General features: G+C 42.0%; 2 protein-coding genes across 3 annotated transcripts; both read left to right on the forward strand.

Moving 5' to 3' along the window:
* Positions 1 to 25453: 25453 nt before the first annotated feature.
* On the forward strand, positions 25454 to 169132 carry fibcd1b (fibrinogen C domain containing 1b). 2 transcript variants are annotated; one of them, XM_069673629.1, is made up of 8 exons: positions 25454 to 25822; positions 58367 to 58450; positions 66711 to 67190; positions 77994 to 78153; positions 86565 to 86701; positions 114638 to 114734; positions 160486 to 160665; positions 165687 to 169132. In XM_069673629.1, exons 1-8 carry the CDS (start codon positions 25751 to 25753, stop codon positions 165950 to 165952), a joined length of 1476 nt encoding a protein of 491 aa, XP_069529730.1. In that variant the 5' UTR covers positions 25454 to 25750; the 3' UTR covers positions 165953 to 169132. The 2 variants fall into 2 exon arrangements, with proteins under 2 accessions (XP_069529730.1, XP_069529731.1); XM_069673630.1 differs by lacking the exon at positions 58367 to 58450.
* A 68688-nt stretch (positions 169133 to 237820) lies between these two features.
* LOC138602312 (protein CutA homolog) lies at positions 237821 to 245864 on the forward strand. Its single transcript, XM_069673773.1, has 6 exons — positions 237821 to 237976; positions 238473 to 238621; positions 240574 to 240633; positions 242028 to 242073; positions 242165 to 242214; positions 244202 to 245864. Exons 1-6 carry the CDS (start codon positions 237872 to 237874, stop codon positions 244302 to 244304), a joined length of 513 nt encoding a protein of 170 aa, XP_069529874.1. The 5' UTR covers positions 237821 to 237871; the 3' UTR covers positions 244305 to 245864.
* The last annotated feature ends 42494 nt before the right edge of the window (positions 245865 to 288358 follow it).

The following is a 288358-nucleotide window of genomic DNA, read 5'->3' on the forward strand; positions in this document are numbered from 1 at the left end:
ACAAAGAAGGATGTCTTTTGCTTCCTCTGCTTTTTATTTAATAACCTGCTATTTACAAAAAATACTGCTGAATATTGCTGCTATTATTTTAGATTATTTTGCACCTTAAAGAAAACAAGTGCTGAATCTTGATGAATCCTGAATGTTTTTTTTCTTTTTCAAAGGACAGACAACTTTTACAACAGCGGAGGAGCAAAATTATAAACATTAACTTGCATAAATTGAGTTTAAGAGACATGAAAATGTACCCTGCAGGACAAGTCTGATGTGGAAATTCTGCTCTGTTGCATCATGTGAAATGAGGAGCCAGGATTTAGTTTTAAGAACTACACTCTTCAGACTAAAGCTGCTACCTTAAGGCTGGTCCACAACAAAAGATTTTTAAATCATTGAGAATGTGAGACCCCACACATGACGACAAATAATTGAACAGTTTTGCTCCTGTAGTGTGCGGAGAGCAACAATATGACCAAAACAGCACACTAACAGTCATTCACCAACAACCAGAGACCGACTCTAACAGCTGGAAATCTCATAAAATCTCTCACGGTCAAACGAGACGTTCGCAAACGATCCGATCCCTTTGAACGGCTCTTTGGTGCCAACGTAGGGAACCGAGTCGTAGGAGAGAGCCATTCTTTTTATAGTTGTGCCAAAATGTACCACAGGCAGCTTTTTTCAACACTCCGTCACGTGCAGCGGAATCATGTCACCACAACATAGTGCCGACGTTGAGCAACATTATAACCCTCCGCCAAGTTTGTTGTTCATAAATCATTGACAAATCATTGATTAATTGTTCCTACATTATTCTGCTGTTTCTTTTTTTACATTTTAAAACATGGAATTTAAAATATTTGTGCGTCGACACCGGAGAATATAGTGCAGGCACGTTCTCGAGTCCGAAAAAAACAGAGCGATGAGCAGCTCTCGGAAAGTAACGAGCCGTAAGTTCCGGCACTTTCAAAGAAACGTAATTCCCAACGCTGCTTTTGAGTAAATAAACATGGCAGATTGTTTTGGACTTTTTTACTGAACATTCATGAAGAAAAAAGAAACTATATATCAAGTCGGAGTCGGAGACGGTTGTTGTGCTTCCTTCTTCAGTCAGCTTGCTTCCCAATTGGCTCGACAATCCACAGAGTGTGTGCTCGACAGTTCTCGGGGTTCCCCCCACGAAACTGGACATCAGATTCTAAATATAGCACGTTAATATTTATGATTTGAAATTGGTGCGGCCACGATGTTCTTCCGAGCAGATTGGGGAAGTAAAATCACTCTTAACATACCTGACACCACAGGAACTTATAGCTACATAATCTTTAGAACCATCAAAAAATGGGGAGGGAATCGAGTCCAGCTTGATTATCTTGCAGTGTGTACCCCGCCTAAGAAGCCAAAGGCTGGAGCCTATCCCAGCTGTCATTGGACGAGAGACGGGGTTACACCCTGGACCGATCGCCTGTCAATCACAGGGCTGACACATAGAGACAGACAACCTTTCACGCTCACACTAACTCCTATGGGCAATTTAGAGTCACCTAATGAGCATGTCTTTGGACTGTGGGAGGAAGCCGGAGTACCCAGAAGGAACCCACGCATGCACGGGGAGAACATGCACACGCCACACAGAAAGGCCGACTATGTTTGAACCGGGAATCGAACTAGGAATCTTCTAGCTGTGAGGCAACAGCGCTAACCACTGCACCACTGTGCAGCCCTACTTTCTTATAATTAAGTAAAAGATTTACTTGTGACTACTACGTCTACTACTGTGGCTGACTCTTTTGGGTTCTACGATCATCTCTATTAAAACGGGAAGGAGAGGACCGAAATGACACAATCAGAAACAACCCAAAAAAAGAAAGGAAGAGATGGAAGAGGATAGAAGAGGAAGGGTAGACCAAAAAAATAAATACTGAGCCAGTGACGTCGTAATTACCTCCACTGACAGGTGTCATTACATTCTCTTCCCCACGGGGTCAGAGGTTACGGCTCAATCAGGCAGCATCAGCTGTAAATCTCCCCTTGTTCATCGTCTCTGTCCTCTTCCTCATCCATCCATCCCGCTTACACCTCTAATGGTTCCTCTTCACAGCAGCCACCAAGTGTAATGGAATTATGCTTGAGTGAGCAGCCGCGTCTCTCCCCTCTTCTCTCCTTCTGTCTCTCTTTCACACATGCTCACTCACTCCTTCCAATTTTCATTTACAGGAGGCTGTTTGCCCAAAATGAAAGCCTTACCATCAAATTGTCGGATTTAGAATATTTCTTTTTAGAATGAAAACAGGAGGAGACCAAACCCTGCGCTGGCCCCTCGTGCACGTGCGTTTGTGAAACACTGCATTCAATAGAAAGTACAGTTCATCCTTTCCAGCTTTAACCTTCCTTTCCAAGAAAAAGCTTTTATAATCTCTCTCATTTAGCCTTATTCCTCGATTTTATCCCCCCCACCGCTATCCTGTCCCACGTGCGTCTGCCTGAGTCTCTCCAAGTCTGTATTGTGACACTGTAGCGTAGCCTCCTGCTCTCCTCTGGGAAAAATCATCCTCCAATCGTCCAACCCGACCAGCCTTATCAGTGACAGGGGGGAGATGAATCAGGGATCAAAAGAACCTTTTCTCTCTCTTTTCGCACACTGTCAGGTTATATTTACTCTGGGTCCCAGTGGCTCAGCACAATGCTCCACACACCAATTACACATGACAGGGTTTTTTCATTTCTGGGACCTGGGGTGGTAACGTTATTGAAACCTTTTCTCTTAAATATGTCCAAGGTCAGACCACAAACATACTATGGGTGTGAGGGTGAACATTCCCCTACTGAAGGCCAGAAGCTGTTATTTTTTTAGAGCGTCTTGAAATTTGGCATGAAAACGTGAAAATACATCAAAGTTGAGTCTCGTTAAGAAAAATCAGAATGAAAAATAAACGTGCCTCCTTAAGAAATGGGAAAGAAAACACTTCTATGATTTCTCAAGACTGTGTGGGCATGGTGTATCATATTTTGATTCACATCGCCCTGGCTCCACGTACAACAATGGCGCATGCGACAACCGGTGCTTAATTCCTCTGAAGAGGAAGTGGAAGCAGAAAACCTCCATCCATCATCATCTATACTGCTGATCCCGTTCAGGGTCGCGGGCTGGAGCCTATCCCAGCTTGCATTGGGCAAGAGGGTACATACAATCACAGGGCTGACACATAGAGACAGACAACCTTTCACACTCACGGGCAGCTTGGAGAAATCCTGTCTGAAAATAATAAATTTCTGTTGGTCACTGATTGGTGAGTTACAAAATGCTATCTTTTTCACAGTCAGCATACACATGCAACATCAGCTAAGATGCCCTTATTTGTTCTCAACGCTATGAATGTAATTCTTAGATGAAGGCTGTTTCGCTTTAGCTAACGACACTCGACACTCCCTACGGAAAATAGATCGTCAAAGGCACGCCATAAACTCCAGCAGCTGGCCGTCGCCTATGAACACCCACTGCTGTCAATAGTCACCTGTGGTTCATGCTAGCGCTGCGTGTAAACTGCCAAAGCGCTGCCATGCGGCTTATTCCTTTGGTTAGTTAGCGGAAACTATTGCAGAATTTTCCTAATAATTGTAACAAATATCCGAGCTTAACCCTGCCTCGTTTAAAACCAGTATCAGAAAAGGCTTACAGAAACTTAAATGACAATATTTCATGTTGGGATTGAAACTACTTTTATCATACATTACAATACTAGCTATTAGGCTAAGTACCATATTGATCCAAATATAAGACCATTTATTCCCCCTGAAATGCATCTGAATAAGTGGGATTGTCCTATATTCGGGGGCTAGACTTTTAAATGCCCAGTACAGTAGACGGCACTACTTACCTGTAAAGCGAGTGTACCCCTCATGACCGAGGCCAGCCGTCACGCACAACTATAGCGCCCGGGGAATGAAAGTTGGAGAGACACGGTTATCGTCCGGAACAAATGGCTCAAACGTCTGCCAAGTTAACCAACAACTGAGGCGGAGCTATGATGCCAGTTTTAAGATAATTGTTATCAATGCAGCATACTCATTAAACGACTGTCAAGCAGCCGAGAAATATGATATGTGTCACAGAGTGTAATGTCTGAAGACGGCGAGCCCAGAAAGACCATCTTACAATAACAGAGAAAATCTTAACACAGTCCTCAAAGCGACTACTTCCAAGAGATTGACAAGAGAGAGTTTTGCGACTGAAAAATGTAATGAAGCGGAATGATCTCCGCCAAAGAGCTACATGTACATGTTTATGCGATGGATGGAATAACGAGTAGACTAAGTCTATTCCCAAAACTGTGTCTTGAAAAGTCTTATATTCAGACCTATAGAGTAGATAAGACCCTAAGTTACAGAGCAAGATGGTGGATTTGGGTTTCATGTAGCTGTGAATAACGTTGAAGTTTAGAGAGTTTTTGGCAGAACTTTGCATCGTCTGTTCCTTTCCTCACCCTGTCCCTCAGAGAATAATTTTTACAGAACACTAGGGCCAAATGTGTTAACATGAAATGATATAATTGACAGAAAAGTTTCACTAAGCTATCGCAACCTCATGCGAGACCAATTATCATCCCGAGCCACACATGGACAGCTTGTTTGGCGGTGAAATTTATCCGTGGATCCTCTGCTGCTTCAAACAAAAAATAAAAAATCCCCAAATCCCACAAATCATTTAAAAGGAAACAATACAGCAGCGGGGAGGCTGGTGTGATGACCCATGCCGCATTGTTTTAAAGGATAAACAGACGCCTCTTTTGATTCCTTCGTAAAAATCTATACTTTCCCTGCAGTAACACCACGTCCCTGCGCACCACCTCCGTCATTAATTAACAATCAAGGTTAATAACTGATCCTTTATAAAACAGGCAGTTTTGTTCTGCAGAACTAAAGCAGGCCAAGATTCCCAGTGTTTCTGAGTGTTTACCCAGCCCCCATTACAACGCACTAAAACCTTGGCTCTGAAGTTGAGAACTGGCAATAACCCACCACTTAATGAGTAAGGCCTACTGCTGCTCCTGCCAGGCGATAATCTTCTCTTGGCATAACCAAATCAAGCACAGAAATGTTCTTATCAGGAAGGAACAGCAGACAGCCCCCCAAAACACCCGACGGACCCCCGACTTAATTGATTTTCTCCGTCCCAAGGCTGCTCATACCATGCGTCAGACTACTTTATTTACTGGACGGCTTGTTTGGGTGCTAGATTGTTTTCTCGCCTGTTTGATTTGATGATGTGATTTGGGCCGAGATGCAAAAATAGCAGAGACGTGGGCGGCTGTTGTTATATTCACTTAGATTTCAAACATGTGCTGCAACTTTTCTTCAAGAATGCTTTAATACATTTAAATTAGTCGGTAGATTGCTTACAGAGTAACCCTCCCACATTAAAACGCTGTACAAAGAGGCCCTAATTAAGTCTTCTGATTCAGGTAGGCGTTCTTTGTTTTGTCCCTGTAGACAAATGTCTGCAGATTCTCAAGTATTACACCCAAGAGTTATGTGGACTTGCAATATTAATATATTTTTACAAGGCTTCTTTATAACTTAATTGTAAGACACTTGTATATCTAAGACATGGATCATGTTGCAAGGATATAGCAACATGTTATAAGCTACAATAAATAATAAACATTCGGTGAGACTTTTTAAAATAAAGCATTTAACTGAGGGGATAATAAATAAGCAACATCTGGTTATTTTTCACGTAAAACTTCACAACAAGCATTTCACATTTTATGACTGCGGACATGCAACAACTTAAACACATGACGAATATTAGGAAGAGGTCAAAGTTCAGATATATTTAAGCACCAAAACTACAAGATTAGGTTCAAGAAAAGATCATGGTTTGGGTTTAAAGAAGGAATAATGTACAAACGCAATTATGTGACATAACTTTCGTACGTTACAAAACTTATGCCTCGCATATGAGATAGCGTATGCACGTAGCGCATCTAACGTATGTTACGCAACCTCAAAAGTAGTCAATTTCTTAAAGACTGGCTCCAGTCATGTTTTAAGATATATAAAATTCTTGAAATAATAACTGTCTGTGTTTTTCTGCAAAATACATTTAATTAGCTTGTAAAAATCCTCCCAAGGCATCTCCTCCTTCTCCCTCATTAAAAATCCACGAATCTGCAGAGTCCCCGCCCACTGTGCAAATATCCAACCGCCTGCTCCATCGCGAAAACAAAACACGTCTCTGCCACCGTTTACTGGCAACTTGTTGAAACTTAGCTAGCTTGAAATGTAGTAATTAGTAGTAGTAATGTTAACGTCAGTAGTCAGTACTGAGTTTGCAAAAATTACGATGATGGTTACAGCTGGCTTGTGCAGCACCGAAGTAGTTGCACGTAATGATAGGCATAGCGTCACCCCGTCCATTAACGGAAAACGTGTTGTTCAGCCTGTCCTTGGTACACTGCAGTTTAAAAGCAGACAGGCCCAGCCATGGAGATGACTGCTGATGTTGTCCCTGATATGTCTTGTAGCACATGAAAAACACCACATGGAGATTTTTACCAGGTTAAACACTTGATTTCCACTGGAGGGGGTCTTTAATAATCTAAAGTTGTTTAATCATATCATAGCTAATTAGTTTGTGAAATAGAGAGGGTGAAATCATTACAAGGGAAAATCACGCTGCAATTATTTCCCTTTATTTACTCGGTTTCTAAGGATTTACATAGACGGGAAATAAACACCGTCCCATCTTTAAGAAATAGCCAGTGACAATGTTCATTGCTTCACACTGGAATTGTACCCTGCTCTCCTTCAGGAAAGTCCCACGTTTGACTCAGACATCGCCCCCAGCTGCCACTTCAGGTAGACTTTCGTGGTCTACATACAACATAACCTGACTTCCATGCCACATAATAATAAGAAGCTTGAAGAGAGCACCCAGAAATGACGGTAGCGGAGTACCTATGGCGTCATATTTTGATGCTTGTCTTTTGTCCATATGTTAGCCTACTATAATTAGTGTGTTTTGGCCTTAAACTAAGTTGTCAAGCATTAAATTTAGATGCAACAACTACTGGGGTTGGAATTAGATCTAACCAAACAAGCTCATCAAATTTGCTCTCCAAATTCCCATTTTAGCTCTTTCTTCCAGCTAGCATTTATCTAATTAGCCATCTTGTCGTTTTCAGGGAAATATTGCATCATTTGGAGGAGGCAGTTGGGTAATAGGTCTATCCTTTTAAAAATAATGAAAATGATATCTGTTAGAGTGACTGGTTTGTAATTGCGCACTGGCAGAGTCACTTTCACTGATTGGCACTCACGTTCAGCTGTACTCGTGAAAAACCTCTCAATGGGGTGACAAGGGACGGGGCTGTTGGTGCAATTCAGCTTTGATATTAATGAGATTGGAATAATGAGACAGCTCTGCCACTAACCGGAATTATGGACAAGCATGCTTACACACTAATGGAAGAACGAGTCCAATTCTGTCAATAAAAAATGTAAATATAGGACACTCAAATATAACAACATTATTTAAAAAATAAAGCTGCAACCTTCCTTATTGTCCTATATTTCTAGTGAATGGTGCAGTATTATGGGACTATTTTTTTCAATAACAAAGCAGTGCAGCAATATCCAGTGAATCAGTGTCCTCCATAATTCTTTTATAAAGAAGCCTTAGTCCAGCAAAACCAAGATTTCACATTTTTGTGTGTGTTCCCACATCATTCCCCACATTTGTGGAGGTCCGTTACCTGCACTCGTTACTGCTTTTGGCCTGAGGACAGTCGCTGACTCGATATACTGTAGAAGTCAAAGCAAAACCTTGGGGCAATAGAGCTTTAGAGCAATACAGGAATTCTCAGCTCCTCTCTGTATCATAAATGCCATAAATACTTAAGTGGCACTGCAGGACAAAAACTTAATGTTGCAAAACTTTCCCCCCTCCCCAAAAAATGTACAGAAGATAGCTATTTGTCTCTTTTATGAAAGAGTAACTGCACACTCAAACATGTTTTTCTTAGCTGTAATCTAAATTATATTGCTGTACAGTGATGAAACGCATCAATGCTGGAGTTATATTGACAACTCTTACCAAATTTATAAAAACAAATCTGCATTTCATGGGTTGGAAATGGCTCAAACAGGTAATCTACTCTTTTAAATCAGCCTTGGAACTTGCCCTCCGATGTTGACGTAGAGTCGACCGTTTGGGGCAAAACGATGTAATGAAATTTATTTAAAAAATGAATGTTAACGCCTGTCAATCAGAGGTGGCTGGTACACCCCCCGCGCCCCGTCTTTGGGAATTAATCTGTGAAACTGCGCTCATTTTCAAATATATCCTGATCGAGACACATCGTCCACTAGAGTTTACATTATTTTTGCTAGCACACTGTACATTAGCCTTCTAGCTAACGTTATCATTCAGAGACAGCGCCCATTCTCTCTTTAGAAGCAGAAATAACTTTAACAGGCTGCACACGCGGTCGGCGCAAATTTTGCACATTTTAGAGTGGCCCTTTATTGTGGCCAGCCTAAGGCACACCTGTGCAATAATCATGCTGTCTAATCAGCATCTTGATATGCCACACCTGTGAGGTGGATGGATTATCTCGGCAAAGGAGAAGTGCTCACTAACACCGATTTAGACAAATTAGTGAACAATATTTGAGCGAAATAGGCCTTTTGTGAACATAGAAAAAGTCTTAGAACATAGAAAAAGTCTCAGATCTTTGAGTTCAGCTCATGAAAATGGGAGCAAAAACAAAAGTGTTGCGTTTATATTTTTGTTCAGTGTATAAAGGACTAACTTCTTTTCTAAAAATGTTCAGGCGTCTTCACTTGCCAATTTAGTCGATTTCACTATAAGCTGCAGGGTGTAGATGTTTGATTTTTGTTGTTTTAATCACTGTATAGGCTTCTCAGTTGGATACAGCTACTTGGCTGGCCAAGAAGAGTTGTTTCCAGGAGGTTGTTTTTTTCATTTCACTCCCCCAGTTTGCCATGTACTGTCAGTACATTATCGAAATTTGGCTGTGCAACGGCCTTGTCAGCAGTAGACCATCAGCTCCTGCACTCCCTTACCCCTCTTTCCCACTGTGGAACGGAGTGAATAAACAGTGAGAGGAGAGATACAGTTTGGCATTCTGTTGTTTACCTCAAGTAAATTTGCATACGCAGGGATTAAAGTATGCATGGATTATTCAAAGCAGCGATGCAAGACGTACTGTACCAACTCCAATTAGAAACAGCCATATCAAATATTTCCATATTAACAGCAACAAATGTAAAAGCTGCTGCTCACATTGACTACAAGTGTTGGGTAACATTGCGTCGTGTTACGACACTTCACTTAGGAAACTTCACTTTTGCATTACCAAGTATTAAAACCCCCTTTGCGACTTGTTAGGCATGTCGGTTATACTGTCAGGACATTGTGTAGCTTACTGTAAGTCTACCTTTGAAATGACTCTACTGTTTGCATAGCCTAGTGAAGGGCCCATAATCTGTAACTCCGCAGCCTAATAACAGGAATGACAGACGCAATATAACCTTTACAGCTCTCTAAGACTCTGCCCAGTTCACTGTCATAATAAAGTATTAAGCACAGCTGTTTCCAAGACAACAATACAACACGGGCTCTTAGTCCCACCAGTGTTGCGGAGCTGTGTTTAGCTGCAGATGCTTCCTCAAATTTGAAGTCGAGCTCTTCGCAGCTGACTAGCACTTATCCTCCAGACCCAACTTAGATTTCACCGTCATATCTTTCTCGTCCCTTTCACCCTCACATTCAAAATAATGGGAATATTTCCACCAAGTAAACGCTGTCCTCTCTGCTGTCTCGCTAATTGAATTAGCTAGCTACACATGCGCACTGACACAACTGTGTTTACCATCTATCTTAATTTAAAATCAAATATATCTTCTGGTAAATTCGTAAAATAGCACATCAGGACTCTAGTGTACCTACATTTCAATGCTGAAACATTTGACCCCCTCAGTGAAATCCAGGGTTTAACCTTAGAGATGTTAGCTTTTTATGCTAAATGTGCGGCTAGAATGTAAAAAAAATATTGCAATCTTAAACAATGCGGTCATATTTTTCCCCTTTAGCTCGTGAATATTTATCCCTTGATGTCATAATGGATGTTAAGTCTGCAGGAAAATACAAATGTTCATTTTAATAACATGGTGCTTTCTGACAAATATCAGATATCTGCTCAGCCAGAAATCTACAACGGCAGTGTTCTGCTTTTAGTCCTGTGATGCACAGTAGGGAAGGGCTGACTGATCAAGCAAAAGTAATCACCACGGATATTGTGGTTTTCTGAGTACAGCTGTCATCCGATCTTCTTGGGCTTATGTCTGTAACTGGAGAGTTTCCATTTTGTTTCCTTTTGAGAGAGAAAAAAAAAATCAGAGTATTTGAAAGTTAGAAAGCAAAATAGATGATACAAGGCAGCGTGTGCTAATTCTGTCCCTCTGAGGAAACATTTAACAAGGGGACAGAGCTGTTTGAGACTCTGCCTGTGATAAAATGAGAGCTGCAATTGACAGTTTATGAGCGCCCCCCCATCTGTTTGCGGGAATTGAAGTGTGTCTTTTATCTTTCGTGAGCGTCGTAATCACCTCTATATTTAGAATGGAGTTTTTTAGTGTTTTTGATGCTCGGCTGTAATTTGACATTACTTGGTCTAATCAGTTGACTACATGTTTTCACTCAACCGAAAGCGACATTAAAGCACTTAAATGAAAAATGTGTAGGCCTATGATAAATCCACTTATACAATTTTTGTGTCTGAGAACCACCTTGAAAACAGGATGTTGAACCTCAAGGCGTTTATCCGCAAATACGGAACAGTTGCTCTGCTGAAATTTAATTTACAGAAATCACATCTATATCATATTTATCTTCTATCAGTGTCAAAGACAGCGGTGCTCACGTTGGGGGTTTTCATAACTATTTTTCCATCACAATTCCCGTTACGAGTACACATTTGCAACTTGAAGCTGCTTTGGATAAATTTTGCATCATGACTATTTTTGACTCCATTTTTTGCCTCTTTTTTAGTTAGCAATGCAGAAGTTTTAAGCGTATAGTCTGAGTACCAGAATAATAATGCCTGACTACCTGACAGGTCCTTGTTTTTTATGCAGCTGTGGCACTGTTTGCCTGAACAGCTGGTAAGTAGCTCTGCAGCCCCACAGGGAAAAAATCCTGTCTCCTTTCATGTTCGCAATGAACACTCTAGACTTCAAATACAACCAGGAGTCATCATGTCGTCTGCCGAATGCCTCGGATGACTCCGCAGTAAGAGTCTGAGTACAGGGACGTTCGTGGACAGATTTCTGAGTGATGTCGTGTTAGCCATATAGCCTTTAGCTAAGATAAGGAGAACTATGACCCCATAACATCCTGTCATCATTCTCTCACCAGAAAGTTACACAACAAAGTTCTTTCTTGTGTGTGTCCTTGTAAAATATTTAGGTCTAGAGGCTTTTTGTTGGTGAACTAATGTAGCTAGTGTGCTCAGCAGACATGCTAGCAGTAGTCATTCCTAACAGCTGCCTCTGCTTCTTACTGTTTTCTCTGTATGGTGGCATTAAATCCCCCCTGGCATTTTTTTGGGGACTGAACAATATTTCATGCAATTAAGAGTTTTACAGAAGAGGGACAACAAGTGCTCCAAGCTAACAAACTTGTCTAGGATACCGCTTGCTAACTGGCAGTTGACAGTTAGCACTTCACAGTTAGCTTGTTAACTAACGGTACAATGCTTTGACTTTTATTTTTACCATTGACTCCTGTCTACACTCCTTTAGTAGAGTAGTTTATACTCATAGGAGATTAACTGATAGCAGTTAGCGCTAATCAGCTAATAATAGCTTAATTCATTAGGCCTCTCTGTCCCCAAAAAGGCAAGCACTGTCTGGTATTCTGCTAAAATTAGCATTATTTTTTGTTTTACAAAATTTCACCTTGTAAATGCAGTAGTGGGTATGTTGTCAATTTCCAAACATAATTCAGAAAAGATACACTAAATGAATGCCTTAACATCCAAGGAGCATAAAATGATCGGCTCCGAAAAGTCAAAGGGTGTTCTTTTTATTTCGTACAAAGTAATGATGTTTTTATTGGTGTAGTCACTGCAACAAGAATCCTCAGTAGTGGGGTATCAAAGGAGCATGACAATACATTAACCCAAACCAAGGCGTTAATTGGAAGACTGCCAAGAACTGGCACAGAGCCAGGGTTGGATTCCTGCATCTTCATTGCGTTTATGCTGTGTTTATTCCCTAAGAGGCAAAACTAGATGAGGAGGCTACTTTTTCTTTTTCTTTATTTTATATATGAATGACTCATTCCAAATATTTTGTTTGACATTGCATTTTTTGGTTTGTTTATATATCAATCATGTTGGAAACTATGAAGTGGGCCCCAGTCCTGCTGCTTTGACATATCTTGAGGAACAAATGTATGTAATGTAATGTAATTAATTCAAAGGGTTGGCTTTATTCTTCTACATCCTTTACTTTTTTTCCCCTTCAAGAAACGTTCATATTAAATTAACATAATCTGACACCACTTTGTAAGATTTCCATTACACCCTTAGTATGTTTTGGAGATTTTGACACCTCTGTATCAGCACTGTCGCCTTTACTTTGAAAAGTTGCTGCTAACAATGTAAGATAAAAGCTTCATGGAGCAGGGTTAGGGGACATTATTTCCACCTAGGAGGAAGAACACAGGATTAGTATGGTGTTCGACAACAGGCTGGGCCATCGCCCAAAACATTTGTATCAATGGGTAATTGCAAATTTCATTTGAAAGGCTATAGAATTGGTATAACAAGGTTAAACAAGATTGCACTGACAAAGCTTTGTGTTTTTCAATACTAATTCATTAATTCTATTTGCAGTGCCCATTTTTGTTAAATAATCAACCTTATTCGCTTATTTAATACATTGTAAACTTTAATTTTCCACCCTGTTGCCAGCTGCACTTCACTTTCACTCATCCCTCTAATTGAACAGACTCTCTGGTTCAGGTCATTTATGTGGAAGTCCTTTTTATCCAAACAGAATGGTTTTCTGTTTAAGCTAGTAAACAAATGTCCATATGCTTTGTCTTATCTCATGTTTTGGTAATTAAACAAAGCTACTTTCTTAGAGAGAAAAGCACTTTATGAATTTTCTTAATCAACTACTTTAGTTCCCGAAAAACACGACCATAAGTGCCATAATTGCACTTCAGTTTCCACCAGTGAATATTTAGGAAAAATAAATTGAAAGTCAATATACCCGAGATTTGTTCGGTAGGAACCCGACATGAGCAAAGAAGCAAAAACATTTGGTGAACATTTTGCAGTTATGTTAGATATGACCATATTGTTGATATAAAAAACAAGATCCCTGGCAACACTCTGTTCCCATTCCCCAAACATAAGGTATTGAGCTCATGCAAATTAGTCACATCTGAAAGCAAATCATCGGAGAGGCAGTCACTCCAAATTTAGAATTCCGTCACTGACTGACTGATGGCAGGGTTTAACTACAGACAAATGCTAACAGCATCCAGCCTGTATCAATTATTCAAACTGTATATATCAATGCTTTGTTTGCTTTGTGCATTGGAAGATTGAGATCCAAAATAGAAGCCCACGTTTATTTGGAGAGGATAATGCTTCTTGGAGGACAATCCTTTCACCTTTGGCCTGCTCCCTAACTCACTTATTTACAGTACTTGTACACAGATTGATTTTTTTTTTTTACTAGACACAAAGATGAAAGAGCTGGAGTCCCTTTCATCCATGTCCACTCACCCTGCACATTCCTCTCCTGTCAAAATACCTTTTTACATTCCTCTCCAGCCGGGAATGGATTCAGCGGGTTTACATCTGCCCTCACATATCTGCCATCAAATTCCAATGGCTGCAATATTTCAAGGCTGTGATATTATGATTATTATATATCATTTTCATTCTTCTCTTTGGTTCCGTCTCTTTGGTTTCACCTGGATGTGCACTAGAATTTCATCTCCTGCATTTGGTATTTTCACACACATTACTGCAGAGCACAGCCAAGGAAATGCTCTCTCTCATACACTCAGACTGATCCTTTTCCCGAGCTCCGGGGTCACACAGTGCAGACTCATGAAATTCAGCCAAATGATCACAAACTTTCAAATGCAGATTACATGCTGTAGATACAAATTATGTACACATTACGTTCCACCTCCATGATTTGAAGGCTGATTATGAGAGAGAGAGAGAGGAAGGCAGGAAACCAAATATCATTTGCTTTCCCACACAGAATATAGTTTGTTTGGTCCACAGGTGCAAAGAATGTAATGACACGGCTGTCACTGGTGAATACCTGTGATAAACGTAAGGATGGATGGTATGTGGATGGATGGATACATGGATGGATAAGACGGATGGATGGATAGATAGATGGATGGATACATGAATGGATAAGACGGATGGATGGATAGACAGATGGATACATGGATGGATGGATAGACAGATGGATGATCCATGATAGATGGATGGATAGGTAGATGGATACATGGATGGATGGTTGAATGGATTCATGGATGGATGGATAAATAGATGACATATGGATGGATGGATGGATGGATGGATGATAGATGGATAGACAGATAGATGGATACATGGATTGATATATTGATGGACAGACAGATGGATGGATGATAGATGGATGAATGGATGATAGAGGATGGATGAATAAATGATAGATGAATGATATATGGATAGATGGATTGATATATTGATGGACAGACAGATGAATGGATGATAGATGGATGGATAGATGGACACATGGATGGATAGACAGATAGATGGACACATGAATGGACACTTGGATGGATAGATTGGTCTTATATCATAGACCCAAACCTTACTGGACCCAAGAAATGTTTTCCAAAAAACAAATCCCCATGGACCGTATAGTTTTTTAAGAATATATAAACAGCTGACTTGTATTAGCTAAAAAATTCTACACACCTGACTCATGTCTCAAAACCCAGCATCTGTCCCATCGCATGTCTATTTTATGGCCTCAACATAATTTGTTGTTGTTGTGTTCTTACCCAAGGTTTAATGATGTTTCAGATGCCATTTTTTTTTCATCTCACTTTATTCTATTGTCATATATTTTGTAGTTTTTTGTCATTTTTTGTGACATGAGCTGCCAAAACACCTGAAATTCCCTGGCTCAGGACCTTTTAAGTTCAAATATACTTGCATTTAACTACGCATTCATGTGCGCGTGATGGCTGCCATGTGTGCCCTGTGTCTGTTTGGAGCATCGGCTGCGCACATCCTAAAAACGTTACACGTATGCGAGATGCAGTATGCACATGAATGGCATGTGTTGGTTTCAGGTCCTCGGGTCCAGGCAGACACATGCAGACCCTTTGTTGGGTACCTTTATATACTGTTGCATCATACCTATTATACTTATATAATAGTTATATTATTACAAAACAGACAATTGTACTAGCAGCAACATTTAAAAAATACAACACATGATCAAAAAAGAGAAATAAGATAGTTGCAAAGCAGGTTTTCATACAAGTGTTCTGCATCTCCCCACCTTAACCTAAAGCTGCGGGTATTAATGGGTCACATAAGGGATCTTTGGATGTAATAAACAGCAAAAACTAAGGGAAGAAGAAGACCGGTTGCAAGACTTTCCATATAATAGGAACATTCTAACGTGTGGTTTTAAGCCGCTGACTGGCTTAATAGAAACCAAATCAGTAAGGGTAAGGCTGCACCACAGGTAGAGGAATGTCCCACTAGGGGGTAAAGAGTCTTAATGGAATTATAAGACATTACACGAACAAGTATTTTTTTTTGGATTACCTCCTGCCGGCTTAATTCCCAATTCCCCAAAGAGGTACGGATTGGACTTAAACCACTGTGGGAGTTCAGCCCTACATGCAATATAGCATTAAAGACCTGACATGCTTGTGAGGGCAATGGGATCACATAATGAGTTAAGCTGGTTTGATGCCGTGCAGCACAATGAGAGGAAAAGGAAGAGGGATTGAGGGAGCAAGAGGAAAGCCTGGTTTCACTCAGAAGTCGTCAAATACAGCAGCTTAGTTAGTGGCCCAAAGCTTCAAAATATGAAGCTGTAAGTGTTCCTCTTAGATCATTTCTGGTTGCTGTTATCTAGCTTATTGTACTGATTGGGCGCTGTAGTCAATTCACGTTTTAGAAAAACACTTAATTCCTTGGGGAACAGCAATCCATGACCTCATTTAGAAGATCAGGGTTTGATTCTAGATTAAAATAATAGTAAATGTTGACTTCTTTTAAGACGTTTTCTTCCTTTTTAGTCCTTTTTGGTCCCAGTGAGCATTTTTACGTTGAAAAGACGTTCAAAACTGGCTCAAAAGTTACTTTTTTTCACCGACTATTTGAAGATTAAATGTTTATACATGGCAAAAATGATTGTATAAGTGAGCAGTGCATCACAGTAATCAATGAATGATTTTTTTGCATACATGGGTGGAATTGGATTCGATCTTATGAGGGCTGCATTCAAGTCCGGCACTCATCACTGTCAGCCACAGAGATCTTCAGAGTCACGTCTTTCCATCAGCTATTAATGAGCTACGTCGGCATCCAGGGGTTGTTCCGCCTTCGTAGTCAGAGCTGCACAGCTTAAGTACCTGGCCATGCGCAGTATTCTTTTTTTCTTCTTCTGTGGTGAATGTTTAAAACTGCTCCCTTTACGATGTCTCTGAACCTTCTAGTTAACACAACCCATAAAGCGCCGTGTTTATGATTTTTCGTATGAAAAATAAATGAAGTGTTGAAATCACGTCTTTGTGTGGACCGGATTTCACCAACCACTGCAAAATGATTTTGGAGAAATGCAGCTGCAGTCATCACCGTCGTCACCCCTTCATAGCTAAAATTATAAAAGGTCTTAGACGTTCAGACCTGATTTCACCCTGTTTTCAACCAAATTTCAACGTTGAAATCCCGGTTGTTGCTCACTGAGATGCTTACTACTTAGTAGTTGCGTAAGTTAGGTCATATACTGTGTGTTAGTTACAAAACATGAGTATGTACGTTAGCCCTTATTTTAACCCAACCCAATCTTTTTCTTGTCTAAACTGTGGCTGTTTGTAAATGTTTGTTGCACGTTCAAAACTGATTAAACGTGTGTCTAGCTTTATTTTGAAGATGTAACTGTATGACGCTCTAATATCTTATCCTAACAACCCAACATTGCATATTTATTATATCTAACTGGACTGAGGAGCCCTGCACATGCCAAACTAAAGCTAGCAAGGTACCTAAAGTGTCATATTTTGAAGCTCAGGGCAGACCAAGCTGCCATATTTGACTAGTTTGGAGTAACAAACAGATAAAAAAAAAGGATTTAGTGTTGACTACAGGCAAAGATGAGTTTTCATGTAAACAGACATGTTGATTTCATCTTCTTGCACGTTTTAAACAGCCTCTCTTTACCCACTTGCTCTTTTACTTCCTGATGCTTGTGTTCCCAGACTGCCTGCTGCTCTCACAGCTCCAAAAGAAAGGGTTCACTGGTGGGTGGAGCTGTATACCTGCTGAGGTGCCCGGGAGCGTTGCCCAAGGGAGGCCTGCGGATAATTACAAACCATTCAACAAACACAGCTTGGCGGCTCACGTAGGCATGCTGGTGGCGAGCCAGTACGCAAACAGAGCTCTGACGAGAAAGAGACGACAAAACACGAGTACATGAGTCATAACACATCAGCAACCGGATTGGGAACATGGATCGAAGTTGCAAAGACAACAAAGGAACATTTGACTCACAGAAGGAGGATAGAAGATGGGAAGGACATGACAACAGCAGAGCTTGTGTAGATGTAGATATATTGATACAAGGTAGTAATATTTTGGGTTGCTTCTTTGTCTCGATACAGAGACACCAAGTATTTATCTTTTACGTAAATGGACTACAGTGGACTGTACATATATAGTGCTTTTCTAGTCTTGCGACCACTCAAAGCACTTTTACACTACATGTCACATTCACCCGTTCACACTCACATTCACACACTGATGGCAAGTGTAAATCTCCAATCAGTATCTATGCACATTCATATCCAATGGCTATGCCTGCGGGAGCAATTCGGGGTTCTGTGTCTTGCCCAAGGACACTTTGACATGTGACTGTAGCGGTCAGGGATCGAACCACCAACCTTCCGTTCAAGAGACGACTGACTCGCCCACTGAGTCACAGCTGCCCCGTTATGTAAGAAACTGTTTGGAGTAATATAAATCAAGTTTTTGGTACTAGAACAACACATTTATTGCTTTTCCTGTCCACCACATGAAGCTGAGTTTTATTTTGGCGAGGCAGTAGGGATTAGCAGGAAGTTGGTTTAAACAAAGGAGACATCTTTTTTTTTCTTCATATTTTTCATTTAACAGTAATTTGATTTAAGCTCTGCGTAACTGTTTTTGTACTAGCATTTTTCATACCTTCAAGTGTGTCACGGTGCAAATTACATTTTGCTGGAATTAAAATGGAGTGAGATAAACGAAGGAAAACTTCAATTTATCTTTGCCTTTTCAAATAATATACCAACAAATTTTCCCTTTTGGGACATTATTTGAAGTTACAAAAAAGTCGATAAAAAATCGTGATATTGCACTAATTTTATTGACATAAATGCTTAAAATTGCAATTACCGTAAAATCCAGAATATATGTTGCACCGGAATATAAGACGTGGACTTTTTTTTGGTATCCCAGAGGGAAAAAGGGTTTTCTATAGCTATTTAAAAAGTTATTTCAACTCTATTTAAATTTATTTTCATGTAAAACACATTCAAAACACACAAATCACAGCCTACCATCTGTTTTCGCCATGTCGACTTTGCAATCCTGCCAGCTTCCAGCTAGCGGTAGCTGGCAGCCTACGGTAACATTGATAGTTGTGAGGGTGGCGGCTGCAATGGCGATCGTAAGGGTGCATGTCCGTGACGAAGCGTTAGCAACAATCAATTTTGCTTAAAACAGCGAGGAAAACACAAAACAGCGCTGCGGCATATTGTAAATACGAGACGTTGTAGCGCCTTAGACCCGGAAACAGTTTAATGCGGAGGTGTGACGTCACCACTTTACAGCAGACAATTTTGAGTAGATTATAGCGCCATCGTAAAAGTGCGTCATATACACTGAATTTTTACGGTATATTGTTCTGTGACAGAAGTATGGTGATAATGTTGCATCTTCAGGCATATTTTCAAGCTTTTTAATATTTTCTCATAATCATTACAATCATTTTTATGATCACCATCAGCACCAACACCATCTATGTAATACAAGTCTAATTACAACCATTAGTAAATGTCACCTCTACCTGCGACCAGACTCCGTACACTTCCATGCCCTCTTAATTCTGTGTGCTTGCAAGTGTGCGTATGTGTGCTCTGCTTGATGAAATAGCTTTGCCCTGCAGGGTTGGTAGTCTAACTTGAAAAAAAAAGAAGGTAGAGGGCAGAGCGAAGAGCTGTGCAAAGAATCAGTTGTATCAGTAACCTCAATCATGTCCCACACCTATGGCTAACCTCGGGCTAAGTTGGGGAATTAACGGAGCAGCCGGGGAGAGATGCAGCACTGGCTTTGACTTTGCACTTCAGAGGCGTGAGCGCTCTTGCCTCCTCCTCTGGAGTGTCTTGAGAAAGACCATCATTATACATTAATAACAGCAGAGAGCTCTTCCTCGGCCCGCGCAGCCTCTGTTTGTGTCGCTTATTGATTTTTCACTGAATGCTTTTGATGAGAGTATCAGGACTGACACTTTGATTATGTTTACGGTATTCCGTGTGCGTTTTGGTGTGTGTGTGGACGTACGTTGAATTTTCTTTTTCCAAAGTGTGTTTGTGGACTTAAACATTTTTTATAAACCTCTCTGATAATATAGCATTCAATTCAATATACTTTATCGTACAATGCTTTGGTAATTTATCTCTATCACATTTATGACAATCAGATTAAAAGGCAAGAAAACGAAAAAGCAAACCAACAAAAAAATAGTACCTAAAGACCAATAGCTGAGGGGAGTATTAACTTCTCAGCTATAGTGTGCAGCTTTTTACATGAAGTAACTGTGAGCTACATTATAAGAGGCGAGTCGAGCATTTGATGGCACAGATGCTGAAACCGCAATCGCGATGTGCGCAAGTGCAAGAGCCACATCGCAGGACGTGCGATAGTGAAGCAAATTAAGTCAACTTTATTCCCGCTTGGTGCAAAAGGAAAACTCCAAATGTTCTGTTTTTTCACGACTTATCTACAGGAAAAGTCCGTCTGATATCATGTTAGTGCAACTCTTCACCAGAGCACACAGAGACCTGACCGTTGTGCAGCAGAGTGTCACCGGCCTGTAAACTGTAAACAAGCACCCGACGCTGCTGCTGCTACTGTCACCCACAATGTCGGCTGGATGATCGAGGCTTTCAGTTACGACAGGCAGCTTTTCAGTGAGCGTATTCCCCTTAGCAGCGACACGTGTCCCGGTGCTGGTTAACACTGTGGCCACTTAAACGGAACGTTCACGGGGCGGCCGAGTGTTTACTTTAGCTGAGGGATAGATATGGTTCTTCATATTTCATTGTCTTTGTTTTAGTAGTTCATTCAGTATTTCATCAGCTGTATATTTACCTGGCAGTCCTTTCACAAAATTGGCCAAGCTTTGCTAGCAGTGCCGAATTGTGAGCATTGTTTTTAATGAGCCTTGCCGTGCCCCCCCTGTCATTACTCCGGGCCCTCAGTAGGGGGCGCACCTCCCAGTTTGGGAATCACTGTTTTAGAGTATAGTTGTAGGTCTGTGTGTGTGTTTCTGTTTAAGGTTTAAGTGTGTGAATGAGTTTAAAGTTGGTGTTATGTATTTGTGTATGCGTCGATTTTGTTAAAGCCCCGATGAGGTGTTTTTCTGCTCCTTATGAAACAGACTGAAATTAATTCTGATGACTCTATATGAGCTATGAAAGCAAACCAGACCATCAGCGACGACATTATTAAGATCAAGAAATTATTATTTCTATGTAGTTATTTTTAATGCATGAAACTGTTGGCGGGGGAAGGTGTCAGACGAAGCCCTTAACTGCACGCTGCCTTTGTTTACATTTTCCAGAGCAAATATTTAAAGTGAGTGATGCATGTGACTGTTAAAGAAAGAAGGATTTGAAGCTTTGTTTTGTAGAGGACAAAATAAGCAAAGAGATGAGAGGTGCGGCTTTGTCCACAGGGGGCGCCAAAGTGCACACAAACCGAAAGTTCCTTACAGGAGCTTTAAAAATTGCGTTTTTGTATACGTGTGGTATTTTGGGTCAGTAATGCCAAATCAAACCCAATTCCACTCTACATATTAACAATATTGTAATTTTTTTTTTAATCATTCTTTTCCTCCAAGCCCATTTTCTCATCTCGTCCTTTTTTTCTTTGATTTTTCATCATTTTTGTCTTTGCAACTTCGTCATTTTGCAAATTACAGGCTTGGCATTTTGGGAAGGGCAGTTCACCCTGTTGGTTCTTCACAGTTCTGTGCATTTGTCCTGCTGCCACTCCATGCGTAAAAATTCAAACCAACACAGCCAAGAGGGGGAGCAAACAAAAAAAAAAAATCAGACAGGAAGATTGAGCCCGCAAGTCCGAAGCTCGAGGAAAACGTCACATACACGAAATCCAAACACAAATGTGCTCATTTGGATGTCAGGTCGCATGAAACCGCAAAGTCTATAACCCTTTATTGTTTGGGTTAATTGTAGAGAGAGATAAACAGCTCTTCCTTTTTCTCTCACACGTTTGGAAGCATGCACATTTTCGGACATGACCTGAGCTGTAGCTTTCGTGACTGAGGTCCTTCCAACAACTCCGCTTGCCTGCATATTTAGCAATCCTCCCTTACACCTTCTCCCTGGATATTAAAGTCATGGCTCATTCATCGTGCAAGAAATCGCTACATTATTACAATATTTGTCAAAAGCCCGGAAGGATATCGGCCAAATTGAATACCCCTGCAGTTTGTCAGCAAATGTGCAATGTTTGCACATTATTCTTTTTCCATCAAATAGGAACTGTGACCCCAGGGTGCAAAAAGACATTTAGTGTTAACTGCCTTTTGTTCCAGTAAGCACAAGTCAATATGTCTGTTCTTACATATGATATATGACATACCCATTACGGTCGCGTTCGTGAAGTCCCACAAAGGACGGTGATTTAGCAAACACGTCAAGCCCCTACATTTACCATATCAGGAGAACTTGTTCTGAACTGTTTTAAAGTGCAATCAGTGAGCCTGTTGAAACAGATTTGGGAAGCCAATATCAGAAGTATGAAAATATTTGGAGTATAAATATGCAGTACTGCACATGCTGCATTTACATCTTTACAACATGCTACTCATGCATATACTTAAAGTGCATGTAATGCATGCACATAAATGCAAATATATTCATGCATATGTTGCAAAAACCTGTATTTTAGATGACATGCTCTAAATATAAAGGTGTACACGTGTATGCACAAAGATAAATGAGTAAATGAAGGGAACAGCTCATTCTTCCGACTTCTCATGTTCAGGAAATTGATCCCTTTAATCGACCTATGATGCCACGAATTGAGGGAATGTGCGCCACTGATCTTGAAACATGAACACTCAGATATTCTTTCTGCAAAATCCCTGGGAAAGTGCATGTGAAAACTTTAAAGGAAACGTATTAGCGCCGCGGCTTTTTGTGATCATTTGCTAAAGGGAAACTCAGAGCAGGGGTTAAGATTAAAGCAATATTTGTAGTAATCGGATCTTTTACTTCAGTGAAAGCAGTGGCAGCCTGTTAAATATAAAAGTCCTGCATTAAAAGAATAATAAGAAGAGAGGATATAGTTATTAGAATCATACTCAAAGTACCAAATGTATAAGTTCTCATAAGGGCATATTTTCGGAATCAGAATGGATGGAAACGTAATTTAAACATAATGAATAATTTAATTGTGAAGGTTAGTAATAGTGCATACTGTTAGGTAAATTAGGAAAAAAGTACAGCTCTTGACTAGTAATGTAGGGGAGTAGTATAAAGTAGCATTAAATGGAATTGCTGATTAAAGTAGCCTACAAGTACCTCAAAGCTCTATTAAGTACTTAAGTAAGTCTTTCCACCAGTGAATTAAAGCACATCTTTGCCAATCAGTTCCTTATTGTGAGTGATGTTGTGAGACATCTGTTTAACATGTGTTGATTATTTATGTGTTATGCATATCCTCAGAACAAGAGAAATGTGCAACGAATGTTCTGTGTTTTGGCCCCACCTTCAATTCAGACTGATTTCGGTCTGACCTTATTCAGGTCGGGCCAATTAAAACTGTTTATCCAAACAAGGGGGGCCGTGTTTGATACAAAGACTCTAAATTGGACTGTAGCCCATAGCTATGTCACAAGTTTTGTTGTTCTGATTGGTTGAAGCGTCTGTTTATAACGCCTCTCGGAAATTGTAAATGAACTGAGAGGTTTCAGGCTACTACCCATCTGTTTCAAACCTCATAAAAAATCGAGGTATTAACTTTGACTTCCTGATTGTTGCTTATTTAGTCGTGAATATTTATTGCCATCAAGAAAATGATAACAGTTAACAGTTAATAAATCTGCATTGTAACAGTCACAGGATCCGGCATGCTGGTTATGCTCCAACACTGAATGTTCAAACACGTTAGATGGGCTGTCATTCCTCTTTTAATTAACAATATACCCTCAACTCACTGGTGGATGCCAGACCTGCTGACGGTGCACGTTGTGTACCACTAACCCTATTTTACATTATCCCCCCTTTACCCCTCCCAACAGCCTTCCCCTGAGCGAGAGCAGGTTCATCACAGGGATGAGTAATCTCACTTGTGCCTCCCTCTCTGCTCCGATGATTAGACCTCTAATCATCTGTCCGTCAACGTACCTTTACTGAGCAAAAACATGAGCACTGTGGTGAGCCACATTATTGTCAGTAATGACTCTCTTGGTGGAAACCAGGGGGGCGTTCCTGTCACCTGAAAACTGTTGATGTGGGGAGTGATGTATGAAGAAACGTATAAGTTGATTTATACAAGGATTTACATGCACATATAAAGTCTTGGGTTTATTCCACAGTGAGCATAATTCCTGTTTCAAAGGTGAAAGGAAGATCCTGCTTCTGAGAAGCAGCCTGGTGCATCTTCCTCCATTTTTGTTCCTCTTTATTTTCCATCAAAGTGCAGTCATATGCCACGTGACTGCCTGCTTTATTGAATATATGCAGTATACCACACGTTGTACTCTGGCATGAAGTCTCGACCTTGTGTTTTGAGTCACCACACAATGATCTCAGTGCTCACCTCTGAGAAACGTGTTTAAAAAACCTCGTGCGTCTGAACAAGACGTCAAAGGGAAAAAAGCGTCAGTTTTTGACGACCTGGGAAGAGAACACGTTGCAGCGACTCTGGTTGGTTCAAAAGAGGCAGTTTATTACTTTTTCATACCTTTTTTCTCTCTACTGTAGTGAGGTTCCTCTGCTTCAAACTCCCAACAGCCTCTAAAAGCTGTCACTCCAATTAGAAGAGCAGAAGGATGTCGCACCCAGCCAAGAACACATTGAGATAATTACTAAACCTTGTCAGGTTTCCGGGTAAAATGGTGTAAAACTGTGGTGTGAAGATCGATTTGTTGCAACTTTTAGTGCGGATCGTACGTTTTTGTTCCTGCGGGAGGCTTTTATTAGCAATCCGGGGTTTATGATACATTAACCCATTACACAGTCTAGTCTACACACACCAGGCGCACATTTGCAACAATCTGCTTCTGTTTCGGTTGCAGGGGAATAGGAGGATCCTCGGTGCGGTGAAAGTGAAGAGGCAGGCGGTGAGGCAGCGGCACAGCAGTCGAGGGCAGGGCGGCACAGGGAAGGGAACGCTGCCTCGGAGCGCGCCGCGCGTACCGAAGGGACGCCGTGATTGACAGTCGGAGGCACAGAGCGTCCCGCGCGGCAACACAAGCGGAGGAAGCTAATCTCCGAGTACCAGTCTTGTGAAAGGCATCTCTGTGAAATGCCAGCCAGATCAGCCTGGCGCGAATAAAGGAGGCTCTATCCATCCTCCGGGCTCGGAATTCTCGCGGATAAACGAGCAAAAGGAACTAAAAGGACCTTATCCCATCTTGTCTTCACCTGCTCGGTTTTAACTGGACTCAGTGTGGGATAACCTGGAGTCTGGAAGTGTCCTGGAAACAGGAGGGGATGGACAAAATGGTCCGGTTGCACTTTGCAGCCTGAGCCAAAGAAGAATTTCTCGTTTCCTTTTTGTGGAGTAAAGAGACTACTTCCAGAGATTCTGGGATCATTTGGGGGTTCATTTTTTCCTTTTGTGCAGCCCAGTGTAATTGTGGCGTGTTTGTACGTCAAGTCACAAAACGTGGATCTTTTAAACACTGTTTTCCTTCTTGGAAGTGGAATAACGGCCAGATAACCGGGAGACTCTCGGGAGGAATTTTGGTGCGTAATTCGCGCGGTGTGTGCGGTTGCTGAGCCGCAGAAGTAGTTGTGCCTCCCTTCTTTTTCAACGTTAAACAACCAATTTTTTCCCATGGAGTAGTGTGAATCACAGGTGAAGACTTTTAAAGAGAGGGTTTTTTTTTTCTCTGCCGCCTGGAACACACAGGCGGGTTCGATGCGCAGATTCTCCGTAGGATGGTAAATGACCAATGGGGAATCATGAACAGCTCTTCTGAACTCGAAGATGGGACTCGGCATAAAAACCAGGTACGTTCACACAACCTACAGCTGCGCTATGTATGGGGGTTTGTGAGGAGTGGTGCATCCTCAGAGCTTGGTGCAGTGTTTTGGTGATGTGGCACGCGGGGTGAATCTCTGCACAGGAGCTTTTTCCCGAGAGCTGACACTTCAGCTCCTGTTATCCCACCGTTTAGACTTCTTGGGATGCAGATGGATGAACTGGGGAGGGAAGAAAAATGTAAGATCACGGGAGGAGCGTCATTTATGTGTGAATTGGCTGACTGCTGTTTGCGCATCTTCCCTAAGTATTCCAAATCCCCTCTAACCCGGGCTCTACTTGGACCGACTGTCTAGAAATCGCAGTATGTTGTTCAGAGTGTTAAAACGTGGCTCACAGAAATCCTCCAATAGCGATTAACACTCCTCAGCTCTTTAGGCCAGTCTCCCCGCTCAGATGAATTGAGACAGGCGCGGACGTGCGTTGTGTTGCAGCCAGACAAGCTCACTTTGGGGAATAGTCGATGTGTTTTCACAAGGTCAGTAGAGGGCTATTGACAGCCCGGGATGCATGCAGGGAGGGGAGAGGAAGGGGGGGCTCCCCCTAACACGGAATCGGATTGCGGGGTTCTAAGAAAGCTTGGAGCTCCTGGAAAACACTGATCTACCTTTCCTGTATCCTCTTACATACTGGATTTAGTTAGCATGCGACGCATCCCTAAAACTTCCTCAGAGCCATTGAAACATGTTTTGACTGTTAGATTTTGGCAGAAGAACCTTGCACCTTTTGCAAACCGCCACCCTTTTTACCTGTTATGAATACAGTTTGCTTCGTCTGTCAGCATGAACTCTCCCCACAGCTAAAAACCCTGACTCAGAAACACATGTGTATTCTCTCGGTTGTTCTGACTAAAGCATGTGGGTTGTGTCATTCACAAGTTTGAAGAAAACACGCTGGTGGCATAATTTGCCATATTTTCGAAGCGTGACAGGCAGGGGCGTGTCCAGACTGCTCGAGTGGGGTGGCCCAGCTGGGGCACTGTCTAAGGCAAGGGGGTGGTCTGAAGTGTGGGCACACACACATGTCAATATAGCATTTATTTCGCATTTTTGTCCCTGTTAATCATACCTACTATAACTAGTTAGTTATAATATAGTTGGTGCGTTTGTTTGTGTAGGTTTTGTACTTTAGAAAATAACACGACAATAGTGGCATCAAGTAAATCATAGATTCTTAATTATCTGATCACTCAAGTAAAAACTACCAAGCAGGTTTTTAATATGAAAGAGAAAAACAACAGATTGCAAATATATATATATTTGATGCTAAATTCTTGACGAAAGATCGTAAAAAGTACAGACAAAAGAAAATGTCAGACTCTGAAATGCTATAAAAAGCAACTAACAGCCTGTTGCAACACATCTCCAAAATGTTTCAAGCTATCTCCTACTTCTGACCAGTAAGATAGTGAGTTATTGGGTGGCCAATCAAATTTAGGCCGGGCCCCTGCCACCCCAGGCCACCCTCTGGACATGCCCCTGGTGACAGGTTTCAGACGATATGTTTAATGCTTAATTCTTGACGAAAAATGTTTTTAAAAAAGTACAGAGGAAAAAAATAAATAAATTGCAACACATCCCAAAAATTTGGTTTCAATTAAAGTCCTGCTTCTGAGTGGGAAGATAGCAAGTCATAGTTTTGGATTATTTGGTGGCCAATCAAATTTAGGGGTGGCCCAGGCCACCCTGTAGACACGCCCCTGGTGACAGGTTTCAGACCATATGTTAAATGCTTAATTCTTGACCAAATAAGGTAAGAAAATGTTCTAAAATGCCACAAAAAGCAACTAACAGTATGTAGCAACACATACTTCTGACTCAGAAGACAGAAAGTCATAGTTTTGGATTACCCAATTAGGTGGGGCCCATGCCACCCCAGGCCCCCCCACTGGATACGCCCCTGCTGACGGGTGTCAGACGTTATGTGGCTTCCTGCTTTGAGCTTCAATTGATGTCGTGGCTCCGTCTGAATCATTCACACGGTGGCACTCTGATCTGGAGCTGTGTTTCACTCCTCTAAGGTCACAGTAGTATTGATTGATTGAAGGCTGTAGTTATTTTTTCATACATCACAGTTTCTCTTTGATTTTCATGCGGCCTCTGAGGCGGGGCTGATCAATGACTTAGAGAACATGAGCCACATTTTCCCTCCTGCCTACAAGCTGCTTATATGCCTCTTTTATATCCACTTTAAGGTCACGCGTAAAGGAAGTCTCTCCGCCCTGGGTTTTAATTTAATGATAGTGGGTCATGTACTACCCCAAATCTTTTGTAAACTGGCTTTAAAAAAGAGCTCTTTGCAAGGGAAATGATATCTGATTGTGGATTCTTTTTCATCGCTGTGTTCTTAAAGGATAAAATGTAAAACACTAAATGAAGCTCTGATATGCTGAGTGAGGATGAGACGGCAAAATATGTCCCATAACCCCCCCACCAGTCGCTCCACATCAGACAGCATTGGGGCACATTGGATGAGATGAGAGGTTGTGGCTAATGTTGCTATCAGTCCCTCTCCTCTCTCGTCTATCTGTCTCCCTCTTCTGCTCTTGTTATTTTGCCATCACACACAGACGCGCATAAATACTCTGTCCGTCTGCGTGTGTGTGTGTCAGCCTGTCTCTCTGTGTAATCTCGAGCAGCTACAGCAGACCTTTATCTCCAGCCCCGCGCTGTTGACACAGTCATTTCAGACCCAGTGGGGAGGGATCAGTTAATAGAGATCTCTTGTGGTCTGTGTTTGTTTGGATATTACAGAACACGGGAGTCGTATTTGTCTGCTAACTCTGCATATTTGATTTGCTGCTGTAGGTGTGCTGTCACCCGTGCCCTTTTGTAACAGATGGAGGCCAGTTAGAGAGAGAACGGAGGCTCAAGTGCAATTCAAAATCAGCCTTGGAGTGTAATTCAGAGGATAATAGGCCACAGAGACGGAGGATACTCGGTCAGATGTGTTGCTAACTTGTCGATTTTAAATGAGACACTTGAAAGAAAACAAAATGGCTACCATGAGTAACAGCTTAATGAGCGGAAACAACTTCTATTCAAAGTGTGTCTAAGAGAGCTTAGATAAGTCAAGGTTGTCGTTTGGCATTACAGCCATAGTAATGAGAGGAAATTAGAGTGGGTTAGTTATAATGAGTTGAGTAAGTTATTATGATAACGATGCAACATTTAGCTTCTTTTCTTTTGCTGCAGAAACATGCAGCAGAAGAAACACAAAGAACAAGGGATGTAATATTGTTCTGTAAAAACAGCAATATTGATTTTTTTTTTTTGCAATGCTTTCCAGATCTCTTATAGGTCTGTTCGCTGCAGCTGCTTCATCATTCTTAAATCAGCTGTAAAGTGACTTTAAACTTAATATGTTTGATGTGTACCCTATACAATATACATGTCTGTTTCTCCTCTGAGGCTACACACACACACACACATAAACAGTATAGCCGAGGAGTCAGTGAGGCCCAGTAGGGTTGCCCACTCGGCTAATCAATACCACTCTTGAGAAGTCCAAACTTTCCAAAGCACTGAAAGGATTGTTTGTGTATGTGTAGAACCATATAATAATACAACCACTGTGCCGTGCGAGCTCACGCTGTGAGACACACACACACACACACACACACAAGTGCATGCACACACTGCACTAAAGGGGTATATATTTTTCAGACTATATGTCGATGTTTTTTATAGCCCAAGCCTCGCTTCAGAACTACAGAACAACACAAACAGATCAAAGCAAAGCAGATCACCCAGCTATAGTTTGGATGTTTGGGTACCTCGAACGCATCAGACACAGAGCGCATTAAAGAGGAAGGTTTGCCCTGACAGCACACACGCATCTATCAAAGTCACACTCTGCAGTGACCCAACTCAGATACAAGGATGCATATAAGTCGTAACACAGAGAGAGAGAGAGAGAGAGAGAGAGAGTGAACTCTCAGGACTTATCAACATGTGCCAAATCAACCTGCCAGCAACTGCAGATGAAAATTAGCCTGTATTGCTAAATCTAGCACATTTACAATATACACTGAGTGACGAGCAGAAGTGAAGAGTCTCTCTTTGTGTGAGTCTTTACATCTTGGTGGTGAGAATAACAACTCCTTATATGGTATGGGAGGACAATGTGGCCGAAGAAGGGCAACTTGGGACCGACCAATGTGCCCTGTGTGCAAAGTTGATCTCAAACAATGTCAACTTTGCATTAAAAATGACATAATTGACTGAATGATACTTAATGACAGTCATGAACATTCATAAGGAGTCATTCATGTTCATGACAGGTGTCATGTCATGGTAACGAAGGTGTCATGTCAGTCTTATGCACACCCCTTCAAAGAAAGTGTTACCGATATAACATATTAACATATTAAAGTCAAGGTGAAATGAAAAGTGTAATTTTAATCCTTTTAGATCACATTTCCAGTAATATTGTGCATCTATTTGACAATATAGGCCAAAAAAATTACAGAAAATCCATTTCTTCGTATTCTTATATCAAAATCCGATCATTTTTTTCTTCCTGTAAAACTAAATGTCACGCGTGCTTACGTAAGTTAGCACCGAACAATTTGAATCAATCAATCTGCAACATTTAGCCGCAGAGCACCAAGAACGCTCGGTCAGTTAGCTAGCTACTGCGCTGTGGAGAACATCTGTCTACGCCCACTTCTCAACGATCAAATCAAATCTCTCGAATGATATGTCCCGCCTGCACGTCCTGTTTCACTCGGAAATACGTCACGATACGGAAGCTAGATACTCTCGAAATGCCGTTTCAGCTCAACTTGCTTTCTGGCTTTTATTCATTGTCAATATTAGCAGAAGTGGAAAACTTCTGCTGTTACCAAACTTCTGTTAAGATGTGACTGTGTTTTTCACATCACACTGAAGACACACAAACATTTGCTATAGCTCTGCTGAATGAAGAGAACAGAATGGTTCGTAGCTCTGTCTATATTTATAGGTTTTTTGTGTTTTTTTATGTACAATGAAAATACACACACACATCAAGAATGATACATAGTTTTTTTCTGTCTTAAAACCATCTTTGGCCAAGTTTAAATATAAAGAAAACAGCCTGCCAAGAGTGAGAATCTTAGCCAGAAAACATGTGCGACAAACCAGCCAAGATGTCTTTTTTTGTTGTTTTGCCAACTGAAAGGATTAACGTTAATTAACCATAACTGAGTACATTTGCAGTTGTCATTATATGATGAAATCAACAGCTGTCAGCTTATAAATACACTTGCAGCAGCTTGAGACACTGTTACGTAAATTATGTTAGTGTTTTTAAAAGTGCAAATCACACTAATGCTGCATTTTTTAACTTAAAGCTCATACATTATTCTTGAACTTGTACCGCAGTACTTCATATTACAAGACGTTTTTAATTGGCAAGCACTTCTGAAGGACTTTCCTGTCACAGTATAGCAGTGAGTCGAGACGTGATCAAGCTTTGTGCTGCATGTGTGAGCTGTGGACTGGCCGGTTTTGTGGGTTCCCACGTCAAACTAATGAAGCAGCTGAGCTTGCTGAAGGTATATAGGATGCAGTGTGGACTGGAGCAGAGCAAAGCAGAGAGTTCTTTGGTTGACTGAGTTTGTGATTTCCCTGTTGGGGGTCCATGCTATGGCAGCAGTGCAACTCTAACAACCTTAGCTTCTATCTCCCCTCCGCCCCGCTCTGGGTGGCATTGGGGGAAACACCCGTCAGCAGCCCCAAAATGGCTTCATCACTGCTGTACCTCTCACGGTTAGCTTATGTGTGGGCACCTTCGTCTGTAGAGATGTAAAACTGCGATATGTTTTTAATACTTGTAATGGCAGTGTTTCACAGTGTTTTTGTATTGGCCTGTGTGTGTCTGTGTTGGCTGCCACCAAACTTTAGTCGTAGAAAAGAGTCTCCGTTGACCAAGTTTTTATCTGTCGTTGTGAAAAGGTACATGTGTTGTGTTCACTGAGTGAATAAAGAGCCTGTTTTACTCAACATTACCACAGCGTCTAACCACCATTAGGGGGAGACTGGTGAGTTGTAAGCTAGCTAGCAGCTGTGAGCCAGGTTAAAGCTAACAGAGTTAGCCTTAAAGGTATAATAAGTAGGATTTTCCTAGAAAAATGAAATATAGACGTTTATGGGCCTCTATACATGGGTGTTGTTGAGTGTGTGTGCTGACCCTTGTGAGACCCTTCGCTCTGCATCTATTCTGTTGTTTTGCTTTGCACGGGACGTTTTCAGGAGGGGCGCTGTTGTGGTTCCCTGAGCCAATCACAGCGTACAGGTGAGTGTGGGAGTGGTTCACATTAGCAACTGGGCCTCATTCAGACCGGTAAACATGGTGAAAGAGCGATGCAGAGTTGGCCTTCTTTCTGTTGGATAGGTAGTTGCCTCAAACCGGTTAGGACAAGCTAGCCGGCGGTCAGCATGCTAGTGCAAAGGTAACCGTGATGCTGTTGGGGTTAGCTCGGCGGGGTGGGCGTGTTCTCGCATGAGAGAGTGAGAGTGAGCTCACTGTTTATAGATGTTATCAATCCATAGTCCCTTTTAAACAAGAGTCTTTGGGTGGGACTAGAGCGAGAATTACTCAATTTATCAGGGAAAAAACAACCCCTCAGTGTCATTGATTTCACTTTGGTACTGCACTTCATAACAACAACGCCTTTGTATCGGCATGCTCTATAATGAATATCAAAGCCTTAATATTCGGCTGTGTTTTTTCTTCTTCAATTTTCTCCTCACACTGAGCGCTCCTCTTCTTTTGATCCTTTTTTTATCAACGTGACATCATTTTCTTTGTAGCTGCGGACACATCTATATTCCATATCAGTATTTTATAGCTGAACCTGATGCTTTGCTGTTGTTGAATTGTGGGATCAAAACATAAGTGGCTGGCAGGAGTGTGGGCCTATTGTTAGAATGAAGGTATGAATGTGTGAGAGGAGTGTGTGTGTTGGTGGATCAAAGCGGTAACGAGCCATTACAGTCAAGTCGTTACGCAAGTGAAGGGCGCTTTTACATAGCAAGTGATTTAGGGCCTTAATGGATGAGCGTGATGTTTTGTTTAGTTTCCAGCTGCAGACAGATGGAGATATTTTGAGTCACGTGCGAGTACAGTAACCCTGTGAAACCAGGGGCTTTACAAATCTGAAGGTTGTAAGTGACAGCAGCTGTCAGCTGTGCTTTTGGCCTTGCTCATCCTCTATCTGCCTTTGTCATCTGACCCTCACGCTCTCCGGTGTCTTTTTTTATTTTTTTTTCTCTCATTTTCTCCCTTTCTAAATCTCGTGCTGACATGAAGGGACAGGACATTTCTATATCAGGTTTCCGGTGCTGCGAGGTGGACAGGAGGCCTTGTGAGAGCAAAGGACAAGAACGAAAGCAGGAGGGAGAGAAGTAAAGTGTTCTTATTCTGATACCTCGACGGAAACGCCTCGATACTGCCTCATTTTCTGTGTCGGGTATTGGCAAGTTCGCACGCTTGACATTGATTATTTCGCGGCAATTTTGGAATAATTTAGGTTAGAAAATCCCACCAGTAGAACATTTTTATATGTTATTGTGTTTTTCTGTTACATTTTAATCATGTTTTTGCCCAAATAAAGGTCTGTACTGATCTGGAAGTGTACAGAATGCAAGGCTACAAAATAACAGGGGGCTCGACAAGGAGAACATTGACAGATGTGTAGAGATGTAGAATATTGGACATCTGTTTTTATGTCAAGATTTACTTTTTTATGTACTTTTTAAATTCTAACTGACTCTTAAAATAAATATTGAAAGAAAGTTCTAGGGCATACTGTCTCTTTCTCAGTGTGTCACCCTGATACAGCCCATACACCAATAATAGCAACAATATCACATCCATACTTATCAATCATTTAGACTTTATCTGTTAAGCACTTTTCCTACAAGCAAAATGTAGCACAATAGTGTTTTACACAATAAAACAAACGAACATCGTTCCAAATTTGTCACCGCCAAGTTTGATAAACAGACTGAAGATACAACAAAGACCTAACCACCGTAACATCTTCACTGTTTACTCTTCACTGGCAATGGGAAAAGAGACAATCTGCATTTATAAGTGGTCTGAAAAAGGTCTGAAAAACCTGCGTTAAACCACGCTAAATTTAGGTGGGAAAGGGGTATAAATTACCCGTACGTGTGTGCGTGAAAGATTGTCTGTCTCTATGTGTCAGCCCTGTTATTGACAAGCGTTCAGTTCAGGGTGTACTCCGCCTCTCGTCGCCCAATGACAGCTGGGATTGGCTCCCAGCCTAAGCTCTGACCCTGAACAGGATAAGCGGTATAGATAATGGACGGATGGAAGTATGTGCTAATGTAATCTTTACACTTGTGTACCACTATTATTGGCATTGTAACCATAAGTAGGTATGATATGTATTTATCGATGTAGCAAGGACACATGTTGTTGTTGCTAAGTGCTACTCATGGTGATTCACGTTGAGACTCTCTTTAAATAACATAACAAAGAGTACGCTCTAGACCTGCTCTTTTTGTAAAGTGTCTTGAGATAACTTTGGTTATGATTTGGCGCTATACAAATATAATTTGATTGATGTGATTGGTACTCAGTATCGGCTTGTGGACAAATTCAAGTATTGGAAAGGATACGGGAACGGGAAATTCGAGGAAAATCTCTAGATAAAAGCAGAAAAATAAAAAAGAAAGCGTAAAAAAATGGAAGGAGCATCTCTAGATAAAAGCTAAAGAATAAAAATAAGACTTCGAAAAAAAATGGAGGGAACATCTCTAGACAAAAGCTGAACAACAAAAATAAGAGCAGGAGTAGAGAAACTAAAAGAGTAACCTCGAGTAGAAAGGACACGAGGGGGGGTTGGAAAGTATGAATCACAGTCGGTTCTGGATCAGTGTTGAGCAGGCAGGCTAGCTGGGGGCACATGTACCTTTTGGAAGATGACGCAGATATATTCCAGCTGCTCGAAATCCTACATACCACCAACAAAGCATTGTTATCGGATAAACCACACAATGCTGTTAGATGTGAGAGAGTCTTATTCCGCAGTCGGCTCTTGGATCGGTTACAAGGCTCGTCATGGAAGCCCCAAAGCGTCACCGAGGGCGTCCAAAACTACAGCTGCAATAAAAAAGTAACTGTACGTAATTGAATCGTGATTCTTGGTGATTTTGTGGGTTCAGTGCACTCCGGCGCTTTAGGGTGTGATTGTGGGTTTGCACACATGTCAGTACGAACAGTATGTGTGGGCGATTATGTACACGGTGACACTGTTTCTTTCTCTTTCTTTGTCCCCCTTTTGTATGGATGTTAAGAAAGTAGAGCTTAGTCGGAAACATTAGGGAGGTACCACAGGGCAAGGTTATACTCTGTCTCCCAGAGCATGTATTGATAGATGTGTCAGCAAGCCGACCTGATGGGCAGGGTTTCACAGCAGAGGAGCTAAAAGTGTGAGAGGGAGGGAGACGAGGCAGGCTGAGGCATTAGATTACCATCTGCAGGATTCAGCCCTCCATGCATGTTTCTGCGTGTGTTTTGTGTGTGCGTGCAATATCTGTTCAGAAAGACTGAGCACGAAACAAAAACACTCCAAAGGAAAGATAAATGTGAATATTCCGCCGAATATTTTGTTATGCAAGGCTGTAATATCCCCATTTATCCTTCAGCTTCCCTGCTAAATCTTCATTAAATATGCATTGGAAATCACCTGCGAGAGGCCGATGAGAGTCGTGCAGATGGTGGCAAAAGAGTGGGCTGGAAATGAGGCAGAGTTGTGGAGTGAGGTGAGGGATGGGAGGGATGCAGCGTGTGCATGTGTTACAGAGTTCAGTCATGTTGATGGACAACTAGCCGAGCTCATTCAGCTGACGGATTGGGCTCTATCTCCATATTTGCAGTGAGTGAGGAGTGTCCAATTTCCTCCTGGCGAGTTCAGTCTAAGAGTTAAAGAGCTCGGTGTGTGACGCAGGAGTCCCGATCAAACAGAGCTGTGAGATTAGGGACCCGGTTTCACAATGTAATGGCATATTTTTTTTTGTTTTTATTTCCATGGCCTTGCATTAATCAAGGTTAATAAATGTTCACGGATGCAAAAGCGCACGCACTACAAATCAAGTTCACACGCAAGCTCGGTTCCCTTTCTGTGATGGGTCACATGTTTGACTTAGGATGTGGACCAAACAGTAAATAATAAGGGAATTAATTAGACTCTGAAAATCCAGTAAATAATTTATGATTTATGGAGAAGTTTAATCAAGTAATAAATCTACTCTGGCCAGCGATCTGGAGCAGAAAATATTACAGTGCAGAGGGAGGAGGATGGGAATGATGTTTATGCAACAAAAAGGGGTTAAACAACCAACGTGAAACTGCCAGAGTACAGACAATGGAGGGCAGCTAGCCACGGCTAATGTTAGCGTACATTACTAGCGTACGGAGTAGTAGGCTCGTACTGGCAATCTGGCAAATTAGCTGTTGAGTTTACCACATGGGAACTGCTGGCTTTGTAGGGGAAAAATGAGGTAGCACAGTCCCAATGTGGTAAATAGGTTTCTTTAGCTACTGTAAGGCAGGTGCAGCGTCACTGACCACTGCTGCCTACCTCACACCGTCAATTAGATCCACCTTAATGTTTTCAGAGGTCAAGCAGTGAGTTAAAGGAGCAGTTCGCCCCTGGAAAAAGCCACTGCCAGTCAAAGCTGGTGTTCTCTGTAATCAATAGAAGCAATAATATTTGAAATTGGCGCCATAGCTGTGGAGAAAGTTGTACGAACAGCTTGCGGTTTTGCCCATTCTACATTCCTACAACACCCAGCGTGCATTGCGCCCCTCCCTCTGAAAGGAACAGCCCAGCGAGAGACGCTGGAGTGAAATACTACCGTGTTCCAGTCAAGGATATTGATCACTGCAGGCAACGGCTCAGAGCGGTACAGAATCCGAAATACGATGAGAATACACTGGTGTATCGTCTAAAAAATCTTCAGGTCTGCAGTCTATATTTCAAACCTGACGATTTTGAACGAGACACGACATCGGAGGCGGGCGTCCTAGAGTGAGGAAGTGTAGTTTAGCGAGCTCCCTGGCCTCCGCCGGATGTCGTGTTTCACGTCGTCTGGCGGAGGTTTTCCAGGGCCCATTTGAGAAGCAGAAAGCATCCTCCAAAGGCACAGAGCGAGCTCCCCATAATAGCATGATCGGACTGAGGTTGAAAATCGGCGAAATTTGGCTCTGATTCAAAAATAATGTCACAGTCAATGATGCCGTTGTCAAGCAAAATACTGTAATAGCTGCAGCTGTGACAACATTAACAGTCTGCCAGGGGCTAATGAAAAAAAGGAGGAAAAAGTTGATTACAGAGGAGAACGGGGGCAATAGAGGTTAGCTAGCGAGGACCTCCAGCTAATCAATAACGTTAGCAGCAAGGTTAAGGACCTAGCGTAGCTCGGCTGAAGGGCTGTAAACTCATCTGTCATTTTGGTTGAGAGAAGTGTGTTTTGTTACATGCTCTTGGCTTTAACCGAGGTTGGCTGATAATTATTTTGTGCCCGGATAATCATGACGACAACTTTTTTGTATAGGCTTTTTATCTCTATGTTAAACTGCCCTTGCGCCTGTGATTGAGCTACTTTGCTCTTTAACTCATACTCGCTAGTCTCTCCAAAATCACATTATTGGCTCCCCTCTGAGCTAAATGGAGTCATTTCCACAGCAAGCCCACTTCATATATTTACCTGCTAATGACTTGCTTAAGCTAACGTTGACAACATAATAGCATCATTATGGGCCAGACGCCATCAGGTGTCTCAAGGTTAATAGCAACATTAATTGAGTAGAAGGATGAAGGCTGAGAAATACTCATTGTCCCTTCTAAGTAGTATTGCGGATGTGTGAGCAGGGGTCAAAGATGTAAAGATTGCCTTGTTATTCGAGGCCACATCAAATGAATGCGTCAGAAAAACCTCTACGATTGCAGATATTAATCTCAGGGACAATCAGCCGGATATGAAATTTGAATTTACAAGATTTTGCTCCAAAAACATGAATGATTTTGCTGTTTGAAAAAGCCTGTGACAGCTAACAAAATGCTGACCACAAGCCATGTCTTGGGGTTTGAATCTAGTAAGTATCACCAATTCCCACGGAAAGATGCATGTTCACTCAACTGAGATAAAAATTTGTTTTGTGCATCTGTCATAAGCAGAGTTAGACGGAAATGTCACAAAGGAGGTTAGGCGACTGATGGGAGGATGAGAACCGCATTAGGAGGGAGGATAGTTTGAGGAGCGAGATGAAAAATGAAATGATGCATAAACATCTTAAAAACCAGACAGACGGAGAGGAGCGCACAAAAGAGATGCGGAGATGTATTTATTGCAGCCATGCTATTAAACAGTTATGACAAAACTCATGGCTAATATATTAACAGACTTATCCAGCAACATGCATTATTTATTCATCATCAAAAATTCAATCTGGCAGACTGTGTGCCATTATTCAGATGTGCTGAGGGAAAGTGGCACATTTGAATAAATGAGGACTTGTAGGACTCACTCCTGTGGCTTGTTGTTATTCCAAAAACCCTGTCTTTAAATTATTCAAACATTAAATCAATCAAAAAATATGTAGGAGATGGATTGATGTTGAAAAAATGCCATTCTTATATCTTTGGGAAGAAACATTTCATTGTTCTCGGCCCATTAAAATTAAAATCCGACTTATCAAAACTGTGAGAAGTAGCTCCGTCATACACCAGCTGGCATGTGTATTTCATTAGCAGAGAAGGAAAACATCATGTTTTCTGCATGTTTCAACTAGCATCTCATTTCTGAGCGGCTTCTGAACCCCCGGCTACGGCTGCAGTACACATTCTCATATTTACTACATTTGGTTTGTCCTGTTTCCTCTGGTGGAATTCTGCACCTCTCGGCAATACCCAAGTCTGAATGAGATTGGATATGGAAATGTGGAGTACAGCAGACCTGTACTTTCTGCTGATGTTGTGGAACTTGGCAGCATGAAGAACAGGAGATATTCCTCAGAGAAACAAACACTCTCACATACAGACACCTCTGTGCTAGCGGATGCACACAACAAGACGCTTGTACATACTCTTCTGTTTATGTAGTAGGCTCCATTACGAAAAAGCGGTTAAAGGGTACATATTTAGGTTGTACGGATTTCTAACATGAAAAAATCAGGCAAGAACTACCTCATGAACTACTTAAAAATCTTGTACTTTCTCTAATCTTCTTTAATTAATGTGTATTTAATATTATAAAAGAAAGAGACAAAAAGAGCAAACTGTCGTTACTGCAGCTAGCTTACTGTAGCGGCTAAGCTAGCAGCTCTGAGGTTGCGGGCGAGTTAGATAAATGCTAATGTTAGCATACTGACATTCACAATGTCATTACTAACAACAAGATTAAAGTTTAATTTTTATTATGATAACTGACTAAGTTGAGTGAGTTAGCATGCTAACATTTGCTAATTAGCACTGCACACAAAGCACAGTGGACACTCAGTGGAATATCATTACTTTTGAGGCTATTTGGTCATTTTCAAATTGAACTGACGATGGCAAACGTTTCACACAAATCTTTGAACAAAATCTCCCATCTAGCTGCTAAGATATTTTAGCTCGGACAAAAGTTGTTGACTTACCGTACAGTTGATATTTACCTTCCTAAAGCTTCTTTGAAGGCTGTATCTTTCAATACATGCCAGTTGCGTCACAGCGGTGCGTCGAAGGCTGTCCTATTTCGAAAGCACCGTCAGATGCAGCCAACAAATGCGTCCTCCTTTTCCCGGGCCACGAAGGATCCATCGGGTGCATCTTTCACAGCCCTAGTAACCCAAGATTCATTGTGCGCTAATTCAAACAAGATGGTGGACTCTTAAATGGCCAAGGAATAAACTTTTAAATGTACAAGTTTTTGGTTTCAACTCAATCGACTTGGTAGCGACCGCATCAGGTCAATGTGTGCTTTTGTGGGCAATGTGTTACAAGGCGGATGACAACGTGTTTGAAAGCACGTGCGCGCTCCGGACATAGGTGAGGACAGCGGACGAGCAGCGGAGGACCAGCCCCGCCTACTCCCAGAACAAAGTATCCAGAGCCGTATAGAGAGAGAGTCGCGTCAGTGGAGGTCCAATATGCTCCGCCATTGCGATGTCGCAACTCACTCTCCCTACGGCTGTGAAAGTACCGTCGGCCGTGTCTAGGGCTGACCCCGGTGGTCAGCCCAAAATAACGAAAGGGGCCTCGAAACAAATTATCTTTAGAATAGGTTAAGTCACTTGATGTTGGTTATGATAGCTAGTTAGCCCGCTAGCTACCTGTTGCTAGTGGACAGGAGCGGCGCTTGCGGACACAAGGTTAGAGCAGGAACAGCTGGTGGCGCAAACAGGAAATCCTCCATACACCAGACCATCTCATTTCAGTTCGCCCTTAGCTTTAGCGGTCTACACAGGCTATGAATGACTCATCCTCCACAGACCGCGTCCTTTGAAGGATGCAGCCCCCGCATTGAGAAACAGCTTTTGTCTGATGTTGATAGATGGAAAGAAAGATACTTTATTGATCCCGAGGGAAATTTAGGCATCAAGTAGCTTACAAGACATATGAAATCACACATCTGTCAACCCCACCCCCCCTTAAGCCTGTAAGTAAATAATAAAATTAGTGAAAACAATAAAAAATAAAGGCTATTAAAATGACAACTATACACTGCAACATGGAGTATTGGCTGTATGGAGGTAGTACAAATTTAAACAATAGGCGGTTGTACGAGTTGTACAATCTGTCCCTGTACCCCAGTATTTGTCAGGCTTTTAATGTCAATGTTTGGTTGAGATTGTGTCAGAAGGGTGTTTATCAAACTCTTTAGAATTGCTAAAGATTAGTTCTGTTGTATTTCATTGCGGTTGCTTCTGCCACTTCCCAAAAACTATTTCCCAAAACCCTGCAGTGTTCAGTGACTTGGCTTTCTGTCCGCAGTACAGTCCGGTTGCTGCAATTGGATCTGTACAAGACAATGGAATCCAATAAATCACAAATGGTCCAAAACAGAAGTTTAAATCTCTCAACACTATCCAATAATGGAAGACAGGCCGACCAGATTTGTACTTGCTCTCTTTTGAAGGTATCTCGCTGTCGGAAATCCCAAACACTTCTGTCAAACTGCTGTGTTCTCCAAGCCTATACAGTGTATCTGAAAAAGGGAAAAAGGTGAAGTGAAGTGTCTCTATCATTTATTAAAACCAAGGTGCAGCCCGTCTAGTTCCAGTGTTCACATTTCACTTTTATCTATTCATTTTTTACATACTTGTTCCAAAAATGTGGGCATCAGATTAGATGTGGAGGAGCTTAGAAACGTTCAAGTGCCAGTAAGCCTTGGCTCAGGCCAGGCTGTGTTGTCGAGTTTCCATACAGTTGAATATAGAATAGACTATAACTAGATTTGTAGGGATTTTGGTATTATTTGTTCCAGACATATCAAGGAAGCATAATAAATTGTATTAAATCACAATAGTCATAACTGTGCTGTTCATTGCTTGTGTTTATTTGTGCTGTTACATTATTTGTCCTCCATCTGTGCATTCTGGATGATTCTTTGGCTGGCGAGATGTTACGTAAAATCTTGTGGATGCACACTGAGCGCAGGAGATAAAATGTATCCGAAAAAACAGTGTCTGTCTACACAGTACACAGCCTTACTTTCATCTCGACTTTCCGTTGGAAATCTTAAGAGGATATTTCCTGGCTGGGTTGTCAGATAATCAGGTACTTGTAAGTTGCAGTATAAGTTAGTCTGGTGTTGCGAAAGCTCTCATCGAGCCTGGCAGCACGGCACAGCCTCAGCCATTTGTCTGCCACCTTCAGTCAAATCTTCCTCACTGATGCAATGACTAATGGATGAAGTTTACAAGAGATGGGGATTGACTAGAGATAGTGTGAGAACAACGAGAGAAATAGCAGACCTTGGAGAAACTTGCAAAAGTGAACCAAAAAAAACCGACCTGTCTCTGAGCTGTCAGAGAGTTTGTGACTTGACAGAAACAGTAATTGTCAAATCATCACTGTCAAATCTTAAATAGTCCTTCAGCTTTACTTAACTTCATACAGTGTCTTTATTTAATCCACCCTGCATGTTACACTTTCTCTCAGCCTCACTTGGGGAATGGAAGCTGGCAGGCCCCTCGCAGGCGTCCGTAATGTGCTAACATAAGAAATCAATCAGGTTCACAGTAATTCTACAGCCCCTCTGCTCGCATTGATTTATTGCAAATGTGTTGAAGATGAAGAGAGAAACTCTTTAGCACCGTGGGGCAGGGTGGTCAAGGGGAGTAGATATAGGAGAGACGGATGAAGGAATGATGACAGGTTCGGAATGAGAGGTGAGGGGGAGGAGCGAGCGAAGGGGGAAGGGTCTTGGTTGGCTGACCTTTGTTTTTGGAGGCTGACAATATTCACCTCGGGGGTCATTGGACTGTCTATCATCAGCCAGAAGCTGGCAGAGAAAATGATGATAATGTAATTTCTATTTTTAGATGGCTGTGATGGGTTTGCTGTGTGCTGTGGTTTTTCCATGACAGCTGGTGTCAGCCTGTAGCCGGAGGGGTCAGGGGTCTCACAGAGATAGTGCTGGCTTAGATTCCAACCTCACGCCATCAGGAGACAAACATAAACATAATTAAAGCTGCTAGGGGCATTGAGTTGGGTCCAAGCAGGTTGGAAGCATGTAGATGTTTGTTTCTTGTTTAATTTACAAGAAGTAAAACTCTTGATATTCTTTTAAATAGTTTAAAGTTGTAGGTATTTTTGGTGTTATTAGGTCTATTGTTTTTACGGAAGTATTTAAAAAGCAGACCTGTGATTGATACATCATTGGCAAGCATGACTTGGCCATCATTTGATTTAGTGGATATAATTTAAAGAAAATTAAGAAAAACAAAATTGTAATTTTTTTTTATAGAAGAAGAACAATAGAGTAAAAATGTAGACAACTTGAGTGATTGAAATAATTAGAAAATGTGTTCTGAGCCATCTCATTTAGGAGATAACTGCGAAAACGTTAGCTTGATTGTTATAGCGCCACATTTAGGTCAATGAGTCTTTTTATGAGCCTCGTGGTAGAAAATTACAACCAAACTTCCAAATTTGGTGAGTTTAGGTCTTTTGCTACAAAAACAACATAGCTCCCACAGTGAGTGACATATCTTATGCCATGTTCCAGACAACTGGGAACTCGTGAACTTCCAAGTAGACATTTCCCACCACAGAGCGTTCCAGGTGCACGACGCCAAACGTAAATAAAAAACATGGCTGACCGTGACAAAGTGATGTTTCTTTCTTTCAGAGATTAGTCATAGTAACCAGCTACCTTATCACATGAGCGACATTTCTTACAAACATTTTCATGCATGTGTTACTATATGATAGTAGTAGTTAATTCAATTAAATGCAGCCAAATATCTATTGTGTTGCTTTTCAGTTGATAGTTTACCGTTAACGATGTGCCTCTCCATGGGTGCGGCCATTGTTGTGCGACGTCAGAAGTTTTATTCACGTGAAGTCGGGGTCGATGAATCTGCTCAAAGTTCACAAGTAGAAACTCCGACTTTGAATGACGCTTTAGAGCATTTTTTCTAGTCAGTCGGCTCGATTTCCGAGTCGTCTTGAACGCAGCATTAGACCCCAACCTACTCCATTGCATTTTTGTGTTGTAACTTTCCCATGTCGTGCATCGAGACAACGTTTAATTAAATTTGTGTTTTAAAGTGTGTGGTTCAGCTTTGGTGTCATAAACAACTTTAAAATCAGACTTTACTTAAGCACGTGTTGCACTGCTTATACAGTTTAAGAGCTGTGAATTGACAAAAAACCTGGTAATTCGATACGTATCACGATAAAAGGGTTACGATTCAATGTTTTGCTGCATATTGAAATTTTCAGGAAAACAGTTTTTGTATATAACACATATATTTATATACCACTTAAAACTTTGATTGGCTGAATCTTAAAATTAGGGCTTTGGTTTTGGCAACAATCTGGTGAAAAGAAATGCATCACCATAGAGGGGTTACGATTCTGTATATTTCAATATGTTGTGATACTCTAAGCAAGAGGATATATCGATTTTCTTTAATCTAGTTTCAAGAAAGTCTTTTTTTATGAACTATTAATTTAAAATCAATGCTGTATTTTTTTAGAATAGTCACAGTATCACAAAACCTAATATGATTCTCAAGTATTGATATTTTCTTACACCTCTAGTTAAAATGTGGCACCTTTTTTTTTTCTTTTTAAACTGAATTATTCCATTTAAAAGTGGGAATTTATACCTATTGCATTTTGTAATGGCTTTTTGACTGTTGTTTCTGATTTTGACTCACTTTCAATCCTAACGGTTTTTTAAAAAAAAACAAATTATATTGCCGTTGCCTCTCAATTATGACTCAGAGCAATTTCATATTTCATGCTCACACAGCTCAGGGGGGATATCTGGAGGGATGCCGCGCAAGTAAATTTTGTTTTCTATTTTATTCGTCTCGAGAGTGAAAGGCTTGTTTATCCGTTTTAGAGAAGATGACTGTAGACAGAGTAAGCAAAGGGCTGAATTGTAGCTGGGTGTATTTATATCGTGGCCGCACACTTAGAGGCACCGAAGGGGGCTGATGGACACGGGGATTGAAGTGGATTACTGAGATAGGACAGCACTACAGAGAGAATGAAATCTTATGTTTATATTAGGCGTTCATGAAATACATGAGTGGCAAAACATACGTCTCACTCAGGCCATATGCAGCTCAGCTGAGGGGGCTGAGGGCCTCTCTCTCTGCGGGGGCCGCGAGGCTGATTGAAGGGGTTAAAGAGGAGATTAAAGTGATAATGTACATCTCTAATCCTCAGCACTTTCAGAGGGCAAAGAGGCGAAAACCGCCTCCAACCACAGAGCCAGACACGATGGTGCCTCACTAGCCATCAGGGTCAGCAATCACCATGGCAACAGATTATTCAGAATAATTATGTGCCATATGTGCCGTGTCACAATTAGAAGTTGGCCGTGAGCTGGGTCACGGGTCAAACGTTGATCACAGTATCGGGGGTGGCGAACGTAACCCCCAACACTATTTATTAGAATAACGTTCAGCTTGCTTATCTAATCTGTCACATGAGCCACAGTCACACAACCTGCTCCCACCTCGGAGCAGATATTCAGAGATCTGATGCTACCAGCTGCTTCACTTTGTCGCAGTGACTTCCTCTAAATGCCACCACATACTGTGCGCATTGAGTCTACAACAGGGCCTGTTTTTCAATAATAGATCTAACAAAATGAAAATCTGGGAAAGAATAAAATGGATTTATGATTTCAATCAGAATACTAAGCTTCTTGAATCGACTTTTCGGCTGAGTAGAAGGAAAAGGAAATGACTGTGCGAGTAGAGGGCGCAATAATGAGCCAAAAGAGGCTTGAGGAAGAGGGGGGAAAAACTTTTGTGGTTTGTTCTCACGACCAAGCCTTCCATTAGGAGTCCAGACGTTTTAACTCATCACTGCAGCTCTCCCGCAGGAGTTATCCAATGAATGCTTCATTTCCCATAAAGCTGTGTTCACACTAGTACCCTGGGAAAAGCAGCAACAAGGTGCAAAGTGGTTTATCCATTATAGTGGATCATTTATTCCGTCACTTTGGCCCATGTGAGAAAAGTCATTTGGAGTGAGATATCTCTCTTAGCTTTAGAGCAGAAATCCCTCAAAATAGATTCATTTAAAGTTATTGGCCTGAATAATATCCAGCGAGACAGCTGCTATAATCTATTTTCCTCTTCACAACTTAGCACTTATTACTTATTTTCATATCATAGACACATGGTGCAATCTGCATCAAAACATCCTCAAGTCACCCACTGCAATCTCTATTCAGATTGAGTCTGCCTTCTGACTGTAGATTTGGAAGGAAACGTTCGGGGATCCCTGGGGAAGTGCGAAACGTGACAGCTAAACCAGTTTTTTAAAACACTCACGATACCCGGGGCTTATTACTGGGAGCTGTCAGGCTGTGTGAGATGCACAGTGACACTACCTTTCTCTGATCAAATTTGTCACATCATGCCAGGCAGGATCACAGGGTGGAGGCACCCCCGACACGTTTAGGAAAAAGCTGGGATGTGTTCAGACACATCAGCCACTTAAACACCAATTAAGCCCCATGCACTACTTACATCTGTGCTCTATTAGATTGTCACCCATCACTATTAAGCGACTCTCAAAGCCCTGTGGTATTCGGGGGAAAATAATTACATTCTTTCCGCGTCATAATTACTTCCTTGAAAGCGCCTCTTTCGAACGCTAACAAAGCGAGCTCTTGCTTTAACTCTGACTCCCCGTTTCCCTCTCCCGAAGCTCTGCGGTTCCCATCTCTGGTCTGCGTCGTCTCTGGAGACACTAATGAAATGGTTTAATCTCTTAACTCCAGAGGACTTGCCAGCATAGCACTGCATTAGTAAGTTAAGTTCTTGTGTTTATTCATTTTAAAGTTTCCACTTTAAAATGGACCCAATATGTTAACCATCATCTTTAGCTGTTGCTTTATGACTCAATAAGATGTGTTCCACACAACCCAAATATGTATTTCTCTATGGACCACATCTCCCAAGAACATACCTCCCTTGAACAAATCACAACGTTAATTTACTTTACCATGTGGGTATAAAACCCCCTGCGTCTTGTACGTTTAATCAATGCCATGGAGCACAGAGGAACAAAGACTTAAGTCTTGATGTGTATGGGGCTGCTAGCAACAATTCAGAGGAGAGGGATTTTGGTGTTTAATCTTTCCATCTGTAAAAAGGACCCGACACACCAAAAATAGCTCTGGATTCAGCATTTGAAAAGGTAGGAGCTAGCTAGGCTAACGTAACTTTCTATTGCACTTTGTGTCTGATAAGACAAGGCTCTGGCTTTAAATATTAAGTTAAATAACAGGAAGAGCTAACATAGTAGGAGCTTGCTAGGCTAACATAACTTTCTATCGCACATTGTGGCTGGTAAGACAAGTTTCTGGTTTAAGAAATTGATGTAAGTGTTAGCTGAAGCAAAGACACTATTCATCTATAATAAGTGTAGGCCTATGTGGTTTTAAAGTATCACAACAGGTCAGTATGCTTGTTTAGTTGACGGTGGTTATGCTAAAGGGCTAAAGATTGTGTTGAAGCTAGCTCCTTTGGCAGTTAGATTCCACTGTGTGGTTGATTTGTTCATTAAAGATGCTAGCAAAGCAACACAGGACAGAAAATAAGCCCAGGAGAAATGTCAGACCTCTGTGTTTACCTGGATCTGTAAATGCTGCAGTTAAGGCTCAAACTAAATAACAGAAATAAACAAGTTTGCTGGTTTCCCTTTGCAATATTTTCAAAAACTGTATGGTTTTCTTTGCAACCTGTCCACTCTTTAGTGACTGTTGTTGTTGTTAGCGGAAAGCCACATCGAGTAGCCAATAGGAACTCACACTAAGATTCGTTTTGCTGATGTTTAATGCTAAAAAATATAGTATATTTTCCACCCTTACTTATTTACCTACACATTGTGCCAGGTTGGTGTGAGAAACTTTTCAATGACGTGTGCCTGAGTTATTATCTAGTTCCGCTTGGGTAAACATATTGGATGGCTTGTCTTGTTTGTTACTTCCAGAGCGTGACTGATGTTGAGCAGTAGCTAACCGCGCTCAACTGGTCTATTTATGCAGTCACTCTATTTTGATTTAGTCCTCGCCTTCTTCACAGTGTTCATTTGGATTACATTTTCTTTGACATTGCCTTACTGCATTCATGGAGAAAATGACAGTTCTGGCAGTTCTTTTTATAAACAGCCGCAGCGAGCCACCGCTCCTGCTCTCATATTTGCCACCTCCTGAGCCAGACTATTGACTTAAAATCTTAGCTTTTCAGAATAAAGTATACCTCCACTTTACATCTCTCTCCTTCATTTATACTGTATTTAAAGCTGTCAGTTATTTTCTTATATGGACAATAGTGTTAAAAGAAATTATAGTGCTTTATACTAGGGTACAATTTGAAGTCCATTAACTGTGATCGTGTGCTACATTGTTTTTCCCAGCCTGTTGAATTGCAGACCGAGAGAGATCTGGACAACATTAGATTGCATTGCATTACCAATGCTTATGAAATGTGAAACCATGTATCTTAACACCTTTAACAAGATTTTTTGCCACCAGAACTCATTAAATTCATCAGGAGTTTCTGAGTAACGGCACAAAAAGGGAGGGTCGGAGTAAAATCACTTTACAACAGTTCAGTATGACTCGAAATCCGGCAGGTACAGTAATTAGATTTACCTTCGCTGAGTTAGTAGAAAAAAAGGTTAGCTGAGTTTCTCGGGCCAGATTTGTAACAGCTCATTATCAGTTTTTTGACAGTTTTGTGAACTAAAAATAAGAGACTGTGAAATGAAGTCTTCATCCAGCATGCATCTTGTATTTGCAGGCGCCAGGAACCTAATTTCACACTCTTTTTCAAACGAATAGTTTCCACTTTGGTGACTTTATATTTGTCTTCGCGTTGAAATAAAAGGAGTGCATGGTTTCTCATAGCTGTCTTTTATTTTTCTTATGGCAGCTGCGGAAGTTTCTTATGCATAATACCCCGTCTCTTTTGTACTGTCGATTTTATTTTGAAAAATCGCAAGCGAATGCCTATCTGAGAGTCTTTCTCCTCATAATTTCAAACCAAACATTTACTCACACTGAAACATCTCATATTCAACAAGTAGCACAATTTCATAAACACATCTCTGCCTCTTGAAAAGGCATCAAACCCCCACACTCTGCATCAAGAGGCCCTTCCACAGGCACCCGTATACCCCCTATTCTGCAGTATCTCCTGCACTCATTGACCATTCCTTTCAAAGTGTTATTTTGCACAGAAATTTAGAATGCTTCCATTATAGTGGAGGCCCTATTGAGAAAATTGCTTTTGTATTTACGAGTAGTGCCACTGCTAGTAGTAGTAGCACTACACTGTACTTTTTTTCTGAGTGCTAATCTGACTCCAGTCAAAAACAATGCTGTCGCTTTAAGGGAAGTCAGGTATGGAAGAATTAAGCGGGAAAAATGGCTTCCCTTTTATCTTAATGAACAGAACCTTGTTAGAGTATCCGGTCTCCATTTTCTATTTCATGCTCCATCTTTCCCCGCATTGAGAGCACACAGAAGTGAGATATTGCACTCGACAGGTTGAGGGAACTGCTGTTTTTGCTTTTGATACCACAAACTTGGGTGTATGATAGGAAAGTTCAGTCCGTATAAAAACCCACGACCTTACAAGGCCAATATCCACTGCGGCACGACCTCCCCTCGGGGAGAGAGCGAACACGCAGCACTTACCACCCGATAGCACTCAACCAGCACATCCTTTAGTCACGCACTAGCCACACACATACGCACACTCACATGGACTCATACAAATTCATGCAGTTTTTCATCCAAATGAAGTACGGCACATGCATGCGCAAACACATATTGACAAACAGTGTGAGTAAAGGAGCAAACAGCACATTTGTCTTGCACCATCAGCATCAAAATCAGATCTGTTTCTCAAGGTCAAGCTATGAGATGTAGGGTTTCCCCTCGCGTGCAAACACAGTAACAGGCTCTGACATAGTCAAAGAGATGGATGGACGGACACATAGAGACACACACGTGGAGGCCAACCTGATGTGCTACTCAAGCTACAACCATAAGTCATCCTCTGAGTTAGCTGTAGCATGAGGTGTAGACACCACTATCCATAACATGCATGTATTATTTATGAGTGCCTATATGGTTTGCAAGTGCCGATGTATGCAAATGTATACATTAAAGAGAGGCGGCTCTTCATTTCTGCCGGTTAAGAGGAAGTGTCTGCCTTCTTATCACACCGCTGTTAAAATAGCAAGGCTGCGGGGCGGAGATCCATCTTGTCTTTTAATGGCATGTCTGTAAGAGTGTGTGTGTGTGTGTGTGGCATATAAGTGTTTTTGTGTGTAGGTATGTGTGCTTGTGTGATTGTGCCAGTGCACTTAGCTGTGCTTGCAACTGCAATCAGGACTGTAAGTGGCCTGCAATTTCAAAAAGAGAAATTGAAGTGGGGGGCCGGGAAGGAGGTAGAAAGAGATGTAAAAGCCTGTGAAGTTAAAATGGGAAGCATCCATGATGAGCATCATTTTGATTATTCCTGACAAAGGTAGAGGGAATAGCATCATAATTACCTCCTTGCTATTTCACGTAAGAATGAGTGTGTTTCTTTCGAAAAAGATACTTCTGTGTTTGTGTGTGTCACAGCAGCAAGATACAAGGTGGTCGTTCTCTTCTTAAAGTCCCTCGCAGAGCAATAAGAATGTTTTTACTGCCACAGAAGTGCAGCTTTTGCCTTCATAACCTCTCATTAAAATACATCTTTCCTGGACGTGTGTGCGCTGAGGCGTCCTGATGAGTCCTTTGGCATTTTTTCCAGTCGTACTCAGATCCTCCTTACTTGGCTTGTGTCTCACACATGAAAGTTTAATTCAAGTCAAGACAAGTCAAGTTTATTTGTTTAGCCCGATATCATATTCACTGCCTCAATGGGTTATATGAGCCCACAACAGTGCAGTTCCTGACTCAGCCAATGTCTTTAAAGTCTGACTAGAAAATGAAAGGGCAAAAGGAATGGGGGAAAACATCAGAACAGTTTGAGGACTTTTCTAATAATGACTGAAGTCTGAAGAAAGCAGACAGTTCATTTATCTTAAAGCCAAAGTTGTCTATCAGACATTTTTACCGCAGTTTTTATTTTTATTCATGAACAAATAATAAAAACACTGAATAAAGCAGAATCATGTTTAATATCAATGTCTTACCAAAGCTCTTCTGTTGACACAGCACTTCTGGGAAGCTGCCGCTAACGTTAGCTAAGCTTGATTCGAGGAGTTGTCGTCTTCATTGTTCCTGCAGTATTTAACAGGAGCCAAATTATCTGGCGAGGTGTTCTGCTTTGATAAACAAATGGACGTGGCAATTAAACCCGTAAAAATACTAAATAAAGGAATTTAACGTGGAAAATAACGGTCGTTCAGAAGGAGCTGTGAGCCGGGCTGCTGCTAGCGTTAGCGCTGTCTCGAGAAGCCTGGCTTTGGGAATGTCAGGATTTCCCTCTTCTTCACAGGGTTTTAACGGGAGCCGAACTATCCGCAGATATCCTCTTTAGAACAACAACACACCGTTATTAAACCTGTTGAAACACTTAATAAAACAATTTTTCGGGAAATTAGTGTTTCTCCAGCACTCCTTAGCGGATACAGGATGTCTGATTAGGGTTTTTTTTAGCCCTCCTAATCACACGCTAGCTGCCGCTAACTTCCTTATAGCCAATTTACGTATTTTTTTCTCCTCTCTCAGAGGACATCGGCTCTCTTAAAAAGCAGCTCAGCTGCTTTGCAGTGCGAAGTGGGCGTGAACGTCAGCGTGTACTTCACTCACTTGCTAGCTAAAAACTGCTGACTAACTGGCTGTTTTGGCTGTTCGTGCTGTGTCAAAGAATGTTTCTACTGTCCAAATATCTCCATCATTAATGATTAAAAGTTTAACAATATGTAAATGAGATTTTTAAATGTCTACATGAGTGGACTAGTGTCATATCCAGGCTCTAATGTATTAACATCAGATAAGCTAGCATGAGCATGAGCAGTATCAGATCATCTGCGTCCTGAGAAAAGAGAGGTAACAATATATGCCATAACACCCGTGTGAAATTGAAAGCACTCTTTCAATCTTCCCGTTTCACTTCACGCTCACAAAGCAGCCGTCCTGACCTCACAGTGATTGTGTGCTTTATAACAGCCGCCGCGGTGACACGTTCCTGAATTCCAGCGTGTGCGCGCGCCTCAGGGACGCCGGGCGACAGACTCACTCTCTGTGTGTGTGGCCGATTGCAGAGTGAGCGCCAAGGACAAGCAGTGGAGGGTAGAGCGGGTGATTTGTCTCTTAGGATTGAACTCATCTCCCTGGTCTCCCGCAGGCTTCTCCTCCCTTCTCTTCGCTCTCTGCGTGCTGTCTTATTTTGAAGGTGAAGAGCATTTCTCTCTGCGTTTGCGTGCATCCGTTTTGGCTGATGCAGCTGATTGGGTTCTGTGAATTTATACAGTTCTGGATGTACTCGAGGACACAACTTCACACAGAAGACTCAAATATAGATATGCTACGAAAGTGAGAAAACTAAATCTGTGAGGTTTTTTCTTTGGGCTATGTAGCGTAGCTGAGGTCTTTATATAAATACAGAGCCTCGTCCTGTATTTTTCGTAAACACTGGATGCTATCCAAATTAGCCAACCCTATAATTTAAGCCACAAACAGTTAGCATTTGCTCACTTACTCTGCTGTTACATGTTGATGTGTTTGCTTATTCTCTTTTGGCCAGAGGGCAGAATTTGAAAGTAAAATCAATCAATCAGCAAAGAGAAAAAAATTAACTCAATGTAGGAGCTGAAAACAGCCTGATAAGAACCAACTCTTCCCAAGTATTTCCACTCTGTATATCCAAAAAGCATCTAGAAAGTACATTTAAAAAATGGAAGTATAAATATAATAGTCCTGAGAGGATCTGCTGTTAAAGGATGACTCCTATTACCTCACGCTCTTAGTACTGCTACCAAATCACAGCAGCGTCCCTCCCGGTACCCCTGTAACCATTATTTATGTGCCAGTGGCCAAGTAATCCAAAGAAAAATGTGTCCAGCAGTGTCATCCGCCATCAGCTGCACAGGGACTATACTTCCTTTGATGTCTGTAAAAGCTGCCGTGCCCATCACATCCACAATGCACTGCCTGTCCTCTAAAACACACAGGCCCAAATCTCTGTGGTCTGCAGAACACAATATAGACACTGGCAAGATAAACACCTCTCTCATCATATTCTGCTGCCCATGAGACAAACCTCTGCCAATGGTTTTTTGAGTTGTATTCGGTGTCATCAAAGAGGACGCTGTGGTTTTAACCTCCTCCTTTATATTTTGTCCAAACTGTGTGGTCCTAAATGTGTGCGACAGAAGTTAAATGAAGATTTTGTTCAATATTTTTTTCCTTTTTTGTAAAGGTTAGCGAGATACTGTAATCATAGGTACATGATTACTGCAGAATCTAAGGGAGAGGCCTAAATGTTGAAGGCATAAATGAAGAGCACATTGGCTGAAAAAAAAAAGCCTTGAAACCATCTGTTATCATTCGATGAAGCTTCGTATTAATTCATATAAACAGAAAGTTGATTATCAGTGCAGATAACAGTCCTGCCAAAGATGTCGTCTCTCAACTCCAACTCCATTCTTGTGTTGGTGCTAGTCAGACTGTTAGTAACAACCAAGGCACAGAAAATTAAGATCCCTTATCTGTCCAAATATGCTGCCTGTACCAGATGACCAGACATATGGGCAATAGGTTTGAAGATTAATGGGTAAATGACTGATATTAGTGACCACTGGTATGAGATTGGGGCTTAAAAATGTGATGGCAGTGTTGACAGAAATCATCAACCAATCTCATCCTACCCTTGATGTACATATAACCATAAAACTGCTCTTTTGCCATATTCAGTGTAAAAAATCTTGACTAAATGGTTAAACAGAAACTCTCCAAAATTATACAAAAACTCTTAGAAATGTAAGAAAAATGTTAAGAAGCAACTCTAAAGGAGCATATTGTACATACTGACAAGTTACCTCTGAAAAGGGGTTATGTTAAAGATCAAGTAGCTAATGCTTTGCTAGAACTTCTTATTTCTATATGTGAATTTGCAGACCACTTTGTGATACCTGTGGAGTAGCTTAGCATAATTTACATTCCAAAAAAGCTCTGTCCCTTTAAGTAACCCCGCCCCTACAAGCCCGCTTTCTTCTGATTGGCCAGTTCTCCGAAGCCTGCTGAGGCTGCACTTTGTGACGGCCCTCATACAGCCTCTGCCTGAAACGACTCAGTCAGCTCTGTCCCTTTAAGAAACCCTGCCCCTACCAGCCCGCTTTCTTCTGATTGGCCAGCTCTCCGAAGCCTGCTGAGGCTGCACTTTGTGACGGCCCTCATACAGCCTCTGCCTGAAATGACTCAGTCAGCTCTGTCCCTTTAAGAAACCCCGCCCCTACCAGCCCGCTTTCTTCTGATTGGCCAGCTCTCCTGACGTCACAAAGTGCAGCGTGTAGAAAAAACTGTGTGAAACCTGGCGTTCACAGCAGCCTGCAGACTGAGCTGAGAAGCCTGGGGATTACTCCAACATACTTTTACCAACAGATTTGAAACTTCACCCACGTTTAATCTGGACATCCAACATTGTAACACTATATATATGTCGTAAAATGTGAAACAGCATAATACCCCCTCTTTAATGAACCATTACAGATTAACTGCTTACTGGCATTTTGATTACATACTGTGCAGTCAATATCAGTTACTGCTTTTGTGAGTCCTCAGATGAAGAAGCCCATCATTTGATTTAACATACATGTAGGTGATTACTTTTTTTTCGGGGGGACGCATCATTAGTTAAAGTCATTATATTGTACTTTCTTAGTTCATGAATAATGTACCAGCAACTTAAAGACATTAAGATTTTAATTAAGAAATTCATAGGAACACTCGTTCTTTATGCACTTTTCAAATAACTTTGTGTACCTGTTATTATTCCACCTGAATATTATAACTACATTACAATCATCTCCTTTGAATTTAACTTGTGTTCTACAAAGCACCTCATTTCCTGGGCGCAGAAATTATGTCATTGACATGTCTAGGTTGAGTGCTGTTCATGCAATGTCAGCATTACATAAATCCTCCAGTGACTTGTTGAGGATTTATAGATGTTCCATCATTTATATTGATGGCTGTTAATTTCTAATTGGCAGGCGGGAAATCCTCATCATTTATTCTGTCACAGCTCTGTTCATTCATCTATTTACTCATTACGACAGAACTTGCTTTTGCTTTTATTCTGGTTCCCGCTCCCCCCCCTTTTCACTCCTTTTTCCGTCTTTCTCCCGGTCGTGTTCCCCTTTTTTTTCCGTCTGCAAGTCCTGTTAAACGATCAGTAAGCCTACAAGTGAATATATGCAAAGCCTCTTCCACTCCAACGGCTTAGAGAGCAGTAGGTTTAAATACACCTTGCTCAAGTCCCTGTCACACGCACACACTCACCCATACAGCTATTCACACACATACGTAAAGGTTTACAGCACATACAACTCAAATGTTCTTGTGCCCATGCGAACACATGGATACACTAGTTAAAAAAGAGCGCACGTACACATGCACTCACACCCAGGAATGGTCTGAGCCCTTCCTGTCTTCTAAGACGTGCCCCATCAGATAGGATTCTGCGTGTAAGGTCCAACCAATAAAAAGCCCAAATATTCTATTAAGTGTAAATCCTCTCCGCTGGTGGAGCTTGTGGAGTCAGATTAGGAGTAGACAAACACTGCCAAGCAGTCATGCCCGCACCGGGACCGCCGCCAACAAGAAGCCCCACAGATATTGGCATGTCAGGGACGGTGCGTGTGTGCATGTTTGTGTGTTCAGGCAGCAAAGAACCCCAATGTGAGCATTAGCAGGCAGGGGGATGAACAAACTAAAGCTCTGATACGTGCTGCTCAGGGTAATAGGAGGACTGTGTCAGGGATCTGAGTGGGCTGCAGCTGCTGCACACAACCTTTGTACTGTGTGTGTGTGTGTGTGTGTGTGTGTGTGTTCATTTGTATGCACATTTTTCTTGTTGCAGACTCGCACCTGTGAACCTGTGCAAATGCAAAAAAAAAAGCATTTCTAGTGGGTTTTTAACATTCAAATTCCCTCCAATTTACTGTGTAGTTGTTGGTTTGTTTAGCCGCTTCACTGTGGAGTCTGTGTTTATTTAGCAGTGGTCGCTCTGTAGCTCCTCTGTGTACTGCCAGCGCAGACAGCTGCAATGTTTTAGGCAGAACAGACATAGATTTCTATCGCTGACCCTAAGGCTGCTCATTAGAATTCAGCACACCTCTCTCAGATCTCCCACCAACCACCCCCCCTTGTACTTTTTCTCTTGCTACCTTCTTTATTCCCCCTCTCTCTCTCGCTCGCTTTCTACGCATTGGGAGAGAATGCTTAGAGCAAAAGGGTGAACTATTGGTCAGCCATCATAACAATGACTGTGTGAGCTGCATACACAGCAATTCACTGACAACTGACACAAAGACGAGCAATGCTACACAAGTTGCATGGACGTACACACACTTACAGGGACGTGCCTGCAATATTTTTATCCCTGCCACTTTTTTATATATAGCAACATGGAATGAAATGACTGAAGTGTGAAAGGTGTCGGTCAAAGCTGCTGAAATCACACAGAATTATTCCAAGCATCAAACTCGTCCTACACATTTACTGTAGAGCTGCACGTGAGCTGCTCTCATTAGCCCCACGTGGGCTGCTGATTTTCCCTTAAAAGCTCAGAAAAATTAATGTAATACTACCACCAAGCACCAAACAGGATTCTGACAAAATTGCAAGCTAGGTAAAAAAAGAAAAGAAAGAAGAAGCTATAAGTAGCTTTTGTTTTTTAAAATAATTGTTAGAGATCAAACAGGTGTAAAACGAAAGTGAATTGTCTGTTTTTCAGTCCCCTAGTGGTTACAAATGTATCAATGCTTCTTTAAAGTAGTAGGCAGCTTGGTCTGTGGCCTCAAACTTCAAAATATGACTAGATCTAGATTCCAGTTCTCTGCGGTCAAGCTAGAAATAATAATGCCATATGAGGTAAGACAAAATCAAGCTTTGAGTTTAGCAGTGACAAATTCCACATGAGCAAACATTCTACATTTTAAACTCTTTTGGACATGCAACAATCATGCACCTGTGTTTAATGTATCAAAGATTTGCAGTTTTGTAATATTTTGGCATCAAAACTACTTGGTTAGGTTTATGAACCAAAACTACTTGGTAAGATTTACGTACTAAAACTAGTTGGTTAGGTTTACGTACCAAAACTACTTGGTAAGATTTACGTACTTAAACTAGTTGGTTAGGTTTACATACCAAAACTGCTTGGTTACGTACCAAAACGACTTGGTTAGGTTTACCTACTAAAGCTACTTTGTTTAGCTTGCAGACCAAAACGACTTGCTTAGTTTTACGTACTAAAACTACTTGGTTAGGTTTACGTACCAAAGCTGCATGGTTAAGTTTACGTACCAAAGCTGCATGGTTAGGTTTACGTACCAAAATTGCATGGTTAAGTTTACGTACCAAAACTGCTTGGTAAGATTTACGTACCAAAACTGCTTGGTAAGATTTACGTACCAAAATTGCTTGGTTAAGTTTATGTTCCAAAGCTGCTTGGTTAGGTTTACGTACCGAAACGGTATGGTTAGGTGTAGGTAAAAGATGATGGTTTGGGTTTAATTAGGTACTAACGCCAGTACTAAATGACTGCGCTTCTTTTTAATTAATGTATGTTAATTTAAACTAACGCACCGTATATGACGTGACAAATGTAGGCTACGAAATAATGTGCAGTAACATAACTTCTCTTCAAAGTCAACCTGTAACGCTGGAGGGGTACATACACAGCCTTATTTTGACGCCATTTATCACGCTGCTGAATTTAAACTCAAAAGTGAGAGGGCTGAATATTCAAATTCTGTCTTATACTGTACATTCACACCAACATAAGCTTTTGACAGGATAGAGAGCAAATTCAGATAGATTAGTTTTTTAAGTAGGCAGTTGTGTATGCGTGTGTGCCCACGTGTGTGTGCTTTAGTGCTGGTGTTATTGTCTCAGGCTAATTGAGCAATTCCACAGTGGGAGCAGCAGTGTTTAAGGTCACGCAACGACGTGCTTTCCTGGAGCAGTTAGAAAGCCCCCACTCTCATAATTACTCTGCTTTTATCTGTGCAGCTGCAGCCACAACTACTCCCAAACAAATTCACATACAAGCCTACAGCTGCACATATATAATCAAGCATATAATGTTCCGATATTATAAGCAAACACCCACAGTCACCTGCATATATGAATGCTTACTTCCACACACGTGCTGTACCCACTCTCATTCAGTGAAATATTCTTTTTCCTTTTCATGTAGAGTTGGAAGACATCTGAGAAGATGCTTTGAGCTTGTCATTCACTATTGAATACCTTGAGATGCACACATGCCAGATATATCTATGTCATTGAGCATGTATGTGCGTAGGTGGTTGTACTTTATCCACACCAGCGTTATTTATCTCCTAACAATACGATCCAATTTTATCTGCAATTTGCAAAATGGCTGAGAAAACGTGCTGCACCCAGTCCTTTGATTTTTCGGTTATTTAAGCAAACATCAAAATCCTTTTGTCTCTCTGTGCGTATTTGTGCATGCATGCATACTAGTGTGTGTTTGTGCCCATGTGCCTGCATGCTTGATTGCACATGTGACTTGAACAAACGCCAACACTGGTGGCCCTGTCTGTTTGTCCCATGCAGACGTTCTGTGAGTGTGTGCCCAGCTCCTCGCAGCTCAAACATCGCTGGTCAGACTCAGAAACTGCCAGGGAGACTCCGGCCAAGGTAAGGCCCTGTCACCGCAACGTACTTTATACACACACAGGAACTAAGCATGCGTACACACACATGCTTTTGTTTCACGGTTTATATTAGGATTACATCACATATGTTCTGGCACTTTACAGCAGTGGTTCCCAACCTGGGGTCCAGGCCCCCTTTAGGGAGGTGCCAAAGATCGCTGGGGGTGCGCGAGTCATTGTCTGCACTGTGATTGTCGAGATTAGATTTGCACAAGCTCTTACTTGATAATTAAAGTCTGTTCAACTATTAAAAAAATACATTCATTCATACATACACACATGTATGCACACAGATATTTGACATTCATACATGCATGCAGAAATGCCTACATCCACATATTTAAATATAATTAATAGGGGTGTATTTTACAATAACTAAAGAAAACTGATAAAGTAAAATGACAAAGAACTAAAGGCTGAGGTTGGTGTCAATTTTTGCCAATAAAGATTTGGAATGAATCACTTAATTGTTTTGGTGTATGTGCTAGGGAGGCTCAGCCTTTCTTAGATACAACATTGGGAACCACTGCTCTACAGGATGAGTGTGTCATACAGTCAAAATAAAAATGATTCGAAAAGAATATTTTACAAGAATTAATATCGTATCTTTTAAAAAAAAATTTTTTTTTACAGTTTTGCAAATTTTGACAGATTTTAGGAATACCATCTATCGATTTCTTCACAATTAGTAACCTACTTCTCCTACAAATCACAGTGGAGCTTACCTTACAATTATTTGCATTATTGATTATTCTGGTCTATATCTCATAAATGGTCAAAGAAAATACTCAGAAATGTCCATCAAATTTTTTCAAAGCCCAAAGTAAAAATGGCTTATTTGAAATGTGAAGATTTTCTGGTGCGTGCCAGAGACTAAAACCAGTAATTTATAGAATAAAAGCCAAATGAGTTACTGATTTGGGCTGCACCGTGGTGCCGTGGTTAGCGCCGTCGCCTCACAGCTAAAAGGTTCCTGGTTCGGGTTTGGACGTAGAGGGCATTCTTTGCATGTGTGCATGTATTCCTGCCTCCACAGTCCAAAGACATGCTCGTTAGGTTAATTGGTGACCCTAGGATTGCCCGTGAATGTGAGCTTGAAAGGTCGTCTATCTCTATGTGTCAGCCCTGTGATCAGTCCAGGGTGTACCCCGGCTCTTGACTAATGACAGCTGGGATTGGCTCCAGCCCCCAGGCGACCATGAACAGGATAAACAGTATAGATAATGGATGGATGGATGGTTACTGATTTCTAAAATTCTTGCTTATAATTTTCTGTCCATCATCTAATCCATAAATTGACTAATTTGTTAGCTCTTGATTAGAACAATGTTGTAGGTTAGTAGATTCCAGCAAACATTGAACATGAATAGTGGATGAATGAATCTGATAAAAAGCAGTGTCATGTATTTCGAAGCCATGTCCTCCCCACCACCTTCCTTCTAGCAAAAAAACAGGCATGAGTAGTGACTCGCTCACCTGCAGAGAGGATTAGATATCATTGCTGACGATTTTCATCACAATCTGTTTTTTTTCCTCGCTGCTTTGGTGATGGCAGTGCGAAGGATTATTGCATATTACACATCACATTTTGCCACGAGCAGCAGCAGCAATGGCACAACTTCAGCTCAAGTACCCAAATGCACGAGAATTAGACGGGATTAGGCCCTGCAGATTCTTTGAACTGAGCCGAGTGATCGTGACTCGCCAGGAAAAAGGAAGCTTGATTGCGTGGTAGAATTTGGGAAGAAGATACGGGTTGAATACTGATGGGAAAATGTGATGCAAGCTGAAGGTGAATGAGAAATCCGTTAGTCTTGGAATGCATGCTTTTAACAATGTTTGTGTCTTTGTATGTGCGTGATTTGGGTAGCACCAACATGAATTCTTCATCTATATATGCAGACATCATCAGCATATGCGTGTATATATATATTTGTATATGAAAGGGAGAGAGAAGTTGAGGTTAAGAGAGCGCTTGCAAGACTCCTGCTGCTTTCCTGCTCGTCTAATGAGCAGACAAAGCCTTTCGTCCAAGAACTGTCTGCCAATGTTACTGCGTAGGAGGACATCATTTTCATAGAGGAATTCTCTCTCTTAGCATCTCCTTTTCTATCCATCCATCAGAATTCCCTCGTCGCCCTCTCAAATCCCATGGTGTGGTATGAGTGGAGACAGGAGAGGATCTGAGAGTCAGCCACTAATTACAGAGTGGGCTCCTGCTGCGAGATTGAGAGACTCATTTAGAAAGGAAAAAAAACAGTTAAGAGGTTGCTCGCGTCTCGTTCTCAGTGCAGCTGAGGGGATGGTGTGTTCCGGTGAGATGTGGAAAAGGTTGCTGTTGTGTTACATTTTTATTGACCATCGAAAAAACAACTACTGCAGCAGTAAAACCTCCGCTCCTCACTGTCATGCTGAGTTTTTCTGCCTTCCCTTCAGTCTCTCTCACCACATGTCAGCCTGACCTCAGAAATAAACTAGAACGGAATTGTCCTCAGCTTTTCACCAGGCCAGTACCACAGTACAATTAGATTATGGTGAATTTTTCTTGTAAGTCAATTTGGAACCCCTACAAAGTTTTTCTGTCTTTCAACTTTCAGGTTCAGGCTGAAATTGTAGTTCCAATTTGTTCCTTATGCCTTTTATATGCTTTAAAAAACATAATGTGCATGGTCTTTAGAAAGACTAAAGTACCCGCTTATATATAGACATTTTTGCAACAGCTTAGATTTTACAAATCTTGGTGAGCTTTTAACAGCAGCTCCCCTTCAACATGCAAAAGTTAGCAGCTGGTAAGCTAGCAGGCAGCTAGCCTCCCTACTACTTAAAACTGTTAAAGGTTCAACGGAGCTAAAGTTCTGCTGCCAGGCTAACACTCTGTCCTAACATTAAACTAGCACCAATCACATCACATTGTCACAGGACACGGTGACAGCGGTCTTTCTGTGAGCAGCGGTTTGCCTTGTCTAGTGCTACAGCACTATGAACTACCAAGCAGCTAGCATGCCATTTCCCTCTTCCCGAACACAAACTTTAACTGGTATAACAAAGCTAGCCAACACTGCGCTAACATTAAGTCCTAACAGCCAGCTAGCCTCCAACTATAATGTAACATATAGTTAGGACACGCTATAAGCAACACTTGTGTGTGCAGTGGTTAACCTAATCACCAGAGATTGAGGACATAACGTTAGCTCGGTTAGTATTTGAACTAGCAGACATGCATCTCCTTCCTCTCTATTCAAACCTTTAACGGTTCAAAAGAGCTAACTGCTGGCAAGCTAACACTTTGGCCTAACATTAAACTAGCACCAATCACATTCAGTCATGACACTATGACAGCAGTCTTTGTGTGAGCAGTGATTTGCCTTACCTAACACTACAGAAGCCATAACAGCTGGTGTAGCACTATGAGCTACCAGGTAGCTAGCAAGGCATTTCCTTCCTCCTTGACTCAACTTTCACTGGTTCAACAAAGCTAACCGTCGCTGCGCTTACATTAGGTCCTAACAGCCGGCGAGCATCGAACTATAACGTAACATTCAGTTAGGACACGCTATAAGCAACCCTTGTGTGCATTGGTTAACTTAATCATCAGAGAAATAATGTTAGCTAGGTTAGAATGTGAGCTAGCAGACATGCATCACCTTCCTCTCTATTACCTCAAACCTTTAATGGTTCAGAGCTAACTGCTACCAGGCTAACACTTTGTCCCAACATTAAATTGGCACCAATCACATCACATTCAGTCAGGACACTGTGACTACGGTCTTTGTATGAGCAGCGGTTTGCCTCATCTAACGTTGCAGAAGCCATAAGGTTAGCTGGTTTAGCACCACTAGCTAGCAGGCAGTTAGCAAGGCATTTCCTTCCTCCCTAACTCAACTTTCTCCCTGTTAAAGAAAGCTAACCGTTGCTACGCTTACATTAGGTCCTAACAGCAAGCTAATATTCAACTATATCATACAGTTAGGACATGCTAACAGCAGCCCTGATGTGTGCAGTTGTTTGTGTAATCAGCAGAATATGAGGGAATAACGTTAGCTATTCAACTAGCAGGCAGTCAGCAAGTCGTCTTTCCTCTCTATTCCTTTAAAGCGCTTCAGAACAGTTAATCGCCATGGCGTTAACACCATATCCTACCAGTATCCTACTCCATCTGTTTCTTTAACATAACTGTTGCTAATAAGAACAAACTAACACAAAACGCCTCCAAAATAATTAACGTCCCCGCCCCCAGCCTCTCAGACCTCCACAGCAAAGCCATCACACACGGAGCACACATATTGCACATGACCCCGGACACCCCTTCAATTCATCCTTTACACTGCTTCCATCAGGTCGCAGATACAGGACTCTGGCCTGTTAAAGGGCACGCTGTGGCAGGAGTTTTGTTCCCTCTGCCATAGCATCATTAAACAACAACACCTGGCAACTGAAGGGAGGGAAAATGCTCTTATGTGTCATGTTGTTACGTTATGTTCCTTTTGTACTTGGTATTTCTGTAATCTATGTGTCTGAGATGCACTGCACAGACTGTGACAACTAATTTCCTGGAAAGGACAATAATCTAATCTGATCTAATCTAAATGGTATACGATTATCGTGTTGCGTTCAGTTACGGCAGCCCCTGTTTGTGCAGTGGTTTGTGCTTATAACTTCAGCTTAGTTTCTGTTTTAAGCTGGAGAGAGCTCATCCGTTGTTGACAAGGTCATGAACTTTACTGACTTCAAAACCCCAATAATATTCAATTTGTTAGATTTTATCAAACGTTGAGACAAGAAAAGGGACGACTAAAACAGGTCCCGTTTTATGACCACCTCGCACCAAACGAGAGATGACAGGAGCAGTGCAAGCAAATGTCTCATGAATTTACTCCACTATTTAAAAGTTGTCTGCAGCAGTGAAATCACTTGAAATGTCACTTGCTGCAAGGCTGGCATTCATCAGAAAAAACTTAAGACCTTGAGGTTTAAAAGGTCAACATCTTTGTACGTCATTATGCGTCTGTTATCTTTTAGCCGCAGAACGTTTCATTACAAAAATGAAATGTGAATTTTCCAGTGTGAAGATGTCTGTCAGCTCTTCCTGTGTGCCGCTGTCAGCATAACCTGGGCCATCGTAGATCTCCTCCACGTTAAGTTAACAATCAGTGTGCTGGCAATGAATATTTAGTGCAGTGCCCATGATGGCTTCCTCTGATGTCTTGGCCCGCTGGCGATGGAGCTCAGTGAAACTGTTCTAATGTTACATTGCAGCCATTCCGCAGTGTGAGGCCATTATACACATTATGTGCAGCACAGACACCCTTGCACACACACACACAGCCTAGTCTAGTCACACACTAACAATCACTCAGCTGCACCTGCACTCAAACAGAGACACACACACACACAGGGTTGGGAAACACACACACAAAAAAAACTGTTTGACATGCAAAGAGACTTCTTAGTGCAGTCAGGGCCTACACGTCGAGTTAGAGCGAGGAGACAAAAATTGTTCCGTGCGGCAATACTCCCCTGGAGCTCTTTTCTGTGATGATGTATTTGGGCGAGAAAACAGGAAAAAGGGGGAAGGTTCTAACCATTTTTCATGTGCAATATGTGTATGTGATTGCACGTCTGGATTTGGCAGTAAGAGCTATGTGCACATTATGTCTCTGCATGTGCGTGCTCGTGCATATGCGTTATATATATAAGTGGCATTAGTGTACGTTGTGTATTTTGTGTGTGTGTGCAGTGCGCGTCTGTGTGTGTGCGCAGCTTCAAGCCCATTAGGACAAATAGAGCCTTGGGGCAGTTTGCAGTCAGTGCTTCAGAATGTGCCAGCGGTGACCAGAAAACAGTGACCACAGTGACGCAGTAATGCATTTGTTTAATCAATGAAGTCAGTGGAACAAAAAGAGGACTGTTTTATTTTAGGAGTACAAATTAAGAATAATAAAATATGCAAAATATCCTCTGAAAATTATGTTCTTGTCATGATCCGGCGGAGGAAATACACGGTTGTTTTAACTAAACGATGTACATATTAATTACAAAAATACGAATGTAAGTTTAAATACAAAAGTTATGGGGTGTGTTAGTCAGGGTAATGACAGTGCTTGCTGATGGATGCACGAGTGATGTGTGCAAAGTGTTGTATGGAGTGGGAAATAACAATGAACAATTACATGGTGCCTGCAGCATGGAGAGCGACAATGATAGAGAGAACCACACGTGGGGAAGGCCAGGGCTTAAATGCACCACTGGCCAGGTACTCCCAGGTGCACGGAAGCCACGCCTACCTGCATCGCAGAAAAGAAAGAACCAGAAACTGCTGCTGTGTTCAAAATGCGAGCAGTACGTACTGATTTGGCCAAATTGCGGTATGCAAACAAAAGCAAAATGTGCCAAAAATACCCGGATGTCGTACTGATTCGGATAAATTTTACAGTATGCATCGGACCAGTCTACCTCGCCTACTGTATCCCACAATGCAAAGCGCTGGAACGTCACAGCAGCAGTTGAAATGGCGGACAGCAGCAGCACTCAAGCAGAAAAGGGCGCTATAGCTAAAGAAGCGGCGGTTATTGTTTACTTCCGCCTGGCGTAGCATACTGCTAAATGAATTTGAAGAGCTCCTCCATACTACATACTGCCGCCGAACGCAGTATGCAGTATATAGCATGTAGTGTACAGTACGGCAAACACAGCCAAGGAAACACAAAGCAGGTGATATTTCTTGTGCAGTTTGCCTTCTGAGATTTTAACTTCAACTTTTAATGTATTGCCCTCAAGGGGAAATGTGTCTTGCAGCCGGGTACAAATATAAGACACACAGAAACATTAAGGCACACGCACTTGGGTGCAATTAAACATGGGCAACAGGAAAACTAGGGTGTATATAACTGTCATAAAAGCCATCATGTCACAGCTGAAATCTTATATTTTGTAAAGCATGGACTCACTGACATCAAGCAGGGACTCTGCAGTCCCACGGAACATTTAGCTCGCTGGCTGCAGGCCCCATATGTGTCTGCCCATGTGGACTGTGAATGAAGCCAGGGGGGGTCGCAAATGGGACCCATGTGAGAGAACCATCCTCGGGCTCCACATGAACTCCTTTTGTGTGCATTTCCTTGAGCTCATGATCAGACCAAGGAGGCTCTCAAATTGTACCCTTTTTGTGTTAAGAGACCAACACTATGCGGGCAAGTAATTGGGACCTCCTATGGGTCGCATATAAAGTATCCCATGCACACTCATTGTCCTTAGATATCACATTCCGCCCTCTGCAAGGACAACTTATCAAGGAGTTACAACTTTATTTTATCCCCTACCTAAAGGCTGTGGGTAAACACAGCGGATAGGACTATGTCCTGGACAACACAATTGATTTCCTTCACATTAAAGAAACCATAAACCTTCCTCGTAAAGCAGACCATTAGCTGTCTATTAGTGTGCTGCACTGTGCTCGTACAGCCAATTTACATATTAATGAGCCTGTACTCACTCACATTTCCACATACAAACACACACACACACACACCTGCCCACGTATTCCCGCAGAGAGAGCATCCACAAAGAATCAGTGAGAGATGACTCGCTGATTCATTCGGAGGAAGATATGGGGGAGCTAAGTATTGTTAATCATACATAGGTGGGACATACTGCTCTCTTCTTTCCAATGCTGGAGCTCTTGACCTGAGTGGAAAAATGGAGCCCGATCATAAAGGGCCATCATACAGGCCTTTTATAGTCCTGTTAATGGAGACTTTTTTACTGGTAGAGGGGTGTCTTTTTCCTATAAGAGGATCCTGTCCTGTCTTCATTCATATATGCTCGCTGTATGAGCCACTTTGCATTCTCTTCCTGACTGCCGATGTTTCAGCTTTTATGTTTTCCTTCCTGCCTCAGATATGGAAAAATCGAACGCCGCTGCCTCGGCCAGGTGTTTTCACAAAGTGTCTAAAGCTTGCGTCCTCCCTTTACTGCACCACAACTGCCGGGTGTTTGGACAGAAATGTTTTTTAGGGAGAATTTTGCTTTCCTAGAAGACTGACAGTTGAAGGAATCTACATTATGTCGCAACATAAATCATTCACAACTACATTTTCGACAGATGGGAATATAGTTATATCTGTGAGCACTGAGCATCTGGCATTCAAAAAAACATCCCCAGTGATGGATGACAATCATTTCTCTATGAACAAAGCTGTAATTTTTCTCGCTAACTTTTCCTCCCTCCCTTTCTCCTTCCACAGAGGATGAGCTGCAGCTACCTGCTCTGCACCATCCTGCTTTTCGTGGCCGTGCTGCTGGCCGTCACCGTCACCGGCACCATCCTTTTTATGAATCACTACCAGGCACCGCCCATGTCCGACGGCATGCCCCACATCTCCACCAATCAGGATGAAGCGAACGCCCTGGTCACCGTAGAGAGAGGTGACGGCTCTCGCATCAACATCTTCATAGACCCCAACTGTCCCGATTACAACAGTAACTTTTTGCGCCTGGAGGGAGTGCAGACGTCGCTGCTGCACTCGCTAACCGACCACGACTCTGACCTGAAGACAGTGAAAGGTCAGGACCGGGCTCTGCTCGTCAGTCTGGCCGAGGAGGTGGCCAAGCTGTCGGCCCATGCCGGGCAGCTGAAAATGGACTATGAGTCCTTACGGAGGGGGCAGGGCAACCTGGGGCAAGACCTGAACACGCTGCAGACGGAGCAGGGACGCCTCATACAGGTGAGAGACACACAGACAGTATAAGACACTGTAGACATGATGCAGAATTATTGTAAGGTCATGAAGAATACACCACACAGGTCAGATTGGTAATTTAGGCACAATATAAGATAATACTTAAAGGAATAATCAGAAATACATTCTCTTGTATGCAAGAGCCTTGAACAAGCCTATAAAAAAGCATTATTCAGGACAAGAGACCAGAAACTATTTGAACATGTGCAATACATCTAAAGTTCACTACAACTTCATGGGGAGATACGGCGATCGAAGGGTGTCCGCCCTGAGCAGCGGCAAGATAAATCCCCCTTCGAGTCCGGACACTGGTGGTGGAGGTGTTGGCCGATGATGTCATCGTAGGCTGATGAGATGATGAAGCTTGGGATGGCTCCCCATCAAGGCTGGGCCGTGATGGGGAGGTGGAGGGTCACGCATAAGGATGGCATGAATGAACTGGAGCGCAGACTGCGCATGATGAGGCTAACAATGAGGGTGTGTTGCAGACTATTAGATAGGTGATGATTACAGGAAAATAGAGTGAGCATACGTGAACGGAGTGTGAGCTGAACCTTCGTGCAAAATATAGCCTTCTTGACTGAATGTTGAAGCTCTAGTGTAAGTTCAGTTATGAAGGTCTCAATAATCTCGAAGATTTTTATTTAAATAAATGTCTGTTAAGTCACTATCTATCGGCAAATGAGGTAACACAATGGTGGCTGAGCCTATGGCCCACTGATGAAAGCCTTTGCATTTGCAGTATTACGGACTGGGTGTCTGTGACAACTTTCACATAATAAATCACAAGCAGCGCCCAGTTAGTGACGTGTTTTCCACCCAGCAGTGGTTGGTCTGCCAGAGAGGGTAGGCGGAGCTAAGCGGCTGCTTTTCCGGTCTTGTGTTGCGAGTAAGCAGTGATCTACTATGGCTGAACAAACGAAGAAAAGATGGATGACTACAGATACAACTTCAAAAAGAAGTGAAAATCCAAAGAAAAAGAAACAAACTCGACGCTCAGATGAAGGCAAACAGTCTGAAAAGGAAAGCGACCGTCAGCGAGGAAAATCAAGAGTTACAACCGGAGCCAACCGTGGACGTCCGGTTAAATTGGGACGTAAGCAGCAGCAAGTCCTATTTATCGCCAAAGGTGCCGCCAAATTGAACAAAACTTAGAACTTCGAGATTATATCTTTAAGTTTAAATAAATAAAATTAGGAAACCGATTACCTCGGGAAAAGTAAGCAAAAAACTTAACTGTGTCAAGTCAGGTGAAATGGTCCTGTTCAGAATGAACATGTGTTATTTGAGTAAGCTGTACTTTCTTTTTTAAAGATTTGAGCACTTAATGTGTCCAAGTACACTGTAAAACCTGACAATTTAGTTCAACTCAAACCATTTGAAGAAACCTATCTCTTTTATTTATTTTTAAGGTAACTTAAATAATTTCTTTTTCAATGGACATGCACTGTCATGATCGCCATTGCAGCTGCCACCCTTACAAGCATTAAAACAATCAACATTGCCGCAGGCTGCCAGCTACCGCACCGGTATTCCAGCAAATTATTGTTCAGTCGTAACATTTACTTTTTCTCTTCTGAACCGGCAAAAACCGGTCACTCTACATCAGAGCAGCCCTCGGACGGGGTTTACATTTTTTTTTTTTTTTATGCTGTGCCCTTAATGTAGACTAAACAAATTAATGTAACTAACCGTAATCAATTACTTCAACTTAAAAATGAGCATCGCTCAAAACGAATAAGTACCACAATAATCATTTTTCAGTTACTGCTAATTCATTGGGATGAGTTACGTCAGATTTAACTAACTTATTTTATTAAGATAGACTGTTCGATTAAATAACTATTCCATTGTGTCGGCATCAGCGCACCAAAACATCTCAGGAGTGTAAGCTTCATATTCTTACCTCATCTTAAGTAAGAAAATGGGATTCATTCTAGTCCCATAAAGGTGGTATTTAAACGCTTCTATACAGTGAATGTAGTGAATTTGCAGAAACGACGACGTCCTTCTCCTTATTCCTTGAACAGCATAATGTTTTATTCAATGACCAGTCTAATTAAGAATATGTGCGGAAAACCCATTCGCTTTAAATTATGTGGAATGATGGGCGATATTATCTCCCATTGGTGTCCCACCCTGGCACATAGCCATGAGCCTTGGTGGTCACTGTGCTCAGAAAGAAGAATTTAGGATTCCTATGTAAATTTTTTTATGACTGAACATAACCGTGATTGGTAGGCATTCACATAAGATTAACTGTATGCATGGCTACTGAAGTCCTGACTTTAAGTACTGTACTGAGGCGCCTAAGGACTGGATTGCGGAACACCTATCAATATGTATTGATTGTGAAACCACCTTAAGACGCGTGACAGCTCATTGTTCCTGGGGGTTTTCTGTCGGTTGTTCTTACTCAGTCACTTCCTCTCCCTGACTGCACAATCAAAACACCATCACTCAGTAATCCAAAGCCAACTCGACCATGTTAATTTCTCTTAAGACTCAACGCAGCACAGTAACGGCTAGATTAAAGAGCAAATAGCGCTCATGATCCTCTGAGTGTGTAGCGATTGAAGATGAGGTCACAGGGGAAGAAATGCCCATCATGATTAGAGAACTTGCACATTAATTCCATAAGATAACACGATGTTTCCCTAGATTTGTAAGACAGACTCAACATTGGATGCAAACGTAATTAGGCCCCGCTTTGGTTTCGCACTGTCCACATTGATTTATTGACAATGTGTTTCCTAAATGTGCGTGGAAATTCTTCACACTACATGCTCTTTTAATTTTGGCCCATCAGGCTCAGTCTCTCTGTTCTGCAGTAAATAGATTTCATAGCTGCCAGCCACAAAGCTCCAACAACTGAATGCATGCTGCTTCTGCCAATCCTTTCTCGAAGCCAGACCTTTTTAGCTCAGGGTTCAACATTGTTTAGAAATCACTCACTGGATTGGTCTGCTCTGCCTCCGCCGGCTAAGAAACAGTGGGTGCTGATTGGTTGCACACTGGAAGCAGGAAGGAGGCCAGTTCCTTTACTGCTATAAATGTGGTGTTTAGGTGGCATAGTGCAGTGGGCACCAAGGCTAAGTGGAGCGGGTGCTGGCAGTCCAGACACTCCAGGTGATTGATTTCCTCTTTGGAGGCAAGGCATGTGGTGTGCACATCCGCTGTTTCTGCCTGACACCATGGTGTGACTGTGTGATCTATGGGCCACCTGTGGCCAGGACTTCTGATTTATTCGATGACACAGAGCTGACTGTGCCAGTGTTAGTAATGGCTCTGTGTGCACCGCAGCCCCCTGAAGACCAGTTTCGCTCTGCTATATAGAGAGAAACCCTCCCAAATGCCCCAGAGGAGATAAGCAGGGGAATCTGATTGCAGTGGGTTTAGGACCAGTGTGTTTTGATTTTTCACAAAGCGACATTTTCATTTTTCACAGTTACTGCTCGCCGCCTGAAATAGAAAGGCACACCAGTGTACCCAGATTTGCATTAGAATGAATCACACTGATAGGAAACATCAGTAGAAGAAGGGAATATAACAAGTGATGTAATGTGGTGGGCAAGGTTCAGCATGTTTCTAGTGTTTGCTCAAGGACAAAACCCTCGTATAACTGGCAGTATTAGATTTATTTCCGAAAAACTGAATTGAGCAGTATAGATTGAACATTATCAAAATTGGTCTCTTTGGTGTCATCTACAGCGATAAGCAATATTTGCAAGTGTGCTTTCGGACCTGACTTGACTTAATAGAGAACCCAATACTGTAGCCTCTGTGATGTCAGTTAGTTGTCAATCTAACTTGTTGTTTGTTCGGTCATAGTAACCAAGTTTAGAAAACAAATCTATAAGGAAACTTGCAAAACAAGCAGAAACCAGGAAAAACAATCTGCCTCTTCGCGCACAAGTGATTTGTACAACATAATACACCATCTTTCAAAGATAGTTACTTAACAACCATTGATCCAACAAAGATCTTTAACATTATTTCATCAAAGTGGTGATTATTTGCCCAATGTTTCCAGTGTGTCATTCTAAATATAAGTGGTCCGAGAATAGAGCCCTGGGGGACTCCACAAGGCTTGATCTCCTCAGATTCATAAATACCAAAGGCAACAACAGAGACTATGAATTCTACTTGCCAACCTGGTCTGCCACCAGCTTACAAAGCAATAACTCCCCGACGTTAGCCTTGCCTCACTGACATAGATGTGTGTGCTGCTTGCTTTAGTTGTTAAAAGAAGTAACAGAAGTGTGCTGCTCTATTAGCAAAATGGAGTGTGAGCTCAAGATCACTGTTTAAGTAAACTCGAGCATCGAACATCCAAACCACTTCCAGTCCAACATTCTCATTTAACTGTGCAAACCTTCAAATATTATGAAGTGTTCTTATTACAGTCTCCTCAGTAGCTCTCAGTTTGCAGTCTCTCCTGCTCTTTCCCATTGTAGAAAGTGCAAACGGCTGTCGGTAGTCTGAATTACATTAAAAGTTGTTAATATATTTTTTAGCTGACCAGCGGTGACAGCGCTGTGCCTAGGAAATGTGGGCAACCATGTATAATGCCCACCAGCTGGGTCGAGCATGGAGGTGTTATGACCTGCACTCTTGCAGCCCCTCAGCAATCGGAATAAATGGAAAGACTAGATTTCCCATAGCGTAAGTCCAACCGAGATAAAATGTAGTTCACATATTCAACAGACTTGACATTCAGTTTTGCACAATGTCTGAATGCAGAAAGAGTGCAAGGCGGTAAAGGCTGCAAGGAAGAGCGTGACTTACTGATTCCCCTGAACTGCAGGTCACGGTTTAAACTGAATTATGTGCCTGTGGAATATTAATGATTTGGACGAGTGACACCCACAGCCTCCGCTAAGGATCTACATGAACCTCTGCCGCTGTAGAGCGTGGGACCGTATTGCGTCAAGATGTTCTCTCCGGTCGAAACAAAGTCCTTTGAGGACTTGAAAAAGAAGAATTCTCAGAGTGCTTGTTGCAGAAAGTCAGCCTGGGGTGTGATACAAATAACTTCAAACCTCAATAAGAAAGAACAATGATAAAAGTCACATTAAATATGGAAAACTAATTCAATTAGGCAAATGCGTGTATCTTCAAAGGTCCAGCAATTCAAAGGAATAAAGAATATCAATGTTTTTGAGGGTTCAAACAAATGATATGAGAACAGTACAATGCATATGTAAATATAGTGAATGCAGCACTTTTTGGGGGGGGTATAAAGGTGCTTAAAATAGCCTGAACATGTTATCTTGTAATTACAGAAAATAGAATGAAAATAAGCTGTTTGCCTACAACATGAATAAAATCCCTTTTAAGAGTAACTGCAAAGTAAATGGAGGGAATAAATGTTGTTTTCTGTTAAATATAATATTATGTAAATAAATCACATTTTATTTAAAGTGGTACTATATTCATGTTAAAAGCCAATCTGTATAAAAATACAGAGAGTACAGATGATGACATATGGCCATTAAGTGCACGGGAACATTAAAGGGCCATCCCACTGCTTTATTTAATTCATTATGGTTTAATTGCACAGCTGCAACTCAGGACTGCAGGGAACCACACATGGTCAAAATGAAAAGCCTGATCAAAGATCAGAGACTCGCTGGATGATGTGAGTCAGGTATGCTGTGAAAACAATCTGTCCATCACCGGGGTAATCTTTTATTCATTGCTTCTTCGCTTCAGAGGCCTCTTATAGAAAATCTAGCTGTTAAATCAAAAGGATACAGTAGGTTGAAGGGACATTTGTATAATATTTTATACAGCAAGTAAGGTCAAGTAATCTTTGATAGTCAATATAGGTTCATCTACCTCCTTTAGTACTAGAGGAAGCTTAAGCCTGTGAATGGAGAATAAGAAGTCTGGTTGTTTCCTTTCTGGATCCAACAAGTGCACTTTTCTATCATAAAAAACATCCAAATTCTGCTGCAGTTCATTGGCATCAGAAAACAAAACAGAGAAAACAATTAGCCCCCCAGATGCTCCTGAGGATGAGGAGGAGGTGGTGGAGTCAGATGAAGATGTGCTTCTGCATCACAGCTGTCAAGACATGAAAGAAGACGGGGTGTTCTCTAAAACACAGGAGGTGGGAACATGGAGCAGAGAGGTGGCTGGGAGCTACACGGCTGGCAGAGTGCAACACAGTAACAAAGGCTGAGGTTAACAGTCAGGTTGGCGGTACCCTGTAGACATCTTGTCCTGATATTTACTTCATGAATTTATTTTTCCAACTCAGCATCTGTCAGGATTTATCTCTCTCTTCATCACTCCTGTTGGTTGTAGGGCTGCAAGTATTAATTATAGTAATTAGCGATTAATCTGCGGCTTATTTCCTCAATATACTGATTAATCATTTAGTCTAACATAGTGAAAAAACGTTTTTTTAGAGGCAAAGGTCAGATATTAAGTTGTTTTGCTAAAATCTAAATGATTAATTGATTGTGCTTATGTAGCACGTTTTTAGTCTTCAGACCCCTCAAGGCTCTTTTACACTACATGTCAGCATTAACGCTTTCATACACACATTTATACACTAATCTAGTGCCATGCAAGGCAACTGATCTACTAATCATTCACACACATTCTCACACTGTAGTATCTTACCCAGGGATACTTGTTGCAGAAGAAGCTGGAGATCGAACCGCCGACCTTCCGATTGTAAGGAGACCCACTTGACCTCTGAGCCACAGCCGCCCCAACCAAAAGTTGTTTAAGCAAAATTTTGGGTTTAGTATCTTGCCCAAGGATACTTGGTCATGTAGATAGGAGGAGCTGGGTATCAAACCGCCGACCTTCTGATTGTAGTGTGACCCACTCTACCTCTGAGCCACAGGCGTCTCAACCAAAACTTGTTCAAGCAAAAAATTTGGATTTAGTATCTTGCCCAAGGATACTTTGACATGTAGATAGGAGGAGCTGGGTATCAAACCGCTGACCTTCTGATTGTAGGGTGACCCACTATTTCTCGGAGCCAGAGAAACAACCAAACAACCAAAGGTTGTTTAAGCAAAATTTTGGGTTCAGTATCTTGCCCAAGGATATTTCGACATGTAGATAGGAGGCGCTAGGAATCAAACCAACAACCTTCTGATTGTGGGGCGACCCACTCTACCTCTGAGCCTGAGCTGCCCCATCAAAAAGTTGTTCAAGCTAAATTTTGGGTTCAGTATCTTGGCCAAGGATACTTTGACATGTAGATAGCAGGAGCCCGGGGATCGAACTGCTAACCTTCTGATTGTAGGGCAACCCACTCTACCTCTGAGCCACAGGCGGCCCAACCGAAAGTTGTTTAAACAAACTTTGGGTTCAGTATCTTGGCCAGGGTTTCTTCAACATGTAGATAGGAGAAGCTGGGGATCGAATCATCATCCCTCCGATTGTAGGGCGACCCACTCTACCTCTGAGCCACAGGTGCCCTAACCAAAAGTTGTTTAAACAAACTTTGGGTTCGGTATCTTTGCCAAGGACACTTCAACATGTAGCTAGGAGAAGCTGGGGATCGAACTGCCAACCTTCCTATTGTAGGGCGACCCACTCTACCTCTGAGCCACAGGTGCCCTAACCAAAACCTTTTTAAGGAAAAGACCAAAACATTCAATTTATTTTGATGTTAAACAACAAATTCTGACAGAACTTTCAGGAAATTGACTTATTGATTTATTGTTTGTAGTGCCTCTGAAACAAACTGAAAAATTACTACTCCAAATTCTTTTGAACAAGAAATTGCTGCTGCATCCTTTAATCAAATTTTCAGAGTGAAAGCAGAAATTCCGAAGAAAGAAGGTTAAATTAATTTAGCATGTTTACCAGGTAAGGTTCCAGCGAAGTTAGGTGCAGAAGTTTGCAGTTTTTCTCATCACATTTCAAACCACTTGCTTACTTTAACTTTTTAAGTGAAGTTATAGAAAAGTACAAATGCGCTTGAGGGTTGAAATTATTCTCCACTTGTAAGGGCTTCACAAGTGGTCAAGAGGAACGAGAGAGGGCGGCTTCTTGTTGGCTCCTCTCTCCTCTCCTATTAGAGCCTCCAGGCTGCAGTTGGCTGGACAGCCGCTGTCTGTGTGGTGAAGACGTTTTATAAGGCACATGGTGACTGAATGAATGTTTTTCACTTTCTGGTTCCGGTCTTGCAGCTCCTCTCTGCCCTGCAATGTGACTTTACCCCATGAGGAATGTGGTTCTAGCTTAGGGAACATCTGATTAAGGCCAGCAAGTGCACACCTTAATTGTTTTTCTGAAAGTCAGTCCATTTTTTTAAATGCAGTTAACTTTGGGCACATGGGGCGGGACTCAGGCTAGAGTTTGGGGTCGATTTATACCTGATTCGCCCCTTCTGACAATCAGGAGAGGGATCTGGTTTGGGCCCTTGTTCGGTACCGACGTGCAGCCTCATTATCTGGTAATGTGAGGAGTTTAAAGATCCAATCTAACTCCCCCCCAATGGCTCACAGAGTCATTGGGGCCTTCCCGATAATATCAATGTTGATTGCATCAGTATTTTCCAATGGGACAACCATCGCCGATAAAAAAGAGGAAGGCAGACGGAGCTACTAACTTCTTTCATGAGTCTGCACACAAAAGAGCACACAAATTGCCCGTGGTTAAAGCTTGTCTCACACAACACCACTCCTTGCGTCAAGTGCTGTGGTGTGACTGATTTGGTGAGCCAATGGAGAGGCTGTCTAATGGGAGCTAATTACACCATGATCCTAATTGATGTGTCAGTCAAGGCTCGGAATTAAGACTGCAGACGCTCTTCTGCTTTTGTCTCTCCCATCGAACGCGCACAAACAAACTTACTTCAGTGTTTCCTTTAATGAATTACAACGCTGAAAGGCGTGTGAAATTAGCGCACGAGGAATAAAACCCCACTCATTTATTCGATTCTAGATTCTAGAGCATGCATGTGCGTGTGGTTTTCTTTGTACTTGCAGGTTTTCATGTGTTGTTTATGTCCGCGTGTGTGGGTTAAAGCCCCAGTGCCTGTGTAATATGATTGCAGTGCAGCTTGCCGTGCCCCAGAGGTGTGTTGCATACTTATTGAGGCCAGGATATGGCCACCGGGGTTTCTGTCTAATGCAGTTTTACCACCTGAATATAGCTGCACTGCTACCTTTGATAGAAGACTCTGAACCCGGTATATATGACTTTGAACACCGCTGGTCCTCGTGTGTGTGTGTGTGTGTGCGTGCATGTATGTTTGTGGAGGAAGATGAAAGAGCGGGAGCGAGGGAGATTGTCTGAGCGGGAAAATTCGTCATCCCTGCAATCGTGCAGTGTGTGTAAACATATGGGGCCCAACACCTGGCTGTGCATGGGTGTGGGCCATCTATAGGGCATTATGGGAAAACGACCTTTGTGCAATGAACAGGGCTGTGGGTAAGGAAGTGACCACCGCAGATCAGAGAGGTTATTCTGCTCTCTGCCAGTCCGAGCGCACACATTCATCACCAGCCGTCCCACAGGGCTCCTTGTGTTTCACAGCACTCGCCAGGGTGCATTATGGGATAGGGTACCATGTGGTGTCTTTGCTGCACAGGGCGGTCTTTGCCCCCTGTGTGCTTCTAAAGCTCCCCGAAGGACTTATAGAATGTATTTTATAGCCAATTAACCTACATATGTAGTTTAATATCAACTTTCCCAAGACTACCAAAACTTTTCAGATGGTTTCAATTTTCAATATCCACAACTTACATTTTCAAAGTCACATTGCCCTCGCACGGTCACGCAGCCGAGCATACTGTGAAAACTGTCCTTCCCGGTGTGTTCAAGGATGCTCCGACATCTGCCGAAGAGCACTGTATCCACAAGGCATTACCTTGGAATGAAATCCAGCAGACGTTCATTAGCAAAAATGTTCATTGTGAAATAGAACAAGTGGATTTGGTCTGGTAGTGAGTGAGTGGATTTGGTGAAATACTTACAGTTGATCATCAGTGAGAACTCTAAAGGAGAGAATTAGTTTCTTCTTGCAGCTGCATTATTATATAAATGTAATGTCAAAAACTCAAGCTTAATAATTATGTTCTATTTGCTGACACTTAAAATGTTAAGTTAGAAAATTAGAAATAATAGTTAGTGATCACTTAGGGCACTTAGAAACATTGTTTCTCCAGAGGAAGACAAGCCTGAGTTGTTTTAAGGAGTCTTCTTTTTATTGCTATAATGGCATCGATGCAAATGTTGTATGTTCCATCATTACATGTCATATGTGTCAGCTGTTGCCTTGCAATCTTGTTCCATTGCATGTGTGCACTAAATCAAACACAAATTCAATCTAGCAAGAGAATAATGGACTAATAGGTGTGTATAAATACATAACACACACATACACGGACACATACCTTACATTTATCCAATATCTATACCGTTAATTCTGTCAGGGTAGCGGGCTGGAGCCTTGTCACTGAGCGAGAGGCGGGGTACACCCTGGACTGATCGCTAGTCAATCACAGGACAACCAATCACGCACACATTCACGCCTACTGACCATTTAACCACTTAACCACCAGGCCCCTAATACAGATAGACCCTCTACGTCTTAACCAGGATTCAAACTAGGAACCTTCTAACTGTGAGGCGACACTGCGCCATCACATATGAAGAGTATTACATGGAATCTAGTGCCTATCTGGAATGTTGTAAAATCCATACCACATCAGTTATTCTGCCACATAATTACATGTTTGAGTTGAATTGCATGTTTAATAACTGTAATTTTAATGTGTATTCTTCTCTGCCTTTGTGTGTGTGCTGTAGCTGCTGTCAGAGAGCCAGATCAACATGGTGAAGGTGGTGAACTCAGTGAGCGATGCCCTGAACGCCATGCAGAAGGAGAACGTGGGCCTGAAGGCGCGGGTCAAGGCCGACTTGCAGAGGGCGCCGGTCAGAGGGGCCCGTCTCAAGGGCTGCTCCAATGGTAAGAGAAAGGGGGCGGGGCTTCACGTCTGTGTATCTGTCTGCAGATTTGAGCGTCTGATATTGTCTGTATATTTAATTCATACATCAGTGGCTACCTACTATATGTCTGACCTTCTGCCGCCGTGTCGCGTGTGTAAAATGATATTCCAGTGTGGTCCATCCGTCATCCATCTTACCACACGTACCACCAGTATGTTTCCCTGGGCTACATCTCATCCGCATTATCCAGCGGCCTTGCTAGAGATGTGGAATTTTTTTTTTACACTACATGAGGAATGACTCGCACGTCCGCTGGGCTGTGTTGCTGAGAGGCAGAGAACGGCCCGAGGCATCATCCCATTGGAAGGCTTTTAACCAGGCCCAGCATACCCAGTGGCATTCCCCTGCTGGATTACGCCTCGCATAGGTAGCCAAGGAGCACGGAGTGAAGGCTGCTCATGTATAACACACAGCATATAAACATAACAGAGTTAGGGAGAGTTCATGGTTTGAGAGTGTGGTGGATGTTTCATAAATGTGTAAACATGAGGGCAGAGCAGTGTACCATGAGTGCAAAGCAGGAGAAGTAGAAGAAGCTTTTGGTTTAACTTTTGCAGAAAGAAGTTCCTGACATTCATATATCATCCTATTTTACATCCTGTTCTGGCCTGTTATATCAAACTAATTGCAGCACCTGAGCAATTACCTGGCACACCTGCTCTCTATCAGCTCTAGTTCTGTCTGCAACTGGGGCCTCGGGTTTAGCTCTGCGGTCCCATGTACAGAGACTCATTCCTCGACGCATGGGCCCCCGGGTTCGATTCTGACCCTCGACTCTTTGCTGCATGTCACACCCACCCGCTCTATTCACTGTCCTATAAATAAAGGCAAAGGCCAAAAGATTCATCTTTAAACAATTTGGTCTGCAACTGATGCTAGTTTAAAGTAATCTCAAAACTTTCTTTGAACTTTAAGCATTTGTGTTCTACATATCCTATCGTTTCTTCTGTTGTCAGGACTGCTTCTTTCAGGAGCTCTTATTTTGTAGTATTATATTTGTACTACTAAGACAGTTCTAATAGCTTTTTGTTTATTTAAACTAACCTTTATAATTCATATTTGTAGTTGAACCCATTAATGAAGGCTGTTTTCTCAGAATAGAGGCACCAGACTGATTCAATTTCCCATAATTCATTTAATAAATAAGCAGCTGAATCATTGATCGCCACAAATCTTGGCCAAAGAAACCGGACATGTAATATTTATTATATAATAAGAGATAAAATAACATCAGGGAGATACATATTTTTTAATGTCGCTGTGTCGTAAGCGGGGTACACTACAAGATAATTCCCCTCTTCCGAAAATCGTAAGCAAAGTCCCGATTTTTTGATGGTTCTAAAGATGATCCTGCCAGATGTTCCTGAGGTGTGGCGTACATTAAGTGTCTTTTTACGTCCCCCCGATCTGCTCGGAAGGCCGCGGCGGCCGCACTGATTTCAAATCATAAATATTAAACATGTTCAATATTTACGATCCATTATCCTGTTGTGTGGGGGGAACCCCGAGGACAGCCGAGCACGCACTCTGCGGATTGTCACGTGCAATGAAACAATAGCCAACGGGGAAGCGAGCTGACTGAAGAAGGAAGAACAATACTCATTGGCACAACAAATGTCTCCACCACTCCATCCACAGTTTGTTCTTCTTTCTTCCTGACGTTTCATTAAAAAGTCCAAAAACTATCATCGCCCATTCTTTCTGCCAGCCGCCCGCCGTGTTTGTGACCTCTAGTGTCGTTTGACCGCGCGAGAGAGAGTCGGACTCTGGTTGTTTGTGAATGTAATCTGTTAGTGTGTGGTGTGCTATTTTGGCGTAATCGTTGCTTTCCACACACTATAGGAGCAAAACTGTTAAATCTATGATTATATATCGTCATGTGTGGGGTCTCTCACATTTTCAACATCTGTTAAGATTTGAAAAATCTTTTAGTGTGGGTCAGGCATTAGATGAACAACACATAAAGTAGTGTAACTTTCAACAAATGATCTTCATCCAGGATACTAAGGTTCAGTCCTGCATGGAGCTACAGTCTAGAGCGTTTTAATTACATTAGGCCAATTAGAATAATATTTTTTAAGATTTTGAACAAGCGGGAATAACAACTTTCCTCCACCTTTAAAAATGAATTTGCTTTGACAGTTTAGATTGAACTGAAAGTCAAATATTACATGGGATTGATTGTTCCAATTTTTTTTGAATTGATCCAATGTTTTGATTTTTTAACGTCTAAAGTAATAAACAATTCAAAACTCTACAAGTCAGATCAAGACTTGTAAAATGAGACCACCAATACTTTACTACAAGCTACTTTTCAATGTAGGACAGCAAAAAGAGTTTGCTTGGAGCTCTGTCCATGGTGCTGAAAGTTTTGCATTGGGTTAGTCATCTGTTCCGCACGATTTTAGGCCTGAAACCTTCCAGAATTATCTTCCTTTAACCAGATTATCTGAAGCAATCAGTAAACAGTTACTTGAAACACACCAGAATACTGAGTGGCAATTAATTATAAATCAATTGATAGAAAACGTATCCCTTTTATCTTAGCGGAATTGTTATCGCCCAGTGGGATTCTAGCTCAGCGGTGGAATCATTTCTTCAAGCTTCATTTTAATTTGTTTCCTCCTGGCTGTATATAAATGGTAGCAGCGACACAGACAGAAGCAATATTGTTCCCTATTGCTAAGAAAATAGCATAGAATCCCCCCTCTGTATGCACATTGTATGGGGAAAACACAATTAGAAAAACAGCTCACAGTATGATGCAATTAAATGTAAAATCAGTGTTCTGAAAGCTCTACAGAGACGGGATATTGAATTGCGGAGCTTTTATTTTGCATTGTGTTATATATATTATATTTATGTGGCTGGGTTATTATGTTTATTAGGGATGAAATGTCTTGCAAAGTGTCCATAATAAGGGATAATTATGTGTGAGCTTTGTTGTCCTAAATTCCTTCCGGTATATCATAAAGTCAGCATCCACGACAAAGATGATTACATCAGTCCTGTTGTTGCGGATGGGGTACTGCTTTAAAAGGCTGCTCATGGTCTCATTATTTCACACGGAGCCGCCTGGAAACAGGTGTCCAGTTCAGTCGTCTGTCTGTCAGGGATTACAGCTCATTATTTCTCCTGTTTGCCGCAACTTTATAGGGAAAAAAGTTCCATGTGTTTACTCAAACTAATAAAATGTTAGAAAGTTATTTTCTTCTCAGTGAGTTTTCGCTCTTAAGGTTTTGAAACTAAATAAAAATGCACATAAATTATTGAGATAAAAAAACTGTTTTGTCTTTTGGGAGATTCGGGGTTACTGAAATATGCAGACCTTTTCATTAGCGATCGTACAAAGCCGATTCAGTGACAGCAGACTGGACTGTTGGATATTCTACACACAGAAAGCCTGAGTTTACTCGCCTCTCTGACAAATTAGTAAGAATACGGGAGAGCTATAATATCCTTGTTTTCTTTATCTACCATATGATGTCTTTGTGTTGTGTGCAAGTGAGGAAACCAAACAACAACAGTTATAGTTGAAAATGTGCCACTTTAGTATAGAGCTACATGCAAACATATGTGTACTTTCTTGGTTCTGGTCCTTAGTTTTAAGGACGCTTTCACACCTAAAGTCTGTTTGTTTGATCCGCATCAAAGACCAAATTGTTACAATGTTGCATTTTGCCTCGAGTTTGGTTTCTGTTCACACGGCAGCTTTTACCAGCAGACCAAAAGTTTTGCTGCGCGAGGAAACTGCTCTCTGATTGGTCAGAATTTCCACATGGGAAAACTCCCTGAAGTAAACAAAGCAAGAGAGCACGCTGATCAATCACACTTAACATGATCGCAGACTTTAACGTTTTGTTGTCGGACTTTTTTAAACCGTTTTTCAACACTGTTCCACAGTTCGATCAGTTCCACTCTCCTTTAGTTTTTTCACTCAACGGTTTGAATTTCTACGAGCATTTGTGAAATTGTTTGTTCAGCCCATATTTGTGTTTCCTCATCACTCCCCCACGTCTGTCCTCTGCTCATCTCGCTGCGTGTCTCTACAAATGTCAGCACCCGTAAACACTGCAATGCACAGTTTTATGGTTTGTTTCCTGTATTTGGTCCTACTTTAAGTCTGTTTACTCACCATCGTTTGGAAATGGACCGAGACCCGTCTTTTCTAGCGGACCACAGTCCGATTGTTTGGTCCGCACCAGAGTGTCATTCCGGCGTTCGCACCACCATATCGGCTCATTCAGTGTTGAATTTTAAGTCTGTGTCAGACTTAATGGGAGTTAGTGAGCTTTCAGTTTGTGATGTCACTGGCGTCCCCAAACCCTTAATCCTGATCCACTGCCTTGATGATCGTTTTTACAATCTATGACACTGAATCTGTAGAGCAATCAGGGTCTTTTTTTTTTTTAGGACAAATTTTTTTTTGATATACCTGACCTGACATTTCATTGGACTGTCAAGGGTACTAAATATATGCCTGATATTAAGCAAAATATAATTTTTTAAAGGTTTCAGGAAATACGTCAATGTCAATTCATATTTGATTGCTACTTTAGATTCTGGTGTGTATCATGTAACTATCCACAGAGTGCTTCACACTGACCTATTTAAAGCACAGATATCCTTAAGCTACGTAAATGTCAGAGGTAAAAGCTGTGTAACATTTAAACCAAGCAGCACCAAGTTTCAGCACCACGGACAGCGCTTCACATACTCTCTGCCCTAGATCTGATCAGAGGGATTCTTTAAAACCACTGTTGTGCATCATCTCTGTCTCTGAATGATAAAAAAAACAAGATAGTGATGAATTTAGTCCAACGTAAAAAAGCGTAGCTTTGCTACATGAATATATACTCCCACTAAATCCATCAAATCCTTCTAGAAACACAGTTCAGTGCGGCTCTTTACTCCAGCTGCTCCTCAGAACTAAAGTCAAGACCAGCTGCAGTACAACAAAGCAGCCAGCGGCAACTCAGTGTTTTTGTGGAGCGCAGCCTTGACATTTTATCAAAGACATCGACACTGAACTAGAAATCTGCTCGAATAACAAGCAGAACGTCCGTTCTGATCACAAATGATATCTTTCTACGTGCCATTGTTTGTTTATTAAGCAGTACATCCTTGTTTTTTTGAAATGATTACAGCCCTTGCTATTAGTATTTCGTGTTAAGATGCCTTTTTCCATGTTGATATTAAAAAACGGTCATAAACGTATTTATTAACGTAACACACCTACAGCAACAATGGATAAATAAAACACTGTTTGCATCGATGCACAACACACTTTAATATTTCATGCCCACGTCTGCACAGCTGTGTGCATTTATGTTTAGGTATAGGCTTGAATATCTCTGACTGCCTGTCTGTCCCACTGTGCCTGTGAATATTTGAAGCACTCATCTCTGTACTGTTTGCATTGGATTCCCATAAGAACATATTAGATTTTCAAAGTTATATGAAGGGAAACCTGACGGCAGCGGGGCCCCTGTCGCTGCGGAGAGTAGCAGGGATTCTGAGTTGGATGAAACCTCTGTAGTAGAAGTCCTACTTTTCACTTCTTGGACTGCCTGACTTTGTGCAAGAGCAAGTATTGGCTTTGCATTTGGTGGATTTATTTTGCATTATTATTTATTGATAATTCAGTTTTACTAATAGGCTATTGCAAAACCAAACATACATAAAAACAAGTGTGAATCAGCCGTAACGTTGCCATCATATGTTAGCCGGAGATGCAGTACAGGGTGCACTTCAAGGAGTTCACTCCCTGCTGTGCAGCTCCCTGCGATGTCAGAGGGACTTACTCTGAAGGGTTTATGCGACTAAGGAGTTTGCGGCCGAACAGATAAGATTTGGAGCAGATGGGCTCCTCAAAAGGTCCCATCACACCGATAGCACATGCAAGAGCATGTGTATGAACCTAAACCCTTCAAACATCGCTAGAAATTTAGCTTAAAGGACAAGTCTGGTGATTTTCTATATTTTTCTTTAAGATTTTTTTTTTTGGCTTTTGCCTTTATTAACAGAACAGCTGAGGACCCTGCAATCAGTACACACTGAGCTAAACCAGCACCCTATAATCTGTATTTTTCTAATTGTCAACACCAATAAAAGACAAAAACCATCAATGAACAATTCGAGTAACAGTTATTGTCTGTGTTTTATCACTGCTGTAGACCTTAATTGGCCAAAAACCTCAATTTTTGCACAAACACCACAAAAAAACATCCAGCCAAAACCATCACAGTTGGGTTTAATTCATTTACTGACATGGAAAATAACACCCCCTTGAGTTAATCCCACCCTGCTGCAATAAATTCTCCATTATGAACCAAATCGGCTGCCAAAAAACACTGAATTTATTCAGTTTTTTATCAGCCTCAAAATGTAGAAACGTGTTCAACAAAAAAGGCAGATACAGTGTTGGCTTTGTTCTTTTCATTGGGTTTGTTTACAGGAAGAAAAATATAGAATATTGCCATTCATTTGGGATAGCTGGGAGCTTTAGCCAGGCCAGTTAAAGGTAAAAAAAAATGGCGGTAAATGGCAAGATTCACCCGGCCATGTCATTGCTTCCGTTGGTGCAGACCCCGTCTTATTCATTTCCTTATTGAGGCATACTGATCACAATGCGGGCAGGATTGAGATAACAAGAATGCTCATCAATACCAGCTGTAAACGCAGAGGCATGTGGATTGGATGTCACTTGTAATATAATGTATCCGAAAACAGATCAGGTGTTCGTGCCAGGTGTAAATGAGGCCAAACCGTCTGCAAAGGTCGGACAGGAAACAGGAGATGAAAAGGCTGGATGTGCAACAATCTGGCAAACGGACAAGCGACGTTCTGGCAGGGAACATACTGTATATATATATATATCTATATGTATATATATACATTGCAGAGCTGATTAGGGGATTGGGAGCAGGTGCACAGATGAGTGCGATAATCAGGTGATGTCTTAAGGATTGAAACACAGATTACTCTGAGGTTTAATACTTCCAGCAGAGCAGGAAGGCGACATAGTAGGTTCCAACTTCGACCAAGTGTTTCTCGCCATGATCGTACATTCTGCTCGCCCCTGTTGACATTACTGCTAACGTTGCGATAATGATCAATGATTATGCACTCTGGGGCCTACTGATGGGTGCATTCAGACCCGTCTAAAGCATTGGAATGGTTGTGATAACTGTGCCATTTAATGGTCTGATAACATCCAAAGCAGACAAAGATGTCTCCGTTAAGGGATCATTAAACTGAGAAACTTTGAAAGCCCTTGTTATAGAGTTACATATTCCCGCATAATGATCGTCTCTTCTTTTAATGTGCGATGGAACCTGGACGGCTTCAGTCTCCTGAAGAAGAAGAAGAAGTGGGAAATGCGACCGTTTATGTGTGATGGTGTTGAAAGCCGGAGCTTAGCAGTCGAGGCGTTCACGGAGAATCGGGAAGGCTTTTGGGAGATCAAACATTCTGTATCATGTAGGGACTGCGGACGCTCTTGAATGGCCTTTTCAAGAACTCTCCTGGCCTTTTAAAATTCAGGGCTTTGACCCGGCAAAGGCTGGCATGCATAATCTATGACATTGTCCTCGTGGCAGAGCTCCTCTCTGGCTTCCTGGGGAGAAGAGTTTGCATCCCCTTGTGTAAAACAGGCTTCTCGAGCACAGACAAGGGTGCTACTGTTCTGCTCTGCTGTAGCTTACAAGCTCCGTCTCTTCCTCTCTGCGCCAACCTGAATTACCTTTCCGTCTGTCTCACTCGCATGTACACATCCCGTCTCTGAGCCCTTTCTTCCTCTCTGACTTCTGCACGTCTTTCCTTTTCTCCTTTCCCCACAACTTGTGTTATCTCACATCTGTGCCTCTCTGCTATACATCTGCTTCTTCTTCTTCTTCTTCTGCGGCATCACGTCTGCGCTCCACCTTTGTGGCTTTCTGTCTTCATTCCGACCTACTTGCATTCCTTTTCTTTTTTTCTCATTCTTATCTTTGCCACACTTAGACTCCTTCCACCGTGTCATCTATCACCCGCTGATCCGTCTCATCATCGATCTTTTCGTGTCTTCCCTCTGAAAACAGCCATTTCCTGCCTCCTCATTGCTCTTTCTACCTTTTAAGAGGCGTCCTTTTTGGGGAATAGTCTAAAAAATTGAGTAAGTTTATACTTTTTTGGCAGGTAAAGGAGCCATAAGTGTTCCTTCGTGTTTACTGAACGTGTCTTCCTTCCTTATGCCTCAGAGTGTGACATGTTTTCCTCATCTTGCTTTTCTAACCTGATTTGGACTTCACCGCTCCGAGCGTTAATTCCCATCGCAAGCCATATTGGACTGAATTTATTTCATGTCTCCCTGCTCTTTCCTCTCCCCAGGCTCGCGTCCCCGTGACTGCGGTGATCTGTACGCCAGCGGTCAGAGGGAGGATGGCATCTACTCCGTGTTCCCCGTTCACCACCCAGCAGGCTTCCAGGTGTACTGCGACATGACGACAGACGGAGGAGGCTGGACGGTGAGTCAGATGGAAACACAGATATGCAATGTAGTAAAAACAGACACACAGTGCCCTTATCCCTTCTGAAAACTCTGTTTTTTTTACATAAACCTGTTTAGGTTGTTCTAAAATCAGAACTGTAACAGCTCGAGTCGTCATCGCTCTCGCAGCTGAAGGCTTAGACATCCCTCATGTGCATCATCTGCCCTGGGCTCGAGTCCGGCCCTTTGGTAGTGTCTTCCCTGTTTTCCTCTCAATCTTCCTCATCTTATCTAGAAAATAAGGTTAAAAAAAATAGAACAAAAAGCTATAAAAGCCTTTAATTCTTGCAATCTTCCGTCTTTTGCGTCATCCTGTTTGCCGATGATGTCATTACCTACATGACAAGTGGTGCTTGATAATGCGCGGAAGTCATTAGGCGGCTGCAATCATCCTGTGGGAGACTGTTGTTTGCATAACCCTGTTAAAACGGTCTCAAAGAAAAACTATTAAAGCTGGAGCATCACTTACAGAAACCATATAACTTTTCATTCAAATTCAGATTGTGCGGATTATTAAAGAATTGTATTGCATTCACAATTTTATGCACAAGCAAGCATGTCCCGCCTGGTGAGTTTAATCCTGTTTTATTTTGGTTTGGGGTTGAGACACGGGGAGATACTTGTGTATTTAAGTAATATAGATGGTATCGTTGTTAGTCGGGCTGATCAGCAGCAGCAACCTTAGTGTGTGCACTTGAGAGCCTCTCACAGGGTTTTCAGGAATCTCAGTCATTCAGAAAAATACCTTTTTTTGTGAATGAATGCAAAATGCTTTCATAGATTAAAGTGTCATCTTTGCTCAAGTCCCAAGTAAGTCTCAAGTCATTTTTTGTTCAAGTCACAGGTTATGTCATGTCAAGTCGAGTTCTTAGTTAAGGCAAGTCAAGTCCCGAGTCAAGTCGTTTTTTTTCCACTCAAGATCCAGCACTCTTACCTGTAGTGCCCGGTCTTTATAAAGAGAAAAGACAAGGTGTTAGTGGCCCGTCCAATAATGATATTATTGGCCAATTTATATAACCTGTTCAAAAAGTATGACAATGAATTGTATCTGTTTTATCTTGGAACAGACGCAGCCTTGATGATGGTCTGCTCTGAGACCGTATTGAGTAGTAACGAGTACGACTGATGAGGCTTCTCTTTGGGGGCTTTGATGTTGCATGTTTCCATAGCGAGGAGTTTGACTGACAGCCAGTCATCCAATCATGACAATCACATACCGGGGAGCTTTTTGAGTCGTCCAATCATGATTCCCAGTAAGACTTCATCAGTTCGTCACGGTCGGCCATGTTTTTTATTAACATTTGCCGCCAAGTTCAGATGTCGGAAATTTCTAGTGGGAAGTTCTTGAGTTCGCAGTTGTCTTGAATGCAGAGTAAAATTCCCCGTAGGTGTGAATGTGAGCGTGATAGGTTGTCTCTGTGTGTCAGCCCTGTGATTGACAGACGATCAGTCTGGGGTGTACCCAGCCTCTTGTCCAATGACAGCTGCGATAGGCTCCACCCACCCTCCCGCGACCCTGAACAGGATAAGAACAGGTATAAATAAAGGAGGGATGGATGGAGTTGCGTAACCTTTAGCTTTGGTTGCACAGATTCTCGGGATACAAAGAACTTGAAGATCTTATAATAAGCAAAAATACCAACGTCGGCACTGATAGACTTCATTTTTCTGCAGCTCTTGTTAAAAAGAATACGTTTCAAGGATGCTTCCTCACCGTGTCTGCTTTTGCAAATCAGCTTATGTTTACTAAATAACCCACCTGCAACATCTTCTTCTATTCATATCTGAGTCATCCAGCACTCGAGGTTCAGCACTGTTTTTCTGACCACCTGCTGTGATTACAGTTGTACCGCCTCAGGAATCTCATGTATCAATCTGAACGGGTCTCATCAAAGTTTCACCGCGGAGGAGCGGGGAGATCTTAAGCACGCGAGCTTCCTGTGGACTTCTTTGAAGACGGTCGTTTTTTTTTTTCTTCTTTGCTTTGTTTTTCATTTAGGAAATATTAATTAGTCAAATCTGAGCAAGAATGCCAACAGGTGGAGCGGTGACGGGCGAAGGAACAAAGAGGGAAGAGACAGTAGAAAGAGCAGTGACAGAAAACAACACAGCCGATGAATAATGGTGACATTTTTTCATTTAAACGCTTAGTTACCGGTGCCAAAATCACAATTGTACAAATTCTAAATCGTACTGTGAGAGGGAACAGATAGAGACAAATAGACAGGCCTCTCTGTGTGGAGTCTGCATGTTCTCCCCGTGCATGCGTGGGTTCCCTCCGGGTACTCCGGCTTCCTCCCACAGTCCAAAGACATGCTTGTTAGGTTCATTGGTGACTCTAAAATCGCCTGTAGGTGTGAATGTGAGCGTGCGTCTGTCTCTATGTGTCAGGGTGTAACCCCGCCTCTCGCCCAGTGACAGCTGGGATTGGCTCCACCCCCCCTGCAACCCTGAGAAGGATAATCGGTATAGATAATGGATGTACAATTCTATGTATAATAGAAGCATATGTTTTCTGTACATGAGTTTACATTACTGTTTTTATAACTGCCCATTACAGGGCGGCTGTGGCTCAGTGGTAGAGTGGGTCGTCTCTCAATCGGAAGTGTCCTTGGGCAAGACGCTGAAGCCCAAATTGCTCCTTATGAATGGGCATAGATCTGATCGGAGGCCTGAGGCCATCAGTGTGTGAGTGAATGGGTGAATGTGACAATGGTGTAAAAGCAGCTATGAGCGGTCAGAAGACTAGAAAAGTGCTAGTGTAGTTCACTTACCATTTACCATTAAACAGCTAACAGAGAGGGCTTCCTGTAGCGTTTAGTCCTGCACCCCGGTGGATAATATTCATTGTATAAGGCTGTACATACAGTATATAATGTAAAGAATATATATAATCCATCCATCAATTATCTATACCGCTTATCCTGTTCAGGGTTGCAGTGGAGATTCACATGTACAGGCAACTTAGAGTCACCGAGCATGTCTTTGGACTGTGGGAGGAAGCCGGAGTACCCGGAGGGAACCCACGCATGCACGGGGAGAACATGCAAACTCCACACAGAAAGGCCCCCTACATCCGAACCCGAATTCGAGCCAGGAACCTTCAAGCTATGAGGCGACAGCGCTAACCACTGCACCAGCCCTAACATACACTGTTTATAACATAAGGATGGCATGACTGACATTCGCATACAGGCAAGACAAATGTTCATAAAGCTCATCAAAAACCCAGCGTCTGTGTTTTGAAGTTGTCATCCAGCTTCAAACCCCCCAAAAAAAGCAGAGCTCCGTTACAGATGGCGAACGTCTGACCTGTTTATGTTCTGTTTTTGTAAATCCTGCGTTCTCGTTTTTGTGTGATTATATTTCGAGAGGATTTTAAATTCTAAAAAGGCAACACGGAAGGGGGAGGAAAAAAGAAGACACTTTGAGTTTCTTTAAGCGTGTGTTTTCTTCCTTGATCAAACATCTGTCAGTTGTCTGGCCCCGCTAAAGCAAACACAGTTGTTTAAGCGCGACTGTATACGGGAAGCGCTGTGTCTTTTGGGAATGAGAGACAGCGGGGTGAACAAACATTGACACTGAGCTGTTTGAAGTTATATTTGGAAGTGTGGTTTAGACGTTTTTCACTGAGCGCACACACACGCAGCATCGCACTGGTTAGAGCCATTTATTTCCCTTTGTTCTGAAGTGTACTGTAGCAGTCCTCAGGGAAAGCGGAGCGCTTCTTAATAGAGAACTGAGGCCTCGTAACACAAAGAGTTTGAAATTCCAGCTCCCATGAATCCATCACAGCTCACTTTTTACAGGTTGTGACACATTTTAGCGACGCAGCGAGGGGCTGGTTCTGGAGCCCGTCCAAAACCATTCAGGGTTTGATTTGCAGAATCTGCACACGGAAATAATTTCTCCTTCTTTGATGGGCAGGCTGGCTGGCTGCTCGGGGGGGGAAACGTTCCGCACGCTGGAAGGGAGGAGATACATTTGCTGCATTTAGTTGTGAAATCAAATCTGCTGTCGTCTCTCAGCTCGTGGGTGTGATGGCGTCTTGTTGACAGCATGTTGATGGATATTTTGAAACTTCCTGGGAAGGACTTTTTGAGGCTTCCTTCCTTGAATGTGTGAAAATGTTTCGAGTTTAACAAAACCTGTGAGCGGCTTAGCTCCCAGTGTTTGGCTATAAACACATGCTAATTTATTTGTCTCCTCTTCTGGACATGCACAAATAGCTCCCTGCCCTTTGACCTTTGAGAGTCCAAAAGTTCCCTCTTGGCTGATGTTAATTGTATCAGGCTATCACAACTACTATTTTTCAGTTTATTTATTACAGGAAGTGTGCACTAGGATCAAACTAGGATCAAACTAGGCAGCTCTGAGTCTATTTGTCGCTCATGAGCATTTCTCAAAGTCTGTTGGAAAGGCACAACAAAAAAAGTTCTTTTTTTTCTTCTATTCCGACACAGAGAAAATCAATATGCTGAAAAGTTGCATTGTAAAATAAATCAGTATCATATTGGCTTGAAAAAAAAAACACAAAAGAGAAAAGAAAATCGTCTCTTTTTGAACAGTTTTAAAACTGTTTGGACGCCTTTAAATTGCATCCTTCCTCACGCTCCCTCCTGGCAGAAACCATTGATCTTGTGAGACTGAAATGGTCTGAACAACCGAGCAACAAACACGTCATATCTGTGGTCTCGTCTTGGAGTGAAATGTTTGAACACAGCAGTTTGTCGATAGCATGCCATGACGGAGGGCGGACTGTCAATATTTTGGGTGGGAAAAGAAATTGCGGAAGGGGAAAGCGCTCTGTTTTTAGCTCGAGCCCCGTTGAAATATCTGTGCTCGTCCCTGACAGAGCTGGCAAAATTATTCACATTCAAGTACAAGTGCAGAAAATTATAGTCTGGTTAAGGAGAAGCTATCTAAAAGAAACAGCTCTGATTCTTGTTCACAGTATAACAGTAAAAAATGATCCCTCTGAAGGAATTCTGATGTCATTAAAGATGCTAAATATTCAGGACTAGTAAGTAAGTAAGTAAGGAGTGTGAAAATGTAAGGAGTAGAAAGCAGAGATTATAAGATGAATGCAGTGAAAGTAAAATTTCTAGTTTGCACCACGACTGAGTTCAACAGTGTGAGTCAGTAAAGACTTGACTGAGTGAAGAAGATGCTTCCTGTCTGCCTGTCTGAGCTACAAGGGCCGGCTCTGCCCAGTTTGGCGCCCTCACTGCAAATGGACCTGATCATTAGAGTTGATATTCTGATAAAGATCGATCAAGCTTACAACAATGTGTTGGGATGTGAGGGGGGTCTGGAGGGATTGTCCCCCTATTTTTGATGCAATTTTATGCACTCTTTTTTTACATTCAAAGTGATCATTGAAAATGTACAAATGTGCACCTCAACTGTTATCATTTAACATTTATTGAATAGACTTGGTTCCTTTGTCTCTTTCCTCGCTCTCTCTTTCCATCACATGCTGCTGTCTCTCTTCCCCTCCCCTTCTATTATATGCTGTCCCTCCGTTCGTCTCACATGTGGGATTAGTCGGGTAGGGTGAGCTAATTAAACAACAGCACGTACATTAAATGTACGACAAAACCTGGAAATGTTTTGCTCTAAGAACGATCTGAGAATGTTACGTGCGATGTTCTGGATATGTTTTGAGTGGGAAGTTTTTATTTGGTTCCCAGAATGTTCCTTCTAATAGCAGGAGAACGTTCTCTGAAAACATCTTCAGAAAGTTGCAGTGAGAATACTCAAATCACATTTTAGGAACGTTTTATAAATCATGTTCCGATAGTTCAGGCCTCAAATAACATCCTGAAAAGATCCTCAGGATGTGGCAATTAAAACATTTTGTCTTAGCTTCAGTTTTAACGTTACAAGAATGTTATTTGAAATGATAAACATCCTTAAAACTTTCTTTGTACATGAGATTAAAACTTTCAAACGTATTTAGAACTTGTAGGTAATGTTAGCAAATGTTATGGGAACTTTCCCTGCTAGCTGGGTACCCTCCCCTCTCTTAAAAGATCGAGTTTGAGTTTTTCCAACTGGGCCTGAACGCACCTCTTCTCTCTTGTAACTTGTGTCAGGAAGGCTGAGTGAGTGGTCGAGGAAGTTAGAGAGAGAGAGAGAGCGTGGCAGAGTGACGGTTAATGGGAGCGGAGCAGAGAGAGAGGTTGGGAGCTAAGGTGTCGGTGTTGCAGTAGGCTTGAATTTAACATTAAAATGTTTGAGGCTCAAGCAAGAACATGGCGCTCTCTGTTATCGTATAATGTACAGATATCTGTAAACTAAAAAGTATTTGTACGTAGTTACTTTCCACATGTAGTCCCTGGTACTAACGTAACATCTACACCAACAGTTGTCAAGTAACACGAGCTAAATATGGTGTTATCACATTCTGCCAACTTAACACCGAGTCTACAGCTCGTATCAAACGTCAGCTGCAGTAACTCACACATTTGCATGAGAATGGATTGTGTGTGTGTTTGTGTGCTCTTGAAAATGGTTGACTAACCGTGCGAGATCGGTAAGGTCGTACCCTCCTATCATCGCATAAAGCGGGACTGTCAGGGTGACAGAGTGCTTAGCACAGCATGATGGAATAGAGCTACAGACCAGGCTGTCAGTAGGTAAATGCTTATGTGTTTGTGTGTGTGTGTGCGTGAGTTAATGTTTCCACCTACACTAAATAGCTTGTGAGTTTCCCTCCCTTTTAAAGCAACGCACTTGTGATCTGTATGTTTGCACACCGTCCTCTAAAAGGATTTCCACCGCAGCGCAGATTGAGGCGATAAAGTAGCAGCTTCCTGATCCTTCCTGGTGTGTTGAGCTGATTGTGATAACGCCTGAGCCTCATTAAGAGATCAGCGTGGTGTGATCCAACCAGGGCAGGTAAAAGGGAGGGAGAGAAAAAAAAAAGAGATGCTCGGTGAGTTGAGTGGCTTACTGTCTGTCTGACAGCTGAGCTTAAATAAGGAATGAGCCATATGCCGCTGCCTTATTAGCATACTTTGACGTAGCTTAGCACTGTTGCAGAGGCTGCTGCAGACAGACTGAGAGATGAGTAGGTTGCTTAGAAGAGGGAGGGAGCAGAGGAGGAAGGAGACGGGCCCCAGATGCAGACATTAAAAGGTGATGTGTAGACGGAGAGAGAAAGTGAGACAGGGGAGGTGCAATTAGATTTTTTCCCCCCGTTCTCTCTGAAAAAGCATTAATTCAGATTTGACCTGCGATTAAATCCGTCTGTACTTTTGTGTTTGCGGTAAGAATGTGGCCTTCAGGGAGCGTCTGCGATAAAGCAGCTGTCTTAAGCAATGGAGACAGGAAGGATGTCGATCAGCGGAACTGTAACATCTGCCAGCGATGACCTTTAGGAGGATGTCTCCTAATATGCCGACATTGTCTCTATGCAGTGTCCTAAGATGTGTTTTGCATGTGTGGGTATGTTGATGTGTGGGCGCACATGCAGATAGTTGTTTTTCATCAGCTTTCCTTTTTTTGAGCTGTACAAAAATCCATTAGACGCCATCAGCAAAAGGCTAATGTGTCCTGTTATCAAAGAGGTTAGTTGTTGAATAAGGCTCCGTGTGATGTATAATCAAAGAGTCAAGAAGTCCAAAGTTTCTTTTTCAAAGAGTAACTTAATATTTGGTCATTTACAAAAAGACAGAGAGAGAGAAAAGGAAGAGATTAATTGTTGCGTTTAACATCTGCCAAGCGTTCACCGCTTCTGTTTGGACGCTCAAGATGCAGTATGCACGTGAATGGTAGAGGCAGCGCAGAGGCAGAGGGGATGTGGCTGGTGTTGGCAGACCCTGTTGGCGGCTTTTTTTCTAAACAGCGACTCGCGACAAATTTATTATTTTTATATAATATATATTATTATATTTATATTTATTTATTTCATGTATGCTGCTCGGAGTAATCGCAATTCATGGCTCCTCTGCCAACGGCTCCGACTTGCTCTCTCGCAATGACTGTATATATAGATGGACAACGCGTCTCCATCTGCTCCCATTGTACGTAATTGTCTCTGCTCACCCGGAACTGATTGGCTGCAGGAGCCGAATTTGTCAACGGAGCTGTCAATCATCATTTTGACAGCATCAAATAACTAATTAAAAATAAACTTGTCAGTAAAATGAACATTTAGACGTAAATCAGCATGATAATAACTAACTATAATGACAGAAACCATGTTTGAGAAAAACGTATCAGGCGTGTGTTTTGATTTTATAGTTTGACTCATGTCCCATCTGTTAACATGGAGGAGGCGGGCTTTATGACCTATACTGCAGCCAGTCAGCAGGGGGCGCCCAAAATGTTTTGGCTTCACTTTTAGGGAGCTGTCATGTCGTCCATCTTTTTATACAGTCTGTGCTCTCTCGTCAAGCAGCACTGCGCAGGCAGTCAGGGGCGGGGGCGGGGCTGGCCTCACAACCATGAAGCTTTATGCAATATACGCATGACGTCATCTGGCCACTTCTAGCCGCTTTTGGAGCTCGTGTGAGCTACTTTCATTGGAAAGCAGTTGGCAACACTGGATGTGACAGAGTCAACACAGAAGCAGGGACAGCAATGGCAGAACGTCTGCAGTTATCCACACTAGAACCCGCTGTGTCATTACCACTGCACAGCGACAAAGTCGACGTGGAAACCTGCAAAACTGAAAAGTCCAAGGCCATTGAACATGTTGGAGAAACTGAGTGGGAGCTGTGACGGCTTGTTTTGTCCACCGAACACACAAAAGCTGTCGATTTTTCTGCCGAGAGCTCAGAATTAACGTCATAGTCCTCGAGTGTTCGCCTGAGCGAACGCAAGGTTAACAAGACGAGGTCAAAACGAAGTATGTGGCTGACCGCGTCAGGTCAATGGGCGCTTTTGTGGGCAATGTGTTACAAGGACTGTCCTTACGAAGCCGGTGACAACGTGTTTGAAAGCAGGTGCGCGCTGCTGACGTAGGTGAGGACAGCGGACGAGCAGCGGAGGAGCAGCCCCGCCTACTCCCCCGAAAAAAGTATCCAGAGCCGTGTAGACAGAGAGTCGCGTCAGTGGAGGTCCAATATGTGATGTCGCAACTCTCTCTCTACAGCTGTGAAAGTACCGCCAGTCAGTCAGTCAAAAAGCAAATATATCTCCAGCCTTAGTGGATACAGAACCCTCCTCCCGTCCTCCCGATACCATAATGAAAAATATACATAAAACCGCTGATTGCTGCCATTATCCCAGCTTTGACTAACATTACACAGTCCACTAGCACTGCTGTTGTTTGTGAATGTCAAATGATAATTTACTGATGATGATTTAATTGGTGCGGCAATAGATTTTGGTGCTCTGCCTGGCGTACTTGACGATACCTGATCAGAATTAGAGGCCAATATCTGAAAACCTCTTATTATCCATGACTCGATGCCATATTTCTAAAAACACGACGAGGCCGCCTCATCAACACCTTTGCAGCAATGCCTTAAAGTAGTATAAAACTGTTTCCCAGGGTCCAGAAGTAGAGACATGGCCATTTACGACAGATAGACAGAGAGTTGGATAAAGAATATAAAAGGAAAATGTATGATGTAAGTCGCTCTGAGGTCTTGTAGAGTTAGAGGGATAAGCAAGATTAGGCCGGAATAACCTGAACGTAAGGAAAAATATCCTCTAGGGCATAATGACTCATAGATCACTTATAAAAGGATGTCTATTTTTCCCCTTTGTATGTGGAAATAAAAAGGAGAGGAAGTTTACAAGGAACTCACTGGCTATCTCTTTCGCGCTGTATAAGGACACGGTGCCATTTATTTATTACGGACTCATAAAATGTGCAGGATCAGTAAAAAGCATTTGCTCTGTGCACAGTATTTCTGCAGAGAGATAATAAACAGCATAAGGTTGTTTTAAAGCTTACATTCATTTCGACATCTGTTGGAGTCAGGGAATTCCAACTTGAACATAAGCTGTGCTTCCTGAGCGGAGCTGAGGTGGGTGGTGTAAGCAGTAATCACAACAGCTAAGTGTAACAGGTTAAGACGATCTCCTGTCAATCAAAGCAAAGGTGACCTGGAACGAACCCTCCCTTAAAGTACAACAATGTAACTTTTGTAAGAAGAAATAATGCAGTCTCCCTCCATTAAAATGGAAAGTTGGATTCATAAGCAACTGAAATAAGCGTTTGCACCAGAACATCCTTACTTGGTCTGGTATGAGCTGTAGCTTATGGCGGCTAATGTTAGCATACTTCAGATAAATAAGTTTGCTGGCTTTATGACTCTTGTTCTACCAATGATCAAGTCACATATAAACGTAAGTCTGATGCCTTTAAAGGAAGTTTGATTACCACTTGTGGCCACAGTGGCTCCGTTTAGCGAAGGTTTCACAGCCTCGCTTTAAATCCTAACGTGAGGGCGGGCTTTTTTTGTTTGTTTTACAGACAGCAATCAATGTATTAAAGTGGTAATCTCGAAGATCTCTGTTATGTTCTCTTTGGCGGCACCTATGGCGATAAACAGTAATTGCGGGAGCACACTTCCCAGATATCCAGACAGTGCTGCATGTGTGACGTCCACGGTTGGCTCTGGTTGATTTTCCTCGCTTTCCTTTTCAGACTGTTTGCTTCATCTGAGCGTCGAGTTTGTTTCTTTTTCTTTGGATTTTCACTTATTTTTGAAGTTGTATCTGTAGTCATCCATCTTTTCTTTGTTTGTTCAGCCATAGTAGATTACTGTTTACTCGCAACACTTGCAGAGACCGGAAAAGCAGCCGCCCAGCTCCGCCTCCCCTCTCTGGCAGACCAACCACTGCTGGCTGATGGAAAACGCGTCACTAACTGGGCGCCGCTTGTGATTTTTTCCACGAGAGTCGCACCAGACAGCCAGTCTGTAATACTGCAAATGCAGAGGCTTTCATCAGTGGGCCATAGGCTCAATCACCATTGTGTTACCTCATTCTGTTATAGACAGTGACTTAACAGACATTTATTTTAATGAAAATCTTTGCGATTATACCTTTAAATGCCCTGCAAAAAACAAAAAGGAGAACATTAGGTCAATGGGCGCAGAAATATTGTAAATCTGACATCATTTCAATCAGTGCTGATGAAAACATTTTGCAACAAAGACATTCAAAGTCTTTCACATGCTAAAGCTAGCAAGATGGTCGCACAATGTAATTGGGAATGATTGCTCTAGACATTTTCAGTTCAGAACCCAGCTTACATCGCTAGTTCTCGTCTTTCCCCAAAATTGCCAACCCCGGCTTTAATGACCCAATAACATGGCTGTGTGTGTTGGATATACTTGGTAGTTTGTGAGAAAGCGGGGGTTCTTCTTACTTCAAGACAAGTCGTGAGTGTCCTTCAGTTTGTTGTCGAAAAGCTAATAGAGAGAGAGAGAGAGGCGAAGAGATGGGAAGGGAAGAGAAGAGACATTAGTACAGCATGATGTGGATTCTTGTCAGAGGAAATTGGTCAGTATATCTCCACTGCCATAACTCGTACCCTAGAGACTGTCTGACCACGGATGTAGGAGGGACGAGGGCAGATAGGACATAAAAGAAAAAAGCTGTCATTAGCCGGCTCCTTCAAAGCGCACACAAACACACATTCTGCCTACCATAACAGAGCAGGAATGTAGCAATAAAACATACAATCAAGGACACATACATGTCCACATACGGTAAATGTGTGTACGAATGTGCTCCAGGCCCACCCAGTCACCCACACATACTAAAATATGTATACGCACAAGCCCCTCGCTCAGAGAGAGTAATCCTCTGGGCGTGCGGTCTACCTGTTACAGTAAAAGGAGATTTCAAATGCCATTTAAATCCAGCCTCACGGCTTCGGGGTAATGTCTTCTATTATTACTATTTTATTTGTTAAAAGGAAGGGACTAAAAATGACCCGTGGCATCCATAATGAATGAGGCTGGATATATCAGAGTGCAGTGTGGGGTTGCGTTATCAAATGGTGCTTTTATCAGAAGCACTGCAATCACACTCAAATATTCAATTCAGCTAAGAACTGAAATGTAAAAGTTTCAGATTGAATGTACGATTGTGTGCATGTTCACTCTTTTAGAGGCCGGGAGTGCCTTCTGAGTGTTCGGTATAGGCTTTTTCACCGTCTCCATGCGGCTCACAGGCTCTTCAATATTTCATTTCTGTTAGTTTATTGGTTTGGAAAAAACAAAAAAGAAAATCCAGGTTGTTTTTCTCCATCTGCGTCGTCTCTGCAGATGTTTTTGCGAGGAAGGAAAACTGAAAAACTTTCATCTAAAACTTAAAAAAACGTTCCCTGATTTCCCTAATTCTTAGATCCAGCGTACTCCTCCGTGAGTTTATTCGGATGTTTGTTGCAATTTTAATTTTACTTTCCTGGGCGAGGATGCAGACATCTCCTTCGTGCCCCGGGGAGATGAGTTTATTTTGGTGCCAAGAGGAAGCATGAGCTGTCTACAGGTAGCATTATCACAGGTAGTGTCAGACGTGTCCTTTAGGCTATTAGCAGCATTAGCTGGGGCTGGGCGGAGGTTATGTGGGGAGAGGTTTGACAGCTGTGTGAGGCCTGCTTCAGCAACATGTAATGATTTCATATTTCCTCTCCGGTACGTGCACACAAATAGGATTGGTTTGGTTGTCTTCTATATCATTATACATTTTACTGATAAACTATCAGCATTTTGATTTATTACAAATTACTGTCAGAACTTTTCCAGTACAGGAAATGTGCAAAAATATTAAGATTATTCCTAAATGCTATTTTATACGGAAGCCCTAAGCAGCCATGCATCCATGCATTTTATTTACTCCATTTTCTCGTGATAAAGAGTAATTTCCGGTTTATTAATCTTGTTATCTCGAGATAACACTGCCCCAGCTATTATTTTGTTTTCTAGATAATCAGAAAATGATCCCGTTATCACGAGGAAACCAGCTTTGTTATCCTGAGATAAGAAAAATAAGTTGCGATCTTGAGAAAACAACAAACCTGCGCTGTTATCTCGAGATAACAAGATAAAAAGGTCTAGATATCAAGAAAACAACCGGAAATTATTCGTTGTCTCGGGAAAACTAAGTAAATGAAAATGTCGACTTATTCATCTCGTTAATTTCAGTAAGATCTCAGGATAACAAAGCTGGTTATTCGTGATAATGGCATCATTTTCAGGCGATCTAGAAAACAAAATTATAGCTGGTGCAGCGTTGTTTTCTCAGGATAACAAGATCTCAATAAAACAACCGGAAATGATTCGTTATTACGGGAGTAATTAAAAGTATGGATGCATCATTTTTATATATATTTTTTAATGATGTTTTAGTATAATTTTATAAACTCACTATTTAAACTATATTTTATCATTCCAATAATATATTTGTTTGAGCATGTTGTTTTTATCTTCCTCTTGATGCCTGTTTTATTTGTGTGAAGCACATTGAGTTGCCCTTGAGTATGAAATGTGCTGTCTTGCCTTACATGTCTGCTTAGGGCTTCCGTAATTTTACATGCAACATGTATATAAGTTAGAGCGTTCTGATATCTTCCCTACAAAGTTTTTGAACCAGTGTAGGTACTTTTCTTTTAACCATTTAAGTTCTTTAGTTTTAATTCTTTAGCCATGCAAGCAGCGTAGCTCAACTGTTATGTCATCATCAGTCGACTTCTCCGGTCTCGCCCAAACCATCTTGACAATTGTTGTGTAGATTTCCATCAAGTTTTGTTCACATATTTACGGTCCAAAGACGCCAAATTTTATCGGCTTTCGGTTTTCCTTTGACTTCTAAGAATGTTCCCTTATCTGGTGAAAAGTTTATGCATCTACCCTGACAGGATAGCCTACTGACTCTTTTAATCTCCTGACTTTTAATCAGGATTACCGTGACATTTGGTACAAACTTAAATATCCCCTACCGGATACTTTAGAACAGCATCAGTGATCCCCTAAGTTTTCCTGTAGCACGATCATCAGGTCAACATTTAAGTGATGAAATACCTGCTAAATTATTTGTATTAAGTGTGATTTGTTTTTTCTTTTAGTCCTGCGACATTGCAGCGTAATAGTCTTTTCTTCACGCCCAAAGATGTTAAAAAAGCCCTCACAGAAATCTACCTGTGTTAACCTCCTTTCTCATAATCCTTTAACCCAATAACGAAAACCAGCTCTCTTGTCTCATCGATTTCACGTAACCGCTGAGGAAGAATCTTTTTTTACTCGAGTCCACGCAAATGCAGAAATTGTGCATGTGTGTGTGTGTGAGACAAAGAGTGTGCTCGCGGATGATTGTATTTCTCCTTCTGTTCGCGTTCGCTGCTGCTGCTGCTGTGTTCAGAACACATCTGTCTTTCTGATAGGATTATAAAACATTCACCAACAGATGTTTTTTAGTCCCCTTTTGAAGATAGCAGTTCTGCACACTGCTGTGGATTTATGAGTTCTTTCACGAGACAGTGTTGAATCTGTCAGCGTATCATCAATATTCCTAACAATGTAATGCCATTGTTAGGAAGGGAAAGGAAGTGTGAGGAGGCAGAATTTGGGATTGATTCGTTTAGCTGCAAAGCTAACGTCGTTTACTTCTTTCCTTATGTATTGTGCAGAGTCCTTATATGTATAAGTCTAAATAAACCCCTCGTGGCTGATGTATTAATCTCTCTCTGAAGATGTTACCAATTATCTTCAGTTAGTCAGAATAGAGCGCCGCTACCGAGTGACATCTGCTGCCAAAGCACCAAACACATAAACATAGTGTGCAAACAGTGTGTACAAGCCAGGAGCTAACAAGCTATTGGCACATTTCCTATTTTCCACCCACTCGCGCGCCAGATTGTAAATCTCCCCCAATCAGCTTCAGAGGGCTTGTGTAGATTCTTCCCCGCGTTCTGGTCTGTCAGTCAGGGTGTCCGTCTGTGCACGCTGTGGGCTCCTGGTGGCTGACAGAAATCCTGCTGAAGAGCTTAAGGCAGCTTGTTAAGTAGCCTTCATCTACTGCAGAGATTACAGGGAGCTTAATGTGATCATGCCAATGCGAGAGCCTTTTAGCGAGTGTTGGGTGTGATGGCCGGTGAGGATTGGAGATTGTCTTGTTAACACTATAGGGCCATTTCAGTTCACTACAGTATAAACAGTGTACTTAGAACTGGAGCTCATTCACTTTCCGCAGTGTGCTCTTCTAAACGCACTCCTGTTTTTCTGACTTTTCCTGCACATACTGTATTTTTTTCTTTGTTACGATTGGGAACACAGATTTCTGTCCTGCTTTCACATTTCTTACGAACTGTCACTGTTCCCTTGACTCGGGAGGAAGAGTACAAGAGACTTTTAACTGTCAATACGTAGTGTATGGCGCCTTGCTGACACAGGCACTCTGACAAAACATATTCCAGCAACAGCTCTCCCCCCTCAGAGGTACTTTATGTCTTCTGTTAGGCCTGTCTAGTCTGGTGCTGTCCCATGTTACCAGGCATCAATAAAAAAAAAAAGAAGGCTGGTGGGGGAAACAGATCTAGTGTTATTTTCCAACTTTTGTTGTAAAACGTTAAGATTCAAAAGTGGGAACGTTACGCAGAGTGTCTTTATTTTTTCTATATCTGTATGATTGGAAATACTTTGTTCACCCAGTGTAATTGTTTTTTCTGAAGCATGAATGTTTAACGTAAAGGAATTTGACTTCAAGATAAACAAAAGGCAGGAATGCAGCACTATTGGTCCGAACATAAGACGGGTTTTTAACCCTTGAATTACATCTGAAAAAGTGGGGTCGTCTTATATTCGGGGTCTAGACTTTTAATGCCAATTTACTAGGGATGCACGTTATTGGTATCTGCAGATTGTGACTTGATGGTTGATATTTTCCGCCGATAAAACAACGCTTAAATTTTGCCAAAATGCTTAATGATTCCCGAAATAAAAAAGAAAAGAAAATGTTACAAACAAATAAATATGGCATTTTCTACATAACCTAAGTTTAAGTAGTTTTCTTATATTGCCCAGTTAATGTGCACATTTTAAAAAGCACTGTATTATGTTATTCATGCGTTTACTATAAGAGTAGGCATGATATGAATTCCACAACAGAGGAGACTTGATGTTCTCTGCAATTAGAAGGAAAAACACATCTGCCTAATATATCGGCAATTGGCATAAAGTGTTGGAAAATATCGTTATATCAGCAAAAGATCCAATATCGTGCATGCCTACAATTTACTGTACGTTCACAACAGTAGACGGCGCCACTCATCTGTAAAAGGAGTGTACCCATCATGACCGAGGTCAGCTGTCACTCACAGCTACAGAGCCAGGGGGATGAAAGATGCAGAGACACGGTGATCGTCCGGAACAAAGTGGCTCAAAAGTCGGACAAGTTAACCAACAACTGAGGCGGAGCAGTGATGTCAATTTTAAGATAACTGTTATGAATGCAGCAGAGTTATTTAACAACTGTCAAGCAGCCAATAAACATGGCCGCTTCCATGAGATTGACAGGAGAGTGTGAGAGTGTGTTGCTGACAAACGAAACAAAGGTATGCATGTCACCAGAGCTGTCATCCAGCTGTTTGAAGCCTGCTCTTTAAATAGACCTCACTTCACTTTGATGGTTAATGATTTATTGACATTTTTAACAGTATTTAATATAATTTAAATGTGACAATTTCTTTTAAAAGATATTGAAACACGATTTTAATTAAAAGGTAAAATAAAGTTGTTAAAAACGAATTTGGTCCTCAAACAGTCTTTAAAAAAAGTAATCTTATATTCGGACCAATACAGAATTTATGAAGCTGTTTTAGATTGATTTCTTTTGCAACTCATTAACACTGATAACACTCAACACACTGTGAGCTACAGCATTTCTTATGTGTCTCCTTACAGTAAACAGATACGGTAAATATGTGTAGCTACACAATGTGCCGAGGTAATTCTGAAAAGATGTGTCCTCTGAGAGACGGGCTGTTTAGGCTTCATGGAGCATGTAGAACAGTGTGTATAAAGAATTAATTACCCTTTGCTGCTTGGAAAAGGGATACAATAAAAAAATACTGCAACGCAGAGGAAAGCTGAAGAAGAGTGAGAGCTACAGGATGTGGACAGAATTACTGTATCAGAAAAAAGTATCTCACAAAGTAGCACAAATGAAACCTTTGTGATGCATCAAATGCTGTTTTTGTTCAGACTGCGTTAAGATGTTGATTTGATTCATTGGTGAATGTAAAAGGGGTGTTTCTAGATCCCAATCAGAGTCTTTTTAATATTGGGAATCTTCTGATACAAGCTGTTCTAATACTACTAAATTCTGTGTCTGACACATTGAAATAACAGCTGCGCTCTACTTATTTTTTACACGTCCTGGCTCGATGATCATGTTTATGATGTTCAATTATTGATACGATATGAATAAAAATGTAACTGCGAGAATTTGACTCTGGAAATGGACATGGTGCAATCCGCTAGAGACGGGTGGTATCACTTTATTTTATTTGCCAACATAACTGTTAAAAGCCAGATTCACTTTATGGTGCACGCAGCGTTTCCCTTTAATTACCTAGACTGAGGCAGCAATTTGTCCCGCCGCAGTTTCATAATGAACCGAAAATATTTTTACACTTTGGTTCTGAAGTGCGCATGTGCGAGTCACATTGCAGGACGAGCGATTGTGAGGCAAATTAACTGAAACAAGTAGAGCTGCTACTTTATTGTTGCTTGTGGCAAAAGGAGCACTCGCCGTTTTCTCGTTTTCCATCACTAATCTACAAAAAAAAGTCTGTCTAACATTAGTGCAGCTCTTCATCACCGCTGAGCATGCAGAGCCTGTCAGCTGCCTGTATACTGTAAACAAGCACGTGACGTGATGTCGGCGGGATGATCAGGCTGTCGTTATCGGCGGCGCCTCGTCCCGTTGCTTGTTAACACTGTGGCTACAGATACGGGCTGGTACGACCCGATGTAGTGGCTTCACCTGCAGTACACACACGGCATGAGGACGTGTGTAAAGACAGGAAGTGGGATACAGCGAGATTTCGTTTCCAAAAGTTAAATCACGTTGATTAAACATACATTTAAACATGGTAGACAACATAACATATAAGTAACGCAACTGCAGGCCACACGTCTATGTGTATTTAGTTTAAAGCCTGAAGCTAAAGTTCGGAGTCCACCGCCCATAGTCTCAAAAAATGTGTGGGAAAAACTGGATGCACCATAATATTTTTCTATCATAAATTTTGCATGAAAACAAAAAAATACTGGGGAGAAAGATATGATATAAAATATGCCTGGTAGCCTTGATATCAATAAGGTCAATTCTAGATAAAGAGTTCAATTAGGAGTGCATTATACATCTATATTGTACCATTATAAAGGCAATATTGAATCGTAATGTGTTACAACAGAATAGCAGACGCTTATATAATGAAAGATGACCTGATGCGTGTGACTGCATTGGGTTCCTTTAGCTATTATCATTATGTTGCTACCAGTTTGAAAACAGGCTGAAGTTCATTAAATCAATCGTGCCACAGCCTGTGTTCATTGTGTATGTAGGTCAGTTGGCTCTAAACTTCATGTTGTGAAACGCGCAGACCTTAAAATAAAATGGCTGCCGTGTCTCAACTGCAGTCCTCAGTGTGTGTGCGTCGGAAGCGTCACCTGCCCCACACCCAAGCAGAACCAGTCCGCACAGCTTGTGACCTTGACAGAAACAACTTTGATGTCATTCACTGCCCTCCAGCCAGACACTGCGTGTAAGGATTTGTCAGTTTGGATGTTAAGCTGTGTCCCAGTGGAAACTGTGTCTGTGTGCGTGTGTGTGTGGAGCGTTTCGTAAGGTGACATAGTAGCCCAGGCTCAATAAAACACAGGCGTTTAAGCCCCAGTATAAATACCTGCATTTGTGAAACAGACTCTGAGCTGTGCGGCCGACTTTTGTTTCTTTAAAAGTGAAATTAAAAGATGTTTTTTGTGGTCTTTTTTTGCCGTTTCCTTTCTGCCTCTGTGCTCACCAGAGTTTGGAGCAACTTCTGTATGAGTAACAACAACGTAAGAGTCAGAGCAGTTAGTAATGTCCGCTTCTCTGCCTCTTGGCTGCATATTTCTGCATGTTCTTCACTTGCATGTCTTCAGTGTTGCAACAGGCCACAAGCAATAGAAACTGTTCATAGTACCCACAAACTTCGACATTAACATTACCACCCACACACTTATGTAATTCTGCAAGTACACTACAGACAGAACCACACAGACACACTAACAAACAAAATGTTGTTTTTAATAGACCCATGTCTATTTCGTCCTGTTTTTCAAAACATATCAGAAAAAAATCCATACAAAAGATTCATTTTATCTCAGTTATTATTCTATTTTTCACAAACAAAAGTATGGTTTCCAGAAAAATGATTCTACTTCTACTGGCTCTGCTAACGCTGCACATTTTTAAAGATCTTTCAAAAGCTTTTTATACAGTTAACAATATACTGTATATATTTTAGGGATGCCCGGATGCATCGGCTGAACATCGGAATTGGACGATAACGACAGTGTTGCCAGATCGGCCAATAGGCAAATAAGGTGGCATGTGCTGATGGCTGTAGCCGATGTTTTTATTGTTTAACTGCTTTAATTGTGCAGTAAATTTAATTGTAACATAAAAGTATTCATGTTTTCAGAAAAAAATGTCTTAGGCTAAATAAGCACTGAAAAATGTTAGTACTATGACAGGTTATTCTAAAACAGGCTAAAGAGACTTTTCAGGCAGTTATTCTTTGAAAAAGTTTTTTTATTTTTATGTGAAAGAAGTTTAAATAAAAAGATGAATCTGAAAGAGTGTGATGAAGGCCTGAATACATTCATTATTTTTTAATTAAAGTTAATTTTGGCCCCTTATCCAGACGAGGGCTTTAATAATTACAAAAATATTTAAATTATTGAAAAAAGCATCGGCCATATGCAAAATTGTTGTTTTAAACAGTGGTATCGGCCCCTGTTTTTCTCAATCCCTGTTTCCCTAATATATATATATTTTAAATTGCATCAATATGGTTTTCAGGATGCTCGATAGAAAAAGTTTTAAAAGTATGTCTCCAATTGAAGTCAGTTATTTTGTGTTTCTGGTTGGTACTCCGACAAAGCCTGATTGAGCTGTGGGGTTCCACAGGGCTCCATTCCAGGACCATTATTATTCCCTTAATAATTTGTGTAACAGCTCAAATATTGGTCTCTGAAAATGTTTGCAGATGCACAGTCCTTATAGTCTCTCATTAAAATGTAAGGTCACTGATTTAGGATGTCAAATTCATGTGCGAACAGGTAAAATAGAAACATGTATGTGCCAGGCTTACACATGACAAAATTCATATACCAACAGAATATTTACAAGCTTACAGATAGATGTCTAAATGGACACACATACATACACGAATACTATACTGTATATTGTCGTTCTAATTGCATTGTCACCTGCTCCCATAATGCCCAGCTGCCCTACACCTCACATTTTTGACCACTTCCTGTTCCTCTTGAAACATGCGAGAGGAAATGATTGGTGCTTCTGTGAGCTCTATGTCTCAAGGGAACACACACACTCGCTCGCCATCACACACACACCCACACACAGAGGGAGACCTTCAGGGTCAACATGCAATTAAACCTCAGAGGAGCTCTCCAGTCTTACAAGGATGCTAGACATGGAGGGAGGCAGAGAGTCAGCAAGACAGGAGTGTTAACCTTAATCTGAACTGAACTGCTTTCTGGTTAACCTGTCGCTGTGGAGTACCCCTTCATGTGACCACTGGCCAGTTTCTCAGGGTTGCAGTGATTCATAGAAGCAGGTACTGCTGGTACACTGGTGTCTCAAATTTTCTGTCAGAGCTACACAAGAGAGGGACATCAGCTGAGGCATGAAAGCCAGTTACAGGGATGTCTGCTGACCGTAAACACTGGAAATACCAAAGGAAAGAAAACTAACTTTTTTCTCACAATTGTGTGTCTACGAAAAAACAGAAAGGGTTTATCTGCGTCAATACAACAAAGCAAATATGAGGGTTTTTTTTCTTTGGTGTAAATTTGTAAAACTAAGATTTTTTTTCCTGAAGTTTGTTGTGAAAAACTGGCTTGAGGGGACACTTTCATGCAATTTCCCTGCCTCCTAAACTGCTCTCTAATACAGTGAGTGCCAGGGGAGTGAGAAAAAAACAATTAAGGATGGATGAAAAGGAGAATCTCATTTTTAACACAGCGTTATCCATTTGCAGTCTGCTCTATTTCAGCTCATTTGAATGAAGGGAAGCGGAGGGTTGAGAGGAAATGTAAGATAAGTGGACTGAAGGTCAGTATTTCAAGAAAATTAACGACATGAATGTTGTGATTTTTTTCCATCCTGCAGCGACTACATTCAGGAGAATTATGTTTTACTGCACTGCCTCTCCCAGGGAGTTGGTTTTTTTTGTACAAATCTTTGACGCAAATCTCCACAGTTAGCTCAGGCAATCAGAAGAAAACAGCAGCTGCAACAGGGGCAGGCTCTTTCACAGTCCTTGAGTGCCCCGCTGACATATCAGTAACATGATGACGGGGCATTGTTTGCGCTGTCAAATGCCACAGCCTGTTTCTCAAGGTCTTTGGATTAGTTAAATAAGGGGCTCACTGCAGCAAACAGCCTTATTGTGAGTCCTGTATGAAACCAATTATCATCACCATAGAAACATTTTGTTTGGCCAAACATGTTTTATAATTCCAGAACGTTTTACAGTTATATATTTATATTAAAAGCAGTATTGGGTAACATTTGTCAGGGGTTTAGGGTTTAAACAAATGGTTGAGGACCCAGATGCAGACTGAAATAAGAATTTATTTAAACAAAAAGGCAGAAGGCGAAACAAAAGGCTTACTCATATGAGGAATCCAAGGGGGGCAGGCAAACAAAATCCAATGGTAAAAAAGGTCCAACAAAACAGGCAATAAATAATCCAAATAAAACAGAAGGTGAAAAATCCAGGGAACACTGAGATCACTGAGAATGACAGGATGCATGGACATGGACAGACGACAACGAACTAGCACAGGGACAAGGGAAGACAAAGACTAAATACACTGGGGAGGTGAAACTAATCGGGCACAGGTGAGACAATCAAGGGAGCAGGTGAAAACAATAAGGGCAGGGCACATAATCCAACAGGCGGGAAAACGCACAAAGGCAGGAAGTAAAACAAGACAAAACATACATAGGGCAAGAACTACAAAATAAAACAGGAAACACTAAAAACCAAACTCAGGACTGTGATAGCAGAACTCAAGCAGAAAATCTCTAGACAATGAAACACAAATGAATTACATAACTAAACAAGACTAAATCAAGACAACAACACAATATATTAAATACAAAATTAAACAATAAGAACTCATGACAACATTACTTTTAACAGTAACTCATTACATTACAAGATGACTGGCATTAAAATGTAACTTGTTACGTTACTACGTCACCTCCTGAGAAAAGAAATGCATTACATTACTTTTGCGTTACCAAAAATGAACTGGAGCAGCTTTACGCCAGCGTTGCTTGGTCCAATATTAAATGGCAAAGGCTGCATGACGGCAGAGCCGAGGCGGAATCGCAGTGTAAAAAGGACTTTTGAATCTATTGACTCTACATTGCGTAGCCTAGTTTACGGCCCATAATCTTTAACTCTGCAGCCTAATAACAGGAATAACAGACGCAGTATAACCTTTATAGCTCTTTATTATGCTAACAATCTGACAGCATAAGGCACAGCAAACAATATAACACGGGCTCTTAGTCCCACTAATGTAGCGGAGCTGTGTTTAGCTGCAGATGCTACTTCAAATTTGAAGTCGAGCTCCTCACAACTGACGAGCACACAACTTACATTTCACCATCATGTTGTTCTTGTCCCTTTAGTCCAAAAATTTTAAATAATGAGAATGTGTCCACAAAGTAAACGCTATCTTCTCTGCCATCTCGCTAGTTGAATTAGCTAGCCACGCATGCGCACTGACACACCTGTGTTTACCCTCTGCTGGTACACAGCTACCTGCCAAGAAGTAGGAGAGAAACAGAAACAGTGCTTCTGGGATAAAAGGAAAAGGGAAATATGGCATATAATTTTCCAGTAACGGATGACTTTTTATGAAAAAATAACTAAACAACAGATTACTTGAATTGGAGAACTAACACGTTACGTTACTTGTTGTAGCCAAAACATTACTTATAAGCTTGTGTTTTAGCTGTGGGATGAGGATGTAAAACCATTCAGGCCTCATAAATTAAAACACAGAAAGAAAAGCAGTGCACTACCTGTATATTAAATATATGTCTGAATATGTAATGTATGAATTTCAATAGGTAATGCATGACTTATATTGAGTTTTATTCGTTTGTGCATTATTTGTATGTGTATTATCTTCTAAAATACATTAAAGTGTAAAGAATCACTCAGAAACACTGATGTCTATAATATCCCAGAAATCCCTGAGATTTATTAGTGTGTCCTCATTCTGCTGTTTCACCCTGTGACTGAGCACTCTTTATGCCATGTGTTCAGTGTAGTAAGTAGGGAAAATAAACTAACACAACATATGAGGCACTAGCAGTGCATTAGTACTGTTTTTATTACCTGAGTTACACTGTGCATATGTGCATCAGTCTGTTCTGTAGCAGTGCACTTGGAAGGTGAAAGTGCCAGCCTACAGCGAAGTGTGTTAAAGATGCTAAAATGATTTATTTACACTGTATGTCGCACATTAATGTACAGGAACACTTCTACTGTGCTGCAGTGTTAAATCTCAAACCAAACTGAAAGACTGTCTCTTATAGAAAATAATTTGTCACCTAGTGACGACAGACTACTTACCCCAGATTCAGATTTAATATAAGGAGTCAAACCCTGTACAACTGTTTCTGGAAGTAATTAGGGATCATGGCTGACATCACTGCAGGAACCGGGAAAGCAGTCAGACAAGGATAAAGCCGGTGAGAGTCTTATGCAACAGCCGACACAAACTTTTGTTTGTTTATGTTTACTTGGCAACTTGCTCGCAGCACTTTGCAGACTATGAACACTGTACAGGCCTCGCAGACAAATGTCACGGGTTACTGTAAATACAGGAGGGATTCAAAAGAAGAAGAAGCAGATGTTAACTGTATCTTTATGTTACATTTAAAAGAGAATGTAAAGGTGTAAACAGATTTCAGGATAGTGCTGATATGTTACTGTAAAACAACAAGAAACTGATTGTACTCAGTATTTCTTGTAAAGCCAAAGCTTCTTGTGTCTTTTTTTCTGTGCCATAGACCTCCTTGTTTTTAAAAATGTTTTTTTCATTACCATGAAGAACGTCACTTTTGTCTTTATGTTCAGCAGCAGGACTTTCTTCGGGATTAAAGCAAATAGTTCACTAAATACATTTTAATCCATGGCTGAAAATAGTTCTCGACAGATGTTCTGTTAACTGCTGTTTGCTGATAGTACAGCTGTTTAAAGCAATTTGCTTAGCTTTTGAGCCCTTTCTTACGATGTACATCTTAAAGGGGGGGTGGGGGTGGGGGGGTATTATGCTAATGTAAAGCTTCATATTTCACTCTGTGATTCCTGAGGAGTAGCTTAGCATAATTTACAGTTTAAAAAAACTCATTACTTTTCTCACCCTGGTGCTCTGTGCAGGCCCTCATACAGCCTCTGCCTGAAACGACTCAGTCAGCTCTGTCCCTTTAAGAAACCCCGCCCCTACAAGCCCACTTTCTTCTGATTGGCCAGCTCTACGAAGCCTGCTGAGGCTGAACTTTGTGACATGTGTTCAGCATTATAAAATGATACATATGTCTTTAAATGTCAAACAGCATAACACCCCTTCTTTAATGTATCAACCAATACCGGCTTATCACACATTTATTGTTATTGGTATGAATACCAGCCGGTAAGTTACTATAAGAAAACATAAATGCCAAGCTAGGATTTTCTCGACCTTGCAATTTCGGCCAAGTGCCGAAACTTCTCTGAAAATTTGACCAATCGTCTTATTTCCCTGCGTTACCAAACTTGATATTCAAAATATGAACCCCCTGAGGTCTGCAATGTTTTATAAACATCTGAAGTCATCTTTTACTGTAGTACTTGTTACTGATGTTTGTGTCATCACTGATTTTTTACAATGAGATCGTGATCCCCCTGCCTTTTATCCATTGAGTCTTACTGCTGCAGCAGCCGTAATGCAGTAAGTAATGTGTCGATTCTCCCTCGTGCATATGGTTAGCATTGAATGTGCACCTGCAGTGATAAAAAAAAAGCATTTCATGGCTATTGACTTTAGTGTCATTCAGTTTGTACTCATCATATTTGGAGTCCTGACACTGAAATCGACCAGAAGTGATGTCAGAAGACAAACAGCTTGCACCAGCCAATAGAAAATGCCTGTGAAATCCTGGATAATTATGTTAATCAGTGTTGGCCTTCAAAATTCAGAACTGGTCAGTGTAAAGTAGAACAAATATAGGACAATATATGAGTTTTGATTGCTGATTAAGTTGGATATAGTTGTTTGCAAGCTCATCAAAGAGATCTGGAATCTATGGAAACTTTGAATGGATGAAAATACAGGAACAAGTTGGGAGAAAGAATTAGCGATGTCACATAGTCGAGGTTCCTGAAACAGACTGAACTCCTACATCTAAAATGAGGGATGAAATCAATCTTTGAAACAATATTGGAGGCATTCGGAGAGCTCTGAACGAGGCGATGAGGATATAGGAAGAGAATTACTACGATCCCTAGATGGTGTCGATAACTGATGATGACACAGTAATGAAGATTAACATGATCACAATGAAGACGATTATGAGGATGAAAATGATCAGCATAAAGATCCCGCCGTTGCTCTGCAGGATTTTGTTCTTTGTCGGCGCGGATGCAAAAAGCAAATATGGCTGTTGGTGCCATCTGGTGCCTTATGGTATGCTATAGGGATTAGTCATGCTGAACATAAACTGTCTCATGGAATTTCCTTTGTCATTTCAACATTAACACAGCCTTCAAACAGCGGGTCCTATAATATTTTTCCATCTGCATGCGTTTCCTCTTCAGCTTCCAATTTCCTTTCATCCTCGGCCTGGCACTTGGAACGTCAGCACTTTTAATGAATAGAGAAACTGCACCGTCACACATGCACACACGGCTAAATTGCTACATATTAGCTTATATTCCCCTTGTTTCTCTTGCTTGATGGGTTGCTATGTAAAACCTTATATTTTTCCTCCTGCCACAGACTATTTTCACACGGCTGCCATTTGCCTCTTATGTCCCAATCAGTCTGTGAAGCTCCTTTGCTGTTTTATTGTCACATGGCTGCGTTTCATATTTATAGTCGTATAAACAAAGGGAATCTAACATATGATCATTTGACCGCCTCCATATTACTCAGTGACTGAAAAGACAAAGGAAAGCAAAAATTGAGACAGACATCAGGCAATTTTAAAGCTAAATATGGTTCTGTGTCCATTAACAGCGCTGGCAGCGCCTGTTTTCAATACAAAACCAATGCTGTTTTCAGAGCTTACTGTCGGCAAAAGCGCCCTCGGCGTCAGCTGTTTTTGTCGCTGTACTCACAACGCTCTCAGTTGAAAATAGTTCAACTTTTGGAACACTGCCGCGCTCGTCAATGTCACTTCTCCCTCACCAACCAATCAAAATCAAGAAGGAGTGGGACTTCATGTATCAACTTTGTCAACAACAATGGCGGAAGAGAAGTGTGTCGTTTAGTTTTTTCGAGGGTACAATTTCCAGGCGAAGAGCCGCTGCTAATACCAGGACACGATTCCTGTCCATCGTTTTTATGTTTTCTTTGTAAAATTTACTTGAATTAAAGCAAATTTTAAGCAGACAGAGCAATTAAAAACACATATGGGTCGCTACCAAGGGAAGCAGAAGTACCGCCAGGCAACTTTGGTAAACTAGCAACAGGAAGCGCCGGTGAGAAGCGCTCTGAAATTGAGGTCGTAGGCGCTGCCAGCACAAAAAGCAACGTTAGTAGACACAGGACCTATTGGTAGCAAAATGTTTTAGCAATTAGCTACCATCTGAAAATAGCTAATTTAGCTACTTCCAAGCTAATACTACCGTAAGCTAGGAAATAGTTAAAAGCTAACATTACAGTTTTAATGTGTTTTAAGATACAACAATACCTTACTAACCGTTAGTTAGTGTTAAGAAACAGATGCAGTTACCGTTAGCAAGGAAATAGTTGCATGCTAACGCATTGACTAAATGCCATTAGTGTTGTCTAAAAGTGGCTAATGTCTTAGCATTTTTTCTCAACCTGAAATATTTCAAAGGGTCATTGGGACATGTCACTGTCAGTACTTGTACTTCAGTTGTTGATCAAACAGGAAGTGGTGAAATGATAAGGATTGTTAGATTCCCTACATTCTTTAATTTGCATCCTGGAGCATTAAGCAGCACTTGAGCTTCCCACCCTTAGCTTTACTTAAATAACTGCCATGTGAATAGGGTTAATTGCTTTGTGACTCACGGTACAGAAGAAGAAGGGAAATCTCCCCTTTCTCTGTGTGTGTTTAGGATTATTGTTTTATGAATATCATCTCTTTTCTGGGATTTCAATTAAAGACGCTGATTCCATGCAGATTCGATTCAAAGTCAGTCAAGATTTAATGGATTCCTTTTATTAGGTTCCGACAAATTGCCTTTTTAGTGGGAAGAACGTTTTGCATTATTCATTGGTGAAAGAGCAAGCATTTATGAGTTCATTTAGTCGAGTTCTCGATGAGCTCAGCGACCAAGAGTAGAGTGGGACTGGAGAATGAGTCATCACAGAGGAGGATGAAACGCACTGTGTGAGATGAATCCCATCTGACCCCCTGATCTCCATGCCTTGCTGTCTTGGCTGTGTAGGTGATCCAGCGCAGGGAGGATGGCTCGGTCAACTTCTTCAGAGGATGGGAGTCCTACCGTGAGGGATTCGGAAAGATCACCGGTGAACACTGGCTTGGTAAGTGCCTCAGGTGTGCAACTGTGAGTGTGTGTGTGTGTTTGACAATGTATGACTCATACACATGTGCGCTGCGGCCTGCAATACCATGGCAGGCTGGGAAGAAGAATTTTACACACTGTGGAGTGAATGAACAAAGAATGGATGGCGGATTGCTGAATTGTGCATCACTTGCCAACACTATCTTCCCCAGCTGCAGTGAGGACTAAGCCTCAGTGCGAGGGGAGAATGCTCCTCTCTAGAGCTACCATGGCTACCTGTGACATTATCTAGAAATGCTTCCCTTCACTTACTAACAACTCTCTGAAATTACCAATAATTTCTAACTGTGCATCGCAGTTTGTGACTGACTTTTTATGCAATGAGTCTTATTTGTATACAAGGTCAAAATTTTAACAGAATGTCTTAGTGATGCACGCTATTGTTTTTTGCCGATATCCGATATGCCGATTACTTTTTGCCAATTGCCGATTGCGATACCGATATAATAGAAACATGTTTTTTTTCCACCCTATTGCAAAGAACATCAAGTCTCCCCTGTAGTGGAATTGATATCATGCCTACTCTTATTGTAGTGGCCAAAAACTGCCATACCACATCTTGCACCCTTCTTCACACTCACGTTTCTGAGCGTACCTGAATGCAGCATCCCCCCGAAACACAGCAGAGAGGGAGACATGCCTGGACTTGTTAACTGCACCTACTACGGAGACGCTAGTGATCGCAGACGGACTCTTTTTATTGCGTGCGCGTCCATTAATATGTAAGTTAGTTTTGCACTGATGTTTATGTTGCACTCTGTAAGCGCGTATTTTCAGCATGTTTGATGTTGGTAAGTCCGGTAAAATGACGAGAATGTGAGCTAACTGTTAGCTAGTTAAGAGTTGTGAAAGTTGTATAACTTCTGTTCATTGGCTCGAGTTTCTGTGACTTTTTTTGATGACTTTGTGAAGGCAGTGCGCGCACACACTCGTGCTGAGTTAATGTTGTAGCATTACGTCAGGCTTTTTAGGGAATCATCGAGCATTTAGGCAGAATTAAAGCGTTTTACCCGTGGAAAATATCGGCAGAAAAATTACATATCTGCCGATACAGATGACGTGCCGATAATATGGTGCATCCCTAGAATGTTTACATAATGGCTTATTTTATTTCATGCATTGAAGAGCAGTTTGGGGTGCATTTTAACCTTGGAGAGTGCTATTAGTCTCATTTGCGCAGGTTTATTGGTCTTAAAACCTGAGCAATCCTATTGTGACTTTGCCCCTGTCAACTTTGGTCAACTAGTTGTAGTTTTATCTTCATTACAAGACTTTTATTAAAGTAAAACCATGTCATTATATCAACCCTAATGACAGCCACCAGGACACGAAGTACATCACTCAAACTCAAAGGGGAAAGAAGACAGAGAGTGCCTCACAGAGAGTGGAATAGCTGGTCACGGCGATTGATGGAGCAAGATAAAGAGCCCCACAAAGAGAGGCAGACAGCGAGAGATTAGACAGCTTTGTCCCTTCATATCATCAGGACTTCAGTAATGGCTGTAGTTCTGCTACAATGAAAACCACTTCAGTGACAGCGGGGAGGAATATTGCAGCGAATTAAAAGGTGTGAGTAAAGTGCACTTAGGAGAGCGGTTCGTTCAGCTTCACAAAATCCCAACACAGGCCAAAAGAGCTGCAATTCAATTACAATATTTTTATTTATCACTTCACAAACACAACAGTACTTCTGTTTTTTTCCCAACCGTACAGCTTTCCACTAGCTGCCTTCTGCTTCTTAAAATGTGCATTTTTTTTTCAGAGCGTGCATGTCCAAAATCCTTGTATTTGTCTCTGGCACCATGACATATGCCTCCCCTCAAATTTGACAAGCAAAGGGAATGCCAACAAAGACGCAACTCAGCTGTGAAATTATCAACTTTATCAAAGCCAAATCCCCTGCCTTCACACCACTTCTCATTAAATGCACCAAAATATTTCGTCTTTGGAGGACGCTCTGCAGCTTCATCATGGTCATTCTTGTGGATCAAAGTTAGCTGCCGCTTTGCTGAAGTGGCAGTGATGACACCCGCAACATCTGCGGTACTTTTTAATTGAATAAGACCTTTATATAACACATTGTGTTTATTTTTGTCTGCTAACAACAAGACAAAAAAAAACCCCTCTTGGGGGCCTGAAAGCGTATAGAAATAGTTCTTTGGAGCACAGATTGGCCTTTTAACTTCATTTTTAATTGGTCTGACATTTGTTCAGGTAGCAGGAGAACACAGGTGAAAAATATGAAGCATGTCAACATTAAAAGCACAGATGAGGGTAAATTCAGGACAAGGAAAAAGCAGCTGAGGAGTGTGGTAACATCTTAATCACTGTTTCCTCGGATACAAACAACAAATCAGGCTTTCATTGCTGAATAATCTTTGCTATTATTCCCGTCTACCCAAACATCCCCAGTGATGTGCCCCTACGATGCTTTGCTGTGTTGTTGTTTTTGTCTAACATTCAGTTTATCCTGTCAGCACTGTTGCCAACAGTCTGCATATAAATTATGCTGCACAATAAATACGCCAATGGATACAAAAAAAACCCCAGCAATAATTTCAAAAGGAGGCTTTTCATAGGCGAGGGATGTTCATTCTTTAAATACTTTGGTTGCAAACATAACTTTTAGTTTGCACTTACTCCTAATAGAGTTCAACCAAATGTGCTGTCATTTGTTAGTCATACTGTGCTGTGATCAGGTGTGCACTATTTTGCTCCGGCCCTGTGTTAAATGGTAAATGGACTGTACTTATATGGAGCATCTACAATCAGTATCCATGCACAGCAATTTAGGGTTCAGTGTCTTGCCCAAGGACACTTTGACATGTGACTGTAGCACTCAGGGATCGAACCACCAATCTTCCGATTGAGAGACGACCCACTCTATCACTGAGCCCCAGCCGCCCGTAGGGTTCATGTTGAACGACATTCCACAAAATAGTGGAATATGGAGCGCAACAGGCTTTGAGGTTTTTTTTCTCATTTGGTCAGTGTGTCAGAGGAAAGACCCAATCAGCGACTACATGGATATAAACCCCAGCCAATGAATAAAGAGGTGTGCTTGTGTAACACAAGAGACACAACTGGGTGGTCAACCAAACCTCATAGCCATTAAATAAACATTTAGCTATATTTGTTGTGGCTGAATGTGCTCCTGGACTTTAGTCTAGAAGGCTGCTGTTTGTGTCCATTGTGGAACCAAATGTCAACGTTGACTTAATATTTTAACCAAAACCAATACCTAACCAAACCTGACCAAATAGTTTTGGTATGTTGAACTAACCAAATAGTTTTGGGTGCACAAACCTAACCAAGTAGTTTTAGTACATTAACCAAACCAAGTAGTTTTGGTATATTGAACTAACCAAGTAGTTCTGGCACCTAAACTTGGTAGGTGTAAGTAGTTTTGGGTGCATAAATCTAAACAAGCAGTTTTGGTACGTAAAGCTAACCAATTACTTTTGGTACCTAAACTTAACCAAGTAGTTTTGGGTGCATAAATCTAAACAAGCAGTTTTGGTACGTAAAGCTAACCAATTACTTTTGGTACCTAAACTTAACCAAGTAGTTTTGGTAGTTATAGTACCTAAACCTTACCAAGTAGTTTTGGTACATAAACTTAACCAAGTACTTTTGGTATATAAAACTAACCAAGTAGTTATGGTACGTAAACTTAACCAAGTAGTTTTGGTAGTTATAGTACCTAAACCTTACCAAGTAGTTTTGGTACCTAAACTTAACCAAGTATTTTTGGTACGTTAAACTTAACAAGAAGTTTTGTTATGTACACCTAACCAGGTTGGTGTGGTGTCCTAACCTAACCAATGGTTAATGTTAAGAAACAGACATAGTTATGGTACATTTAGGCACCAACACTACTTGTAAGGTAAGGTTTGGTTCCATGAGCCAAAATTAAGGCACTCACTCTTTTAGGCCTTATCCGAGAGTCTTCAGAGATTCTGTTCTCCCACTTCCACCCTGCAGCACACACTGTGATGTGACTGCACTCTGATTTATTGCAAACTGAAACAGTCAAATTCTGATTGTGACCGCACTCTGCCATGCCTACCAGCAGTGACTCATCACATCAAACAAAGCTGATGTGAAAACAACTTAGCTGATAAACTTCATAAAACCTGTCATTAAACAAGAAAGTTCATCGCCCAATCAGCATTCATGGGGAAAATATCGGGATAATAAGCAGTTTTACATTCTGAAAAGTGCATTACTGATAGTCAGACTTGGTCTGTTTACACAACAACACCTGTTCCAGAAGCACCAAGCATTTGCAGAAGTGTTGTTTCCTGATGAAATTTGGCCTGAGCAGCGGAGTGTTAATGAGCTATCACCACAGTTAGTCTGTGTTACTTTAAAACCTCTCATCACAGTTTGCTCAAGCTCAGACTGGAAGAGTAAATGGAGCTTGAAGAAGTCTATTTCTATAAAAAGACACGCTTGGTCATGGTCAAGGTCATACCACAGCTGAAATACTCTCCTATCAGAACTCTGGATTAAAGCACACACATATCCACATAGGAGCAATACTGTGGACATTAAAAAGAATCTGTGGGCAGCTTGCACTCATGTTATGTATTGTAGATTTGTATCTCATCTCTGTTTATTACTTTGATAAGAATCAAACCGACAGAATGAAATTGTAAATAAAGAAAACTCGAAAGTGAATTTTAGGTAAGCAAGTTTTATAAGTGGATATAGTCTTTGAAAAGTAAAGACAATGTAGAGGCCTTTTTTGTCCCGGCATCACTTCGAGATTTTAATCCATGCTTTCATCACAACTCATTTACATTGTTGGTCTCAGCCAGAAGTCACTCACTCGACTACAGCTGGTTCAAAATGCTGCTGCTCGACTTTTAACTGGTACCAAAAAATGAGAGCACATCACCCTTGTTTTAGCATCTATTCATTGGCTCCCGGTTTGTGTTTTCATGGTCTTGCCCCACAGTATCTGTCTGACCTGCTCCAGCCGTACGCCCCCTCGCGCTCCCTCTGGTCAGCAGATCAGTCTTTGTTAGTTGTCCCCAAGAGGAAGAGGAAGTCGAGAGGGGACCAAGCTTTTTCAGTTGCTGCCCCAAAACTCTGGAATGAGTTGGCTTTTAACTCAGTTTGAGATGCTGGCTTTTATTGTCTTCTATTGTTTTAACTGGTTTTGTGTTTTTATGTGTGTGTACAGCACTTTGGCCAACTCTGTTGTTTTAAGGTGCTTTATAAATAAAGTTGAGTTGAGTTGAGAGGTGCCTTCAACCTATATCCTTAGCAGCCAGCAGGGGGCAACTTTATCATTTATTGACGTCTATTACAGAATGGCCTTACTTCTCACAAAATGTTTACCTTCGTCAACAGTTTCATGGTGAGTTTATGGTCTAAATAACTAGATTCAAGTCGTCTTTAATACAGTATGATGTTCATTTTTTCAATTATAATCACATTGAGAGTAAAATAGATTATAAAGCAGACAATGCTTAAGGGTAGGGTAACCTGTATTTTCCCATAAGTTCCCAATTCATATCACAGTTACCAATAAATAGCAGTTTGCTAATCAAGGTGGCACTAGCTGACGACGTAGAGCTTGCTAACACTCGTTTTGATCTGGCTCCACCCTCTCGTCCAAATATGGTCACTTCCTGCTCCACAAAAACACACAAGATAGCAAAGGCCAAAATGTTTAACTTGCACTTCAGACCAGTTAACAACTAACTGAGAAGTATCACTCAAAGCTAATATGCTATATCCTGCACAGACTGCTATTTGCACCTACCTACCTACGCAAATTTAACACTTCTTCCACCTGAAGTGTGGTACTGCTGCAGTAATTTGTTGTGAGTTTTTTTTCTCAATTTCCTTTTTATTTAAAATGTCAGCTTTAGTTAAAAATGATTATTATATATTAATCCATTCATTATCTATACCGCTTATCCTGTGCAGACAGACAACCTTTCACGCTCACATCACACCTACGGGCAATTTAGAGTCACCAATGAACCTAACGAGCATGTCTTTGGACTGTGGGAGGAAGCAGGAGTACCTGGACGCTTGCATTCAGAATCAGAATCAGAAATACTTTATTAATCCCCGGGGGGAAATTCGCGAAGTGGGAGAACATACAAACTCCACATAGAAAAGCCCACTTGGTCCAAGCCGGGCTGATGTATGTTGGTTTTGAAGCATCTATGAACTGGGCCCTATTATTTCAGGCACTTGAGATGGTGAGCCCCAGTAATTAATAAATAAAAACACTTGCTTAATCTAAAATGTTGGCTGGGCTTGCATACTTCTGGATTCTGTACAACCTTTACCACTCTGTGTCCTTGCTCGACATAGAAATGCTTGTATATACTGTACGGCCCTTGCAGAGTTTATGTGAATTAATGGAGATCTAGACCTCTTTGCTGACCTGAGGCCATTACAGAGCGCAGCCCGTAATAAAAAAACGTGCTTAGAGTGCCAGCTCCATCTCCCCACGGTACTCTGCAGGAACATAGTGGGAATATGGAAAGCCTAGGATTTAGCAGACTGAATTTGAATGAGCAGGCAGGCTACTTTGAACCTCTCAGAGTACCCTTGCTCATTCAGGGTGTGCTGTTGTCTCGTCACCCCCATCATCGATTACCCTCAGGGCAAAAATGAAAAATGGATCCATGCTTGCCTGCAGCCGAGAAAGAAATTCATTGCCGCCACCTCCTCCGGACCAATATCGTTCACTAAAGCCACCAGCACCTCTAAAGATCTGTACATTTCTTATCATCTCAAATACGCAGCTAAATTCTGATTTAATATAGGATTTTTTTTTTTTTTGTCATATCCATCAGTAGAAAGAAGATGAAAAACAAGAGAGCCAGACAGTTACCAGTCTTTGAAAGTGGCCACCTTCTCCACATTTAATAGCTTGTAATAGAATAAAAAAGTTCGTTTGGTGCCAAATGCACGAGGCGAAGGAAAAGGAGCCATTTCCAGGAATGTCTTTCCATTTAGCAGTTTGGCAGCTGAGGTGTCAATTAGTTGAAGTGCCTATAGATTTTAATTGGAGTGTCAGTTCTGTTGAAGGTTATCGCAGTTACATTTCCCACTTGAAAAGGAACTTCTTCTGCTTCGGTGTAAAATCCGGTAACACTTTGATATTTAAGACAGCATCTCTGAAGCTACTGTTTAATGATGAAGGTGTAGTTTTATAGAGAGTGGCGCTTATGGATTAGGTCTGCAACCTCAGTTTCTGTTTTTAGACTTAGTTTGCTTGCTTTGACGTGCCGCGAAAACGTCTTTGATTTTGGAAACATTTTTACTTCCTCATTAAATTGAACATCATGCATCATGTCTAGCAAATAAAATTGGCTTGACAGAAAGATAGAATTTTTGCAATCGCTTTATTACCTCTAAAAAGTAACATATTGCTGAATGATCGTTCCCAAAGGTGCATGTATAAAGAGAAAAAACTGGGTCAAGGCTATTCCATTGTTGCCATCAAATCCATTAGACACCTGGTCTCAAAGGCTGATTACTTGTCTACCTGTAATGTAGGTCCTGAAACAGTTTAATGCTCTCCCAAAGAGAGTAACCTAGTTTTCCAGATGGCCCATTACAAGAACATACCTTGGTCTGAAGTGTTCAAAGAAGCACTTAAATCCAGCATTAAAAGGATTGAGAAATCGTCTATTGTCATATTCATGCCCTCTTTGTACGCAAGCATAAATTATAGCTGCAGTTTAAAGCAAAGAAAATACTACAAAAACTCAAAGGCCCCACTTAAGCGAGCGCGTGCTGTCGAGTTATGGAATATTAGTCAAACGTTGACACAGCCAATTTCCAGTGACATTTTGTCCCTTGTTCGTGTATCATCGGGGGATTGAAATTCAGGAGAAAAGTTTTCAAAGTGTTTTCAAGGCAAAATGTCAGAAAGTTTAGATGTTAGTTTAATCATTGTTTTTTTAACTCTCGCTGTCAGATATAAGACGGTATAATTAGGAAATCCCCCGAAGAAGCAAGTTTAATATTACATTCAGACATTATTCCAACACTCCCCACTTACTCATTCAAATGAAACCAAAACATTTACATGGATTCAACTCAGTTTTATCTTCTTATATTTATACTCAAAGTTTTGTTTGGGTTTACCTCGTCGAAAAGGAAAAAAGGAAAACAGAAACGCTTAAAATTCCTCAGCAGTACCTAATTTTATTAATCAGTGGAGCATTAACAGCTTAATCAATAACTCTAAATGGAATTCTAGTGTTCTGGTAGCTCCCAGTAATGGGAATTAATATTCATTTGTTGTCATACCGACTGCTGAATTGGATTTCTGTCATCCGTTTATTTATTTACATTTGGGGAAAGAGTTTGTCATCATCTCTCCCCGTTCAGTCTTTCAGATCATTCTTATACTGTAGTCGTTTCGTTATGGGCGTCTGTTTTTTTTATTAATACATATATAGTGTCTCATGAAGTCACCATAAATACAAAGCTGTGCGATCTCAAGAAATCCCCAAACAAAAAGGATAAAAAGCCAATTGTAAGAGCCAAAATAGGGGGTTTGGGTGGCATTGGTTCTGCTCAGCAGCCCATGTACAGAGGCTATAATGCTTGATGCGGTGGCCATTGGTTCGACTCCCACCTTCGGCCCTTTGCCCCATATAATCCCCACTCTCTTTTCCACTGTTACTGACACTATCCACTGTCCAATCTATAAATAAAGGCATTAAAGGCCCAAAAGAAAGAAAAAAAACCTTTTGGGTGTCATTTTTTGTTTGAAATGTGGGTGATAATGATCTCCCACAACCAAGGTATAAATGCAATGAAGTTCACTGTAAGGTCGGGTGCGTGATCTTGGAAGGGCAAACAGTTTTTGGCCAAAGTATTGCCATCATAAGTTTCTGGGTTCTTGCTCAGTGGTAGAGTTGGTCGTCTTTCAATTGGAAGGTTGGTGGTTTGATCCCCAACTCCCTCGGTCTACTTGTCAGAGTGTCCTCGGGAAAGGCACTGAACCCCAAATTGCTCTCGGTGGCATAGCCATCAGCAGTTGGGCACTTTACGTAGCACTTCTTCCATCAGTGTGTGAGCGGGTGAATGTGACATGTAGTGTAAAAGCACTTTGAGTAGAAAAGCGCTGTATAAGTACAGTCCATTTACTATTTACAAGTTATGTTCGATTTCATGTTTCACTGGATTTTACTGTTTTCACATGGACTTACTGAGGAATCAATTAAGGAACTGTTTTACTGCAATCCAGTCTATTCATAAACATCACTAACTGCATCTGTTAACACTGACAGCAAACTAAGGCAAAAGGCATCAGCCAAGTCACTCCTGGGTTAGCCACCTCAGTAGCTTAGTATTAGACTGAGCTTAGGGTTAGGGTAAGGGTTAGGGTTAACACCAATGTATTTAGATTTTGATGCTAAAGGAACAAAGCCTTTCCTGGGAAAAAGGTGAATCCCTTTTGACACTAAATTTCTACCCTTGTAGACCCTCGGTTTATGGATGTTCTACCTCTAGAGAAACAGCCCTTTGAAGCTTTAAGGTCATACATGCTTGTACTGCTAAAGCTCCAACTGTGGAGAGTTTAAAACGTACAAGTATACATCTAATGAATCGATGCTCTCCGGGCCAACTCTTTAAAAGAACCAACAAGGACTTCTCACTCTCTGCTGCACTTTGAGTCACGTAAACCTGGCGAGGTGAATCCAGCCAGGACATTGCATTATATCTGCCCGCTCTTTTAATCTAAAAGTGGACCACGTATCTGAGTTGGTGTATCAGGGAAATTAGGGAAGACAGAATCCGCTTTTATATCAGTGAAGGTTGGTGTATTGATGTCACGGTGTTGCCCTCACCTTCAAGCTCATTTCATTTACGGTAAGCTGTTTTGTGCACCAGAGGAGTGTTCCTCCTTTATTCTAGCCACTGTTTACATCCCGCCTCAAGCCTGTGTGAGCGAGGCGCTGCACCGCTTGGCTAACCAGATAACCAGTATGGAGCAAAGAACACCCAGACTCTCTTCTCATTATTCTGAGGGGATTTTAACAGAGCAGACCACAGGCATGAGCTGCACAAACACCGACAGTATATTAAGTATCCCACCAGGGACAGAAACACACTGTCACAGAGTATTAAAGGATTCATACTGTTCCATCCCCCATGCAGCTTTTGGAACCGCAGATCACTCATCTTCTCCCAACTTACAAGAAGAAAGTGAAATCCAAAAAGCCTGTGGTAAACATTGTGGTAAGATGGGCCAATGAGCCTAGTGAGCTTACTGAAACTGAAACATTGTGCGGTGTCAGTGCAGATGGAGAACATTTGTTCCCACAAAGACTTGTTTGAGATACAGCAATGTTTTGTGGCCTAATTCAGGCAGCTTTATTGGGCCAAGGATGGGAACGAGAGTAGCGGAAATTAGATAAAAGCTGACAAAAGAAGCAGCACCCAAAAGCTAAAAAAGCACAAACCTCAATCGTTTCCCTGGCCTCAACTCACTCACTACACAATTACTAATGATTTCCCTTCACCCACTACTCCTGCCAGTCAACCTGCATGCTGCATCAGTGAACAGAATGTCTTGCAGCTCTTTTAGAGACAAAAAACCAGGAAAGCCCCAGGCCCAGATGGCGTCTGACACTTCTGTCTGAAGGCCTGTGGTGACCAACTGGCTCTCGTCTTCACACAGATCTTAACCAGATCACTCAAGTTTTCTCTTGCTACAAACGCTCTATAATCCTACTGTTTTCCAAAAAGCTTGCATGACAGGAACAATGACTACAGGCATGTTTCCCTTTCATCCGTGGCCTCAAAGTTCTCTGAAAAACTATTGTTGGCCCACCTAAAATACATCACAGCCCCCCTGCTGGATCCCCTGCAGTTTGCCTACCAGGCAAGCACTTTGGTTAATGAAGCAGTCATTATGGCACTGCACTCTTATCTGCAACGTCTTTAATAGAGACTTACTGTATGCAAGGATCCTTGTACTTGTCCTCATGTAACTCGCCTACAGTAATCTAATTCTATCTGTGGTTCTCCAACTTCCTGTAAGACAGGAAGCAATAGGAGAGGCTGGTGAAAGTTGTATACATTTCTGGCATTCCCCAGGGATGCGTATTCTCCTCACTGCTCTTTTCTTTCTAATCAAGTAACTGTATCTCTCGGGACAACAGTCCTACCTGAAACCAAGCTCCCCACCGTTCTTACAATGATCAACACTGAGGCTGCCATTGAAATGTCCAGGTTTAGACCAAGCTTTGTCAAAAGGTCTAGCAAAGAGTGTACTTCCTGTGCCAGCTGAGGTAGTATTTACTGAAGCACTTACTTCAATTGATCCCCTCTGTAGTCGTCGTTTTCCTCTGTGCTCCAATAACAGTTGAGCAACTAGGTACTGGACAGAACTTTGGAGAAATGTTTCTTTCCTGTTAGTCTTAGGTAGATATGATATATGCTCGGCTTGTCTATATAGAGAACAAGATGTTGCTTGGTGACATACAGTATAAAAGCAATCCTTGATACCTTGACCATGTGGCAGGAGTTGGGTTCATTCTATTCCCATCCATCTATCCATCTATTAATCCATCCATTCATCTCTAGCCGTAGGGCATTATAGCTTCAGTAAGCCAGTAAGGACTACAGTCCCAGAAGGGTAAAAGGGGTTACAGACATCAAGGGCAATGTTGACTGATAATTGACTGATACTCTTGTTGTCGTTTGTTGTTAGGCAAAGAATCTCTTCTCCCTTTGTCCTTCACAACAGGAAACACTACCTGGCAGAGGAACACAACACTTAATGACCTTGCCTTCATGGTATCCTCTGTTCATAAAAGTTAACAGTTGGAACATATCCTTTTTGATGGCGGAACACGGCGGTATCCGGCTATATGGAACCAGCTTTACTGTGGCTCTTATTTCAAGCTTGTCCAACCCATCAAAGGTAACTAGGGCGGTTGGATTTCAGATTGTTTCCTTGTACACACCTAGGATGGGTTTTTGTTGGGTGTGACCTTTGGACTGGCCTTAAACAGGAAAAGAAAAAGCTACCACTGACAGTTCAAAGTGATGAAAATATGACCTACCTTCCAGGACTTGTACACTACCTGAGTCAGCAAATAATATTGCATACCCCTTTAGCCCTAGCCTCAAATTAATATACTGGCAGGTGCTTAAGATTAAAGGTCTGCAAGGGACTATTTTTACAATCCCACACTGCCGTTAACCATTAACGCCCACTCCGGCATCGCAGCATCACACTCCTGCCTTTTCTTGTGAAGATGCTGATCACTGTCATCCGCAAAACCACATTCTGTTGAAAACCTGTCTGCGCTATCCTGCAGGGAATATAAGACACATGTAGCCCTTATGGATTGTTTTAATCTAAAACAAAAATGCTAATACGGTTACTCAACTGTTTAATAAGCCAGCTGTAGAAGACGTGAACTGAAAATAAGCCTTATTAGATTCCTTTCAAACAACAGCTTCTGCCTGAGGCAGTGGGTGCTAAAAGTGGATGAAAATGTTACGGATCGCGTCCTTGTTTCTCTGACAGTTTATGTCATTTTCTATAGCAGCAGATACAAACCAGATGCTGTAAAGTCAGGCTTCAGGGCAGCAGTGGTAGTGTTATTATTTCAGATCGGATTTGGCTCAGGGATGTTACTGATGTTAAAACAGAATGTATCTATCCAACTGCACAACTAGTGTACAAAGACAGAGAGGAGCGGATGTGGGTACAAAACAGGGAAACTAAACTGAAACTTTGCTCTATTTGGTGCCATAGCTGAAGCCACTTATATTTTCAGATACAAACTTTCATCCTGCTGCCATCCTGTGACGATGATCACTGCGTAAATTGATCTGCTTCTTTTCTTGTTCAGCCCTCTAATTCCGAAGATTGCTCTCCAAAAACAAGCAGAGACATAAAACAGTTTCTTGTCTTTTCGTTAAAGGACATAAAAACAATACCTGCTCAATAGCTGTGCACGGTCCTCTACCCTGTACATAACATTCAACATGCTGTGCAGCTGTAAGCCGCTGTTATAAGGTTGGAGCTGAATACAATTCGCAGAACTGTAGCAGTATTGATTACACATTATTTATTCAGACCCTTTTGTTGTCATACTTCCTGGATACAGTTACCAACGAGACCAGAATCCTGTATTTACAGTGTACTTGACCTGTATATATTACATGCGTGGTTTATTAATACTGCATGTTAGCTGTATGATGTTGGTCAGTTAGTTAGTTGTTATGTGCTTGCCATCAGAGTTAAGTTTATATTATAAAGTTATTTCTGATCATCGACTGTTTAAGAAGTGGAAGTAGTGTCTTGGTTTCAAAGTCAAGGTGCTAGGAAGTGCCTTAAACCTGCATCCTTCCTAATGGCCAGAAGGGGGCGACTCCAATGTCGCAAAAAGGAGACCAATTACATTGATACAACATGACCAGTTGATTTATTGCCTCAATTGCTAGTTTAAAGTCTTCTTTAGTACTGCATGATGTTCATTAGGGCTGGGTTTGAAAAATAGATTTTTCCGATTGGAATCGATTCTAATTTGAATGACAAAATATCGATTAATAAATCCAGAGATCGATCTTTAAAAAATGTGTGAAACGTGTCTGATCGCTCACGTTTCTGAGCGCTCCTGAACACAGCACGACTCACCGCATCCCCCTGAATCTACGACGGAGACATCAGTGATCGTCGATGGACTCTTTTTATCGTGTGTGTCCATCAATATGTAAGATCGTTTTGCGCTGATGTTTATGTTACTCTCCATTAGAGTGTATTTTCGACATGTTGTTATACAGTCCCCATATCTTCTTCTTCCTCTTGTGGTGTTTTATGGCGGTTGGCAAACAACGTTATGGTGCATTACCACCACCAACTGGTATGGAGTGTGGATCGGGATTCAAACGACTGTATTCAAAGCTAAATAATTAGGGGGTTTTGTTCTTCGAGCTATGAGTTCTCGTGGCCAAAAATTTTGTAAATAATGGGCCCATTTAAAGTAAAATAGACATTAAAGCAGGGTAGGACTTAGGGTGTGGCTACCTGCAATTGACAAGTAGCTACAACAGCAACCTACCAACCAGGATAGAGGTGTAACAATGTGCATCCAACGTGTTTTCCAAATCTTGTCACTTCTGGCTCCCGAAAAACCAAGATGCCGTCAGCCAAACTTGAGGCCTTAAAATAGCAGTTCACAAACCAACATGGCTACATAACAACAGCAACATCCTCTTCCTGTCTACAGTTCTGATTCTTTAAGTCATTAGCATTTAATAAAGGGAAATTAAGGTCCCCATAAAGGATCCTCACTACAACAGGGACCAAGATAGAGAGTAACACTGGGTATCTGCCCTGTGGTCCAAATCGTGTCACTTCTGGCTCCCAAAAACCAAGATGGCCGAACTTGAGGCCTTAAAATAGCAGTTTACAAGCCAACATGATGACATAACAACAGCAACATCCTCTCCCTATCTACAGTTCTGATTCTTTAAGTCATTAGCATTTAATAAAGGGAAAGTGAGGACCCCAAAAGGGAAATAACTGACAATATTTCAGCATTATTACATTTCAGCGCGACCAAATATCACTGAGTCAGTTTACCCCTAAAGTATTTAGTGATTCTCTTTTCACTGAAGATGCCCAGAGCACATCATATCATCATATCTGTGTGATGCTCCCCAGCAGTGCGCGAGGGGGAACAGGGTAATAAGACCCATGTGTCTTGACTGCTCTGCCTGGAAGTCGTCGTCTATCTGACGACGGCCTCGTTGTGATCTAACATTCCTCGGCTGACTGCCTCATTAAAGTTACACTTAAAGCTGCCACCGAGAAAGAAGTAGAAAAGCAAACTCTTTTTCCCCCCCTCATATACAGTCTCTTCTCCTGCCCGTCAGTAAAAGTGCACAAATTCCAGCAGAAAATTGCAGTGTCAACCACTTTACATACCGCTCACCTTTAATGAGTGGGGCATATGCGAGTGCTATAATTGAGCTCTCAGCCCACCCTGTGTATTGTAAGCTCATGTGATTATAGGGAGGTGAGGCACAGAGAATAAGACATTTGCGTGTTTATACAAAAGTAGGGGTGCAGATGGGAGCCAGGTAGGGGGATGACTATAATTTGGAGATGGGCGTTTGACAGGCTTGGCTGTCTAGGTCGGTCCTCAGTGAGAGAGGGCCACTTCACCTCAAAAGGGCAGCACGGAGAGATTGAGGAGAGAAAACTGTTAAGTGACAGAGACTGAATGTTGTTAAAGCAAAATGTTTGACAAAAAAATGACAACCATGTTCTTGTAAGTAACTCCATTGATGCTTTATTAGTAACAATGAAGGAAGAGAGGCTAAAAAATGCAGTACAGTCGCCCCTGCTGGCCATTAGAAAGATTACAGGTTTAACGCACTTCCTGGTTGGCTTCCGATTGAAATCAAAAGGTTACTTCCACTCCTTATATACAGTTTAAAGGGCCAGTTCGCCCACTTTCAACCTCAGTCCTATCATGCCATTATGGGGAGCTAATGCCATTATGGTCTCCGCCAGACTACGTAAAACGCGTCATCTGGCGGAGGCCAGGGAGCTCGCTGAACTACACTTCCTCAATCTAGGACGCCCGTCTGCGATGTCATGTCTCGCTCAAACTCGTCAGGTTTGAAATGTAGACTGCAGACCTGAAGATTTTTAGAGCGCTCTGAGCCGTTGCCTGCAGCGATCAATGTCTTTGACTGGAAAACGGTAGTATTTCACTCCAGCGTCTTTCGCTGGGCCGTTCCTTTCAGAGGGAGTGACGCAATGCACGCTGGGTGTTGTAGGAATGTAGAATAGGCGAAACCACAAGCTGTTTGTACAACTTTCTTCACAGCTGTGCCGCCAATTTCAAATATTATTGCTTCTATCGGTTCTATCGGTTTCTATCGGAGAACACCAGCTTTGACTGACTGTTTTTTTCTCGGGGCGAGTTGCTCCTTTAATGCTGTCACCCTTTAATGCCCTGTCCCTTTTCCTCTTAGGGCAGCTAATCATAATAACATGCTAATCAACAGATTAGGATTACATATCAAATCCACTCAGAGGACATTATGGTGAAAAAATGCTCTCTTTAAGCATTGTTATCCCTCCTTTATCCCGTCTATTCTCGCAGTCTCATTGTGTTCCATGTGATGTGTGCGGACAGCGTGTTCTCACCAGACTGAAGATGAATGGACTCCCCCGCTGCGTTTGGCTCCTCTGCTCCTCTCGGTTCTGAGTAGTTCTACAGGCTGGGAGCTAATTGCCACAGACTCCGAGCCGTTTCACATTGATCTGGGAAACATGGGTAGGACTCCTGCCACAGAAATGAGACGAGGGTACTCGGGGTTGGGTGGAGATGAAGGGAATTAGAGAGAAAAAGAAAGACATGTTCGGCAATAACACGGTATACCTGCTGGTTTGCCGTGTGTGTGTGAGCGCCATAGACTGTTGATAAGAAGCGGTTGTAGCCTGTGGTTGTGAAGCCATAAACCTGCATTATTTTGAATGGTCAGCAGGGGGGCGACTTCACTGGTTGCAAAATGAAATCCAATTGTACTGAAGAGGATGAGTTCATTTATTACCTCAGTAAACATGTTCCTAATAAGTTCATGGTCTCGACTGTTTGTAATTACTGCTCTCACTTTGTAAAGCAGGATATAATTAAGGGAGTGTTAACCTGTTTTCTGTTTCTGTTTTTCCTTTGCCTAAATTAGCATCACAATAATATCACAGTTATAGAGGGGGTATTATGCTGTTTCACTTTTTAACATATATATAATGTTACAATGTTGGATGTCCAGACTAAACATGGGTGAAGTTTCAAATCTGTAGATAAAAGTATGTAGGAGTAATCCCCAGGCTTCTCAGCTCAGTCCGCAGGCTGCTGTGAACACCAGGTTTCACACAGTTTTTTCTACACGCTCAGGCTTCGGAGAGCTGGCCAATCAGAAGAAAGCAGGCTTGCAGGGGCCTGGTTTCTTAAAGGGACAGAGCTGACTGAGTCGCTTCAGGCAGAGGGCCCGCACAAAGTTTTGTTTTAACTGTAAATTATGCTAAGCTACTTCACAGGTGCCACAGAGTGAAATATGAATACCCCTCCTTTAAAGTGGTAATCTTAAAAAGATCTGTTTTGTTCTCTTTGGCGGCACCTATCGCGATAAATGGTAATTGCAGGAGCACACTTCCCAGATATACAGACAGTGTTGCATGTGTGACGTCCACCGTTGGCTCCAGTTGTAACTCTTGATTTTCCTCGCTGACGGGCGCTTTTCTATTTAGACGGTTGGCCTTCATCTGAGCGTCACTTTTGTTTCTTTTTCTTTTGATTTTTTGGCCGCTGCTTGTAATTTTTTCCACAAAAGTCGCAGCTGACACCTGGTCTGTAATGCGAAGGCTTTCATCAGTGGGCCTTGACGAAACACTGGTGATGGGAGGTGCCCACTTGATAACCCTGTTGATGTGCTGCCTCTCGCTGCCCATCTAACTACAAGTTTAGCTTTTTGCTTAGTGCCTTTTATAGGGTCTCCTTTTAACACATATAAATTGTCTTGTTTTATCTTTCTTCTCTGTAGCACTTTGAGATTCGATAAATATAAAGTGCAATACAAATAAAATGTATTATTATTATTATTATTAAGTTTAAGTTGTAGGAGCCATGTGGTAGGGTAGGTAGTATTGGCGTTGTTAATACCTGGAGCTCGCATGTATGGAGCCGGGGTCTGATGAAGGTGGCAATGCTGCTTGGGTTGCGGTGACCACTGAGGGTCATGTGGTAGGTTGTAAGTATTACGATGAGGGTACAAGGGGAGGGGTGTCTACACTGAGCGCTTAACCTTATAATTACGGCACGAGTATCTTGTGTTTAACTCAAATTCTCATGAGCTTATGATCCCTATTTTCAAGTCTTCTTTAATACAGCATAATGTACATTTCTGAAATAATGTTATTTAAAGAAAAAATTATGATAAAGCAGGATATTCTTCAGGACGTGGCTTCTCTCTCACTGCAAATTGTAAACCAGGAAAGGCATGTAACAATACAAATGCACCCTCAAGTGTTCACAAACCAGTGGGTGACTTTGCGGTGGATAAGTCCACTTCTTTTATACAGTCGAAGTTAACAGCTCGGTGTTGTTGGCCAGCAAGAACCTCTGAAAAACAGATCATAAGGATGCAGTAATTTAGCTGCCATTGTTAGAGACTCTTTGAGCCAGCAGTATCAAGGTGGTTGATCCGTGTTTGACTCCCGCCTCCTCGCGTGGCGCACAAACACACTCCCTGTTATGAACGGCCCCTGGGGGCAAACACCGGCTGAACAGAACGAGGTATTTCAAGACACGCTGCTAACCAGCATCTCAGAACGCGACCGCCCGGCTCCTGATCCACACGTTTAAAGCATGTACACAGTAACTCCACATGTTTACCTTATGCAACTATTTTTTTCCCCCTCCATCATTTCATTCCTCTTAATCTTTTTCTTTCCCACGGAGCCCCGCATAAACACATCCTTACACACATTTATCCTCCACAGCCCGCCTGAACCACAATGCAGCATCCCGAGGCTCGTATTTATATTCTTGTCACGCAGCGGAGAATCCGAAGAGGACTGTATCTACAAAAGAGGGCACAAATCAAAGAACATCACAATTCCTGTGAGGATGATGGCCCATTTTGCCTTTCTTTGTGTGTGTTTTTTTCAATTACTTTGTCTGTGGACAGTTTCATACAATTGAAATTCACCAGAGAAGGTCAGCACGGCCGGGGAAAGGAAGGGCTAAGGGTTTGGATAAACATTCGATTATCCTCACAGGGGCTATTCACAAACCTCCCCCTCTTCTCCACCTTTGCTTTGCATAACCCTGCAATGCGAGATGGGATTGCGTCTCATACCTGCAGAAATGTCCTCGGCGACTCTCAAGGAAAATCCGTGTCTAGAGAACGGCGAAAGAAAAACACTTGGAAAACAATTGCTCGACGTGCCGTGACCCTGTCAACGGTTCATCTGTGAAAATCTGCCAAAACACTCCAATCATTTGTTGCTGCCTCTTCTCCCAGCTTGGCGGCGGCTACACTGACGGCAGCAAGGTCGAAGGTCAGCACCTTTCGCCGCTCGCAGGTTAGTGAGGAGAGAGGAGGGATGGAGTGCTGATCGATCTGCGCTCTGGAAGATTTATTACTCCGCTCTTTAACAGAGAGGTGAGGCTTCTGCCTCATTTGCAGGATCTCCGGCGTTCGCGCTTACGCAGTTTGTGGAAATATATCATATATGGCGGCGTTAAGAGAGGAGAACAGGAGAGATGATGAGCGCAGAAATGTTTAGGAAGCACACTTGCAGAGGGGAGAGGCAGTGGTTGAGGTGGCGAAAAATCACTTGGGTTGTTAGGAGGGAAGCGATGCATGAATGGAAGCAAAGAGTGAAATAGGGGCTGAGGCTAAAAAATTAACCAGCTTTATTGGATCTTTTTATTCATGACAAATTCATGAAACTAGGAATGCACTACAATCTAGATGTAGACCTCTTTTTTTTAGCGCAATAATATTAGTATAACTTGTGTTTTGGATTCACATTCCAGCCAGGAGGATTGTATAAGATGCACATGAATAAATGCACCGAGCTTAAGTATGCAAAAGCCCCGGTTTGCATAAGAGGCTCATCTGAGACAGTAGTGGAGTCAATAAAGGCTGCTACCTTCCAGGAAGGTCGCAGCTTAGAGACAAGTCTCCGCAAGACTCCTCGCTGTCTCTCCCTGAACTCTCTCTGTTCCCGTTAGAGGGAATAAATGGCCTTATTATTCCCGCCATGTGCTCACTACTCATCGCTGTGTGTCTCGAAAAAAAACCTCAGTTCACGTTAGTGTCAGAAATCCTCCTAATAAGTAAGAGCTATTGGACTTTTGGAATAATTCTCACGACATCGTTTGCTGTTTCTCGTCTGGAGACGATCATTTGTTCTGTCTGAGGAAGCGCAGGCTAAACTCAAAGGCCTGTGAGCTGTTTACGGCGTGTGACATCAGAGCGACGCACGTGCTGTCAGTTCACATATGCAACAACGCATCAGTCTATGTGGAAGTTAGCTGGTGCTTTCTTATGACTCATTAACCGCTGTCATCAGCATAGTTGCATTGACAGTAATACTCTTCATGTACACAATGTTGTCTCAATTAGGAAGTCAGCTGCATCTCTTGAGCATTATTATACGCATATTGACGTGGGGAAATTAATGTATTCCTATTAAAAATCTTCGTTAAAGTTATCATCTCAGATTTGTAGTTATATAATGGAAGTTAACACAATGGGTCAATGATAGAAGCTCTTGCATTTGCAGTGTCTTTGTGTGTCGAGCAGACAAACCCTGGAACAACCCAAAGCATGCGTCCATCACCACAGAGAGGAGCAGAAGCAGTGCGCTGTTTTCTCTGGCCTCAGCTGAGGCACAAGTAAACTTTTACTGCGGTCAAGCAAAGGAAAAAAATAGACGACGGAGGAATAATCTGATGTTTGGATGAAAATGAACGGTGAAAATAAGCGAGGACACAGTTTGGATTTCTGTAGGAGCTCTGCGTAGCGTAGAGAATCTTAAAGCTGCTTTAAACAGTAACAGTGAGCACTTATGACAAAATATATAGATAAACTTGCCTTGCCTAATACACTGGTTATGAGATTTCATTCTATTTGACCACCTCGGATTAAAACGGCACCTGTAATGCCTACGAAGATCGCAATTGAAGAGCATTTCTATGACACTGTCTCATGCGTTATTTCTTCTACTAACCGCTGACCAGAGCAGCTGTTGCGATAGCATGCGCTGCATGCGTAGGTGTACTTGTGTGGAGTAAGACGTAGTTCTGAGGGAGAGGGCTGTCTGACATCAACGTGAAGCTGTGAAACAACAGCGTACACTTAAACTGCAATGTTTGTTTATATACGACTAAGTGACTAAAGTATGTGATACTCCTGACCCCGTCTGCAGCAGCACTTAGCTTAGTTTCCCTGTAGGAACTCTGGCCGTGCTGACTGTTACCTACTGTACATTGCACACTTACTATTGATAAGCACCTCATACAACCCCACTTAAAAAAAAACGAACTGTCCCTTTAAGAAGGAAAAGAAAAATGCTACCAAAAACACATTTCATTCTTAATATTCCACTCAACGTATTTGTTATTTGCGGATATGTTTTACTCCTAAACAAGTCTGGAGCCTTTGAACAACTAAAATTAATATTTAATGATCCTGGATAATTACAGTAGGTACAATAAATATGGGGCTATAACATCTTTATACTTAGCCTCTACATGAGGTTAATGTTAGCACCATAATGTGTTTGTTTTACTTCCCTGCTCAGTCCACAGTCGTTCTGTGTCTATAATAAAACTTATCTTAACAAAACAATTCCATATGTGGAGAACCTTTCGCAACAGAATAACAACATATTGAACCAAAGCAAAACAGTGCTGATTGTGGTCACCTAGAGATGACCCTTTCATCTGGAAAACAATTGTTTTTTACTGCCTGGTGCAGCTCTTTATAGTCAGTGTCTGCCCACACACTGTACCCATTAAACAGGCAGCACCCTCCGCCTGTTTGCTTTTTACCCTGCAGATTTCCTCCCTCCAGCCGTCCCCGCTGATAATTATAATCCAGAAAACTATTTCATGGGGTAGTACAACCGCAGCAGTTTGCAAACGCTGTGTTTAATTCCTCACTATGACACAGTGTACAGTGTTAAGGGTGTTTCAGCAAAGCGTTTCATACAATTGCTGCCACAATAATTGGCTCCACATGAAAAGGGCTTTATGAAGCTTATGCGTTGGTCCCTGGCTATTCGCTTAGTACTTGGAAAAGACGAGCAAAATCCTTGGAAAGGTACAATACTCTGCTCTATAAATGCACGTACTAGACACATGATGTCTCTGCGAGGTCGCCGATGAGTGTCTCTCATTGTGGGTGTGTGGGTGCAGAGCGTTGCCTTCTGTGTTCCCACTGAGCTGGTTCACATTAATACCTCTGAAAAAAGATTTTATGTTTCGGGATAAAGTTAAATAAGGTTACACTTTATGAATCGTACTTACAAGTCACTTCATACTTACAAAGTGACAAACTCCCATCCCAACCTTATTCTCAATCCCAAGTTGTCAAATACGGCAGCTTGGTCAGCGACCCGACTCATCACCATGTGAAGCTGTCGGTGCCCAAATAGTGTCATTCCTGCCCGCTTGTGGCGTTTGATAAAGAGTACATGTCTGTCTACATGAGTAGTTTTGGTGCCTAAACTGACACTGAGTCTGTGTCTAAAATAGGGCTGCAACTCACAACTACTTTGATAGTCGACTTGTCATTGGTTATTGAAACGACTAATCTACTGACCGACTAAAGTTGTAATCTCGAAGATCTCAGTTTTCTTCTCTTTGGCGGCCTCAATGGTGATAAACGGTAATTCCGGGAGCACTCTTCCCAGATATCCAGACAGTGCTGCATGTGTGACGTCCACGGTTGGCTCCGGTTGGCTCCTGTTGTAACTCTTGATTTTCCTCGCTGACGGTCGCTTTCCTTTTTAGACGGTTGGCCTTCATCTGAGCATCACTTTTGTTTTTTTGTCTTTGGATTTTTTGATCGCCGCTTGTAATTTTTTCCACAAAAGTCGCACCTGACACCTGGTCTGTAATGCGAAGGCTTTCATCAGTGGGCCTTGACGAAACACTGGTGTAGGCACTGTTCTTTTTCTTTGGATTTTTCACTTATTTTTGAAGTTGTATCTGCAGTCAATTTTTTTCCTTTGCTTGACCGCAGTAAAAGTTTACTTGTGCCTCAGCTGAGGCCAGAGCAAACAGCGCACTGCTTCTGCTCCTCTCTCTGGTGATGGACGCATGCTTTGGGTTGTTCCAGGGTTCGTCTGCTCGACACACAAAGACACTGCAAATGCAAGAGCTTCTATCATTGACCCTTTGGCTAAATCCCCATTGTGTTAACTTACATTATATAAGTACAAATCTGAGATGATAACTTTAACTGCTGGATGCAGAACAACGTCCAGTTAGAGGGCAAACTCTCTGCTTTTGATAGGAATACATTAATTTCCCTACGTCAATATGCGTATAATAATGCTCAAGAGATGCAGCTTTACAAGGACACCGCCTTAAACACTACTTAGTATTACAGTGCATCAAACATGGCCCATGCACATTAAACATACATGTTGAAGTGGCAGCAAAAGCGACGGAATGCAAATCAAAACATACCAGGGGAGGTGATGGAGATTAGAGAGGAGCCCAGCTGTCAGGAAATACAGGAAGATTCGATATGAAACCATATCTTGCATGACAAAGGGAAATATAAACTACAATATCTCCCAGGACTTGAATCCACTGCAATCTATTATTTAGAGCACGTGTAAGTGTTTGCAGTTAAAGCTCCTCCAACGCTGCATTCATATCCAATCAATTATTCAGGAGTGCGATTCCTCTTCAGTCGGTCCGACACACTGATGCCTGCCGTCCGGGGATCCAGTCCGTCAACCCGCCAGCTGAGGCCCCGCCAATCAGCCGGCGATGCTGACACGATGCCGCCTCGGCCTCCGGCTCTGCCTCTGCTGCCTTCAGGAGGGTGTGCAGTCCCTGATTGGTGTGGCTGTACCCCGGCAGACACTCCATCTGCAGTAGATTGCGCCGCTGGAGTGGAGATAGCTGCAATTTGCAGCAATTCTCCCAGTAATTTCGATATGTATGAGGACCAGAGCGATTCACAGCCCCTCTCCACAAGGCCCAGGTACTTTATTCGATGCCTCTCATCACCAGCCCACAGGTATATTCCTCCACCTCTCTACTTGCGCGGCTACCAAAGTCTGGCTCGGTTCCGGCTGCAGAAAGAGCTCTTTAAATGAGGAAGGGATTTTCGGGAAGACGTAAAAATTTATGAGCGGAATCTTCTCATGAAGGAATTTTGAATGAGCACAGATGGGGCGATTGAAAATCTGATTGAGGAATAATTGAACAGATCTTCTGATGACGGAGCAAGTCTTTATTTCGAGGAGCAACCCTTAGTTCCTCTTCTATTTACATCAATGTTAAATTCACTTCATCGCCCGTCTGAGGGGCTTTCAGTTCAGAACATAACTGTTTTTAGTGCTTTGTTTTTTCATGCCCGGTCAGACGTTAGACAACAGAACAACTTATAGATTAACAATTCATCGTTTCTAACGCGGCCTCGCCTCCTCGGAGCGGCAGGCCGCCGTGAATCCCGCGCGCCGCCTCATTGTGAGTCTAAATAAAGACCGAGGTGACGGGAACTGTGAAAAGCATGTTTCTCTCACTGAATTAAACATGCGTCTCACACCCCAGTGCTGTTTGTAAGGGTTACCTCCTCATTTGGAAGCTCCCTGTAGATCTCTTCTTGTCATTCAACCATTGAGCTCAGTCACGGAAACGTTTGTGCTCCGTTGAACTCTTTTCCTTTTTAAATACTGCAATCTGGCTTCATTTGATCCCATCAGTGAGGCCATTTGTGGATGTTTTTCAGCAGTGGTCAGAAAGAAAAAGCCTTTCTATTGACCGTAATTAATATTTGAAGGAGAGTGTCGTGACTTTTAAAAAAAACAAGGAATTCTAATGACGCCTGGTGCTTAATTAGCACTGAACTTGTCTCATTACAAGCAAACACTGCTGGAGGGTCTGGAAATGTGTTTTCCCCTTTAGACTATCTTCCTCTCTCTCTCTCTGAAGCCCCTCATTACCCTAGAATAAGAGGAGGGGCTTAGCAAGACCACCACACTGCCCTTGCCCAGCTTTTAATGGTGTCTTGTGCCCGTGATCAAAGACTTCATGGCAGTTCAATGTTCCACTCCAGGCTCATCATGTTTTCCCCTCTCCGTCCGTGTCCTTCCTTCTCATCCAATGCGTTCTCTCTCTCTGAGTTAGATTTGCTGCTCGACAATCCTTTTAATGTGTTTCACATTTAACTCCCAGGACTCAACCCATCAGGGCAGATTAAGAAGTAAATGTGGAGGTTTTAAAGTGCTCTCTAGATTACCACCAAGACACAACTATGGACCAAATTTGGTTCAGTCTTGTCATGTCAAGGCAGGGTCAAGTTCTACTGCCGCTGGTCTAGTGTCCATGTATAGATGTGTGTTGTACACAAATATACACAGCAAATAGAGGAGAGGGAAATAAACATGATGAAGTGAAGTACTTTGCTAGTTAGTCTCAAAGATCTCGGTTTCGTTCTCTTTGGCGGCACCTTATGGCGATAAACGGTAATTGCGGGAGCACACTTCCCAGATATGCAGACGTCTACGATCGGGTCCCTTTGCAACGGTTGTAACTCTTGATTTTTCTCACTTTCCTTTTTAGACTGTTTGCCTTTATCTGAGCGTCAAATTTGTTTCTTTTTCTTTGGATTTTCACTTATTGTTGAAGTTGTATCTGTAGTCATCGATCTTTTCTTTGTTTGTTTGGCCAGTAGTAGATTACTGTTTACTCGCAACACTTGCAGAGACTGGCAGACCAACCACTGCTGGTTAATGCGTCACTAACTGGGCGCTGCTTGTGATTTGTTCTGCAAAAGTCGCCACCAGACACCCAGTCCATAAGTCTGCATCAGTGGGCCATAGGCTCAATCACCATTGTGTTACCTCATTGGGCGATAGATAGTGACAAAACAGACATTTATTTAAATGAAGATCTTCCAGATTATCACTTTAAAGTTTCAATCTAGAAGGTTGTTTAAGGGGGAAACAATGTGGTGCATCTGACAAATCATTAACTCAAAAGACAATGAAGAGTAAAAATCTGGAGGTAAATCAGGCCATATTTTAAGTTACAACAGATTTTTTAACCTATTAGCAATGGTCAGACAACAGCTGACATTAGCAGTTAGCCACTTCCTAGTTATCACTGTTAGCTAGGAAGTGACTGAAAGCTATGCATCTAAAGTATTTGGCTAACAGAGCGCCAAGCAGGTAGTGTTTTCTGTGGGCGCCATCTAACTTTAGCATATTTAGCATATTAGCTTGAAACGTAAGTACAGTTAAACTCAATGGTTTAGCATGTTTTTGCTCATAAACTAAATGTTTGGAGCTCATGATGGCGCTAGATTAGAAGCTGAAATTATTGTATTTCAGGGAAACATGAATTTGTGCTCCAAATTTCATGGCAATCGATCCAAAAGTAAAATAAAAACCTGTGAACCTTACGGTTGATCTGTAAGTCCAGGGATCAACAAAGCTGGCTAACAATGCAAAGTGTTAAGCTGCTAGCAAAGCATGAAAGGGCATAGCTACTTATTTCAGCTGCGGTTTCTTGTTACCTAATGGCCATATCCCATAATATCCATATTCTGGATTATAGTAAGTGTATAACTGATTGGTTTTGACTGTTCTTGGGCTAATTTCAGATTGAATCTGTTTATATATTTTGGTTCAGGCTGGTTTTCAAGGTGTGGATGCATGTGTACCTGTCTTCTACCTTGTGTGGGCTATATGCTGTCGCCTGTTTTTGTTAAGCTGACATGTTTTAATACAAATGTAGTCGCCCTTCTCTGTGCCATCTCCTGCTGAACCCCTGTGCAGCTCTGTGTCCGTGTGAATACTGCATACCCAGTGGATCTCTCTGCCCTGTCTGTTGCCAGTCCTTCCCGTCAAGCTGGGACTGCTCTGCTCATTTTGTTTTACCTGAGAGCACCTCTAAATATTAATGTGCTCTCTTCCCTGAATTACAGCCCCACAGGCCTGCCAACTCTCTCAGCATTTGTCTACCTGCCTCTCTTCCTCTCCTGCACTCTCCCTCTGTATCTCCCTCCACCGCTCTTGGCTCAGTCTTTCCACCCCGAAGGTTAATTTCTGATGATATCAGATGTGATGGCTTGTTGGCTCTCATCCGTCTCTCTCATGATTTTATGACCCTAATCCTGCCACTTGAGCAAAATCCCCTCCTTTAGTTTGCCCGGTGGATGGCATTTGGAAGCGTTTAGTTTCACAAAGGCACGGGGCTGAAAGCAAACCTGAAATCTAATACAGACATCAATCTGAGCCGTGTAGTATCGGATAAAATGATCTCTCGGACGTTTGCCAACATTGAAATGTGCTTGACTTCAGAGATTTGCAGTGTCACCAATGCCTTAGCTGCCTTTCTTATCACCAACAAAGGAATCCAGTTAAAGTGGGATAAACAAAAACCAGCTGGCTCGGCCTTGAAAAGCAATTTTGAGGATTTCTGACTTTGGCATTTCGCTGCTTTTGAAGAGCTGGAAAGGACCAGTAAGCGAACATCTTACCCACCCACTCAGTCATTGAACTCCTCTCAGAAAAGACACTAATGATGAGGTGCACCAGTGAGAAAATCAAAGCCGATATAACATGTTTAAACAGAGGAACACAAGTGCCAAAACATGCAGAGCACTTTTTAACAATTCTCTTTTCAAAATCATCACCATGCCTTCAAAAGCGATCAATCTATCCTACCTAAACATTTGTCAACATGTGAGCTCAAACCGCACATGCTTTATCATTACCATCAGGAATCACTGTCAAGCGCCGAGTCACAGCAGACATTTTGGCTTCCTCCTCTGTGCTCAATTATGTCTGCATGAATTAATCTTAGAGCAAAGGCAATGTTTTATGCATAATATATCATAACAGGACCTGAATACATGAGGAAATTCCACGTGGAGCACACCGGTGAGATGCTGAGAGGATGAGAGGGAAATAAACATGGAGGGAGGCAGGCATGAAGTGAAGTACTTATTATATACGGCTAGTTAAAGTTTCAATCTGGAAGTTTGTTTAAGGGGGAAACAATGTGGGGAAATAGTGCATCTGACAAATCATTACCGTAAAGTTTGGAGTATAAGACGCACTTTTAATACATTTATTTTTCATCTTAAAAGTGGGCTGCCTCCTATACTGGTAAGACCAATATACCAGTATAAAATGCAGAGAGAGATGTTATTGTGTTACGGTGTTTTACCCAGACAATGGCGCTATAATCTCGCTAAAGTCAACGGTTGTTAAATGGTGACCTCACACCTCCGCATTAAACTTTCAGGTCCGTGCCACTACAACATCTCCTATTTACAATATGCTGTAAACGCAGTGCTGTTTTGTGTTTTCCTCGCTGTTGCAAGCGAAGAAAGCTAACTTTGATTGTTGCTAACACTTCTTAACGGACATGCACCATCATGATCGCCATTGCAGCCGCCACCCTCATAACAATCAACGTAAGGCTGTCAGCTACCGCTAACTACAGCACCGGTAGCTAGCAGGGTTGCAAACTCGACGTGGCGAAAACAGATGGTAGGCTGTAATTTGTGTGTTTTGAATGTGTTTTAAATGAAAATAAATTGAAATAGTGTTGAAAGAACTCCTAAATACATGTTTTTATTAATACATAGCCATAGAAAACATTTTGCCCTCTGGGATACCCCCCAAAAACAGACTGCGTCAACAACATATTTCTTAACCTATTACCTATGGGAAGACAACAGCTAACATTAGCTTTCAGCCACTTACTAGCTAACATTACTGTTAACATTACTAGCTAACATTACTGTTAGCTCGGAAGTGACTGTTAGCTAATATTACTTTTTGATAGTGTTACAAATATTACTGTTCGATAGTGTTACAAAAAAACAACAGGAAAGGCATCCTCACTAACGTAATGTTAGCTAGGAATTAGTTAAATGCTGATGTTAGCTGTTGTCCATCGGCAGCCAATGGGTTATCAAATATGTTGTTTCACTTTGAAATATGGTTCAGTGTCCCCACAGATTTGTGATCATTTGTCTTTTCAGTTGCTCTTAAATCAGGAAGCAGTGATATTGAAAAGCTTGTCAGAATCATACGTTTATATCACTTACAGCTTGAAAGACAGAATTAAAACATTATGTTAGCATTTTAGCTTCCCACCCTGAGCATCATTTCAGAGGAAAATGGCCGCCCTGTAAATATAGTGAACGGTTGCTTGATAAAACAAAAGAAAAAAAGGGGTAATTGTATGACACTAGGTTTAATCAAGACTCATTGTGACTATACCTCATGGCGAACTGCAAATAAGCTTAGCATGTTGCACCTTACACCAACCTCTCCTGTCGTCGTCTGTTAAATGAATACACCGAGTCATTAATATTAGTCATGACAGATAAATTCAAGAGGGAGGAGGAAGAGGGTTTTAAAAAGTGTGAGCTCCATATCAAGCTCGGTAGCAGCAGTTGTGGAAGCACACAAACATGACATGAAATTGTTCAATAAGCAACATGAGCAAACATGTCACCTCCCGCGTGTCTTACTGTGAGCTCACGCTGGCAGCAGCAGAAGCAGCGAGAGACAAAGCGACCGGCGCTCATTCATTTCAAATGAGCACTGGGAGACGAGGTGCGCCAGAGAAGGGAGTGACAGCTGGCGGAGAGATTTCAGCGATTTGGGGACAGGAGGAAGTCGAGCAGAGTTCAACTTTAAATGAGCGGGGAGGCGGTATTGTTGCACACTCACCTCATCATTTATAAGGACCACGGAAAGTAACATTAACTCGGCTGTAGATTTGCAGCAATTTAGGAGAACTGTAACTGGGTACGAGATGTGTATTTCCTCACATATTCCACAGTACGGACAGCATTGACCGGTGAGACAGCAGCTTCTGGGTGATAAACACCCACAAAGCCACTGATGGACCAAGTGCGTGGTCGTGGTGGCCACAGCCCACAGCTCAGCCTGGCCCACAGGACTAAGGGTAACTCTGACCCATGACCTGACATTTTATGTATGCTGAAAGTTACATAACTGAATTTCAGACATAATATTACAGAAATAGTGAACCCATTCTTTATGGCTGTGATTTCCAATCACGTGTACAGTGACCAAGGGGCCCTTTATGGTGCATTTTCCAGTTAACATGAAAAGATTGTGGAGTAAATGAACACATTTGAGTAAAGAAAACTTCAACTTGGCTTTCAAATATATATCAAAATATGGGTTGAATTTTTCTGTTATGTTATTATGGCTGATAATATTGTCAAATGGTTGACACATCCAAATTCACTCCTGGTGGTAGTACAAATTAAACATTGACCAAACAAACCTTAATCGCTACAATTGAAATGTATGAATAAACCACATATAGCATTAATTCACCCTTTATATCTCAACTAATCATAGCTTTGACTACTTACATTAAAGTATCCAAAAGATGTTTTATTCCTGTGTTTATTTTTTAACTAAAAAGTAACACAACAGAGTGGCAACATACAAATCTTCTAAGCTTAATCCTTGAAGCAGTCAGAAACTAAAGACTCAAAAAGTAGATGTTTGTCCAGAGTAACAATTTTAGTAATAAGAATTTACAAAAGGAAATGTACCACATGCAGTGAAAGCTACTAGAAGCCTGTTGCAACACAGCCCAGATACTTGAGTCCCGCCTCTGATCGGGCAAATAGCCAATCATAGTTTGAGTTTTTGGGGTGGCATCTGTCAGATTTCAAGGGGAGCCCAGGCCACCCCAGGCGACCCCTTTCGATCCGCCCCTGTTTTTTGGGATCGTTTCACGGTAGCTGTACCTAGATTCGTATTACATCATCAGATGTGTTTTGTGTGGTGGATTCTCTGGTCGTATTCTCTGGCTGGTGGTTTTTTAATTATCATTGAAGTCATTAAAGGCCGGGGCTGCCACTGGCCATTTGGGTAACCTGAGTGCAACTGGTTCAGTCGTATGTTTTTATTATTTCAAGCAATTATTTTGATCAAGTGTTAAAAGTTAGAACGGTCAAATGTTGCCATTTGTAGTTTTATTTCCAATTGAAATAATTCATCACTATTATTTTTATGGTTGATGATGATTGGAGTGTATTGGTGCTATCCCCTTCAGCACTTGGTGCCCTGTGCAGATGTGGGTGTGCGTTTGAGAAGCATACCTGTACACTGTGAGACCATAAGACGTCATCTCTGTTTATCTGTTGTGATTATTGAACGAATTGGACAGTTTAATTGTTTGCTACCAGTAAAATGTTTTTGAAAATGGTGGTAAATTATTCTAATTAAATGAAAATATGTTTTGTTCAATGGTAAGAAACCCCATCTTTTTATACCCACATGGGTCCTATTTACAGGGGGTTTGGAAGTGCATCTCTCTATATACCATATACAGGAAGATTAAAATCTTTAAATCATTGTGGTAAAAGGTTAGTCCTGCTGATTTATACGATCCTCACTGAAAGCAATGAGGACAGATAGAATATTTTTTCTGTACCACCCAAACACTCCCTGCCACTTAAAATAATTTTATTGCAGTCAGAGCTCTCCCTGATGGGGAAAGAGAATTTTAAAGCACAGGGTACACGTGTTTCGTGGTGGATTAACATTTAATTATACCTTGCATTAGAGCAGCACTGTAATAACTTTCTCTGTTCGACTGACTCTCCCCGTCACTTAATAGCTCTGATGGACTGCTGCAAAAAAGGCTTTGCTTTCACTCTCTGTCTGTCCTTGTGATTCTTTAGCTTAGCACTGCTCGCCTAACCAAGCCATAAAAACCTGATTTCCATATTTCGTATTCATCTCATAATTATAATGTTAACATCTCATGTTCAGTATGGTCGCAGAGTAAAAACCAAGCCACCAGTTAGTCGTTCAATTCCATCTTAGGCGGGGTACAACTGCAAGATAATCAAGCTGATTTTGGGCCTGATTCCACCCTTCTGACAAAACTAAGCAAGTCCCATTTTATGATACTTCTAAAGATTATTTTGCCTGATTTTTCTGTGGAAGAACAAAAGAACGTTGTGGCCGCACTGCCTTTAAATCGTACATCCAATATCCTGGTGTGTGGGGGAACTCAGAGGACAGCCGGGCACCGACTCTGTGGATTGTAACATGGAACGAAATGAGGCCAATAGGGAAGCAAGCTGACTGAAGAAGGAAGCACAACAACCGCAGCCCATGTTCACAACTTCATCCATAGTTTTTTCTGTTCCCTTTCAGTTGATTCCCTCGGTACAACACATATTATATGGGATATCCCATACTATATGTGTTGCACCTCTTTCCTCTCCTTCAGGGAACAGAAGTTATAGTCATAACATTTTGTTCCCTTTCATTCGATTCTCTCGATACAACACATATACAGTAGTATGGGATATCACGCCCATACTATATGTGTTGTACCTTGTTCCTCTCCTTCAGGGAACAGAAGTTATAGTCATAACGTTTCGTTCCCTTTCATTCGATTCTCTCGGTACAACACATATACAGTAGTATGGGATATCATGCCCATACTATATGTGTTTTACCACGTTCCTCTCCTTTAGGGAACAGAAGTTATAGTCACAACATTTTGTTCCCTTTCAGTTGATTCAGTCGCACAACACATATAGTATGTGATATCCCATACTATATGTGTTGTACCTCGTTCCTCTCCTTCAGGGAACAGAAGTTATAGTCATAACATTTCGTTCCCTTTCAGTCGATTCTCTCGGTACAACACATATAGAGTAGTATGGGATATCACGCCCATACTATATGTGTTGTCCCTTGTTCCTCTCTTTCACGGAACAGAAGTTATAGTCATAACATTTTGTTCCCTCTCAGTTGATTCTCTCGGTACAACACATGTAGTATGTGATATCCCATACTATATGTGTTGTACCTTGTTCCTCTCCTTCAGGGAACAGAAGTTATAGTCATAACATTTCATTTTCTTCTTTCAAGCTATCATCGCCAAATCTTCCTGCCACGTCGTCCGCCATGTTTGTTTACTCTAAAGTTTGACCGCTAGAGATTTTGTGAGATTTACTTGTTGGTGAATGGAATTTGTCCGTCATTATTTCTTGTCATGTGTGGGGTCTCTCACATATTCAACATGTACTAAGATTTTAAAAATCTCTTAGTGTGGGCCAGCGTTTAATCATGCTGTCATCCTCCCCAATATTCATCAGATTGCACCTTGAGGCAATTCCCATTTAAATGCCTGGATTTAATTCAGCTCAATGCTGCAGGTCTGAAATATGCGCATCGTCGAGCTTTTGTCTTCTCAGAAACCCATAAGGACTCAAAGGAAACAATAGGTTTTAATAATATATACTGCAAAATGTATCTATCTTCAAAAGATGGAGCGCGTGACTCCTGAGAGCAGTAATGAGGCCGCTGTGGGCAAAAAGAGCAAACATTCCCAAGATCATTATTCCCAAGTTAGACTCAGCCTGGGGAGCGGCAGCGTGCGTTTTCTGCTGAACAAATAGTACGGCTCAAATGTTCATATTCTGTGCTCAGCCTGGAAATGCTTTTGAATATAGAGGAAACGGCCCACTACGCATGAGTTTCTCCTCATGAAAAGATTTGGAAGATGTTAGCACGCTTCCCGTTTGATCCAAAGCTCGGCTGAACTTCCACCATTCAAAGTGAAAAGTGAGTGGGTAGGGGTTAAAGGATTCTCACGTCCAAGTTCTTTATGTTTCTATGAGGAGGATCAGGAGCTTAGACTTCAAAGCACAGAGCACAAAAACATGTATGTGTTTAAAGAATATCCTTCCCTATAGCCACTAAAATCCCTCCTTAGGCTTTAAAATAACTTGCATATAGTGTCCTGCTCTTTATTTTAGATAACATTTGAGCTCCTTGGAAAACTTACTTACTGAGCTCTTAAAGGTGCAGAAGAGAATTAAGAAGGACTTTGAAAAGATAATTACTGTAGAATTGGACTACAAAGCGCTTCTATCACCCAATGCGTACTTAATGTGTTGTTTCATACAATCATGAAAAACAAGGCGGAAAATACGACTTTGCCTGCAGTGTAAGAACTGGTACAGCCCACTCATGTCTTCTAGCGAGTCTGTTAATTGTGCCTTATTCCAGGACTGGTGAGATAGTTCAACTTTTATGCTCTGAACACTGTTACAACAGTCTGCCTGAGGATCTGAGAGCAGCTAGTGTCTATGCCATAGACTGTATAAAAAGATCGGCGACATGACAGCTCCCTAAAAGTGAAGCCAAAACATTTTGAGCACCCCCTGCTGACTGGCTGCAGTACAGGTCATAATGCCCGCCTCCTCCATGTTAACAGATGGGACATGAGTCAAACTGTAAAATCAAAATACACTCCAAATACATGTTTCTCAAACATGGTTTCTGTCATTATAGTTAGTTCTTATCATGCTGTTTACGTCCAAGTGTTCATTTTTCTGACAAGTTTATTTTTAATTAGTTATTTGATGCTGTAAAAAGGATGATTGACAGCTCTGTTGACCAATACGGCTCCTGCAGCCGATCTGTTCCGGATTAGCAGATCAAAGGAAGAACAGCGAGAGGAGACGTAACTAAAACAATCACTACAGTCATTGAAGTTTCAATATCTGTGAACGTTAACCTCAGACCAACACAAAGAAGCTGTTCCGATGTTGATGAGATCCTTAGTGGAAGTGGCTACGGCGGCTCCACATACTGATCCGTACTGCGTCTGTCACAGGGGTATTTTATGGTATATTTGATTAAATTACATTTTATTTTATGACAGTGTAAACTTGTTCGGTTTGAATATTAGCTTGTCGGTCTATGAAGTGCTCTGAACTGCAAACAAAAGGAACTACACTCTCATGTAGTCATTTTGGTCGGGTGCAAAACAACAAAAAAACTATAAACCAACTGTAAACCATCATCAGCGTAATCAAAACATCCATCAGTTATCCATACCACTGGAGCCTATCCCAGCTGTCATTGGGCGAGAGGCGGGGTACACCCTGGACCAATCGGCAGTCAATCACAGGGCTGACACATAGAGGCAACTTTTCGTTCACACCTATACGGGCAATCTTATGAATGAATCTAACGTGCATGTCTTTAGACTGTGGGAGGAAGTACCCGGAGAGAACCCAGGCATGTACTGGGAGAACACTGGAACCCTTGGTCCGAACCGTGAGTCGAACCAGGCAGTCAAGGTTTGAACTTTGAACTACACTAATATCTAATTATTAAAGATGCAATACAGAGAGTTTTATTGGCTGATTTATTGAAGTCGCTCTCTATCCTCTCCACTCATAATTATCTGCATGACTTCCAGCTAGTTTGATTGTGTAAATATAATGCGTACGCTCACAGATCTATCATATTTGTTTACATGAAGAGCTGAATAGTTTGTGACGTGAAATATTGCTGCCTCAAGGAATTGTGGGACTTTATTCTCTCCTTTCTTCTCTTGATAAATGGTCCAGTGTTTCCTGCTAAAAGTAATAAGAAAGGAACAATGAAGCTCCTTTCCTCGGCGTAAAGAGAGGAAGAACTGCTCTTGTCATGGCTGACAGTAAATACTTCTCTTAGTTAGGAAGCTTCCAAAGCAAGAAAGACTTTTTATATTGCACCCAGCGCCTTGAATCAGAATTCGCGAGAGGAAACTCGCAAGCAGGCAGACATGTCAGAGGTGTGACAGTTAATCTTAAAATTCTTTTTGCTTTTCTGTCCCGCCAAATGTCACCGCTGGCTCCGGGGGAGCACCAAGCCGGAGAGTTCAGCGCACACCTGTCTCTGTTTTTCTCCCCCGCGCTCCTATCTTTTCACGACAAGGGGAGAATCAACTCTATTTTTTTTTTTTTTTATTCCCTAAGAGCGCACGACAGCCCGACGCGTGTTCACAGACCTCCTCTACCAGCCTCGCCCCCGAGTCGACAAAAGGGCACGGCGACTGTCCTCGGAAATGCGCGTCTAACTCCTCCCAGTCTGCAATCTCTGTGGAGTAAAACAGCTTGACAGGAAGATTAAGCAAGCGGGAAAAGATGGAGGGAAGAGAAGAAAAAAAAAAGAGGGAGGGGTTGAGTTATGGCGGGAGGAGACAGAAGAGTGCTGCTACGTTTCCAGCTGAAACAGTCTCAGGAGCTGCCCCCCAGCAACAGAGGGAGAAAAAGCATGATGAATAATTAACTCAGGGAAATGTCACAAGCGGCAACAGAGAAGTGTAATCATTCCTCTGTTGGGTTTGGGGATCTGTTTTTTATTCTTTGCCGTTAATGCCCTGTAGTGCTGCACTACAACTGCAGCCCGTCCCCTAAAAGCATCCGATACATTCGCCTGTACATACTTTTCAAATAAAAGCAAATAAATCATTAATATTTGTGCCTTTTAGCGTCATCACGGGGACGTCTCACGGAGGTCCTTTTACATTTTTAATCCAGTCATTGATGTCAGTCTCATTAGCTGTAAAATCACATTTAAAGACGCGGGAATCTGGTGATAGTTTAATCAATGTCAGGAAGGTTTGAGGCTTTGTTTCCCTTTATTTCTGCCGAACACAACATGCCCCCCTCACTGAATAAAAGATAAAAATGACAAATTACCGACTTCATGTTCGAAACCAGCTAAATTTGTCCTCCTCCCTGTAAACCTCAGAGCTGTGAAAATGAGTTATGGATTACCATGACCCAGTTTAATGAGGTAATTGCGGATATATATCATCTTTATTATCAGTTTTTATACATTTATTAGCAAGAGGAACCGATAGTTGGCTCCCACGTGTATTAGTGCGCCCTACATTTAAAATCAGCATGCTTCTCGTGTGTCACGTGAAGATAATGTTTAACTTTCCACGCTCTTATTTTGAAAGGGGCGGCACTGTAAAGCATCTCCCCTCTGTTGTCACTGCCGGAGACGTTGTAAAGGAGGCTGTAATGACCGGGATGATTTAATGCCGAAGAATGCTTAAAGATTTTCGTCCCATCGATGTGTTTGTTAATCAGGCCCTCCAAATGAGATTCCTTATCAGCAAACACATTGATTGTTGAAAATGAGATGCAGATTTTGTGGGTATTATTTATCCTCTCTTCAGATGACGTTGAGTAACTGTGCCTGTACAGTGCTGCTTGTGTGATATGGAGATTTATCTGCAGCGAAGCATTTATAATTAAAAGTGTTGGATGGCACTATCGCAGCCATATGTTTGGTAAATAAAACATATGGAGCCTCTGTATGCACACAAGTTAAGGCAGGGCTGGATTGGCCTTCTCGAGGGCCCCAGGGCGACGATTGGGCCCCTTTTGGCCCCCCGCACAAACTAACCAATTAAAGTTCAAATATGTTTTCATGAAAGTTAGCTTATGATAATTTAACATAACACATTGGTTTAGGAATATGCACCATGCAAGAAACTACTGAAATATTAAAATATATTAAAAGACTGTTTTAACACAGAGCCCAGACCTCAATGTTAGGGGGTAAAATGTAGGGGCCACCAGGACCAAGGGCTACTAGATTTTTGCAAAGGTCTTTACATGTTTATTTAGGTTTAAAGTGGGAATGCGATAATTTAAAGCAGTAAACTCAAAGAGTTTCATTCTCTTTGGCGGCACCTATGGCGATAAACGGTAATTGAAGGAGCACACTTCCCATATATGTTTTTTTTTCTTTGGATTGTCACTTATTGTTGAAGTTGTATCTGTAGTCATCGATCTTTTCTTTGTTTGTTCAGCCATAGTAGATTACTGTTTACACGCAACACTTGCAGCCGCTTAGCTCCGCCTACCCTCTCTGGCAGACCAACCACTGCTGGCTGATGGAAAACGCGTCACTAACTGGGCGCCGCTTGTGATTTTTTCCACTAAAGTCTCACCAGACAGCCAGTCTGTAATACTGCAAATGCCAAGGCTTTCATCAGTGGGCAATAAGCTCAATCACCATTGTGTTACCTCATTCAGCGATAGATAGAGACTTAACGGACATTTATTTAAATGAAAATCTTCCAGACTATCCCCTTAACAAAATGTATTTGTCGTCTTGGCAAATTGGATAGCTTTTTACTTAATGGAAGCAGGATGGGAAATGTTCTGAAGGCCAGCAGAGAGTACAAATAATGCCAGATAAATTGCTGCCAAAAGTTGCCGTACTTAAACCTTTCCTTGTCCTCTGCAGCAGAATTAACAATCTAATTAGCACAAGAGTGAAAACGCTCCTCTGTAAGGAAAGTGCTGTGCTGGATTATGACACAAGACAAACAAGAATTTTTTTAGCAAGTGTTGGAGGCCATATCGTAATTAAAAATAAAATGTTTGTGCCGCGGGTTTAGCTCAGTCGGTAGAGCAGGCGCCCCACGTTCAGAGGCTACAGTCCTCGACGCACTGACCGCAGGCTCGACTCCTGCTGTGCTGATCATTTGGTGCGTGTCATCCCCCACTCTCTACTCCCCACATTTCCTGTCTCTCTTCAGCTGTCCTATATAATAAAGGCAAAATTCAACTTCATAAATCAAATGCATGGGTCTCGCTTTGCCTGGTGTCTAATCCACACTTGCTTCGAGCTCTGTGAGAGCTTCACACCCTACATGTAGAGATTTCTGTTTGGCACGGTACACTAATGACTTCCCCGTCTTTTAATGTGACATGAATAACACGTAGTCTATGAAACACTTCAGAAATACATTTGATCTCCCTGTTTTCTCACATATCAGATTGCATTTCACGTCTGCTGCTTTAGCCTGATATGTTCAGCTTCAATCGCGAACGTAGACACATACGGCTGGGGCTTCCGGGGACCTCGTGTCTATCTCTGTAGCTGCTAATAACAATAGCAATAATAGAGTTTATTAAAGGTTGACAGTACGATGATAACTGGCCTTTAATGAGAAACAGTGTGCCTTAATTTGGCCCAGAAACAACAGCAGTCAGAAGAGTGGGAATAAAGATAGCACGCCCTAATTGCTGATCTAATGCGCGCAGGAGGACCAAAGTTTTCTGACTCTGCCAAGCTTCCCCCTTAAACGGGCAAATCAGCGAGAAGAGAGCAGAGCCTCTCCCCCGCGGAGCAATCAGCATGTTAATACTGAAGCAAAACACCTCAAAATCCTCCCCTGTATTAGAACCCCACTTTAAATAACAATAGCATTTAATTAACAGGAAGTTACACCTGAGCATTTAGAGTCGAAACCAAAAGAAGTCTCTGTTGTTCTTCCACTTGTCTTCCTCTTTAATTATTCTGAATTAAAGTCTCGCTGGGATTCTCTGGGGCTTTAATTAGGGACTGAATTAAAGTTATGTAAATACAGTCGGATGCCGCAGAGTCTTTAAATAGAGTTGTGTTGCATCTGTTTTTTTATTTTCTCTTTTTTTTCCCTGAAAGAGAAAACATCCAAAGTCTCTCTTTTGAAGTTTGTCAAATCACTCCGGGGCGCTTTTCCCTTAGGTGTTTGTGTGGATTGATACTTTCTCTCAAAGGGGGCTGTGACAAGGAAACTAGTTCTGCAAAAGAGCTGTTATTTGTCTCTCTGAATGCATGTGAACGTGTGTTTCCTGCATGTATACTTGAGTATATGAGAATTAACGGCATGCTTAAACTTACCTGGGTGTGATATTTTTAAACGGTTCTCCACCTTCAATTTGCTGTTAAAATAAAAAAAGAGAAGGATCAACCTCCCACCGGGCGATGTTAAATCCCAATAAGTGCCTGTGCCCAGACTGTGAGCTTCTGTGTCTGAATAATAATGGATTCTTTCAGCTTTGTTTGTCATCAAATTAGTCCTCTTCTTCAGACGAGGCGCTCTCAGAGAGCAATTCTCCACAATGACGGAATTCAAATCAGACTTAGTCAGTTTGAGCTTCGTTTGTGATGATGATGATTGTCATTGGAGGTGAAATGACGTGTTAAAGTGCGTTAAAACACTTCTTTTCAGTGTTTTCATGCTGAGTCTGAGTGTGCTATACGTATAATTGTTTCAGACAAAAGAAGTCTGAGTATGCCTTTAGGTAACGTTTATGTTCTTGTCACAATTATGCAAACAAATTATACAAAGTGTACTTTGCTTATACTGACAATTATGCAAAGTATGCTTAAAGGTCAAAGTATGTTCGGCTTCTTGTACTTACTCTTTTGATCAAGACATACTTAAGAAAAGTATGATTTAGTATTATTGTCTTAAACAAAAAAAAGTGTTCTTCTAGTTCTTACTCTTACACAAGTATACTTTATGTAGCAAGTATACTAATACCAAAGTCCTTGTAATGTACTTTTAAGTGGACTACTTAAATACTTAACAGAATAACTATGACCAATTTTTCGTTTATAAAAGGATACTTCCAAGAATACTTAAAATGTTAAAGAAGTACACTTTGAGAGCACAATTTTACATGTAAGTTTATTTTTTTCACTGCAACAGTGCTTTTAAGTGTACTACTAAATACTTGTCAGGACTAAATTGACCCATAAAAAAGGTGTGTCATAAGGAGAATTGTTTCAAACTAAACAATAACAAAGCATGCTCTCATAGTGTTTTTGTCTTAAATGTGTACTTAATCCTAAGTTTGATCAAAAATTATTTAAGAAAAGTATGATTTAGTATCCTTGCCTTATATAAAACATTTAAGCATTCATGTTGTTTTTACCTTACAAAGTGTAAGTGTACCTTAACTTCATTTTATACAGTTTATTTCAGTAAAGTGCAAGTGTGTTTCTAAAGTTTAATTTTTGAAGTAAGCATAGAAATAACAATGTACCTGTAATATACTTTTGGACTACGTAAATACTTACACAGACTACATTTGCCCACTTTTTTGTTTAAAGAAGTACACTTCTAACTATACTTAGTGTAAGTAAAGTCTTTGTGCACAAGTTTACATATATGTTTTCTTTTGTACTGCAACTATATTGTGAAGATTACTATAAGTTCACTTACTGTTACCAGATATATCATACATAGTATTCTTGTAAGTATACTTAAAGTGTAAGAGTAGTACACTTTGGGCTTAATTAAGGAGGCAGTCCACAGAGGCGATCTGGTCTACCGTTGCGTCACCAAACGCCGCTCCTGTCGCCTAGCAACAGGTAGCTAGTGGGCTAGTTAACCTATTATTTTAATGATAAAGGGCCCTTTCATTTTCTTAAACATGCGTAACACTTGCTATTCAATTGAGTTGAAACCAAAAACTTTTACATTTTAAAGTGTATTCCTCGGCCGTTTAAAAGTCCGCCATTTTGTTTGAATTGGTGCGCAATGCATATCGGGATACGGTGGGCCGCGAAGGATGCACCCGATGGATCCTTTGCAGCCGGGGGAAACGGAGGACGCAAGAAACAAACCTTAAACTAGCTTCCTCTACGTGCTTTAATGCCAACCTTCATTCTTAAACACGATGCCTTTGAAGCATCTCCATCACTGCATGCTCTCAAACGTATTTATTCTCTGTCTGCTGGATAAACACTGCAGCTCTATGGAGTGCATTCGTAGGCGCACAGGAAGGCTGTTAACAGAGTCTCGAGGCTGAGTTCACTTTTGTTTGTCTTCCTGCCTTCAATTCTGCACCCAGGTTGAGTTTTTCCTCACGCTCATCTCAGCCTGACACACTCCTCTTCTACCTTTGATCAACCCGGGAGAGGGAATCTTGCCCTGGGTAGCACCGTCGCTCAGAACACAGGAGGGGGCAAGGAAGCAGGGATGGGGAAACCTTTTCCCTCCTGGCGCTTTCTGTCTGACACTCTCGCTAAAGCATCGAGCAACAATTAAAAGATCGGCTCAGGGCGTGGAGTGTGGCGGGCTGGGATCTGAAATAGCAGAGACAGTGAATGTGAACTCCAATTGTCTTCAGAAGGAATTTTATTGATGATACTTGATGTGAAAATGGTCTTTACCTTTTGGGATGCCAACTGAAAAACGTGTCTTATTTGAAAATAGGTTTTAACTGAGAGAGCATGGTCTTTTGTTCTTCCGTTAGCATGCTCCTTACACTTAATCTTGTGCTCAAAATGAAAAGTTAAATAGGATTTATAGATGGAGAAACTGACCCTTTCTTTCTATATATGAAGTTAGTTTTACCTAAAACAAACAGAAACACTTGAACTTGATTTTAAGCATCCACCAAATCCACCGCCTTTTAAAACTTAAGTTCTGCATTTCAGCCATCGCCGTCTTTAACCAGAAGTGACCATATTTGGACGAGATGTGAGGGGCACTTACTCACTTTGGTGAGGCAATCAGCTCAGTACAGGGTCAGGTGTGTGTGTGTGTGTGTGTGTGTGTGTGTGTGTGTGTGTCTAATTGCCCCTGATTAAGACCAGGTGTGTGAAGCCTCCATATATCATTGTGTTCCAGCACTCTGTGCTGACTCATTATCTCACCATCAGAGGTAGTGAGAGGTTCTCTTAGTGTTCTCCCTTTCTCTGTGATTTGCTCACTATTTCTAGTTGTCCCTCGAGTAGTTTGTTGGTGCTGGGTGCGTCTTTTTTTACTCCAGCCTTTTGTGTGTTTGTCTCTTAAGGTCCCGATCAGACAGGCTGTAAAACCTTTTTTTTTCTACTGTTGTTAAGGCAACCAATGAATCATTAGCTGTCATTAACCCGACTTTTATTTTGTAAACTGACTGAACATTCATCTGATTGAACAATGTGAAGCAAAATGATGCTTTTCTGCTTTGAGTGTTTTTTGTTTTTTTTTTCTCTTCTTTCTTCCCCCCCTCCCCCCAACTCGAGCGTTTCCTGAAACACGCGAGGCGCTCTGCAATGCAAAAGCAGCGAGCAGAAAGCGTCCCTCTCAATGAAAACGATGACAAAAGCCGTCCCCAGCTGCTAAAACACGCTCTGTCTGATCGGGCCCTAAGGCAGCAGCCACTGTGTTTTGGTTTTAAAGTGTTTCCTTGGTCGCCCTGAAAGTTTACTTTCTTGTCAGCTGCTCGGCAGCAGTGGTTTAGTTTCCCTTTATTGAAGCGTTATTTTGTGAAGGGAGCTTGTTTGATTTTTAGCTTGTTATTTTGGTAAAAGAAAAACAAGCTACAATAATAACTTTAAGACACCCCCGGTCAGCAATTGTGTCCCACCCCACATCATCCTAACACTAGATAGTGGATGCACATTGCTAGGCTTCCTGGTTCAAGGTTCCTGGTCTGGATCCCGGTTCGGATGTAGTGGGCCTTTCTGAGTTTGCGTGTTCTCCCCGTGCATGCGTGGGTTCCCTCCGGGTAGTCCGGCTTCCTCCCACAGTCCAAAGACATGCTCGTTAGGTCCATTGGTGACTTTAAAATGGCCCGTGAGTGTGAGCGTGAAAGGTTGTCTGTCTCTGTGTCAGCCCTGTGATTGACAGGCGATCAGTCCAGGGTGTACCTGCATCTTGCCCAATGACAGCTGGGAACGGCTCCAGCTCCCCCTGCGATCCTGGACAGGATAAGCCGATAGCTATACATTAAATTAGCCTGAGACTTTATCTCACTGATTTCATTAATATACCCTGAAAACTGATGGTGACAGAGCTGACGTTGTCACATCAGTACTGCAGTGAGAGCACGCTCATCTCTTTTCTGTGCGTTTGAAACACATCGCACGTGTGCACAGGCGACTCTTGACTTCACATTCCTTGCAGCTGAATTTAAAATGTCCTTGTTCTATGTTGAAATGATGGCTTCTGTGTCCAGTCAGGGATCCTTGTAAGTGTAGGACTGCCTTTGATGTTCTCAGACAGAGCAGAGAATCAATTTTACAGAGTATAAATGTGCAGAATATAAATACCTTGTCATTTCGAAGGATGAGAATCAGCCCTGCGAGCCCATGTTAAGATCCACAATCCAGTTAATAAAAATACATCTTCTCTTCAGAAATACACACAACCTTCTAAATTTCACTTTTTAGATTATTTTTCGCTCTCGCCGCTCGTGTACTACACGGCCAGGTTCAATTTTACACCGTCTCCTTTATCGAGGACGCTCCACCTCGCCACAGAGAGTTCAAAGCAATTACAGACAAATTCACAATCTTTAACAGTCAGGGTAGGCAACAGAGGAGCTCCACAAAGCACGAGTCCGGGTCAATACCAGGGGCCGAGGCTGGTAAACAGAGAATTCAGTAGACTCGGGTCACTCCTGGGAGATTGGGCTGAAAGTCTATCTTTAGAACAAACTAGACATCGTTGATACCCAAGAGAGGAATGTAAAAGATATAACAAAATCCATTTATTATTTAGAGCTAAAGGACACTAAGCTTCACAATATGCGCCCGCATGTCACAAACAGAGGGACACACAAATAACATCATGTGGCAAATCACTGGATATGGCCTGTTACACATATGGATCACACGCAAATGCAAAGTTAATATTCACATTTATATGTAGTTGTTTGAAATGAAACACTGTACATTTTGTGTCATGTTTGATTATTACAATTTTACAATCTGTTCTTTGATATAATAGACTGTATATCAGGAGTTGACGCAGCCTCCTGGTTTCAAAAGTCAAGCCAATGCTGCGTTCTTTCTAATGGCCAGCAGGGGGAGTCTGCACCGGTTACAATGAAACCAGATGAGACAATGACCCTACCTTTTAGTCTCCTCATTACTAAAGCATACGTTTTTCCTGGCGAGTTTATGGTCTCAATCGCTAGTGCCAAGTCTTCTTCAATAAAGCATAATGTTTATTTTGCAATTTATGATCTATTTTGGGTTAAAACAGATGTTAAAAGCGGTATAGGTGTGATTCAGGGTGTGGCTGAGATTGACAGGTCAGCAGCACTGCAACCTGTCAACCAGGATAAAGGCAATGAGTTTCCACCCTCTCGTCCAAATATGGTCCCTTCTACTCTCATAGATGTTTGTAATCTCGAGTGCTTTGGGGGGTGAGGAATGTATTTTGTACTCTTTTAATGTCTGGTTGTCTTTTAATGTCTCCTGCTTCTCATGTCTTTTATTTGATATTTCCTCGCTCGAACCGGATGTAGTTCCGTAGCCACCATATTGAGGACCGTATCAAAGCTCTTATCGCTGCGAGGAGAGAGGGGGGAATTCAGAGGAGCGATAATACAGGATACACGAGAGCAGCCTCCACGGAAGTCTTTTACTGGCTGAGGGACAAAGTCGCAAGTGAAGGAAGCATGGAAGCAGCCTATGTCTTCTTAGTATTTCATTGTTTTCCTGACCTGCCCAGGCACTACCGGCAGAAAATAGCAGTTTGTTAACACCTGGTACAATACATCCTTCCTTGTTTTATAAAAGGTTAGATGTATAAAGAGTTGTTCTTTGTCCCTGCTTAAATAAAGAAACATAACAATAACCTTTTGGTTCTGAAAAAACAAGATGGCGACCGCCAAAACTCTTTAATAGACATGTTTATATGTGTTTTTGATTCTATTTGTATTTAAAAAGGCAAAAAAGAAAAGTGGGGGTCTGCACTGTGGTGCCGTGGTGAGCGCTGCCGCCTCACAGCTAGGAGGTTCATATAGTTTGAGTCCCGGTTCAGACGTGTAGCGGGCCTTTCTGCGTGGAGTTTGCATGTTCTCCCCGTGCATGTGCGGGTTCTCTCCATCGGTGTAAATGTGGTGAAAAGTTGTCTGTCTCTATGTGTCAGCCCAAACTAAAGTCTTTGTATTTGAAACTATGAAGCATGTTACAATGTTGATGCTGATGTTCTACTACAAATTTGTTGCTTATGAAAGTAGATCGTGCCAAATTCTGGATCTCATGCTGCAACTGCATGTCAAAGTGAAGACGTTGGTGTCACTACTTCGTTTGAAATCATTCTTCCAGTGGGTTCAGCTGGCCTCCCCATCCTCACTGCAAGCTGCTCCTTTGAGTTCAAGACACTCTGCATAACCTTTAAAGGAACCTTTAATCTTGTTTAGGAAAGAAGGTCTACACATGCAGAGAAGGGGGACTCTAAATGGAACCAAAAACCATGTTACATCTTATATCCGCAGAATGCACGGCGCTGAGAGGAGGCTGAAACCGCTTTAAACTGTTTACTTAGCACAACGGGAGCACTCTGTAATGGATTGTTTTGTCTCTTCTGCAGGGCTGAAGCAGATCCATGCCCTGTCCATCCAGGCAAACTATGAGCTGCGCATCGACTTGGAGGACTTTGAGAATAGCACCGCATTCGCCCAGTACGGCACCTTTGGAGTGGGCCTGTTTTCCGTGGACCCTGACGATGATGGATACCCCCTGACTGTGGGAGACTATTCTGGCAATGCAGGTCTGTATACTCGGTGATCTAGTTACACTTTCCTTGTGCTTAGTATGCACTTTTTTTCTTTTTTTAACCTAGTTGTGACATCACAGCAGTTGTTGAAAGCTCCAGGAACTTCCAGAACCTTCTATTAAAACGACAGTACGTTATTTCTGCAGTGCAGTACAGGCCTAGTTTGTCCAGAGAGAGGGACTGCTGGTGTCTGCGTCTCCTCTCCCCAAACCATCAGATCAGAGCCAGCTACCTGTCACCTTGATTAAATTACCGCCAATTAATTGCACTGCTTGACCTGCAGCGTAAACAAAAACCCCGCCGTTGAAATGAAGAAGCAATTTAAAGAAACCTTTGGGGAAGTGCTGCTGCGAGACCAGAGAGAGAATGGGGACAGTTATGAGAGATGGAGCGGGGAAGAGAGGAAGGAGGGAAGGGCTTGGTAGTAAGTAGGATGGAGGAAAGGAAGGGGACAGGTGCAAGAGAGGAGGAGAGTAACAGAAGGGAGGAAGGGTGAATAGAAATGAGGGTAAAGGTATTTAAGGGACAGGAGGAGGGAGTAAAAAAGGAAAGAAGAGGGGAAGGACAAAATGTTGTGTTCGTGCGGTGTCCGTTAGAAAGTCCTGTAACTTGTCTTTGAACTCATCTGCCTTTTGGATATTTAAATCCAATCTAATTGGAGCCACTGGAAACACAAATCCAAAATATCCTTTAACTATGTAGTACAGGGTCTTATGTTCAGAAAAGGAAGCATCTAAAACATCTAAGAAATAAGTTTCAAGCTAAATCTAAAATATTGTCATTTAAGTTTCTTTAAACTTTACTTACATTGGGTTTGATTTTGCCGTGGTTAACGCTTGGATGTTTATAAGGTACTGAATTCCATGATCCAATGATTGGAAAAGACATACGGTTGCTATTTATCTTTTTACACCCAGCGTTAGCATGTTAGCATGTTCCACAGGCCGAGTATTGACGGCTGCTGGTGGTTACTGATAACAGCGATTGTTAGGTGTTGACTGCTACTGTCTACCTTCCGCTGCAGGAGTTTTAGTGTCGGCCATTGATGAGCGTCTTCAATAACATCTTTTAAAAAAACGCTTGCTAACGCTACAAAGCCAGTTATTATCATGACTTTCTTAGCTTTGAGAACCAGTAGGGGCATCTCAGCTAACGTAGCGTGTGTACGCTAACTGCTACATAAAAAAAAAAATTACAATTTGAAATTAATGTTTTGAATGTCCCAGCTTCCTCTTCATTCTGACTCGGACGACTCAAACAAATTGTTAAGGGCTGTGCTAGGTTAAAGGCCTTTTGCACGCCAAGTCCGTATTTTTGGTCTGAAATTGTTGCATCTTAAAAAATAAATACAACCTCACGTTGTTCTAATCATGTTTACCTCGATAAAGTTTTCTGAACAGGTTCAATTTTCTGCGTTTTCTTCGCATCTGTCAAAAGCTTTTAGCGAGCTGTTTGACCACTCAGAGCCACCATACATGCAAACGTTATCATCAAAATGGCATCTGATAATCTCATTCATTTTGTCACTCAGCACAAAGCACTTTGAGTGTGTGTGTGTGTTAATGTGTGTACCAATGACTGTGTATATAGTATAAAATAGCCCCTGTGATAGGTGCTGCCATCTTGCGATGGTGACGTCATTTGGAGCCAGAGTCTGCACAGTAGAGATTGGCGAGTGAAGCCACCGTAGCCACATCAGCTAACCGAAACACACACTTAACTTACCAAAAAAACAGCAAGGAACCTGTACGTAGGTGTGTTTAACAGCAGAACAGCTTCTTGTGTTGGTCTGAAGCAGACGTTCACAGATGTGTAAACTTCAATGACTGTAGTGATTGTTTTAGTTACGTCTCCTCTCGCCGTTCATCCTCTACTCTGCTAATCTAGAACTGATCAGCTGCAGGAGCCAAATTTGTCAACAGAGCTGTCAATCACCCTTTTTACAGCATCAAATAACTAATTGAAAATAAACTTGTCAGAAAAATGAACACTTGGACGTAAATCAGCATGATAAGAACTAACTATACTGACAGAAACCATGTTTGAGAAACATGTATTTGGCGTGCATTTTGATTTTATAGTTTGACTCATGTCTCATCTGTTAACATGGAGGAGGCGGGCATTATGACCTGTACTGCAGCCAGTCAGCAGGGGGCGATAGAGAGGGTTTGCCTTCACTTATAGGGAGCTGTCATGTTGCCCATCTTTCTATACAGTCTACGGTGTGTACCTTAGACGAACTGCCAGCCGCTGCTCAGGATCAACTTGCTTGCAGCTTATAAAACTGGAACACTGACATTCCTGAAATACACCTGGAAACGATCAGGATAATTCCGCAGCTCCTTGATCAGCAGGTGAAACTCTCCTTGCTCTTGGTGACGTTTCAGGATTGGGTGGACCCAGTTATTGCCTTTTTTCTTTTCTCAAGAAGTGAGAGGACCACAAAATCATCCTCACTGCTCCCGTATTGCGAATTTCAGATCACAGCGTTGTTGTGTGCTGAGCCAGGAGGATGTCAGTCATAGCGTGATCTGCCACTTTTACACGGCTGATTTTGGATCCAGATTTAGTAATATTTATTATTTCCACTCAGAACTTAATGGACGCTTAATGAGACTCTTAACTTTGATATCTTAATATTTAATACTTACAATACAAGCCAATTCTCCAGAGGCTTTGCAGGTTTTTAAACCCTTTAAGCTGCTCATAGTCTCTCCTCGACTCCCCTCCACGCAGTGTTACTGTTATTATTATCAGTGGTAGTGTTTTGCTCTGCTGTGGCTGCCTTCTGATAAGCTGACAGGTGCTTATTTGGGGCCGGGAGCAGCTGGATGTTAATGGGCATCAGGGGGAGGCTGCCGGCCCCCGGCCACCAAGGTGACACCCAGCGCCTCGCAAATGAGCCTTTAAGTGCTTCTGTTGTCTTTTGTTTTTTTTCTGAATATTCCTGACATTATCTCATTGTCGCCACTGAGCCGTTTCTTTTCATTTTTCACCCACTATACTTTTTTTTTTTTACTCCCAGTGTGGAATAATACACGACAGAAATATCAGACATGCCTGTCACATTATCTTTTTCCCGCTGACTGGTAACCATGGTAATGCCAAATGGAGAGCAGTGTCGGTCAGAGCGAGAGGGTAAGGAGCCGGGCGGCCACATCCTGGGCAATTAAAGGCTGTTTGATGCCCCGACGAGCTGTTAGCCGTCACCTGATGGCTGCTGAGCGCTCTTTCATTCTGCTCGCAGCTTTATCCTTCTTCTATCCACTTGTGCTCACAGTGTGGAGTCCGCTTGAAGAGAGAAAAGGAAGGAGGGAGTGAAGGGGAAGTATGGGGAGTTTATTGAACGTTATTACCACTTTGAACATCCATTCGCTGAAAAGGTCCAGCGCTGGATGTAAGAACGCTGCTTTCATTTTAACTTGTTGGCTTAGTGCAGCGGGGAAAAGAAGTCATCGATTTAAGGAATTCGCAATTTGTAAGAAGGTAGATATCAACCTGGCAATTTGACTGCATCAGACTTACCATGCAGATCATGATTAAGGGCACTTAGGTGGTGCCCAATGCATAATTAGAAACTGTCTCCAAGCTTGTTGTTTGGATGTGCTGTATGAGTCAGGTGATGCAGTGTGAAGAGGGCTAAACTTTGCATTAGGTACCAGTCAGAGGGGATGGATGGGTCAAACAAACACGGGACTGACAGCCGGCATACCGGGGTTTGAGTCCCCTGGTGGTTTTAAACCAACTGCCGACGTTGACGTCTTTTCAAGTTAACTTCTTTTCAAGTTATGTAACATACGTACTTTAAGACACATGTGTACCTTAGGTATGTAATGTACATAGCTAAGTAAGCTGACTGGGTGTCGAGGCGCTGGTTTAGCTCGGTTGGTCGAGCAAGAACCATAGTCCTGGATCGCAGGTTTGGCCACCGGTCTGCTGATGATTTGGTGCATGTCATCCCCCACTCTCTCCTCCCCACATTTCCTGTCTCTTTTCTGTCCTATCCAATAAAGGCAATATGATCATGTACATTTATGCCTTTTAAACGCTTACCCTTATCCTTTCCCGTCGTTTTGGTGCAAAAGCATAACCCAAACAGATCATTTAACCACAGCCAAGTTTGATTTTATTTTGAAAGTCTCACCATTGGCTTATTTATTTTTTGCCAATCTTGGATCCCATCGGCTAAAGTCTGACAACAACACAGCCTCTGGGGACAACGGTGAAAATGCCGGGCGTGTAGCCAGCAGTTAGCGATAAGCGACTTCCAAGTTCCTTTTCAGCATGCTGCAGCGTTCACAGACAAAGAAACTGTTTTTCTTGTGATTGACTTTAATTAACGGGTCTCTTTTCCTAACTTCACCCTAAGCCCCGCTCATTCAGAACTCTACAGTGATACCTACTTTGTAATATTTTGTGACAGGGCCACTGACCAAACCGCCATATTTGAAATGAAATGAGAATGTGTTGCATATTCACTGTCGCATTGAGGTAGCAGTTATGATATTGTGCATTGATGCTTTAAGAAAGAATGAAACATTTGTGATGAATTCATTAACACATTTCTGTCGATTAACTGACAGCCGTCCTGATTCAGTCATCCTTGGCGTGTTATTAAAAAGAGAGCGGTAAAAAGGTCAGCGCAGAACCTTTTGATAAAGTGGCTACAAAGCCGCCTGACCTCCTGCTTTAGATAATGAGAAGCAACACTCTGGAGATCTGTGGGGCTTTAATCTTAATTTTTCATTTCCGTCTGTTTATAGAAATGATTAAATGTAAAGTTGTACGCCATTTTGAAGTTGTGGCTCTAATCATTAGTTTCTGGTATCACATCCAAGAATATGTTGAAGTCACAGAAGGGAGGCAATATCTGTTGCTTAAAGTTTTCTCCTCAATCTCCCAGCTGCTCTTGTTTATAAGAGCTTACTTCTTAATCCTGTAATGCAAATACATTTTAAATCCACATTCGTATCCTCTTTTTGTGTTCTAATGTTTCACATCTCCTCCCGTCCCAGGCGACTCCCTGCTGAAGCACAACGGGATGAAGTTCACCACCAAAGACCGCGACAACGACCACTCGGAGAACAACTGCGCCTCCTTCTACCACGGCGCCTGGTGGTACCGCAACTGCCACACGTCCAACCTGAACGGCCAGTACCTGCGCGGCCAGCACACCTCGTACGCCGACGGCATCGAGTGGTCCTCCTGGACCGGCTGGCAGTACTCGCTCAAGTTCTCGGAGATGAAGATACGACCTACGCGCGACGGAGAGAATAAATGAGGGAGGGGAAAAAAGGAGGCTGGAAAAAACTTTTTGGGACATTACAAACCACTTTTTTCCGACAGCTAGGTGGAGTTACTCGTCTTGATATTGTTTATTCACTAAAACATACCTCTTTAAGTTGCCTCCTCGTGTCTCTCTCCCTTTTTGCTCCTCTTCTTCTGGCTACCATTATCCCTCCCCTTGGTCTTGAAAAAAAATAACAATCATCCCGTTATTTTCGCCCATTCAGTCCACAAAAGCAGCCAGAGCCACAAAACCTCCACGGTCCACTGCGCGAGCCTGACACGGTGGTCCCAGCATCCCCCCCAGCAGAACGGCCCCCCCCACCAGTGATTTCCCTCTGACATGTAGCTCTGACCTCCCATCTGTGCTGACATGGCACTTGGAATGGTGGTTCAGTCTCACTGCCCATTGCTGTATAATCTGTGAACGGAGAGAGGGCTGCTCCAAAAATGTATTAAAAAAAATGCTTGAAAATATTGACAGGAAGTACAAATCCGCCGTTTGCTTGGTCACGTTTCCGTCCTCGATCTGTATAAAAGAGCCGCAGCAGGTTACAGCGGCAACAAGGCCTGAGATAATAAGGAGGGAGACAGAGACAGAGAGAATGAGGAAACAATTTGACAAGAGGTAAATTAGTCAAAGTGGGAGAAGAGGAGGTGCAAAAGGGATGAAAATGAGAAAAAGAAAGAGCCAACGGGAGGATCTCATTCATCTGACTTGGGCCATTAGGGAGCATATTGGGCACTTTGTCTGATCTGCCTGCCAGCTGAGTACTGGCCAACTGATGCAGCACTCACAGATGGTAACCCAGCACTTTGTGTATGCGTGTGTGTGCGCGCGTGTGTGTGTAGAGGGAGACAGACAGAGTTCCCGAACAGTATCAATTTCCTGTCACGGGTTCAGCAGAGCGTCTCGAATGACTACAATGTTTAGCAGACGGGCTAAACGTGATGCATGGCCGGCTTACGTTCACTCTCCATCTAGGTAGTAAAAGTAACCAAACGTGGTGCGTACATGTAATCGGAAGGAAAAGATGGTTCGAAAGAGACCAATGGGACTTTGTCATACTCTTATTTTCTTGGACCACCTCCCATCCCACCCTCCTCTTTCTCTGGTTTGTCCTTTATATTCTTTTTTCTCTTCCTTTCCAGGTGATTATGTTTGGATTTGTTCATGCGACACAGTTTCTCTTGTCTTGCAAAACGGAGAGGAAGTTGCTGTAAAATAAGATTTGACGCTCTCTCTCTCTCTCTCTCTCTCAAAAAAAAACCCCACTGTCTTTTTCTTCTGAGTAGGAGTTCTACAATGTGTTATGGCAAAAACAAAATTGCCGCAAGCAAACAAAAAAAAAAGGAAAAATATGTTATGAAGAAAAAACCTGTTGGCAGAAAAGTGTTATTTTCCTGTCTTTCTTTTTCATTTAAAGTCGGTGAATCAACTTTTTTTTTTTTATTTGTTCTTTTCATCGAGTTCCTTTGGATGTACTAAAAAGCTTTAAAAATATCTGTAGATTTTATTGTACAGTGTGTATGACTTTTAGAGCATGTGAATCTGTTTTCTTACTATGCTAAAACACAAAGAGTACTCAAGCACATGGACTTAAACGAAAATCCACTGGTTAAAAAAAATAAAAATAAAGACGCAAAGTGAGATGTATTTACAGAACTTTTTTTTTTTGTCCCTTTTCCTCTACCTGAGACGGAGCGAAGAGGAGGAATGTGATAACCCCTTCAAGCACACGCCCATTCAAAACTACAGCACAAAAACGACTCTTTTAAAGGAGGCACAATATGACGGAGACTCCAAACCTCGTGGCGCGTTAGCTGCCTTCGCAGGACATAAACACGGACGACATTTTGGCTTTGGAGACTTCTGGCACTGGGAGACAGTTCTGAATGTGTGCTGACAAGCTAACGGTGAGCTAACGTGTAGCACAAAGCTAACGAAACGTCGCGCTGACTGAATACCTCTGACACTGGAGCAGCTGTGGGTTTTTTCGCTGTCGTCGCCGGTGCTTGGAAGGATCCTGCGTGTGTTTCTGCAGCCCTTTGGCTGCGTAAGTCACGTTTTCAGGTGGACGACTGCCACCTTTTTACAACATCAAAGCACAGACGCGCGCTACAGATACTTGCTGGTGTTAATATGGCACAGAGAATGAGGTGTGACGATGTCGGATGTTTCAAACAGGCTGGAAATGTGTGACGGAGGAGGCTACAGCAGAAGGAACTGGAGTGTGTGTGTTTGTGTGTGTGGGAGTGTATGCAAATGTATGTATGCGTGGGTGTGTGCACATGTGCGTCTACAGTGTCTCTGTGTGTACACATATATGCACATGCTTCGGTTTGTACATGCCCCATGTGCATGAGGCCAGGCGACGGAGCGGGAGCGCGTCTCTCTGTGGAAACTTTTGAAGTCATGTGATGCTTATGTGCAACTTGCCTCCCCCCCTGATGTTTGTGTTGATAACAGAGAGATTTACATAATTATAAAGAACTATTACTTATTGTGATTGTGAACCCCCCCCCATAAGAGTGGACGCCACCTTCTGGTACTGTGTTGAACTGCGCTCGTACCCTAAAAAAACCCCTCCCGAAAGTCACCTCGACACATTGTGCTCACTGTATTTGTTAATGCTACGTTGCCCCCTTTGTTATTTAAATGTAAAGTATTATTTGCCATGCCCCCTTTGTGTGTTTCTGTTGATTTAATGCCTTTATAGTCACTCTCTGCTGCAGCTCGCCATGTCTCCATCGGAAGAGATGATGAAAGAGTGAAATAAAAGGCTCTAATCATTCCCAGTTATCCCGCTCATTACAGTGCATCAGCACACTCCTCATCGATCCCCCAGGTCCCCCAAACCTTCTATCTTTCTTACTGTGTACCTCCTTAATTGCCTTAGCCTCTGCTGCCAATTCCCCCTCACTCCACAGCTCCTAAAACATCCCCTCACTTCTCTTTCCGGCTCCTGACTTCATGTCTCTTTATTGCTCTGCTTGTTTTTGCCCGACTCCTGTCCCCCGCTCTTCTCTTCTCTCCTCCTCAGTCCTCCCAGCGCAGAACTAACTCTGTTTTCTTTTTCTTTTCTTTTTGGTGAAGTACTATAGATTGTTTTGCTGAATCTTGATACTGTGTTTTAATGTTCTTGTCGACATTTAATAAACATTCACATTTTATAAATGGGGAACGCCCTGAAGTGTGTAGGGTATTTTTCTTACTCAGTTCTCGGTTCGGTATTCGGGTACTGAATGAAAACAGGCAGTACGTATTTAGTAGCCTTTTACCAGTCTAAGGGTATCTCTGTTAACGCTCTGGTTCATCAAACACAATAAAGAAACAATAGAAGATGCAGCTTTGAGTAAAAGGTAGCCAAAGCAAACCCAGAATGTTAAATGCTTAAGGGTCCAAGGAGAGAGTTTTTAGAGTCTGTAAGGATTCTGCTGCCATCCCAATGCAATTGGGGTCAGCTCGATTTAGTTTGTGGAGCTTTTATTTTGAAAGAAAAGAACACGTAATGTCCCAAATATTCCCTAGAACTTCACAAAGGTTTCTGCTTCAGAAAAAGTCCCAATGGAAACAACATCACAGCCCGTTTTGAATGACCTGTACGCGTTGAGGTGCTCACACCACCAACAAGATTACAACACAACAGGAGTCAGATTGAAATTCACTTTTAATTACCTTTTTAAATCATGTACCATCTTTACTTTCTATGTATAAGGTGCTTTGGCAACGCTTATGTGTAGCAACGTGGATAGTTTCATTGGTCCTGCTTTTGAAGGGAAGTCCGAGGTACCACAAAAGTCTCACAGGTTTCAAGTGATTTTTATATTTGGGTAAAAAGTAGCCCATTCATCCATCCCTACATATATCCATACATCTACACGTACATTTGAGGGTACACATTTAAAAACTGGGTCATTTTTAGCAGTAACATTGAACGATTTAATAGCAGGAATTGAAAAAGGGATACTTGAACAAGTCTGATTTGATTAACTTTGATTAGCTTCAGTCTGGCCTTTCAAGGTTAGGGTAAGGGAAAAAAATGCATTCCTGTAAACACTAGCCATGTTGACTTTTACTTTGTACAGTATATATTATATAATTTAGAAAGACCAATATCCACAATGAATGCTCTTATTTTGAAATCATATATAAAACACAGCTAGCTCCATGTGCACTGTAAGAAATGTGGAGCCTGTGGAAAAACTACAACATTACAGTCATTTTATTCAAGATTTCAGGGCTAGCGTACTTTGATAGATCTATGTCCCCTAACATGTAAATCTCCCAGTACAGAATCATGCTAAATCTGCAGAACCGCAAAGAAGCACATCTTGATGAGAAGCACATATTGACTAAAGACCAGAACCAACGAGGAGTAATAACAACAATGGGAACCACTTCTAACAAGAGGCGCTTTTCTACATTGACGGCACGTCGTCTCGATATCATTCAACACTGTAGCTTGTTTTAATTTGTCCTGCTCCACTCTTAAAAACCTGGTTAAAACCAGTATGTTGGCGTGGCTACACTTTAGCGTCTACCTAAAATAATGTTAGATTTACCCTCAAATTCCACAGGATCTGCCTGTGGTGCATTCCATGAGCGCCGCGACTTCCAGAGTCAATGCTTGCGATTCCACAACACGCGCTGCAGTTCGTCTCCGGCGCGTCCCAGAAGCGTCTCTCTAGAGCTCTGCTACGCTAAAGATACGCGCCGGGTCTATTTTTAACAGAGGACGCTTCAAGCACGCGTCAAGCTGAAAAGAGCAGATCGTTCCAAACAGGAAGTCAGACACGAAAACAACATAGAGCATCCGGTCATTTCAAAATAAAACACCATGTTCAGACCGGTACAGACTCCCGTTTTTTTTTCCGTTTTCATAACAACAACACACTGAAATCTTGAAAAGAAACCACTTTTAATGAAGTACTGTACTCAGCCATGGTAGAAGCACAAAAATCACAGAATGATCTCCAAATGAGCAGATAATTAACCTCGGAGGTGCTAACTGAACTGTTGTTTGTGTGTTGCTCTGTTTAACACTGATGTTATCGCGTGATTCCGCAGTTCTCGTGCGATAATGTGGTTCTCCCGCAATCTTGTGATTCCAGCTGCTTGGGCTGCTCCGCTGCGCTGCGGATCAGACGCGCTTCCTGTGGGCGAGGGCTCCTGCCGTCTGACGGACCAGAACCGCGGCGCAGAGGGAATGCGCCGGACACGGATCCTGTGGGATCCAGGCGTTAGGCAGTCCCTAATGATTCGTTAGGGGAAATGGACAACCCCACCAGCATTAATTGGTTGGAATCATAGACCGTATAAAAAGATGGGCAACATGACAGCTCCCTATAAGTGAGGCCAAATCATCTCTATCGCCCCCTGCTGACTGGCTGCAGTATAGGTCATAAAGCCCGCCTCCTCCATGTTAACAGATGGGACATGAGTCAAACTATAAAATCAAAATACACAGCAAATACATTTTTCTCAAACATGGTTTCTGTCATTACAGTTAGTTGTTATCATGCTGATTTATGTCCAAGTGTTCTTTAATTTTTTGAGAAGTTTAATTTTAGCTATTTGTTGATATAAAAGGAGATAAAGTATTTCTGATTCTGATAACAATTATTCACAGCTCCTGCAGTGTTCTGTTCCGGATCAGCAGAGCATAGGAGGAACTAAAACAATCACTACAGTCGTAGTGTTTCCATAACCGTTGATATCTGCTGAAGAAGCCGTTCTGCTGTTGACTGTGCCAACATGAGGGACTCTGGCTCTACACGCACAAGATGGCAGCGCTCACTGCATCGGGCCTTTTGGCTTCATTTTTCTACAATGAGAGGAGTTGGAGACGTGGTGTCCATAATTGGTCCCAAGTGATTCATACGGGAAAATGGACAACCCTAACCCCACATTAATTGGTTGGAGTGGAGCAATCTCAGGCTGAAGATGGGATCAGATTGTAACAGGTTGAGATTTCAGCGCAATATCAAGCATCTGGTCAGCGCTCTCAAGTCTCTGAGACACAACCGACATCACTTTTAAATGTTCAAATGTAAACGCACAGCTGTTATTCACCCGTGAGTTTGTCCTGCAAAATGTTAGTGTGCCATTACTTTCCTGCAGTCGCATCTAAAAATGCTGGCTATGTAGCGGCTGTCTATGAATTGCTATAATTTCACAGCTATTTGGCCTTTAAGTCTTGCTTCAATGGTTTTATTGCCTTGTTGCTTTCTGTTTACTATTTCTATTGCTTTTTATATTACAGTTGTGTACTTACTGTAGATGATCTATCTTTCAGCCTGCTCTTTTAAAATGTATTACTCTAACAGCTCCAGAAACCCGAATGGATGCACATTTATGTGATGAAAATGCTGATAATTGTCCTCATGAAAGTGACTATCCAGGATCACATGGTCTAGTAAAGCAGGTCAACTCTTATGCTTGACATCATCCTGAATCCTGCAACACAATGCAGCCTGTCACAGATCAAATTCAAAGTCTCTGCATGTGGCCAAAAGCCAGGCTAATATTCCGCATTTACTAATTGCCTTGAAGTAATATGAGTCACGGTAAAGACGTGTGCGCAGGAAGGATGCCAGCCGTGTGATCCAGCTCTTCAATTCATAGCTCAAAAGACAGCAATTGATTCCAGTGACTGAGTCCCCATCTCTGCAGAGCCGCTAAACGCACGAGGCATTCAAGTCTGGTCCTGACACATACTATAATGTGCGTGCTTGGCTGTGCCGTCTACTCAGCCCCTTCAAAGTGCAGAACTGGCAGCAGACATGTCGTTCGCTCGTGTCAAGTCGGTTTAAAAGCCACTCCAAATGCTCACACGCAGATCAGCAAGGAAGGATGATACATCAGTGAGCAACTTTGCGCAATTTACTGTACTGTGTTATTTAATGGCTTCCTCTGGTCTGTCCGCTTCCCGCCTGCTCCTTTTCCACTGAATCTCTCTACCTGGATGCAACCACTGTCACACTTTCAGTCCTTTACCATGTAATTCATTCTAACAGTGTAACAGAGCCTATGTTTTTCACTATGAGCCTTAAAAGAATAGTTTGACACAATGACAACAAGATTCCAGGATGTTATTCAATGCATGAAAAGAGGAAATGATCCAGTGCGAAACACCCAAACCTTGAAGAACAGCACTGAGAGGGCTGTGGCAGCTGAAGACGCAGAAAAGGAGAGGCGGCTGAGTACAGAATCAGATTTTTCCTTTTGTTGCAAACACCCCAAATGATTGTTTATATGATTAGAAGCGGATCCATACAGCTCAACAATGTTAAAGTTTTGAGGAGCCGTACTTCTGGGTTTTTCAGGTCGTGAAGAACTTTTTAAGGAGTCAGGCGTCCAGGGGGATTCGGTGCATTGCTCAAGGACACCGCAACAGTGCCCAGGAAAGGAGCTGGCACCTCTCCAGCTACCAGCCCCAATTCCATGCTTGGTCCGTACCGGGACTCCTCCGGTTCCAAGGCCAAGTCCCTACAGACTGAAGTACTGTCCACCCCGGTGGCATGGTTCTAAGAACAGTTTCAGGACCTTGCCCCCTTTTTTCTGTGATCACAGAGCAAGAACTTGTAGAAAGTTTCGAGGGACTTCTTTGACCTCTACCTCAGAGGTGGTACTCTCCAAGCACAAGAGGAACCTGAGTGACATAATGCATAGTGATTGGTTAAACACACAGCTTAGCAGCTTGAAATGTTAGCCCAAAAGAATTGATCAAAACGCTGACTGATAGTCCAAAAGTGAGGCCATAACTTGCTCACCATGGTGACCTCCAGCTTATTGTTGTCCGTGGCTAACTACACCAACTGCTGGCTAGCTTATATCAATTCAGCATTCATATTCTCAATGCAAACGCTAAACACCTTGAAGGTTTGCAGTTTTCTTACAAGCTCAACAGTGGGAAGATCCTCTCATAGTCCCCAGAACTGTTTTGCCTGAAAAATGCCTCTTCATGCAATTAATGTGTTCGTGGAGCTAACAGGAAGTCAGACAGTTCTGCAAGGGGAAGTCTCTAATGCTTTGCCTCTAAAGGCCCAAAAACGCAGAAGCTAGCGAAGGTCTCAAAACGAATAGTGGTCAACATTGATAAGAAATAAAGGGGCACAATCTTCAGTTTTTCTTAGCTCATCCTGGATAATCTAAGGCAACGGTTTTCAAAGTCTGAGGCGCTCCTCCCCCTGGGGGACGCCAGAGGACTTCCATGGAAAAATAAACCAGATAAAATATATTTAAACATCTGGTTAGCGAACTTCTGTGATGTGTGATCGATTTTTAGAGAGAGAGAGACCGATAATGGAGCGAGCAGAATGACAGTGTTAACTCCGGGACAAAGCAGTCTGACGTGGAGACTGACGGGGAATCTACACAGGTAACGACCTGTGTAGATTCCCCGTCAGTCTCCACGTCAGACTGCTTTGAAGCGTATTTTTGACAATTAAGAAATAAGTCTACAAGTCGGTTGCAAAGTTGTCTTCTTCTACTGCTTCCGGCGTCACTGCCACACCTGTTTATGGCCGACAGGAAATGCAGCTACCATTGACTCATCTTTGCTGTGGTCGCAGCCGGTGACGATTGCAAAAATAGGTGCAGCCGTGACGCAAGCTTACGTTGCTTAGTTGTGAATTTTTCAGCTTAGTTAATGAATTGTGGAGGAGTAATTATTAAAAAAATTGAGGTTAGAGTGTGTGTGTGTGTGTGTGTGTGTGTGTGTGTGTGTGTGTGTGTGTTGGAGGCTCACTTTGCCATACTTTGAAAACCCCTGATCTAAGGGATATTTTAGCATCTGCTAAGCTAATCAACATGCGGCTCTTAGCACAAAGGAGACTAGATTATTACGACTAGACGACCCAGACTATTCTTTTAATTATGCATTTAATTGCACATAAAAAAAAATCACATGGAGTGAAAGTGAAAAATAAAGGAAACAGCTCACAGAAACAATTGAGTTCTCTAACAGGAGTGAAAGCACGAGTGTGACATTGTGGCAGCGTCATTGTGTTCTGCAGTTTGAATCAATAAACGGGTGCAGCCCCAACCGAGATACAAAAGAGGACGAAAATAATGGTAGAAAAACAGATGGCGGGTTTGAATCTACACAGGCCATTTATTTTGCCGGAAGGTGCGAGGCTTGTCGCTTGCTTACTAAGAATCATCTGCTCCAGCTTTGTCACATAGTGCTGGGTTCGGGGGTATTAGCATTCCTCCCCTGCATCTCTTTTCAGCTTGCCAGCAGGGTGAGCATACAGATTACTGCGGAGCCATGAAAACCAACTAAACACATGAACACCTGACTGAAAGGGAGCATTGTATTAGTTCAGGCAGAGCACAAACGTCATGCCTTGCTAATCTATCAGCTAATCGCGACACACACCGATCTCCATCCGTTCTTGTAGAGAAAGCAGTGCATTCAAATCTTTGCTGTACGCTGATTGTTGCTTTATAAACAGCTGCAAGGTAAAGCTGTACCCCAATCTTTATCTGATACAGTCTATCCAGTGGCTATGACACTGATAACAGTGTGCTGTTGTTGCCCTGCCTCTGCTCTGTGTGCACCCATGGGGGGATTTGCATTACAGCCTGGTTATATCTTCAGCATGCTTGCTGGGAAGGCAGGGGGGGCAGCTTACTGCAGGGACAGGGATATTCTATCTAACTGCTGCAGAAGGTTTTATCGTTTTACTGGCATGTTTCTGAATTAAATGCATGTTGGTTTGTGTCGCCTTCAGTCACACTCAGGTTATTATAATGTGACTGTGTGATTAGATAAGTTTAATACCAGAACTGATAATCCTGCAGTGCAGAAATAACAATAACTTTATTGATCCCCAAAGGGAAATTCACTTGTCTGGCATCTCATCTAGCATTTACTGAAGAATTAAAAAGTCTGATGGCTGTGGGAACAAAAGATCTTCTATATCTCTCCGTCCTGCAGCGAAGAGAAGAGGAGCCGTCCACCACCGTCATTTCTTTGGTCCATCAAGGTGTTATGAAGTGGATGATCCGTGTTGTTAAGAGCGGCCTCAACCTTCTTCACATGATTGAAGTCTCCTAAAATTTTTAAAAGTGCCTCAGGATGTTTCGGGCCCGATCAGACAGAGCACATTTTGCAGGCTGTAAAATGTGAGGCGCACCGCACTGCCTTTTTTGTTGAAGCCTACAGTTAAAAAAACTTACCAACCACCGAATCATTAGCTGTCATTAACCTAACCGTTATATTGTAAACTCACAGAAGGACCGCCTCTCCTTTCATCCGATTGGATAATCAGAAAAAACGCCCATGACGTCGGGCGCTTTTCTGCTTTGAGTTGAAGTTTTTTCAACTCGAGGTTCTCAGAGCGTTTTCCTCAAAAAGTGGTGGACAGATCAGAAAAACGCTGAAAGGCGCTCTGCAACGCACAAGCAGCGCACAAAAAGTTTCCCTCTCATTGAAAACAATGAAAAAAAAAGTCGTCCCAAGCTGCTAAAAGGCATTCTGTCTGATCGGGCCCTTATTCTGTATCCTAGCAACTATTTCATGGAGAACTTCACAGGGAACTTCAGCAGTTGCGTTGGGTGGGATGTACACCAGTATTGTTATATGACTGAATTCTCTTTGTACACAGTATGGTCGCATTCCAACTGCCAATAATTAAATATCTGGACAACACATCTCCTTGACAACAACACGAGCAGGATTACACCATCTCCGGCCCGCAAACAAAGCCAGACCCCCTCCCTCTCTCTTGCCACTAGCTTTAGCATCTCTGCCTGACCGTATGAGAGTGAAGCCAGGTAGATCCACGCTGGCGTCTGAGATGTTTTGATTCAAAAAGGTTTCAGCAAAACACAGAAAACCGCACTCACGGTATACTTTCCGAGCCTTCACCAACATCTCCAGCGCATCACCTTTGTTGGGCAGAGATTCGACACCTCCCATGACGACTGATGGCAGAAAGGGCTTACACCTCCATTTCCAAGCCTTCACCTTTGCACCAGCACGGCAACCGCCAAAACACCTCTCCATCTCAGCTGGAATAGGATGGCATCCTCCAGACTTGCTCCGTTTCAATGAAAGAAGCTCTTCTCTTGAACAAACTCTTCTCCCCACAGAAATAAAAATAAAACAAAAATAAAGATTCAGATAAATTCAGAGCTACCAGACTTTGCTGCTACCAGTTGAAGCACATTTTCTTGAATGATGTCACTGTGATTGGCATGTATGTAAAAAAGTAAAAAACAAAGTAAAAGTAAAAAAAACAAAGACTTAGAGCAGCTGAGGAATGTTATTTTGGGCTTATTTTGATGGCCCCTCTGGACACTAAGTGGTACACCTCGAGTCAAACAGAAATTGATCTGGCTAGAGTGTGTGTTTTGGAAGCGGGTGAAGTATTGATGCAATGTCTTTTCAATACTGTGCCCTTTTTTTAACAGCTGTTTGCAAGATGCATTGTTTAAGTACCGGTCATAAACCTAGTTTAGCCTGCAGCTCACAGATTTTCTTGCTAGGTCATACTGATTTTGTTAATCAAGTTAAAGTTATTATTTCCATGTCTTTATGTTTTATAGTAAGCTATAAGCAAAATATATGCAGGTTCAATAGCATGTCCAACATGAGTGTTAAGTTATAAGCAAGTTTTTTACAGGTATGTCCACCGTGACCTCCGTGGACCACACGGCCACGTGTGACAACGTATTTCATAAATAAAATAGACATGTCACAAACCTGTTCAAGAGGAAAAGGATTTTCGCTCTTGTTGTTCTTCAGGCTATTATCTTCTTTTTGTGTCTTTAATTGTACTGCCCTGTGTGTGTGCGTGTGTATGTGTGTGTGTGTGTGTAATATTCCCAAGTGAAAAATGTCCTCTTGCTAATGTTTAGCTAGCTAACCTACTGTTCACTGTGAAACTTTGCTGGGGGAAAAGTAACCATGGGTTCTTCGTCGTGCTTGCTGTAAATCACTTGAAATTTAACGCAGTGACAGGTGTTAATAATAACTATATATCTCTAACTATAAGTCATTTGCTTTTTTGAGGTCATATAGAGCAGTGTTGTGCCTGAACGTCTGCAACTCATGAACAAGAACGTGAGCGTAGTTCACTCTGGAGACGGGGAACAGCCGCTCACGTTCCGAGAGATACTGAGAGTTGATGAGCGCTGTGTTTAAAGTCCGATTTACCCAGAATGGCTAATGCTGGAAGCAATTCAGACAATTGAGCAAGCGGTACTGCTGAAGCCAGTCTTTATGAATATTTGAAGGAGTTTTATGAACAAATTAACGGGACAAATCTCACATTTTTATGCAAGTTGTGCTGGCCAGGTCTCAGAAAACAAGTCAGCAACGAATTTAAAACGACACTTTGAGTTGAAGCATCCGGCCAGTGTTGGGAAATATCTGCGAGTGAATGATGACTACAAGAAATCAGTAACATTAAAATGATTGAGGGCGAGGGATGGAAGCATAGGAGGCTCTACTGAAAAAGAGTAGCTTGATGCAGCTCAAAAAAACCAACTGTTTTTGGACTGTGAACTTGCACAACACTGATATAGAGGCATAGGTAGTAAATTGAAACGGTTTTCCAGCCAGTTAAAATTTAATAGTAGGTTTAAAATCCTTTGCTTTTAGTGTGTGGATGTGATTTTCAAGTCGCTTTACGAATACTACAAGAGAACTGCACACTTCCAATGATATTAAAAAATATGCAAAGCTGTCAGGTCATGAAAACCTAGCAGCAACAACAACAAAGTCCACGCCTAGTGTCAAGTCACCCTGTTCAAAAACACCTCGAGAGTAAGGCTGGCAACATCCTTCACACAAAATCAAATTTGTCCTCACAGGCAGAGAAGCAGAGGCCACAACAAATCGCAGCTTTTGGTTCAGATCACTGCAGTATGTGACGGCTCGTCCGCAACGCTTGTCATCCGTTTTGAAGAGCCTTGTTCACGGCTCCCAGACCCGAACCTGCAACTGGCCGTTAAGTATGAAGGGCCATACACGCGGAGAGTGGCAGCGGTATGAACATGTTTCTGAAAAAAAGAAATGCGACGTGACTAAGCGTGTACTTGTCCACACACTCTGCAGCAGCTCTATGCAGATTTTTCAGGCAGAATAGTAACTTTGGATTATTTAGTTTAAAAGTATAATCATCTTAAGTTGTAGAATTATCGCTGTCGGGCTGTCTGCGGAAGTAATGTTCTTTTATTTTTCACACAGTATGGTGCAATTATAACTTTACTGCAGGACGCTTTTAACACAATGTAGCGTAGACGGATAATTGTGCCAGCTCTCATATTTTTCTTCATGTGTGATCAGTAACTGAATTGCCAACACAATGAGTAATGACCACTCAAAAGCTGCCTCAGCACTATTAGAAGAGCTCGCAAAGAGGGCATGCTGATTTTTTGACAAAGCTTATGGAGCACTTCAGAAAACTCTGCGTGTGTTTGAGTGTATTTTCCAGTGGACGGCCATCTCAGTTAATCACAATATTTTTGTACTTTTATGCAGATTTAAAAGCACCATTTACAGAGCGATGGTGACTATTTTTCTTTACTTTACTCTTCTTTTACATGACTGCCTGCTTTCGTAACCCTTTTTCAGTTTTTTCCCCTCTTCTTTTGTTAAAGCAGCTGCGCAGGTGGCCCATTTTTCTCTTCTCTTCTGTCAAAAAATGTAAGCAAACACAGCTGCAAGCGACCCTCACTGTCGGCAGTTTAACATTCAAGCTACAAATGAAAGAAAAAAAAGGTATAGCCATATTCTGACAGGAGTAGAACCCACTGAGCATACAGATGGAGAACTGAGGAGTGGATTATGCTGCAGGAGCGGTTGAGAAGTTTCACACATTTTATGCTATTTGGTTGTGAAACCTCATCACCACCGGGGTTAGCGCTACACAATATGAATTCAAGTACACCACAAACTGGCAATGTTCTTCACGCCGATGTTCAGTGGTTCCAGCTTTTAAAATGTGAGAATTTTCCAATTTAATTTGTCACATATGAAAGAACATTGACTGTGTAGTGGGGATTTGTCCTAACATCAACAACCGGCCACTGTGGCACGTGGGAAGTGGATCTAACGCAGGATTAAATATTCAATGGCCAATCAAATTCAGGTCTTTGGCATTTCTCAAACGTTTGTCTTCCTGGTGCCCACCTACCCCTATTACGTCACCCGGTGCCCACGTCTGCAATACTTAAATCTTCTAAATAATGTTATCTAACTTAATCACATAACTTTAGCAACGTAAATACCGTAGTTCCAACAGACTGTCTGTGTGGGTTTTGGACCAAACGCTAATGGATAAATAAGTAATAAAGTAAATGGCAGATTAATCAATCAAACTAGTCATTAGTTGCATCCCTATGGAGTTAAGTACAACATCTTTACAGCCACTATCCATCCATCATCTATACCTCTTATTCTCTTATTTGCCGGAGCCTATCCCAGCTGTCATTGGGCGAGAGGCGGTGTAAACCCACAGGGCTGTTATGTAGAGACAGACAACCTTTCATGCTCACATTTAACAAGCATGTCTTTGGACTGTGGGAGGAAGTGGAGAACCCGGAGAGAACACACGGACGCACGGGGAGGACATACAAACCCCACACGTAAAGGCCCACTACGTCTGAACCGGGATTCGAATCAGGAACTTTCTAGCTGTGAGGAATTACACGATACTTCTGTGGTGAAAACCTTTACACTGATGATGTTCTGATTTCCACTCATCCTTTTTTTCCTCCATTGTGCATTGATCCATGCACAACTCCTTTTTTTCCTTGGATTAACCTTCCTGTTTGAGTTAAAATAGGTTTACACTGGTCCTCCAGAAGTCTATATCAAGTATAACAACAGTCTAATTGACTGATCCCAAAACTGTTTCAAATTTGCCTTCCATCGGACCACCTCACAATCCACATTAACACCATTTACATTTATGAATGATTGAATCTTAAACAATATACGTCCTGCTTCTACATGCCTCATAGCAAACATGTAACCATCATCACAGAGTGGTTTTCTGGACGTGACTGTCATGCCTTTCCCCAAGATTGAGTTCCACTCTCAACATTACAACAGCCTGAAAACAACCACGTCCTTTGAAATCAAACAGGTAAAACATTAAATGATTGCACACACAAAGCCACAGTATGAGTCCTATTGACTTAAACCGTTATTCAAAGGTAGCTTAGTATTGCCTGTGTATGGAATAATAATGCAGTTCAAGCCTCAGACGCTACAGAGACCTCTCTGTGGTATTGCTTGATGCAAGTGTCACCTTCGCTCTGTGTCACCTGCACCGCTCGGACAGCTGACGGTGTTCGAAGTGGAAAGGATCTGTCATGAACACATAGAAGGGATTTGCGATCCCCTCAAAGGGCTTAACACTTATGGTGCAGAGATGCTGTCTGTTTTGAGAAATGTGATTCCAGCTCGACAGGCCCCATTTGCAGGGCAATAATGAAAACATTGATGAGCACTGAATTGAATATAGCAGTTTTTGAGCGTTTTGTATGTCTGAAACCTACGGCAAAGATCGAGTGTAAAGGTGACAGCAGATCTGTGGATGTAAAAATAACATTTTTCTCTGATTCCCACACACCATGAACAAGCATTAATTAACACTTAGCGAGTGCTGCACCAGAGGTACTTCGTCAAGTAACAAAGTAACAAAGTCGATTCCTTTGAGGGTATTATCACTTGAAGATTCAGCGTTAGGCATGATGGAAGGCGGTCAAGGACTCACTTTACCAATTAGTTTGAGGCATTCATCTTTGTAAATAGGGGTCCTTCTCAACCTTTCACCTTGTGTTTTGGCATGGCTTTCATTTTCATGAATTTGGCTCTGAAAAAAAAGTTCTTATCTTCGAGAGTTCAGCCGAGATTTCAATAGCGCATTGGAAATGTCAGGGAGAAGCCACACAGATTTTAATACAATTCATCTTGTACTGTACTGTGACTGTTCCTGTGAGGTAGCACCTTTATTAGAATAGTATGAAGTCTAGCTGTTTAACTTGGCCTTGACTGGCAGACATCTTTTTTCAATCAGAGTCAAGGTCGAGGGTTCTCGTTTTGTGGTGAGGGATTGTTTTTGCCTTTATTGAGAGGACAGCTGAAGACAGGAAAGGTGGGAAGTAGAGAGTGGGAGATGCCATGCACCAAATGATCAGCAGACCGGGAGTCGAGCCTGCGATCAGTGCATTGAGGACTGTAGCCTCTGTATAAGGGGCGCCTGCTCTACCAAATGAGCTAAACCAGCGCCCCAGTGTTGGGGGAATTTTAAGCAGAAATGCTTTGAAAGCATGACCTAGTAGCTCCTTATCTGCCGTTACAACTTACTTGGGGTTAAGTGTTTTTGAGAAAACATGTCCTCATATGCTACCACCTACTTTACTGGAGGCATTGTTGCATCTATAGCCGCTTTCCTACTGGTCTAAAAACACGCTAACACTCTGCTTTTTTGCTTAATGGGAAATGCAATCGGTTCCTCCTGCTTTCCCAACATAATCAAGGCTTGTACGTAACAACTCTGCATGCAAACTGCGTTATTTTAAAACCAGAATAAGTCCCTTTTTTAGCCACCATGAAAGACTTGCTTGTGAAACAACCCTTCGCCCTCCATCTTCAAAGGAAACGTCATGTTTCTCTCTGAGAGAGTTCCTTTTACAAAGAATGCTTTCCACCTGAGTCCATTCAATGTTCATGGCAGAAAGAACCAGCCGCCCTGACCCCGTCAATGAACATCCAACTGAATCACCCGAAACAGCGGAGTCTGAGTCAGCCCGTCTCTGACGCTTGGATATAATCGCAATTCGGAACCTTTTTTTCGAGGGTCCAGCTTTTGGCAGCAGCAGTGACAACCTCTATAACTAAACACTCGCACCATCTGTGACACCAAGAGACAAATTGAGCAGCAGTCATTCATTTCAAATGAACGCCCAGACGAGAAGAGTGACACGAGAGGGCAGAGCAATACGGCGGGAGAGGTATAAGCAATTTTTCAAACAGGAGAACAGAAACAGATTGTAACTTGACAAGAGAAGAGCAGATGTCGGCTGCTATTAAACTATAAAAACTCAGGTATATTATTGAAAAGATAAAAAACATTAGAAACTTTATATCAAATCTGACTTTAGTATTAAAGTAGAACATTAAATTGACATCTTCCTCTGACTTCCTGCTTAGCGTGGGACACTCAAATGCTGTTAGCTAACAGAAGATGACCACTGTGAATCTGACAAATATGATAGATCCTGCTCATTTCTCTGCTTCCCGTTGATCAGCAACTGAAAAGACAAAGGATAAAATAAAGATGGATACCAGACCATACATGTTTGCTAACCTGTTAGCTACCACTAGATAACAGCTAACGCTAGCATTCAAGCACTTCCGAGCTAACCTTACCTTTGGATCTATTACAATGGCTTAGGCCTTCCCTAATGTTTCGTGTAACACTTTTAAAGTGCGATGTTAGCTAGGAAGTGGCTGAATGCTAACATTAGCTGTTAGCTGTATAATGGTTGTTCTGTTACTTTCAGACGTAACCAAATGTCCCTCTGGATTTAAGCTGTCTAATTGTAACTGTTAGACGATCTACTTTTTTATGACTTGCAACGTAGAACACAGCAGAACTCAATTACAACGGCAACTGAGCTTTCCACCCTGAATACGACAAAAACGGCCACCATATGCTGATGGTGAATTATTTTACAGCAAATATATTCTGACAGCTTGAGCTTGTTTTTGTGTCTTTCTTTTCAAATGGAAACCGGAGTGGTCCGGCAGAATTTGAAAATGTTTCAGTACATTGTATATAAAAACCAAAAAGTCCCTATATTGTTGCATGCATCCATCAATGCTCCAGGATATATGCCCCTGTGTGCAAGAATTATATTATGCATTTCCCATTCTCGGTTAGGAAGGTACAACATATGTGAAAATACAAGAGGCCAGGTAGTCGTGTCTCCAAGCTCCTACCCTGGAGTGCCTATCTCCCGATGGCATGTGACGTTATTGTGCGTTAGGCTAATTGATGGCTCTGGCAGGCAGAAGGTCCCCGTGGGGCCTTGTGGGGGCTGTGAATCCAATATTCTGCCTGACACACACAGGTAGAGGTAACCTGGAAACTGCTTATTACCGGTGACACCTCACAAATACGGAGCAGTGGCTAATAACTGAGTGAACCCCAAGAGAGCCTTTGACGGAAGGATGTTGGCGGGGGGAAAGGGAGGTTTCAGCTAAAAGCCTTTTATTAAAATTACACAAAAGGTTCTCGCTTACGCTTTGGGAAAAAGGGGAGGAACTACTCTTGTGATGCCAAACCTATGCATCTCTGTGCAAGGATAAAGGAGGATAATTATTGACATGAGTCATATGAAATAAAAGCGGTTCTGTGACACAACTACAAAAAAACATGCATAAAGGTTGTGTCATCCCTGCCAAGGTAGTTGTGTTCTCTGCCCAGTTTGTTGGTTTGTCAGCAGGTTCAAGGAAAATCTACTGGCCCAATTTCCATGAAACTTGGTGGAATGGTGTAGCATGGGCCAAGGCAGAAGAAAGTTTGGAGCAGATCCGGATCGTTCTCACAATTTTATTGCCCAAATTGTAACACAAGCGTCAAAATAACAGCAGATCAGTTTGCAGTTTTGTGTCATAATGTCCACGTCTGCCAAGAGCCCTCGGTTTTATTATATATTCTGAGACTAATGAAGGCTCGTTGCCATCTGTGATGACTGGAAGAAAGTCCATAGATATCCTTTGGTAACTTAAAAGTATGGCCAAAACTTCTCTCCAACTATTTGATGGAATGCCATTAAATTTGGTACAGAACTTTATGGTGCCCAAAGGTGATTGGTTTGCAGCAATATCTCAGCATCTACTACATGGGTTTTTGTGCCATCCTGTTCAGAGGATGTATCTAGATGAGTATTGGGGTTCATCAGAGGCTATGAGACTATGAAAGTTAGGATGAGGAACTCTTTACAGTGAGTTGCATTGTGATGCTGTGTGCCAAAATGGCAGAAATGTTTGGGAAGGCTGAGAGAGCATGTGGGGTTGGCAGGCAGAAACAGGAGATAAATAGGATGTTTCATCTCAGTTTACCCAGGAGGAAATCATATCTGTATTAGCTAGAGTATCATTAGTGGGATAGATTGTGTGTGAAAGTGATGCAGGTTGATTGAGGAACAAATTCAGTTTGCAGGATTTATGATTATGAAAATTTGGCACTTAAGGGAAGTGCAATGTTGTGAAATGTATCATGTTGCCACAGTGAAATAGTGACAGTCACAAAACCCCAAAAATGCAAAATGTGCCAAAAGCTGTAAATCTGATGAGCTAAAAACGTTTTACACAACTTCCCACTGTATTTGTGTGCATGATTATTTGCTGGCTGTCGTAACTGTTCAAAAGTGTGAAGCTAATGCACAGATTTGGTGCCTCAGCTTCCTGTTTGCAGTATGTTCCTGAGCAGGGACATTCTCATGCAGGTAGAAGATGGAGCTCTGCAGTCCTGTGGACTCGCTGGTTGATACAATCCAGTCCGCTGAGGTTGATCAGAAAGAAAATTGACTGTGAATGTCAATTTCCATTCAAATATTATGTGTTTTTTTTTATGTTGGGAAAAGATCCGAATCTCCATATAAAGATTGGCTTGGGTCAAAATCAATGCGTGTGTCACACCATTTGTTGTGACGCTTGGACTGTTTGAGAGGCAAATCCTTCACAGCCATGCTGCTCACTTTCAAACCCTGCAGGAATTTATCTCCGATTTTCCAGTCCCCCATTTTCAAACTGTGAAAATTGGAGACTGTTTGACAGCGCTCACCATCTCCTGTCACAGAATTCAACCTGTGCTTTCAAGATCTCGCTGCCCTCGCACATTTACCTGTTCTTAAACCCCTCTCTCTGCGGATGTGGACGGACCACAGGAGGACGTGCTGGTAAAACGAATTGAAATGCAATGTCTCTGTCAGGGATCGACGTGTTTTTGGAAAAGTCCAGCTCTCCCCAGATGCCAAAGTTTATTCGGCTCTACATACAAATTTTAGTGAACATTTTCTCTTATGACAGTGAACAAGAGCACGCTGAGCCGCCTTGACAGTGATTCTTCAGTCGAAGGCCCTTTCATCGCAGTTCCCATTGGGAGTGATATTTCAGGGTGAGTGAAATTTAATAGAGATGAAATCGTCTTACTCTGGACGCAAGCGTACAGCAAAAAAGCAGTTAAAAGTCACTCATTAAGATAGTCTGTTAAATTAAAAGGCTCATGGCTCAGGACGCTTTTCTTCTCTGTGTTGTCCCTGGCATGAAACGTTTGGACTCCCCCGGTGTGCAGCTTGACGGTGGGATACTTACGAGTTTAGTTGGACAGTTACACAAGTAGAAAACTGCGCTGGGACCTCGCAACTCTGGGCAGCTTTTACAAGCCTAACAAAAACTTACAGTCTGTACATCAGCGCCTTGTAACACTTCACTTGTTCTCAGGTGGTTTAATAACAAAATGGCTCCCCCACTCTGTTCTTAAATAAAGAATAAATGGGATTTATGGCACGGCTGGTGTTGTGTAAGTGTAGAGTTACGTTCCAACCTTTTCTCTGGATCCACATTTTCTTTTTTTATCTACAATGCCCTTTTGTCTACTTTCGGCTCACTCTGTGTCACTTATTCACAGCCTTTCTTCTCTTTCACACATTCATAAACATACCACCAACAAACACGGCAACACTCGGCGTGAAGGCTGTGAACCCGACATGGGATCACACTGCTGCCGTGGACTTTTTTGTCTTTATTTTCACATGTTTCACGCGGGTGTCACCACACAGAAAAATGACAAAATGGTTCTTTTTTTTTTTAACCACATACAATCAACACAGCTTAGGCATAAATTCTGTTTACTTCGTGACTTAAGAGGCATCCAACAGATCTTCAGAATCACCCAAGCCATCTGATTATACTTGACTCAACTATATAACGATAATGAAAAAGGGCTCTTTCTGCTGACATTTACCACAGACTTTGTTGCTAATTTTTATTCCTCTTGAGGCTCTTTTTTTCTGCGACTGCGAGTTTTCCAATGTGTGACTTTGGCAGCCCTCCGAACACTTCAATTAAATCTCTGTTTGGTAAGTAAAATGTCTCCTCGCTCAGCATGGCTGCTCTCATTTATGCGCAGGACTTTAATAAGTTCACTCCTCTATAAAACAATGAATTAGAGATTTAGCACCGCAGATTAGCCTCATGGCTAATTGATTATGAGTTAGATTTAACTGTTACAGCTCACAGCAGAGGTCATTACTGTAATGCCACCTCCTTTGTCTCCATTATTTGTTCGTGCATATGTTTACTCTTTATCTGCATTTCTGTTAATACAATATGCTGCTTCTTGGTCTCCTTTTCTCTGTATTCAATTTGCTGTACTGCCTTCACCTCCAGGCCTGGCTTGCAGCCTAAAGGCAAAGCTCGGGGTTTACCAGCAGCTCTACACTCCAACTCTTACCTTCAGACAGAAGCTTCAGGTCGTGACCAAAAGGAAAAAATTGTAGATACAAGCAGCTGAAATTAGTTTTCTTTGCAGTGATAGGCCGTGCCGCTCAGATTCCCTGATACCCTATCTAAGCTCCTAACCTTTTCTTGCAACAGTTGCTTCTTTATGTTGAACCGAGCCTGCAGAGGTGGCGGTGGGGCATCTGATTAGGATGTCTCCCTGAGGCCTCCCTTTGGTGGTATTCCTGGCACGTCTTACTGGGAGGAAGCCCAGAAGACTCAGGAGGGATTATATATTCCAACTGGTCTGGGAATGCCTCGGGATGCCCTAGAAGGAGCTTGGAGGACATGGCGGTGAAAAGGACTCCTGAGCTGATCGTATTAGCTGCTGCCACTGGAGTCAGGACCCTGGTGACATGATGGATAGATGAATGAGTGAAACTGTTTTCAAATTAATATTGCTGTAGGTTCATTACAATGGAATACAGTATGATATTAATTAAACAGCCAACAAAAAAAGTGCACATAGCTCCGCAGAAGCTGTATAATCCTTTAAATCCGTCCTTGTTAATTAAAATATTTTAAAGATTATATCTGCATCTGAACCCGGTCGCCAGGTAATTATGATTAGGGGAGCTGTGGGGGTAAACTGTTAACAGCCGGGGCTAATGATTTTTGACTCAAAAAAATTAATTAAAAATACTATTACTTCAGTAAAACGAGATTCAAATATTTAAGGTAAAAATCATGCGCTTACAAAAAGGATACAACAACACCCTGAACAAGGAAGGACTTACAAAATACTTTAGCATTGAGCTAAAATGACTGTAGTGCCGGCTAGAGGTGGATATGGTACAGCAGTGTCAAGTTACGTTACTCTGGAAGCAGTAATAGACAACTCCTGCTAGCTAGCTGTAACGTTAGCTAGCGTTAGCCAGAGGCACACAGCACAGAACAAAAATAGCTTACTTTTAACTAAGGACTCCAACTTCTAATATTAATGCACATTTCTCTTCATCAACCTCTTCTTCCTCCTTATTATACTTAATGTTTGGCATCACAATATCCTCTACCACAGCAGCAGTGACATTTCTCAAATTAGCAGTTTGTGAATTGTTGCCACCGACATCAGTCCTTGTATTTTGATGCTAAAGCTAATGATAAAAAGTCCCTAATATGCTTTTTAGCTTGAAGACACTAGAATGCAACAATTGCTAAACTAGAAACCTTAAAGGTGGTATTATGCTAATTTCAAGCATCATATTTCTCTCTGTGATACCTGTGGAGTAGCTTAGCATAATTTACAGTTTAGAAAACTCACACTGGTGCTCTGTGCAGGCCCTCATACAGCCTCTGCCTGAAACGAGTCAGCTCTGTCCCTTTAAGAAACCCAGCCCCTACAAGCCTACTTTCTTCTGATTGGCCAGCTCTCCGAAGCCTGGTGAAGCTGCACTTTGTTATGTTACGCCAACATACTTATACCTACAGATTTGAAACTTCACTCACGTTTCGTCTGGACATCCAACATTGTAACATTATATATACGTCTCAAAATGTGAAACAGCATAATACCCCCTCTTTGAGGAACAGAAGTTTGTAACGTAATCCAGCAAAGCAGTCAGATGTGCAGTAATGCAAACCTAACAATAAAATCGCACAACAAGCAGGGAGAGCCAATGGTTATTATCAATCAATCAGTTACACAAATTGTAAGAGTGAGCATCTTTTAAATCTGCATTTACATTAGAAATCTTCATACAGCATGTAGACCCCCAGCAGTAAAAGGCTTTTGCTTTAGAAATCACCTAACATCCATCTAACGTCCTGCTTTTATTGCATAATACAAATGAAGCAATTTGTTACAACTAAGTGATTTTACAGCCATCATTTTCAAAATTATGTAACTACCTTTTTATGGTTCAGATATAATTATTTTTTTTAGAAAGTATTACACAAAATCCCATTTAATTCTCATAGGCAGTTTTTTGAAGTGACATGCTTACAAACACACAAATGGGACCAAAAGCAAGCGGCTTGCCAGAGGTAATTATAGAGCATTTACTCCACACAGAGCTATAGCTGCTCTTTGTTCCCTCAGTGCTGTGTGTGTACGTCTGCGTGGTAAGAGTCAGTTGCATAAGGATAAAATCAGCTAAAGGTTTTTTGAAAAGCGAGCCGCCAATATGCAGAGAAATGCTCTGTGACCTTGTTATTTTATTGCTTTATTCTGCTATTTAGATGAAAAGAACACAGCTCTGCAGATAACAAACATTCAAAACAGATGTGTGGGGAATGGATTCAGAGTTTCACAATCACATGACACTGCCTCTTTTTTGGTGGCTTCATTATCATGAGTTTAGCAGATGCTAGAGAGTCCAGGGTGCTGCCTATGTCCTCATGTCTTACTGAGATTTGGGACATTATTCTTGAAAGCAAAAAGAGTGAACAGTGTGTACCCTGAGCTGGGAAAAAAATCTCCCGGTCTGTGTTTTTAAGGCAGTGTTCTGCACAAGTGCATCTTTGTGCTATCCAGGTTCTGTCATATCCTATCAAAAGCCACTCATGACGATCTTCCCTTGTGAATACAGCAGCATGCATTTCTTGACTTTTCAAGTTCCACCTGACTCCCCGCATATGACACGGTCAACTTCACAAAGCACACAGTGAGCGTTCGGATGCCTGGAAGGTAAAGGTTTTATCCCCCTGTGTATGCGTTTAATCAAGTCTCTAGCTAGGTTCATTTACAGGCCTTTCCTAGCTTTGAGTCCGGATGGCTTCAGCATTCCTGTCTGAAATTACATATGAAGAACTGAGTTGGAGGACTTTAATGGAGATATAGAGCACTGCCTATGTCCTTTCTGTAACTGCACAGTATTTAGTAGGGGTGCTTTGGCTCAGTAGGTAGCGGTGATGTTACCCACTGATCACAGGGTCGGCATTTGATCCCCATCTCTTGTCAACGTCTCAAAGTGTCCTTTGGCAAGACGCTGCTTCAAAATTGCTCCTGAAAGTCCGTGCACCACCCTGCTGGGTAGCTTGAGGCTAACCTTGTCAAGTGCTTTGGATTGAAGTGGTATATAAATGTAGCTGTTTAGCATTTTATCCCTACCAATTCTTGTGACGCTTGTCAGCCGGTTGTCAATCTTTGAACACTTTTGCAATTGTCCAACAGCGTTAAAGCCTCAGGGCTTGATGGACATTTTTTCCAGGCTTCACAGTATTTTCTGCAGCGGCCATTGTTCACAGCCCGACTTACAACATGAGAAGCGAGAATGGAGTTGGGCGACCAACTCTACAAAGTGATTGTTATCAGCACTCGTATGGAGATAAGTCTGCTAAGTCTTTGTCAGACAAACGCTGATGAGTTCCGGGAATGCAATACCAAATCTTTTGCTCTCCACACGCACAGTTTCCCTACAACTAAAGCCCACTGAAACCCAATTAGACTGTACGATATGGACTGCAAAGGGACACAAGAACATCTGTCCCCCAGGTCTATAGATGCTGCTTGTCTTTCAGAGAGGTTAGCTGGTTGTGAGTGTTTGTTCGAGTCATGGGGTCTTGGTGTGTTTTGTTGCTATCTGTCTCTGCTTGTTTCCCCTTCCCTATAGCCCTACATGTCTCTCTCTCTACACACATGCCCATCATCTGCCATCAAGTCGTCACCACTGCTCTACAAAGATCCTGTTTTAACAAGCCAGGTTGTTGTGCTGCCCACGGATTCCCTACCTGCTTGCCCTACCTTACACCGCAGTTGAACTTCCAGCCAGCACACTGCTGAATTCACATCGCCAGGCCTTTTCTGTCACCTGTGTTTGGGCTCGGCCTGGATCTGTGAAACATTTAGGATCCCGAGAAGAGAGAACACACAAAAATGTAGGCCTCAAAAATAAGCACACTTTTGTATCAGCATCTCTGATGGAAAAAGTCAAGCTCTATGCCTTATAAATGTTGTATTGGGTTACATGAAATTGTGCCACCATCTGTTGTCACAGCACACACCAGCCCTTTTTTATATTAAGATGTCACTTCCTCACTTATGACCGCAAAACAAACTCAACCAAATGAACAATTCAACAGCTTTTTAATGAACCATAGAACTTTTTGTGTGTGTGTGCACACTTAAGGTGAAGCCATCAGTTCAAGCAACCATAACTCTTCTATACAACACTTTAGAAGGTAGTGTTCATAGCGATCATTAATCACCCAATCATATATATTTTAACAGGCTACTTACTAATTAATGTTGAAAGACTTTACAGTAAAATGGTCCTTTCGCTGGTCAGTTTCCTCGTGCCCGGAGGCATCTATCGGCCTTCTCCTTTTATTTCACAGTGGATCCATTTTTCACTGAAGTCTACACCCTGTATCCTGTGTAACTCCAGAGTCAGCAGAATCTAAACCACAAGCTGGTGACACTCGTATATATTTCTTTTATGCAGCATTACACACGTTTAATGAATTATAAAAACCTAAAGACAAAGGAAACTAAACTCACGCTACGTTGTCTTTAGGTACGGTGAGTCTTCTCGGCTTCATCTTTGGACGTTGTATAGCAGAGATGCTTTTCCATCCTGCCACAGCTTTAAGTGTCCATGTAATTCAGACTCATTCAGACTCTGTTGTGACTGTTGACCCTGCAGAGTTTAGAGAGAATGTCACCATCGCTGCTGCTTGTGTTGACTCCATATGAGCTTATTGTTATTGTCATCTGTAGCTTGGGGGGTGAAAGATACTAGATCCTGGCCTTGTATGAGTTGAAGACATTTTTGATGTGTTCATTGATTTTCACTTCAATTTGAACCAGTTAAACTGGAAATATTGATTAAACGGTATTTATGAAGACAGCTCTTGAACCTCATAAGGAGGACTTTACAGAGGAATGCGTGGTTGCATCATATTTCGCGCAATTTCATATCATCCACATCCTCCCGTCCACGCACAAGCCTGACTGTGATCAAGCGCTGTCATCATCATCATCATCATCTCAATTTTCCTAATGTCGTTCAGAGGAGCGAAGTTGCACATGAGTGTCCAATGTGGAGGGTTTTTCAATCTGTTAGATCATCTAGTTTGTGTGATGAAACTGATAAAGCCAGCTGCTTTGGTTTTATCAGACTGCAAGCGAGAAAAGGCCAAATAACAGGAGACAATCAGGTGTGATACAATCTCCATTTTGCTGTCCTGTTTTAATTCATTCATCAGTTCTTCAACTAAAGTATTATATGTGTTATAGGTGTATCTGAATGTTGAAAATACTGGATCTAAAATACACAGTTATATATGCCATCCTCCCTGCTGTTAGAAATGGCCCATATAATGTTACTAAACCCAAAAAGATTTCCGTCATTGGTTTTTAGGAGGGAATTTTTTACATTGTAGCAATTTAACTTTTAATATTGGATTTGGTTTCCAGTTTTTCTACATTATGTAAGCCTTAATACATAACTCATGAGTTATATCAGCTCGCTCATTAATTCATAAATTCATGATAATATTAAAATTGAGTTTTCCTTTAATTATCATTACTGGTTTTTAAATCTATTCCCAGACTGACTCTAGGGAGCAATGTAATATCAATTACTGTACCAGCTATGAAATAACACTGTTTTTATGTAAAGTCAAACCTGTTAAAAATACTGTGAATTTTTTGGTTAATAGTTTATTAAAAGTAGGGAATCATTTTCCCTACCTCACATCTTACCATTTTCCCATCTTAGATCTATTAGACATGCTCCCTCTTGTCTAAGCCTGCTGGAGGAGTGTGTCATAGTCTGAGTTTGATTGACAGCAGCTCATGAACAGAGTGTAGGTGTTACACCAAAGGGACAAGTAAACACACTTGTGCTGAGTCTACATGTCATGGACACACTGGCCACATTTCCAATGCTATTGAAGAGTAAGTACCATACCAGCAGCTAACCGGACTTAAAATGATGTTTGCAGGTACATTTACATGCTGTTTAATGAGCTGCAGCTAATTAGCTAGCCTGCAAACTGATGTTAGCATAGCACTTGTCCCTGGTGTATGTTTGGTCGCTGGCTCGTTGAGCAGGCTGGAGGTTCAGCACAAGATGTGTGTCCGTGTTTGTGAGTTAGATAAGTGCATTAGCATTAGGGCTAATCAGAGTTGTAAATGTGGCTCTTGTTTGGTGTTGCGGGCAGTTTAACCATCTGCTCTGCCCGTGGTAAAACTCATTTCTGCTTTGTGCAAGGCTGACCTGCTGTATTCAAGTATCAAGTCCATCTACCTAGAGGAATATCATGACAGTATTTTGTCAATGTAGTGCAAAATTAGCAGGTGCAATCATGAAAACAAATGACCGTGTTGGGTAGTAGCGTTACTAGCTTACATTTAACATTAGCATGGTTATTGTTTTGCGTTTCCTCAATGAAATAGCCTTAAAGTTACTTAACTCTTCTATTGACCAAGTAGTGTGGCAAGGGCAAAGGACAAGATTTAATAAATTGATATAGGAGGGTAAGAAAATGACAATGGCAATTTGAAACAATTCTAGATTATTCTGAAATATAGCATTTGTAGTTTTTAAAATTGACCAGCATAAGTGTAGAATATTATCTGATAAAGAATTGAACATTATTAGCTTGATTAGTAGTTAACACTGAGAAAGCATCAAGAGATAGCTTTTACATTAAATTAAATTGGTACAGTGTTGAATTTGAAAAATATCGTTGATGTAGTAAGCTACTATTGCATTGTTGCTTTAGCATAGAATGCTACATCTCATTGGAGGTCAGTGTAGTGAAGCTTAATTTAATATACGTATAGTAACTGTTAGTATAACTAGATTTATATTTGAAAGTAGCTTGCCCAGTAATGCGAAAAAAATATATGTACTGTATGTCATTTGGTTTCTGATTTAAAACTATGGAAAAGTGATTTACAGAGCAGACAGGAAACGCAGTTTAATTTCTGTAACTTAAAACACAAGCTGTGTCCCAATTCAAGGGCTGCATTTGAAGGACGTATTTCAAAGCAGATTGCGTGACAGCGGCCTCCTTTTCGCGGGCCACGAAGGATCCATCGGGTGCATCCTTCCTGGCCCAACGTATTCGAGGTCCATTGCGTGCCAATTCATACGATATGGCAGACTCTCAAACAGCCGAGAAATACAGTTTTAAATGTAAACATTTTTGGTTCGAACTCAATCGAATAGGGGCCTTAAAACTTAAAACCATCTTTAAAAGAATAGGTAAGGGCGGAAAAAGCTGGTGACGCAAACAGGAAATCCTCCGTAGACCAGACCGTCTCATTTCAGTTCGGCCTTAGCAATCTCTGCAGGCCACGAATGACGAATGCTTCTATACCTGGGTCCTTTGAAGGATGCAGACCCTGAAGTGAGACACAGCTACAGTGAGACAGGTTCTATGTTTTAAAGGTTGCTGTATATTGTGTTTTATGGCTTGGTGTACTACCTGCATCAAAGAGACAGTGAGTACACATTTAAACCTCCTCATTTAATCAAGCGCTTTAATTTGAAAGAAATTTGGAAGGATATCTGCACCATAACAATTTAGCTCTGGATGTTCTGCCTGCTCTGCATATTCATTCTTTTAGCACTGAGCCAAGAAAACGCAACCGTGTGAGAAATCCCTGAATGTTAAAAGATATTATTGCCGTTGCTGATGATGCATTGTCATTTTATTGCACTATCTTACATCATAACCACCGTAAGACTGATGGGACCTGACTGGTGTCACAGAGATTAGAAAGCTCTCTGTGCTGCACCAAGATTAAGGCCAGCAGAATTTAAATGTAGCGCAGAGAATTGAGTTACATAATTTAGTCTATTCCCATTAAAATAAGAATCTCGAGTCATTACGGCAGCTATTCTTTAGGAAACGCCATCCATGAATCCAGACTTTAGTGACATCGCCATTTGTCCGTTAATGAGGGAAAAGCTTGTTACTGATTCCTGGGCTGATAATAATGGAGCTTCAACGGCAGCCTCATCCTGTTGTTTTTTCTCTCTGAACGACCTAGAAATGACTTCACGGTTTCTGGCAAATACCTCTTTTCTTCCCTCATTTTTTGAGAGTACACTTATCTCTATTTAATTTGCTACAGAAAACCGTCTTGCTTTTTCATACTCCTCTTTTTGTCCCTTTAGTTTCCTTGCATATCATGGCACGCAGAGTTCAGCCGGTCCTTTAGTGTCTCTGCTACTGTTGGAGTCGTGTTTTGTCCTTCTCTGCTTAGATAAAATGCAAATGACTGTACAGTAATGGATTTTTACTTACACCAATCCTCGTCTTCTTTTGAGACCATTCAGGTACATATCCAGCACTTCAAATTCTCAAACATTGTGTAGATGATGCCTCTTTTGAGATGGGCATGCAGCAGCAAATCTGACAAGTCCTATTGGTTGAGCAATGTGGATGAGGCTGCAGCAAATCTTCATTCATGGATCAGCTCACACACTGTACGATATTGAAAGACGAAATCCGCTGCACAGCTCAGTGTATGAATTTGCAAGATGAAGATTAAAGACTGCAACACATGCTGCCGCCATGTCACCCGTACACATGATGGATGAGTCATATGGCCTGTGTTCATAATTTCCTCATTTGTTTCCAGGCTCTCAACAATCACCTACAGACGCCTGACTCCATCTGCGGCGCGCCGTTGAATGTCAGGAGTTCATCCATATCATTTCCTCTGAACCCGCGTTCGCTGAATGACGGCAACTGTGGTGTTGAAGGTTATCTGCATAATAGTCTGAGTGAGATGATGACAAGGCTTTATACTATTGAGTTTCTGTGAAGGGATGTTTTCTTGAAAGATTAAAGTGCAGCGCTATGAGACATATTTTTCACATCCAGGCTACATTTGTCATTTTTATCTGCAGTAAAAATCAAGGCATGAGGGCGTAGACCATCTTTGTTGGTGTTGCAGGTTTTGCTATATCGTTCTTGTATTTGTAGGAGTGTGTGTGCAGATCAATGGCATGTCAATTGTCATTCAAGGGTAGGCACCAATTCAGACGTCAATTCAGGCCCATGATGAGGACCATTGGGATGCTTTAGACTGGGCCAACAGCAACTATACAAGTATGCAAAAAAGATTGTGTTAATTTTGTGAAACTATTACAGATGGTTTGGTTTAAGTGAGGTCTTGGGAAAATCTGGGATGTGCGATAAAATTGTCCAATTTTGCGATAATATGATGTAAGAGACAAATGTTGTACTCAAAGTGTGCATATTGGCTGTTACATAACAGTTCCTATGTATTACACAATACCTGCGTTTGTGATGTCATCTCCCCTTATCAAAAAATAATTCCAAACATCTCTTTTTTTGTCTGCATCAACCACCTCGATCTTCTCGCCTTCATCAGCTCATTGTTTAAACTAACCTCGCTATTTGACGCCAACTAATCCGAGGGCATCTGAAAGCTAGCTGGGGTTTCATCTGCTTGGCGAATGGCTTCAATGCATGGCCAGTGTGTCCAGGGCTTCATGAATAAGATACATGGCACTTGTACGTAATTTTGTTCCATAATAGTTGCATTTCACATGGCGCTGGTTTAGCTCAGTGGGTAGAGCAGGCACCCCACACATAGAGGCAACTTTCCTCAACACAGCGGCAGCAGGTTCAACTGCTGCCCTCGGCCCTTTGAGGCACTGTCTTCTCCCCATGTTTCTCTTCAGCTGTCCCATCTAATAAAGACATAATGGCCAAAAAAATACATTTCACATGGACTCTCACTGTTTATCGTATGATCATATCACAAAGACGATAAAAGAGTGTTTGTTGTGGAGCCCTTAAGGGCTATGGAAACATAGTACTTCAAGAACACTATTAATGAAGGAAGTGAGGTCATTTTATGTACAATACTTAAAGGAGCAATTCCCCCTGGAAAAAGCCACTGTCAGTGTATGCTGGTGTTCTCTGTAATCGATAGACGCAATAATATTTTAAATTAGCACCATAGCTGTGGAGGAAGTTGTACAAACAGCTTGTGGTTTTGCTCATTCTACACTCCTACAACACCCAGCGTGCATTGCGGCCCTCCTTCTGCCCTCTGAAACGGACGGCTCAGCGAGGTACACAATCCGAAATACGATGAGAATAGAATCTCAAAGCTACTTCAGCTAATTTAAACTTAGACATCTAATATGTAGCATTGGAATAATGGCTCACAACTACTTAAAGGAGCAGTTCACCCCTGTCAGTCAAAGCTGGTGTTCTCTGTTCTCTGATAGAAGCAATAATATTTGAAATTGGCGCCATAGCTGTGGAGAAAGTCGTACAAACAGCTTGTGGTTTCGCCCATTCTACATTCCTACAACACCCAGCATGCATTGCTCCCCTCCCTCAGGCACGGCCGAGAGACGCTGGAGTGAAATACTACCTTTTCCCTGGAGGCAATGTCTCAGAGCAGAATCCGAAATAGGTCGAGAATATACCGATCCATCGATGCCAACCAGCACCCCGGGCAGACGTTCTAGCTCTGTCTACTTCGTCACCTGACTTCCTCCTATGCTTCTGTCATAATTAACACAGCCAATTGGCAGCGCCGCCTCGAGTTTAATAATGCTTGCTCTACGTTACACCAGTCAATAAGAACAGCCTTGACATCCAAAGAGGAGGTGGAGTGCAGCCCTACCACCTCATATCGGTGCGTTCAATGACGACTGAAAATGAGCATTTAAAGATAACAGAAGATGTTGCTCTTCTTCTGCATGCGTATTGATTTTTTTCTCCTTTTTTGAAACCACTGAGATCTCATCAGTGTCAGTTGCACATTACAGCTTCCCTCCCTCATCATTTGCATAACCTTCATCCGCCCCATGACCGAAGTAAAACAGGGTGAACGGAGCTCCTCTCGCAACACACCCCTCATCATTTATTAACTAAACGAGAACTGATGCAGCCGCTCATGCAGCTCCCTATTAAGACGAATCCTCCTGCTCTCTCAGGACCCATGCCTGTTGAAATAGAATATACCCACATGTATTAGTGGAGTTAATATTTTCAATATTGACACGCTCGCTGTTTAACGTTGTTTGAATTGAATTAACCCGGGGTGGATCGCAAAGAGGTGAGCCGGCTGATATTAAAGCCTTGGCCCTTAGATCAACATATCAGGGGGGGGTTTCCAGTAGATTGGAGTAATGGTCATCCCCTTCTACAGGAAAGTGACCTGAGGTGAGAGAGTTTGGCTGAGGCAATAAGGCAGAAAATCTAATATGGTGGCACGCGCTGTCCCACTGGGCTGAGCCCTGTCAAACAGCAAAGGAAGGCATCTCTCCCTGGGTGTCCTTTCCTCCCAGTTTAACTCTCTCCTTCCTCTCTGTTTTACTCCCTTCTTTTCCTTCCTCCTAATGTATGCTCACACACAAGCACTTTCACATACATAAAGTGATAAGCTGTGAGTCCTGTCTAGCTACGACCTTAACCTCATTGCAGAGTTTATTGGGCAGCTTTCGCAGGAGAAGTAACCTCATTTTGCCTGCAGGAATACAGAGTCAGCTATTTGTTTGGCTGCTTGCACACTTCCAACACCCATATACCTCTCTGTCTTTCCCTACTGTCCACCCCCTCCTCTGTCCCCCTGTTTGTTTCCTCAATATATCAACCCACCCACGAGTATACACACACACACATCCACAGATGGTTTAGTGGCTCTCTGTGCACTGTCTGACGTGGTTCAATACCTCTAGGCAAAGAATAACATTGTCAACTTTCTGCTGAATCGCAGACGTAATGCCCATACACAGCACAGCCGTCACCATCGACGGCGCGGACTTGGCTGCACTCCTGAACAGGTAAAAGCCAATTGCAACAAAAGCGTCTGAAATGGCCATGAGCGAGCACAAAAGAGTAAAGAAAGAAACTGAATGTTTATTCTGTATGAAGCAAAAGCACTGATGGAACCAAACAACCTTGTTGTATAATTTATTTATTTCATCCACTTGTCTCTCATAAGTTATTATTTTGGATGTCAAATTTCTCTTGACTTCCATTCTTCTTTCTAAATCTACCTCAACACACAGTGTCTGACTGCAAGGACAGGTCCCACGACACATTATTCATGACCAGACTTTCCTACAGACGGAGAGAATTACGGGCTTATTTCCATAACGTCCCTACATCACTCCCGCTCTCTCCACTAACTCACCGTCATCCTGCACAGCTGACTGCACAGTGAACTCCAGGGTCCTCCAGGGGCACGAGTGCACCACCTCAGCCCGTCCACACTGGCACTTGGCTGCCTTGCATTGCTGTACAGTATACAGCTGTGATGCTTGATGTTTAGAAAGAACAGGGATGTTGATTACAATAGACACACTAAAAGAAGAAAGTACTCACTACACATTAATTATATAGCAGCTGACTGACTGCAAGTGATGGGAATTTCCTTTTTGATTTTTGCCTCCTCTCTATGTCTCTGACTGTGTCTGTGTTTTGTCTGTTCATAAAAGGCATCCTCTTACAATCTTTAGTTCAAACACTTAAAAAATAGCTAATTTTAAAACCTTTCTTAGCAAGCAGAAATACTAGAAACTGCACCCTGTTTTCTTTTCCAAACCATAAACAGTAAGCTTAAGTTTCCTCTAACCAAAAAAAACCATGAAAAGCTTTTTAGGCACCAAAGACGACTTAGTTTGTTTGACAAAAAAGGATCGCGGTTTGGGTTCAAATAAGTACTTGAATCACAAAAGCTATGTACAGTGCATTGCCTTACCTTACGCTGTTTTACTCATCGTTGTTACATTACCTCACGTAACGCTACGTCGTGTTACGTTACCTTTTTATGTTATGCTGTTACGTTACCTAGTGTTACATTATGTTGTTACATTGTGTTGTGTTACATTACGATGTTATGTTACGTTGTTATGTTACGTTACGCTGTTACGTTATGTTGTGTTACGTTACGTTGTGTTACATTATGTTGTGTTACATTATGTTGTGTTACATTACGATGTTATGTTACGTTACGCTGTGTTACATTATGTTGTGTTACATTACGCTGTGTTACATTACGTTGTGTTACATTATGTTGTGTTACGTTATGTTGTGTTACATTATGTTGTGTTACATTATGTTGTGTTACATTACGATGTTATGTTACGTTACGCTGTGTTACATTATGTTGTGTTACATTACGCTGTGTTACATTACGTTGTGTTACATTATGTTGTGTTACGTTACGATGTTATGTTACGGTGTTATGTTACGTTGTTATGTTACGTTAAGTTGTAAAGTGTTACGTTATGTTAAGATATGTACAATACATAGTGTAAAACTAAGAATCTGACAAAAAGCTACTTGGTCGTGTTATGGCACCAAAACTACCAAAAGTTTGAGAAAAAGATTGTTATTGTACATTAAGTAATATGATGTTAAAACCTGTTCTTCGCTTTGTTGAAATGATGTGACATTATGTTACGTTACGTGACTTTATGTACATGACAAGTAACTTCACATTACGTACTTGCTGAAAAGTTAACATAAACTTTTTTTCACACTTGGGACTGGTACTTCAGTCTCCTGTGTGAAAGTCTGGTATTTATTTTGCCCATTTATTTGGCCCATTCATCAACTTCTCCCTCCACCCCGACTGGACGTCATCATTTAATCAGACTTAGGAGGTTTTGTGCAACAACAAAAAGAATCTTAATTGACTTTCCATTGCTGTTGTTACTGTGATGACAACATATAATTTGAGCAACATTATGTGCCACTCCATTTAAAGCATTGTCAAAATGTTGTGGTAATTTCACATATGTCTGGCCTCACTGGGATTTTGGGAGGCGTTGATAAACAACATAGTGTTGGCAAAAAGGGGGCGCCAAAACCTGAAAAAAAGTTACTAATCATTTTACTGGTAATTTTAGGAGTTAATCAATTTTGTCCAGTTTGTAAGACTTGTTGGTTCATCAGTTACATCTTCTGTCTTACTTTTTGTGTTTTCTTTTCTATGGCCTTAATTGCTCTTGGAAGAATGGACTTTTTATTTGATCAAACCATCAATACAAGAGTTAAAGTTGTTTTGTACTACGCTCTTATTACAATTAACAGTTCAAGTGGGGGATTACAAAAAAGAAACAACAACTTATCCTGCACTAAGTTCCTGATTATATTATCATCCGGATTTTGGGCAGTGTGGGACAGGGTACGGAAGTGACTTTATAAAGTACCTATTGAGGCACACAATGGCCTCATCCATCTTCTTTGCTTTCCTTTCAGCTCTGATTAAATGAGTGTGATGGATCTGGCCATCATTAGGGAGACTGAGGGCTGGCGGATTGGAGCCATCACAAATCAGCTTTATGTGGGAAGAGCATGGAGTGGCAGTGACAGCTTTACAGCTTCTGTGATATTAATGGAGTGGACCGTTTTACATTGCACGGCCCTGCAGCCCTTTTCACATCAGATGTATGGGAACCACGGGATATTATAGATCTCTGGGGTCCAAGTTACAGTATGGGTATTTCCATTGGCGTTCTGTACTCAGCACATTACTGGCTGTCCAGAAAGGTGCTGGAGTTACTATTTAGTATTCTCATCCTGAATTCTCTATGTTAATGCTGACCTAGTGCCTCGAGACATGAGTTATATCTGATTCACAAGAAATCTGTGCCTATATTTCTTCATAAAAAACTACCCATGTTTCTTGAGCCCAAGTTTTCCGCCACTCGTGTAAGGTACCAATGAGAATATGGCTCAATTGTGCTGTGAAATCATAAGCTGCGGTAAAAAGCACAAGAAGAGATCTCAAAATTCAGACAAGTAGCGTGCAATCTCTTCACAGATGGTGTTCCCTTCATCGCCATGTCTTTTCCGTAAAACCAAATGTAAAGATTATCTTAAGACAGAATGGGAAAAAATCTTCTCACGAGAGCAGAAGAAAAAGGTCAGTCAAGAAACGCACCTTATCGTTTCGCATTAAAAATCTCGTCACTCTCTGTTTAATTTTGCAACAGACAGAGCGGGATGCCATGACGGCTACCACGATCAAGGTGTCTTAATCTAGCAGAGGATACGCATGAAATGTGTATGTTTACTGATTAGGGGGATTTTTGAGGGATTTTTAAATGTCAAACTTTCTCCCAACCATGTTTCACATTTTCAGAAGCTTTTATCTCACAGCCTTGTTAGATATCCATACTGTTTGATCTATAATGCAATATATCTGTCACATTTTGATATACAGTAAACTCAACCCCATCTAACCGTCATTATCCATTTCCTCTCGTCTACTGCGGGTTATTTTGTGCAGAGAGGGACATGAATTCATTACACTTCAAACACAATTGTACAGGTTAATATTCACCTGTGCCCGAAGACATTCCATTCACAAATCCATTTTCAACACCGCTTATCCTGTTCATGGCCGTGGGTGGGGGGGGGCTGGAGCCAATCCCAGCTGTCATTGGGCGAGAGCTGGGGTTCGATCGCCTGTCAATCACATATGCTAGACACCTACGGGCAATTTAGAGTCACCAATTAACCTAATGAGCATGTCTTTGGACTGCGGGAGGAAGCCGGAGTACCTGGAGGGAACCCACGCATGCACGGGGAGAACACTCCACACAGAAAGGCCCACTTTCTCCGCACCGGGAACCCTCTAGCTGTGAGGCTACAGAGCTGACCTCTGCACCACTGTGAAGCCCCCTAGGACATATGCCCTTGAAATTATAATCCATTTTAGATGCTGTACCAGACTGGAGATCTCATGTTTGTTATTGAATAGGGACAAGTGTCTTAATTATCTGAAACAACATGTAATATAAAACTAAGCACAAGCTAGTTTTTGCAAACGTGAATGTGATATTTCGTCATTTTCCTTTTGCACTGCAGCACACTTTATTGGAAGTGTGATCATAAGATAGAGAATACTAATGCTTTATGCCTGAGATAATTATCAACTAAGTAAATAAACAACCTACAAGCTAAGTAAATATGTCATGTATGTGCACTCACAATTAACCCACAGCAAATCACCAGCTATTTCTATCCCTCATTAACACACTTTAGCATGAAAAATCGCTTTCCTTGCAAACTGCCATCAACAAGCATGAAAGAACGCAGCGAGGTAGTGTTGTCATTAGCAACTGGAATGGAGGTAAGCAGAGAAGCTATGACAGATTCACCACACCTGGAGTGGAGGTCACCTTTCCTGGGGAGAATGGCATTACAGCTGCAGTAAATTCAGGCAGATTGCTCTCAAGTGAGCAGGCCGGGGGAGAGCAATATTAGAGCGGCAGAAAAACAAAAACAAAAGTAAGCCAATAGGAGACACAGTGGGGTGTCGGGCTTCTGCTTTCAGAAATGAGTTATTTCCAAACCACGGGCAGCCACTGAATACAGAACAGAAGACACACAGAGCCCCGTGACTGCAGTATGCGACTTCCAACAATGTGAAGTGTTGCTTAAATCTGTATTTATTTCTGTGTGTGTGTGTGTGTGTTCGTTAGATATGTGTGAATCATGAAACAATGTCTCTGTGTGAAACCTCTCCAGCAGAATTGTTCCTAGTGTGAAAATCCATCCACCCAACATGAGCTAACATTTTACTCATTAATGTCTTCAGAGATTTGTGCTAGAAATACCGAGCAGCCTGCAGAATGTGTCTGCGTATGAAGATGACAGCGTTTGCATTGTTGTTTCTCGGCGTGTGCGTTTGTTTGTTTGTATTTATGTGTGTTTGGTTTTTGCCATGTGTTATTTTTCATCCCTTTGTGTGTTTTGACAACCACATTGCGCACACTCAGCTGAGGGGCCGACTGTAATCTACACACCGTCTCCAGTGAGTCATTCTCTTCAGTGCAGCTATTCATATGTATTCAATGGTTTGTCACCGCCGAGGTTTGATTTAAAGGAAAGGCCATGAAAGGCAGGGTAATGTCACAGAATGAGATATCCTCTATTAAATACAGCGAGAAGAATCTGGAAACCATTTGTCATTCACAGTTTACTCACAAAACTATTTGAGCCAGACGAATACGCTCTAACGACCTACTATAAGTAACTATTGTCTTAGTGAGAATAAAGCCAAATCATTTTTATACAAACAAAGAAAACTATTGTCTATTTAAAACAACAGCAGAACCATCGTCATTTCTACATTGCAAATTGGTACGGTGGTGCTAAGTGCCAGAAATATGTCTGAGAAGGTTCTCAGTCATCCACGTCATTGTAAGTCAAAGTTTAATCCAAAAGGCAACTGGACTTGACTGAAGTTCTTCAAGACGTTCCACATCAGTTCTGAAGAAGCCTTTTGGATAACAGGCAAAATGTCATCAAGAACTTCAACCAAGTCTAGATGCCTTTTGGATTCAACTTTAAAGTCGAGCTTTTCGAGAGTATCTAGCTTCCGTATCGTGACGTATTTCCGAGTGAAACAGGACGTGCAGGCGGGACATATCATTAGAGAGATTTGATTTGATCGTTGAGAAGTGGGCGTAGACAGACGTTCTCCAAAGCTAGCCAGCTGACCGAGCGTTCTTGGTGCTCTGCGACTAAATGTTGCAGATTGATTGGTTGAAATTGTTTGGTGCTAACTTACGTAAGCACGCGTGAAATTTAGTTTTACCGGAAGAAATAAGAATACGAAGAAATTGATTTTCTGTATTTTTTTTGGCCTATATTGTCAAATAGATGCACAATATTACCGGGGATGTGATCTAAAAGGATTAAAATGACATTTTTCATTTCACCTCGACTTTAAAATACGTGCTAGAAAGTAAAGCCGGCATGCTAACATGCTCACAACAACACCGATGTCTAGCAGGAAAAATGTTCACCATCTTCTCCAAGGAATCAGGTCAGGACTATTTCCAGAGAAACCCTTCACCCTAGAGCACACAGCGAGAGATCGTCCGTGTCGGGCACGTTCTTATCCAGTGGAAATAGTCTAGAATTAGACATGGTGTGGCTCATGGGTAGAGCATGCAGAAGGAGGAATAATGACTATTTTTCATTAATATTAACACAACATGTGTAATGATATAGCTGCAATATCAACAAAGGAATGGAAAGCAACATACAAGCAAGCAGAAAATAGTACGAAACAAGTACACCCACGCTGTGAATGCTCGGACAATAACCTGCCTAGTACACACGTTGGCTCAATCAAACATTAAACACACTATAAACTACCGGCTGGCACACAAAGTGTGTTAAAAGTCATGTACAGCTGATCTGGATATTTGAGTTCTCACAAGCAGTTCGTTAAGGAAAGTCCGGACATGTTCTCGAGTGCAGTCTATGTGTGAAAGGGGTTTAAAATATATCATGCTGGAATTTACAACTTAGCACCAAGCAAAGAACAACTCGTGCTTGTGATGCAATTCTTTTTTCTTTCTTATTGTTTCTGTTGTCAAATGACCCAGTAAATCCTGAGGTCACTTTCAGGCCAGCAGAAAACCGGAGAGCAGAAGGTCACAGCCTGTCTCTCTCAGAGCAGTAGATCAGTTCCCCGGTCTCTTAAGGATGACTGTTTCACAGCTGTCCTGATAGTGCTGAACTGGCTCCATCTCCCCGGAGACCAAGGTCATATACATACTAATGAAGTTCACTGTAGACTCTGTACCACTACTACTGTCTCCATTCAGATACTTGTTAGACCTAAAGATATGTGATAGACAGCGATACTAGTTCCTTGTTTAAGAATCCAGTATAATAAAATATCTTTACATTACTTAAGTCCGGTAAAGAAGAGCCTTATTTAGATACAAAGAGTAACTCTAAGCCTTGTGCAGTTAAATACACCTTGCAGAAACCTTGGTCGTATTACACAGTGTATGCTTGTTCTGTTCATATTTATTCCCTCCGTGTGAGCTTCAGAAAATACTGCTTTATCATAATCATCTTGGTTTTCTAGAACGTCCTTAATCACACTTCAGATTTGCATCATGATACTGATGAGAATGTCATCAGTTTGCTGGTGTTCGGTCAAACGAATGGAATGAAAACATTTCTACCTGTTGATTGCTAAATGTAAACCCAGTGACCGTTTAAGGGACGACTATTGGCCACCTCGGATAGGCAATGGAAACTGAATGTTTTTCACCGACTATTTGAAGGCGAACAGATTTCACAAGTAATTCTGCTTCTGTCACAAGATTCATCACACATTCACAGACATATTACTCGCACATTTCAAGTCATTAGCAGCTAAAATGATGGTATAAGTGAGCAGTGCATCCCAGTCACCAATTAAATATATTAAATATTTCACAAGAGCTGCATTCAAGCCCACCAAGTTCTCTTTACACTCGGTTTCCCGCCATATATTAATCGACTACGTCAACATCCAGGGGTCGTTCTTCCTTCGTGGTCAGAGCTGCAAAGCGTAAGTACCTGCCATGCACATTCAGACTTAATTTCACCCTTATTTAAACCAAAAATCAATGTGGAAATCCCGGTTGGTGCTTACTGGGAAGTGATAGCAAATGTCCGTGGACAAGGGACTAAGGGATGTTAAAATATTTCCGTCTGGACTGTGGTGGACCCACCAACATTGCAATCCCTTAAGCCACGCTACAAGTTGGCTCGGAGGGTAATCACAGGACTTTCATGTGCAACTCTGAGCTTGCATCCACACTGTCACACTGAGATACAGAAAGTGAATAGACCTACTTTCTCTCAATGCCATGTACCTTGAAAGATACAGACAAATGTAAATGGACTGTACTTACATAGCACTTTTCTAAGCTTTGCGACCATTCAAAGCTGCTTTTACACTACATGTCGCATTCACACACACATTCACACACTGATGGCAGAGGCTTTTACGTAAAGTGCCCAACTGTCAATCAGTTATTACAGTCATATCCATTGGCTATGCCACCGGGAGCATTTTGGGGTTCAGTGTCTTGCCCAAGGACACTTCAACATGTAGAAGATGAGTGACTCTTCCACTGACCCATAGCCACCCAAAGATGTATGCCAATATTGGTTTTGTAGCAAATAAGTCCTTATAATAATAAGTTCAACCACAGCTATTGCCAGGCTTCATCAGTCTGGATAAGCTGGTAGTTACACAATAAAGTGAATATGGCATTTGAAATTATATTAAGATAGATTTAATAAAATTTGAATGTGTCATAAAGATATATGATTCAAAGCAAACAGTTTGTATCTTCTAACCAATCTATTTGGTTGACTGCAGGGGCAGCCAACACTGTTTTACACTGACAGAGGGCCCAGCAACACAACAAGTCACCCGGGACGGGTTTGGCACATCCAACAGATCCACCTACCAAACAGAAGGTGAGAGACAGCACAGGCAGCACATGTAGATCCTAAAGCATCGGCTCTGTATGCCTCCTGCACAATAAATCTCTCACGCCCACCGGTCTCCTCTGAGTTTTAAACATGAACCTGAAGAGAGACCTGAGCATAACACCAGACAGTCAGGAATACATTTCCACTCCCCACCAATCCGTGCTGTAAAGCAGAATGTGGGAGGATTGTAGGCCAACAAAGGCAGGGCTAGTCAATGCTACACATATGTCCTCCTCACCTTCCACTGTTGTAGCCTGTTGATGCCGACAGGGATGGCCCTTGCCTGCCAAAATGTGAGCTTGATATGGCATTGCAAAGACAGCGGGAAAGCCTATGTTTAGACAGAGGGCTTAGCGTGTGTTTGCCCTCTGTTGGCCCCCCCTCTTCTGTTCAGAAAGCCAGAGATGGGGGTATGTTTATACGAAAAATCATGCCAGTACTATCTTTGCTTTGGACAGCGTTTCATCTTCTTTTCAGGTAGGTTTCAAAGAGCAACAAGAATCAAAAGAAAGTGGTGGTGTATCCAGACCAACCTCTTGTGAAGACAGCCTTCTTTATAGGGGGCAGCAGTTAAGGTCAAGAAAGCAAGGTTACACTATCTTGGCGGAGATTACAGAGGCTATCTAGCAGTCAGCCCATTCACATTCCCATTCACATTGCCAGACCCATAAGGTACACTTACTATGCTTTCAACAAGCTCCAATGTAAACCCACTTGCAGCAACAAACCGAGCTCGGATCAGATCGCTTAGGTCGTTGTGGAACGACCAATAACGTCCTCTTGGGGTGGCGTTCGGGAAGGATGGATGGGTCAAACAGTGTTGGGATTCATCCATGAGACCAGTGTTCGTGTACTACAGGTCAACCTTGAGTTATGACTTTAAGGCAAACCTTGTTTTCCCTGACCTATAACATGTAGTTTTTGTTCCTAAACCTAACCAAACACATCGTTAACACTAGGTTAGACAGGAAGAAAACAGTCACTACAGTGTGTGCCTGTATGCGACACAAAAAGGCTATGATGAAGCACTGGTACTTGACCTACGACCTAGGAGCAGCTTTTTTGTTAGGGACAGAGAGGGAAATAGGACTGCTGGGACATTCACAAGGGTGGAGGGGCGGTGCTTGGTGGGGCTGGCACCAAATGGTCTCACTGTCATCACAGCACACCACACCACATGAGATTGCTGGAAGTGATCCCACCACTGCTGGCAAGTCGCCACCGCCAGACGGCTGTTGGTGTTGTTGATGAGTGAAACGAAACACTGCCAGTGTAGGTCAACCTTGCTGATCAAGCAAGGGCAGGAAGTGCAAAAGATTATCCTGATTTGCCCAGCATACAGATGGGAAGTTTACAGATATGATAGAAAGGCTTAGCCTATAGTACCCCTATGTCCAATCACCACTTTCTACCGCCTACTCTGTCTAGATCACAGGATTCCAAACGTCCTTCTTTCCACCTTCATCCTTGAGCATTTCCTGGGATATCCTTGGACGCTCCAATGCCAGAGAGGATTTGTAATCACTCCAGCATGCTCTGGGTCTGCCCCAAGGAGTCTCCAACCGTGTTAACATTCCAAGAGCGCCTCAACAGGGAGACATTTGGTAGACATCCTAATCAGATGCGCAAAAAAACTCAACTGGCTACTTCTGACATTAATGGGGGGTAATTCTACTCTGAGTTACTTCTGAATATCTGAGCTACTCACACAGCTGTGTTGAATATTTTGCCCATAGACGTAGATTCACAGGAAAACTGCTTCAGTTAACAAAAAAACGCTGCTCCGACATGACTGTCAACTCCTATATAACCCTCTTGGATGTCATTTCGGCTTTGATGCTTTCTTTGGCATTTTCTTTGTTCGCCACAATGCAAACTCAATAAAAGAGTTTTCTTGCAAACTTGCAGAGCCACTAGAGTATAGGACAACCCTGGGTATTTCTGCTGCAGCAGATTTCCAGTGAACAGAGATGGGGGCTGTCACCACTAAGGGTATTAGTAGAATGTGATTTGGTATTTTCTGCTTTATAGGCCCCCTGCAATGTTATCTGGCAGTGGAACAGAGGACTTGGGGCTGTCATTTTGCATGGCATCAGCAGAGACACCGAGCAGATAGTGTCAGCGCTGTGAGATCACAGGTAGAAAGGGGTCTTTTCCTCCGGGATGGGGCGATGGTAATAAGACAGCATCAGAGAGGCAGGAAAATACAGGCCGACAACCAGAACCTATCTGTACTGTCACTAGATCCCTATGTAGAGTGTGTGACATGAAAGAAAGGAGAGATGTTTAAAGAACCACATTTCTAAAAGCCATAGAACCATGTCATGTCATAAGTAGATTATATCCTCCTATCCTTGCTTGTTATACACGCTATTTGCACTTATTTCAAAATGTACTCTGTTTTGTCTGCATAATTTGCCAACCTTGGATAGCTTTTACAATTTAAGAATATAATTTCTTAGACCGATAAGTTTCCAGGAAATGTGCCCGGAAAGAAAGTGAATGCAGTGACGCCAAAAAAACATTAAAGATCAGAGGATGAAGGGTGCGAGGGTACGGTAAGAATACATACAGTGCTTTGAGAAAAGAAGGAGTGGATCTGCCCTTGTGAATATTTGTCAGCCATCTTCAGACATAATTGGCAGTGAAATACGAAACCTCAGGTTCTGTGAATCTAAGCAATCTACAACTTTATCAGAATACATATTTTTCTTAGTTGTATCCACTCAGGTATCTCTACATTCTGCTTTGATGCACTTGACAGATTGGACCTTGTTTGTTGGTCTGCAGAAATGTCAGACAGAAAACAGCAAAATGTCACTGCCAGAGTTCCAGCAAGCAATCTATCTTTCCCTCTGGCTGTCTATCTGCCTGTCTCCCTCTCTCACGCACACATATACACAGACAAGTTTTTCATATTTACACTGAAGTCATCCACAGACAGCTCTCTTGAGAAAAGCAAACGCGTTTCTTAATCCACCTGCAGAGGAGAAATCAATAGTGTTTTGCTCACCCGCGCCGAGGAAAATATGTGAACACGGTCTCATCTGTCCAGCTTACACAGCTAAATTGTTCCATGGTATTAATCCAAATATCAGGTCTGATGGCAGACGAGAACCATGGGGTTGATGGGAACAGTGTGAGGCTCAACAAAGTTTGGGTTTGTTTACGGTATTAACTAAAATCCCCCTGCTTTCTTTTTTATTTATATAAAAATATCTTCTAAAAGGGACACTGTACATGAAGCTCAAGTAGTCATCTCTAGGGAAGCTTTTTCACATCATAACCCAAATTATGTCATAGTGAGGTCCATCCATCCATTATCTATACCGCTTATCCTGTTCAGGGTCGCGGGGGGCTGGAGCCTATCCCAGCTGTCATTGGGCGAAGGGCGGGGTACACCCTGGACTGGTCGCCAGTCAATCACAGGGCTGACACATAGAGACAGACAACCTTTCGCACTCACACCCACACCTATGGGCAATTTAGAGTCACCAATTAACCTTACAAGCATGTCTTTGGACTGTGGGAGGAAGCCGGAGACCCCGGAGGGAACCCACGCTTGCATGAGGAGAACATGCAAACTTCACACAGAAAGGCACACCTTGCCCAAACCGGGGTTTGAACCTGTGACCTTCTAGCTGTGAGGCAACAGCGCTAACCACTGCATTACCGTGCAGCCCCATAGTGAGGTCATCAGGGTTATTTCAAATTTGGCTTAGAGACAAAATTAGCACAGATAACCTGTTGCTCGGGTGTGGAGTTTGAATGATATGCTTGTTTAACAGGAAGGGAGGCTTAATTAAAATACACCATAGCTGTGTCCCAATCCAGCGGCTGCAGCCTTCCAAGGCCGTATTTGAAGGCCGATTGCGTCAGAGAAGCGCGTCGAAGGCTGTCCCAATTCGAAGGCTCCTTCAGATGCGGCCGACACCTGCGTCCTCCATTTTCCCGGCCCATCGTATCCCAAGATGCATTGCGCGCTACTTCAAACGAAATGGCGGACATTTAAACGCCTGAGGAATACACTTTAACATGTTTTTAAAACGTTTTTTTGGTTTCAACTCAATCGAATAGCAAGTGTTACACATGTTTAAGAAAACGAAATGGCCCTTGAAACAAATTAACTTTAAAATAATAGGTTAACTTACCTGACGTTAGTTATGCTAGCTAGTTAGCCCGCTAGCTACCTATTGCTAGGCAACAGGAGCGGCGTTTGGTGATGCAAGGGTAGACCAGACTGTCTTTAATGGTAATGGAGCATCCTCCGTGGACCGCCTCCTTGAAGGCTGCAGCCCGTGGATTGGGACACAGCTCATTAAGTTGCATTATGTAGGCTCCAGGGTATTTATGGCTTATATGATGCTATTTAACCAGCAATAAAAGATTAGTTTGGCCACATATTGGCCTTGAGACAAGTTATGAACACAACACTGACATACCGTCACATTAAAGTGTAACTTCGACCTCAGGTCAGGGCCCAACTTGAAGAAAATAACCCAAATGATGTCATAGTGATGTCATCAGGGTTATTGCAATTCGAAAGTACAAACTAGTCTAAACTTGGAGTGTGGATTTTGAATATGGTTGTGTAACAGGCAGGAAGGGGAAATGCACCATCAAGTTGCATTATGGGAATTGTAGGCTCCAGGGTATTTGAGGCTTATGGCCACATATTGGCAGTGAGACAAGTAATGAACATAACACAGGGGTGGATATGGGGGGGTGGAGGCAGGTATTGGTTATTGACATTGATTAGAAGGCTTCAACATCGTTTTATAATTCAAATTTCATCACTAGTCCCTTTGTCAGCATTGGCCTTTCAAGCTCAGGCCTCATTTCCACAATAAATGTTGAGCCGAGCCATTTCCAACCTGTGAAATGCTGATTTTTGTAGACTTGGTACGGAATGGCAATTTTAACACCAATCAAACATTTTGATGTTGTTGTTTACAGCCCAAAACACTGGTTTAAATGTGCGGCACCTCTTTCTGTAATATTAGGAACATGTTAGCAAACAGCTGGCTGCTTACATAGGGAGCAATGTTGGAGTCAGTTGTGTTGCGTTTGTGGCCTTGTGTTTGCTATAAGGAACTCCTGCTGCGGGAGATATCTGTAGATTTTACACTTTGGCATAGGTGGGAGTTGTGGGTTGAATAGTTTTAAGCTGAAACTCGCAGTAAAGACAAGAGAAGCTGCAGATTCACGTGATCATTCTCTGTAGGTTTATTACTATAGCGACCACTCTTACAGTGTCACATTGAAGATATTGATTATAGCCGCTTGAACATACCTCGGCCTGCAATGCACGTATTTTTGTCTTTTCTTAATCTGTCTTTTGCAAATCCAACTTGATGAAAGTTCAATTTTAAATCGCTGGAGTGCCTTTAATCCAAATATTTCGGTTGATAGCCAAAAGAAAGCGAGGGATTGGTGAAGCAATGTTTTTAAAGTTTGGATTAATCTCCGGCATCTTCCTATTCATAAAAGATTGCTTTAATCGGATATCACAGTCGAGAGCAGAGAAGAATGATTAATGGGAACATCCAGCGATTACTGTGCAAGTGTTTGTTTGTGCATTCAGGAGCCTGTGCAGGAGATTTGTGCCTTTCCTACACAGCATATCGTCTGAAGAGCACTTTACCCAGCATGCCCTAAGTTTATTGATGTTAAAGACATACTGCAAAAAAATGTTTATTTCCTGGGGGATATTTGAAATGTGAGCATGAATAAAAGTGGTCAAATGTGCGAGATTGTGCTTCAGGAGTGTGTGTTGTTGATGCTGTGACTCCTGAAGCTTTTTTCCGTCTCTTCTCGTCTCTCATTTGCGTCCGACTGCTGCGTGATTTCCATCTTTTCTCGCAGCATCACATGTCTGAGACGCTCAAAAGGTAGCGCTTTATTGGCTCTTTCTTTACGTCCCCTGCTTCACACACCCTCTTTATCCATGTGTGTCTGCGTTGACGTGCCGCTGGAAGACAGCCATGTAAATGAAGAGGCATGAGCCTGGGATGATGCTTTGATGCTGGTGATTCATTCTCATGAAGAGGTGTCGTCTCATCGAAGTCGCTGAATGAGGGAAGCCGCCGCGTGTGTTTTCTCACATACATGGCAGGACGTGCAAGTGTGAGACGCTAGATTTGTACTGATATACTCTACTGACTAGACATTATGCTCGGTCAAATGTGTATGTGAGACATTTAACGTGAGAAAAAACGTGTTTTTTCCTTCTGTTTCTCATAGAGCTATAAGGCCGTAGATATTGCACTGCAGAAACATAAAAGTCTCTTACCCTGACTGGATTGTACAAGACTGAACTGACTCAGCAGGTAACTTAGGGACCTGTGTACACAGCTATTGATTTTTTTGGTGCTAGCTGAGTCACAATGCGTATGGTCAAACGGATCAAAGCAGTCCCCTATGGTTATAATTTTTCAGTTTTTCTTTTCTTCACTCTTCCTCCTTTCATGCCCTCATCTCCCCTCGAGCCTCTCTTTTGGGCAGCACCAGCCAATCTAACCGCGCTGGCACAACAAAACCCCATCATTTTGCATATTTTTTATGATGCTTTCCCATTAGAGGGGAAATTGTTAATTTCTAGCAGTGCTAATTTTGGCACCACTCAATTCCCCAAAGTGTCACAACAGATTTGGGACTTTGGCAGTTGGTGTGTTTTTTTTCCTTCCCTCATCAGAAGCAGACACACAAAGCCACTGCTGCATCTGAGGGAGTGGAGAGCTACAGAAGGACCACCCGAGCCTCCCGAGGAAATATTCATAATTACGTGACTCTAGTCCAATAACAACAGCCAGCACTGGTGCAGGAAGTAGTCTGATGTTCTCGGTTGAACAGATTAATTCTTATTTAGCGCCGATTGGCAAAAATTTAATTTGGGTACAGGATTTGAGGACACGGTGGCAGGAAGCCATGCATGCTGCCATACGCACAATAAGCAGCAAAGAGAGAGTTAAAGCTGAGTTTGACAAGCCTATTTTCTCCAGGTTATGCAACATAATAGTATAGCCCTCTGTATTAAATGCTGAGCTAAAATCGAAAACCGCAAGGAATGAACAGTCATGGTCCCATTTGTAACGTGTGACCTTGAGAAGGGCAGTCTCAACATTGTGTAGGCCTCTGAATTCAGAAGCTTTTCACAGGTGAACTACGAGCGAAGTCTTCAGAATTGAATTTGGAACGTCTGAGTCACAATCTTTTTAAAAAAAACGTGGACAAAGGCATTAAAGTAAGGAAGAAGAGGACCCTGTGGCTTCACAACATCTAATAACACGAGTAGCATTTGACTGGCAGGCATACTATCTTTTAAACCTGCATTTACTGATTTTCCTTTTTATCACTTGAGGTCAGTGACACAAGCTTGAAGCTAACACTCATTATCACCACATGAAGTTTTTATGGCACAAAGACATGGACGTTACCTACGGGCCTGAAAACTGAAGCCAATGCCGAAGTATCACCTGCATTCTTTCTCATGGCCAGCAGGGGGAGACACCACTGGTTGCAAAACAAGTCCAGTTGTGTGTAAGTGTGTGAGAAAATTCCGCCACTTCTCACTTGACTAATGCTGCATTCCAGACAACCTCGAAAGTCGAGTTTTTCAGGTCTCTGACTAGAAAAATTGCTATGGAACGCCATTCAAAGTCGGAGTTCCTACTTGTGAACTCGGAGCGGATTCTTCTACCCTGACTTCACAGTTCGGAAGTTGGAAATTGGGCACGCAGCATTATTTCCTCAGTAAACCTGGGCAACCTGTTATACATAACCTGCATTTCGTCACAAGATGGCAGTGATCAAGAAGTCAAACTTGAGGCTTCAAAACTGTGTTCCACAAACCAATAGGTGGTACCACAGTGGCTATTTTGACTTTATTCTTTGCACACCATGAGCAACATAATCCTTTTTTGGAGACATATTTATGCTCCGATTCCAATGTTCACCCTTTTTTTAGTTCTATTTTTGGTCTCCACCAACTCTTGAGTGAAACATCTCACTTTTTAACTTCTAGTATGTTCATATATGTTCACCAGCTCGTTGCTAGCTGTGTTTTCAGCTGTTTGGTGCTGGGACGAATGCATACAGTTACCTTCTGAGAGCATTATTGGAAAAAACAAACAGCGTGTTACACAGGTGGATCAACTTTCAACTGGACAGTATTGGATAAGCATGAAGAAGCAAAAACATAGACATAAAAATAGACCTAAAATGTGAGCCACATCATCTGTGGAACTTCGTTATAGCTCAAGAAATCTGTTCTGAAGTTCATCGTCAAAAATTGTACAATCAAAGTAGTCATAGGAGGAAGGAGTTCGACTATGAAAAGCTATAAAATTCATGGCTTTATGTTCAGAGGCATCAAATGTTCCCAAATAAAGCCAAAGTCTTGCACAATGTCTGACCCTTTTTTGTATAAAATGTTGAAAATAAATTAGAAAAATCAGTCATGAGAAAACACGAGACAAATTCATTTTGGAGTTCAAGGACAAAAACATTTCCAAATCTGACAGAAAAACGTCTCTGACAGCCGTGAAGCTGGAAATGATTAAAAAAACCAGACTTTTACAGATTGAAAAACATCAGCTTTGCTTGGATGGTCCGTGTTTTCCAACTTTAAAATTGATATATTGTAAAGACTTGATCCGTTTGACTGCATTTGCGAGTAAAATTGATCAATGTAAACTGTAAATAACCAGTGTGTATTACGTGGTTTATATTTCTGTTGGTCACAGGTATGGTATTAGTGCAATGTGACTGCGGCACACTTTGGACATACAGTACATGTGACTCTACTGTGCCTCACTTTGTTTGTGATGTATTTCCCTCGGGCACCCCTGCCTGAAACCACTCCTTCACCATTTACTTTCTGCATCACGCTTGTCTCTGTTGATCTGTCTACATCTCGCCTCAGTGATCCTCCCGCACCTCCACGGGAATGATGATAATCCACTGACTATAGCTTGCGTTTCACGGGAATATACCGCAATTACTTAAAAATTAATTTTCAACTCTTCAGCTAACAAGACTGCTATAGTTTCGCTTGACAAGGTATAAATGGGAATAGGGAATATGGTAGTGGGGCATCCTGCTTTGCTTAACATTAACTTTGTAGCTGGAGCTTTAATTGCCTTGGAAGACATCGGTAATTGGAAGTAGAACTGAGCAATCAACGCTGTTGCTGTTGAATCCTGACTAGATGTATAGCACATATAAAATTACGGCACAAATACTTACCAGGCTGGAATCTTGACTGTATGGGGTCACTTGACCTCTTTAACTTCTACTCATTAAGCCAAGGGGGAACAGACTCCTCAAACTGATATGTAATAAGGATTCTTTGTCCTTTTTGTGTTATCAATGAAAAGCTATTTTATATTGAGTGCCTGTGAATATCAGAGGCAATCTCTCTTGGTATTTCGAAATTAAATTTTGTAATGGTCATTAAAGGTCTACATTTTGTATTTAAAATGGGACCTTGTACAATATTATACAAATGTTGCAGTTGGATGTTTTGTACCAGAGTTAGCTTGAAGCTAATTTCATCTGCAGTCCATTTGCAGGTCATGATTAAAACATCACTTAAAACAGCACTGAATTAAAAAGTCGACACAAGACACATAATCAAGAGTAAACTGCTCTAAACTTAGTTATTAATTTAGTCCTAGGAGAGGGTGCCCATAGCCAGGACGAAGCTGAAAGTGAAGGTGAGCCTGCAAAGGGAAAAAAAGAAAGACAGTCTTGAGCAAGATTTTGAGCTCCAGCTTTTTGCTCCACACTTTGACATTGGGAGGAAATCGGGGCACTACTTCACCACGTTATTGTTGCATACATTATTACCGCTGAGTTGCAACCTGTTGTTGTGTCTACTTGCTTCTAAATAATATGTGTGTTAGCTGTTAGTTTTGCAGATACATATTGTTGTTTGTTGCAAAGTCTTCCTTCCTCCTGTGGTTTTATTCATGGCGTCGTCAGCGACTTGTCAGCGTCAACTCGACTGTGTCAACTTTAAAACACACACACGCACCAGCAACAACTATGTTACTCCCAGTGTGCAAAATACCCAGTGGCTGAAGTCTTACACAGACTCAATATGCAATATACAAGATTTAATGGATGCAAGCCATGGCAATCAACCAGGATATACACGCGTTGCATGCACATCACCAAGCTTTATAGAAGTGGGGGCGGCTGTGGCTCAGTGGTAGAGTCGGTCGTCTTTCAATCGCAAGGTCGGAGGTTCGATCCCTAGCTCCCTCAGGCCACATGTCGAAGTGTCCTTGGGCAAGACACTGAACCCCAAATTGCTCCCGGTGGCATAGCCAACGGGTATGAATGTGTTATCTGATTGACGGTTGGGCACTTTACGTAGCAGCCTCTGCCATCAGTGTGTGAATGTGTGTGTGAATGGGTGAATGTGACATGTAGTGTAAAAGCAGCTTTGAGTGGTCGCAAAGACTAGAAAAGCGGCATACAAGTACAGTCCATTTACCATTTACCATTTAGAAGTGTATCCAAAGTTAGCAAGTAATAAACCACAACTTTTCAGTTGGTAACGTAACGTTGAGTTCTCTAAACCGACTGCAGACCATTTGCAACAGCGCCACCCTTGGAGGAAACCACAATAATATTTTTCTGTAGGCTATTCATATTTGCGAATAAATGTTTTGCAAATTTAATAAATAGATGCTGGACATAGTAAGCTTTTAAAATACATTTTTAGTGACAAATAATTTTTTTAAGGTTTTACTAGAGACCCCCCCAAAATGTTGCTGTTGAGGCTTTCAGGGGGTCTGTATTTCGCACCCTGGTTACTCCCGTTAAAAGCAAGCGTATGAAGTAAATAGTTACAGAATTACTTCCAGCTTTATTTATTATGTCAAAATGTGAGTTTTTATCATTGATTTTCAAATATTTTTCTTTATTAGTTTTTGTCATGTTTAATTTTTTTTATGATTCCTGACATTTAATTGATTTCATTGTTTAGTCTTGCGATATGTAATTTATTGCTCCCAATTTTTCTTCTTATTTTCTGTGTTTGTTCCATGTGAAGCACTCTGGGCTGCGTGTTTGTAGGAAGTTGAGATATTTGCTTGAATTTTTTAAACTCATTTTTCTTTCTCTAAGTTATTTTTTGTCCCTTTTGCCTTCATTAGCCAGGACAGCTGAAGAGAAAGGAAAGGGGAGAAGACAGTGGGGGATGGCATGCAGCTAAAGACCGAGGGCGGGAGTTGAACCTTCGCCCGCTGCACTGGGGACTGTAACCTCTATATGTGGGGCGCCTGCTATACCCACTGAGCTAAACCCGCACCACAACTTGAACTCATCGCTATGTTATACAATTCATCTAGTTTTTACAAATCATTTGCATATTTTTGCATATTTACTGTCAACATTTAATCTGTCTTTTTATAATTCCGTTTCCTCTTCCGTTCTGCATTTCTAATGACGAGCAGTTGTGTGAAGGTAGGTGTTAGAATGCAAGTCAACCATCAATATCAAATGTATTCACACATTTTTTTCCGCTGTGGGTGAAATACATACATGGTAGCGTCTGAAATAAATGTCTACTTCTCTTTGCTTCATTTTCCCTAGGTTTATATGACTAACTGTCGACACTTAGCACCACCCAGCCTGTTGTGTTTTAACACATTATGACATGATTGACGTGTGTACATGAGCAGGAGGATTGCTGAGTACCTCGCTGACAGTCTTGCAGATGTGAAGTAAACTAGAAATGAGTCGGCGTGTTTATCGACTTTCATGTTTGTCTGATATTCGGATGGAACAATATATGCTCAGAAGCCGTCCGACCACTTAGCATGCAGGCCGAGCTGTTCTGTCCTGCTGCACGGAGCTCAGCATAACAACCTATTTGGGATCTGAGTGAGAGAGACTGTGGATTGTGTGCTGTTCTACTCAATCCACTGTGGATATTTGTTGTATAATCATGCAAGTTTAATTGTGTGAGTGAATACTAATGATTTTGTTACGCTCATTTGCTTTACTAAGCTGCAATTGTTGCAAAAAGTGCCGCTTGGTACAAATCAAGACAAACTTTGAATAAACAAACTGATCAGTTACAAATCAAAGTTATTACTGACTGAAATGAAGGATTTTCTCTGCTTTGAATTATCCACAGTTTGTTTGTGAAACTCGAGCGACTGACTACTGTGCCTGACACATTTTCCTTCTTCTTCTTCTACCCCGCTGGCTGTTCTTGCTCACCTGTAACTCCTGTCTTTGGCGTTCCAGGTAGAGCTGAGACTGATGCAACTGCCTTCTCCACAGACGTTAGCAAAGTATGTCTTCAGGCAAAATATCAGGAGCCTCCATCATCTCTTTATGCCGTGGAGTTTTTCAGGACTGCAGACTTTTCAACTGTAAACTTTTGAATGCTTTCGGTAAACTTTGTGAAAGGACATGAAATCGTATTTGTATATGCACCTGGGTTTGCTCTGGTGCATGGATCAACAGGTTCTCACCTCGTCAGTTCAGCAAATTTGGTAGCCGGGTAAATACCCCTTCTAGTGTTAGCTTTGAATGTACTCTCTGCATCTGTAGTCAGATTGGCCACAATAAATATGCAACACCCAGTTAGAGTTTCAAAATCAAGAGGTAAAGTTCCCAAAATTAAATAAGCAACGTCTGGTTGGACCTTCAAAACACACTTTCCTTGAAAACAACACATCACATTTTAGGACTTAAGATCATTCAATAAAATTAAAGTAGTTAACTTTAAGAAAAATACTTGGTCATGTTTATTTAGTGATTAGCGCTGTTGCCTCACAGTCCAAAGACATGCTCGTTAGGTTCATTGGTGACTTTAAATTGCCTGTAGGTGTGAGTGTGTGCGTGAAAAGTTATCTGTCTCTATGTGTCAGCCCTTTGATTGACTGCCGGTCAGTCCAGGGTGTAACCTCGCCTCTTGCCCAATGACAGCCGGGATAGGCTCCAGCCCCCCTGCGACCCTGAGCAGGATAAGCGGTATAGAAAATGGATGAACATTGGGGTGGCTGTGGTAGAGTCGGTCGTCTCTCAATCAGAAGGTTGGTGGTTCGATCCCTGACTGGTACAGTCACACGTCGAAATGTCCTTGGGCAAGACGCTGAACCCCAAATTGCTCCCGAAGACATATCCATCGGGTATGAATGGGCATAGATATGATTGGAGATTGGCTCTTAGGCCTTTGCCATCAGTGTGTGAATGAGTGTGTGAATGGGTTAATGTGACATGTAGCAAAGTTGATGTGTTGGAAGAAGCAAAAAAAATGGGCAAGCGTAAGGATGTGAGCGACTTTGACAAGGGCCAAATTGTGATGGCTAGATGACTGGGTCAGAGCATCTCCAAAACTGCAGCTCTTGTGGGGTGTTCCCGGGCTGCAGTGTTCAGGACCTACCACAAGTGGACAACGGAAGGAAAACCAGTGAACCGGTGACAGGGTCATGGACGGCCACTCACTGATGCAGGTGGTGAGCGAAGGCTGGCCCTACAGACGAGCTACTGTAGCTCAAATTGCTGACGATGTTAATGCCGCAGATATTACAGCACACTGTCAGAGGTCTGGTGGAGTTCATGCCTTGACAGGTCAGGGCTGTTCGCGGCAAAAGGTGGACCTACACGATATTTGGCATAATGTTATGGCTGATCGGTGTATGTTTTCTTAAAAAAATCAAAGGTCCATGAGTTCCAAGGACCCAATAAACTCTGTGCTTTGTTAGATGTAAGCACTGACTCTTGGAAACATTGTTGTCCCTTGGTCAGTCTCTTGTGTGACTCAGTGATGTCAAGAGAAAACGCTGCCCCAACCCTTGATTTGCCAATTTCTTTCATTCATGAGGTCGTTTACCAGTTTTGCTACTTTTCCAGCTCTCAATCCGCCACCCCTTCAAAATGTCAGAGAATGCCTTCCTGCTGCATGGCGCTGCCTCTCGGGTAGCGTTTGTGTTTTTCATCTAAAACTAATAATAACGAGACAGGCCCTCGGAGGCGCTTTGTAATTTTTCTTCCCTTTTTCCCTTTTTCACAGATCACTACGTTTCTTTTTATACCGCCGCACATAAAAACCCTATTATGGGCCAGTCAGGGAGTACTGCCATCTCTAATTTTCACTTGGATAGTGATTTTATTCCAGTTTTATGTCATGATATTTGCTACAAAGATTTTTCTGTTCAAGAGCCTGTGAAACCTGCTGCTTTACGTGACAAGGAAGTTGAAATCTCCAACATTCTTCAAATAACCAAAGAATGTTTCATATTTCTCTGCTATTTTGTAAACTTGAGACCTCACTCAGAACTTTTCAAACAGGCTCTTTCTCTCAGTTTCCAAAATAAAAGCACAGAGAAGGCTTTTATTTTTCAGTCAGCGCTTCAGTAAACAGGAGCGAGCGGTCAAATCTGCTCAGGTGTCAGAAAGACTCCCTGATATGTTTGACACCGGGTCAGCTGATTCGGTCTTCTCTCCACAGAAGAAGTGGCAATATACTTTCATTATTATAGACATTGATTTTCAATAGGTGCGGTGCCAATGAGAAGGGAGGGGGGTAGGAATTCTCACTCTTGATATTATTAACTGCATCCCTCGACAATGGCCATTACCTGGATCACTGCGGTCAGCAAAATGTTTTGACAAGTGATGAGCTCGAGTGGGCGGAAGGAGCTGCTGATGGACAGACGCGAAAGAGCTGCGAGGGAAACGTGAAACACTGTTGATACTGTCTGTACAAGTGAGGTTTTCTGGATTTTTTTAAGGTTTGAGTGAAAATCAATGAGCTCATTGTATATCAGGAGTCCATATATCTAAAAGAAAGCGAAATTGGAAAAGCAATATTCTCTCTATGTAGCAAAGTCTCCTGTGTGATGCAGTTAGCAATGACAACAAAACTAATGGTCCTCTGAAGTCAGCCCCAATGGGTTTGGAGTAGGCCAAACACATGAATCAAATGCTATACTTGGTGCCCAGCCATTTCCTTGGAGTGTGAAGTACATCCTCACTTCATTACTCAAAGCCCATGACTTACATTCATTCATTATGTAGCCTACATTACAGGTTGATTATCTGAGGCATTAATAACACATGGAGCTTGATCCAAGTTAAATATGATTGATCAAGCAAGTGTGGAGCAGTTTTTCCACATAATTTCCTCTTCATAACATGTGATAAGACGATATACCTTCTTGATTAACTTCATACAAGCAGATGGACGCCGTGTGAAGATGCGCATCTGCTGAAAATGGAAGCCACTTATGTGTGGAACTGGATCATGTGCAGTGCTGTTGACTGTGCTTATAGTGGAACATGGTTTTCTTTACATCCCAGAGTGCACAGTAATGGTAAATGGACTGTACTTATATAGTGCTTCTGACCACTCAAAGCGCTTTTACACTACATTCACAGTCACCCATTCACACACACTGATGGCAAAGGCCTAAGTGCCAATCTCCAATCGGTATCTATGCACATTTATACCCGATGGATATGCCTTCAAGAGCAATTTGGAGTTCAGCGTCTTCCCCAAGGACACTTTGACATGTGACTGTAGCAGTCAGGGATCGAACCCCCAACCTTCTGTTTGATTGAGAGACAACCGACTCTACCACTGAGCCACAGCCGCCCAAATCTCCGACTGTCATATGAAACACTTTAAGAGAAAAATCTGACTCAACAGAACAGACAGTAGAGGTCTTCACGAGCCCTTGATGACAGATCTGAAGTCCCATGGACCTGGGAAAGTTGTTTCAAGATCCAATTGGACCAATTTTTAAAACATATAAGCAGTATAGCCGACACATTTTTGCCCAGAGATATTAGACACCTGGCACTGTGCTTGTGCAACAGGAAAAAGGCTAGAGACATGAAAGTATCTGGTCCAAATAGACCAACTGATCTGGTAAACAAAAATTGATAGACTAGATATGACAAATAATCGACTGCCAGATATGTTTATCATGTCACAATCAAAACGCAGTTCTTAACCATCATACTTTATATACTCTGCACTCATGTGTCAGATCTTATTCTAATGTCACCTGTTATGTTGTTCTGATGAGGGCTGCTGTGAAGTCGAAGCGTGACTGAACATCACACGTGATAACCTAACTGTGTTTTCTGGCTTGTTGTCTTGTCCACACTTGAGGCCAAGACACACTGCTAGGTTTGACCTCCTTTATGTATATTTTCTTTTCGACTCTTTGACAACACAGAAAAAAAAAGACTGTCTTTTCCGTCTGCTCATCTCCCTTTCACTTATGTAATCTCATCGCAAGTCAGCCTAATCATTATACAACTTATACACACTGCACACACTGATCATGGTCTTCTTGGAGCCACTCTAGTATTAAATTCAATGACATACAAACCCTGGACCTGTGGTAATAAACCCGACCTGGACCCAAAGACCTCAATAAAACGTAGACCCCAACACATACGGGTTTTACCTACAGCTTCCCGCTGTCTTGTTTCTTCCTGTTATTATTGCGACTCCCTCTCATGCCAGGCTGCTCTCACAAACATACGCTAACTGATGCAATAGGAAAACCTTTTAAAGGTTTTTTCCCTCTCCGCCTCCAGTGCAGTTACACACTAATGGATCTATTTTCCAGCTAAGAGCGTATCTTACCTAATGTCCTATACAGGATTAATAAACAATTTATGACTTTCACTCTTCAAAAAGACTGATAGTCAGGTTTTGCAGAAATGTCTGAAATAATAAAAGTCCATCGATGCATATAAGGTGCTCATTTATGAAAACAATATGGCCAATAATGTGTGTTATTATCTTACTAGAGACTCATTTGTATACATTTGTATGTAGTTACACTGAAGTGACTCACCAGGTGGTGCCCCATTTACAAATATATCTCCAATTAGCTCAGCAAATGCTTTTATTAGATGATAAATGCTGGGAAATTGGATGTTGAATTCCTCCTGAGAGAGAAGAACAATCTGTGTTTGAAAAAAGTTAATGAAACGTACTGTAGTTTTAAAGCCAACAGGGCATACTCCTGTACAATTCATAGTTTTTCAAGATTCATATCTGTGAAATAACCACATTATAGATCCTCTTTAATACTTCTCAGGCATGGAGACAACAGATATCCAGAAGGAAACTGCTAGAGAGGGAGCAGAGATTAAATCTCCTCCGACAACTTTTACACACAATCGGCTGACTGGCTCATCGCCAAGACATCGCAGAGAATTGGACAGAATTGGAGAGCGGTGAAATATTTGGTGGCAGAGAGTGTTGTCTGTGAGTCTCTAGGTGTGTGCAGGCGATGAGTGTGAGCCTCGCACTCCTGGAGGATGATTTTGTGTTTGTGAGTCCCTCTTTCCCTGGCCATCTGTTGGTCTATTCCCTCTCTCATCTATATGGATAACAAGACATGCATTAGAATAACTAATACAACAGGCCTCATATGGTCTCTGTGCACTAACAAGGTGGTACAGATTGTGGGGAAATTCTAAGAGGTTGTGCTCAGCTGTGGTTTAAGGCCATGCTGTGGACTGTGGAGAGAAGCGTCATGAAATATTGGTTGAAAATAAAGTCTTGTTTAAGGTCATACACAACCAACATGTTCTCACTCCCAACTATTCAAATATGGCGGCTTGGTCAGTGGCCCTGTGCTTCAAAATGTGAAGATCTAGGCCCCATGTGTAGTTAGCAACCATAAACATGTAACATCCGGTTAGACTTTCAAAATAAAGTTGAAAAGTTACTGAAAAGTAAGTTAAGCTTAAGGGAAAAGATCATGGTTAGTGGTAAAATAATTGTAACGTTTGTATGTAGTCATGTAGCTAATGGACGCAGGTTACATAACTGTTGTATGAATGTTACTCTACTAGGTAACTAATGTACGCAACATGACTTAAAAAGTAGTCAACTTCTGAAATAAGTCAACCATAGCCGGACAATTGCGGTCTTGAGGTCAATGAGGTCTTGACATTATCAGGATTTTCCCTTTCACTAATACAGCACAGCAGGAAATTGTCATTGTTAGACCAATCTCAATTACAGGAGCAACTCTGTTTGCATTAGGGTAGGGGTGGTGCTTAGAGCTTGCAGAAAGAACAGGAGGAACGCTTCCATTATTTTGAATGTTCAAGGACCTATCCGCATTAGTATGGAAGAATGGACTATATAACTGGCAACTGAGGTCACCAACACGCCCACATGCTTGCACTGAACACTACTGCTGCAAAGGGCCTGGCAGGGTAAAGTCCATTTAATGTCCGGGTCAACAGATTTTGGCATTCAATTGGAATAGGACTGGGGATGCACCGATTGAGAAAATCAGGGCCAACAATAATTTTGCCGATGGCCACTGCCGATGTTTTTTTCAATAACTGTAATTTTTGTAATTATAAAAGCCTTTGTCTAGATAAGGGGCCAAAATTAACTTTAATTTAAAATTAAAAACTCTTTGAGAAAGCATGAATTTAATCTTTGAAATTCACAATAAAAATAATCTTTTTTTCAAAAAAATAACTGAAAAGCCTCTTTAGCCTGTTTTAGAATCACCTGTGAGCCCTCCTGTCAACTCACTCTGGTGCTCCCACAAGCTGCAGAGTGAGACATCTCACCGGGTAGAAACACTCTTTGGAAAACCCAAAACAAAACTCCACTGATGCAGTTACCTCTGGTACCGCCCAGTTAAGGTCTACTTGTAAGCAGGATCCAGGGAGTTCCTTACAGGTAGAATCCAGAGCTGGTGTGTCCAAGGAAGAAGATTCAAGGGATTACAACTACTGCGGATTTAACTACCTACTGTGAACCGCCATCTTGATTCGGTGCGTCACCAGTTTTATCATTTGCCGGCCACGTCCTGACCAGGAGCCTATTGGCTTACTTCTAGCTTTGGGAGGTAACGTAAAAGGAAAGAGCAAAGAACAACTATGGGTGGATCGCCACAAAAACATTGGCTACTGCCATCGGCGCATGCCACCTTATTTGCCGATGGGCCAATGGCTGTCAACACGGCCACCATCGGCCGATTCCGATGTTCAGCCGATACATCGTTGCATCCCTAGATAGGACCCTTGTGTCCTGGTTGAAGGGCACGTGCTTATTTAACCCATCCAATCACACCAGATTGACACCTGGGGCGGACTTCCGGGGTTTTCTTACTCGATCACCTTACTTCAATGGCATGTCAAAACAACAGCCTAGAGGGTAGCATCCAGGTATGATGCTAGAGAGGTACCTAAACTACCATATTTTGACGCTTTGGGCTACTTTCCAAGCAGCCGTATCTTGGGAATGAGAACGGGCTGACACAACATGCTCTAGCTCAAAGATGCCCCTTTTCTCCTATATATAGTGTATCATGTTTGACCTGTTTCTCCAAGCAGTAAATTTATCAACCTCTTTTAAACAGGTACACTGTAAGGTTGCAGATTTGTTTTAGTTCAAAGTCTGCAGGGGAAAGTATACAAAAGAGCAAACTACATGAAAGGCAGGCGAAGGCCAACCCACGGGAGGTTATTGTACCAGTGGTCCTACAAAGGGAGAGATAGATGGAGACATAAAGAGATGGAGCGTGGTAGTTGTTGAAGGAGATTCCTCAGAGGAGCCTCCAGTGGTAAAATAAAGTGCAGGGCCAGAGCTGGGGCTGGGAGAAGCAATCCCTCAGGATGAGCTATATGCTAAAATTGAGAGATCTGAAGTTTTTTCATCCTGAGGGAAAGACTGTCCACATCCAGATGTTGAGTGCAAAGCTGATGATTGATGCCTGGAGGGAGTGTAGTGATTGTAAATGTGCACACACACACACACATGCACACAAATACACAGACATTAACGTGTGTGTATGTGTTAGTCAGGGATTCTCGCTAAATATTTCAAAGGGCCAAGAGAGAAAACAAAGGGAAAATGGATATCAGAATCTGGAGCAGCAGTCCCAGAAGAGACACCCAAGGAGCCCCCTTCCCTCGGTTACAACAGAAATAAAATCGTTTGATCTCTGCCGCTCCTGCTTCTATTGTTATCTGCTGTAAACCTCCCCCCCTTGCAACAATGCTCATTGTACGGCTGTGAAACTGAGGAGGCCAACAAACACGTGCAGATAAATAGGCTGAGTAAATATGTTTACTCATGCAACCTGCAAAATACTTGATACCACCAGGGACAAACTGCTAATTTGTAGCATTTTTATACACCTTCCCACTTTAATTAGCACTTTTAGAGAACAGCCTCCCGCTCCCACAACCACCTAGTCACACACCTGACTCTGCAGAGCTTCTCAAAGCATTTGTAATCAGCAACAACAGCGTGAGCCTTGTTTTGCCAGGCATATCATCTATTAGTTAAATCAATGCTTTGTGATTTCATTATGGTCCAATGGCAGCTAGAGATTTGTTGGATGCGGTTTAGATGAGGTTTGGATGCTGCGGCTGGAGGGATATCCAGATATTGTTGCACATGACAAAACATAATCAAGAGTGTTTTTCATCACTTTTTAACCAAACAATGAATGCATTTAGGCTACGTCTCGCTCAAACTAACTCGGAATTGTGAACAGTGTTGTGAAACAAAAAGATCTTCTCACCATTTCTGGTTTTGGCTGCAAGATTGGTTTGGCTCCTGTTATTTTAGCACCGCCGTTTACACCACACTTCCTGCTACATTCCCTCTGCAATGCATTTTATCAACAAAAGCTGATGATGTTTTGACAACGCCTATTTTGATTAGAGACTGTCTAACAATTCATCTGTATTGGCTGCACTTTCCAAACCAGCAGCTAAATCGCTACACCAGAGATATTGACCCGATCTTTACTTTAGACCACTTCCTAATGGGTCAGGACACCTGTGTTTGCTGTACCTTGCAGATTGGGTTGTTCATCCATCCATTGATGCCAAACATCCTTATCAGTTTCTGTTTACACCCACACACGTGCACAAGCAGCATCCTCTTAAGCTGGTCATTTCCTTATCGCTGCGTTGCATGGACCAACCCATTCATTAGCATTGATTTCCCTGTGAATGACCATAAAAAAGGTCCTCTCTCTCGCTATATCTCTGATTCTCTTTGCCTCCTTGTTCCGTCCTAACCTTCCTCTGCTCTCTCTCTCCTCTGGCTCTAAAGGGATCCCTCCTTCTGGACGCTACAGTAGGTGAACTCTTGTTAATTGCTCACAGCAGTTGGAGGTTATCAGCTGGCTGGCAAGTGAAGGTCTGAATAATAAGCTGAGCTGAACAAGGCCCAGGTGGAAAACAATTAACACAGGGAAGAAGCTGCTGCTTTCGTGTACCAGAGGATGAAGTGTTAAAGGCTCAGCAAGAACAAGTATGCATGCAAAAGCACAACGACCAGGCCAATAAGATAAAAAGTTTACTCAAGGTGGAAAACAGGGAAAAAGTCAAAATCAGGAAGGCAGAGCAGAAGTGTAAAAGTTATCCAAGAGGGGATCGGCTAGAGAGCAGGAGCACAAAAGGCAGGCAGGGGGTCATCACAGCCAAGACTCAGGCAGGCAAAGAAAATGGCTTGACCACTTAGGGGAAAGTACAACAGACTTTCTAGCAGAAAGAATGGAAGTAGGGTGGTATGCACTATGATTCTGAGCTCAAAGGAGAGTGGAAACAGATGCATTTGAGCTAGGAGTGTCGGGTTTTGGGGAATCGTGGGAACTTCGGTGCTAATTTAGGGCAGGTGGGAATGAATTTGAACATTATGAGAGTTAGTACACTACTAGGAAGGCAGAAATAAGTGAAGAAATGTGAGATAAGGAACAACTGGCATTTTCAGACCAAACTCAGACCAGGTTCTCGTTACTACCTAAGAGGAACTGCCCACTGGGGACCTCAGCCAATAACTACTTTCCTTTAAGGGCTTTTTTACTTCCAACACTATGGTCGAAGTTGTGTGTTTTTTGTGTGACACGATTTTCATGATAACAACAGTGTTGGAAAGGAGAATTTAGACTTCACTTTCTTAGTTATGGTCCATTTTTTAAGGCTACCACCCAAGCGGTTCACAGAACTTTAACTGGCGGTTGCCAGTGCTTCATTGGTTTGTGTTTTTCAACCAACCGAAGTTGGAACTAATCACCTCACATCATGTTTCTCAAGGTTCCTCCTTGTCCTGGGAGTGAACATTTTAGGTAAGTGCGCGACAACAAATAAGCATAGAACCGAGAAATCCGTGCAGGTGTGGAGGAAGAGCGACTGAATAAACAGTGGGGGTAAGACAACAGGAAGCATGGACAAGATGGGAGAGTGTCGATCAGCACAGGATTACCTGGTCAAACATCATGCAGGCAGACTTCCATCATGTCCAATTTCTTGTCCAAGCTGTCTACGTTGCACTACCAAGCCCAGCCAACCTTCACACCTGGGGGAAGAGCGACACACCTTCCTGCTCGCTCTGCTCTGGAAGAGGATCCCTGGAGCATCTCCTCAGCAGCTGCCCAAAGGCCCTTGGGAAAGGACGCTATCACTGGCGCCATGACCAGGTGCTTAAGGCTGTTGCCGAGAGCATAGATTCTGCCATCAGCACAGGGAGACACCACCTTGCACAGAAGAAAACCTTCGCCTTCATCAAAGCCGGAGAAACACCCAGTCCACAACCAAAAAGAAGGACAGGCATCCTCTACATGGCCTCTGACTGGCAGCTGAACGTTGACTTGGGAAAGCAGCTAAAGTTCTTACAGCACATCAAAACAACATCACTTCGTCCAGACATGATCATCACCTCTGAGGCGACAGCTGATCATGCTGGAGCGCATGGAAGAGGCCAACGAGAGGAAGCAAGCAAAATACGAGGAACTGGTGGAAGAGCGTTGGAACGGGGGCTGGAAGCCCCTCTTCACTTCCTGCATCAGTGGCTGTGTATTGGTGATACACTGACTTTAAGATTAAACTGCTTTATTCAGTGTTTAAGCAGTTTTAACCACCAGGTCATCGAGAGAAGACATCTGTGGATAATTTGCCTCGATGCAAAATCTTTTCTTACAAGGGACTCCATTTGTAAAGTTTACATCCTGCCACACAATTGCTCCTGTATTGCAGCATGTACAATGACATGGCAAGAGTGCAGAGATTTAACTGACAAGGTCTTACTTGACAGATGATTTGAAGCACTGACTTCAAGGAGCCTGCTATAGATACGTCTCTAAAGTAGGACCTAAAAAGTCCCTCTAAATGTTCAACAACCATTCAAAGTTCTTGCAGTGGGTCCACAAGAAAAAAGTTCGAAGTCCTTCAACAGTTCTTAGAACTGAAGTGCCTCTGATCAAAAAATGCCTAGTATGACTTGAAGAGTGAAGTGAAGTGATTAAATGAAGGGGTTGCAAGTTTAGAGGTGACTCAAAAAAGGTAAACAGGAGCAGAGGAAGCTGGTTGGCTGATTAAGGTTCTGTACATAAAGTTTTGCCCCGAGCATGCCTCTGGCTGCCCTTTTCATGGTGATTCTGCATTTCCATAATGCCCCTGTCTGATGGTTGAGTGTCTGAGGTTGACACACAAACACACGCACAAAATAACTTTACACTCGACTCAAAGTTTGATCGGCATTGGACAGCATATCAATGAATGTATTTATATTTTCCACTGGCAAGCTTTTCTAAATGACCTTGCCTCTGCAGACAGACCCTTCAGAGATTTGTTTTCTTTCCATCCATTTATACGCATTATCTGAATGGTCTTTGTAAAAGTATTTTTATGCATTCAGCATGAGATGCATCCATGCATGCATACTGGATGAGCACGACACCAACCTGATCATGGGCACAGACGTATGGATCCGTTTTCAAGGTTTGGAATTTTAAGTAGAATTGTGTGTATATTTTGAGTCATTATTTTAAATATGAGCGTTGTCAATCATAGCACCCTTGTGGAACATATTTAGAATAAGTACTTTTGAGAGGATTTGTGGAATTTAAGTGAAGACACGGTGCAGTCAAGAGCGGTGTTTCTCTCTTTTTTTCCAGATCTAAGCCTCTTTCGAACACACGCACGCACACACTCTTCTTCCATCAAGTCTCCACTGTTCATCCACCTCTTTATAGCCTGCAGGCACTCTAACTCGGAGTCTGAACTTATTATGCGTCTCCCCTCTCTGAATTTTGGTGCACTCAGCTTGTGAATGGAGAGAGGGGAATGAGCTCATTCTACCTGCGTCAGCACCAGGAATGGTTATGCCGCAGACGGTTTTCGGTGAGGAAAGTGTAATGAGGAGGCACAGGTTTTATTCTGAGTTGGTGGTAGCCCCCCCACCTGCGATTCAGGGATCGTCTTCCACCCGCTCAGCCAATCGAGCATGACGTGATTTAAGCCTCCCGCCGCTGCAGGTGAACTCCATGAGAACAGATTTATGAAAATGTTTAACTTTTTTTTCCTGTAAGACTGCTCCAGGCTCTCTGTCGTCTCTCAAACCCAATCAACCAAAACGCTCCACTTTTCCTCTTTGTCTCTCCTCTTCTCTGTCCTCGCTGTGTCTCTCCTTTTCGCACGCTATCACACCTTTGTCCTCGCCTCCAAGAACTGCAGAAATAGGGATGACAAATCTTTCCTCTCAGCAGGGATTGCTGGAGGGATTTTTTTCATTGATGATGGCTGATTCTTTCATGCTGTGTTCCAGGAAGGTAATGCGCCCATACTCTGCTTTTTCCTTGCGGCAAGCATTGAGCTTAAATGCTTACCCGTGGTTCTGGATATGAACAGTGTGCTTATGTGTCTAAACAAACATAAATACTCTGTTTTTGCAATATTTTCTCAGAGAAGAAACGAAGTAAACAACATGACAGTCGGCTCGGTATTCTGATAAATGGCCTTGTGAGTTCCGGTAGTTGTGACATGGAGGGCAAAAAAGAAGAAGATCGAGGAAGAGAATGGAGGGAAGATGACAAGATATGGTGTTTGTCTGATCCTAGAGAGCGGAGAGGTTTCATTACCTGAGGGACGTCTCGGTGGTGGTGTATTTTTTTCTCATTGCTTGTCAGAGTTCTGGCTCTGCAACATACACTTCTGTGTTTTTAGTCACTCAGGGATTTCAGTGGCACCAGCAAAAAGCCAGAAAACCCAGGAATCATCCGTGATGGATGGCTTTGTCCGTCCTAGAGGATGAAGGGGTCACCGGGGTTCACAGCAGTGATGGAGACACTTCCCTGCTCGGCCCCCATGACTTTTTTAATTAACCTCTTTGGGAGGGCCGGGCTCTTCTTTCAGAGGTAATCACAGCCTGGAAAGTCCCTTCATTAGGACTTATCTGACCTCTGTGAGTCTGGTGGTGTGCAGCTTCTGTCCTTACATCCTCTTCCATTCAGTGCAGTGATGCCACCCAGGGAGCAACACCTTCTCCCTCCCATCTCTTGAAATACAGCAGCTTTACCCATAGCTTCAAAATATGACTATCTAGGTACCAAACTACAATAAGTTTGGCACGGGCAGGACTCCAGCAGTGTCCCCTTAGACCTTTAAAAAAGCAGTCATTGTAGCAATCATAAATATGTGACATCTGTTTGCATGTCAAAATAAACCTGCCGACAAATGTAGCAGTTTGGTTGGGATAAAGTTGTCCAAGTACTTGGCAAGGTTTAGGCACCAATACTCCTGTTTAATTTTTTTGTGAGAATTATGCTACCCAAGACTCAAAGTATCCCAAAATACATTGGGAAAAGTAGTTTACAACCTGTGCTCACTGATACCTCTTTCCCACCAAAATTAGCCAGTGCCAGTGGAGTATTCTCCTTTCTGTCTCTTTTCTGCTGCATCACCGTCTGATGTCACAAACGCGCCGGAAATATGGTAAGTAAACAATAGTACGCACAAAGAATGTCACCTTATTTCTTCTTCCCCTCACATCAGACGAACCTCTTTCACCTCGCTGTCTTGCCAGTGTTGCTGCATCTTGCAGGAAACAAAGAACAAATTCCCTGTTGTATGTTCTTCTGTATTTACGCGGCAGCGACCGGAACTTCAATCCGTGTTATAGCATCGTGCCGGAAAGGGGGCGGAGATTAGCGTGTCGACCCGGGTTTTATGTTCCCATCATTGATGATTGGAGCCGAGGCGATAATTACCCGGGTCTACTGCAGAGTCATTTGACCCGGGTCTGAATGCCAATTGTAACCTTTCCAACTGAGCAAAAAAGCTTGGTGTTAGCGGGAGTTTTGACAAGTGGGAAAGGGGCTTTAATCAGCACTGACAGCAATGTCATAATTAATGACATTGAGAAAAGGACTCAAGCGGTGTCAGGAAGTGATTTAGCCCATGAGCCTATTATATAGTCCTCTACATTGAACTCCCTATTTAGTGAGTAGAAAGTTGTGAATGAGTGAACGATTTCGGACACAACCCTGGTCTTCTAAATGAAAGTCTTGTGTTTGTTTGACGCATCCATCACCACTGACCTCCATCTCAAGCAGACTTTTGCGCTCTTCATCAAAACAAGACGCAGACAAAAAAGTGTCCAAAAATGATGCTACAGAGAAAAGAATTTGACAACTTGGGAGTGGGTGCGATAGAACAAGAAAAGGACAGCAGAGAGAGGCTACAGAATACTTACAAATCTACCTTTCGAGTTCTCATTCTCTATTACGTTTCGTTGTTCACACTTGTCACTCTTTGTTTTCTGGTCTCCATTCATCTTTCTAATTCTCACTTCTAGAGTTGTTTTGTTTCACAGCAAGGCAACTTCATTGATCCCACTGAGAGACAATCGCTGTTTAATGCCGATTTAGACGAGGCACCACTTGCCAAACCTCTTTGTACTGTTCCTCTTCTCTTCTCTCATATTCTCCTCCCTGCTCTAACTGTAGACCTTCTGGTCTCATTATACACAAACAGACAAGAAGCATGGACAGAAATAAAAAATTATCCTATTTTTCACATTAGACTTCTAAGGGACAAACAGGCCTCAGTACTCCTTTGGGGAAGCAAGCCCCTCTGAGTGATGCCCCAGAACAAGCAGATCAAACGCCTCTCCTCCAGCTCCTCGCCTGTCTTCCTATCTCTATTTTGGTTTCCTTCTTTCATGTTGGGGAATAGTGGCTTAAGTGGCTCTATTGGAGCTCTCTGATGGGCTCTCAAATGAAGCCTGGGTGAGCTTGGGAAATAAATTGGTTTGTTCTGAAGCTGTGATGCCCGTGGCGCCCCCTGCTGATCGCTCTCTGATCAGTGATGTGTCCAGTGGAGGAGGAGGAGGAGGAGGAGAAGGAGGAGGAGGGAGGGGAGGCAAAATAAAGTACACAAGGCTGGCAGGGAAGAGGTCAAGAAAAAAATAGGGAATGGGATGAGTCATGCAAGTTGCTTTGTTGGAGCATTTACATTTCATTTCAGGCGATGAGAGTTTTATACATGCAAAATGAACACTCCACATTTAATATATTCACAGTGAAAGGAGGGGATGCAGAGACATGCGTGGACCCACAGCGCCCCCATGTGGTCACCTTGCATTAAAACCACTTTTTTAACATCCAAAGCCTCAATGAACTGATTGTTCCGTTTCTATGAACTGACTAATGCCAGTACACATCCCCATCAGGTGTGTTTGTCTTACCTCTCTCTCACTTACTTTCTTTCCTTCCTTGGCCTGTCTTTCTCCATGGCTGCATGGTGGAGAGGAGGTAGCGTAAGGGTTGCTCAATGTCCCTCTGGATCCACAGTCTTTGCATTTATGATAAACCTTATCATCTGCAGGGGAGTTTCAGTCTCAAAGTCCTTCTGCGGCTTCTAACCCACCCAACTGCCCACCAATCACCTCAACTCCTCCCATCCTTGCTTGTATACAGTCATCAGTCTATTCTGCACACGACATCTGTTGCATGTCTGTCTGTCTGTCCTGGGAAAGTGATTCCTCCTCTGTTACTCTCCCTAAGCTCTCTTCCTTCTTTCCTGTTTAAATGTTTAGTTTTTTTGAATGGGAGTGTTCCCTAACCCAAAATGAGGGTCTCTTTGGACAGAGGATGTCGCACATGGACAGACTGCGAAGCCCCCTGAGGCGAATTATGATTTTGACTTGACTTGACACGACATTGAAGCCCTAATGTTCCTACTTATGACCATGGAACTAACAAAAATAGCTGCATTACTGACGTCATTACTTTAAAATCTGTCCTCTCATGCAAGTTTTGGACCGTACTACATCTACTTTATGCGATTGAATATAATAAAAAGCAGAATGTATTAGTCTTTTTTTGTTCCCAAACCTCTGAATTATTCATCTTCCTTCAAGATTTTTGTTTGCCCATATCTCCTTCATTCACATGCAGGCCAGCAGGGTCCTTGGCTTTTCTGTTTAGCTTATCTGAAAGGGCAAGTTGCTGTAGTCACTGCGTGTGGCAGTGTTGTGTGTACCCACACAAGTGATTGGCCTTTTTTGCTGACAGGGAGGATCAGCGAAGAAACTGTTTGTGTCACTAAAACAGGAGGATAAAAAGGCTTTTTATTCAGCTCCGTATTTTTGCAAGTGTTTGTTTCTGTGCTGGCTGCACACGTTGTCCTTTGTTTTAGGATAATTCAGTCTGAAAACAAGCTGTATCTATCCTGTCCTGGTGCTGAGGTGTTAATAATTAAATTCCACTTAAAGCTAACTTCTTTCTTCCTCTTCTTTTTAAAGACTGATAGCAGATCTATTAACTCTGTAACAAATGTCCCTAAAAGTTAAATGGCTCTTTACCTTCTGGGCATTTAAGTCTTTAAAGTTTACAGCTCACTACATTGACTAAAGAGGTTCAGTTACACTATTGAGCCTTTATGTGTGCGTCTTAATTGTGTTATTTATTGTGTATGTGTAGTGTGTATGTGTATGTTGTGCTACTTTTTAAAGTTGGGATTAGAAGTAACTTTCTCACTCAACATAATGCTTACAAGCAACTTTCAAAAAAGGAGGAAAAATCAATTAGCAGGTATCTACTCGCAGACGTACTAGCACAATGCAGCATGCTGAAAACACCGCTATGTCTCAATCTAAATTCTGACCCACAATCCTCAGAGAAGATGAGCACATTGGCATATGGCAGTGAAATGACATTTTGTGCAAAGGACTAGGATGGATGTGTGATCAAGGGGGTCAAAGATCAAGGTACAATGGTAAGATGAAGTAGTAGGCTAAGTCCCAATAGTACACATAATGCATTCAAAGTACATACTTTGTAAGGAGAGCTGCAGTATTTACGATGTGACAAAAGAAAACGTGTGATTTTGAACGTAGGGTCTGTCTTGTTGATCAAGTCCAGTATGTTGTACCGCCATGTTTCTGCATTGGCCTAGAACAGACCAACTAAACACTTGCTATAAGAGCAGGCCTTATGTGTTTTTGGCTAGTTCCATGGTCACTGACGGGTCTCCTTAATGCCTGAAGGGGTGCATTTGTTTTGCAACTGGTTTCTTTAAAGTGTAGGAAAATTGCCCCTTTGAGAGTGCCAGCTTATATCATTACTCTTGAGTAACTGCATATAGCCTTTAAATGTTGCAACAAGGTGAGGTGAAGCTATGTTTAAAGACTAGCCTACAGTTTGGAAGTTTGCTATATAACGTGTTTTATCGTTTAATCATATTGTTTGTATGAGTAAAAAAAGTACAATATTTAACTCATTACTTTTTAATATCAAAAGTACAATGGAAGTATTAGTAAAGTAGTAGTACAAGTTAAGCTCAAAAGTACTTGAGTAAATGCACTTGTCCCCACTTTGTATAAGCACCAGCAGAATAAATGGGTTATTAAATATAATATAAGATAGTGTAAGTTAAGGCTAAATAACGTTATAGTTTATTAGAATAGTTTTGGGCTAGACACAATTTTACTCTTCTGAAATCACACTGCTTTATCACGGACACGCTTGTGGGGCTCAGAGTATTTGTGTTTCTACTGTAAAGACAACAAAGCCGATTATGCCTCGTGCAGGCCCGGAGGCAGGGCAGCGGAGGTCAACCGGCGATTTCATTGGTCGCCCGCGTGTCAGGAAGTGCGAGCGACCAATCGAACGGCGCGGAGATTTACCACTGCCTTTGACCGTCCGACCTGCGGTACCTGTCAACACAATGCACTTCTCGTGTAGAGGTAACGACTTTTCAGAGTGGTTTTCTCTCACAAAGCAGCTGGTCAACGCGGCTGAATTGGTTGTAAAACGGGAAACTAATTACCTCCGTGGACAAAGCCTCAGCGGTTTAATGAACGAAGTTGAGCACAGTTCGTCTCTCTTATTATATGCACGAGCCGGACTTTGGGAATGACATTTGTTGCAACTCACAGGATGGAGTGGCTGCTTCAGCGGTGCCATAAAGGGTCTGTCTCTCAATCTTTCTTTCGGACGTTTCTGCTCGTTTTATGTTTGGTAAGAGCTCCAGTGATTATTTTAATAATAATTTATTGCTTGAAAACTTTCAGAAAAGTCTTCCACATAAGAAGGCTTATATGTTTGAAAAGCTAAAATGTTATAAATTGTAACACGTTTGTGTTGGATTTACGTGCATCTATGTCTGGCAGTGATGCTGTGCTGTGCAGAAAAGTAGGACAGATTATAAATTGGTCACTGTGCTCAAGCCAAGGCCCATACTCATTTATCTGTGACAGACAGCGCCAAATAATAAGAGGATAAATACTGAATCCAATCCAATCCAAACATGGCAATCCTTTCAGAGGGCAGCAGATAATTAAATTGAGTTACAACTTTGCCTCATCCAAACATAAAATAACATGAAACAGCTAAATGTCCAAATAATTTATGCGGATGCAAACAGCAAAGAAACATGTTTATACAGTCTGTTGATAATTTTGCTATTTAAATATTGTGACATGTTCCTGCCTCCACCCTTTCCAAACCTCTACAGATCCTGGTCCTGTCCGTGTCCTTGTATCCTGGGTTAAAGTCTGTTGGGATACAGCTTCACTCAGCGTTAACAGGAAGTTATGTGCCAGGCCATCATTCTGTCCTTCTTCTCAACAGTCCCAACGAACAGATAGCCAAGGACATTGGCAGGTATCTCACAAATGCTGCTTCACACTAATGCTTAAAATGTTTAATGAGTCAGCATAATTATGTCATATAAGTAGTTCCTCATTTAAGGAACACTATATGTGTGTGTTCATGTCCCAATATTGATGAGAAGATCTATACGACACTCATGTTCAGTTAATATGGAGCTACAGCTAGCAACTTCATAGCTTAGCAAAAAGACTGTAAACGAGGGAAACATCGAGCCTGGCTCCGTCCAAAGGTTCAAATGAAATATCTTTAACAGCACCAAAGGTTACTCATTTACATGTATTCTTCATCTTTTTTGTTTTTATTATCCATAAAACAAAGTGTGGTTTAATAAGTAACTCTCATTCACCATATTCACACAGAAGCTGTTTTGTCTTGTGTCACACTCAAGGAGGGAAACTGCTGTTATCAAAAAGATCATTTCCTTTTGCTGCATGACTCACATGTCATAGCCTATAAACATAGGGACTCTGACAAATCGGACCATTTTATTGCTTCCTGAATGATTGATAATAAAAACTGCAGACAATAGAGCTACTGTTACCTGGCAGCTAAATTAGCATCCAATCACTTTAAAGCTAACATGACAGTGACTATATTTAATACTTCCACTTCCTTAATCAAATGATAATGTTAATTAGGAAGTGGCTAAATGCTTACCATAGCTGTTAGCAAACATCAACTAATAGGTTATCTAATTAGTTGTTTTCACCTTTAACTATAGCTCAATATCCCTCCTGATCCTTTACTTTGCTTTTTTTGCTTACCAGTAGGAGGCAGTGAAATTATAACAATTTGTCACATTATCCCAGTTAAAAAAATCTTGCAACCTGCAACACAGGTAAGTATCGTAAATGAAGTCTGCAGTGAGGATAGCAGTTCAGGAATTCTGCGTCTGGCCATGAAAACCAAAGGAAGTTGTTTTTCGAGGTTTTGTGTTGACTTAACAAACCAGAACAAACATGTCGGAGAACTTCCTCCCTGCCTCAGTCTTTTTTGCTAAGCTAACACAACAGGCTGCTTGTTCTAGCTTTATCTTAACCATATAGACATGAGAGTGGTGTTAATAACACCTTTTTCTCCTTAGCAAGAAAGGGAAAGTATGAATACAAACTCGCACTTGAAAGTCAGTAAAGTAATGCGATTGATACCACTCTCTTTTACAGTTATGGAGCTAAAGCTAGCAACTTGATAGTTTAGCTTAGCACAAAGAGAGGAAACAAAAACAGCTAGCCCGGCTCTGTCCAAAGCTAAAAAGTCCAGCCAAGCTTGCTAATTAGCATGTCTTCTTAGCTAACCTCCAGCTGGCTCTAGCTTCTAAGATACCATACAAACATGGTGCCAATATTTTCATCGAACTCCTGGCAAGAGAGCAAACAAGTCTATTTCCAAAATATGAATAGAAAATCTAAATATTCCTTTAATCTAGTGTCAGTACAGTCCTTTAGTGTAGGTTTGGAAAAAAATTAAAGATGCAAGACACAAGTTTGACTTTGTCTAGAGAAGAGATACAATCTTGTCAAGCCCACAATGAGTAGAGCGATGCGTTTGCCCTCTCATCTTCTTTGTTGGCATTTTAGCTGCATGTAAATGAGCTCTATTTACCACGTGTCGAGCAGAGAGAAGCCAAAGTGAGGGCGCCAGATATGTAAATCACCTCCTTCAGAGACACTGGCTTGAGGAGGGGGCACGGCTGAGCTGGTAATGAACTATAATACCAGGCGAGCGGCAGCAGAAAGCAAAGTTTATCATCTTTTTCTGAATTTAGTGCGTGAGAGTATTTTCCTGCAGGCTGCTTGAAGAGCACCATGATGAAGGGCTCAGTTTCAGGCTGTAATTGATAAACAGCTGGTGGCTTGTGAGTGTTCAATTTTTCTTTCCTCTCTCTTTCCATGTCTGCCCTCTCTGTTTCAATCCACGCTCCCTACCACTCTGTCTCTTTCCAGGGCAATCATGGAGAGGCGGCTGGCAGCAAGCATTAACATTCTCTGCAGGAGCTCCACAATGTAAGTCATACTTTACACGCTATCTTGAATCAACTTCACTTCTGACGCACAACCACAAAGCCTTAGCTTAGTTATAGTGTGCCTCACATAAACACATAAAAACATAAACACATACTGTATGTTCTTTTTCCTCTTTCCTCTCCTACAAAGCTGGTTGCCTAGAGAAACCACAAGGTGAATGGGCTGCATTTGAATGCTTTTATCACTTTTCAAATCACTAGAAACTGAGCGGCAGTTAGCGTTCAAAAGGCCCGTATGTTTGTATGCACGGGTTAGCTTTCCTGTTAATGCATAACCAAACGAGGAAGAAAAACTCAGGCTGTGGAGGATGGATGGTTTGCTGAATAGAAGAAGCAGTGTTTGTTTGCCAAACAGGTTTACGCTAAAAATAGAGGATGTGGTTGGATTAGCGTATGGGTCAGGGTGTTGATGCAGGAGGTATGCAGGGCCGTAATGAATGTGTTGCAGTTAGATCCAAGCTTATTTAGTCTTATACAGCTTTTATTTTGACATGTTAAAATCTTTAAAGAGCAGCTCCAGTCATGTTTTAAGACATATAATTGAAATAATAAATGTGTGTGATATGTTTTGTCTGCAAAATATGTTTAATTACCTTGTAAAAATCCTCCCAAGGCATCTCCTCCTTCTCCCTCATTAAAAATTCCCAACTCTACATAGGCTCCGCCCATTATGCAAATTTACAACCGCCCACTCTGTCATGAAAACAAAACACGTCTCTGCCATCGTTAAGTTGCAACTTGTTACTTAGCTAGCTTGAAATGTAGTAATTAGTAGTCGTGATGTTAACGTTAGTAGTCAGTAGTGAGTGCACATCGCCGAAGTGGTTGCCACAGGTTGAACATAATATGTGTCACCCCGCCCGTCCATTAACAGGATTTGTGACATCTCAAACCTGCCAATCTGAAAACGTGTTGTTCAGCCTGTCCTTGGTACACTGCACTTTAAAAGCAGACAGGCCCAGCCATGGAGATGACTGCTGATGTTGTCCCTGATATGTCTTGTAGCTCATGAAAAACACCACATGGAGATGTTTACAAGGTTAAACACTTGATTTTCACCAAAAGGGGGTCTTTAATTAAGAGTTCTTTGTTTGTGTTTTGCTGACATTCACAGGCCCATATTTAAAGCAGAGAAGAAGTTTTACTTTGGCACCTCTAAGAAACAGTTTGACAGTATAACTGTGAATCTCTCTAGCTCATAATAAACGGTTAGGCAAGGTTTGATTGATGTGTTCATGAGGAAATTACAGTTTCCATGAAAGCTTTTGTTTACTTTATTCAAAGGCTCAAAGGTACTTTTCAATCCCTACTGATTTACAGGCCCTTGTGTGTGTGTATGACAGGTCTAATGTCTGTTGCTTTTTGGTTCTTCAGGTACTATTGGAAAGGCGAAATCCAGGATTCAAGTGAAATTCTCATAGTAAGTTTACTGGGAGGGCCATATTGTGATTAACAAATGCATGTTGCAATAGAAAGCTAATCTCTTCGATGACATGTCACTGTTGTTGCAGCTGGTGAGAACAAAGACCTCCAGGATCCAGCAAGTTGTAGAGTACGTGAGGTGAGAGGTTGCTTTATGTCATTTTACATTGTTGTAAACAGCACATCCAATTACTGTTTCAACCTATTTTATTGATTCAGCTGTGCCTACTACTGTACAAGTGCATTAAAGCTGCATTGCAGTTATTTTCAGCTCGGGCCCTGCTGTGTGCTTAAAATCTCATTACTTTACTGTTGAGCTAAATAAATAGGACATCCAGCGTGCAGCTGTAGCGTTCAACAAAGGCAGTCAGTGTGATCAAACAATTACATTTTGATCATATAATTGTGTCGTGCACACTTTCTAATTTACTGCTGCTGTCTGGAGGGGAATTAAAACAGGATTTAGCTGCTTTATTTTGACATGTTGGAATTGAAAAAACATTGACAGCAGTCATTTCACATTTATTTATAACCGTCTGACCACAAATGTCATTCATAGTTTGGATTTTTGCAAACTAAAATTCACACAAGTATGTTGAAGTTATGTTATGTCTTTACTTATATTTTCACAATTGGGACGCTAATGCAAAATCCAATATATACGCTTCTTGAAATAATGATTCAACTACATCACCATAAAATAACCATTAAAAGTTAATCGTCCACATTTCTTCAGCGTCAGTCTATTAGAGTTTCAATGAGCCAAGTTGTTAAGAATAGCATCTCTTACAATACATAGCATGCAGACCTCGGGTAATGATCAGAACAATGGATAAAGACATGCGTCCCTGCAATGTGACCAGTATTGTGTTAAAGAAATGCATTTTAAAGAGCAGCTCCAGTCATGTTTTATGACATATAATTGAAATAATAAATTGTGTCTGATATGTTTCGTCTGCAAAATACGTTTAATTACCTTGTAAAAATCCTCACAAGGCATCTCCTACTTCTACCTCATTAACAATTCCTGAATCTGCATAGGCCCCGCCCACTATGCGCTATGGTTCTCCTTTGGTAAAATTACAGCTTCCATCGTTTGGTGGCAACTTGTTGAAACTTAGCTAGCTTGAAATGTACTAATTAGTAGCAGTAACGTTAACATAAGTAGTCAGTGAGTTTGCAAAAATTTACGATGACGGTTACAGCTGGAAGTGTTTGCCTTAGGTTGCACATAATGATACGCATAGCGTCACCCCGTCCATTAACAGGATTGGCTCCTTAGCTTTGTGACATCACAAACCTGCCAATCTGAAAACGTGTTGTTCAGCCTGTCCTTGGTACACTGCACTTTAAAAGCAGACAGGCCCAGCCATGGAGATGACTGCTGATGTTGTCCCTGATATGTCTTGTAGCACATGAGAAACACCACATGGAGATGTTTACAAGGTGAAACACTTGATTTTCACTAGAGGGGTTCTTGAAAGAACTTTGTGGGTACACTGGTAGGGCCTGATTTCCCTCCTTGAGGTATACTGGAAAACATTATTACAAACAATATGGAGGTAGAAAGTTTTATGTTAAGTCAGTAAGCAAGTGTTTAAGTCAAACACGATAAGTGAATTTTAAAATAATAAGTAGTGTAAAAAAATAGCTTCCTGTTTTGCTCTCTTATATTTTTCATTAGTTTTTTCAACTTGTTTCAAACTACAGAAAGCAAGTATCCGTACACCTCGATCAAAAAGACATTTCAAGGCCTAATAGATCTGTTTTCTGTCTCTGGACTTGGGACCTGGAAACTTGGAAACATGAAGCTGCTGGGAGCAAACTCCCAGAAAACAGACTTCAATGTGTCATGTCTTCATGTCTTTTTAATCACAGTTGAACACATTTCTGTTTGCCAGTGCACTTCATTTATTCAACTTGGGACTATTTTTTCATGTCTTTCACTCAACTGTGGCTGCACTGCACAGCCAAATCTGTCATATTTAATATTCCATTGTATTTTCTTTTAATCCTTGTCAATCCTATTTTTGTGTCTTTATATTCTGTCATTATTTTGTCTTGTCTTGTTCAACTATATAAAGAAACTTCACACTAAATCTAATATTCGTGTTGCTCCTTTCAAGGTCTATCCATCCCTACGCAAACCCAGAGGTCATCAGCTTCCCAGTGGAGGACGGCAGTCTGGCTTACATGAAGTGGATGGATGAAGCCATTCCAGATGACTGATACATCATTAAAACTCAAAGCCAATGTTTTCCTGGACCGCGGCTGAACACGGAAGCTGAGCCATGTTGTGCTCAGGCGGTTGTCTGACAGCTTTTGATCGAAGGGTTTAGTAAGCACTCGGTTTCAGAAAAGCTTTATATATTTATACTATTTTTTGCTTTGACCTTTTAACTGTAAATTCTACTAAGTGATGTGGAGACTTGCTTTGTAGCACAGCTACAGAAACTGCTTGTTTCTGACTGGCTGTGATGTGGCAGTTAACATTTTATAACAGGACACCTCCGACAAATAGCTCCCGTCGACAGGTGTACATAATAATGGACTCAGATGAAGAATCATGATGCATTATTGCATTATATTCTTTCAGTGTTTGCGTTGGTTTAACATGTGCATTTTATTTATGTATTTATTGGAAGATGGTATCACTCTTGAAGGCAGCTGATAAGGTTTTTTAATATCTTTTATTGTCTTTTTGAAAAAGATTGTTAATGCCGTTCACCAAAACACTAAGGCCTTACACAAAGGGAAACACTTATTATGGCGAGAGATCCAAAATCAGTTGCAGGTTTCTCTACTGATTAGGAGCTATTGGCTGCACCTGTGATCTCCTCCCTCAGCTGGTGGCGATCATCCTGGCTCAGAGGTTATATTAGGAGGTTGGGGTTTCCCCTGTTCAGTTGGGTTTTTGTCTCTGGAGGGTAAACACCATCAGTTGGCTTTTTGTGTTTTCTGTTCTGAGCGCAAGTTTGAAATGAGTGTGTTTAAAGAGGTATTATTCTTTTGGCCAGTTTCTGTCCCCATTTATTTTGTTTCCCCTACTACTCCTTTGTTTTTGGTCCAAGCTTTTAGTTAATCTATCACTCTGATAGAATCAGTGGGTGGCTGTGGGGAGTTATATTCCCACCGCCCTTCTTTTAGAATCCCAAAAGGGCCCATTTTGCTTTGACCCTTTTAGAACAAGTGCAGTGTCTTGTTAGCTTACCGTACCGCGACCCCTGTCCTTTCTGGGGAAACGTAACACACTAAAGAGAGACAACATCAGAGCAATGTATCAAATGTATGTATACACTCACCGGCCACTTTATTAGGTACACGTGAGAAATCGAATGTAATCCAATACACCAGCTCAGCCATAAGATTTGCTTTTATGTTGCCTGTAATGTACAGGCTTCTTTCTAAGCTGTCATGGAGGTGTTTATTCAATGATATTTCAGCATTAGCATTAGTCTAATACTCTAGCCCCCTCATGTATGTAAATAGGGAGGACAAAAAATTAGATATGCATCTCAATATAATAACTATGGCCTCAGTAATAAACTTAATTGAATTTACACACAAGTCAACAAAAACTAAACTTCATCAAAGCAGAATCCACAGCAGTGCTGTTGTATTGAACTGCATTAGATCGTACAGGTGTACCTAAAGAAGTGGCCGGTGAGTGTATGTATCTACAGTTCAATAAATGATTGATCTGTCAGGCTAAAGACGAATTTGTTTATTGGTGTAAACTCTCAGTACTGCTCTGTTCTGGGTTAGCTCAGTTTGTTCTGATCCGACACTTGCTACCATTCTGTGTAACCTCAAATAAAGCTACACTGAGCATAAGTAACAAGGCGTATAATCCTGACCATGTCTTTCACTTGTATTTCTACCGACCAATTATAAAAGGTTTTCATTGTTCTTTGACGGACTGAAGCTGGTCGGAGCAGGTATCCCTTGGAAGACGTCCTTGATCTCCACAGGAGTTGTCAAGTACAATTTTAATTGGAAAACCAAAAACAAACCAAATTGTTAATCACGTCACAACTACACTTGTTCAGAGCATCACAGGTAACAAATGTAGTTATCAGGATACGGTACTTTACAGAACTCCAAGATAAGAGTTCAAAAGGGACTTTAATACTCTAAAGCACGACAGATCTGCCGGTTGCACCGTGCCATATTTGAGATAAAACAGGTCAGCCACGCGTGCTTACCTCATTCTACAAAAATACACACTAAGCCTCAGTCTGCACGGCGCGTTTCCGGCATGAGGCCTCAACAAAAGAAGTGCAGACACGGTTTAGTCGGGTGTTGTGTCTGTGGAGCCAAAATAATCCTCCCCATCAGGTTCAGAGATCAGGGCATTTGGTGGCAGGGAGTGTGTTTGTGTGGATGTCTGTTACTTCAATGCATTTGTATCCACTGAAATACATGCGTCTGAACAGTTTGCATGTATGAGCCATGTTTGATGAAACCATACATGTGCACAGGTACTTATTGCAATCCTTTACGGCAGCATAAATGACGAGTATTCCGCAGTGTGGTTAAATGCTCACTAGATGGAGCTGTTTCAATGCACACAAAACGCACGTTCAACTATTACCAGATATTCACATTCATACAACCAAGTAATCTGATTTGACAAGACGCATTCCATGAGTGCTGATACAGAGAACAACATCACTGGGACTTTTCACTCTGTGTATCACTCCGCTTCAGCCAGGTGTTCTGAATACTGATAATTAACGTCACAGCAGACCGTGCATGTCTACATTAATCAAGCTGTTACCTCAGACTCACACAGCAGACTCTTATTTCACCGGTTGCATCAGCTACAGATAAATGTACATGATAAAAATAACAGTTGATCCGGGGTAACCTGTAGACACACAGTGCAGGAGAATGCTTGGGTTGCTTGGCAACAGTCCAGTTTCAGTTAAAGACCAGCTCCAGTCATGTTTTAAGACGTATAAAATGCTCTGCTTGAAATAATTAATTGTGTCTGATGTGTTTTTTCAGCAAAATACATTTAATTAGCTTCTAAAATCCTCACAAGGCATCTCCTCCTTCTCCCTCATTAAAAATTCCTCAATCTGCATAGTCCCCGCCCACTATGTACTCTATTTCTCCTTTCGTAAAATTACATCTGAAAACAAAACGCGTCTCTGCCACCGTTCAGTGGCAACTTGTTTAAACTTAGCTAGCTTGAAATTTAGTGATTATAAGTAGTTGCCGTAGGTTCAGCCTGTCCTTGGTACACTGCAGTTTAAAAGCAGACAGGCCCAGCCATGGCGATGACTGCTTATGTTGTCCCTGATATGTCTTGTATGTCTTGTAGCATACTTTGTACTATTTGCTGCTTGTATAACTTGAATAATTATCTTCAACGATCACACAGCAGTGCTGATTCAACACATCACTCCCGCTCATGTGATATCGCTTAACTGAATTATATTGAGTTAAAGCAGGTCGCATGTTGTGTTTGCACTTTTTTTTGGTGCAGAATTCTAACAAACCGCACCTATTTCCAAACCCAATATAACTAGTGCACTACCACTCCTCTGCAACCAGGACGCACTTTGAAACAGGTTTTTGCAGCAGCCTTTCTCCCTCACATCCCTCCCTCAATCAGGCTCAGCCTTATGAGCTACCATGAAGATGAAGAAGAAAGAAAAGTGTAACGTGTGTTTTGCACATATTGGTATCATTCTTATTTCAAAGTACTAACCTCAATTAACACTTGCTGCTTTACGTCAAATCCATAATTAGTTTTCACTTTCCTTAATAACCGCACACTTTGTGTAAAGAATCTTTCTTGCTCACGATTAATTATGTTCCACTTAATCTCTCTGTGTCGACCTTCTCTACAGTGCATTCAATCAAAGCCTAATGGGTTGGGGCAACTGCAGACATAGCACATATTTCTACATGAATATTACCCAAGTTGTGTAAACACAGAGACATATGGTTGGTTCTTTTTCATCCCCTGTGTCATTAAATTCTCCGTGGGATATGGAGTTAGGAAGAGGATAATTAAGAATAAGCTGTAAGAGGCAGACGCTGATAACATGCTCCCACTGAGCAATTCAATAAAGTGAGGATCATGACACACATGCACACGCATAGCTATCCAGTCTAGCGAGGGATAGACGGTGTGCCAACATAGTATATTTTATGAACTTGCTGCCTATGGAATGACATCTCCAGTTTGGAAATGACACGAAGAAAAGTAGCCTATAGCGTACAGTATGATGTTTACAGTGACAGCAGCAGTAAGGTCAATAGCTTCTAAGGTTTGCTGTAATAGGCTTGTTTTCTCTATATGAAAGATGTCCGAGTTCTGTTTGTTAAAGTAGCTTTTAATTTTGATGTACATTCAACACAATTTTCTTGACATCAAAGTAAAGTTAAAGGGGACATATTTTAGCTAGGCAATCAATTTTCTATTATTCTAATGTGTTTTTGAATCATGTTTGTGAAGATGGTTCGTTTTAAAAGTTGTATTCATATTTGAATTTAATTATTTTCGGAGCCTCTCCTTCCTCCTGAAACGAACAAGCTGTTTTGCCATTCAAAGGTCAGACCTTAGCCACGATTGGCTGACAGTATTTGGAGTGACAGCAGAGCCCCTCCGTGTGTGTGATTCCCACGTGGGGGAGCGGCCGCACCACACTGTTACTGCACAGTTGTAGAAAACATGGCTGCTCCGGGATCGGCTATTCTGCTTTATATGTACGAGCCAAAATTGCCAGGAGGTATCGGAATGGTAAGTTGAAATCTTGACGACGACTTGACTACGAGTTTGTGCAAGAAGGCGGCCTGAGGTGAATGACGGTGAATGACGATTGGTCAATTTCAGTGAAAGCGAGGTTCTACGTAGAAACCTGCAGCTGTTCTTAACGGTCCATTTCAAAGGCGACCTTTTTAAACATGTCATTCTGTTTTCACCTTTTCACTGTGAACAATAAACCCCTAAAAATGTGAAACTCATGCACAATATGAGAATATCCATTAAAAAGATATAACGCAGCTTTGGGGGATCACATCCTTTATCCTACCCATATCCTTTATCTTTTTGAGCAAGCTTGTCACATGGCATCTCGCTCAGCTGAAGGTCTACTATTCTCTTCAGAGTATGAGAAAGGTTTCTGGTGGAGTACTGAAATAGGTGAACAACAGTTGTGGCAACTCAAGTAGGTCAGCATGGTAGAGGAAGAGGAGCAGCGAGGAGTCAAAGCTTTTCAAAAGGCTATTGGATCTGCGAAGCTTGAAAGAGACTTGTGAACGAGTCTTGCCGACCTTATAGACACACTGCTTTCTTTGTGTTTTTGACAGTATAGCATTGTTGTTTTTCTATATCTCTGCCAAGTCATTTTTACTTTAATTTCTGTTATGTAACTGATCCCATTTCCCCCCTTTCCCTTGCAGACTTACAGTATAACCAAACACTGGGAACTAGTACAACACAGCGCCGTGTGCAAGCCGTGACATAGTTTGAGTTTAGCTTTAGGAAGCTGATAATAAATAAAAGAAATTCCATGTGTGTCAGTCAAGTGTTTGTTCTCTTAGCTGGATTATTTTAATAAGGTCGAATCTGTTTATATCCTCCCAAGCTTGAAAATGACATTCAAAGCATTTTCACATCAACGCTTATTTATTAATTTGTCCTCTGCTTATGTTTTGTACAGATGCCTTGATGCAGCAAAATGCTGCAGTCAATCATCAGTGGTTTGTCTGTATTGTATAGCACATTACTGTACCTAGAGTCACCTTTTTGGGGTAATGATGTTCAGTCTCATTAGATTTGTTAGTAGATTTTTTGACAGGTTGCAAGAACACAGTAGCTGGGTTTTTGCAGGTTTCCGTGATCAGATTCAGGTGTATAGTGGCACAATCTAAAAAGGGGGCTGGAACAGGGAGATTATAATGTAGGTAGGAGGAATATTTTAGACAGTTATCTAATGGGAGGGGAGGAGAGTCCTGATCAGATACTGCAGCAGGAAAACTTCTCTTTCCTAGGGAGATGCAACCTGATTATGCAGCATCCCAGAGCAGCTTCCAAGGGCAGATGATCTACTTTTTTAATCTGAATGCATATTTTAGACTAAAATTATGTCTTTTCTGCTTTATTAAAACTTTTGCTCCACAAAAATGAAATGTGTATTAAATAATAAGGCCTCCCAGTAGACCATGATTGAATTCTAAAGTAGAGTGATAGTGGGTTTTCATATTTAACAGAGTGTGGATCTACTTGTCACAAGGCAGTCATGTATACCATCATCTTTAGACCAACTTACCTGCGACAGAAGAAGGGAGAGGATTTGTGCTCATGCACGGCCAGAGTTTCTGCTGTCCCTTTTCCACACCGCATGGTAGAAAGCGACAAATAATGCCCTGTATGAAAGACACATTTCATCACAATTGGCAGAGAAAACACAAAAAACCCTTTTCAAAGCAGACACAAGAGAACACAGGGACACTGGACAAACTTTAAGATGAACACCTCTGAAAATTGACATTGTAATTCCAAGTGGGACCAACCAACTTAATTATTAAATGAATGAATTCATCATAAGACAATAGGTGTCATGAGTTGTTTTGAGGGCCAACAGGGTCCCCCTATTTGTACAGTACATGGTAAATTCCCACGTTAATATGCCCAACTTCACAGCAGAAATAAACAAGTCAACAGTGTGGTTAAACGAGCAATTGTGGTCCCTGTAGCTATTTCACCAATTCATTTAAACGATACAGGCAGTAAATATTTATTACGCATAGTTACCTACAATTAGGGGCGTGATCCCTTTAAGTGACAGGTGACCACCCTTAGCTGTTTGCAAGGTGTCCGCTCAGCTAATTCAAGCCACTGAATTTAACCTCTCGCTCGTGTTTGAGTTTTTGGTGCCATTTGGAGATATTTCCATGCAAATATAGGACTAAAGATGACTTGCCGTGCGGCTAAAAGTGCAGACGGTCAAATAATTCTGTGTTCCAGCTTTTTCGGTGAGTGAAAGCGAAGTATCATTTATGCTAGCTCTAATGAGCAGGTATCGGTGTCCGTGTAAAGCATACCTGACTTGTCAGTTCGTTCACTTTTTCCTCATACAATAATGTTTTGTTTAGCGGCCCACGTGTGGGAGTCCGAGTTCTTGGGGGTTTCCTCCAGAAAAGACGGCGGGATGTGATGTGATGAGAAGAGAAGACCGGTTACTTTTAGTTAGCGTTTCGTTTCGTTCATCTGTTGCTCGCTCTCACCGGAAATGTGCGCGCGCGAGCGTCGAGTCTGCTACGTTCCTGTAGCTTCTACAGTCTGATTAATAAACCACTCCTGTCAGTTATCACCAGTAGTGGAACTTAATGTCGCGTGGGTACGTTCTTTACTAGCTTATTAGCCGGCTAATGAATCAACCTGACTATCATTACTTTGCGTTCGCTAACTCAACTGCAGCGACAGCCCCCCTTGGTTACTGTTGCTATGCCTGTCAAGCTTAAGCACTGCCATGTAAAACGTATGGCGTTTTCAGCTAACAGTGAGAGATGTTCCAAGGGAAATAATAGAACATTTCTGGAAAAATAGTTCCCAAATATCAGAGAGAACTAGACAGAAAGTACAACAATACGCATTTCAAAGCTACATCCATAATATATCTTGTCAGTGGAGTGTTGAGAATGAAGAGGACATAAAAACCGAGGCAAAAGCTCACCGGTCCCAATGCAAGCTTGACAATTCATGTTAAGGACAATCATATACAGGAACAACAGTGTTCTTGCACAGCGGGGTAAGTCAATACATATGTTTATTTTAAGCTAACGTATAGTTATGACTCCCTATAACTTTCACTTTCTAATATGTTTTAGCACATTGCTAGCAAAACTAAATTAGCCCACTTTTTTGCCTAAAGTGCATCTGGATATTGCTTGCATACCGTGGGCTTGATCCAAACACTTACTCTCCTAAAGGCACAACAGGAACACCCAACAAAATCCTGTAAAACTTTGCCACGACAATGGCACAAACCAAGGGGTGGTAAAATAAAAGCTGTGCCAATATCAATGGTTGTAGAGAAGGCCAGGCTGGATCGCAAGTGGAGACCAGATGACTGTCTTCCACAATTTTGAATCCATGTCCGACATCTCTCCTCTCAAGTTTTTGGCTTAGGAAAAAAGCAAAAAATATGACACCCCCCTCTAAACTTTGAGGATATCTGCTGTCGGACTTGTCGATATTTCATCTTGTTCTGAAAGCTTGACAGGCCACGCCTAGTTACGGTTGCTAACGTAGGATTGGACAGTGGCCGTTCAGGGGAGGGGCTTAGCGAAGGGTAAATTATTATCAGGTGTGGCCCCTCATGGAAAAAAAAGCGACAGCCATAAAAGCCTGTGTAAAAAAAGTGGCCTTGTACATCCCGAAGAAAAGTCTGATTATACTGTATGTAAGTCTACCAGAAAATGACACTACTACTTCTCAGTGTATTTATTGCCTCAGTAAACTGTTATATAATTAGTTATAGTCTCGATTGCCACTTTCAAGTCTTATGTAACTCAGCATAATGCTCATTTAGCAAATTATTGTCCCATTTAGAGTAATACAAGTGACATGAAGAGTATGCATTTGGGCCTGGCTACTTGAGATTGACAAGTAGCTACCACAGCGACCACGGAAATGCTTTCACCCTGTCATACAAATGTGGTCTCTTCTGTCTTAAAAAGCAGCAAGAGGGCAACAGCCAAAATGCAGAACTGTCCTTTTCTTATATAACATAGCGGCCTATATATGTGAAATCCATGGGGGGAAAGCTCCTTTTAAAGGTACCCAGCCATGCTTAGTGATACGTGTGTAACTAGGCATACATAATTACACTGTTTTTGCGATCATATTCTTTATAATATAAAATGCAAACTATTACACAAACACCAGACGTGTTTGCGTCACTTAATGGCTAGAGGGTTTCAATCAAGTACAAACGAAAAATCTGATTCATTTCGCAAGCTGTCAAGGACAACATTATTAAGAATCTCTGACTAATCTGACCAAGAATAGACTCATTTTTTATTATCACTGAGAAGTGAATGTTGATGGTCATTTTGACACATTAATGAACAGAGTGAGGAGAGTCACTTTTTCATATTGTATTGAGCTTTTAAAGTTTTATACAGTAGCATGTGTGATCTTTTTTCTGATGTAGACGCGTTGTCATTTTTCCATTTAAGCCTGCAAATTCCCTGATGATAAGATCTCAGACATCCAAACAGAGGTTGTGGTACATGTAAGCTCTGAATTGGCTTAGCGTTCTGCGTTGCAAGGTTACGCGGAGGGGAGGGAAGAGTAATGGCTCAGTGCCTGAGTGAGTAAGCGTACACTAAAGGTGATTGCTTTCTTTCTCTCCTCAGCACCTCCTCTACGGATCCCTCCCCCTCCTCGCGCTCCTCCCACCTCCCCTGCCTCCCTGCGTGCACCTCATAAATCTCCATCTGCACTACATGTGTTTTGCGTGAACACTCGCAGAAAAAACGAGAATGAGAGGAATTGAGAATGAGATTGGAGGCACTTGGCGAGGTAATAAAGAAGCCCATTTCTCCTTCTCCCATACCTTCCTCCTGGCTCTGTTGCTCCCTCGCTCGCTCCCTGAGCTGCTACGCGGACTCCGTCATCAAAACACACAGTGAGGCGTGCTGCTGGCGCGCTCACTCTGTGTAGCTTGTGGACACACACACACAGAGTCTCACAGTGGAGCCAACATTCAAGATGCAGCAGCAGGAGAGCATGTCTTCTGATTCCCTCTCAGGTAAATACAAAAAATGTTTATCTCTGTCATCACTTCCCTTTTTTTCCTGCATCATTATCCATCTTGTTTCTCTCTCTGTTAAGTGTCACATTGTTTTTCCCCCTCTCTTGTTTCCTCTTCTCTCTCTGCATCCATCTGTCCATTTTCCTTTCTGTGTGTTTTCCATGTGTTGTGCTATAAGAGGTGATAACCGTAATGATTGTTATCGTAGAAAAACAGGAGGTTTACCCTTTCTCCATATGGCAGAGCTGGAAGGTGTACATTAAGGTAGAGTAGCTCCTGCTACTACGACTGCCTCGCATGCAATGCACAGCTGTGAAAGTGCATATTGGCTAGAGAATATTGCATTCTTCTGACCTAGATACAATGACAAAGCTTGTGCCACTTTAGCTTGTTTTTCTTTAACTTACACCGTGTGCAGTAAGCTTAGTTTTCACCCATGCATATAGACCAGCTATGGAGATTCAGTGCATATAGAACATTTGAAGTAGGGTGAGAAAGTGAGGGATCAAAGCAAGTAGTTTGGGAAGTTAAAGAGTGGAAAAAGTCGGTTAAAATATGCTTCGCCTGGTCTGTGGAGGCTGATGGCTGTCCTGCCGGATGAGGACGATCCTGCTGGGAACTAGTTATGTAACACATGCGGTTGTAGCAAGTTAAAATGTTAACCTAGAAGTAAAAAGTAATTGAATTTAATGTAAAGTCAGAGGCTAGTGAGAATTGAGGCTTCAAAATCGAGGGAATTATATTAAGAACTTGTATTTTCCCTTTGTTGCACAGCATCCAACTCATTAAGCTACTTAACATGAGCCCTGGAAGTGCAAAACCTGAGAGCGGCAAATAATAAGACTCTGAAAGGTGAAGGGAAAAATTTAATTTGGATTCAATTTCAACTCTGAATGACTCAGAGGATTAACAGCTAAATCGATGTTCTGGGTTTCTCATTCAGAGACGCTATTCAACAAGCAAACAACTACATGATTTACTGCTGTAGCAACCATGCATTTATTCATGTATTTGTGTGGTGTGTGTTTTTTTAAGGAAGAACATATCCCAGCATGCTTTTGGTGAAAGGCAGGGAAATCAGTTCTTGCAAAATGAATGTCTGAAGATGGACAGAATTTATTCTTGCGTGGCTTTGGATTGTGAGAGGAAACTCAAGCATGAAAACCACGAGTTTTATGTCATTGTCACATATAATTGCACTTATTTTGGTTGCTTTGGGCAGGGTTTCCTGTCCGTTGAGTTGTTGTAAGACAATTTTATTGAAAGCTTTTTGCTCGTCAGACCTCAAGAGAAAAAGAAAACACTTGTAAGTGCTAAATTGACCAAAATTGATAGATTCTCATTTTGGTTTACCCCCCTCACCATGCCCTTGCCACACAATACTTTCTCATAGTGACAGGCGATCCAAATGCAAGGTTGTATCTTTTATTGTCTTGAAATAGACAGTGAAGGAAACGTTATAGAAATACTATATAATTCACGTTATATACCACCCACTTTATATAATCTATGCCCCAAATATTTGCTTCTTTTCAGCAGGTGTTTTTGGGCTGCCGCTGTCATGTGCAACACTTCTTCCACTCGGCTGCGTGCCTATGTTTGAAATGCTGGAATAAATTAGTCATGTGGCTGCTTTCAGCTGACACACTCTTTACATAAACTTTTCAGCAGATGGTGGTTTGTTGGGGGTTGGAAGCTTTAAGATCAAACCAATTCCAGAAGAGTTAGGCCCCGTGTCCACATATCGCCTTTTTATGAGCGCCAGCGTCACTTTTTTCAGTTGTTCCCAATAAGGACAGAGCGTCTTCTTCTTCAGAGCGTTCTGCCTTTTTTGTGTGGCCGCTCCGAGCGCTTTTAGTCATCCTGGTTACAACCAAACAAGGAGGAGCAACTTGTTTTGGTCGACCCAGAGCTGTACTTGTGACAAACAAAACAGTATCACAATAGAGTATCACAAAAGTGTTTTGTGCTTTTATCGCCCTACACGTTGTTAGCTTTGTTAGCTTATTGTTAGCTGTGTAGTAAATTAAACTTAAGCCCCTTTTACACTGTTAGTTAAAGGTTGGATTATTACGCCTCTGTTACGTTCCGTCTTCTATGTAGAACGCACGGTGGCGGAATGATGGGGTGAAGTTGTTCCGCCTCTGAGTCGGTATCGGAGGTAGTAACAGAGGCGAAATGACGTCTGTGTAAACAGTGGAGACGCCAGGTCGTGTGTTACACCTCACGCATGTATTGCTTCTGCAACGCCAGAAACACACACTGGGGCGGCTTTACACCGGCGTTGGTTGGTCCAATGTAAAATGGCGAAGGCTGCATGACAGCGGAGCTTTGCTACAGCGCTGAGGCGGAACCACAGTGTAAAATGGGCTTTATTGTTGTCATAGTAACGAAACCCACGTGCAGCGTTTTTCCTCTTACCGCACAAGCACTTCATCCGAGCGCCCTGCCACCGCTTTTCTGCCAGAAAATGGCGCAATGGACACGGGGCCTTAGGAGATGTTTCTGGACGCAAACTCCTCTAGAAACTAATGCCGCCATGTTGACACAGTGGTGGTGGTGGCTCCTTATTGCAATCAAAAACGCTTCATTAACAAAGTTTAAGTGAAAATAATTTTTCATGTCAAGGTATGGATGAAGAAATACAGATGTTACCTTTATTACAAAGATCCTGATCTCTTGCTCTCTGCCGCTCACTTAACGTGACACGTTGTGGCTTCAGGTTGAGATTGAAATAGCAGTCAGTGATTCTTTTACAAAAGAAGTTGTCCCGGAGTTTCACAGCAACAAAACCACTGCGACTTAAAGTTGCACAGTGTTGTGTTAGAGGAAGTCAAAATCTAAATTGAAATGTTACTGTGCCTGCCTCGGTGTTGTTCGTCATTTAGTGACACTTCAAACATCACTCTTGTTCTGACTCCTCGTCTGTCACCCGTCGCCGAGCTCCCAGGTGATATCATTATCTGTAAACTCTCCGGTGCAAGGTTGATTCACATCGCCGCCGCTGCACTTACTCAGTGAACAAACCAGCAGCAGAACAACACAGCAGCACAGAGGTGCTACAGATGCACAGTTTGCCTCACGGCCTGCTCAGACAGATGGGCGTTATTAGTAGTGCAATCTCAGCATGAACAGGAAAGGCATAATTTACCCTTTAGTGTGTTGTGTTGGCCTACAGCAGTGACAATAGCAGGTGGCAGGCAGGCATTACATAATGTGTGTGAGCGCGGGAGAGAAATGTGAAGGTTCACAGGAAGTTAAAGCGAGAAAAAGATCACATGCCAGAAAAGTGACATGACCGTGGAACCAAAGAGGTAAACAACATTCGCTCACAGATTCTTGTACTCCTGCTCTCCTGCTGCATGCTTCTCTGGTTTACATACCAATGACAGTGCATGTTTCTGATTGCCTTGGCAGTATTTTCTACAACAGTTTGGATGTGAATAAGTCTTAATCAAAGAGCCAAACAGCGCCGAAAAGAACTGGCAGACATTTCCTGAGATTTGCTGCATTTCCCCAAGACAAAAGCCGTACACGACTCTGCACAGCTCTGACAAAACTATTGGCTCACAAACATGATGAAGGCTAACGAAGCACAACTTAGACATGCTAAAGCTGGATTTTTATCAGCGACAAACTCTTTCCTGATTTTAAATTTTCACCAGCACTCCTACAGATGAGAGTGTACAGGTGTGGGGAGGATTTCCACCTCTCTGTACGGCTCTCATTTCCAGACATCCATGTAACCCACAAATATACATAAACATTACATTCATACTTAACACATACAATGTAAAATAATTACTCTTGAACTGCTTCATTTACAAGAATTCCTATTTACCTGAAATAACTATTTAAAGTGACAATCTTGAAGATGAGGTAACACAATGGTGATTGAGCCTATGGCCCACTGATGAAAGCCTTTGCCTTTGCATAATTACAGACTGGGTGTCTGTGGCGACATTTGCGGAAAAAATCACAAGCGGCGCCCAGTTAGTGACGTGTTTTCCATCACCTAGCAGTGGTTGGTCTGCCAGAGAGGGTAGGCGGAGCTAAGCGGCTGCTTTTCCGGTCTCTGTTTGTTCAGCCATAGTAGATTACTGTTTACTCGCAACACTTGCAAAGAAAAGATGGATGACTACAGATACAACTTCAACAATAAGTGACAATCCAAAGAAAAAGAAACAAACTCGACGCTCAGATGAAGCAAACAGTCTGAAAAGGAAAGCGACCGTCAGCCAGGAAAATCAAGAGTTACAACCGGAGCCAATCGTGGACGTTATTTTTGGCAGACCGCCGGGCTCAGCCCTACAAATGGGTCTGTATGTGACTGACTGAGTCTCTGACTGGCTGAGTGAGTGAGTGACGGTACTTTGACAGCAATGGAGAGAGAAAGTTGCAACATTGCAATGGCAGATCATGGACCATATTGGACCACTGATGCGACTCCCTGTCTACATGGCTCTGGATACTTTGTTCGGGGAGTAGGTGCGCACCTGCTTTCAAACACATTGTCATCGGCCTCATGAGGACTGTCCTTGTAACACATTGCACAAAAGCGCACATTGACCTCATGCGGTCAGCCACGTACTAAGTTTTGACCTCGTCTTGTTATATCAATGAAAGCAGCGTGTTCTCGATTTCAGAAAGAATGCATTTGCTCGATACATTTGCAAAAAGACTGACTGAAAAAGATTTGATGAGTCAATAAATGTAATAATCAATCAGAAGCTCAGTCATTCACAAAAGATTTTGCAATATGTATCGTTTTGTTTTCACAAGAACAATCATTATTCAGAGACGAGACAAGGTGTAACAATTTAATCCAATAGGTATTCAAATTATTCCTGCCAAGAGTCAATTCATTCTAAACTCTTGGGAGACAACTGTTCTCAGTAAACAACACACACTTTAAAAGGTGCACTCGAAGAGCTAATCTTTAAACATCAATTTCCAGGAGAAATCTTCTCTTAAAACAAGACTTCACCTGGAAATTGCCGTTTAAAACTTCAACCAAGGCTGAATTTAATTCAATTTGAATTGACACATATCACATTGAAAATTATAAAGCCCAATGAAGCAACCGATGAAGAGAAAGTAGAAATTCTGGCAAACCTGACGGAGTGCATTATCCTTTTAAAATAGCTGAAGCGTCCACAGAGAAGCAGTAAAGCATGTAGGTGAACCACTATGGGCTAAATAAAACAACAAGATCTACTGCAGGTGTCCCGGGACTGCAGAATGGAAATAAATCCCCAGCAAACACAGGAACCTAAAACACAACTTGTGTTTATTCCCACTGAACGCTGTAGCTATTTCTCTCAATATGGTCTCATCCCACTAAAAGCCTGCAAAAGGGAGAGAATGGAATTTAATTAAAAACACATTGAAGCAGTTTTGGAAAGAATAAGTTGGGTAATAAAAGCAACTCGCCTTAAGGACCAACAGATTATCCCTGTCAGATAACCAGAAAGCCAACTTCTACTGTTTGTATGATGTCAAAGATTATATAACAGCCCGAATGTAAGGTGGTCTTTTGTATAATAGACAACACTTCTTTCCACAGTATTGCTTGATTTGGCAATGTCTTTCAAAGTCGATATAAGCTCCAGAGAAATTTTACCTTTTAAAGTTATAATCTCAAAGATCTCAGTTTGATCTCAACTCTTGATTTTCCTGGCTGACGGTCGCTTTCCTCTTCAGACTGTTTGCTTCATCTGAGCGTCGAATTTGTTTCTTTTTCTTTGGATTTTCTCTTATTGTTGAAGTTGTATCTGTAGTCATCCATCTTTTCTTTGTTTGTTCAGCCATAGTAGATTACTGTTTACGCTTGCAGAGACCGGAAAAGCAGCCGCTAAGCTCCGCCTACCCTCTCTGGCAGACCAACCACTGCTGGCTGATGGAAAATGCGTCACTAACTGGGCGCCGCTTGTGATTTTTTTCCGCGAAAGAGGCACCAGACACACAGTCCGTAATACTGCAAATGCAAAGGCTTTCCTCAGTGGGCCACAGGCTCAATCACCTTTTGTGTTACCTCATTCGGTGATAGATAGTGACTTAACAGACATTTATTTAAATTAAAATCTTCGAGATTATCACTTAAACTTAATCCTCAAGATTTTATTGATGACAATACCGATACTGCTCACTTATACTGATACTTAGACTGTTATTGATCCTATTCTCCATAATTTGGTTGAAAAAATAGATGTTGGTGATGCAAATGATATGAACCGTGTCTTTTCATGTTCTGTACTTTGTTTTGCAATACTATAATGTAATAATATGCATGGGCATTTTAGGCACTCTAAAATATTTTGCAGTCACCTAATGCACATAGTTCGGCTTTCTTCATTTAGACATTGTTTAGTAATGTAGCAATCATATGTCCCCTGTGTGGACTCAGATAAAGGCCAGAGTCTCAGGTTTAAATCAGTTAAGCCCCTTATAAAAAGTATGAATTGATACATCTTAATGGCCAATGTCTTTCCCTTTCTTAGAATGTATTTCTCAAATATGTTGCTCACTTCAATAGTGTACATTAAGTTTTCTTGAGCCACTGATGAATGGGGAAAGGGAAAGTCTTAAATACAACTTGATAAACAGTGTTCTTATAGACAGCACTAATACAATGTCATCACATCACTGCCCAACTAACTCTCCAGACTGTTGAATGAAGAACTACCTTTAAAGCTCCTGTGAGAAACTCTTGGTTTGTGTCGATTATGGCGCCCCCTGTGGACAAAGCCGTACCTCTTATCTTTTTGTTGATTTTGTCCTATACTTTAAAGTTTTGCCCTGGAAAATGTAAACAAAGGCAGCGTGCAGTTAATCACTTCGTCTGACACGTACCCCCCTTGCCAGCCGTTTAAGGCATTAAATATAACTATATAGAAATAATCATTATGTAGATCATACAGAGACATCAGTATCAATATCAGTCTGTTTCATAACCAGCGGAAAAATCCTCACAGGAGCTTCAACTAAACCTAAAACTAAACCTTCCTGTTTAAGCGTCCTGAGATAAAGAATGTGAGCATTCTGACAACTGAAGTTCAAACAGCAGCCTCCGAGAGAGTTCAAAGTCTGGGCCAGTTTGTACGTTACAAAAACATCCTTTTATTGCTGTCAAGTGTTGCACTTCCTCCGCAACTCCCACTCAGCAACTAAAGGATGTGATTTAAAATCTACTATCAAATCTAGGCTTCAAAGTAAAGGGCACTGGAGTTCACAGAAGAAGGCAACAAAATGGAAATGAAAACGTTCTCTTGTTGACCTGCTGGAATACATTGACTTGCATTAGTATTCAGGTAGCATTTTGTTGTTTCGCTCTTGGCTTAAAGTTTGGCCTATCATCTGAGAAACACTTCTAGACGGTCTTTTTCACATTCAGTTTTCACAGTCCAGCTGTTATTCAGGGAACTTAACAAAAACTAATTTTTAATATGTAGGCCCACATCGCTCCTTCAAACATAGCGGCAATAACAGCCCCCGAAGTGAAAGAAATTTGGAAATTGGAGAGAACGGCAGCTGGTTTGTCCCAAGGCACAGTCTGCCGTCTCTCTCCTCGCTCTCTCCTGTTTTTCTGGCTGTGTACTTGTAAAGCTATCTTTGTGAGAACCAATTAGAGTAATACCTTGGGAGGGTGGACAAATTTGGAAACTGAGGACGTTGGGCAAGTCCCAATTTTATGACTTTCAAAGAGGGCTCAGACGTAGTTATTAGGTTCATGTTAGCCTTATTTACACAGGTCTAATAGTACTTGTTGACTATTGGTAATTTAGCTTGTAGTGGTTGTTCGTAACCTTAATCAGTCTGTGGTAATTTGTAAGAAGGAGACATTTCTGTGCAGATTACCTTCTACACTTTGCCGAACAAAGACTTTCTCATATGAGTCAGTGTGAATCAGCATCTCTGATCTGGGGTAGTATTTTTGTCTTTTCAGCCTCTTTCCCAATCCAGAATTAAGGAAGCCACGCAAGCAATTATAAAAGAAAGATTTGACAGCATTTTGGGTGCAAAATCAGGTCAGTCATGTTGCTACACAGCATGGAGACAGATTCCAAAAGAGTGGAAGCTCATATCTTTCAGAAGAGTGAATGAATTAAATTTCAGGAATGATCTAATTAATGACATTCATGGCAGCGTGTAGCCTAGTAAGAAAGCTTGGCGGAACATTCACTTCACCATTTACCATGATTTGACATCATATCAACAGGATAATGTCACTTAATACAAGTAAACTAAACTAGACTTTGCTCATACCTTGCTAGTGTGCAACAAGGAACACAGTCAGCAATGGGTCAATTTCAGAATCGTATGAGGTCCCCAGGTAATACTAATCAATGGTCAGGGTTTGGCAAGGAATGGTTCGAGTTACATCTAAAGAAAGTTAATGCAAGTCTATGTAATATCCCACAAAGTGAAATTGTAAGGTGCAGGGTAAAGGAAGAAATTAAGACTATTGAGAGGCCGAAGGGACGCTATGACTTCCGAGGCTAGTGACTACCATGCCGAAGCTAGCAATCCACTGGATCGGCCACTGGCTAGGCTGGTCTTTAGCTTCCGAGGCTAGCGACTAGCATGCCGAAGCTAGCAACCCACTGGATTGGCTACTGGCTAGGCTGGTCATTAGCTTCCGAGGCTAGTGACTAGCTTCGGCAAGGATACAACCTCCTTTGGCCTCTCAAAAGTCTTAATTTTGAATGGGCCTGCTAACGAGCCAATCAACCTGATTTCAAACAGGTGTGCCAGCTGTCACAGTAGGAGGGAACCAACACAGCCCTCCAATCACAACAAAGTACCACAAAAGTTGATTTAGTTGATGTTGGTTTCAAAATATGAAGACATATTGCCCGTCAGCTTCCATTGTAAAAACAACTGGTCTTTATTTCAGGCACTACATTTTATGGCATTTAATGATGAACTTTTTGGAATAACCTTTTTAATTTAGCTATTTCTTGCAAAGTCTAAAGCCTGAAATATGATCTAATGTGTCTCACTCAGGATTCCTTTATGATCTTGCTGAGCCAGATTTGACGATAACCCGGATTTATAGTTGTAAATGGCAGCAGAATTCACTTTTGACACTTCTACAACCACACGTTTCTTCAAGCATTTGCCAGAACTTCCAACTGCAGTCCCAGTATTTAATAATAATAATGCATTTTATTTTCATATCCAGCATAAAATGTAGCGCGTAAAAAGTAACACATGGCTCGATAGGAAAACGGAGAGACTGCGAAACTATGAGTGACAAGTTGTTTTTGCTACATTGTAGTTGAGTTTCTACCTCTCTATGTTTATTTTACCCAAGTGGTGTTTTGCCGTATTGATCTTGGACCTTGTATCGATTCTTTTCAAGAAACCTGCACTATACTCTACAATCACTACATTCCCCTCTACAACATCTCAGGTGCAAAGACACATTGTAGAGAGGGGATGAAGGAGGGAACATGTCTTTTTTGCTGTCATTGTATGTGACTTGTTTACTTTGACATTCCTAGGGTTGTCAGTTGCCTGCTCTGCTGTCACACTCTCTGTATAGTTACAGTAATTCATAAGAGCTCGAACACGTAGAACACTGATCTTTGATAGTTTCCTGACGGAGGGCTGCAACTGTAGATTACATTTTAATTAATGACCAGAAGCTACAAAACTGCTCAAGCTTCAAATGAGTGCAGTGGAGGTCAAAAACAGCAGCGACTGCAGACTTCTCCTTCTTTTTCCAGCTCCATTGTGCTATTGACTGGTTGACACAGCACTCCTGGTCTCATGCCAGTAGTATCTTTGTGCTCCGAGGGTGCATTTTGTTGCTGCCATCTATTTGAGCCTGTTACTTGACAGCCATGGCTCAGTGTGAACTACAACTCCGCAAGAGTAAGTGAGAGGTTTAGGTGGCAGTTTGACATCCTGTATTCTGCATGTGGAGGCTCATCTGAACCAATGTTAAGATAAGATTACCAAACTCTTGTTAACTTGTGCTTTAACTCCCTGTGTCTGTCACCTGCATCCTATGATGGGACTGGTGACGGCGGGCGACTAAAGGTGTTAGGCAATCTCATGGCATTTATTTGCTTGAATGGCATTTCCGGAAAAGCTCTGAGAGTAAGTTCAATCACCGACTCTGCATGTGGGCTTACCTCGTGGCCTTTGCAGCGCTGCTTTGTATGAGCAGCAAATGAGATGAAGCTTCCTATCGGCGGCGCAGCGAATCCGGGGGCTCTAAATCTCAGAGCATGCTGAAGAAACCAGCAGCATGTACACAGGCTGGATTCATAACTTACTAGTTAAAGGGACGCATCTCTTTCTCAGTGCTTTGTTAGACGACTATGATGACTGAATAAGTGCAAAAGTTATATTTCATGTACTGTAGGAATCCAAGGCAAACAATTAAGCAAATGTGATTTCTCATGGATTGTAGGCAGGGAATGACAGTAAAAATAACCTTTAATACAGCGCACAACTATCAGTTGGCGTACCACTTTAAAAGAAGGATGACATTTATAGTTGCCGTGCAGCAGTGGGTCAGGACACTGCATTTTCAGCAGAACTTTCCCGTCCCAAATTATCACAAAACCTTGAAGTAATTAGTCTCTCATTCACAGAGCACAACAGCTGAGGAGGTACAAGATGTTCGTTCTGCATCAACTGGAACTTGAACTTGAACTTGCCACCATTGACACTGACAGCAGGTCATGTTCATGTTAGACAAAACACACTTTCCCATTTCTCCAGGTTGCCAAGTGGTGTTGCCGTACCTGTGCCTCGAGCGTCTCCACGGTTTAACGTAGAGCAAACACAGAGCAAACTTCAATCAGATCAGGCCGTTCATTTAGTGGTGGTAGTGATGGCTGCGGCAGAGAAGGATGATGATTCTCCACATAAGCACCCGTGGCCGTATCTTAAGCCCACGTTTTATGGTTTTTTAGGGCGTTTTCACATTAGGTACGATTGCTTCCGCCAATGCCCGAATACGGTTGCCTCCCTCCTCTTCCCCGCCGGTCAGCTTTCACATTGATAATTTCGTTCCGTACCCGAGTACACTTGCGTTAGGACTCTGAAGCAGAAGGTGGCAGTAGTGGCATAATGGTGGCACCTCAAAAACAAAAAGAAGAAGAAGAGAATCATGAACTACGGAATATTGTTTATGTTGTCATTGCAGTGTAGAAAACCGTGTGAATCGAATGATCCCAAGCCCATACAATGGAGCCGACCTTCAAAATATGAATAATAGTCGGCATAGTGCAGAGAAAATCTCAAGAGCAACCCTCTCACCTACATTCCTACTGTATCAGCCATGGCTGTGCAGTACAGAGGATGAGATCGGAGCAGGGCTAGGAGGAGACATTATAAAAAGCAGTCCACTTCCATGGTTTGGTACGGTTAGCTTTCACATCTGATGCGTACCGTACCCGAGTACACATGAACTGTACTAGAGACCACCTTTTCAAATGGACCCGAGTACGGATCAACGAACCGTGCCCGAGTACAGTACACAGTGTTCACACTAATCAAACAAACTGGACTTTGGGGTCAAGTGTACTCGGATCCGAGCCTGAGTCCCTAATGTGAAAATGAAGGATGATTCATATCGTTTTAAATGTTCGCTCTGTTTACCGCTCACAAATTTCATCACAACCTGCAAAAAAGTAGTTTGAATACTTTAGCTAGTACTCCAGTACTTTAACTCAAGTAATAATTTGACTGAGCAACTTTCACTTGTATTGGAGTAATATTTGACCAGGCTATACTTTGACTCTAGTAATAAAGTTGTGTGCTTTGTCCACCATAAAACACTTTATGTGTGAATATCACTAAAAAATGACGGCTGCTCTCACATTTTTGTTGTCTGAAGCCTTTCCAATCAGCCAGCACACTCAGGGTCCTGGAACTGGCACACCAAAACGTAACGCAGCCAAAACTGGTGTTATTGGTTCCACCTGAGAGCAGGAGAAAGGTCTTTTCAATGGCTCATTCTCGGGCAGAGTGGAAATAAATAAAAAGAGGCTGCAGTAATTTAATATGAAGATCATATGCAGGTTGGTTGTGAAGGTTCTCAGTCATCCAGGTCTTGGTAATTAGGCTTTAAGCTTAATCCAAAAGGCAACTGGTTGTTGAAGACGTTTCACCTCCGTCCACCAGTTCAGAACTGAAGAAACATTTCCTATGAGAGGTGAAACGTCTTCAAGAACTTCAACCCGAAAAAAGTGTCTCTAGAATTGAGTCTTCCAAAACCTCGACTCGGGGCTGGAATCCATATTTTGTGGGAGTCGTATGTGCAGAGACTGTTCAGCGATCGCAAGTCAATATCTATTTTCACTTCACATGACTGATACACTGGAAAAAAACCTATAAAGAATAAGGGAGTTAAATTTATAACCTCGTTAACATCAGATTTCTTCAGATTAGGATCCTCGTCTTGGTAGATCAGCACGGCAGCCTGCATACACACATCTACTGTTTGTGCTCCGCTCTAAAGCCCCATATTGGATCACATCCTGTGCTCCACTTTCTTCTGTCACTCACATTGTGTTCACTTGCTGGAACAGAAAAGCAGCAATTTCAAGCAGAATCTTTGAGACGTTTTCGCCCCCAAACTTAAAATATTGATCTCAAACCATCAGCCTGTTTTTATATTTCCTCTATCAATACCTGACTCTGTAGCGGCAGGGTTTAAAGATGAGCTTTATTGTCATATTGCGGCGCACAGCTATCGATGCAGGGGGGAATAAAATGCTAATGCTGTACAGCTATTGATCTCAGTCGGCTCATATGTAAAACACAGGAGGATAGCACGGCTGCAAGTGTATGCAAATAAAGCGTGGTCATGCTTTTCAGCTTAGTTAGAGTGGAGCATCTATAGCTCTTATCTGATTGGAGCAGTCCTTATCTTTTACAAACAGAGTGAAGCACGCTCAGCCATGACACCCCGCGTTCATGGAAACAAACATCAGAGCTCTCGTACACAGGCTGAACATGATCTGTTGTCTCTCTCGCTGGCTCTTTATTAGAGCTGCAGTGTAAAGTGCCTGATTACATAACTGTCAAAGGTAATAGAAAACTGATTATTGTATGTCCAGCTTAATGTAGAGCTGCATGTTCTTGTTGTTTCTTATAATTGGATGCAAACTGGGGCTTGTGAGAGCAGCGTGTTACATAGATCAGTAATGGTGATGTATTACTATTATGTACCTGCATATGAGTCATCTCAGGACTATACATTTGTTGTTTGCCTTTCCAAAAAACACACAGCAGCTGGAGCATGTCGTCATTCAGCGTTTATAACATCATGTTTGGCACAAATATCTTAATATGGAAGACGTGTTATTGAAATGGCAAAATGATATGACACATGCAAACAAAATGTACTATATCTGAGGAGAAATCCATGCTCTTTTTATGAGGTTGATTTCATAATCTCATTCCACTTGTAGTTAATGAATTTAAAGGAGCAGTCCGCCCCTGGAAGAAGCCGCTGTCAGTCAAAGCTGGTGTTCTCTGTAATCGATATAGCAGTAACATTTGAAATTGGCGCCATAGCTGTGGAGAAAGTTGTACGAACAGCTCGTGGTTTCGCCTGTGCTACATTCCTACAACACCCAGCGTGCATTGCGCCCCTCCCTCTGAAAGGAACGGCCCAGCGAGAGACGCTGGAGTGAAATACTACCGTTTCCCTGCAGGCAATGGCTCAAAGTGGTACTGAATCCGAAATGCGACGAGAATATACCGGTGGATCGTTTGAGAAATCTTCAGGTCTGCAGTCTACATTTCAAACCTGATGATTTTGAACGAGACATGACATCGGAGGCGGCGTCCTAGATTGAGGAAGTGTAGTTTAGCGAGCTCCCTGGCCTCCGCCAGATGACGCGTTTAACGTAGTCTGGCGGAGGTTTTCCAGGGCCCATTGGAGAAGCGGATAGCGTCCTCCAAAGGCACAGAGCATAATGGCATTAGCTGCCCATAATAGCATGATAGGACTGAGGTTGAAAATCGGCGAACTGGCCCTTTAACAATGATTCTTCTCTCACTTGAGTATGAAGTAATTTTAAGGGAATTTTCACCACTCTTTATGTTGGATTGCGAGTTAGTGTTAATAGTAAATGAAGTTAAGCAACACATTCCTCAGCGTTTCACACTGACCCAGAAAGCCGAGTTCTCTGCTTGCGGAGCTGTGCCAGCAGCGCCTACATGTTCCATCATGCATTGTTTTTAAGCAGCCACAGTCTCACTCCACTGGATTTATTTGACAGTGTACTCCGCTCGGTGAATAAGGCTGAGTATCTGAGTCAGCCAATACAGCCTAAAATGTGTCCTGCACCATAACATCCTCTGCGCTCGTACTTTGGGATGTATTTTTTTTTTTTTGTAGCACAGTTTTGTAGCTAGTTTCCGATACAAGCAAAGGCAATCTAAGGACAGTTGAAATAGAATGTTGTGTTTACTAGGCTTCAATCTTCATTAAATAAACACGCTGGGGCCATAAGAAGATTGTGATGCTGCACTGAATACCACCCTAGAGACACAAGGAACATCTCCAACATCTCCTTACTATAATCCTGTGTTGAATAGATAAAGATCAGGTTGCAAGGTGGCAGAGTTTCCTGTGGGCACCAAAACTGTGACACGTGCATTTGCAGATGTCCTCCAGTGTAAAAGATGCTCCAGGAAACATTGATTTTGCTAAAACTTTTTGCTGAAAGTGATAATCTTCAATCAATCAATCTGGCTGTCAGGTGCGGCTAGCGGATAAAAATCACAAGCGGCGCCCAGTTAGTGACGCGTTTTCCATCACCCAGCAGTGGTTGGTCTGCCAGAGAGGGTAGGCGGAGCTAAGCGGCTGCTTTTCCGCTCTCTGCAAGTGTTGCGAGTAAACAGTAATCTACTATGGCTGAACAAACAAAGAAAAGATCGATGACATCAGATACAACTTCAACAATAAGTGAAAATCAAAAGAAAAAGAAACAAACTCGACGCTCAGATGAAGGCAAACAGTCTGAAAAGGAAAGCGACCGTCAGCGAGGAAAATCAAGAGTTACAACCGGAGCCAACCATGGACGTCACACATGCAGCACTGTCTGGATATCTGGGAAGCAATTACCGTTTATCACACAGAGAACTAAAACTGAGATCTTCAAGATTACAACTTTAACTATACTATATAAGAATGTTTATATGTTACGGTCATAATTCCTTCTTTCTAGTTGATACACCTTGGATCAGGGAGTGATCAGGGAGTGACTTATCTTGCCTTAAATATCCTCACAGTTGGGAACATGTATGATGCTGTGGGAAGTGGAAAACGCAGTTTGTATACATATTCACCCAGTCTTCTACCTTGGATGGCAGTGCCTGCACAGTATTGATTGACAACAGGATATATACCTGTCATAAGGCTGATCGATAAATAAGCAAGGTCATGAAAAAAATCCATATAATTTATACCACATCAGCGAGATGTCCTTGGATCAGTCAGTCAAACGGAGTCGATGAGTTCTGCTTGGAAAGCGTGGTGCATGGTGGATCCTGATGTTTATTTGAGTGTCTTTTAAACTCTCCTTTCTTTCTGTTAATGAACAGCTTCGTTGGTTGGGAGATTTACACCTCATGCTTTCAAGATTAGCTCTGAGTTTCACCGTTTTTGCCTTCTGAAAGGAGATAAAGCTGCATCAGTCATGAAGCTTCCTTCATTTCGGTCTTTCTCACCTCTCTGACTTCTGTCCCTCTCGCCTCTCTCTCATAATTCCAAAGCTTGAGGACTGTGAATTGCTTCATCTAATCAACACCAGGATGAGAAACCTGTCGCTGCTGAATGGAAAAGTGTGTGTGCTTGACCTGCCCCTGTCTACAACGTGACTGTAAGCTGTTCAGACAGGTGCAGCATGCAGTGGCGTACGGGAGCGTGTGTTTGTGCATTAATGCGTCTGTGTACATGTGACTTAGTCTAATGAAATGGTGATGAGGCTACCAGGAATATGAAGCAGCATAATGATCAAAGAGACACCACTGACAGTGTTGAGACAAGGGCAAACTCAGTGGGTGCATTAAGTGCATTTTGCACACTCATGTCTACAGCGCAGGAGCTCTCATTCGTACATTGTACATTCAGTTTGACATCAGGCGTCATGATCAAATGACCAGTTCATGTTTCACTTTCAAACCCTCTTGTGATTAGAGCTAAAACTAACGACAATTTTGATAGTCGACTAGTCATCAATTATTGAAATGAATAGTCGACTAATCTAAACCAAAGACAGACAAAGTGCTGACATAAAAGACAAAGTAACAGCAACATCAGCACATCAACAAGTCCAACGTGCCGTCTCTTCAAATGCTCGCGCATTTCCTCGTGCTCCTGTGATAAGCTAGGTCCGCTCTACAAACCTTGCAGGCGATCATTTTCTTTGCAGCGTCGAGGTTGAAATGCTCCCACACTCTAGAAGTTTCAGGACTCGATTGTTTTGCATCAGCCACTGCCATTTTGCTGTTTTGTTTACCTGTCGCTTCCCGGTCGCTCTTTTGCATGCGCAACTCTCAGCAGAGATAGTCGGGATGTGAGATGGCTCACCCCTCAGCAACTAAGCTCTGGAAAATGTTATTTCCATGCACATCAATTATGCAATCTAATTATCGACATTAAATTCATTGGCAACTAATCTTGTCTAAGAGTATGGAGGCAAACAGTTTTTTGCTGACCGCCGGTGTCAGCCCTACACACAGGCCTGTATGTGACTGACTGACTGACTGACTCACGTTACTTTCACAGCTGTAGCGAGAGGGAGCTGCGACAATAACGGATCATTGGACGTCCACTGACATCTCTGTCTATACGGCACAAAAGCGCACATTGACCTGATGCGGTCAGCCACATACTAGGTTTTGACCTAGGGGGGTTAAAAAGGAAAAAAAATTTGAATACTGATTTTTGCTGCGGCAATGATTGAAGCTTGGAAGCATTCGGGTCAGCCCTATAAAGTATTCATATATTCATATTCACCATTGTCTTTGGAAGACAATTTTCCTTATTTACTATATCCATTGTTATCGTTTAAGAAAAAACCAAAAACCCAAATTGGTCCATCATAATGATCACTAGAAAGAGGGAAGTAAAATGTTTAAATGTTAAAATTTCCCAACCCAAACCCTTATTTTGCGTAAAGTTTCAACAACTGTTGATATTTAGACCTCTGCTCTCCGTCCATGGTGTAGGAAAATGCACCAAAGTAGAGAGAGCATTGATAACACCTTCCATTGTTTCTAAAGCCCAGTTCGGATCAATGATTCGCAACGCAACAAAACAGTCTAACATTGCGAGCATGTCACTGTCAGTCATCCATTTGTTTTTATAATGACAACGAAATCCCGCTCCTTAATTCATGTAACCTAGGCCTAACACTAATGTTATAGTATTAATTAATGTTGTAGTATTTACGCAGAAGTAGTGGGGTATGTCAGTGTGTCGTTGCTATGGAGACGGTCAGCTGCGTTGTGTTCCGTTGCTTTGATGTGAACGGCCCAGTTTTAGAAGGTTTACGATCATTTATGAAGGGATTCTTTTGGCAGTTGCATCCAGTGTCGTTGCGAATCATTGATCTGACACCAGAATGTTTTTAATAGCAAAGTAGTTTTTTATTTTTTTTTTACATCCTGTCAGTCTACAGTGTTTGAACTACACACAGACACGCCTTGTACTGGATGTTAAGAGCTAGCTGGCAGAAATGTATTTCCCCGTCTTCCACTGTGTCGAGAGAGAACACCTGAGAAGCCAATCAGAGTTTCTCTCACGGCGCAGATCTGTAATGAAACTCCTGGATTATTCCCCGCGTTGATTGATGTAGTCACAGTGTCTCTGTAACAGTAAACCCATGTGTGAGAACTGATGGATTGCATTTCTCTGTGTGAAAAAGCATATGTATTGCTTTTCTGAGATTTATGTCAGCTCATCAGCGGGGATGCAGGAGAATCCAATTTACGCCTGTCGGGGTTGTTTTATACTCATTCTTTCTTCACCTGACATCCACAATGATTGAAGTTAAAGAAGAGGAGAGGATGCCGTATACATTCCCTCTTCAGTGACATTTCTAATTAAGAAAATATGTCTCGCATTCTCTGAGCAAAACAGTTATTTGCAGTACGTGAAAGCTTTTGTCTTGTTATGGAGATGAAGAACCCATTGAACAAAACATCTAAGTGTCCACTCTTCTCTTTTCAGCCTTCTCCATCCCTCATCTCTCCTTGTTTAGGATACAACGTTTGAAACTATGACTCTTCATTCCACTCCATTATCAAGTGAAAAGACGGTACGTTCTGTCTGCCTTCACAGCTGACATTTCCCTTTGTGTGATTCTTCTTTATTCCCTCTCTAGATGTGCGCTGTCCATCGAGACACTGGATGTCACGCGGTCACTCCTATGAAGAGCAAACTGTGTGGAACCCGAAGTACTGTGTGGTAGCTGACTGTCAGATGCTGCTTCTGAATGAGGAGGAGGTGGTGAGAGCAGACAGTACACTATCCTGTCTGTCATGTCCTTCTGTGTCACCATTGTGTTCCTTGTCGGTTCATCTTCTTCTTTTCCCTTGTCAGTTTCATTTTATTAGCTCGTGCTTTTAAGCTCTTCTCCATCGACTCATTCTTTCCCCGCATAGTTTTAAATTCTAGAGCACGGCCTAAATCCACGTTAATAGAATTATTTCTGTCACAATTTATTTAGACATTTCTTTCCGTCAACGTTCTACAACTAAAATGTAAAGGATATCTTTTAACCTAATAGAAGTTAACGCTCACTTTTAGTCTCATAAGAGGCATGAATCCCGGTCGATTGCCCCTGACTGCCACTGCAAATGTGCTTTGAATACTCCGGGCAATTACCTCATCTTTTCTCGCACCATAATTACCATTACCTCTAGAGGTCGCCACTTACTGTTATGTAAATATAGGAGGCAATAGGCTGTTGCACAGAAAACCTATATGGTTGTATTTTTGGTATAAAGAACTTCTTTAAGAGTAAAGTTTGATGACTACAGATACAACTTCAAAAATAAGTGGAAATCCACAGAAAAATAAACTAATTCGATGCTCACAGTCTAAAAAGGAAAGCGACCGTCAGCGAGGAAAATCAAGAGTTACAACTGGAGCCAACTGTGGACATCACACATGAAACACTAGTGTGCTCCCGCAATTACCGTTTATCGCCATAGGTGCCGCCAAAGAGAACGAAACTGAGATCTTTGAGATTATGCCTTTTAAATAACAAAAGTAATTAAACATAGGAGTTCGACCTATGTATTGACCAGGCTGTTAATGGGGTAATCTGACTTATTTAAGTTACATTGGTATCTTCTATCAGTCCGTCCAGGATTTCGTGGCCATTTTCTGTGATTGTTGCAGCAGCTTTTATAAAGACTTTCAGTGCGATGTTTCAAGGCTTATTTTTGTAGAAAGACATTAAACTTCCACCGTGAGTGACTGGGACAAACGCTCCAATAAAGCCAGCTATTGGCTGAGCGAGCTGTTTAAAATCGACCTGAAGTGATGTCAGAAGACAGTCTCTAAATAAAATGTGTAAAAACTGAATGGCACTGAAGCTGATAGCCATGAAATACTCATTTTGCATTGCACATGCACATTCAATGCTATCCTTAAGAATCTACACTTTATTTATTATATTTTTGCAGTTCTACTCTGTATTCATACATACAGACATAAATATCAGTAACAAGTAAGAAATACATTAAAAGAGGCCCTCAGATATCTATACAACATTGGTGTAGCAATTGTACCAAATTGCAAGGTCAAGAAAAGTTGCAATAATTGGTTGAATTTGCATGAAACACAACTTTGCAACTTCCTGGAGGGACTGTGCTATGTGCTCGATGAAAGACAAGAACTTTCAGAACAGCAATGCCAAACTAGGTTTAAATAAATATAGAAACAGTCAGATATAGTTAGTCCACCACGGAGAACAGATACGTTAATCTTTACACTCTAAAACATCCAGATCAGTGTGTGTCCGTGTGTGTGTATGTTATTTGTACCAATAATAACCGTCTACAGAGAGACACCAGTTCCTGAGCTAATCCTGTGTTGCGAGAATTCAGTCTACATTTACATTCCCCCCCACAGCAGAGACCCCCCCAGCAGTCAGGTTATGCAGAGTGAGCTGAGTCGGGGCTCTTTGTCCCCGTTGTTTTGATTAGTGTCACGCTGGATTATGCAGGTTTCAGTGAGATTAGAGGTGTTGTTGTTAGGAGCGAATCAGGAGTCAGCAGGGTAATCTAAATTACATTGTTCAGTCCGCAGCATCCTGCACTTGTTTAACTGCTTTGTGAGAGCTGGTGTTCGCACCCTGCAACCTTCGTACACAGGTACTTTCACCTGTCTGTGCAGATGTACGAGTTAATAGAATCCTGCTAATAACTCATGTGCATAAGTGTCTGTTGCTGAGCTTGGCCCGGTGCATGCACAACATGTAATAATATGCATTGAAAAGCCAGTTCTTTTGCAACTATCTGAGAATTAAGTCAAAGCTGCCTTAAGGAATATGTAAAGCTCTCTTCCTTAATTTTTAAGGGTCTCAGGCAGATACCAGGGCCGGAATATTGCCCCCTTCTGGAAATATAGCATCTTATGCAAGAGCACAGACTGTTTAAAGTCACTAAAACATGTAGGTAAGGCGTAGTTATTGGATATTCTTCATATTAACGTGACTGCAGGAGCTGAGGCGAAAAGTGTGGCTTCCTGTTTCTGCGAGCACTGAGGTGTGCCGTGTTGAAACAGAGCCATAATTGCAGGCAGGAATTATTTGAATCGACCCATCGGCCGCCTTTCCACCAGAGTGCTTTTTAGTTTCCCGGCAGCGAAGAACAACAAGCTTTTAAATGCATCCATCTGGAGACCCAAACTCTGAAAGGTCACCTGTAGCAGCGCTGGGGTTGTTTGATGTCAGCAAACTGCAGATGAAAACAGTGACACAGTCGGAAGATAAACACGTTTCAGCAGAGCGGGTCGGGAGCAGGTGAACGAGCAATCACACGGTACGGGTCAAACATTTAGCTGCGCTTCTTCTGAGGGACGTCTCGGCAGCTTCTTATCCTCTGACAGAATGATTCGAACTCTTACTTAGTCTCAAAGTGAGTTTAATATAAAAAATAAAGCTCCTCAGACTCAGACAGCCTTCTTCACACATCATCAATAACCAGAAGTCTGGAAAAAGATGCAGATAAAGCTGCGAAAATCTAGTGAAGAATCCCCGATTGGTCTTGTACATTGGCTGTAATAAATCTCTAAACATGTAATACATTAATGTGTGAGAAGACATTCTGGTCTTTGAAATACATGTAAATAATTCAAATTTAGCAACAAATTAAACATGAGAACAGTTTGAGATGCCCACTGGCTCTGATATCTGATGCTGAGACTCTTGTGTGATTGCGAACTGGACTGTTTTCTGATAGGAAAATACATTATTTTATTAAAAGGAATCGGGTAAATGCTAAGCATTTGAACCCTTATGTAAAAATGATTTAATGATATATTATGTATTTGCCTTCATTAAAGTGGTAACCTTGAAGATCTCACACAAAAGCCTTTTAGGTCACTGAAAACGGATCTTTAGGCCAGGGTGAAGACTTTTAGAAACTCCGTTTCCACGGAGACGTGTAGACGGGGTAAAAAGCGTTTTTGGCTCGCAACGTCAGGCTGCGTGCCGTTATCTGCTAACAGGACTTTTTACATGTTTACACATATGTACATTTACTCATCCACGATATTGAGGAACTGAGGCGTCGGGATGCACTACTTCTGGTAATAGATTTTTGATTTGTTTGACTTTTGATTGGCTGCGATTTCCTTTTTCTTCTTTGCATGACCGGGTTACATCGCTGCCTGTTGCATTCTCATGACAGCATTTCTGTTGTGTTTTCGCGTTATCGTCTGGACGGGGATTTTTTTAGCACAGTGCTCATGCGGACGGGGGGTTTTTTTGGAGACGAAGGAGAGAAAAACTCAATTTCATTTTCTTTGGCGGCACCTATGGCGATAAACGGTAAGGCGGGAGCATACTTCCCATATTCAGACAGCTGCTGTGTGCAATATGCCAAAAATACCCGGATGTCGTACTGATTCGGAGAAAATCTCCAGTGTGCATCGCACCAGTCTACCTCGCCTACTGTATCCCCCAATGCAATGCGCTGGAACATCAGATTGGCAGTTGAAATGCAGCAGCACTCCAGCAGAAGGGGTGGCAATAGCTAAAGAAGCGACGGTTATTGTTTACTTCCGCCTGGCGTAGCATACTGCAACCAAACGCAGTATGCAGTATATAGCATGTAGCATGTAGTATGTAGTACGGCATTTTCGAACACAGCCAGTGCTGCATGTGTGACGTCCACGGTTGGCTCCGGTTGTAACTCTTGATTTTCCTCTCTGACGGTCGCTTTCCTTTTCAGACTGTTTGCTTCATCTGAGCGTCGATTTCGTTTCTTCCTCTTTGGATTTTCACTTATTGTTGAAGTTGTATCTGTAGTCGTCGATCTTTTCTTTGTTTGTTCAGCCATAGCAGATTACTGTTTACTCGCAACACTTGCAGAGACCGGAAGTGCAGCCACTTAGCTCCGCCTACCCTCTCTGGCAGACCAACCACTGCTGGCTGATGGAAAACGCGTCACTAAGCTTGTGGTTTTTTCCGCGAGAGTCGCCACAGACAGCCAGTCTGTAATACTGCAAATGCAAAGGCTTTCATCAGTGGGCCGTAGGCTCAATCACCATTGTGTTACCTCATTCGGCGATAGATTGTGACTTAACAGACATTTATTTAAATGAAAATCTTGGAGATTATACCTTTTTAATATGTATCTGCGTAAATTTGGCCCGTTTTATACGACTACGAGTAAGCACTAGTGAAAATAATTGCCCCAAAGTAAAAGAAAATTCATCGTGTTCAGAGACACTTTAAGAGTCCCTGCACTAAAGTTCTGATTGATTGTTGGCTGTGAAGTCAGAGTTTTTGCTCGAGGGGTTTTAGTAAACAGCCAATCTTTTTTTTTCACTCCTTTCTTTCTGCCTTTTTTGTTTTATTGTGTTTTTCTCACTTTTGTTTCGTTGGAGTCTTTTTTGCTTTTCCCTCTGCAGTCAGTTTTTCCTCTTGAGTCATGCCTGTTCCCGTTTCTCTTCCCTACATTCAAGGTTCACTTGTACTCCGAGACATACAACATAAGAAGAGAAAGAACTAGATGCGATATCACTGTGAACGGCTAATGCGGATATTTTCCTTTGTGTTAGAAATTTACGTCATCATGACAGTGGCCTTGTTTGTGGCGACCATTGTAGCATTCCCTTCATACTAAGACAGATGAAAAGTCCCCAGACATAAAGGAGTGACTCAGAGAGTGAATGTAAAACTGTGCAGGAAGATAAAACAATCTTAACACTCAGCATGTGTGGCACATTTGTTAACGGCTGCATTATGAAGGTAATAAAAGTGAAAGGAAGTTGTGACTCCAGAGGGGCTTCTAGAGATTTGACTTCAACTTTCAGGATGTTGTGAAGACTCAGGTCACATGACGCACATTTAGTCTACATTTGTAAAGCTGCACATGACCGCCTGCAGAGGGGGCTCATGATTAAACACAAAGATGTTAAACACTGTCTTAATCAAATCAGTGTTTACGTCCTATTTAAATTCCTGTTCAGGGTCGCAGGGGGCTGGAGCCAATCCCAGCTGTCATTGGGCGAGAGGCGGGGTTACACCCTGGACTGATCGCCAGTCCATCACAGGGCTGACACACAGAGACAGACAACCTTTCACGCTCACACCTACAGGCAATTTAGTGTCACCAATGAACCTAACGAGCATGGACTGTGAGAGGAAGCCGGAGTACCCTGAGGATCATGCTTCCGAACTTGGAACCTTCTAGCCGTGAGGCGACGACGCTAACCACTGCATCACCATGCAGCCCCTAATGAATTCAGCAGGGAGTAAAAAAAAAAGCAGCACAGAGGATTTTTCCTCAGCTGACACTTTCACAGATAATTAATGATTATTTTATTTATTTTTGAAACTTGTTCGACCTTTAGCCTATAAGGAATCTGAATGCAAAAATCAACATGAGATGATCCTGACTATTACAAATGAAAAAGCGGATACGTGTGAAAATGTAATGATTGTTATTAATAATTCTGACAAAGTAGGGCTGTGTCAGGCTTAGAATTTGTCAGTTAGAGACACTGGTTTAGTTCAGTTGGTGGAGCGGGCACCCCATGTACAGGGGCTATTGTCCTCATCGCACTGATCGCAGGTTCGACTCCCAGTCTGCCGATCACTCTCTACTCCCAGCATTTCCTGTCTATCTTCAGCTGTCCCATCAAATAAAGGCAAAAAAAGCCCCCAAATTCTGATTGGTTAATTACAGCATTCTGCGGTCTGTTATTCCTCCCTAACAGACCGTTGTTATGGAGAACAGACCGTTGCTAGGGATGCGGCTCTAATCACACAATCCAGAGGACTAACTGTTATCATATCAATCTGCGAAAGAAGTCCGGTAAATCTGACGTCGGTCTGTTTACAGAGGGGAAAAAAGGAAGAGCAATGACAGCAATGACGGCTATGACAGAGAGATCTGCAAAACTGAAGCCGGTACGTGACGTAAGCTTTAAACGGAACACGGTACAGGAAACGGCCGTGTTTAAAGACGATGTTTTCACTTCAGTGTCACAATGAACTTCTACATTAGTGTATATGAGTGGTAGACATGAATCCTACATATGCAGAGTTCTGGCCTAGTTACATTGTCCTTGTTTTTATTACTTAACCAGAATAATTATTTCAGTCACCTAGGGAGCTAAAGCTTGGCGCGCAGCCCTCAGAGCATTTCAGAGATTTTAAACCTGAAACGTCTTAATCCATGTTTTTAGTTTTTATTGCCACATCTGTTGTTTTGGAAAGAAAAAGACCTTTACAGATAATTCGGCTCTAATTAGTCTGCTCGACTGATTCGACTGGTTTGAAGATGCAGCCCAGTGATAAAGACAAACATTATACAACGCTACAATCACATGAGAAGACACGTTTCCCTGAACACTGTATTATATCCCCAGACAGATTGTTGCAGCGGGACTCAAATTACAGCTCATACTGCTGCTTAGTCATTATGGCTCAGACATCCAGACATTGTCTTTACAGCAGAGACGGCTGTCCTTAAAACCCGAGTCCTGTGAGCCGAGCGAAGAGGTGACGATCGGCGATAAACAGTCGACATGGAAACAGAAAGTAAAACATGCAGGAGGCAGCGCTGAGCGGAGAGGTGTGAGGATGTTCGATAAGCCATTATCGCCCCTCAGAAGGACATCAGGCCCGTTCCCTGTTTGCTTTCAGTCCCCCCTCGGCCTCCTTTGTCTGTGTAATCTTATGGAGGCAAACATTCAGTGAGCAGCTATAGGACGATATGGGCTGACACAGACTGATGTGCTGCTAATGGCTGCTCTGTTTTATCCAATGACCCCTCATTTCTCAGACGCTCTGCTGCTATTGTGCGCATCCACAAAACATTACACACTGTGACCAGAATAACCACAACACCCTAGATAAGGAGCCACAGCGACTATTGAATGTGCATTCCTTACATTTCTAGCAGCCACATTTTTCTTCTTGTACGCTTTCATTCTTCTGTTTGTCTCTCATTTCTCTGCCTGCTTTGTATCTGTGTCTTTTGTTGCCTTTTATCTGCCTTGAATTTCTCGCTCCATGTCTCTGTCCCCCTCTTCTTTCCCCCTCTCTCTCTTCTCTTTCTCAGCAGATCCATCCCTTGTTTTTGCAGGAGAGGCGCTCTGCGTCGTGCAAGGTCCACCTCCTGCGACGCACCATCAGCGTTCCAGTGGAGACGCAGTTTCCAGAGTTCCACAGCCAGCTGTCCACCGGGAGCGGTGAGTAGCCGGAGGACATGCCTCTGCAGTGATTCAGGACACACACACAGACTGCACAAACTTTAATTGCTTCCTTGAAACCGTTTAATTAAATTAGAATGATTAATGACCTTGAAATGAGGTATTAAACCCTTGCTTAACACGATTATGGTCATTTAAAAATATAATTTATTATTAAGACACCGGAGAAGAAGGAGAAGTTAAAGCTTCTTTATGGTTACACTCTGGTTTCCTACAATCTTCCACATCCAAGGCTGCTGCATCTGAACTTCAGTGCAGCCTGACGCAGGTGCTTGGTCAGTGTAACTCAAGAGAAGTCCCTCTCGGTGACATCACCAGACACACGATCGCACATGCAAGTGAGCCGTGCATTGCTCGCATGCCTGACCGAGCCTTTTCAAAACGCTGATTCGCTTTTCTTCCACCTCACAGCCACTAGATGGAGATCTTGCTGCTTCATAGTGTCCCCCCCCCTTGCTCTTCTAATGCTTCATCCCAACAGCTCTAAAAAAGGACCTTGAATAATGTTTCCTTCCGACAGCAGGTGTCATGTTGCATTTTCCCTGTTGCTTTTAAGGCAACGTAATTACTATCAGGCTGTGTCAGTATGTGCAGGACTGGAAGAGGTAATCTGTGCATGTGGAATCAGTCAGAATGAAACACTAGGTGGCACTGAGGTTTGACATTCAAGCATGTGTATCCCACAGTAACTGTTGCTGAGTTTGCAGCTGGAATGTAACCTTATCAGACCCCATTTAAATCTATTACATTACTTTACAGTGAGGCCATTTAGTCCCGGCTTTCCGGAGTCCTGAGGAGTTGTTGCCCTCCATACTTGAGACACACATAATGTATAATAATTAGCTCAGCTGAAGTTCTTTTGAAAGCATTTTAACACAAGGTTTCTGCCTGTTTTGGGGGGTGTTAGAAAGCTTTGTGCGGGGATCACAATCATGCTTTCTGCAAAGCCTGTGCTCAGATTAGTTTTTAGTGATTTTAACCCTGAAGGGGAACAAATCAGGTCAGTGTTCACAAAGTCATTACACTTTTGGGCACTTTTAAAGGGGCCGTATCTTTTGAAAGGACATTCTCATATTGTGCATGGGTTTCACATTTTTATTGTTCACAGTTAAAAACTGCATAATTCCATGTTTTTCCAGAATGACATGTTTAAAAAGGTCTCCTCTGAAATGGGCTGCAGGTTTCTACCTAGAACCTTGCTTTCACTGAAATTGACCAATCGTCATTCCCCTCAGGCTGCCTTCTTTAACCAGCTTGTAGTCAAGTCATTGTCAAGATACTGGCACTTAACGCTCAGCAGTTAAATCGGCGGCCAACTCCCGCCCTCTGCCCTTTGCCGCGTGTCATCCCCGCTCTTTTCCCCCGTTTCTGACTTTATCCACTGTCCTCTCTCAATAAAGGCATGAAAGGCCAAAAAAATAGGCGATTCTGGCTCGTACATATAAGGCTGAGTAACCGATCCTAGAGCAGAAACGTTTTTCTACATGAGACTACGCAGTCACTCCAAACACTGTCAGCCAATCGTGGTTAAGGTCTGACCTTGAAACGGCCTGTTGGTTTCAGGAGGAAAAAGAGGCTCCGAAAAATAATTAGATTAAAATATGGATACAATGTTTAAAACAAAACAAACTCAACATGATCCAAGAACACATTAGAACACAGCTAAAATGTGTCCCCTTTAAGCATTTATACTGTACTGTATTTATTAATCCCTTAGGGTGATTTAACACCTAAAGTCTGTTTGTTTGATCCGAATCAAAGACAACATTGTTACAATGTTGCATTTTGCCTCGAGTTTGCTTTGTGTTCACACGGCAACTTTTACCAGAGGAGCAAAAGTTTTGATGGGAAACTGCTCTCTGATTGGTCAGAATTTCCACGTGTGAAAACTCCCTGAACAGGGTTTCGGTTATCCTGTAATGGCCGTTTGTTTTACCAATAAAATCACAATGTCCGGTTTAAATAATATATGTTCAACAAAAAAAATATCACCGATTCATTATAACTCTGTTCCCTCAGCACTTCAGGAAGATGAAAACCAGCCATCCGAACCATTATTGGTCCTTTTGGCAAAGGAATCACCGGCGAGGACGAGGAAGTCCGAGGAAGTCTAAGGAGGCTTGAATTTCTCCACAGCCTCTGAAGTCCTCATCAGGGATTTCAGTAAAAAATATTCGAGTGGACCAAAGCGGCCTTAATCTCCACCTCAGTAACTCATATTTGTCGCAGTAAATTACTTTATCCATTATAATTAATGGATCAAATAAAGGATAAAACAGAACTTTTGATACCGGGTGCTTTGATGATGAGCTGTTTTTATTTTAAGTGTCCCACTGCAACAAAGACATTCAGGTAGCGATATTTATTAATTTATTAATTAATATTAGTGTGTATAACAAACTGCACTCCCTCACGGAGAGAGAGAGCACATGCATACGGACAGTGCGGCCGCGGCGCAGAAAGTGGTCACTAGAGCGTGAGACATGTTGCTCCGCTGTATAAATTTCACTTACGTGAAGTGTATGAACTGAACTGTAGACAGGAGTCCTTGTTTACAGTGACAAATATAATGAGACAGCGCTCACTCTGTCTGTCAGTAACACTGAAAGCTTCCAGGACACGGGGACCAGCACATGCTTTTTTTAACAGAAACCCTGACCCTGAAGTAAACACGGAGCGAGCACACTCCTCAATCACACTGAACACCATCGCAGACTTGAATGTTGAATACCTCCGTGTTCTCGTGTTTCCACAAGCATTGTGAAACTGATTGTTCAGCCCATATTTCTATTCAAGCCCTCACCTCGTCACTCCCCCAACGTCTGTCCTCTACTCATCCGCAAGTGTCAACATCTGTAAACGACCCACAATGCAATGTTTTTTGGTCTGCTTCCTGTATTAGGTCCTGTTTATGTTCTCACCTTAATGAACCGAGCTGTGCGTGTTCACACCCGTCCAAACGAACTTTCAGAGTAAAGTCCGAACGTCCGGACCAGAGCTGTCAGATGTGAAAGCACCTTTGGAATATTTGGTCCTTTTAGTGAAAGCATGAAGTCATCCAAGTGTCTTCACCTTCCTTTTATTTGTGGCTGCTGCTTTAATATTTTTATTACCTGATTTTTTTTCTCTTTCTTGCACTTTTTGAGGACACTTGTCTCGTTTTATTACACCACATATCTCCCAAGTGAGGTCACATTCTTGTCAGGAGTATGATGGGGGCTAAGTGTAGATGATGAGACGAGCAGAGACGTCCTTGTGTCTCCTCAAAGTTATGGCTGGGACCCAAAATTCTCTGCATAACACAAGTCTGGCCTAAAACTACAAGGACAACTTTCTGACATGAAATTACACACACCGTCTGTCTCGACTCACTGGTACAAGTGATGCCAAGATGATGAAAAGAGACAGAGTATACTGGATGTATGATTAGGGTCCGTTTGTCTGAGAGGAGACAGAGGCTGAAATAATAAACACAGTCTGCCAGCGAGTTCACTAATTACAGAGTACCTCTGCAACGCTGCCAATGGCTTCCTGAAACTTTTGCATGATGATGGTTAAACATAATGTCTGAATTGCTGATTCAGAGTCCCATAGTCGAGCTTCACTTTCTCTGCATGTTAGCATGAATACATTACAATACATTAATACATCACTGGAGTGGTTATTGTGTCAGCCTTTGAAATATACATTTTACTTTCAGCTGTTCTGTCACCTTAAAGTATTTAGGCACATTGATACACAAGCAAATAAACATGAAACTTGACTTTTATCACCTGAATTCAGATGCACCTGAGACAACAGCAGTGAGAAATACCATAAAGAAGCTTTTACAGATAAGAAGCAGCTTTGACTGCACACACGGAACAGCTGCTGTGGCGAATGTCAGAGGCAAAAATAGTCTGATATCAGACTTGATAAAATGAAAAGCTGATGAAAGTGATAATCTGGAAGATTAGAAGAGGTAACACAATGGTGACTGAGCCTATGGTCCACTGATGAAAGCCTTTGCAGTATTACAGACTGGGTGTCTGGTGCGACTTTCACAGAAAAATCACAAGCGGCGCCCAGTTAGTGACGCGTTTTCCATCACCCAGCAGTGGTTGGTCTGCCAGAGAGGGTAGGCGCAGCTAAGGCTGAACAAACAAAGAAAAGATGGATGACTACAGATACAACTTCAAAAATAAGTGAAATCCAAAGAAGAAGAAACAAATTGACGCTCAGATGAAGCAAACAGTCTGAAAAGGAAAGCGACCGTCAGCCAGGAAAATCAAGAGTTACAACCGGAGCCGACCGCGGACGTCACACATGCAACACTGTCTGACGATCTGGGAAGTCTGCTCCCGCAATTACCGTTTATCGCCATAGGTGCTGCCAAAGAGACAAAACTGAGAACTTCAAGATTACAACTTTAAATGAGGTGTGTCACCATCAAAAACTGGATGTAAAAGGTGGACAAAGCCTCCTAAATGTGAAGCCAATGCGTCAAACCACTGGTTTACCATCTTTTAAAGGGAGCAGCCAGTTTCCAATATACCGTAAAATTTGGTGTTTAAGACGCACTTGTAATACATTTTATTTTCATCTAAAAAGTGGGCTGCGTCCATACCCGTGCGACCAGTATACCAGTCTGAAATGCAGAGAGAGGTATGTTATTGTGTTACAGTGTTTTACCCAGATGATGGCGCTATAATCCAGCTTGTTAAGTGGTGACGTCACACCGCCACATTAAACTGTTACCTGGTCCAAGCCGCTACAACGTCTCCTATTTACAGTATGCCACATGCTGTTTTCCTCGCTGTTTATAGTGTGCGGATATTCTTTTTGTGCACCTGTTGCGCTCACAAAGTAGCTTTCTAACATTTGGTGTAAAATCTCTGAGAGCAAAACGTTTGTGGAGCCGGAGCAGCTGCTGAACAAGATGACAAGTAATCAAGCATGCAGATGGATACATGTGACAGCCCTAATCAATAAATAAGTCTGAGTCCGAATGCTGTCAATGCGCGAGTCAGAGTACAAGTCAGAGTCATTGGGTCCTGAAAATCAGGAGTACTACAACACTGCTGTTGGCTGCCTGCTAGCTACAGCACCGGTTGCTAGCAGGATTGCAAACCTGACTTGGTGAAAACAGATGGTAGGCTGTAATTTGTGGCGTACCCCCAAAAACAGACTGCCACTTATATTCCAAGTTTTACGGTAAATGTGAATCTAACAGGCTAATTGTAAAGTTAATTAAAGTAATTGTAACTCAATATTATTATATCAGGCATGTGCACATTACTGTGAGCACACGTGCTGGGGTGAGATAGTGCAAGAGCTCCATTAAAACATAATTAACAGGTTCCCTGCTTGTTGTGAAATAACAAACGGTAACACACGCTCTCCTCGGCTCTTCAGTCTAACCTTTTAAAGTTGCGTGTTTGTGTGCGCTCCTGTATCACAACACTCCAAACACTCACACCATCCGTGCTTTTAATTATTCATGGCTGTGGGCCCCACCTGCTCTTGTCCTTGTGTGACACAGCCTCTAAATAAGCAGCGTGATGAATAAAACTACACTTAGATGAATAGGAATCCACAGCGAATCACAGAGTGCTCTCATCTCGTCTCATCCTCCGACTGAACAGCGAGCGGCTGCTTCCTTCTTTCCTTTTGAACTCGTCGAGGTTTTGGCACAAACACGGTGGAGACGGAGCGCTGCTACGCTCCCACCAGAACAACTCCGCTTTACTCAAAGAAGTTTTTTATTCTTTATTTTTCTGGATGCTTTTTGGAAAACTTCGGCTTCTTCAAAGATCCGGAGGCATGTGTCCTTTCACATTTTCACAGAAGCTACAACACTTAAAATGGGATTACATAGAAGTGAATAACTGACCCAAGGCTGATGAATGTTTTTAACTGCCTCGCATGGATTCTATGAATTTTAGCACACCACTAAATAATGGATTGTTTGGCCTTGTTTGTATCGTGTCTTACAGTTTCAATAGGCTAAAACCTCCGAGGTATGGGGAGCCATAACTTCTTAAGAGCCTTGGAAGGCTGACATTAAAGTAGAGGTTGGCTGGGTTCCATTTGGCTGTGTTACGTTGCTGAAAGGACAAGAGTGCAGGGAGTGGCAGACAGAGATGTGGAACCAATATCAGCTGATTATCAGACAGATGCAGAGCTGGAGATGACACTTCTTGTTGAGGATGACTTGTGGAATTGAAAATAGATAAAAATACACAGAAAGGCAAAGTTAGGATAAAAAATTCAGCATATGCAACAAATCAAACTGTTTTTGCAGCCAAACTTTAATTCACTTTGACAGCTTTTAAGTGATGGCAGTAAAATACTTTGGTTATTGGGATGCAGCCATGGCGAGCACTAAATGATACATGTGTTTGCTAATCTTTCTTTGCCAAAGACACAGAGTGCAACAAGCCAAAACCACGCCAACAAGGCCTGAAACGCTAACAAAATGCTTTTAGCTAGGCTAGCTGAAATAGCTTAGCTCCACCTCTACAGTTTGTACGGACAAAGTGTCAGGATAGCACCGTTTTCCCATTCTTCCTGCTGATGCATCATGTCTTGTTTCTATCATCCACTTTTTTCCTCTTGAGATCTCAGCTTTTCTGTTGCTGATGCTTAAAGAAACTTAGTAGGACGACCCTTTGCACAACACAAAGTCATTGTATAGCGATACGTTTTTTCCCTCCAGGTGTGGGCAGGACTTAAACCCCTTTTACACTGCCATTTCAAGGCGGGACTGTTACGCCTCTGTTATGTCTCGTCTTCTTTGTAAAACGCACGGACGCGGAACTGTTGGGCGAAGCTGTTCCTCCTCTGAGCCGACATCGGAGGAAGTAACAGAGGCAAAACAGCGTCAGTTTAAGCGGCAGAGCAGGCAGGGCGGAAATGGGAAGCATGCACTGTTTCTTTACATCTCGCACACGTTTTGCTTCAGCAACGCTGGAACGCTGTGTAAAAACACACACTGGGTTTGGTCCAATGTAAAATGGCAAAGGCAGCATAACCGCGGACCTTCATTACGCAATTTTTTTTTTTACTGGTGTTAAGGCAAACACCGAATCATTCGCTGTCATTAATCCAACCGTTATTTTTTAAAATGACAGATCTGTTCCCTTTTATTTTGGCTGGCTAACATACTTAACTTTGTGTTAAATAGATGAATTATATTTGCATTAAAAAATGGACGGGCGGAGGGCACTTTGATGGCTATGATGGGGGGTGAGAGGCTGTTCCCAAAGACATTCAACACAGGGAACCAGAGAACGGTGTGGGTTCATGAGACCCTCAGAAAGAGGAAAGATCTCAGCGAGCACCACAAGCTGGCCCAAGAGCTTTCATCGTCGTCACCCCCACAGAAGGCCCGCCTCTCCATTCATCCGATTGGACAATGAGAAAAAACTGCAATGACGTCGGGTGCTTTTCTGCTTGGAGTTGAATTTTTTTCAAGTCAAGGCGCTCGGAGCGTTTCCTAAAAAACGCGAGCAAAACGAGCGTGCAAGAAGCGTCCCTCTCATTGAAAACAACCACAAAAAAGCTGCCCCTGGTTGCTTAAACATGTAACGTCTGATCGGGACATAAAAAGGGCTTTAATTGTGCTTTGTTCCTATGTTATGTTAATCAGACTTAATCAGATATAAGTCGAATATAAAACTAGTTAATCATAAGAAGACTCTTTGGCAACTACTTTGATACCTGATTCTTTCATTTTTACAGCAAAAGTCACAAACATTTTCGGGTTCCAGCATCTGAAATGTAAGAAATTCTCAGTTTAATGTCACTTTTGAATGAATATCTTCGACTTTCACAGGATGTGGGACAAATGAAGCATTTTAAAGATGTCACTTTGACCTCTGATGAACCGTTGAGAGTTACTTTATGTTACTTTTCAAAGACTAAACAGTTAATTTTCCCTAACTTGCCGAACAAGCTCTCGATTCAGGTCGGCTTAAGCGGCACGAGCCGCTTCGTGTGCCAGAATGTGCCACAAACAGGTCAGGGGTTTTTGAGTCCACCTATTGTTCAAATTCAGGCTGTGGTTGTTTGTAAGTCCCTAAATTCTTCTGGCATTTAAGTGCTTTCCAAACTGATGCTCCTAAGTTCTCTTTATGACGAGGGAAAAAATATGCTGAGGGCGTAAAATTGATCAAAGTGGAAACATTCAGCACGGCCACAACCCTCTCCACCCATATCTCCCTCTCTCTCTCTCTCTCTCTCCACCACAATGTGGAAACTGCTCCTCTCTCTCTCTCCTCCCTCCCGTCCTGTGCTCCGTTATACTCTCTCTCTCTCTCTCTCTCTCTCTCTCTCCCCGCTCTCCAGAGAGGGGCTCGGTCAGACAGATGTAACACAGCGGTAGCAGCCTGAGCTGAGCTGGCAGGCTGCAGGGGCCAGACCCGAGCCAGCAGCTCTGAGCGGAGAGAGGAGCGGCGGAGAGAGGAGACGGCAGGAGAGACAAAAAGTACAGTTGTGGGAATAGTTTCAGTTCAGTTACAGAGCCGACTTTGCCTTAAGGATATGGGAGTGTTGATCTCGGCGCTCATCACCCTGTGAATTTA

Source organism: Semicossyphus pulcher, unplaced genomic scaffold, assembly GCF_022749685.1.
Source record: "Semicossyphus pulcher isolate SPU_LCO1_2020_fin unplaced genomic scaffold, fSemPul1.0.p SCAF_22, whole genome shotgun sequence".
Lineage (NCBI taxonomy): Eukaryota > Metazoa > Chordata > Actinopteri > Labriformes > Labridae > Semicossyphus > Semicossyphus pulcher.

Excerpts from the sequence above, each read along its gene's own strand:
- fibcd1b (XM_069673629.1), top strand. The coding sequence starts at position 25,751 with ATGGTAAATGACCAATGGGGAATCATGAACAGCTCTTCTGAACTCGAA. Across the intron at positions 58,451-66,710 it reads CCAGGGAGACTCCGGCCAAG|AGGATGAGCTGCAGCTACCT; the intron begins GTAAGGCCCTGT and ends CTCCTTCCACAG. Across the intron at positions 78,154-86,564 it reads TCTCAAGGGCTGCTCCAATG|GCTCGCGTCCCCGTGACTGC; the intron begins GTAAGAGAAAGG and ends TCCTCTCCCCAG.
- LOC138602312 (XM_069673773.1), top strand. The coding sequence starts at position 237,872 with ATGACATTTGTTGCAACTCACAGGATGGAGTGGCTGCTTCAGCGGTGC. Across the intron at positions 240,634-242,027 it reads CTCTGCAGGAGCTCCACAAT|GTACTATTGGAAAGGCGAAA; the intron begins GTAAGTCATACT and ends TTGGTTCTTCAG. Across the intron at positions 242,215-244,201 it reads CAAGTTGTAGAGTACGTGAG|GTCTATCCATCCCTACGCAA; the intron begins GTGAGAGGTTGC and ends GCTCCTTTCAAG.